Source organism: Dermacentor variabilis, chromosome 5 (assembly GCF_050947875.1).
Source record: "Dermacentor variabilis isolate Ectoservices chromosome 5, ASM5094787v1, whole genome shotgun sequence".
Lineage (NCBI taxonomy): Eukaryota > Metazoa > Arthropoda > Arachnida > Ixodida > Ixodidae > Dermacentor > Dermacentor variabilis.
The window spans coordinates 63,105,848-63,361,583 of record NC_134572.1 but is presented as its reverse complement, the minus strand read 5'-3'; the positions used below and the strand labels follow the sequence as shown (position 1 = coordinate 63,361,583).

The following is a 255,736-nucleotide window of genomic DNA, read 5'->3' as shown; positions in this document are numbered from 1 at the left end:
TGGGCATCCACCGAATTGTTTCATGCACTTTCTTCCAACTTATGTATTTGCAGAACTGATTTGCCATGTTCAATGTCCCAGTGCTTAGAGTTGTCGATTAATTCACCCTCGCTCTGCAATTGGCTAGCCTTTTGGTTAGCCCAGATGGTAGAACGATCGTTCCGAAAAGGTATTGGTCCCAGGTTCGAGTCCTGGACCAGGAAGAATTTTTCTTCAACTGCGAGGCTTTCTTTCCGAGAAGCCTGTATGGGTTTCCTTTGTAATTTTGTGCTACAATTCAGGTGGATGCCAGTTTCTCCCTTTCATAATTTTACATTCTGGAAGAGAGAGAAAGAAGTGGGGTTCTACATAGAAAAAGTAATAGGGATGGCTTGATTAGTCGTCATTGAAGACTCTCACCAGCACTTTTCGAGGCTTGCTTTCTACAAATTGCCCACATGCAAATTGTGTATTTCTATTGACTGTCTCTGAGTAGAAACAAACAATACAGAAATAGATATAAACATACAATCGAAGTGCTGAACTTGCAGCAAACCTACATTCCAAACATGATGTATATGAAGTTTACTCCTGTGCCATGCTATTAACCTGAATTTGGCCAAGTGTGGCCTAGTTTATTAGTACAGAATCCTTTAAGAAAAGCAACCTAAACAAAATTTTAAATGCTCAATTGTACGAAACCTCAACCGTTTATAGCAAAATTGAACCTTAACGGCACTATGCAAGAAAATGATCTTCAAGAAGCAGAGCTCGTCCTTTACTATTTTTACCAGAAACATGCAGACAAACCAGGCTTGTCCATGGTGTGCGAAAGTTGAAAAAGGATCACTGCCCACTGCTGTTCTTGTATTTCAGAAGTTTGCTTTCCTTATGTCTGTCAAGTACCCATGGATCAGTGGTAATCTCAAGTGCCTGCAATGCCCTTGTGTGGGCATCATAATGTGTCAACACATACACACCAAGTTTGAAATGCATGCGTGTTGGAAGTTAATTCTTTGTTTGTGTGTTTTTTCACTGACCTTGTCTTGTGCCCCAACCTGCAATCATAGGAAATCATAGGAAGGATTCTCCCTGCAACAGTATGGCTTTTGAGAGAGTAAGTACTTCACTGTAGAATGTTGTTGGCTGTGTATACATCATCATCATCAGCCTGGTTACGTCCACTGCAAGGTAAAGGCCTCTCCCATACTTTTCCAACTACCCCGGTCATGTACTAATTGTAGCCATGTTGCTTCCCTTCCCTTGGAATCCAGTTTGTAACCCTTTATGACCATCGGTTATCTTCCCTCTTCATTACGTCTCCTGCCCATGCCCCCCATTTCTTTTTCTTGATTTCAACTAAGATGTCATTAACTCGCATTTGTTCTCTTACCCAAGCTGCTCTTTTCTTATCCCTTAACGTTACACTCATCATTCTTTCCATAGCTTGTTGCGTCGTCCTCAGTTTAAGTAGAACCCTTTTCGTAAGCCTCCAGGTTTCTGCCCCGTACTGGTAAGACACAGCTGTTATACACTTTTCTCTTGAGGGATAATGTGTATAAAAGACACTGCCATCAGCGATGTCATCTGGGCGTCCAAGATAATGTCTGCATCAGGCTGAAGCATGCATTAAATGAAAGTTTTTTATTGAAGATATTGAGCAGCATACCTGAAACTTTGTTCACCAACAGGACTTCCCCAGGTTACTTGAGGTATCGCATCGACTTGTGGAGTGTCTACCACAGTTGTCCAAAACATGGGCCAGTAGTGCAGGTGTGGCATTTTGATGCTTGCGGTTGTAATTTTACATGAAGATTAGTCGAGGGGAGTGAGGTGGTGTGATCACAGTATCACGGGAACCGGGGGTAGCACTTAGATTCTTTTGTGCCAACCATTGGCTCTTATTTCGGTTAAATTTGCACTTTTTTCGCCAAGCTTCAGCAACCAAACATGAATGAATGTAAAATGTGGGTATTGTACGGAATACCGTACTGGCAAAAGCAGTTCTGCACAAATGTTGAAAGGAAATTGGTACCAGCACCTGCAGGACAGTAATTGGCTGGCATGACATGGTGTGCGTCACAGCATAGAAGGTACAGTGCTGGAGGGCACAGTAATCCTATAATATTGTTTGCACCTTGGAGCACCCTTCTCCAAAGGCCAAGCTGCTACACCACCAGCAATTCAGCAAGGTGATGGTAAGGATATGAATGGCAAGGTGCAGGGAGAGAAAAAATAAAGGCAAGCAGTGCTGGTCAATTTGGAGCTTCCATTTTGTGGATAGGAATAGACACTAGTTAGGCTGAATAAGTCATAAGACTACATGTCTCACAAGCGACTCAAATATCTGGTTCGAATGCATTAATAATGTATATCTTCCATTAAACTGATCAAATGACCACACATTTCATCCGCGGAGCAATACACGTCAACCAGTAGAATTTGCCACGTCTAGGCAAATGGCCATGCTTTGTGTACACAATGTCATTGAAAATAATGTGCTGCTGCATTTTTTAACTTTCCTGCTTGTAGTGTACTCAGAGCAGAAAAGGCAAGAAAACAAATATGAAAGATTCCTTTGTGTGTGCATGTGTCTACACAATTTCATTCTGCTATAGCTCAAATGCATTGTCAAAAGTATTGTTTTAGACAATGTCTTGCATTACCTAACTTCAGGCATTTTTGTATCATTCCAGTGCTTCACAAATATTTTCCCACTGCTCTTCTTCGGCATATGCATTATAGCTTCATGATTGTGGCCACAATGTGGCTTGATTAAGCTACCACACATCTACTGCACATCTTGCATCTTTCTGCATTCTGTAATCACCCATGTGTGCCCCTTACCACCATTTCTTACACTGTATGTTTATCTAAAGCTGTAGTAGTCATTCATACTAAACAAGAATAAAAACCGCGAGAGGCATTTGCTGTGTTCTAGACTTGCCACTGTCTGTAGGTAGATGCTGTTTAGTATATTGATTCACACTTACCAATACAGCATTTTCCAATATTTTCTGATGAAACTGATACTGTTCAGTTTGATACTTCAGTATTCTATAAAATTCAAACAAATTCAATGTTTTATTGACAAAGTTCTGAAATTTAGCTTCAATTTCTAAATTGGTTCTTGGCACTGCCATGCGCAATGCTGCACAACTTCATGTTGTACAAGTGCAAATTGAGAAAAGTGCATGATGGACAAGCTCAGTCGTCTGGTTCGGGCAGTTAAGCATTAGGGACAAGGAGCATCTCTTTTTTTCGCTACTGCAGTAATAACAACTGTGGTGGCCATGGACCCGACTTTTTTGTCATGAGAACATATCCCAAGAAAAAGCAATGCAAGTGAACGAAAGTTAGCGTGTTGCAAGCATTTAACAATGTATCCTAACAATTGCCCAGGCTTTTAACTCGTTCAATGGAGGTGAAATGCAAAGCCACTCTATACTTAGATTAAGAACAGCAGATGGTCAAAATTAAAGCCCTCTACTACAGCATGTTTCACAGCCCCAGTATTAGTTTGGGATGTTTGCTTTCCGTATTGCAGGAAATAACAAAAAGTGTATCAAGTTTTCTAAAGATTTTCAGAAACATGGCTTTGTGGCGACCGGTATATATTCATCAACGGTTACACTATTGGTACAAATTATGGTGATGACTAACCCCACGAATTAATGAACTCTTAGCTCACCACCTAATGCAATCTATACAAACTTGCAATAATAATAATAAAAAAGGGACCCGCTGTGGTGGCTGCATTTCGATGGGGGCAAAATACAAAAACGCCTCTGCTCTGGGCACATGTTAAAGAACCCCAGGTGGTCAAAATTACTCTGTAGTCCTCCACTACAGCGAGCTTTGTAATCGTGTAGTTCTGGCACAAAAACCCAAATTTAGTATCACTTTTTCTTTTTAAACCAATATTTGTCTGTGCAACTACTGTTGTACCATGGCACCTGTACATCCTGAGTAGCAGGTACAGGATAACCACATTTTCATGCAGATTTGGATCCTGCACAAAATCAAAGTGGAGTGCATTTCATGAACTACTACTGAAAATTGCAACCAAAACAATGTCACAAGCTGCACTGTATTCGAGATGTAGTGCAATAAAACCAGGCAATCTCTGTAGGCCGTTGTCTGTGGAAAATATAGAAAAACTTGCGCGACTCCTCAGAATTGTAGCTGCTCAAGTGAAGAAAAAAAAAAAAAAGGCGAGGTTAAGCTGCATTTTTGCCTACAATTCTTTTCACAGTACCAATGCCAGAAGCTTCAAAAAGGCTAGAGAGCAGTTTCTTTCGCAACCAGTTGGGCAAGGATTGGGATGCAGGTGCTTCAACCCTTTATGAACAGTGTTATCCACGAGCAATAAACCAAAAAATTTTTTTGAAGTTTTCAATTAGGGTACGGGGTTTTAGGCTGAATATCATCAGCCAACGCTAAATGACAGGCAGTAAGCGTGATTTGTTGGATTAGATGAACAACAGAGGACAGAGGAGCTGGCATGGAAACTCGCGTACTTCTGAACGCAGTCAGAAGACTATGCAAAATCTTTGGCTGCAGCAATGTCGCACAGGTAAGAAAGAAGTAATGTACACCTGTTTCACATCCAATGAGAACTGTCTGTGTAAGTTACACAAAGCTATTGATGTCACGGAGCTTCCCATGCTCAAAATACCCAGAGAAATGTAAATGACCGTTCTTTTCACTTTCTTGGACTTCAAGCGCTGCGCTAAAATTTCCTTAATGCCACTGAGCCGTCTATTCCTGTGCATGCAAACACTGCATGCAGGTCATGCCATCAGCAGCAGCAGCTGTGTTAGCAAATTCCCCACTGTCTATGTGCATCTGCCGCTGCCGATACAAAGACAAAAATGCATTCGTTGCCAGGAGCAAACATTCAAAGAACGAATGTTTTTTTAATAAATACACACATTTAAATAAACCTGAACAAAAACAAACATTTACAACAGGGTGCTAAGTTCAAGCGACAATCCTTCCAAAGTCAGCGTGGCAAAGTCTACACGAGTCCATAATTAATGCCTCGCAAATTGCACATACTTGCTTTGCCAGTAAGGCATTATGTAGTAAATATTGAAAAATTGGCAAAGTTGCTTCAAGAAATTTCTTGCGTAACCGCCTGCCGAGTGCAATACAATGTTATGTGGTTCTTCGCCTGAAACGTGAACGCACTGTTCAAACAGGCACATAAAGGACTTCATGAAAAAATGGGTGCTTCGCTTGAATAGAAAAAGATGTAGGCAAAAGTGTAAGTACACAAAAACGCACAGCAGGCAGTCACTAACAGAAATGGGAAAGTGCACACGGTTCCCCCTGCAGCCAACAATTTTTCTCTTTCAATAATGAATACGTATGATATATTGAACTATATAGAGCTAATGAATTGAAATCTGTGCACTCTTGTTCAACTAATTTTGTTACAACTCTGCCACACATGTCGAGCAAAAGGCCACATGATGTGGGAATCCCAGCACAGTGGCATGTGCAAATTCTATTAGCGAAATCCCCAATGACCACTAACGATGATTTCTTGACAAGTTCCTAGCTCTGGTTCGCTCGTACACACACACACATACCCTTATGGTGACTACAGCCTTTGCCAGGTGGCCGGATACAAGAACTAGATTAGAAGACAAGGAGTTCAAACAGCTCAGCAATCACTCCTGCACGTGCAAGTTGGAAAAACTGAGAGAGAGCGTGAATGTGGAATGATCTCTGATCCCTAGATTAAGTGAAACACGTTTCCTTGACCAGATCACTGCAAGCAGTGGTGATGCGCTTGCCAGTTCCGAGACCGGGCAGGCCACTCTTCCGTGCTAATCCACAGTGTGCAAAGTGCCCGAGTTATCACACGTGCTAAAGTTTTACACACTCGCCGACATGGCTGGACTGCCACATAGTTTCACATTCACAGTACAACAGTGGCAACGGCGCACAAATGCAAGGAAGAAAAAAAAAAAAAAGCAATAAAGCAGCAGCTCCAAGCCATATGTGCCCACTGAATCTCTCATTGGTTGTTCAGAGTCGTTCCTGGGGTCAGAGGAACCACCACACCTTCTGTTCACCGCTGAGCACTTATCAGCACTTCTGAACCAACGGTGCCAGTTCACCAGACAAGCCACAGTGCATTCAGTCATGGTCATTCAATTTCTGCGGAAGCAAGCAAACCTCTCCTCTTCCCACTGAAACACCCCTGCACTTCACGTAACAGCCATGCCACCCGAAACGAAAGCTGCCCATTCCAACCTCTGTGTAGGAGGAGCAAGTTGTTAAGGGTCAAGGGACAGAGGAGGCAGATGGGAAACGTTTATTTCTGGCGCTACACGTCTAAAACTCTAATGCCACACAATAAATAGCGGGTGTGGGGGGCCCTCCTCCCGCAGGGTATGTACACGCCTATGTACACACACACTTTATTTACACGGGGCCACTGTTGGAGGTGGATGCTTCGGCCGGCTCAGATGACGACCCTGCTGCCCCCGCTGCGGGAGCAGCCTCGCCACCTCGCAGGTGCGCCGGAATCAGCGTGGCATTCAGCTGTGGCTCCAGAGAGAGCTCTGCACACAGGGGAGAGAGGAGCATCAGCATCGTTGCAACTGTATGTTGCCATGGCCAATTTTTCTTTTTGGTGCACATACAGTATTCACCTAAATCTAAGGCAAACCTCTTTTTCAGGGAAAATGGGTTTGAAAATTGCCTCCGTGTTAAAGTAGGATACAAAACCAAAACTATGTCTGTGACTTTGGCAACAGCCCACCATGAGAGCTATCGGACAGCATCATCGTCATCGCAACATGGCGACAGAGCACGAGTGAAGGTTGCTGCCGGCTCATTTTGTGCTCGACCATTATATTGTGCGGTACTTTCAGCCAATAAATTGGAGATACTGTCACTTTCATGAGATTTCGGCTCAAGCATTTCCGGCACTGTGCCAAGCTTGCTATCTGCACACAGTGCCAGGAATGCCGTCGGACTTATTCGATAAGTCCGATGCAGAGACTTGCAAAAGTGATAGCAGTATCTCTAAAAGTGATCACTTGATACCAAGCACACCCCTGTATGCTTGGTATCTGTGGCCAATGAAGCGAAAACGGAGACGATGATGTGCGAAGGTAAATTCTGTATGTTCCTTCTGATTACAAAATTAGAGGGCATGCTGTTATCTCTTATGTATCGGAGGCATGTCACATTCAGGTGCACATTTATCTTCTTTTTTTCTAAGCCCTTGAAAATTGGGTGCATATGAGAACCGAGTAATTATAGCACATGTCTCTGCAGTGATATCAGCATTGGGCCTCAAGCGTGTAGCAACTTCCACCAGTGTTGCGATGGCTGTTAGGTAGCCATGGCAATGAAAAACATCTGGTGACAACAAAGTAGCAGAAATGTCAGCTCAGTGTAGGCCAAACAACTCCCAATGCGCACAGTTGCTCTGCAGTGTGCTAATCACATACACTGCCCATTGAATTCAGCATTGGCTCTTACGCTCACAGAAAAAAAGGTGTTGAACTGTTTAGCTACCACACACCTCCAATTGTTGGGACATAGTGCACTGCCTTGCATTGCCGAACTCATTGCTAGTACCATTGTTTTCTTTGGAAAAGTGATTTCTTGGCCTTCTAAGCATCACAGGGGTGCTGTGAACAGATCTTCCTTCAATTAGCACTAAAATAATTTGCTGTTTCTGAAAGAAACAGTGCTAGTTAGGCTTAGACAAAAACTTGTCACTGGCTGGCATGAAAAACAAAGAAGCTCAACTGCACACCGTAGTTCGCTGAAGAGAGAGGAAGGCTGTTTGTTTCATGCTCCAAGAGGCTGCTTATATGCATCAAGACAGCACAAACTCATCCTCCAGCATAGTACATCAGCATAACGCACTGTGAATTTCATGGACTACTATACCCTCTTCTGAAAGCATATGCAATATCCAATCCTTGATGTGACCTTGTAAGGGTTCTTTTCTTTAGATTCTATTCACCCCTGATCTATTCTGCCAAGTCATTGAACACAGTGACAACAGAGGTGGGGCATCAATGTGAACCAATGATGAAAGGTAAAAAGAACAAAAATGAAAAAGTATTGGTACAAAATTATGGCCTCTGATGTTCATCACAGAAGTTGAGCAACTATATAAATCATGCCCAGTATGCACCTGATAAGCACAGCCTACAATCAACCATATTGCCAAAAAACCCTGTGCTGCCCTTGTATGAAAACACACACTACTTTGTGCCACTCTATTCCCTCCAGAGGTTCGGGTCAATGTATTCTAACTATTGTGAACTGTTCTGCCAAGGCAATAAGGTGTAGACTGTTCACTTCCTGTTTTTCAAGCAACTCTGTGAAACCAAATGAAACATCACAGATGTGACATGGCACGAGATTTGTCGCTATTCACAGCCTTCTTTTTACACGCTAATACGTCAAGAAGTGCCACACAACGCAACAGATCCCTTTCATAACTGTAAAGCTAGGCAGTCTGCCAAAATAATGATGGTGTAGTTATTTTGGCAAACACTGTGCACAAGCACAGTCTGCTTTTCTGATATGAAAAATGCAGATATGGCTCCGTTGACTAAACCATGTGTAAGCCAAAGCAGGTGCAGTAAGCACTTCCAGTCTTGATTTGAGCCATGACTGCTGACATTAGTTGAGCATGCATGCAGTACGGAGCAGCAGCTTATAATTAGGAAAAAGGTCTACTGAGACTGAAGACTTTGCAACACTACGCCAGAGGTGCTTCATCGCATTGCATCCACAAACAACCAGGGCCAGACGCACCGTGGGGCGTGAAGTCAAAGAGGGGGGGCAGCTCGCGGCCATTGGGCAGCCTGGTGCCTGGTTCCCGCAGCTCATCGAAGAAGGTGTGCGCGCAGGCCTGCAGGGGGCCAATGCGTGCGCTGGGTGTGTACTCGAGGAGTCGGGCCACCAGGTCAATGGCCTCGGGGGGTGTCCGTGCCCGGAAAACCTTGTGCCACGGGTGTGCCTTGATCTGGGGGAACTTGAATTCCGTGTAGTTGCGGTTCATCTCACGGATCTGCTCCTTGGAGGGCGTGCCCAGCACCTTGATGATCTCCACCAGCTGGTCCACACCGCTGTCGCCGGGGAAGATGGGCTGGCCCAGCAGCAGCTCGGCAAGCACGCAACCCGCCGACCACACGTCAATCATGGTCGTGTAGTCCGTGGCACCAAAGATCAGCTCCGGGGCCCGGTAGTAGCGTGAGCAGATGTACGACACATTGGGCTCTCCCTTGATTAGCAGCTTGGCGCTAAACGAAAGAGAGAGAGAGAGTCCTTACTGCAGCAGTGACAACAGCATGACCATGGCCTAAGTTGAAGCACCAAATCTGAATGGTATCGCTACTCCTATTTGCCTTTTAATCACCCACATATGTTATGTTGTCCCTCAATCACGCTGATCAAATTCACAGGTCATACTTATCAGGTAGCCATAACCATGCCTGCACACAAACGCAATTTCAACCATGTTTTTTGGCCAGGCATCTAAAGACTGGAATGCCTTTCCTCATCAAGTTGCAGCTATCACTTGCTCATCACAATTTCTTCCAAGACAACTTTCTTTCTCAATTTGAAAACTACGTTAACATGATTTCATACATGCAGTAGACCCACTTCTTATGTAAATGCACTGTAAGGGGTCTTCTATAAAAAATTTAGTGATGAATGACCTGGTCATGTATCATAGCAATGAACAAAGCCACAAATTTATTTGATGCTATTCTTAACAAAATCATTAAATATGGGAAAAACAAAAATATGAAAAAAATTATAAAGCAGTTTTTCTTGGGGGGAGGGGGTGATATGCGGCCACCCTTCAGCTTCACCACACAGATGCTGCCACATTTATGCCAATGACTATGCTTTCTATGACTATGCTAGGCAATGACAATGCTAAAAATCACGATTTTTGCCTTCTGCACGAATTTATTCTTCAGCAATGCAATGGATGCAACAAGAGGTGCAAATAAAACGTTAGTGCTGCTGGGAATTGCCATTGAACGGACCTTCATTCGGCCTGATTAATGCTAGATATTAATAGCCCAGCTTGATGTCTACATAATAGCTTTGAGTTTCTGAACTGAAATGCTATGCATAATCAAAAGAAAACCGCATTCAGACATCATATGCAGCTGTCCAGCAAAAACATGCCGGCTTGTCATCTCTCACATAGAACGCAATGCACACTAACTTTTTCAATATGGTCAACACTCCTCAAATTCACACTGCTGCATACATAAAAAGAGGCACTAAAGATAAACACTACATCAATTTACGCTGATATAGTATTATTTTGAAACTTTGATTTGCATTAATATTGTTAATAGGTTGGTTACTAAAGAGAAAATGAAGGTCAAAGTTATATTTCTTTAAAATTTTATGCACTAATAACCAAGAGTCCTGGTTCATCAGTGGGACGTCACAGATTTCCACATATTTTCCCATATTTCAGCTAATGCAAATCAGTAAAAGTCCTTGAACATCTACAAGTCCAGTCATTGTCTCTTTTAAAATCTAATGTAATCCATCTTAAGCAATAAAAGATTAGCTAGGCCCAAGCAAATGGTGTCCTTATTCATGATGTCGTGGCGAGATGGTGCGAGAACTTCAAGATGACAACACCACCAGCCTTCTGTTCTAGCATTTTTTCTAGCATATAAAGCCACCTCTTATGGTAAGGGTGGCTTCTTTGGTATTCCAGAATGGCAATGGATCAATACAGCTCAACTTATTCTTTTTAGCGTCCCTTTAGAGGCAAATTGCAATGAAATTTTAGACTGCATAAGAAGCCTAATTTCAGATAGTGTAGACATAGGAAGCTTCTGTGCTAAATTTTGCATTTGAAATATGAGTGGATGCATCATGAAAAGCTTGCTATTTTCGATACCAAAACTTTTTAAAAGAAAGAGATAGAGAGAGAGAGAAGATTAAGATGATAAACTGATGCCATTATCGTTCGCTGGAAGTGACACACAACGTAGAATGCGCAGGCCCCTCAGCACGACCTCCAAGATTATGTGGCACCAGCTATGTGCTAAGATCTTGGAGGAGACATGCTAGGACATTTGTCATATGTGCTAACCACTAAGTGCACGCATTGTTTGCTTATGTGCTATTTATACCTTTACAATAAGAAAAATCAGACAATTGCCAACTCTTCAACTTTGCCAAGACTGCTTCAATAGGAAGTACTACTCACTCAAACTATTTAACCAGGGTGAAGTTTTGTCATAGTTAGCTTGAACTTCAATCACAAATTATAACCGAGTGTCCATAAATTTTTATGCCAAGATGCCAGAGACTGCAGGAACATAGTGAAGGTTCCGGGAGAATGGCTATGCATTTTTATAGTGACCCATCATAATTACACAGTAAATAAATATTTACTATACAGTCACTCATGCTGTGTTTCTTGATTAAATATATTGATTCACCCGCTCAAATTACATGCCCAGGTTAAGTATTGGGTACAAGCATTACAACAAGGAGAAAAAAGATCTCGCAATTATTACCGAAATGTCCCACTTCAAACATCCCGTGAAACATGGTAGTGCCTTCACCGAAGTGGTCGTCTGTAGTGATATATTTCATTCAGAAGTGAAATGGGTGTACATTAGGAAAGCATAATGTTAAGCTTACTCAAAGCTTAATGTTCGTTGTCTATTCCTTACAACCACTGCACAGAAATGGTGAAAATAGGCCATGTCCACAAACGTTTCTGCCGTGACTGAAGGGTTTATAGGTGCACAAATTGCAGTTACTACCTCAGTGTTTTACATCATGTCATAAAATTTGAGAAGGTTCGCCTTACAAGTCAAATAACGAACATTTACACTAAGATGCTATTCAGTTTTTCATAAGCCGGTACAAGCATGCCTAAGTGCAAATCAATGTTTTTTTTTTCTTCTTTTGGCAAAACAAATTCACGCAGTAAGAGGCTAAACTCAAATTTCTTGACTTACGAGATCATACTTCGGAACATGTTTATACGGACTGGGAGATAATTATGGCCTGCTGTCATTTTCATGGACGCGGTACAAATATGTGAGCTCGGACTGGTCATTTGCATTTGCAAATTCATTAAACGTTCCATCATCAGAACACAATCAAGAAGCGATACAGCAGTGCCACAACATGTACGAAAAAGCCACCCAACCATTCATGACGCGTTCAACACAGAAGCGCAGAAGCTAAAGAATATTTTACTTTACCACTATCACAGCCAGCAATATAAGCGTTAACTTGCTACCCATGCATCACACTATGGCCAATCTGTATGCATGGGCATAGTTGCAGAGATGTGTTCAATGTGTCATGAACATGTTACCTCGACATAGCTGTGCACAAAATTGAGAATCTCATACATTATTTTCAGACACACAAAGCGCTTGCTCTCAGCTAAAGTGAATTGTCTGATACTCTAGTATTGCGATCTTACAACCTAGATTCATTTAACACCTCCCTAACATAAGCAGCAAAAAAGTGTATGGATAGCAAAAAAGCATACCAAGCCAAGGATAAGCCATAGCTGCAACATCAGCTGTAAAGCTGTTCCACTAAGCTAACACATGTCAGGTGAGATAATGAATGCAGCAGTTTTGTATCCTGTAAGTGCTGGTGGTCGTGGTATGGAAAGTACAGGTGTGACGGACAGGTAGAGATATGTGTTGTTCTAACCTCTTTCTCAGCACAGGCAGCTCTAAATGGAGATGAAAGGAAGGCAGCCTACCTCCTTATATTTCCTCCTGGCCCCCTCTCACAACTAAACAGTGCTAACAGACATGTCTATCGAGCCAGCTCAATAGAAATCATGCTCAATCAAGCATGGCTCTGTTGAACATAAGAGAACATTTCTCTTGAACCATGGAGTGTATTCCATAGCAACTTTCGCAACGCTCTCACTCACTAAACGCCCTACCAGGAAGGACGAGGACAATAGGACCTCATACAAGATATAGAATCTCTACATACACTGATCGGGAACCATGGCCAAGTGGCCAAAATAAACGTGTTATCCTTGACCACACTTGCCACTGGAAGGTATAGTAGATGGAACACAAAGCCCATACCGTACAGAGACCCCTCATACTTTACACTACAGATTGCCTTCAATCCTTTAAAAATTTAATCAATTCAAGTAAAATCTTCGAATTCAGATGCCTGCAGGACTGAATGACTATGGTTTAATTACATTCTTGCCGTCAGCTTATAAAGAAATTGGCACTAATTTGATCTAGCCTGTTTCATCGCCACCGGCAATGAAAATTCCCCTGTGAAGCATTAACTGCCAATCCACAACACGATGCTATGCCTTCATCTTTGTGGTTAAGCAAAGGAAAGCTGTTTTTAGCATGACGAATACAAGGAGATTGTTTACTTTCAAAATGTACAGGGCCGTCCACTCTTAGTACGAACGTGGCCCTGCTCTGCAGAGTGCTAGTGCACACAATGCAGCCGTGCATCGAAGCTTGGAGGCAGGTCTTTGTGTTATCTGCTAAAGCATGGTGCTGCACTTTAGCAGGTGACACGGAGACCTGCCTCCAAACCCCTGTGCGCCTGCGCCACTTAGCTTCTCTGCGAGGCCGTGCTGTGGGTGCTGGCACTCCGCGCATAGCCACACTGCACCATGTTCGTACTGAGAGTGGCTGACCCTGTACATGGAGATGCTGCTGATGGAAAACTGCAATATTTCAACACAAAATGGGTCTTACGTTAGCAACATACCAGTTGGCGAGAATAACTGACATAAAGGGCAAATACTTCACTGAGCTCTTAAAGGTCTAAGAAGGATGTAACATAACTGTGAATATTGTACTCTGCGCGTTTTACTAAGAAAGTGTGCGGAAGGAAGGTTTGTGGGACAGGTGAAGTAGTGAAAACAAATGTGAAAATTAAGCTCCTGTAACTTGGTGCTGTTCACGTATCACTCGTGCGAGTTCTCGAGACTGACATGTCAATTTCATGGCATCCACGTCATGCAAGAAATGTTAGCTTGCAACTGGAACACGGTGTAGTCCACTTGGTCACGCGTGTCCTGGAGTGCATGTTCATTCATCTTGAGAGGGATTTGAACACGGTATTTATCGCCACCAAAATCTAAAACGTTTAGAGCCCATCACATTAACATTCATGGATTTAGATGATATTCCATACCACCTGCCTGTGCTCACAACACAAAATAATAATTATGCTGCAACACCTGGAAAAAAAAAAGGGAAAATTCTTGCACTATGCTTCTGTCTGTTATGCTCAGATGCCACAAGGCTGATGGTAAATGAAGGCTTTAGCAGGTAGAAAAGCAACTGTGGAAGGCGGCACCAAGCTTTTGTCAACCACTAAATTTGATAGTCATCCTTTTTCACAGGTTATAAATCAATGCCCAGAGGTGCCTCACAGCACATACACCCACACGTCACCACTGATGAAACCTTCAGTAAAGGATAAGTTTACTGTTATGAGGACAGCGGAAAAGTGGGAAGGGTTACACATGTCATCGCACCTACAAAATCCACACACATGTACTTCAAGCATGGTGTGATCTATCTATTCAAAATGGTGCTATCTTAGATTTCTGCACATTCTTAAAGTAGGCATGGAACAGTTTTTAACTAATCATAGTATGGCTTGACTATTAAAGGATGTTGTCTCACGAATATCATGCTGCAAAAATTTTTCAGTTCATCCATAAGGAGAGTTATTGCACCTAATGCCTGGCTTTCTCTCTTTTATTCGTTTTACGTGTGCACACTGGAAGCTACACAGTGGAGAACCCAAGAGGGCTGAGCCCCACCCAAAAATTGAGTATCATGGTGGCAAAAGGGCTCGTTGCAGCTAGGCATGCAGCATGCTATGCTAAGCTACACTATGCAGCACACTGCTGCTATCTCAGAGGCCATGTGCAGTAGACACAGGTACGTACAATTGTCGGGTGCATACCAGCAGTGCAAAGAAATAATTTTTTCTTTTTGAAATCACGGACATACATATGTTTCACTTATTTAACTCAAAATTAGCACTTTGGTATTACTGAGAATGCGCTCAAAAATCATGAAATCAGCCAACAGCATTGGTGCGTCCAGCTGCTTGAGATGACGTTGCATGACAATGCGGAAATGAGAACAAGTGATCTTTCAATATTTCTTATGGGATTGCAAATTCCCAGCTGCATGCAGTGCTGTAATGCTTTGCTCACATGCTCATAGCAGCCTCTGCGACAGGTCGTCAACACTTTCTTGCCCCTACAAGGTTCCTATGAAACTTTTCATAATCATCAGGTCTGTTTATTTAACACGTCCCTTGGCTGCCAATATGTTGCTCCCTGTATGTATGTGTTTCACTGATGCGACAAGTTTTTGCAGAGTTATCGGTGTCTCAGTTATCCGTGTCACTTTCTGCACTGCCTGTTCCTACCACAATAAAGCGGCTCACCTGCCAAAGTCGCACAACTTGAGGACTCCCGTCTCGGGGTCGAGCAGCAGGTTCTGTGGTTTGATGTCCCGATGGCAAATGCCCAGAGAGTGGATGTATGCCAGACTTCTAAACAGCTGGTACATGTAGAGCTGTGCAAGAAGACGAGTACTCATTAGCGGGCCTGCAAGCAGCACACACAGCAGCGCAATGGGCTCACCTTGATGAAGGAGATCGGGATGGTCTGCTTGGACTTGCTGTAGTGGCGCGCCACCCGGTACACAGTCTCGGGGATGTACTCGAGCACCAGGTTCAGGTACACCTCGTCTTTCTTGTCGCCGCTCGAGTAGAAGAAGTACTTGAGCTTCACTATGTTACAGTGGTCCAAGCGGCGCATGATCTGCAGCTCGCGGTTCTTGAAGCGCTTGTCCTGCAGCACCTTCTTAATGGCCACCAGCTGGCCCGAGTCGAGCAGCCGCGCCTGGTACACCACCCCAAAGGAGCCATTGCCGATCACCTTGGTATCGCAGTAAGACACCTCCTGCGGCCGGTCCGGCCCCTGGCCCGGGGTGGCCAGCACCGTGGTCACCTTGGCGCCGTCCTTGCCTGCGCCGAGGCACAGACACTGGAGTTTCGCACGAACCGGGGCTGATGCCGCCGCGCCCGCGACACCTCCACTTACCGGGCACCAGGTCGAGCTCGTTTATGATATTGGTAGCCAGATCCAGATCCGAATCTAACGTGGCGCAATGCCCGATCCCCATGGGCATGCAAGAGAGAGACAGAGAGGACGACGCGCTGTGCCACGCTGCCCCCCGCCCTGCTTTTTTTTTATTTTTTCTTTGATCGCGAGTCACCGGCCCCTCCGCGCTGCGCCATGTTACGAGGAGCGTTAGGCTTACGAGATGTACTTACTGGTTATTTTCACTCCAGCGAGAAAATTCGGCTGTTGAGGCTGCTTGTTCCCTTCAGCAAAGGAAGTCGTCCTCGGCCGTCCACTCATTATAACGTACGCTTTGGAAGATCAAAGTTCCTTGTGACTTCTACATCACGGTTCTTCGGCAGACGGCAGTTCTGTTTAGGCCTAGCATTCAGCTGTCGATACCGCACCGCCTGCCCTACACAGTCACTCGAGGCCGACCTCGTCCCGGTTCGGGCCTCCGGGTGACCATGTTCGCTGGTCTCCACTCGACTCCGTAGCACGGCGCCGGGTTTCTCTTCGCTAACCAGCGGTACTCCGGCGGTAACGTAAATCCGTACGCGCAGCGCACAGGCATTGACCTAAACGTCACCCTCGGCTCGTGTTCGGGATTCGTCGGCTGTTCTCGGAGAAGTTTCGAAACAAGTCGGATAAATTCCGTGATGACGTCACACGCACCTAGCAACCGCGCTTTCGTCCTAAAAATTCTGAATTTCGTCTGCTTGGAGCAGTAAGCGACTGTTTTATTAGAGACGCTTCCAAAATTTAAGTACAAGCGTTTTAGCCCGCGTTATGTTCATGGTACATTACCAGAGTGAGCTATGACAGAGGTTTAAGTTGAATTCTTATCTATGATGCGTATAATTTTGTCTGGTTTCGCGCATGTAAAAAATACACGCTGCCGTTGCTAAATACCTGAAAAGTTATTAACGAAACAAAATAAATAATAACTGGAAATTGCCTTAAGTAAGGCGTTTTCTTTGTCTTTATTTCTTTTTTTTTTGCTGTTGAAGGGCGACGCACGGTGTTTACAAATAAAGGCGTACTCACGTGTTGCGATGAAACCACGATAAAGCTTTTGCGTACGTTTCGTCAATCGCGCTGTGTCTACAGCATCTTGTGGCTAATAATACATTCGGCAATGATGCATCGGACTACAGTTTAGCTAAAATAAATAAGTTGGTTGTTGTCAAGAAAGCCACTTGACTGAAATTATGTATCACCCGCCTTACCATTAGTAGATCGACCTAATTGAATTTATATATGTCACCTGGATAACAACCAATTAATTTGTTTTCTCACCAAACATTGTGGTAAAGATTATTTCAGTGATACTTGCACTTCGATTTAGCAGACAACATGCATGAAGAGTTGAGCGCGTAGATCAACGAGGAAAGAATACAAATTAAAACCAGAGAGTACGCATCAAGCGCACCTCCTGTCACCCTTGCTGCCGTTAGTGCCATAACGCTATGAGTAGCTTGGCGTTAGATATAATCTGTCGCTGCACATGTACTTTCATTGCTGTATTCCCGATCGCTGCATGTTGGACACATGCATGCCGAATACGGACGACCATGGATCAAATGATAAAACAATTTCCCCGGAAAATCACTCTACCACTGCACTCTGCCATCTCGAGTTAAACTCAGACATAAAGGCAAGGCCGGAGCATATCATATATAGGCGCTAAATATAAATAAAATATATAACGCTAATATAAATATAAGTTCTAGGCAATTTTCCGCATGAACTTGTACTCAGAGATTCCGCACGTCATTCTTTGCGCGCTGGTCAATCTCGGAGGTCGTGTTCGTAAATGGCCTCCAAGAGCTGTGATCACTTCTCTTTAAGAGGCCGCATTTATAGGTATCCTTGCAGATATCCTCGACCGCGAGGGACGTTGCGGGGCTTTGCGCAGTATGTAGTTTTCCGACTTCTAATAATTATATGCTGAAGTCGTAAACATTTGTAAATGCTTCGTTAGTTGAATGCCTGCCCCACCATGCCGCGTTTCTCACTCTCGAATTTCATTGCACGTTTACATAATATGGACGGATGTAAAAAGGCGGCACTTGCAACCGATTAAATGCGGCTTTAGCTCCGCTTCATTCTTGCATGTTTAATTCGCTGTGCTGTGACAGCGTAGCCTCGTAGAATGCCATACGCTCAATAGGTGGCGTCCAAAACCTGAAGGCTATGACGTGTTTCCGGTTCCTGAATCGTTTTTGCTGCAAGCAGCGAGAAAAAAGCATAGCCTTTGGGATCTGCACCATCTGTTATCCCAGAGGGCGCCATCGCTAGGGCGTGGATTTGTGAGAGGCCAGTACACACACACACACACACACACACACACACGCTTCGACGACGGAGCAAGCATAAGCTTGTGTCGCCGCCTTTTGGCAGCTGCAGAAAGCAGCGTTTCAGGGAGGGCCGTCACGCGTTGCCCACTCTTAGAACACGCGACTGCCCTCATACGGTTAGCTCCATCAGAGTAAGCAAAGCTAGTCTGCAAAATTATGCTTTTGTGTCCTTCAGGCGATAAAGGTAACGTCAAAGTCGCCATATTTAGAGCGCGCAGATGAATTTTGGGTCTCAGAGGCGTTCAATAAAACGTGGCCTCCGAAATTGTACCGGTGCCGATATAATCTCCAAGGTTACGAGCAAGAAGCGTTGGTTCATAAGTTCTTCGGCAGGCGTCACTGGCATCGCATTAGTCGAACTATATGTTGTACACGGAGCGCACTACGGCGGCGGAATTTCTGGCTCAGTTTGCCTTGGCGAGCAATCGGCGTTTTGTTTTGATAAAGGAATATTTATCAACAAGGCTACAACGCGGTTTTTAGTTGAAATAGTAAAGGACTTAATGAATAATGTGTGAAATAGCGTGGTATATAAGCCCATGTCATTGTCTTTTTGTTAGTAATATATGTATCTTCATAGGGGTGTACGAGTGCCCTAAAGCCTTTGGACTTAGATGTTTAATTAAGCTAATTTGGCTAGTTGCGCTTAAGAGGAAGCTTTAGCTCGGCTGCTCCTATTTAAATGCATGTAGGAAAAAAAAATCGTTTTTCTCGGCAAGCGCTGCACCAAACTTGACGAGGTTCGTTGCATTTAAAGGAAAGAAACTTAAATTCTAGTGACTGTTGGTTTCGAATTTTTTATTTAGGCCGTCAATTTTTACTAAAAATTCGCAAGAATCGCAAATTTTCAGAAAACGAAGCAATCAAGTTTACAACTCCGAAACTCAGCAAAGAAAAATGATATCACAATTAGGCGAATTGCATCTAACAGTACATCTAAAGCGGACAAAATTGGTATGTTACTCGTGAATCTAAAAAAAAATTATTAATATGGAAATACAGCTTTTGCAGAATCCTTGTACACAAGATAACAAATTCACGTAAGATATAAATTGACATGTGAAATTTGCCCGCTTTGAATGATCTAATGGATGCCGTTTACAGAACCGCGATACCTATTCTTTATGTAGAGCCATTAATTTATGAACTTGGTACGTCTATTTTTTTGTTTAACTTGGGAATTCTTTAAAATTCTTATAACGAAATTCAGGCCGTAAATCGAAATTCCGCTTCCAACAGTCACTAGAATTTAATTTTTCTCTCAAATGCAACAAATTTCATTCAAATCGGTCCAGGGGTTATCTCACAAAAGCGTTTCTGCGTTTTACATGTATTTGAATAGGCCGCGTCGGAGTTGGGCCAATGATGTTCCGCACCTTGCAACAGAATTCCCATTCCTACGCACGCAAATTCCCTATTTGCGACAATTTTCCCTGCATTAATCTAAAAAGGTCCCTGCAAATCTCCCTGCATACTATATATATACATGCCTCTATGAACAGCAATACGAGAACTCAATTTCTAATGTGGCACTTTCTAATGTCGGTACCCGACATATATTCCGCGTAGATAGAGCTCAATTAACATATCAATTAAGCATCAATTAACACAGGTGGCTCGCAGTCTTTCAGTGATTCCGAGTAGGCCACGTTATCGAATATTGACGAAACGAATTGCAGCTTGTGTTTTATACAGAAACATCACACTAGCTTTTAAAAAAGAAAGGCTATTAGAACTTGAAGCCCACCGACGGCAAGTTTGCCCCTGCATTGAAAAGGTTGAAGTGTCGTTTATCAAAGTGATGGCTTACGCAAAGACATAATTCTAATATTTACTTCATCAATGTTAAAATTCCCTGCAATATCGCAAAGATTACCTTTTTCCCTTTCGTCTAAAATTGTGGCCGAAAATTCCCCGAAGAAGGGAAATTTCCCTGCACGGAACATCGCTGAGTTGGGCCCGAGCTAAAGCTTCCTCTTAAGTATCAGTAGGCAGTTCTTACTATGTGCACCACTTAATAAGTGACGGTTCCCCTGAGATGAACCAACTCTTACCAGTTCTACATTTCAGTTGTCAGTATTACTTTTCATCGCACAAAATAACTCGTTGAATTAAAATAAGTTGGAGGGTTATTTCAATTCCTTAATAGTTTACAGTATGTGTAAACAGAAACTTATTGGTAGCGCTGCTAATATCTGAGCAAAGCATCGTCGGCGAGCCATGTGCAAGAAAGTATTTCCTACCCACGAAAAAATCCTCATATTGAAGGTTTTAATAAATGCGGATTATTTTTTAGCACCGGTTTCCATGCCAGCGAGGCCTACCATATCGTGCTAGTGCTCAGTACCAAAAAAAAAAAAAAAATAAGGGAAGAAAAAAAATAAAGAAAGAAAGAATACTTTCTTTTTAGTTTTGGTGACTCAATTGCATCTATAGATGTGGGTCAAAATGACATACGCCGACGAAGAGTATCGTTGACTACAGTTATTTCTCGTGTTACGCAATGTTCAAAGAAATATTTTCGCAAATACTGCACATTAGTTGAACAACGAAAGCTGCGCCATGCGGAGCGTTGGAAGCTGCATGCAAACGTGACAGGGGATATTAGCGACCGCTGTCTCGAATTATTAAATATAGCAGATTCGAGAAGAAATTGAACGAGACATCAGAACAAGGCATCAATGGCGAGTAAACAGATAGCGTGATAATCTCCACTAAGCATTACAAAGTATATTTCACCAATAAATTTTGAATTAATAAATTTAAAGCACGTGCTGCAGCACCTTAGCATTGAGCGGCTTCCATTGCTCAAATTCATTATGTACTTAGATGCAGGTACGGAGTGCCTCAGTCGTATCGCGATTTTGGCACGTAAAGCACCCGAATTTATTTTTACTTAATGCACGCCATACTTATGTAAGTGTTAATTAGAGGGATGTGCTTGCCACATCACTTCTCATGTCCGCCATTGCAATAAATTTTGACCACAAGAACATTACGATTTCGCTTCGAATGTTATCGCTTAACAATTGCAGACTGTCTTGAGGGAAACACGCTGGCTGTCGTTATGAATCCCACGCTCCATCTGCCGACGTGAGGGGTCACGTGATCACCTTGGGGGCGGCGCCTACAGGAATCTTGTCTCTCAGGGAAGGACGCAAACGCTTTGGCACGCATTTAGTTCGACATGATTTTTACTGCCACTCAGTGTCGCATTTCGAGCGGGTCGATTTCATGCAACGCGCACGAGCAGGAAGGCGTTGTTGCGTTATTTTGCCTAACATATTCTGTGACTTTTAAAGTTCTAGCTTTCATTGGGAGAGTTCAACGCTCCCAGTTCTTAGGACAGTGCAGCGCGATTATACGGTGGGCCTGTGTTTTCTAATCTATTGGTTCGAATCTGTTTATTCATGCATACTGCAGTTTTTAGCATTAATATTTCCTCTGTAATAAACCTATTGGCTTGTTACTGCACTTCTAGTGGATTTCCATATAGAGCCATCTGGATCTTACTCTAGAGACTTATTCTCCGGTGAATTCTGCTATGGATGTTGCCGTAGTCGATTGGGGCACACGAACTTGGTCGCAGCGAATGAGTGAGTGCTATACACAGTGGAATTTTCTGGCGGCGAAGTGTCCAGGTCGATTCTTTTCGCATTGAGTGTGTATAAAGAAGACACAATAACGCTTTTTGATATGCATTTACACTATAAGGTATACAGAAAGCGCATACGTTGAGTAAGTGGTAACTTGCCAAAAGGAATAAGTTTAACTTCATGTAACGTACAGAAGAACGGACTGTATAAAGGATAACGGCTTCAAAACACGTGTAAAAGGTACAATATCAAGGACGCTTCATTTGTTAAACAAAATGCTCAGCTATTGCGCTTTGAGGCAATACTCTTATTACACCCAGTGAAAAAAAGAAAGGAAGAAAGAAGAAATAATCGTTATTGCGGTACCTTTGTGAGATTTATACCTGTAAATTAAGTCTGCGTGACAAGATTGTGCAGCTGCGCGCATGTGTAGCTTATAGATGTTTCCACAGAGTTGCGTTAAAACGTTTCCTAAAAATTATTTCTGAATGCTCTGTATATGTTTCATATTGAATTTTCGACACAGCATATCGTACCTCGTAAGAGCTTTAAGCAGAAAGTAATGCGACGAACACCTAGCAGCCTGCCTTGCCTTGCATTCGCTCAAGGAGCGTGTACCACGTACTTGAGATAAGCTAATGTAATGAAACCGCGGCAATTGTTTATTGGCGCGCACTGCTTTGCGATTTCCGCTTCAAGCCATCGATCACATGTACCAAAATGTGTTATACTGCGCCCAGACATTCTGCAGCCTGCAATATAGCTGCAGTCTAGTTAACCAGGACTCCGAGTTCTAAGAGATCATACTGCATGATGTAATAGAAGCCGACTAAGTGTCATGAGCGACGAGGGGCTACGCCCACAAATGTTTGCACTGTGTCCGTCCATGCTCCTGTCTTATCGTAAAAAAAGAAAAATCAGATATGCTCGTATTAAACGAAACTGCATATACACCGTAGACTGCTTGCATCAACGTAACTGTAGCTGCCATGTGCTCAAGCACCGTTGTCACGATGAGGAACCGCACTTGTTGGTCTCACGCAGCGCGGCGAGACCGGCACTCAGCTATGCGACGCCACGTGCAAGTTCTCTAGCTGCTAACGTGTGCTATACCTGTAACACCTCTGGCTTGAGATTACCCCTGGAGTCTCGCAGGCGAGGGAACCGCAGACAATCGCTACCGTCGCAGCAGCAGCATATGCGCGTTTTTCCTGCGTGAAAGCGCGCGCGCGGGAAGCTCCCCGAGACAGCCGTTTGAGGCTCTGAAGTCACCTGATTCGTCTCCCTGTGGCGAAATGTTGAGCTGCGGCTGCTGTGACATGACGGGCCGCCTTCGTCTTTGTCATCTTCTTGCAACTACACGACGCGGCTGTTCAGCACGTGTTGCGGCGGTGCCAGTCCACTGGTCTGCTAATGCTGTCGCCATCGTTGCTGCCTTGGCAACAATGGCACGGACCCGCTCATGAGAGCGGCATAACCAGGGTTTGCCGCAGAGTCACAAAAGGACACCGTTTCACACATCTTTCTTGCGCGATTGTCAGAAAATGAACTAAAACCGAAAAAGAAAACATGCCTATGGCTATCGGAATGTGCTTAATAAATTACGATGAAAATATCGCTGGTCTTTTGTATCATGCTATGGAGTGGACCAGGAACACACATCATAGATAGATAGATAGATAGATAGATAGATAGATAGGTAGATAGATAGATAGATAGATAGATAGATAGATAGATAGATAGATAGATAGATAGATAGATAGATAGATAGATAGATAGATAGATAGATAGATAGATAGATAGATAGATAGATGTTTTGAGAGCACAGTCGTTCCTGTGCTGGGAGGATCACGCAGCAAAGAGCGAACAGATCTCCGTGCACACCACCTCATTGCTCCCTTCTGATGCATCTTCTGCTCGCCTTCGCCATAACTGGAATCATCTCCGATAACTATTGGTTTTTCTTCATGATTCCTGGAACCGTATCTGCAGTTGGTCATATTGGGGGTACTTGCCCTTTTCCGGGATGTCCTATCCTGCGCGGCGCAACACTGGAGCGACGGGCGGCCTGAACGTTCACATGAACCCGACAGAAGCGCGTTGACTCGGTTTGTTGGGCTGGAATTGGCCTGTTGAGTTCATCTAATCGCCAGCCTGTCGGGCTGAACGAGTGCCGAGTCGGGCTGATTCAGCTCGACTGCATTGGGTATGTTGACCCAGCCCGACCCGTTTGTAGCGCGAATGTATAAACACGGACGGGTCAGTCCAGCCAGCGCTGGGACTTTCGTGGGACGTCACGATTTAAGCGTCGGCCGCGCGAGTAATATCAGGACAAGGCAAAGACGAGCACTGTGCAGTGCTAAATCATCGCAACGATAACACGATAAGACCCAATGCTTTCGGTCGCGTCGTATTAGAGTGCATCGGCACACTGTGAAACTCTGGCTATATATATATATATATATATATATATATATATTGTTACGGTTAATGTGAAACTGGCTTTATTTAAGGGACGAGATTGATGGTGAAGTCAAGATGGCGTCCCGAGGCTGCACACGCTAACGTCTTCTTCCTCTTCTGCTCGCCCGGCTCATGCCGTAGCAGTCCCCGGTTGCCAGACGAAGCCCGCTGGGCAAGTCCAAATCACTCGGAAAGCGCAGGGTGAAACCGCTTAAGACGGGCAACATGTACTTACTGGGTCCGGCTAGACCGACGACCAGCGGACGTCAAGCGTGCCACCACGTACGTCAAGTCACTCAAGCGATCTACAATGACGAATGGGCCCGTGTACTGGGGTAAAAACTTTTCGCATAAGCCACGTTTACGTTCCGGAGTCCACAACCACACAAAGTCTCCTTTAGCGTACGAGACAGACTGGTGTCGGCTGTCATAGCGCTCTTTCGATCGGTGTTGCGATGCCACAGTACGAAGGCGAGCGATACGCCGGGCTTCTTCGGCAAGACAAAGCGTCTTGGCAACAGAGTACTCGCTGTGAAAGTCAAACGGTAGTATAGTGTCAATGCAGCTTAGCGGTAAACGTGCGTAAAGGAGATAAAAAGGACTGTAATCGGTCGTCTCATGCTTTGCAGTATTATAAGCATAGGTGATGAAGGGGAGTACGTCATCCCAGTCCTTGTGATCGGAAGATACGTACATGGCCAGCATGTTAGTTAGAGTTCTGTTCGTACGTTCTACAAGCCCATTTGTCTGAGGGTGATAAGGCGTTGAATGACGGAACTGTGAACTGCAGAGACGAAGCAGTTCTTCTACGGCGTCCGCAACAAACTGACGACCGCGATCGCTAATAATGACACGGGGGGGACCATGTCGAAGAATAATGAATCGAAGCAAAAACGTTGCAACGGACACAGCTGTTGAAGATGGTACGGCCGCCGTTTCCGCGTAACGGGTCAGATGGTCGACACATACGATCACCCATCGGTTGTCGTTAGATGATCGGGGAAATGGGCCCAGAAGATCGATACCCACTTGTTCAAATGGCAGGCGAGGCGGCGGCAGAGGTTGGAGAAGACCTGGCGGAGCGGTCGTAGGGCGTTTGTAGCGTTGACATTGGTCGCAACAGGCGACGTAGTGCTTGACTGTGTCCCGCATTTTGGGCCAGTAAAAACGCTCCTGTGTCCGGTTCAAAGTTCTGATGAATCCTAGATGGCCAGAGGTCACATCGTCGTGCATGGCTCTTAGTATGTCCGTTCGCAGACTCTGCGGCACCACCAGAAGGAAGCGTGCGCCTTTAGCTGCATAATTGGTCTTGTAAAGCAGGCCGTCGCGGACACAAAATCGGCCAGTGGCTCCAGGACGCGATGCGGCTACAAATAGAGGTTCCAAACTAATATCATTTTCCTGCTCTGCTTTGAAAGTCGTCGAGTCTGGGAATGTAGAAGAAATGGGAGCAAAACAGTTATCAAAATTGTCTGCATCACACTCCGTCGTCGTCAGAGGAAGGCGGGAGAGACAGTCCGCATCTGCGTGGCGACGCCCGGACTTGTAAGAAATAACGAAGTCGTACTCCTGCAGTCGAAGAGCCCAACGTGCCAGTCGTCCACTCGGGTCACGGAGATTCACCAACCAGCATAACGCGTGGTGGTCAGTAACGATAGTGAACGGGCGTCCGTAGATATAGGGCCGAAATTTGTGGACAGCGAAAACAGCTGCCAAGCATTCTTGCTCGGTCACAGTGTAATTGCGTTCCGCCTTAGTCAAAGAGCGACTAGCATAAGCCACAACGTGTTCAGCTCCGTCATGACGTTGCACTAGTACGGCACCGATGCCGATGCCACTGGCATCAGCGTGCACTTCCGTAGGTGCGGATGCATCGAAGTGACGCAATACGGGCCCTGATGTTAGTAGAAATTTTAGCTGGCGGAACGCGTCGTCGCAAGCCGATGTCCAGTTGAAGGGGACGGCTTTTTGGAGAAGACATGTTAGGGGGTACACCACGTCAGCGAACCTTGGGATGAAGCGCCGAAAATACGAGCACAGGCCCAAGAAACTCCTCAACTCCCGCACTGACTTCGGTGCTTCGAAGGAGCTGACTGCCTCAATCTTCCGTGGATCTGGCCTCACACCGTTTTTGTCGACCAGATGCCCAAGTACTAACGTCTCCGTTTCCCCGAAACGACATTTCTTGGAATTTAGGATCAAGCCGGCTTGTTTGACACAATCCAGAACAAGACTGAGACGGCTGTTATGTTCACTCAGTGTGCTGCCAAAAATCACCACATCATCGAGGTAGCACAAACAAATTTCCCATTTAAGTCCTCGGAGGATAGTATCCATGAATCGTTCGAATGTTGCTGGCGCGTTACAAAGGCCGAACGGCATAACGTTAAATTCATAAAGACCATCTGGTGTCACGAAGGCCGTTTTCTCCTTATCGTCTGGGTGCATGGGTATCTGCCAATACCCTGATCGCAAATCCAGTGATGAAAAGTAGGCAGCGGAATGTAAACAATCGATGACATCATCAATTCTAGGAAGTGGATACACATCCTTTTTGGTGACTGCATTCAGTTTCCTGTAATCAACGCAAAACCGCCACGATCCATCCTTCTTCTTTACTAAGATTACTGGTGCTGCCCACGGACTAGAGGACTCTTGAACAACACTTTTCCGCAGCATGTCTTTCACCTGTTCAGCAATAACTGTCCTCTCTGTTACAGAAACGCGGTAAGGCTTTTGCCGAATGGGATGCGCAGATCCGGTGTCAATTCTGTGGCGAGCACGAGAACGAGGGAGTGAAGCCTGCTTGTCGCCTTGTGCGAAATCGAATACAGAAAGATGTGCCCACAAAACTTCTGCGAGAACGTGGCGCTCATGTGAGGGCAGCGCCTTGTTGATCATCCATAGGATCTGCTCTTCAGAAGTGCTTTGGTGAGGATCGCTAGTACGAGACTGCTCCTCCTCGCTTAGAACTGTAATGGAGCTGTAAGTAATCTCGTCAAATTCAGCGAGCTTCATATCACGCGGAAGAACAGCAGGGACGCAAGAACAATTGAAAGCCCACAAATTTGAGACGCCATTCACTACTCTCACGACAGAGCGTGGTACGAGTACATCTTCTTTGCGCAGCTCGACGGAAGGGGCTGGACTTGCGCGTCAAACGATGAAAGGTCGGCAGCAGCGAAGTTGACAGGGATACGTGACAGCGACCAAGGCGGTACCAGCAAATCTTGCGAAACAACACAATAGTTTTTCACTGGTAAGGATGTGTCGGCAAGGGTGGCGAGAAGCGCGCTATTCAGAGTAATTTCGCCTGTGCCACAGTTAACGGATGCACCACAATCCTGAAGAAAGTCAATCCCGAGAATCACGTCGTGAGTGCACCGCGGTAGTACGAGAAATTCTGTTATAAGATCTTCTCCTCCGAACAAAACACTTGCAACACAAATACCAAGGGGAACTAGGCACTCTCCACTGACACCACGAAACGTCACACCACCATTCCACGGGAACATAACTTTCCGACCCAGCCTCTCTTTGAATGTCACACTCATGACGGAAACGGTAGCACCAGTATCCACTAATGCTGTTGCAGGTATACTATCAATTAACACACGCACTTTGTTCTTCACCATCATAATAGGCAGAGGAGTATTTCGCAGAGACGCAGACTGTCCGGCGACCTTACCTCCATCGGTCGCGCCGGCTAGTTTTCCGACGGTGGTGGTGACGCAGCACGTCGCCGTGGTGACGGTGAACGGCGTTGGCGACTGGTTGGGGGCGTCAGGCTACGGTCTGAAGCTGGCGAGCCACTCCTTCTACTATATTGACGGAAGGTATTCCGGGGTGGCGCGCCTGTGGTGTTTGCACTATCAGGGTCTGTCAGCCAACGGTCGTCATAACTGTCACGTTAAAAAGTAGGCCAAGTTGGTGGTGGGCCATATCTTGTCTGTCGGCGTCGGCGACAAAAACGAGCAATGTGTCCCGAGGCGCCACAGCTGTAACACACAGGCGATGCGCGACCGACGTTGTAAACCTCGGGGTCAATCCTGGGACGCTGCGAATAATAAATGCGATCTTCCGAATTCCGATTCGTGGTGGTAGCTCGACGAGTTCGTTGATCGTGCGTCACGTCGTCGGGAAAGGTACGTCGGTGCTGTCGCAGCTGATCTACTCGACACTCTGCAACGCCTGGCATGGCAGACAATGCGGACACAGCAGATGCATGTTCTTGAGGTTGGTTGGGAGCCCACCCAAGCTGGTCGACATCCGCCCCTTTGGTGTGTCTTTCAAGTTCTTCGCGAACAATTTGCCTAATAGTTGCCGCAAGGTCTAGTTGAAAACTGTAGTTGTCATTGTCTTCAACGCTTGCCACCGTTGTCACATTTGCTAACCTGCCGAACTTAGGCGTGATACGGCGCAGCTTCAAGGCCTCAAATGTGCGGCAATGCTTGATGAGGTCGGCGACCGAGGCGAGACTCTCCTTTCCGATTAAATAATTGTACACATCCTCGGCTATGCCTTTAAGCAGGTGTCCAACCTTGTCCTCTTCGGACATTCGAGGATTGACCGTTCTGCAAAGCTTCAGGATTGCCTCAATGTACGTAGTACAGGTCTCACCTGGGACTTGAGCGCGCTGAAGCAATGTCTGCTCTGCCCGCTTCCTTTTCGTGGTGGAATCGCCGAAGCACTCAGTAAGGTGAGTAACGAAGCTGTCCCACGTTGTGCAGATATCTTCATGGTTCTCGAACCACACAAGCGCAGTGTCCGTGAGGAACAGAACCACATTGTCGAGCTGAGCCGTGGCGTTCCAGCCGTTGTACTTGCTCACACGCTTGTAGTGGGTGAGCCATTCCTCCACGTCCTCGCCGAATTTTCCTGAGAAAGGGCGGGGCTCCATCTGATGCATCCAGGCGCCGGTTGTTCGAACTGGAGCTGCCAGAGAAGGCTGTTGGTCACCGCTGTGGGACATCGGGATCTCAAGTGGTGTTGGGGGCAGTCGAGCGAGGCGTCGGCTCCGGCGTGGTGCTTGCTGCAGCAGCTCCGTCGTCTTGGTCGAAGTACCCAGCACCTCCACCACAAAACTGTTACGGTTAATGTGAAACTGGCTTTATTTAAGGGACGAGATTGATGGTGAAGTCAAGATGGCGTCCCGAGGCTGCACACGCTAACGTCTTCTTCCTCTTCTGCTCGCCCGGCTCATGCCGTAGCAATATATATATATATATATATATATATATATATATATATATATATATATATATATATATATATATATTTCTTGTAGCGTGCAATTCTATTTTAATCGAGCTTAACCAGAGTGATAGTTCTAAAAGGCAACTATTTGCAGTGTCCTGCAAGTTATACAAGGCAGTCCCAGTTAAAGAAGAAAGAACCCGAGTGCCGTCAGCGTAAGTAACCATGTCACCAGCAAGGCTTATGTTAAGTATATCATTAGCGTATAAAATGAACCAGATTGGTACCAATACTGAGTCTTGTGGTACACCGACTGAGATATGCCCCATTTGCGATGAATGGCCATTCACAATATTAGTTTGATGCCTGTTACGGAGGTAACTCTTAGACAGGTTTGAAGCAACACGGAGTATTCTGTAATATTCTATCTTTTTTACCAACACACCATGGTTAAGCAAATTGAATGTTTCTTTTAGGCCGTGAAATAAACCGACGGTTATTATAGTTTAGTTTCAATATTTGTGGCCGGTTTGTCTTTAATTTCTAGCAAGGGAGATTCAGTTGCCATATTATTTTTAAAAACCGGACTGCTGTTTTGAAATAGCGTTATTCTGAGCATTGTACTTGTAGAGACGATTAATGATCGCGTCAGCAACCTTAGCAAACGTGAAAAGAACAGATATTCGCCAATAAATGTTGACGTCATCTCTGTCTCCTCCATTGTGGGCTACTGTAACGCGAGCAGTTTTCATTTGCTGTGGAAAACGTCCGGTAGTAAACATTAAATTACAAATCTGTGCATGGGGTGCTCATGATATCTGATACATGTTTAATCGGTGTTGTAGCAGTATTATCAATTAATATCTCGGAACTGGTGCCGTCCAGAAAATTCGTTCCAGGTGGATACACCTTGCGAACTCAGCGGCTATAATTCGTAGATTGAAATATGGGGCGCAAAGATAATTATCGTAATTACATTAGCCATTCATTTGAACATCTTGATTTCTCGCAGAAGTAATGGTCGCCTCACCGAGCAATTTAGATCAAGGTTTAGAATTGTGCTGTCTGCCATAGGCAATCCTTAAAAAGTTTGGTGCAGCTAAAAACACACACACACACACACACACACACACACACGCATATATATATATATATATATATATATATATATATATATATACTTGTATACTATAGTTCTTCTTCACTTTTAATCTGATACGTTTTTGTTGCAAATCCTCTTGCTGGTCGTTAAGGTGCCAGGCATCGTCCCTGCGGCCATCATTCATTCATTCATTCATTCATTCATTCATTCATTCATTCATTCATTCATTCATTCATTCATTCATTCATTCATTCATTTCGTCTTCTTCTGGTTTTTCGTTCTTTCTGTCATTCAATAATCATAAATACCAGACAATTTTTTCACAATGAGATGCGAGCTGGCGCCGACGCTGACGCTTCAAACGTCGGCACGTGCATTTTATCACGAGCACAGAAGAAGGAGAAGAAGAAGAAGAAGGCGAAGGATGCTGTACTGTCCCTCTAAAGAAGGCTTTCAGAAACAGGACGGTGTCAGGAGTACGACAAACTTGCCGCAGCATTTCGTAATCCGGCACACAACCGATGAACCCGAGTCGCCGGGGGGCCACCGTCCGCAATCGCCAGTGCATTTGCCTCCGGCGCTGTTCACGCTGCCGCCCAAAGCCACGAACGCAGTGGTCGAGCGCAACAAGAAAGCAAAGGAAGTGGCCAAGAAGAAGAAGAAAAAGCGCCGTCATCGTCACCACAAGCCCACGGAAGTGGTCCGTGGTGGTGGCACCAAGGAAGGCGGCAAGGCGCCCACGGTTAGTGCGTTGCCGTTGTCATTACTGGGCTGTCCAGGGTCGGGCGGTCTTGCTGGGAATGCTTGTATAAAGGAAGGAGCAATCAGACAGCTCAACTTGGCGATGCAGATTCGTCGCTACTGGGAAACATCCACCCCCCCCCCCCCTCGTAACGAGTGCGAAGAAAAGCAGCAACAAACAGAAAAGACGCGATAAGTTCTATCCGTATTTGCTCTACTGTAGCGCTGTTATCTAGTATAGCAAGGTTGTCTTAAGGGACCCTTAAGAGTCACTTACAAGCTAAGAATGAAGCAGCAGTTCCAGCCTCAAAAGCATGTTTCACCTGCTTGTAGTTTGTGCATACTTAAAAAAAAAAAGCTATTGCTGTAGTGTTCGCACAAGCAGGGAAGGTGAAATGAAAAGGGGGGGGGGGGGGTGGCGAATGTTAGAGGTCACCACGGCCGCATTTATGCTCATTATAAAAACACACGCAAGCACAACGAACCTTGCAAAAGTTCATGAGAATGTAACTCGACATCGCTACCCAAGAACCTCCTCGGCATTCGCTGTTGCGAAACCAAGGTCGTGCGCCACCGCCGATAAGATGCAGCTGACGAAGATTAAGGTTATCTCTTTGCAACGAAGGTTTGGGAATCATTTATGGACCACTCACAAAGCGCCTTTTCTCAAAAGAAGACTCGGCCATGCCATTTCTTGGGCGTACAGTAGTAGGAGGGAAGGTTGATGGCTAATGAAACGGCGAAGAGGTAGAATTCGTAAAGGTAGCGCACGGATGCAGTGCTCGTAACTTAGCAGTCAGTGTCATCTGCGAAAATTTTTTGCGTTTATAGCAGTTAGTTTCTCAAACACAACCACTTGGGAGCTATATTCATGGGGCTGAATTCTTGACACCGTTCTTTAATAATGGCAGTTCGGGAATGCAGTTCGTGGACGAAGCAGGTCGTGAATGTTCGTTGATGAAGATGCATTTTTTCTTCGATGGTGGAGGTCGTGACGGACAACCAAGAACTCTACCTGGGAATTGAAGATGTACTACCCACGTCACTCCCTGGTAATCACGCCCATGAGCCGGTTACTACGGTGAAGCTGACCAAAAACCGACCTTCCATAGTGGAGCTCAGAGAAGAGGTGGGTCTATGTTTCAAAACGACTAGAGAAGCCATGCAGTTCAAAGAGAAGCGATAACACTAACTCATTACCTGAACCACCTGCGCCTACTTCTTCACTGCTGTGCTTCCATAGCTATTCCATAGCATGTATTATTCATTGAATATAGTACTACCATTGTGTAATTTGCACATAATATACATATATTATTGGTTTAGAAGGTCCCCCTGACAGTTTCATAGCTCTGGAACCTCCGAATGTAATTAACGTCATTAATAAATATAACATGAACTTGAACCTGAACAGACAAATGGACGTATGTGCAAGGTTTCCAAAAAACACGCGGTCACAGCGTTCCACCTTTTAACAACCTGCTATATATAGGCCTAAACGTATTCCGCATTTAAATTTATTACACTGCCTTACACAGCGCACTACAAAACGGTTGACATCGCGGGCAGAATTTCGTCCGCAACTATTAACGATACGGGTAGTGAAAATTTATTTTGAAGCAAACCTGGAAGCATGCACTGTTTTCTTCTCTGCCTACTTCGGAATATTTCGTTGAATTTCAGCTTCCAGAAGTATTGGCATGTAGGAGCTAATGAGTTGGTGCGGTTGTTTTTAAATGCCTTCTAACGGAGCGGGGGCAGTTGGCTAAACATTTGAAGGCAAACAGCAGAGCAAAACTGTTGGCGCATATACGTGTACATTAAATCTAGAAAGTGCCTTTTTAATTTATGCTGATAACAATTGCAGCCCAGGTGTTCACGTGCGAGCGTTACTTTTTCCTCGATTATCGCGACAAAGCGAGTCGCTGAATATCTCCGCCCACTAATTATTCTCACGTTCGCAGTTCAGAAAGATGGCGCACAAGCCCACAATGTCTACCGAGAGCGGAAATGCGGCGGCAGCTTCGTCCACGTTGGCTGGACCGTCACCACCTTCGTCGGCGCTGCGGTCGAAGCCCGCCATAAGCTTGGCGGACAAGGTTTCCGACAAGAGTCGCGAGACGGCCGAGAAGAGCGAATGCCGCACTTCCGGTCACGTGACGGCCACGAGCAGCACTCCTGGACACTGCGACGTCGGGAGAACCAGCGGCGAGTCGTGCACGTACCTCGTCACCGCTCTCGTCATGCTGGGCCTGGCAGCTGGACTGGTCCTGCTGCTGACCACGCTGCTGCTTGACAGGCTTGAGAAGAGGGCGGCCGTCTCCCGGTCCGTCAAGGCTAACACCAGCTCTCGGCGTGCGAGACCAGTATTTGGATTCCACAGCGGCGGTTTGACTATGCCGCTGATTCAATGACTTTGCCACTGAACTCTCCTGCAAGGAGAGACCGTGCCTCTTCCTCTGGCTGACGTCCAAGCAGCCTCGGTGATCTATTGTCGTATTCTTTTTTTAATTTATATGTCACCCCCTTTTCAACCGGCTAATTAATTCTGATCAGACTATACTTGACCCACCAGTATCCCAATCGCACGTCCTCGGCCTTCACACGACCCTGATATGCTCCGCCGAGGCTGCGCTTTCACGTGCACGATTTTCTACCGCGCGAAACGCAAATCGCCTGTTGCTTGGAAGTGTGGACATGTCTATCGCAAGTTACTCGAGTTGTCGCCGTGGCCACCTTCGCTATCACATCTTATTTTCCCTGAGCTTCGACACTGAGATCAGGAGCTTAAGTATTTTAGGCGACATTTCACGGTGGAACGCACACGCGCCTGTGACGCATAAACTGTCACGACGGCGTGTCACTGCGGTACATATGTCCCGCCTTTTCTTGACACTTCATAGGCGGCAACATTCGCTCGAATTTTGGTCACTTACATGGTCACTTAAATGCTATTGTCACCTACAACTGTCGTGAAGTCCCTTTTCTTACAGTATATATGCCAGGAAGGGATACGCTGCAGTGGATCACGACCATTTCATTAATCAGGTAATTGACAAATCCGCAGAGTACATTAAGCCTCTCTATATGGCTTTTATAGATTAGGAAAAGGCATTTTATTCATTAGAGAAACCAGCAGTCGTAGACGTACTACGTATAATCAAGGAATACAGGACGCTTACGTAAATATCTTAGAAAATATCTACAGAGATTCCATAGCTACCTTAATTCTCCACAAGAAAAGCAGGAATATAACTACAAAGAATGGGGTCAGACATAACTACAAAGAATGGGGTCAGACAAGGAGAGACAATCTCTACAATGGTATTCACTGCGTGCTTGAAAGAAGTATTCAAACTCTTAAACTGGGGAGTCTTAGGAGTGCGGATCAACGGCGAATATCTCGGCAACCTTCGGTGTGCAGATGACAGTTTCCTGTTCTGTAACACACGAAACGAGTTACAACGAATGATTGAGGACCTTAACAGAAAGAATGTAATGCTGGGGCTGATGATTAATATGCAGGAGAAAGATAATGATGAATAGCCGGGCAAGGGAACAAAAGTTCAGGATCGCCAGTCAGCCTCTAGAGTCTGTGAAGGAGTACGTTTACCTTGGTCGATTACTCGCAGGGAACCCTGATCATGATGATGATGATGATGTCCTTGATGAGTTTGGCGCTTACCCACTCGCGGGGATTGGCCAATAGTCGGGCAGACTTTGCTTAAGTGTGCAGAAAATGGAGGTAACAACCTAAATTTTGTTACATGAATTTAGCCGAGAGAAAATCGAAACGGTTCAGTAGACTGTCATGCTACGTAGAGGAAAAAAAAATTATCTATAATATATCAATGCGGCAATAGAGGAGGAATAAATAGAATAATATGGTCATCAATGAAATCGGTTTGATTCAATAATAAATTTTTCTAAGGCGAAGCACACATTCCTGTGTGAGTGCCCAAGCACAGACGCTCCGAAAGACAGTAGTACCGGAGTGTTCAATGGCAGGCCAAGCTGTCGCACTGTAATTTCTAATGTCATTTTCCTCACGGAGGAGAAACGCCGGCATTCCAGCAAGTAGTGCTCAATCGTCTCTAATGCATTGCAAAAATGGCACAATGGGGATATTGCCAGACCAGATCGGTGCATGTAAAAATTTAGAGATGGGACTCGACAACATAGTCTCGTTAATGTAACTTCCGTTTGTCTTGTTTTGCAAAACTTCCTACTCCAAGGGAATTGTAAGTGGCGTAGTTCCAAGGATGATTTAAGGTTCGATTGTGATGTTAAAAGGATGTATCTTCTGAACCTGGCGGACGTGATAAAACCCATCGTTGGAAGAAGGGGAAGCACTGGGCCGCTGATAGAAGCCTTTGCCAAGCTGTCTGCCACCTCATTCATAAATATGCCTTTGTGCCCAGGTACCAATATTAATCGTAAACTTCTCAAATGACTAGAAGCCAGTGAGTAAAAAGTTTTCAATTTGTGTGACTCGCCGGGAGCAGTAAGTGAGGTGCACAGCGACAAAGAATCTGTGATTATTACCGCCGTTGTCCTGGAAGATTGTAGCTTTCGTAAAGCTAGGACAACAGCTAGGAATTCCGCTAGGTATATTGGAGTGAAGTCGGGAAGCCGAATAGAAAAAGACCAGTCCAATGATGATGAGAAAGAGAAGGAAATTTACAGAAGAATAAAAACGGATTGGAGCGCATACGGCCGACGCTGTCAGCTCCTTACTGGATGCTTACCATTATCATTGAAAAGAAAGATGTACAGTCAGTGCATTTTACCGGTGCTGACATAGGGGGCCGAAACTTGGAGACTGACAAAGAAGCTTGAGAACAAGGTCCGCACAAAGAGCGATGGAACGAAGAATGTTAGGCGTAACGTTAAGGGAGCACTTTGCTCCATTTACAGCATGTCACATGAGACAGATTGTCCGCGCCAGCCAATACATCGCGAAGCGAAAACACGTAAAGAGCTGCGCTCAAATTTCGCGTTAGGGAGGATCGCAATCGTCGTTGAATTTTTACCCTAGTGCTCATACACACTTTGAAGCCCACAAAAGGGCGTTTCACGCAGTGGCGTAGCTAGGTCGTCTGGCACCCGGGGCCCACAGGTCTTCTGTCACCCCCCCCCCCCCCCCCAGGTGTAGCCGGCGGAAAGAGGGGTGTCTTCAGACGTATATGACACTCCCCCCCCCCCCCCACCACAGGTCCCTTGCACCCGGGGCCCACGGCCCCCCGGCCCCCCCTATTGCTACGCCACTGGTTTCACGTATTCCCTACAGCTGCTTTCCTGATATACCCGATTTTTTTTTTACTTGTCATGTCTGGAGCTCGTGGATTTATAGCTAAACTGGCACCTTCGGCGCGTGTCATTAAGGGCTCTTGAAGAAGAAGAAGAAGAAGAATAGTCCACGCCGGTTGCGGAGTACTGGTCATCCGAAGAAGGCATCAAGACCGAAGGTAGCAACGTCTGAACTTTGTCGCTGCGGTTTTTCGACCGGCGCGACGCGCACCAACACCCCCGGTTGTGAGTACGGCAACTCGGCAACGCCTGTCTTTAGCCACCGCCTCAGCTCTTCACTCTGCGGCTGAAGTGCATGGCGGAAGCACCCGGTGATCAGAATAGAGGACAAGACGCGAACCAGAAGGGTAAGAAGAAGCGTCATCACCAGCAGCGAAAAAAGCCGCTGTGTGAAGACGCCCAGCAAGGAGCCCAGCCCCAGAAAGATACCAAGGCGGGCATGGTAAGAGCGTCGTCACTGCACTCGATATTTGTTGTTGTTGTTCAACGAGGAGTCAGGGTAAAGGCCTGACATCTTCGGCCTCAAGTACGGCACGAATTTGACTGTTCATAAGGTTTGATGCCACACTGCAGAAAAAGAATATTAGGAAATGCTACCGTGAATCATGCTACCGGTATGACGTGCACAGTTCGAAAACTGGACCGAAAATTTCCACCGCCATATAAAAAAAAAAAAAAAAAACTCCCTGGCGATTTAGCCGTAAATGCGAGAGTAATGCGTGAGCATGACGTAGCGCCTCTTTGAATTCCTATATATATATATATATATGGTGGCCCACCCTATGCAGATAAAAATATGCAAATGCCACGTAGCTGGATAGCTGGACAGAACCAAGGTAATGTTGTTTGCCGTCGCTTGGAGGTACTCGGAGCATTTCTTGTATTCTACCGAATTACATAATTAGCTTTAATTAATTATTCATCTTCTCAAATAAAATCAGATGAAAAGTGTCGATGAGAAAACTGTAGAGCAACACGAAAAACTCCCGATAGAGCTTCCTATTGATCAATACGCGCTACATAAAAGCATTTTTCCGAGCGTGAAAGAAGCCCGAAAATAGGCGCAAGATTGCCGCGCGACTGGCCGTTCTAGGTACTTTCTGCCTCCGATGTACATTCTCACAAACTAGCCCAAATTTCAGCTCTTACAGAAATCTATATGCAAAAAAAAGGGTGTCGGTTTCCAGAACTTGAATCTGGGTGTTCATGTGCACCATCATAACTTACCATGTAGAATTCCATAGAAAAAAAACAAAGTGCTTGGTAAGAATGTAGCTTTAGGAGGGTGCATAAAGGTTAACAGGCTAATACCTTTTTCAATGTAGGCTGTCATTACACGATTGTGTACCGTGCTTCTTTTTAAGCCTTCATTAATCGTTGGTAATTGGGGAACATAAGAATGTAGAAGCGCGCAGTCATGAGGGTAATTCACGCATCCAATTCCTTCAATAGGGCCTGACGACGTAACTGTGTTTCGACGCAGCGAAAAATGGCAGTGGTATTCAGTAGTAACATCTCCAACGATAACGTCAGTGACGCAGTACTATGGTTCTATACATCAAGCATGTGGCGACCGCCCTTTCACTACCTTGCACAACCATCACAATTGTTAATGATGATCCTACGCTTTTTGTTCAGGTGTTTCTTGCAGACCTGTTTGAAACCTGGAGTACCTGCAGTATAGTGAAAAGAAGGCATTTTCTTGCCGGCATATGCCTTACAAAAACTGAGTGGTTAAATTTAATGCTTTTGTTCGGCTTGACTTCTGTGATGCTGGTTGGGGCCTGCAGGTCACTGAAGGAAAGGAAGGCGCCAAAGTGAGAAATGCTGAAAGTCTGCCCAAGCCGCGTCCTGCCAAGGACAGCGCGGTACCCAACGATCCGAGGACGCTGACCAAACTTCGACCTTCCTTATTGGCACTCAGAGATGCGGTGAGAGACTCGTATATATATATATATATATATATATATATATATATATATATATATATATATATATATATATATATATATATATATATATATATATATATATATATATGATATGTGTGTGTGTGCACCCTCATAAGGTAACAGCAAGTCTTATCTGCGCACGAGGACGCCTTTTTCACGTAATTTTAGCGACAGAGCTAGCCGCTTATAAACTGTTGACTTCTATAGGTTCTAATAAATCCTTCTTCCTTCCTGCACCCCTCTTATGCTATCAGTTCAGGAAGATGGCGCCCAAACCGAAAATGGACATGGGAAGCAGAAAGATATCGGTGGCTTCTTCCATGGCGTCCGGACCATCACAAGCTGCGGCAGCAGGCCCGCCCGCCGGGCGTTCTACGATCGCATCAGCCACGAGGAGCCACCAGCGCAGCCGGGAGGGGCATTCCACCGTGTGCATCGGCCCCGACAAGAGCGGCGACCATTCGCCCACTTCCGGTCGCGTGTCAGCCTCCACCAGCACCGGCGTGCGCTCTCTCCTGAAAAGCTACACGGCAGGCAACATGCCCAGCGGCCGCTCGCTGGCATTCTGCGTCGCGGCTCTCGTCGTGCTCGCGCTTGCCGTACTGGTCGTGATCCTGACCGCGATCCTAGGGCGAATGCACTCGAAGAAACAGGCGGTTTCTTCGTCCGCCACGACTGTCGCCATTCCTCATCACGTGAAAGCTGGTGTCGGCGCCGACGGTCACCATCGGAGCACGTTACCTGCTCGATGACTAACCGCGCGAGCTCCCAGTTCCTGGAATCAAGGACACACGGAGCCTGCACATGCGGCTGTCCTCGTGCTTGTTGATTTATGCGTCGCTCCTTTCTTTTCTCTCGGATGTTTGCAATTTTGCTCAAATTACTTGCAGCTTTCCGCGCGATGACATGCCTTATAGATACCTGGCGGATTGTGACTCACCCTATAATAGATATCCTTCTATCGCGCCCCGCTTTGCGCCGAATCAAATGCGAGTTCGTGCAGCAGGGCACGTGGAAGTGGCTTTCACGAGAAGGCACCGGATTGCCGTAACCTACTATATATGCCACTTTTGTAGCAGACGTTAAAGTTGAGGTGATTGTTGTTCGAATTTGCTGCTCCCTGGTCCAGGTGTGCCTTGCCGTTACGATGACCTGACTTCTCCATGCATGCATGAATAGACGAGCGCTCGCTGAACCTTTCATGAACGTCGACAACAATTGACATTCATTTCAGGTGCGGTACCGAGGGGGCGTATAGATTCCTGAATAGATATTCGACTTTCCTATCCTTGCATTACATTTGCCGTCGGCAAGTATATAATGTAAACGCTCCGCTCCCAGATTTTCGATGGTGTTGTTCTCTATCGCTCTCCTTAAGCGGGCTTTCTCCCTTTTACATACTAGTTGTTGGTGCTGAATGTGGACGCCGCCATAGTCGCAGGGTGGAGCAAGGAACAACGACCTGACTGCGCGCGAGAACGAGTGCTTGTAATACGGACCTGAAGAAAGAAAGCGTGATAGCCCTGATAGCCCTGTCGTTGCGCTGAGAGTTCGCAGTGTCGGTGCTGCGAGAGGGCACCCCCATTTCCTATGGGACCCCCTTGGCACATGTGCCGCGCCGTTGCTATTGTTTGGTAACACTGTCCATGCGTTGCTCCACGAGGCTTGAAACCGCAGGACATTATAGTGGGACTGCGTTGTCAGGTGAGTCAGCACGCCTCTAGCTCCGTGCCATTGGCTGTCAACATCCCGAGCAACGTATATACTCCGTGTTCACCAATCCATTCGCACGTTTGCAGCTGTTCCTAACAGGCGGCCAGTCACGATAGGGAACATTTTGGCAGTGGCTGCATGCCGATGACAACGAAAGGCTTTGCGAGCTTGGCAGAAGCTTAACTTGGCAGCGTTCCTGGCAGCTTGGCTTCTGCCAAGCTGCCAGGAACGCTGCTCCAGCTACTAGTAAGCTCATTGTGCGTATTCTTAGCGTCTTTCTTTCTTTCTTTCGTTCACGAAGGAGCTGTCATTATTAAGGAAAGGCGATCAAGATTGTTTTCAGGCAACGTGTTCCACTGAGTTTTTCGTAGCTCCGTCGGCTCCGTGTGCTCGAATGGAGGCGAATGATATATGCGCGATGCGGCACCGAATAAGCGCACAGAGCGCCGAGCGCATCGTACGTAGTGGCAAGCAAGCGCACAGATAGTGATCTATGTAGAAGGAATTGACGCAGTACATATGCGTGCAGTTCCATTTTCTGGCTGCTGAACGAGCATACTGTCGACTTATCATCCTCACCACGAGACAAGCCGTCGCGACTGGCCGCCGCCTGCGCCGCTTCAGACGAGGACAATTAAATCCATCGCCATCTACCTTCATCACGAAATCACGATCGCACGGGACACTACATGGAACGCCTTATCAGGCGAGTCGGCACTCCTGTCTATTTTACTCCGTGGTGAGACGTGAACGGCAGGCGAACGGGGCAGACAAGAAAACAAGAAAACTAATGCTCGCAGGCCTCTTTACGGTTTGGTGAGCGTCATGCCCTTCACACATCAGATGTGATAAAAGATGCATGTATGTCTCAACAAAAGCAGCACGCTTACACGGCTTTGTGGTGCACGTTTGGAAGAGTTGTGCGAGTGTTATGTCGGGGAAGAGATGCTGTGAGAGAAAATATAGTTCAGTATATTTCCAGAAACTGTAGTAGATCACTTCAGCATAGAGTTTCACGACCTATACATTAAGAGAAGCAACCGCTCCTTTGGATTCTCGTTGGATTCGCATGCACTTTTTCTGGATAGTGAATTCTTCCTCCAAAACCACGAACAACGAGGCGAGGAATCGTTTCGTGGCAAAGGAAACGCACGCAAGCACCACTCACACACGCACGCGCTTCTGCGTAAAATTGCCTGCACAGGCTTTTAACAGCCCATGTCCGGCTACTGGAGTTCTCGAGCGAATCTTTGATGAAGGTACCGCCTCCATTACGCCATCGTTATTGATGAGTAACGACATCTCGGTACTGAAAAAAAAAATCTAAGCAGCAACAACAACAGCAACAAAAAGAACACGAGTACACTAAGCGAGTTGCCGCCGCTGCCCGCATTTGTATTTATAACGTCCGCTCGAACCAGTGTCGGCGATGACATGCAGGACGTGGGAGATTCCGACGGCCCACGAAACCGCCAGAGTGCGCTCTCGACACGCTGTTGGCGCCGTCAGTGCCGCGAGCACGCACGGGCCCCGAGAAGCTTGCGCCGCCGTGGTTTGCAGCGGCGCGCGGTGTTTGCGGTTGCAGGGCTGCTGGCCGCGACAGGCGAGCCATTAGCTACGTGAGGCTTAATGCAGCTTCTCGACACCCCGCTTGCCGCAAACGACTTCCCACCTGCTTGGAACAAGGCGCGGCCCTGTCCTCGAGGTATCGATCCCCGATGCGCCGAACGGGGCGGCCTTTCCGATGATATTTGGGGGCCTGCTCGTTCCCGAAGCAGTGCTCTCGCGGTCTCCATGAGAGCCGGCGACGACGCAGTCTGGACGTGGCACTTTGCAGCGCACTCTGCGCCACCGACGCGCGCTCCTGCGGTGTACACGTTAGCTTTCTGCTCTTGTCGCTCTCCCGGCTGCGAAAGGAAGGTGCAGCCGGAATCTGCCCTGTACGCAGCGTCGGCGCTCGGCGGCCGTAAGCACTGGCATTGCACCATCGAGATGGGCGGTATACCAGTAAGACATAGATAAACACAAGCGTTTAAAGAGGTTAGCTTGAGCAAATGGTTCTTTGGAAACAGATTTTTTTTCTTTGTCAAAGAAGGCGAGAAGTGTGGAAAAATTAAATCGCACGATCTTTTCTTTAAAAATTGTGCTTCTTGGGCTGTGACGTCAAGCACTGCTATTAGTCGTGCTTTTATGCTGTCAACTTCTTATTTTATCGTAATAGGAATTATATGGACCACTCCAGGCCCATTTCTGACGTCACTGTCGCCGTTACGTTCCGTATAAGGTCCAAGGGCGATAACATTGTCCCCGCGCGCCGTATGCTGTATGTGCGAGTGAAAGCGTGCAAGGCTAAGCCGAGGAGGGGAGGGAGGGTGGTGCGTCCTGCTCCGGCGGCTACTGCGTATGGCCCGGCCCCGTGGGTCCTATCTTGAAAGCGATTTACCACGGAGACAGTCTAGGCAGTGTAGCTGCGACGAGGACTAACAGCTTCGTGTGCGCTGTCTTCTCACCGCTTAGTTCGCGTTGAAGCGAGAAGCAGCACGAAGGTAAATTAGCTCGCTGCTGCTGCCGCGCTTCCTCACTCCAGCGTTTTGACAGCGAGTTTCTGCGGTCATCGAGTGAGATGTGTTCATGTTTGCTCGTGCGCGCGCGACATCATTGCTTGCTAATTTAGTTAGTAAGCGAATGTTTGAAAATTTATACGGCCGATAAAACTATTATCTTTACTTCGTATAGCTGTCTACTAATTTGCTATCGCAATCGATGTTTCATCTTTCGAGCGATACTGTGCCTTCTTTAAACATTTGCATGTTTGTTTTATCATTTACGAAGCAGCACAACGCTGGAAACGTTACTGAAAAAAAAAAAAGTTGGCTTAGGACTTCTCGCCAGTACTGCGAAGACGAAATTGGCGAAAGCCTCCCTTGAGCTCATGGAATGGTATCTGGATCACGCAGCAAAACACGGACACAATAAGAAACGAAGACGAAGACAAGCGCTAATTATCAACCGTTTTTCTTGTGTCCATGTTTTGCTGTGCTATCCAGATACTGTTCCTTGATGACCGACCAAGCCCGAATCGCCACCCTTGTCCCTTGAGTTACAGCGATGGTGCGATCCCTAGCGACCCCACTCGATCGCCTCCCGTGAACGATAACAATTGCGTGATGACGCCAAGTTACAATCTGTAGCGCCTACTCTCGGTAACTTCCTCAGTACCAGCTGAACGCAGATGTTACGCCATAAAGTGGCGGTTTCGCTTGTTATCTAGCGCCTACAAATCTGCGCCGATGTAACCATCGGGTATTCTGTAACTCTGAAGAATTACTACTCGTGCACTTCTCTTTTTTTTCTTCGTGTCGAGTTCTCTTCATGCCTCGCTTAGCTCCTTCGTGAATTCTGCGCGCATTTGCTGTCTCATGCACAGCAACGCGCGCTGCGCTGGCTGCCTCGCGAGTCATGATCTCCTTGTCGTTCGCGGTTGACCGGTGCCACGAAGGCGCTGCACGTTTACGTTTCAATCTCCAGAGCTATAGACAGAAGCGCCTACAATGCCGTTTCAATCCGTGAGCTGGCGTCTCACGGATCACCGCTGTTTTAAGGAACCATTATCATCTCCAAATGGTCAGTTCATGGAGGCATATTATGCGCCAGCTTTGAGGAAGATCAATCCGCGGTCAGCAGTAAATTTGATAATTGTGCATGGCGGGGTGCTTTGTGTGGAAAAACGAGACGTTCCTGTTGCCAATCAGAGCCTTAATTCTTCACCGAAACAAGCAAGGTCTCCAGATGCTTCTTTAGAACATGCTCACTGTACTACGTGTACAGCATTTAGTATACTCAACTCTCACGTTTTCACTTTGTTTCACAACCTTTTCCCCGAGAACGCTCGATCCCTTTGTCTGAAGAACGTGCCCGTATCAATCAGCAAGCTGGAGGAAAGAACCGTTTATTACATAATATTAATTCCGTCGAGGAAGAACATGAATAGTTGGGCGTATTGTTTATTTATGTTGCTTGTACTGCGGCGTTCGTTTTAAGGGAGTCGCGTGACTGACACACAAGCTCAGCCTCCTCGGTCGATGAGGGAGGCCGGTCTTCCGAAGAGGCTTCTCAAATGTGGAGCGAGCGTTGTTACTACCCTTGAACCCTCCACTGAGTGGCTTCCAGTGCTAAACACTTATTATGCTTTTTCGAGTTTTGACCTTTTTCTTTGCTATTGTGCATAAATCTATATTCCTTGCGCGGAAGTGCCATGCAAGTAGCGAAATTCGCCCTACGTTTTGTGGTAGTATTTCCATGCACTAAGGCACAAAAAAAGAACCGGTCATCCCGGTCGGTACAGCGAGCGCCTCATATGGTGGTGGTGCGGGATTGAATCCCTGGACCAGGTGGAATTTTAATGCGATTAGCATTCTTAGGGTACTTCGAGAACTTTCTAAGGGCAGTCTTTTTATGTCTCTAACCGTTTCCCAGCATACCTGGGTCTCTGGGTATGTGATCACTGTGTACCTATGTGCCGCTCACCAACGAACCCCCTTGACGTCGACATAGGTCACTGGGGTTGCGGGACAGGGTATGCACCGCTCTTCAGCAAATTTCTTTCATGCCGACTTGGAACCCTTTGTATGTGCCACTCGGTCTGTGCTGTGAACCTCTTTGATGGCATAACTTGGCTCACTGGATTTGTGCCAGTAGGTGTGTCCCACTCTTCTCTATGAATCTCTTTGACGCCAACTTCGGTAACTACGTAATTGCCACGGGGAATGTGCCACTCTATAACGACATAAAAAAGATCCTTTTACTTTATCTGATTCTCGGCGGCATCGAACCCGCGCGCAGCGCGGACTTTACGGCGCCGCCGATAGACGCCGCAGCGAATGCAGTGGGAAGCAGCATGCAGTAGCATCAATGCAGTGCGACAGGAGCCCTTTGACCAGCCGATTATGTGATGAGAGATTTGGAGCAGCTATATGTACCATTAGAAAACCATTGAAATTTATCCCGTACTCGGCAGAATTGAATACACTTCACACGGATTCCTCAAGGACAGCAGGCCGGCGCGTTACCAAGCTGCGACACAAATGCCCTGTGTATGTGCCGCTTTAACAAGCTGCGCCATGAATGCGCGCTGGCTGTGTGTCGCTCCTCTTGCCAACTTGGGTCACGTGCGTTTGGGTGCATGGCCGGCCACAGACGGAACAACTCGCAGCGTTCGCACGTAACGACGCGTCACGCATCTAGGAGGCCATGCATGTGCTGATTTATTGGCAGCGCTACTAGATGACGCAGTGTGTCCGGCGAGAAGCGCGAGAGAGGAGCCCGGCTGTCGCATGATGCATTTCTCAGCGCGTGTACCAGTGCGCCGTGCATCTCGGAAGCCATGCGTAGGCTTCGCGGCGCCGCCGCTATGTGACGCAGACTTGTCATAGGGAAGCCTGAGAGAGGAGTGGCGCTGCAGTACATGCCTAATCATATGGCATTCCGACGGTGGCAATACGCTGTGTTTGTATATTGCTCCAATGCTAAGCGCATTACCGTGGACAGTCATCGTGAGATGGTTCCTGTCAATTTTTAAGATTTTTTACGCGCTGCTTTCAGCGATGCCAACTTCGCTTTTTCACGAATCTTCCTCTACTTCGTCGACTTTACCAGAACCTATTTGGCGAGTCGGATCCTGGAGGTTATTCGAACAGCATTCCTTCCAGCTCGAGATGTTAACATCCTTAAATATTAATGGCAATTAATGCTGGATTACTTAAAATATTTATAGAACTACTAACAATTGAAAGCCCTCCTAGCTACCTTTTAAGTGCTAATCAAAGTACGAGGCTTGAGCTGAAAAACAATGGGTCGTCTCGCAATAAGCGCTCATGCTAGGATTGTTCGTGAGAGGAAATGCCAGTCAAAGCTGACGTTGAACATTATTATCAAAGGTAACAGGGCAATAGCGAAGAGCACTTACAAACGCAATGGTTTGTCAAGCAGACTCGTATGTGACTAACTACAAGTAATCAGTTACTTATAACTACGTATTTTGGTAGTAGTATAATTTAACGATTACTTTGTTTACTTGATAACGCTCACTGTAACTTAATTACTTTTTTTCAGTAACCAATTACATCTAACCAGTTTATTGAAGAAACACACTGCAACAGGTGACAGCTTTAAACACTTAAATTTGGTATGAATTACAGTGGAACTCCCGCCATCTGCAAATGGCATTGTCCAAAACGATGAAAACACTTACGTGGCTAACCTCCTTCTTAAAATCAGTGTCCTGCAGCTACGCCTTGATCATCTGAACGTGGCACGCTTGCAGATTTGCGCTCCTATTTTGGAAGTCCGACCTCAAAGCTTTTCTTTTATAATAAATTTACATGCCAACCCTTCTGTCTCTCTTGGAAGCGCTCTTAAACATCCTTCATAAACGGTAAAAGTTCTCGCTCAATTCTTCTTTGCTTAGTGCCGTCTATGACTTCTCTGACATATAGACGTTGTCGCCGTTAAAAACACTTGTTTCTTTCTAATGCGTGACTTTATACAGACGTTCTTCCAATTGTAACACACGCGAACAGTATTTATAGAGCTGAATGATATGCAGCCTCATTTTAAGTTACATTACAGACATGGCCACGTTTTTGGGAAATGTGAACATTTGCTTAACGACTAACGAGTGAAGCGCGCTGGGAAGAGGTACACCAGATGTAGTCGGAAAAATTGAAAGGGCGCTTTTATGTCTTGGTGGATGATTCTATAGTTTTTCACTGGGCCTATATAGAGCGCCTTACCCTAAATGAAGCGTTACGCTTCACAGAGGACCGAGACGGTAACTTCGGGGCACTTAGTACAACAATCTTGTGCTCAAGGTATTCGTCTCTTACAACACTGTCTTTTCTTCCAGCACGCACATCGAGCGAGTTTCCATTGTCGCCGCTAATTCCTTCATAATAAAATGAGGGCAGAGGACCAGCGAAAATTTGAATTTAAAAAAGCAATTGTCAGTGAAGATAACTAGCGTGTGAAGGGCTGCGCGAGAGCACTGAAACAGACAAGCCAGTTTTTTCTAGTAAATGTATTTCTGCAATGTTAATAAAAGTTGGGAAGAAAGTAACAAAATGTCGATCAATTAGTGATGCGAAACCGTCAAATTATCCACTGAGCGAAAAAGCCGGCGTCTGTCTTCTGGACGAGCGAAGAGCGCCATCTAAATTCCCATTGGCTGTTACGCCATCGCACGAGCGCGCCTCGACGGAGCAGAGCGAGCGAAAGGGCACACCTGCTGTTGCATTAGCGGAGCAGAGCGAGCGAAAGGGCACACCTGCTGTTGCATTAGCGGAGCAGAGCGAGCGAAAGGGCACACCTGCTGTTGCATTAGCGGAGCAGAGCGAGCGAAAGGGCACACCTGCTGTTGCATTAGCGGAGCAGAGCGAGCGAAAGGGCGCACCTGCTGTTGCATTAGCGGAGCAGAGCGAGCGAAAGGGCACACCTGCTGTTGCATTAGCGGAGCAGAGCGAGCGAAAGGGCACACCTGCTGTTGCATTAGCGCGTCAGGTGTTGCTTGAGGGGAGAGGGCATCGCCGCCGCGCTACATCACCTTCGCTCTCACTTTCGGAAGCCTGTGTTATCCGTGTGTTCCTTGTCCGCGCAAGCTCTCAGGGCCTGTGTTCTAACTGCACCTCGGTAAGGCCAAATCAAAACGTGCCAAGCCAACGCAGGCCTGTGCACTCTGCTTTATTACGTCATGCTACTTGGACCGAAATTTCCATTGCCAAGCCCGGCGTGACGAAATCAGTGACGCCAAAATTACCGCGGCTTACTAGAGACATCTGCTTGGGAGCGTCCCCATTAGATTCTATGGAAGTAGGACAAGGCAGCATGACGTCACTGATCCAAGTGCATCGTCCTGGCAAGCGTCTCAACGTGCTCGCTTGCCCGCGAGGAGTTATGAGGAGTGCTCAGCGGCGTTCAATTGGACGTTAATGCTTTTGCATTCACAACTCATAAGAAGTGTTTAGGTGTCCTTGAATTTGTTTTTTAAGCGAACTGCGTCCAGCCGAGTTTCGTCGTCGCCAGCAATTTGACCTTCATTTGACTGCAGCTGCGCCCTAGCCTTGGCTAGGGTGGCTAGAAGCCACCCTACCCTAGCCACCCTACCTTGGCAACGCGCCGCGCCGAGCTCCGCTGCCGCAGCCGGCTTGGCGCATGCGCTATCCGCAGCTGGGTCGCAGCCTGACCACGTGACTAGCCATGCGCCTGGCAGCGCCACGCTCGCCTAGTCAGTGCGAGTTTGGCCATGGATGAGACCGAGGCCGGGCCGTCTTTGAGCGTTGCGTGGGAGCGGGAGGCTTTGAGCCGTCGTCGCCAAGCGACGTCTGACCACCCCGCGCATATCGTCCTGCGAGCTGCTTCACTGGAGAGGGTCCGGAATGCAACAGGCGTCGCACTGTCGAGGTCAATGTAGCGACCGCGTTCGCGCCCTCTCTGTTTTTCCTTCGACGCTACGCATGTTCGCGGCGTCTCCTTGCATGTCTAATACTTGCGCTTTCCCTGTGGCAAAACAGGCGTCACACCGTCGAACGATGCGTGCCTACTCAAGCCTAATCAATCATAACTGAGGTTTTTAGCGCACGGAAAGGGACGAGAAACAGAGGCAAGACACAGCGCTATTTTCGTGCGCTAAAAACCTCAGTTATGGAATACCAACACGCCCTAACCTACGCTTAATCAATCATGTCTAGCCATCGGCCTAGGCACAGTCGTCATGCCTGGCTTAACGATGATTGTATACTTAAGTATAATGCCTGGCTTGACGATGCTTGTATACTTGAGTATAATAGTTACATTTAAATCAAAGGTTAACCATGTGAAACCAAGACTTAACCAGAGGAAACCAAGCTTTCGCTTTCCATATCCAGGGTTAGCTGAGCTAAGCCGCAGCCAATTCTTTATAATTGCTGAAATATTTTTGTGGTGTAGTGATTGGTAACTGTAATCAACTATAATTTTGGTTGAATTATTTGTAACTGTAAGAGGGTACTTTATTCTTGTAACGCCTACAAGTCTGTTGTGAATTAATTTGGTGTCGGTTTCTTTTCTCTTTGAACCATATACGGAGCCGCACGGACAGCCGTCGACTATGTGAACAGGGCCGTACGTGTAACTGATTCTCTTGTATTTCACACCAACAAAATTTCCACCTTCTATATCAGCCTCCTAAATATTTCAGTAGGCTCGCGCGTGGCTTGAACACACGGGCTAAGGCGATCGTAGCAACACTCACCCGAGCTGCTAGTTCATTCATGATAGTACTCTGCCCCTCCTTGCTACACATACAAATCGGCTCGTTTTCTGTGTCGCCCACCGCAGCCTGAGAACTGCCCACAGCCTGCGCAACCATTAGGTACGGGTATGCGGCCGCCAACAGTGATGCAACCCGTGCGCCAAGATCTGGCTATCGCCCTGCATTAACCGACGGGGCACGCGAAGTCAACAAATGCCGAGAAGTGGGTTAACTGGACGTTGAAGTCGTTGCAGTGCACAGCGCGATAAAGAAGCAAGGAAAGGACACGTTCGGCCCCCTGAAGCTCATGAACTGGGAGCAACTGGGAAACGCAGATTTCCAGCTTTCAACCGAAAGGATCTAGAATTAGTTTTTTTAATGGTTCTACTATTCGGCACGAAACGATCTGGCTTCTCTGCGGCCTCTTCGATGGCAGCCGACCCGCCGAGCAGGGCTTGAGCTATTTTTACCTCTCACCTACTTGTGGCTCAAGCTGTCAGAATGAGGGGCCCTATAACGTAAAAGTATTACAATCTGTTTTTATTCCGAACTCCTCGCGTCAAAATTACGTAATCGCCGACGCAAGCATCGGGCGGTGACCCGCAGCGTTGTCTGAACAGCCCAATCAAACGCTGTCCTCGTTCATAGGAGGTCATCTTTGTTCGCTTTCAAAACAAATAACATATTGCTTACACAGAGTGGTTTTTCTTATCTTATTGGCTGCCAGGAGGCGAGGAGCACGCTCAAGTGGAGAGGGTTTCGATGGGGCCGAGCCAGCGCAGTGAAAGTAGATAACCGGAAGAAGAGGGTCACGCCGGCGTCTGCGACTGGTCCGCTTCCCCTTACTTAGATTACGGTGGCGGGTCGAAAATCACGGCAGCGTGCAAAGGAAGCTTAAGAATACCGCTAAAAAGGATCGTTAGCAAAGTAGAGTTGGCAGAGTAATGTCGTACACGTGCCGACAGGGTTCGATAACATTTTACTGTCCGGCAAAAAGCTTCATTATATGAAATAAATCCACGCTCACCGGCTAGGGCGAGTAGCGAGTGTCTGAGCAGTTGGCTGACAGCCATGTTCTATTCATTTCGGAACGGGGCAGTCTCTGGCTGTTCAGAAAACAAAATCAGTTTTGCTCGGCATATTATGCATCTTTGGCGCGTACACGTCACTTTGACGCGGTGAGTTCTTGCGGTTTTGTGACGTCGCGTGACATACAGGCGAAGTGGGCGCAGCCCGAAAACGTTTGACCAATAGCAGAGGGCTAATGGCGAAAAGGCGTCGAATCAGAAATAATTGCTTTTGTTCGTTTTGATCATGCATAATCAGTGTGTACACGTCACATCTGATGGGGAGCTATAGCGGTTTTCGTGATGTCGCGTGAGAGGCAGGTGAAGTTGGGGGACGGTCCAAAAGCTATTTGACCAATCGTGGAGGGCGGATTGCAGAATTGGAATAGAAAAGTTTGGAATAGCCTTACGTTATAGCGCGCGGGGGTCTTGCAGTAAACCGGTCGCACCTGCTCTTATGTCTTTCTTGAAAGTAACTGTGTGAAAAGGTGTTGTTCCATAACATGAAGAAATCAAAATTTGGCATCCCTTTTTTATTCGAAGTTTATCCCCCTTTCATGATTCTTCATTCACCATGCGGATCACTGTAAACTAATTCGTAATGCATTATACCTCATGTTATTCATTCATTCATTCATTCATTCATTCATTCATTCATTCATTCATTCATTCATTCATTCATTCATTTGACAATAAAATGTGAAACCCACCATGACAGCTCAGTGACCTTCTGAGTACGAGGTTCATTCCCGCGTTTAGTTGGGGGTGAAATGCAAAAATGCTTTTGTATTTAGGTATGGGCGTGCATAAAAAAAAACATAATCTAGTCAAATTTAATCCGCATTCTACCATTATGCAGTGTCCGTCGCAACCAACTGTGGGGTGTATGGACGTTGATCGCGAAACTTAATTTCTTATAGGAAATGTCACGGAGAAGCCAGTGACAAAATTCGACATCATTTCCAATCGCACCAAATAAATCACATAAGATTGTGCAGTGGCAGAAGACACGACGAGTGAGAGAAAAACAGCGAGCTGTCGGTCAGCTCGGCGTGGTTCTCGGGCCTTTTAACACGGACGGCAATTACCATCGCAGCCTGAACAAAAAAAAAAAAAAAAGGACAAGTGCATCGCATTTCCAAAGGCAAAAGGCAATCCAAAGCTTAGGCAGCACGTCGAATAGCTGCCGCCAAGGCACTCGATTCGCACGGGGGGCTTCTGCTCGGAAGCGCGAATACGACATACAGCGCCTATTAAGTCCACTTTCAGGCTGGGGCTTTCTCATTCGGTCTTCCCCGGCGTATTTGTAATGCCTCATTCGCCTCGGCCAAATGGAGGGGAAAAGAGTCGTCGTTGCTCTTGACGTCTCAGAGTCTCATCTGTCACTGTGAAGTGTTCCATGACACTCAACGCGGGGATTACGATCGCGCATTCACTTGGGCGCTGAAGGGTTATTGCGCATCATCGGGTCTTTCTATGTTTTCTTTTTTTTTTGGCGCGTGCCAATGGGTTCTCATTCTCGGCGAGCACTCGCGTTCATTTCGTAGACCAATACTTCGTTGGCCTGTCTGCCTTCACTCGTTCTTTCTCGTTGACCATCGCATTTGTTAGCGCGTCCACTGAGGATCTCCTTTCGAGTGCATGTGAGCAATAAGCAGGCGATTACTCCCGAGGCAAGCGTGTTGTTCAGCCTACAGCTGTGCCGCTGTTCGTACCCATTCACATGGTTACTAGGAGAGTTTAAGAGAGCGTTTGACTGTACTCACTTTTGACCAGAGCACCGTCCCCACCGATCATTGGCTCAGAAGGCAGTGAAGGCACTTTTGTGCTTTCCGAGAAAGTCTGGTTTGTACGAGCAGCTTTGACGCAAGTACTCTCCATGCACGTCTGTATACACACACACTCTCTCTTCTGTCTCTTCCCCTTCTCCCTTCCCCCAGGGTAGGGTGGTCAACCGGACTCTTGACTAGTTAACATCCCTGCTTTCTTTATGTCCCCCCCCCCTTCTCTCTCTCTCTTTTGACTGCACTTACGGTTCCTGTCTAAGTTATCGGCATATAAACGGGCGCAATTGATTTGATTATCTTTAATTCCCGTATATATATATATATATATATATATATATATATATATATATATATACATATATATATATATATATATATATATATATATATATATATATATATATATATATATATATATATATATATAAGATTTTTGCTCTTGTCTTTGGCCACCGCTTCGTGCAACAGGCTCTCCTTCCTGCCTCGAGTACGTGAACGCATGATCACCTCTGGCTTGCTCTATAGTTGTCCCGGATGAAGGTGCGCATTATTTTAAAGATAGAAGATGACCGAAGAAGGACGTAGCAAATTGTGTCTCCAGCGTTTACCTATCCTAATAATATGCATTTTGTAACTGTGCGTGAGTAATGAAGCAGTCGAAATGTTAGCCTTTTCTGTGAGAATTGTCATAATAGTACGGATGTAAAAAAAAAAAAAGAAAGAGCGTAGCACAGACTCACACTCACACACACACGAACGCGCTAGCACATACACAAACCAGCACCCCGCTGTCGTCTTCTTCGGCGCGCGTTTCTTCAAAGTGATACATCGGGATTATTCTGTAGTATTCGGTATATTATTTGCTATTCATAACCGGTCCTATTATAGGTAGCTTTGAAGGTGGGTAGTTTCGTTGTGAATAGTACGATTACTTTGTAACAAACGAAAAGGGAAACTATGTGCGCGCATACATCGAATTCAAGGGTAAAGTAAAATAAGGTACGAACTCGTCTTAAGAAGCACTTGGTTTCAAACGTATCGCCACTGTCTGATCGAGCAAACTGCGTATCGGTTGCGAAACTGTGCGGAGAAGAGGAATGGCGTAAAACGGGCTATTTTTCACCGAAGCATTGGCACGTTTCCTGGAACTCAGTTTCGCAGTCTTCTTTAGCACGTACAACCGACACCGTGCTCCACTCTCTGGCATAGCCTTCTTGCACGTCCGAACTGCCCAGCAAATGAGCGTAATTGTTTTTTTTTTTGTGCCGGAACTCGCGTTTCCCGGACTCTCTGTGCCGATAGTGCAAAACAGGGGCGCAATTAACTTCCTCTCCGCGCCCCACCTCCGCCGCGGAGCCTCGATACCCAGAAAAAGAAACTCTCGATTGCGTCCTGGGGGTGACCGATCTTCGTCCGGCGTCTCGAGACCCCTCGCTCGGACCCGGAGGTGGCCGTGAAGGCAGCAGTAGGGCCCGACTCGATGGTTCGGCGAATGGGTGGCCGGGTGGTTGGGTGCCGTGCCGGGCGGTGTCGCGAGTGCCGCGGGAGCTCATTTCTCTTGTCCGTGCAGCGCGGCGCACTTAGCGGTGTCGCCGCCGCCGACGACGAGGCGGCTCCATTAGCGCCGCTCTTTACGGACCCCCACGCCGGGGCAGCGCGTATACCCCTACCGAGGTGAACGGAGGGGGGACCACACCCGCGAGAAATCGCAGCAGCGCCAGCCGCTGGCCGAAGACGGGGCGAGCCACGCGGCTGCCGTCGCACGGGACCGACTCTCGTACTCCGCACTGCCGGCAGCGGCGAATTAAGTCGCCCCGGATCCGAATTCGCGACCCGTTTCGTGGGCAGCGCTTGCGTCACGCGAAGCACGGAAGACGGAGGGAGTCGCAGCTGGCGAACAATTTTGGGGAGGGTAACACCCTGTCGCACGACTGACTCCCTTTTCGAGGGTTAGCACTCGTCGAGGGAGTATACTGTTCGCAGGTCTTGGGCACACGCTCAGTGGGCGTGTAGTGACCGTCTGACTTAAACTGAACAATCTATAGGCAATCTATAAAGCACTCTATAGGGGTCTACATTTATTAACTAACGCTGGCTGTAATGGGCGCACAGCGAATGCTTTGGATGGAGGATGCATTATGCTAGCCCAGTAGAAGTTACACTCCAATGAAAATTACCCACCTTTCGATGGTGAAGGAAATGCGCTTAAGTCGCGTTCAGGTCACGTATAACGGTGACTGCACAGCGGCCATCCCGCTGAACACGAACAGATGAGACATATTCTCAGTGGGTTGATTCTAGCAAACTCAAGCTAAAAAAAAGTCAGCAACAACATCGATGAGCTTGGAAGGAAATAAGTAACATTAGCTAACTATTCCGATGCACTGAAACTAGAAGTCTCCAGCAACATCAGCGGGAGGAACAAGAATTTGTTGGTGTTAATAATGCCAGACGCTGTACTTAATGAGGGCGTGCGAGAGCTCTCGAAAATAGTCAAATATGAGTTGACAGTCAAGAACGAGTTGATGGCACTTTAGTATTTTTATAGTGTGGCGGGAGGGGGGGGGGTGAATTCGCTTTTGATCGGACGAACCCCGTTTCGCTTGCCAGTCAACGTTAGGGTAACTTATAACAGAGAAGATGCATAGCTGAGAATTGAGGAAGTGACCACGGCTCTACTTTAATCTGTGGGAGAGGCCATGTACGCAAGGAATTGTAGAAACCTTTCAATGTTCTTAGTTCTGCCTGCTTTCCTCCTTAGTTCATTCCTTGTATTAGCTTCTTCATTAGTCTACCACACGAAGCCTGCAGTACTGTGAGTGGATAACCAGCATCCCTCAAACGGGCAACCTGTTGTCCAAATGCCTGGTTCACAGAGTGAAAACACAATTTTAACAAGGCAGACCGAAACCAAGCAACCACTATACCATTCTCGACAAGCCTAGAATGGTCGAAGACGTGGATCAGAAGAGGCTTTCCGGACCGGCGTGAGAAGTACCAGCTAACGTGATCTGGCTGAAACTCTTGACTTGACTCTAATTAAAAACGGTGTTTTCACTCTCTGAACCAGGCAGTTAGTCAACAGGGCCCCCATTTGAGGGATTCTGGCTAACCGCTCCATTGCAGGCTTCGTGCGGTAGATAGTGAAGAAGATAAAACAAGAAAAGGAACCAATTAAGGAGAAAAGCAGGCAGCACGAAGAATACTTAGAGGTTTCTACAATTCTTTACGTACATGGCCTCATCCACAGATTAAAAACAAAGTAGTAGGAAAGTCGGCAAGGTGGTAGACAGTTTACGAAAGGGAAAAAAATTGTCGTACACCTGACTGTAGCCGCGAAGCTACAGGATAAACCCACACGGACTTCTCAGAAAGGAAAGCTTCGCATCTGAAGAAAATTCTTCGTGGTCCAGGATGCACCGGAGGCGCATATTGGTTGAGCCCCCACCTCATATGCGGCAGGTACTCGGATCGAATCCAGGTGCCGCCGGGAACCTACCGGTTTTTCGAATGGGCATGGGTGTGCTCTGGTCTGGCGCTTGGCTGCTTGCGGTGGTTCGTATATAAGGGGGCCCTATAGATGTTTCCAGGCGTGGTCTCTTTAGTGGTCTCTAGGCGCCCCCTGTCCAGCCACAGACGGTCTTGTTGCACACTCTTGGAGCATCCACCGCGGCTGTGGATGGCAGACAAGAGCTGCCGCCGGGTACTTACCAGTAAAATACGTACAAGCGCGCTCCCGGGCTGGTGCTCGGTCATTATGCGGTCTCAACGCTTGGAAAGGAGCGTTTATTTCCAACCTGAGGGTGTCCCCACCTAATAGGCGCTTTGGTAGGCTACATGGGAAATTGCCGCCATATAACCGGCCCACACTCCCAGTATATTAGGGTATCGTTGTGTCCGCAGCGTTCGACGGGATTCGCCATGGCGCGGGCTCTTTCCCCAGAAAAATTCCCTCCTAAATGAAGCCGAGTGTTTGAAAAATTGAAAAAAAAGAAGAACAAATATCCTCAAGTATATATAAAATGCTCCCGCCTCAATTTTCTACAGACATGAAAGTTTCAACGTTCTACCTCATCAGGAAAGTGAGATACAAATGTTTTTCTGCCCAGCGGAAGCTGCCTCTTTCTGGCATGCAGTTGTCAATAATTTGAAAAAAAAAAAGCGTAATACTCTTATGTGCTCGCGGTAGCAAATCTCCGCCATATATGCTGTCGAGACGCTGTGAACAAGACCTATATTACTGCCAATCACTACGACACTTTAGTCAGCACGGGAAATTCGTGAGTCGTCAATATGTATGGAGAAAGCGAAACTCGCCGCCAAGCAGCTGAGGACCAACCGAGCTGTATTTATACATATCGTACAAAATAAGTTGCCGCGATCTGATATCCTTAGAATTGCTGCTATAGCATCACGCGAAGGCTCAGCGCTCACCTACCGTCTTCGCAATTATCGGGTGCACACATATTGGCGCTCGCTAAAAATTGCCTCCACGCAAAAATAAAAAAAAAAAATAAAATGAAAATCCCATCATAAGAGGAAGGAAGAAACTACTTAGAAAATAAATTCTACTCCTTAGACTGCATAAACTACCTTCCAGATAGTACAGCACGTTCGTGTGGTAGTTGGTAGCCTTTAAATCGGGCGCTCCGCCTGCGGTTCACCCGCGACACATCTTCAATGGCCGTGGGAAGAAAGCGTTTAAGCCTACAAGAACTGAGATTTGGGCGAGCTTGTAAGAATACATACCCGACTTAAAGCGAAAAAAAAAACTAGGACACAAGAAGGACTGAATTTCCTTCTCGTCTCCTCGTTCCCATTGTTGCATTGTTGCAAGTAATTGTTGCAGTAGCTCTATGAAACGGGTATGCATGCGTATATTTCGCTCCTATGGCGTTATGCCGCGTGGCAAACCAAGCGCAAAATAAAAGAGTAAAGCATGAAAGTGTTTAAGATTGCAAGGAACTTTCTTGGCGAGAGAGGGAGAGTCAAAAACAAACGCATGTACACATGCGTACTCGCGCAAGCGCTGCAGAAGACAAGCACAAGCAGTTATGAAGATATGTGTGTACGTTCATTCTGCGTGTGTGCCAAACTGCATGAAAACGGGGCAGGGGTGGTGGCAAATCGAAATGGTGGATTTGTATTTAGTTCTGTAGAACGCCATAGCTTGGGTGCCATAGCGGGGTGTAGCTCCCGTGAAGGGACCTGCAAACGTCGATGGGAAGTGCGGATGACCCGACTGAATTTATAACGGTGGGTGGTTGGATCAAGTCTGTTTCCGCATTCCTTCAGGCAAAGCAGCGCAGGGTGGACGAGCATGCGAAAGAGTGGTCGAGAAAGGGAGGCTCTTTTACGTAGAAGGGGTTTTTGTACACAATAGTCCGGTAGTGCTCTACACGACGTACATTCTTCTCCAGAAGGAATGATCTGCACATCTGCGTTTCTTGAGTTGCGTTTCCTCCAGGATTCTCGATCAGCGATGCAGGTTACCTTCACCTGAGTCTGCTTTCGTTCATTTGTGCAAGGACACGAGAAGAAGGCACGCAGACAGTGCTCTAACCATACATACGCACGTTGATATGTACGTGTATGTGCGTCATTTCCTCCGTCCTTTCCCACCATGTCCGCGAATTCTGTGGATACGAAATTGTACAGTAGGATATACGAGCACTTTGACCCGCACACTGCGACACTTTCCAAGTAACCCCCTTCTACCCGCTCTCCCCCTCCAACCCCTCTTCCACCCTCAAAAAAAAAAAAGAAAAAAAAATTGAGAAAGGAAGCTGGTATGCTCAAGGCCAAAACTTGCGAGACACTGCGGCTTTAATGACTTTGCGTGGCTGTCGAAGGTTCTCAGATTGTTCCTTGCACCAGCTCTTTTACACGTACCCGTATTTCGCTGATGCCGCCATTTGTCCCAGCGCTACCTGCAAGGACGCGAGTCGCCAGAAAAAACAAAAATGAAAATACACCTTAACCGACAGGTTCCTGCAAAGGACGCAGCGCTCAAGCAGGGTCGTCACAGCGAAGTCGCGAGCGACGCCGCTTTGCGCTCCGGGCATATCAAACCAGGCTTGCCGTGCCACTAGCAGGAGCAGGCAGCGTTAGTGGACCGGCATCGGCCCACAGGAACGCGTGCTGGTGGAGCAGCAGGCTCATCCTGCTGCGTCCCAAGATGGAAAGCGGATCGATGTGGCCGCAGAGGCTGCTGCTGCTGGTCCAGGATTAGCAGCCCCGCCGCGGTCACCCTTCTTCTCGCAATCGATGGACCTCCACCGCCGCCGTTGAGCGGGTGCTTCGGGGCCGAACAGCCTGGCGCTCGCTAGCGCGCGCCTGCCCAAGACAAGGGAGGACGTCGTCTCCGCGGATGGGGGTCTCCAGCTTCCTCTGGGCGAGATGGGAGCAGGAGCCGACGACGGCGGCCGACGCCGGAAAAGAGCGTGGCGGTCGTGTCATCTCCGGCGGCTGCGCTGGCGGTTATGGAGAAGGCGATTGCCTCCGTCTATTTTTATCTTCGTTCCTTCTTTTTTTTTTTCGCACCTCGCTAGAAAATGGCTCTCATGGCCGACGAGGCACCGCGCTTCCTTCCTCGGTGCGAAATAAACGCGAGGCACGTCTCGCTGGTAGACCTGAAGGTCACAGCACAGGAAGTAGTGGTAGGAGCAGTTCAAGGAGGGTGGAGAGATAAAAGGAAATTAGAAGCAGAACGGGAGAAAAAAAAAGAAAAAAAAGGAACAAGGCACAATAAGGTAGTATGCCAACGAGGACGAAGGCAAGAAAGAAAGTGGCCGGTGAGAAATAGATGAACAAGTTTAAGGAAGTGGAAGTAGGAGCGGCATCAGCAGCGGCAGCAACAATGGCAGCGGAAGTAGTAGTATGTTGAGGGAGATAGTATTATTTGTGGCAGTAGTAGTAATAGTAGTAGTAGTAGTAGTAGTAGTAGTAGTAGTAGTAGTAGTAGTAGTAGCAGTAGTAGTAGTAGCAATATCAGTAGTAGCAGTAGTAGGCATATATTAGTCGTAGTAGTAGTAGCAGTAACGGAAGCAGTAGTAGTAGTTAGGATAGTAGTAGTATAGTAATAGAAGTAGTCGTAGAAGCGGAAGTAGAAAGAGTCGGAGAACGAGCCATGGTAGCATTAGCATTAACAACGGTCGCAGCGGAAGTATTAGTGGTGTAAGAAGGAAAGGGTGATTTTGATGCTGGGAAATGCGTACGAAGATAATAGAGAACTAATTAAAGGGTGGTACAGCACACCAACAGTCACAATCTTTACCGATATATTTTCTCTTTTGTTTTTCGTTTCGCGTCGCTAACCTTAGGAATGCGCGTACAGCTTGGCTTGTTAACATGCCACTGCAGTAGAAGCCATGGCTGGCTTCAACCGATCAAAATATCGTTCATGCGAAAGGCACGTGTCCCTACGTTGGGCTTCCCTCGCAGCAAGCTGAGCTTCGAGTGAAGTCTCGCGCGTCCGCACATTTCTCGTGATTTTCATTCCAGTGGCACATTTATGTGCCACTGGAATATAGCGCCCTCGCGTCGTACGTACGTGACGAAAAAGCCAAAGCAATGCGAAGGACGAGCCTTTATAGCCAGCTAGAGAACGACAAAAAAAAAGTAAAATAATAAGAGTAAGCATGCAGGCTTCAGTGCTTCCTCCGGTTCTGAACTCATTCCCTGCAATAGCATCAGGCTACCACTGCCGTCCTCTCAAGGACGACATCTTTTCGGCATGCTGAACGTTGTCTTCATTTCTTACAGTATTGCCCGCGGTGGCCTCCAAGATACACGCAAGGGCGCCACCACTCTCAGGTTGTGCTCCAATACTCGCTGCGGACGGCTAAATAGACAGTTGAGTGGACAGCGGCTAATTTAAGTCTCGTGCCAATTCTGACTATGTCGGCAAAAACAGATGGCTTCGCGAACACGAAATCGAAGTCAGAAGCATGCAAGGGCACTATTCTGTACATCGTCAAATTCCTCCATATCGACGAATTCTCCAATGGCGGCATTTTGAATCAATCGGAGACGTCGTAGCAGCCCTCTGGTCCAATCAGAGCTGATAAGACGGCGAATTCGACAATGAGGTGGATTTTGACAATGTCCAGGATAGCACTTCGGGCTCTACTTGGCCGTCCAAGCAAGATGGCGGCTGAGAAGGCTTGGAAAGGCTCACAGAAAGAAAGCTCACTTGGAAGGGTCACAGAAAAACGTAGTCACGCTTTCTGACGCGCTTAATTCAAGCTATACGTTGTGTTTTTCGTAGGCTCGGCCACGAGAGAAGCTAAACAGTAACGATAATATGCGCATTTTTTAGCTTTTTCTTTTCAACGTGAGATGTCGTCGCGTCGCACAGATGCCTTCCGGGCGGTTCCAGGTGCGTTCTGTCAACTGAAGCGCAAAGCTGCCTTCTCCGCTGTCACTATAACCCGTTTCCAGTGCTGGTCGGATTTGGAACACGCCCCCAGGTCTGCGAGACGCACAACAGATGATGTCCAAAACACGGTGTCCATGACGCATTTCCAGCTCTTGACATTGTTTCCGGCGAACGCTACCAGAAAAAAGCATGGGCTTCGAAATTGGTTTTCGGTACTCAGAGAAAGCGTTCACTGGAGCGGGGATTTGGACACCACAGAAATCGCCAAGCGCAACTGTTCTGCTTGGTTCGGGCTCCGAAGTGAACATTCCCGCAAAGGCATGAGTTTGATCCCAGTGGCGCCACGTGAGCAAATATTTATTATTTCTAGTCGTTTGCTGTGGTTATGAAGCTGGGGATGTCGAAGTGGGCTGACGACACCACAAATGGGGTAACAGAAAGAATGGACAGACGCAGGAAATCCTATTTCGAGTTTTCATCTGCTGTCGTAGCAATGTACAGCAATATGCATCGTTTTGGTAGATTGAAACGTTTGCTATAAAAGCAGGCACGCCACCGCACGGTCATATAACGATAAGCTAGAGCTTTTTCCAGGTGTGTTGAATGCGGAAAATGGCAATTACGGTCTACCCTGGTAGATAGCAGTGCGCAAGGGCTTGCCAAATAAGGAACGTTGTTGAGGTCCTAGTTGTGAATGACGCAGATTTGCGAAGCTTCCAGCCTCTTGTAGGGCCTTCCACTGAGGCCCATTTATGTACACGGCACTGATAGGCTGTGCGATTCAACGTTCTTCATCGTGGAATTTCGACAGGTATGTTTGCGCTCTTCGTGGTGCGAATGTGCGTGGGCCATTATTATTATTATTGTAGCGAAGAAGAGGAACACTGTAGAGGGCCATCCTTGGATACGACGTAACCTTGAATTGTCAGCTACCGAGCAGTTGGTCGGCACTTCTTGAGTTTTAGTTGTAGCCCTGAGTTTGTTAAACAGGTTAAGACAGACCAGAGCCTTTGAAGGTGCGCGGTGAAGTCTGGAGCAAAAGCAACGACGTCATCAAGATGGCACAAGCACATGTGCCCCTTCAAGCTGCTGCGCAGAACTGTGTCCATCATGCGCTCAAACGTTGCGGGCGCATCAAAAAGTGCAAAAGGCATTACGTTAAATTCGGTTAAGCCGTCGGGTATGACAAAAGCTGTCCTCGGCCGATCGGCGTCTGCCATGGGTACCTGCCAATACCTTGAGCGCAAATCTAGAGATGAAAATAATTCTGCACCTTGTAGACTGTCAATCACGGCGTCTATGCGCGGGAGAGGATAGACGCTCTCGAAAGATGCCTCGGGCCGTTTTGCCCGATGGGCACTTCGTCTGCAGGACTACGATATCCGCATGCTGTACCGCAGTGACCCGCCGTGGTTGCTCAGTGGCTATGGGCTGCTGAGCTGTTGGGCTGCTGAGCACGAGGTCGCGGGATCGAATCCCGGCCACGGCGGCCGCATTTCGATGGGGGCGAAATGCGAAAACACCCGTGTGCTTAGATTTAGGTGCACGTTAAAGAACCCCAGGTGGTCAAAATTTCCGGAGTCCTCCACTACGGCGTGCCTCATAATCAGAAAGTGGTTTTGGCACGTAAAACCCCAAATATCATCATCATGCCGCAGTGGACGCCAGCTTTCTGACGGCGACGCCCTCTCGCGCTCTCCCTTGCCTGACGACAATCCCACTTTACCGTTTCTTCGCTCGACCTTACCACTGTCGCATTTGAGCAGCGATAGGACCATTGGATTACATTTCTTATAGACTTGCTGTCTGGTTCATCAGCACCACCAACCGCTCGCATGCTGCGTCGTCAAGCTCACCATTTCGCCATCCGCGACAACCTGCTTCGCGATAACCCCGACGGGCGCCAGTGGTTATTAGAAGTATCTCGCAGTCTCCGTTTCGACATATGCGCAGCTTTCCACGCTGATCCACAGTGTGCACACACGAGAGTTTTCAAAAACGAGAGGCAGTAACGGCGCTGTACTTATCTCTTCCTTTTCTCCTTTAAAACCACTCACACACACTTATCAGCGCCTTCGACAGCGGTACTACCGGCGAGGGATGTACAGCTACGATCAGAAGTTCGTTCGCTCTTGCCCCCCGATTGTCAGCGCCGGAAATCTCTACCCCTCCTCCCGCCAGCTGGTCTGACACCTTTACCTTGCCCTACCCGGTTGTTTGGGCGCGTCGGCATCGATTTGTATAGGCCCCTTTTCCTGACATCGGCTGGAAACCGCTGGGCCATTGTGGCGGTTCGCCACCCCACGCGATACGCCGAAACTGCCGCCCTCCCGGCAGCTACAGTGGGCGATGTCGCCTCCCCCTTCCTGCTTCATCGATTCATCCCGCGTCATGGACCGGCTGAGGAACTGCTCCGGGATCGCGGACGTGTCTTCTTATCCAAAGCAGTTGAAGCCATTTTTTAAAGAGTGTCACCTTGTTCATTGTACAACTACGGCGTACGATCCTCAAACCAATGGCCTTACGGAACGCTTCAACTGTAAGCTCGGCGACATGCTTGCCATGTACGTCGCCTCCGACCACATAAATTGGGAGGTCCTTCTGCACGTCATAGCCTATGCGTACAACACCGCTACTCAGAGCACCACCGGCTTTTCACCCTTTTTCTTGCTGTGTGGTAGGCACCCGTCGCACACCATGCACACAATTATATCGTACCGGCGGGACGTATCTGAATGTGCGCCTATTTCTGCCACGGCAAGACATGCTGAACAGTGCCGCGATCTCGCACGGGCCTTTACCTCCAGTGACCAAGAGCGCCAGAAGAGCACTCGCGGGGACAGTACCTCTGCACCCATCTTCCTTCCTGGAGCGCTTGTGTGGCTTCCCGTTCCTTCCGCTGCACCGGGGCTCTCTTGAAAACTACCGCCCAAGTATGAAAGGCCTTATAATATCATGGAGTGCGCATCCTCAGTTAACTACGTGACAGAACCCATTGAACCGCGTTCAGACATGCACCGTCATGAACGAGACATTGTCAACGTCGAACGCCGCAAGCCATACTATGATCCACTCATAGTGAGGAGCTGTTAGGTCGCCAGATGGTTCCCCCTTCGTTCCCGGGGGTAATCATAGCGAAGAAGAGGAACACTATAGTGGGCCATCCTCTCCAGCACTTTCTAGTGGGTCAAGCTCTCCAGCGCTGTTCCTGGAAAAGTCGCTCGTGCTGAGAGTCCGTGCCCTGCTCGAGGGTCGGTCCCAAACGCCGGTGGCTAATAAACGCCTTTAAATTATTATTATTATTATTATTATTATTATTATTATTATTATTATTATTATTATTATTATTATTATTATTATTATTATTATTATTATTATTATTATTATTATTATTATTATTATTATTGTTAGATCTACCCCAAACACGAGTTCAAAATCCCGTTCTTCCGGAGTCTCGAGCAGGAAAAAACCTAAAAAGCGAACGAGATTAGTAATTCCTGTAGTTTAACGTTCTATAACGGCAATGTCGGGTATGAGGCACGCCACAGTGTGGGCTTCGTATTGAACAAGCCCAACTGTACAGTTAAACTATGCACCCGTTTCGAAGCGTACGAAAGTTTTTGCATTCCATTTCACTCGGGACGCGGCCACGCGAACCGGATTCATTCCTGTATCACTTCCTAATCAGCCTGACAACAACGTAACCAATCAAGCTTAGCAATAAGTAAGGCTTGCGAAGAGTCACTGCCACCAGGGGAAGGGTCGTAGTGGTAACATGTGGTGTTTGCGAACAATATGAGTATAAATTGAAAGAAAAAAATGCTTTGGCGAGGGACTGTGCAGATGCAGGCATGGGTCGTTTCCGGGCTCTCCGAGCTGGCCACCATCACTTCCTGTGCTTTTTTTGGTCCGGCAAGAGCATACCAGCGAAGGCTGACCTTCTTGCATTTTTTTTGTGACAAGTTATCTCACTCTCTCGACCCGGCCTTTCAGTCACCATAATCCCAACTTTTACGTAGACTAGAATGACGAACGATCAATACGGCGATAGCAGTGCCATACTGCAATACTGCGGCAGCAGTGCCATGTTAGGCGACCGTGTCAAAGAGTAGAACCTGATCAATAACACCGTCAGCTGGACAAGTTTGTAAGTCTGCATAATTGGAATGATATCTAGAGGAGACGCTTGCGCTATCTTTTACTTGCCTTTGATTTACGTCTCGGAAATGTTTATCAGCAAACTGAAAATTTTGAAAGGAATTAGTCAAAGGGCATGGCAAACGCAGTGGAACTTGCTTGGAAAAGTGCTGATGGAGGAACCTCTTTCGTAGCAGAGACTTGCCCGAGATTCAGTGGCCGAGTATTTAAAAATAATTCGTCCCATCATCCACGGAGACACGGCATAGCGTCTCCTGGCACTCCAGGAAGATCGATGCTGACCGAATCCGAACCGCGCGTTCGGATGATCAAAGCGACCAGTTGGACTTCCCTCTTCTCGGTGTACGCGAGCGTGAACACTTCGACGTGCTTTGAAATCTGAAGAAGAAGAAAAGAAAGCTACATCTTTTTTTATTCTTCGTCGTCGTGACAGGAGCCCGGCTGTCGTGACGTAGATATTTCACGCGACAAGGGAAGAATCTTTTTCCGAGCTCGACCGGCCGCTCGATCGCTTTAGCGTGCGGTCACGCGAAATGTGGGCCACTCGCGGTGAATGACCTTCCACGTGTATTCCCCAGTGCTGTTGTGTTGCCCGCAGAATTGGGCGGAATTTGGACAGCAGTGGGAGCACAGGAACGCTGATGTGGTAATGTAGGAACGAAAAAAAGGTAGTCATGAGTGAGGGGTAAAAGGAAAAGAGGAATTAAAGGATGAGGCAAGATTGGCAGAAATGAAAGACGGAAGGTTGTGAGGCATGGGGGGGGGGGGAAACTAAGGAAGAGCACGAAAAAAAAAGGACTGAAGGAAGGTAGGGATTAGTAACTAGAAGAGAGAAATCGAGAATAGAATGACTCAGGAGGTTGGCAGGAATGAAGGAGATATGGTTGTGAGGTATGGGGAAAGGTAGGAAGAGCAAAAGAAAAGAACGAAGAAAGGCAGGGATAAGTGATGAAAAGCGAAAATTGAGTGAGGGGAGAAGGTTTACAGGAACGAAGGAGGTGGGTTTGTGGGGAATGTAGAAATGAAGAAAGGAAGCGCAACAGAGGTAGATAGAAATTAGGAAAATCTGAAGGTAGGGGCAGGGAGGAATGAATGGACGGATGGATAAAGAAACGCAGGGAGGAATGAAGTAAGAAGAGGGAAGAATGAGGGAGGGAAGAAGGTTGGAGGTATTAAAGAATACGGTGGAAAGGAAGATACACAGGAATGAGAGGTAAAATACGAGTAGAATGAAGGGATAGAGAAAAGAAGGACGGCAAGCTTGGAGGAATGAAAGGGGTAAACGGATGAATTGACGAGGTAAGCTAGGGAAGACGGAAGAAGGACGATTGGGAGGATTAGCATATTTAACGAGAATGCATCCACTAGTTCAGTATACACTGCGGAAGAGGGAGGCTGGGTACACTAGATAAGAAAGAGGTGGTGTGCACAACAGTTACCTCTGACATGGCAAATCACTTTTTAGAGCACATGTCTTAGGTGACTGTTCCTGCGTCGAGCGTCGGCGTGCCTCGGCGTCACTCGGTGGGTCTCGGCATCCCTCGTAACCAAGTGAACGAGCACAGCGAAGGATGAAACAGCGATCGCGGAACGCAGCGAGTGATGAAAGACGGCGATAGCGAAGAAAGCGCGAGGAGGAAAGATTAGGAGGAGGTGCAGTGGAACCATGAGGCAGAAAGTGGAGGAGGAGGGTATGGTGAAAGTGTGAGAAGGAGAGCGTAGTGACACGCAAGACGGACGCTGAAGTGACGATGGCTACGAGATGGCGCCAGAATGGCGCGCGTCAGACATATGGAAACAAAGCGCCGAATGAGCGGAGGTCTGTCTTCGGCGGCTGCTCTGAATCGCGTCCACGAGTCACCCACGCGCTGCCTCTCGCGGTCTTCCGATTAGCGAGGCAGTGACACAGTTCACTCCGTTTGCAACGTGCCGCGCGAGACAGATTGCCCGCGCCAGCCAATATATCGCGAAATGACAGCACGTATAGAGCTGCGCTCAAATGTCGCATTAGGGAGTATCGAAATCGTCGGTGAATTTTTACCTCACGTTGTCACTCGAAACATACACAAAAAATCAAGTTCGAGACGGCAAGATAGGTCTAAACGTAGCAGAACGTACACATTTCATTCATGTGTGTGCGTGTGTGCCCGTGCGTGTGACGAATGAGAGAAAACGACAACATTCGCTGGGAGTGGCCTGTCGGTTCATGTAAGAACTAATGGATTTGACGTTTCATATTTCTGAAAGAGGCAGTTATAATCTAAGTACGCATAACATAGATATAATGCAGGATATTCTCTCTTGAATTCCTAAGCGAACTTCTTTAGAATGAAAAAGAATTACAGATTGGATGCATTTCACAGAAATGCACAGAATGCCCGCACGCGTCAGGCGTTTATTCGGTTAGACGAGTATTTATATTAGCTCCAGAGATGCTCATAGCACTGCCGTTGAACAACGCATCCATTGCTTATTTGCAAAGTTTGCAAAGTTATCTTCAACATTTAATTGTAGATGTTTTTTCATAAACCTTCAGTGCATGGTTTCAAGCTTTGACTTCCTTTTTTACCAACATGAGATCAACAAATCCGGGATTGGCGTTCGAATGAAACCAGATCATTGTTGTCATCATTACATGTGATTGATTCTCAACTATTATAAGGTAGACCTAACAAAATACATGTTTTTCGCAGTCACGATCATCGAGACATAAGTATGTACACGCTTTAACAGAATATTCATGCCATAATGACACATTCACGTACTCTTGCTTCCCCCTCGTGATTAGGGAATGGAATCGCCTCGATCCTTCAGTCATTTCTGCAGACTCATTATCTCAGTTCACATCCCGGTTAGAATCCATATCAAGCAATCAGTAACGCAGTCTTATTCACATAATATGCTTTGGGACTCTTGTAAGCCATGCTGATTATCGTGAAGGTGTTTACTGTTATTTTTGTTCCTGTTTGCTGTCCTTTTCATCATGTATTCTCTGTATTGCTGCGCATGTCTCCTAGATATGTGATATCTATATTTGTTTTTTTTATGTATTCTTACCTTGTTCTTTTGCGTTCCTTGTTTGGCTTGTTGACACGCAATCTGTACGTGCATGTTTGTTACCATTTATTTCCTGTTTGTATGTCCACCTGCTATGGTCCCTGATGGGACTGGCAGTATTGAAAATAAATAAATAAATAAATAAATAAATAAATAAATAAATAAATAAATAAATAAATAAATAAATAAATAAATAAATAAATAAATATGTTAATACTACTACAAAGCTGAATCCATTCCGGGGACCTGCAATTACCTCTGCCTTGGGTTAACTGACGCAGGGCAGACAATACGAATTTCCTAATCCCATGGCACTGTCTGACTCTCGACCGCTAGCGAGTCCGTTACATTTTTGTTATCAACAAATCTGTTCTAATAGGCTTAGCATTATCTTCTTATGTAATAACCTCTGCGCCCCAATCTGACCTAAATTTCGCTTACGTATTCTACCTTAATCTCGAATCCACACCGCTGTTTCTAGATCTCTTAATGCTGTGCTGTCGTTTTCCTTTCGATCACTCGTTCCACAGTCATTAGCTCCTCGTCAAGTTTATCTGTCATCTTCCACGTTTTCGCCTGATAATTTGATAACAGAATGGCCCAGTGACTACGTATTTATTCCTCTGTCATACAGGTGAGCTACCGTTTTCGACTTGAGAGTGTTTGATAAATGCGGTTCGAACCATTTACAGCGGGCAGCTCTTCATGGCGCGTTACCTGGATTTTTTAGGACGTGGTAACGTGGCTATGCGCAGGCTTCCAGCTACAGGCTGAAAAAGGAATGTCCTGCCCTGGACAGAACTGGAACCTAGGCCGTTCCGCAGACAAGTTAATTATACAGCTTGAATATAGTTGAACAGATTTTGTAGACTTCCAGATTTTCTTTATTCGAGTACTTCGCTGCTACTCGGACCAAATAAATATACACGTTCACAACTTCACTAGGCTGACTACCGACCGTAATTTGTTGTTTGATTGCCAGGCTGTTGAAAATTACTTCAGTGTTTAGTAAATCAACCTTGAAACCCACACATTTCGATTTATGCAGCTCAACTGATTTACTTGGATGAACTTTGAAATTTTGGCAACTATCGTATCGCCGGCTTCTCCACAAAGAAATAAATTGTTAAATGATGAAAGAATGATAACGTGTCGTGATAGGAAAGCGTTCCCGCGATAAAGTGCTCGAGTGCATTTGAAATCCTTTAATTGAATAGTGCTTCTAAAAGCTGGCTTCACCGTTATGAGAGGCTTTTTGAGGAGAAGCCAATCACCACGCTTGCTTTCGTTAACACCGGATTGCACTATCGAAACGTCACGTACACGCATGACGTAAGTGAACCTAGTTCCTCGAACTGCGCGCACATTCTGTCAATGATCACGTTTGCTGCGCCCGACAAGAGAGTAGCGGTGAGACGCACGAAATGCGTCTATAACACACTGCATCGCGTCTAGCTCAGCAAGGTTTTGTACACGCGCTTAATCTGTACATGTTTGCACAGAGCGATCGGGCCTTACGAATCGCCCTGGCGCTTACCGAGGCCTGTCGGAAGTGTTTGCTGAGCGCAAGGGGGAGCGCGACCATATGCTGCGGTCACCGCGACTGCCTCGCGCGAACTGTTTCTCGGCGGAAGGAAGCCATCGACACTCGGCGCTCCCTGGTGGTCTCCTCGCAAGCAGTGACCGATGCTGGTAATCTTCGCTAATCTGGCGATGAGACGGTGTGCTCAGCGCTACATGACCGATGGCTTGTTGTCAGATTCATAAGGGCAATCCTCCAGGACGTCGGGAACAACTAGAAGGCTGTAATAGACGAGCCGGATCTATTAAGATGGCGAGCAGTTATTTATTGAAGGCATCAAAAGGGAGCGTTGCCACACAGCACCTGAAGCTTAGATACGCCTAACGCGGTCCACATTTTGGCGATTTGGTAATTGATTAAAAAAATTGCGCAGTCTGAAAACTACACAGAACAGATAACAGACACGCACAGAAACAACTCGTTCCTACGTGTGTGTGCACTTCTACTGCCCCGTTTTGGCGAACTGTGCGTGTTTAGGAAGGCATGGATATCGATCCTCCATTCTGTCAAACGGCATAGCGAAGGCGTTAGATATTTCTCTTTGTTTCTCTCGTCAAGTCCGTGACACGTCGTGCCACATCACTCGGCGCTGCCCGATGGTACGCGGAACCGGACAGCTTCTCCAAATGCTTGTGTTCGTCGCGGGCTAAGTGAACGTGACGAGCGTAGATTGGCTACCGGAGATCCGAGTCACTGTAGCCTCGAGGTGAAGGCGAGGTATACGCAGTGTCAGCTTGACGCGCGGAGGAAACGGTCCGTGTTGATGGTCCTCCACGTTACGAAAGCAATTTATCACAACCGTGCGTTTTTTTTTTTGAGTCCCGTTGCGGCTTTCACGACGTGTAGTTCTCTTTACGAGCTTCCATCATATACATGTTATGACAGGAACGTATTTATTCTTATACTGCGGCCTAAAGTTCGCAACCTTCAGTTTAAAACTCGAAACGTAACGAAACCAAGGAAGAATTTCGTTGGAACGTATAAGTTAAAGCCGCGAATTCTTTATTACGGAACTGCCAGCTGCTACGGCTAAGGCCAGATGTCTTGTTGAGGTACCGGTCCTTAGGCACCTCTTTCGTGGGCGCTTTGTAATCAAGTGCTGCATTTTGTATTGACACTGAACTTCGAATGAAACTGAAATTAAACTGGCCAAATAATTTACGCCAACAAGCCTATAATAATTGCTAATTGCCCGTTAAAAATGGTTAATTGAGCTGTTCATTACATAACGGGCACGTGAATTAACAATTGCTACACATTTCGCGTAGAATTTTTATTACTTGCATTTCCAAGTAAGCGAGTACTGTTCTTGCATGAGCTGAAGGTTGTGGTGCCACTCAAGGCACGCCTCCTCAATGTGCGATATAGCCGCTCGTAGGGTGCTGCTTTTTCGGGCTCTGTTATACAGTGGCACTTGTTTATAACGTCAATGTCACCTTATTTCACAGTATTAATCTAAAAGTGCTTACGAATGTTTTCCTTTCTTCCCTTCTTTTGTGTATACAAGGGTATCGACACAAATGTAACGAGTGGGTACAGTGCGCCGACTGTTACATAGTAATACCAGTTCTCAAAATTGTGCTTTCGCCAGGGTATAGGTTCGTCTGTTAAATCAAGTAAGCACGATTGAACGCAATAGAAGTTTAAATTGTTTGATATGACTGCTGGTGTAGAGTTTCATATTTGCTCATCAGAGGGAGTATAGTAGAGCTACAGTTTTGTTTTAATCTCGAACGACGGGCGTTCTGAGCGGAAGCAGAGTGAGCGCAGCGGAAAGAGCATACAAGAACGCGCGTGTTGTCTCATTTGTCACTTGCGCTGTGCTCATCCAGCACAACCTGTCCGTAGCCCAAAAGAATTGTTACTTTTAGTAGAAGCTTTGCTACCACACAGACGTGTCTTTAGGTGCATGCATGTGCATAGATTAGAGCTACCACTGCTGGCGAACGTTGGTTCTCCCGGTAATGAGCTAATTTCCCGGACGTTGGGTGCTGGCAGCGGCGTTTGCCGGGTCACGATAATGGCGCGCACGCGGAGATATCTAGGGAACGGGGTGTAAATATCGTTCGGCAGGCAAGCCGAAGTCACAGTGCAAATAACTACGCGCATAACGACGGAAGGACAAGCGAAGTGTCTTACGCGAAATTCGGCATAAAAGAAAAAGAAGACCAGGAAATTGGAAATAAAATAAAGGGCACTGAAATCGGGAGATGGGAAACGAAAAGAGCGAATTTGTCCGGCGCCGTGCCGGAAGTACGAAGTTACGTGAACGTCTGCTTTATTTTCCTTTTTTTTTTTTCGTGAGTGATCTCTCCGTTTGCGAAAGGTTACATCCATCGATACGAACTTATCATTCGCTTGGGGAAGGGGAAATGATCCTTGCAGGGAGAAACATATTTGTTCTCCATGTTTACATTTCTGCCTCGTGACGGCGGAAATTGTTTTTTCGGAGTTCTCTGGAATCCTAGCGCCACGGTGTTTATCCGTTTTCTTCATTCCTGAAGTGGAAGTGGATATAGGACGGGGGTACGAACGGAAGCGAGGTCACTGTTGCCCTTTCCGGTGAAGAGGTTTTTTTTTTAAACAACAATTATCATGTGCTAGAATTTCCTAATCATTGTGTGAATTCTCTGAAAAAAAAAATGCACAAGGAAGAATGATTCTGAGACGAAACGAACCCAACACGGCAAACATGAATTTTCACACATGATCAAGTGTTATGGATAATAATGCCTAAAGTACAAGAATGTACACATCTAGGATCTGCAACAATTTAGAAGCACATGTGACCGGATCTGTAATTCTGCTATGATAGAGTTTTGTTATGCAAAAGGGCGACCGCGGAGGCTGGTATTCATATGCTTGAGCGGTTCACCCTGTCGCGTAACAGATTCGCCTGGAACCTTATCTTGCGACGTTATATTGCTGCAGGGACCTTAACGGACGATTACACGTGCTTCGGCTTTATGCGGGCTTCTCGGGATGTATACGCTAAGAGGGTTATATCGAAATCGCGTTTCTATTACGCGTGACAGTGGACGGCAGCCTCCGCTCTTTAGTTTCGGCTGACTTGGAAAAAAGAAAGACCCAGACATTCACGCACGAGTTAGCGTCATGCCCTTTTATCCCGGGGCTCTCTTCATTCTGCTATTGTGCGCGCCTCCTAACGACACAAAACCACGCTTTACTACCAGCGCCTCCTGATAAAACTCCGTTCCCGGCTTAAAATGGCATAAAGCTGAAGTGCATGGCAGGATTAGCTTACTTCGAAGTGACTGTGCAGCCTCACTGCGCAAGCCAGACGTGCCTTTGCTTGATTCTGTCGTTGTTGCTATTTCGGATATTCGGACGACGGGCTTGTGTGAACATCTGTGACTATTAGTGCAATTACTATTAGACCGCACGCGTCAGCGAACTCACCGCTAATTTCCTTCTTTCCTTTCCTCCTTTATCTGTCGTCTTTGTTTTCCCCTTTCCGACTCCCCCGGTGTAGGGTAGCCAACCGGACGTTATTCTGGTTAACCTCCCTGCCTTCTGCTTTTACCTTTTACCCGTGGTGGCCCTCTGACTGTGATGTTCTCCTGACCATGACCGCCGAGCTTAGACGGAGGCGGAAAATTCAGCGACGCTCTTTTACTTATATTTGGGTGCTCGTTAAGGAACCAGATTAATCGGAGCGCTCCGCTAGGGGGTCTCTCACAGCCCCATTGTTGCACTGGATGCTAAACTCCATAAGTCAATCCATAAGTTCGACGCGGGACTCGCGTTCGTACTTCATGAGGTATTTCGTGCTCAGTAGAAGTGTCTGCTTCATTTGTCCGAAGTATTTTGTGAATGTGCAGCTAGCTATCCGATGTGGAAAACTAGGCGGTCAGACGAATAATTCGAGTGTGTGGTTTCCTGCTTGCGCTGTCGTACGGGCTTCTTTATATTTACGCTTGCTTTTCCATTTCCATGTTTCTGTCGCCACACTTCTTTAAGAATAGGCAGGCGTTGTGCACCTTCTGGTGACAGTTTCCAGCCTGCTCTTTGCTTTCCCCCCTCTCTTTCTAGTGTGTATATGTTTTCCAAGCGAACAGTAATAGTGATAATCATTTTTGATTGTGGTTCAGCTTCGCGTTCCTGCTTTTATGTTCACTCGTTCAGCGTCGTTACTTTCGCATGCTGATCTGGCGTCAGTGAAGCGTTTCAGTTACAGCGAACGCAAGCGGCTTGTGCAGGGAGGTAAAATTTTAGCGAACCCTAAACGAAAGGAGCTCCCAGCATGTCGCGCTTGCGCAGAAAGGAAACTCGTTTTGTAGATCGGGTTGATAGCGTCGTTTAACTTTGGAAACGCCGTTTCTAAATCTCATTCGCAGGAACGCTAGTAACGTTGCTTACCGGACAGCCGGCTTGCTCACGCCGGGCGCTAAGAAACAGTGAGCGAGACTAAAGCGCTATAGGGAAATGATATTTTTTGTGGGGAGAATTGAATTCTGGGGGGGGGGGGGGAGTTTTACGTGCGAGAACCATGATTCGATTATGAGGCACGCCGTAGTGCGGGTCTCCGGATTAATTTTGACCACCAGGGGATCCTTAACGTACCCACACTGAACGGGACACGGGAGGTTTTGCATTTAGCCTCCATCTAAATCTGCGGCCGCCGCTGCCGGGATTTGAACCCGCGACCTTGTGCTTAGCAGCGCAGCACCATAGCAGCTAGGCAACTGCGCGGGTTGCTAGAGAAAGTCTGCACCGCGTGGTATGTCTCCGAATGCAAATATCGAGGATGATTCCTGCTAAAATATTCCGAGTCAGCTACATTTGCGTGCTGAACTTTAAGGTGGAAGCAATTAGTGTGCACACCGCCGAATCTGAGTCGCGAAAGCGGACTTGAGCTGAAACGTGAGAAGTGAACCGGGGAGACGTTGCATTGCAAACAGGGAGACTTTGCGGTCTTCGACTGAGTGGACGGTACGACAGACACTTCATCTCCAAATAGGCTCTTTGACCTACGTGTCGGTAAACATCTGTCCTGCCAAATAAGTACACTATATAGGGTGTCTCACGTAACTCGAGTCAAACATTAAGAATATGCAAACGCCACGTAGCTAGACAGAACTAAGGTAACGTTGCTTGCCGTCACGTGGAGATACCCAGGTTATTTTTCGAATTCCGCGTAATTACATAATTAGTCATAATTCATTATTCAACTTTTAAAATATTATAGTTAGATGAAAAGTTTCAATAAGAAAATTGTAGAGCAACATGAAAAACTCCTGATACAGCTTTCTGTTGCTCAATACGTGCTACATAAGAGCGTTTTTCCGAGCGTGAAAGAAGCCCGCGAATACGCGAAAGATTGCCCGCACGACTGGCCGCTCGAGGCCCTTTGCGCATAAATATTCAGCCTGTATTGGCATATTTCAGAATTCATTTGCGGTGCTTTGTTTAAGTGTAGATAATCATGTAGTATAATTGACTTACTATTACGCCCGCCTCCTCGTTTTCTGTTTACCCATTTGTTTCTCCGTCTCATTGTTTTGTCTACCACATATGTATTCATTGTACATTTTGTCTTGCGTATTAATTTTGAAATGCACCAGTACGAAGGCTCTGTAGCTGTTCCTGTGCAGTACATTAAACATTTGATTATTATTATTATTATTATTATTATTATTATTATTATTATTATTATTATTATTATTATTATTATTATTATTATTATTATTATTATTATTATTATTATTATTGTTATTGTTGTTGTTGTTGTTGTTGTTAAGAAAGCACAGCTGGGTATTATTTATTTTGACCTCAGCTAGGTGTTTGATGTCGCATGCCACAAAATACTCCTTCAAAAGTTGCTGCGCCACTCCGTCAGAGCGCTAATACGCGACCAGTACCGCTACGTTGGTGGAGTTCCTCAAGGGTATGTCCTGGGCCCTCTTATTTTCTCTCTGTTAACTAATGACGTTTCGGCAGTAATTCAAAACTCTTCAATATTGTTATATGCTGACGACGCGAAACTCTTCAAGAGAGAGAGAGAGAGAGAGAGAGAGAGATAGCAAAAAGAGGAAATGCAGGGAGGTCAACCAGACGAGCGTCCGGTTTGCTACCCTACACTGAGGGAAGGGAAAGGGAGAACAGAAAGAAGAAAGCGGGATAGCGATAAAAAATGTTATGACTTCAGAAGGACATTGCAAATATTGCGTCATGGTGCGTTGAAAACAAGCTGGTCACAAATGCATCAAAAACGAAAGCTTCACGCGGAAGACTAACAGGACTTTATTTCCCTAAACGTTAAAGACGTTCTCCTGCCAAGAGCTCAGGGAACAAGCGACCTCGGAGCGCACTTCGATAGCTCTCTGAGTTTCTCGCGCCACTCTCAACAGACGAGGCAGCGTGCACTTCGAAAGCTCGGCACGGTATGTCGGCTGGCGAGAGACTTCAAACGGCCTCGGTCATCTTTAACTTTATGTAAGAGCGTATACCCTCCAGTTCTTGAGTACGCCTGCCTCGTTTGGGGCGACACTTTTAGGCGAAATTGCGAGCTTCTCGAAAATGTGCAAAAGAAAAAGTTCACATCTATATTTAAACATCGATTCGGTCAAAAGCCTTCCATCTCCATAGAGCTAACACAGACACTCACATTACCCGTCCTCACCTGGACACGCAATAAAACGGATGTTGTTTTTCCTTACAAATTAATGCACGAAACAATCTGCTGCTCGCACTTGCTTTCTAATTTGCGCTTTTACATTCCGCAGAAAGGCGCAAGGAAACAGCGCGCCTTTCAGCCTTCACATTTTTGTGACCCTCTATCTAGAGTGTAGGCGACGCATAACGCCCATTCAGAGTGCCTGGATATCTTCATGCCTAATTTTAGTATATTTCCTGAAAGGAGTTGCGGGGGCATTTCAATAATTGAAAAAATAAACTCTCATATCTGTTGTGTGTTCCGTCAATCCTCTTTTTTCTGTTTCTCCACTTTTGCTTTGTATTCTCTTCATGTACACATTTTATACTCTGTTAAAATCTGTATTCGCGAAATTATTAATCTCTTTTTTCGTACGTGTGAGCGCGTGTGTATGTGTGTATGTGTGTGTGTGTGAGCTTGCATTGCTCTTCCTGAGCATTGTTTTGCCGAGTTCGCCAGCACCAAGACCCTCGAGGCTGTTCCTCAGCACTTTCATAAACAGCTTGGATTGATTGATTGATTGATTGATTGATTGATTGATTGATTGATTGATTGATTGATTGATTGATTGATTGATTGATTGTTGAGTGGTAGCTCGGCACATCGCCACCTCCACTAGACAGGTAGGTGAAAAGAGACGTGCGCGGGGTTTCCGAAAACTTCGATATGGTACATGCGTGTCAGCAGACGAGAGCCAAGCAGCAATAATCCTCTTTCGCTGCAGCCCTTGTGATAGGCGTAGTTGCCTTCTCTATGGCGCAGTACACTGCAGTGTAGGGAACCAGATACACAGAGAGTCCTCTCTCTCTCTCTCTCTCTCTCCTCTCTCTCTCTCTCTCTCTCTCTCTCTCTCTCTCTCTCTCTCTCTCTCTCTCTCTCTCTCTCTCTCTCTCTCTCTCTCTCTCTCTCTCTCTCTCTCTCTCTCTCTCCACTTTGCTTCTTCTAACGAGTATGGCTGTTGCTAGCAACATCTTATTTTTGTAAGCGGATCGACGCTTGTGCGTCTTCATACACCATTGTCGTTCGACTGACGCGTCATATCATGTTTCGGAGAAAAAAATCTGTTGCGCAAGAGACTTAGCGCGGTCTTGCGTAGCACTTCTTTGATAACAGGCGGCCTGTGCGTCTTGAGCCATGAAGTCAGGCAGGAGCGAGGAGATGGTAATGCATTTCAATGAGGGACATGGGCTACGCTTTGCGCTATTCTCTTTTGTATCGCATGGAACAGCAGAGGTCTGAGATGTGTTTTGCTTGCACTCGTGCAGTTACGCACATGTATCCATAGATAAAAGCAGCATGATGGACCAGGCGGGAACGTACCCGTTGAAGCAACAAAAATTGCCGATAATTCTCGAACGTCGCCACATTTTCAGCACAGCTTTTTCTCACCTTGGCTTACGCCAATGTTCTGAATTCCCACTAGCAATGCGAATAACCATGTAATTATTTGCGCTGCGTGGCCTGCAGTGAGTGTACTCCTTCTTCGTGCGTGACATCACGACTCAAAGCGCGCATGCCTTCCTTCTCTACTCATCAGATGTGCTTTCTGAATGAATGAATAAAACATTTATTGCAAAAATTATATGTTGTACTTTAGTTTTTGCTGGAGAGGGACGGACGGGTCTCTATTCCGGGACTCCGTTGGACAGGGCTGCCGCCCGAGCCCGCTACAGGAGAGTCTTCGAGAGCCGGGCTAGACAAAGCCTCCTCCCATCCCTCCCACGTCGGCTGCGTTATTTGTGCGATGCTGCTGTCAGCTTGGCAGGAGCAAACCATGTAATACAGGTCAGCCCGGCCGCCGCAGAATTTACATGTGGCGCTGAACTGCTCCAGATATGTTTTGGCCAGTACGGCTGGGTGGCCGTACGATATGGTTTGTAGCCTGCGCAGATGACTCTCTCCTGCTTTAGAGATTCCCTTAGCGGGATGAGGAAGAGGTCGTCTGCGCAGGCGACACAGTTGCAGTATCTCCGCGTATGTTGTCATCGGTGTTGGTAACTGAATGCCGTGGTCTCAGAGGCCGGTAAAGAGAGCGCGGGGAAAGAGTGCTCGCGCATGCGCGAAATACACTAGTAGACGTTCTGTGGCAGCTAAGCCATTCAGGGTCAACGCAATGACAGCGGCATCGGCGGTGTCCGGCAGGGTATTTTCAGCTGCAACATATTTGCGAAGCGGCGCCTATTTTGTTTCATCGTTTCTTTTTAAATGAGAAAAAGAAAGAAAGAAAAAGAAAGAAGGAAGCAGGAAAGAAAGAAGAAACTCTAGTGAAAGGCAGAACCCCGGCGGAGGCAATGAAACAAAATATGCTCAACGCAGCACGGGAAGCGTTGCAGCAGTTCAAGTCAAGTGGAAATCGTCTAGTAAGCGAAAGTTAGAGTTGAGAGAATGCGGTGAATTTCATTGACTTAATGCGATGCCACGTGCAGGTGAGGCCCCAAGTTCCTCCGCTTCTCCCACTCTACAAAGGGGGATCGAATAAACAGGCTGGGATGCTTCACGAACCGTTTCGGCATCCGACTTCACGGCTGATGTCTGTTGCAAATGTCCCTATAGGCCACACTTCCCGCTATCGGACTTCACATAAAAACGCGAAACGGAGCTATATCCGCTTCCTCTGATGTGCATTTTCGGTATATATTGATATAGATTCCTGAACTCCATGCCGGTTGATGTCTTTATTTTCGTATTGTTTAACGGAAATCGGAACAAGAGAAATGAATTTAGGCACACGTGATGCTGATTGCGACTCTATTTCACATGATAGCAATAGTAATAAAATATACCCTAAGGCAAGAAGAAACGGCACCGGTACGGAAAATCTCGAGCGCGCTTAGGTAAATACTAAGTAGAGTAAATGACGTGCAAATATAGCCCTACCTACAATGAAACATACAGATACGAAGAGGACAGGTCGCACCAAACATTACGTTGAGTCCCGACAAATACGTGCCTAATGAGTTCCGAATACGTACACGAGACCGCGACGAGGTCAGTCACATGCATGTAAACAATTTCACAAATGAGCAATATGCACATAAACAAGCGCGCGGGCAACAGGGAAAAACGGGCAAACGCGAGCCTCGTGACACAAGACACACCCAGATGAATATGACACACATATTAAAGACAACAAACCCACCTAAGTACATGTACCGTTGGACCTCGTTATAGTGAAGTGGACTGGGCGGGAACAAATCTTCACCATATCAAAATATTTGCTTTAGCCCTACTTTACCATGTTGTCTTTCTGTGACTACGATAAAAAAATTTCCAAGCACAGTGGGGTGATTCGAAAGAGCGAAACATTTCTCTTTGAAACGCGCATGCGTCTATAGGATGCTGTCATTGCACGTGTGGATGCAGCCAGCGTTTCTCTCATAGGAAAGCATGGTGACCACTCTGATAAGAATTCAAGGCAGCCCAGTGCACACACAAATCGTCGTTGTTAATTGTTAATGTAATAGTTACTGAAAGCGTGAGCTAAAAAATAATGAGTGCAATCATTGCTTACTGCATCAACGTCAGGAAATCATGGTATTTCATGCCATTTTGGTATTATTTCCGTTTTCTTTTATTGTACAACTGTTCACGTCGTTCTGGATATATTTAAAAAAAAGTCGCTGTTTCTCCCGAAAGGCGTAGTATGGATTGCGACAGCAAATTAGTGGACAGCTACACCAAGTAAGGATAGTAGTTTTATCGCCCTCATAAACTTGTAAACATAGGCATATTAACTAGATTAACAAGCATGGCGTCACGCGCGCACAAGCAAACATGAACACATCTCACTCGATGACCGCAGAAATTCCCTGCAAAAACGCTGCAGTGAGGAAACCCGGCAGCAGCAGCGAGCGAATTGACTTTCGTGCAGCCGCCCACATCAACGCGAACTAAGTCGCGAAAACAAAGCGCAGCGCGGACTCTGTACCCGTCACAGATGGCTCTCAAGATACAGCGGCCCGGCCGGGCGCGGGCGGCCGCCCGGGCCGCCCGAAATGGTTTGCTTGGTTTAACAAGGTATGCTATACACATTTTTCATTCCAGTATTACTGTATACATCTCCCTTTTCTTATCCTTCTTCCTCAAAACTCCTTTATCTACCTTGTACCGCTGCCTATGCAACTACTACAAGGCGTGCCACCTGGTGCAATATTATGCAACTGCAATGCAAAATGTGCAAGTATCGACGCTAGGCGGCGCGCATCTCAGATCGCGTGACTCCTCGCATGCTAGGACGCTTGTATTGGGCATGTTTCATCAGCAGCGAGTGAGAGCTGACGTGGCGCAGTGGTATAGTAGTTGACTCCCACGCAGAGTGCATGGGCTAGCTGCCTGGCGATAGCCGTTGCGGCGGCGGGCAACATCGCCAACCGAGGCGGATATTGGAGTGAGCCCATAACAGCTCCCACTGTAAAATACACGGACGCCTATGGAAGTGTAATTGGGACCTGTGTTTCTGTTCACTATGGCCGTTGGTTCGGTATACGCAATTTAACTATAACGAGGTCAAACTGTGGTTGCACTACTTCGTACGTGATGACAGGTGAGGCTACTTTTCAAGTTCCTCAGCTCACACGCACAGTCACAATTTTCAAGAGGAGGCGAAAAGAGAGAGATCAATAATTTTCAGTGCAGCAAAAGCGGTACGTAACACGCGAGAAAGGTCGCTAAAGCCGTGGAATTCGCCGTGGTTGCTCAGTGGCTATGGTGTTAGGCTGCTGAGCGCAAGGTAGCGGGATCGAATCCCGGCCACGGCGGCCGCATTTCGATGGGAGCGAAATGTGAAAGCACCCGTGTACTTAGATTTAGGTGCGCGTTAAAGAACCCCACGTGGTCGAAATTTCCGGAGTCCTCCACTACGCCTTGCCTCATAATCAGAAAGTGGTTTTGGCAAGTAAAATCCCCCCCAAATTTTTAAAGCCGTGGCTTCAGAGATTGCGAGCAACTTTAACAGGGCCAAACCCGTGTGCTGCCGGATCTCAAAGGCGGTTTTAAGGCTGTTTGTTGCCAACCTCTCCTGCACGCACATTAATTAAAGAAAGAATCAGTGCACCGAACTACGTGAACGTGCGGCGCGTACGCGTGTCGCGCAGACTGCACTGCTGACGTGGGCGCAATGCTCGCGGACAACTTTTCTCGGCTGTGAAGCGAGGGCTACGGAAACTAAGCGCGCCACTTTCACCGCTGCTGGAAGCAGTCCCGATGATTTTCTCACGTTTTCTTACTCGGGAAGTAGAAAGGAATGCTTTTTTTTGTTTATTGCAGCACTTAATTTGAAACGATACGTAACATTCAACAGTCAACTAGTGGTATTCTAATGTATGTTTAGTTTGCTCTTTCGAGTTTTCGCACACCCGATACCGTCGTATGTTTCGCACATTCATCAAACGCAATATGGCGCCCGTGTCCTCTGGTGACTGTTCGTTGCTTGCTGTCCAGCCAATCAACTCCCCTGAGAGGCTGTTGACCAACTTTAGCAACAGACTGTTGAAGCACACAAAAGAAGCTTTTCCAGCGTCTTCGCGGAAACAAAATGCGAACCCATCTGTGAATTGCAACCATCGGCATGTACAAACGAGTGAGCGAGCTGACTGCTGCGCCGGCTCTACCGACGCCAGCGTCGGTTGCGCGTCCAAGTCCTAACCGACGCCATAAGGCTGCTTCGGAGCTCCAACGCAGGCTGCAATGCTCGCTGTTCAGAACTTGGTATATATCGGATGCCAATAAACATTGATCCCCACCGAGGTAAATAGTATCTGCCTTGACTAAAAGAGGTCGTACGAGGTTGCTGAAACCGAAACCGCTGCCGAGCGCGCCCGGACTACATTTCGTAGGCATACAGTAATGTACAGAAGCTCCGCCCCCGTAGCTTTCGCTTCCATAGCCAAGAAACGTTGTCCACGAGTATAGAGTTCACTCTTCGCTAACGAGCTCGCAATTTCCAATTACGGAACTTCTGCAGCCAGCAGCAGTTCCGGTCCGGACAGATGAGAGGAAAAAGATACTCACGCATGTCAGTCGAACCAAATCAAGGGGGCACTGTTACTTCATCATACGAGCTGCACTTGCCATACAAGGCCCGATAGTCAATCTTATGTTTTTATTATTTTTCATCGTGCAAGCACTGTCTGTTTGTGTTTTATTTTTGCCGTCAAAGTACTAGAATGACGTTACTTGGAAGCGGCGGGTTAAATTATGAACATAGCTACTCATTAGCAACTAAATTACTGAGCTACGTTGTTACTAGGAAATTGCAGTAATTTACTCTTGGTGCGCGGTAAGAGCGGGTTGTGTTAGTTATAGGGTTACAATGAATAAATGAAGGAATGAACCGGATGAACGAAACGATGTCTCCAGTTCTAAATGTGCTATTTTGCATTCGACATCTTCGAAATAGCTGCGTGATGAGCGCGAAATGCTGCCAACAAGCCTCAGGTATATGGATGCGTCGCTCTCGTTATATACAGCATCGAGTTACAAATACCTGATCCGTATCTTCTTTTTTTTCTTCGTTTCGCCTTCTCTATATGCTTTTGTATTATGTGCAAGTTCAGTATGGTGCACTCGACTACAGTGGAATCCATTCATCCCTACCTCCATCGGCATATCGTTCTGACATAACCGAGCGATAAATAATCAATATGCCGTTGTTTTCGAAACTTAGGATACAAGTCCACCAATGAAGATGGATATATACAAAGGTATTCAATAGACTGCAGATGCTTCTGGCGACGCATAAAGAGGAGAATGATGAAGAAAAGCAAGATTGAAGATAATAAAGAGGAAATCTAATCATTCTATTCTTGGGTGTTGTTGTCGAAGCGTTTTCCTAGAAAGCCAATCTTGTCGAAATGTAATGCCAAAGCTGCCGCTTCAAAACGGAACGCACGCACACGCACAAACACCGCTGCTTTCTCATGTACACGCCTCTGTTGAGCTAACATCTAGAGTAACACGATAACGCTTGGTACTAAGCATATGAGAGAACTCGAGCTCTGTGATGGAGGCTTTCAACACCGGTGGCCTCGCTGTTTTTGTAGACATATGATGGGCTTATGAGGTAAAAAGCTTAGCAACAGGAACTCGGCGCGGTAGGCTAAGTCGTAATGACAGCCTGAAAGCTAACGCTATTCACAATGGCTTTCCGTGTGAGGGAACCGAAGGCGGGAAACGTTCCCTATCATCCGAGCACAAGAAATGAGTTTCCCAAATACTTTTTGCTGCTTTCAGGAGTGTGATAATACGTAGCTGGTTCTTGTTACACGTGCAAAATACCGGTTGCGTACTGGCACTCGCAATTTCATGAGCACGATAATAAAATAAATAGAGCCTCGCGTATCTTTTTAGTGCCTTGGCAACTATTATTTCTGTGCACATTAGCATTTTACAGCGGAGCTGTTTATGGCTATAGGGTTCCGCGGATTTTTCGCGTCCGTCATCAAATCTGCGTGTGCAAGAACTGAGCTCCCAAATTTGATGCGAAATCGCTTCATTCTTTGTAAAAGCTCATACGCATCATCACTTGAGCATGCATATTCAGTAGATTAGTTATCAATTGGCACCATTTTAAATATCAGGAGCCATATAACGTAAAACTACACCAATTTGTTTTTGTTCCACTCTCCTGACGTCAAATTTACGTAACCGCCGACGCAAGCATCGGGCCGTGACTCGCAGGTTTGTCTGACGCTCTCCTCGTTTATAGGTGGCCAGTTTTGTTTGCTTTCCAAGCGAATAAAATTGCTTACATTGAGCGGTTTTTCTTATCTGATTGGCTGACAAGAGGCGAGAAGCATGCCCAAGTGGAGAGGGTTTGGACTAGGCCGAGCCAGCGCAGTGAAATTAGATAACCGGATGAGGAGGGTGGTGCCGCCGCCTGCGATTGGTCCGCTTCCCTTTACTAGCTTGCAGTGGATGGTCGAAAATCGCGACGGCGTGCAACGGAAGGTTAAAAAGGCCGCTAGAACGAATCGCCAGCCAAGTAGAGTTAGCAGAGCAATGTCGTATACGCGCCGAGGGGTCTCGATAACGTTATACTGCCAACAATTTTTTTTATTTTAGGCAAATAAATTCGTGCTCCTGGTCAGCTCCGACCAGCCCGTGCCAGAGCGATCGGCGGGTAGCCATCTTCTATTCCTTTCAGAACGGGGCAGTCTCCGGCTATTCAGAAAAAAATTCAGTTTTGTTCGGCATACTAAATCATCCTTAACGCGTACGCGTCCCTTTGACGTAGCGAGTTATTGCGGCTTTGTGACGGCGTGTGCCATACAGGCGAAGGAGGCGCAGCCCGAAAACTTGACGAATAGCAGAAGGCTAATCGCAAAAAGGCGCCGAATAAAAAATAATTATTTTTTCTTTTATTCGGTCTATTCAAGCACAATCAGTGTGTACACGTCATATCAGATGGGAAGCTATTGCGGTTTTCGTGACGTCGCATAACAGACAGGCGAAGTGGGGATGGCCCGGACATTTTTTGACCAATCATCGAGGGCTGGTTGCAGAATAGGAATAGAAAAATTTAGAATAGCTTTACGCTATAGCGCCTCAGTAGAGTCTCAGGTAGATAACTTTTTTGTTTGCTTATCGTGGTATAATTCATTCATTGTCTTACGTGACGAACACGTTTCTTGTTGGGTAGGCATAGAAAGGCTTACGCATTTAATAACAGAGGTGACACGAGAATGTGTGTGCGTACCTGCTGCCACGATGACCACCGATCAGGACAATAAATGTGTTCTTTGTTCAGAATTCTGTCTCACCTCTGTTAAACAGCTTTGCTAAACAGCTACGCTACAGATTTGCTGGTCATCCACCTTCACAGTGTGGAATGGCTTATGATCTTTTTCAAAGATTTGTTTATGAGCCCAAATCCACCATTATGTAACGTGTGACGGTCAGACCTATATGTGTACGCCCACAGTACTGTTTCTGGTCTGCACAGCTCATCCATTCCGACCCACCGCTGTGGTTTAGCGGCTACGACGTTGTGCTGTTAAGCACGAGGTAGCGAGTTACATTGCTGGTCATGGCTGCTGTATTTCGATTGGAGCGAAATGCAAGACTGACTGAGTACTGTGCGTTCGGTAGCAGCTCGATCTGGATCTAGATCTAGCAGCTAGACATGTTATTATTCCACCCTTACTGTTACCAGTAGCACCTTCGTAGCCTTCTGGTGTGTGTGTGTGTGTGTGTGTGTGTGTTTTCTGTCTTGCTCACTGTGCGCGTGCGCTTTTTGTTTTTATCATTCTGTATCCGCTTCCGCAATGCAGCGCAGGAAAGTGGATGCTTGTCTCCCAGTTAACTTCCCTGTCATTTGCATCTGATTTCTCTTCGGTTCGACTAATAATAATTTGAAGCGTGAATTGACGCATAATGCTATGATCACGGTTTCTTTCTTCATATACTTGAGAAGATACCATTCTTTCATTATTTACAGCCTCGTTAAGATAGATGGCTTAGAATAGCATTCGTTAGGCGCAACACAAGTGCGGCGCTTCTACACGGAGCGAGTATGACCCTCAACTTGTGGCACAAATCATGATACAAGTGTAGTGGTGGTTTCGGAGGCTGTCTGTATGATAAGTGGTGGCTGCAGACACACAGAAAAACGTTGGAAATCCTGCAGAGCCATTCTCGTAGTACGTAATGTTTAGTGTGAGTGTGTGCAAGGTCGTGTTCGGCAATGGGGGTTATCGAAGGTTCTTTTATGTTAAATTGCAGCGGTAGCTGTCGAGCGCTATAAAGTGCTCTCGCGGTGGGGTTTACGTTCGGCTGGTTAATTTAGAGCGGTTGGGGGCCCTCTCCCCTTCGAGCTGGTAGCGGGACCGAAATTTGACAGAATTGCGATCACGTGGCTACTATATGATTGCTGTGGGAGCGCCTGAGTGTTCGGCTGGGACCGGCTTTCTCTGGCCGCAATCTCGAGAGTTGCTACAAAACGAGTTGGAGGGCGGTATGAACGAGTCGAATGTTTCATTAACAACCGCCAAGATGTCATCTTGTTTCGAGATGTCCTATAAAAAAATACTTTTGACAAGAGCATTCATCTGAAATCTGGTATTCGATTATCCCGGTGGCCTGTCCTGTTGTGAAATGGCTCAAGATTGTAAGTTGCACTTTTTTGAAATACCTCTACACTTTGCATTAAAGGAATATAGGGACGTACTGATGTCTCCAGGCGGCGCCGGCTACTTATAGTCCTGCAATTGGAGTAGGATTAAAATGGCAACAAACAAACAAACAAACAAACAAACAAACAAACAAACAAACAAACAAACAAACAAACAAACAAACAAACAAACAAACAAACAAACAAACAAACAAACAAACAAACAAACAAACAAACAAACAAAATAAAGAGAAAGCCCGAGAGGCGTGTTTTTCTTGCGCAGGTTCACAGAATTTCACCACGCTAATTGGGGCCACGCTAGTGCAATCGTATGAGGAAGTTAAAGTGCAATTACAAAACATGGGTACTTCTAAGTATCTTGGCCAGGAACTGATATCCGGAAAAGTTGACTGCTTTCAGATAATTTTTTTTGCTGTTGCTCTTATGCAAATCAGAAAGGTGCATCTGTGGCCGAAGCAGTATATTTGCGCTGATTTCAGTCGGGTCGACCTAAACAACTTCGCTCTTGCCAGATTAACTCGGAGGCAATTTCCCAAGCGTCCCTCGACTTGACCCCTGCTCATGGACTACACAGATCGGGTCGAGGAGAGCAGCACTGCGTCGTCGCCTGGATTCACTGCACTTGAGTAACAGTCCTCGGCTCCCTACTCGGCGGCACAGTGGCTCCATGGCGTCCCGCTGATGAGCTGGAGGTCGAGGGCTTGATTTTCGGCAGCGGCGGCCGGATCCCGAGGGGATCGGTACGTGAAATCGCTGGTGTACTTCGATTAAAGCACACGTTGAAGAACCCTGAGTCGTATAGTCAGTTTGAAGTTTTCCATAACCAAGTCCATCTCAGAGAGAGAGAGAGAGAGCCAGCCAGCCAGCCAGCCAGCCAGCCAGGCAGCCAGCCAGCCAGCCAGCCAGCCAGCCAGCCAGCCAGCCAGCCAGACAGCCAGCCAGCCAGCCTGCCAGACAGACAGACAGACAGACAGACAGACAGACAGACAGACAGACAGACAGACAGACAGACAGACAGACAGACAGACAGACAGACAGACAGACAGACAGACAGACAGACAGACAGACAGACAGACAGACAGACAGACAGACAGACAGACAGACAGACAGACAGACAGACAGACAGACAGACAGACAGACAGACAGACAGACAGACAGACAGACAGACAGACAGACAGACAGACAGACAGACAGACAGACAGACAGACAGACAGACAGACAGACAGACAGACAGACAGACAGACAGACAGACAGACAGACAGACAGACAGACAGACAGACAGACAGACGGACGGACGGACGGACAGACAGACAGACAGACAGACAGACAGACAGACAGACAGACAGACAGACAGACAGACAGACAGACAGACAGACAGACAGACAGACAGACAGACAGACAGACAGACAGACAGACGGACAGACGGACAGACGGACAGACGGACAGACAGACAGACAGACGGACAGGCAGACGGACAGACAGACAGACAGACAGACAGACAGACAGACAGACAGACAGACAGACAGACATTAAATTCGAAACAGAGGGATAATAGCAGGGAGAGGCGCCTGGTTTGCTACCCTAGATTGGACGGGGGGAGTGAACGTTAGAAAGAGAGGCACCCTGTGCAGTTTTCTGACATGAAACTCCACGAATCAACCACTTACTCACGGCTACGTGAACGTGTAAGGAGACATCCGGGCGCCAGCATCACCGTACATCTTTATGTTGGAACATGGAAATGGCGCCAACTGCTTCTTGTCGCGTTAGAGAAACAATAACATCAGCAACAAGTCTACCACAGCGATGACAAAGCGGTGGTAGACAGTTTCCGGCGAGTGGCTTCACTGCATAACGACAGGCACCGGCAAGAACACGAGCGTGATTCTGCGACAGTTCACTTTGTATGTAAGAGAAAAAGAGCGAAGCTAACGATAAGATCAAAGCAAATACAACGAGCTTAATACTACGCGCAGCGTTTTATGGAGCGAACCACTACAGGATAGCAGAGCAAAATGGTGTGTGATCCAGTGTTCGACTGAAAAAAAAAAGATAACGCGGTTCTTAAACTGCCATTATAGCGTAGCACCCTTTCTAACACAGTGTCGGCCCCAGTACAAGCAAAATAGACACATTAAAGGAAACCTTACGGGACGCCAACTTACTTGTCGGTTGAGGAGGTTTTAATGGAACGCGATAACGATGTCCCGCGCTTGCTTAAGCGCTTCCCTTCATCGCTGCCTTTCTTGTGCGTGCGTGCGTGTTTTCAACAGCTGCATAGCGATGCAGCGTTCACTGAAGTCGTTATTGCGCGAGCCTCTCAGCGCGTCCGCGCGTCGTCCACAGCTGGCACAGCTTGCTCACGCGTGAGGCCATAGGTCACCAAGCCAATCGTCCAGCGACACTGCGCTGCGTAGAAAGAAGGCTTAGAAGGCTCGCGCTGGGGTGATTGACGGCGCTCAGGCCTGCCGACACGCCCAGCTGGAGACAGTCGCACCGAGAAGCGAAGAAAAAGTAAGAATTTATGAGTGAAGAAAAGATGTCATGGCGTGCGCTTTCCATGCAGGCAGATGCTTAGGGACGTGATGCACGCGTGGACACGTTTGCAGGGGTCGTATGACATTTGTGTTGAACACTGCTCGTGAAATATCCAGTGCAAAACGTGCGCGAAACGCAAAAAAAAAAAAGGCATTGCCGAGAGTGCTAGCAGGAGAGGCGGACCATTCCACGCAGTGACCAACGCATTCTTTTTTAAACTTCCTCGCTTACAATTTAATTGCTGCTGTATGAAAACGGGCGTATCTCATATCTGCGGAGCATGAGCTTTGCCTTCGTGCACAGAGGCGCGCTCGCACACGCTTGTGAGAAACAGTACATCCGAGACCTGAGAGCGGTTTATTAGAAGACCTGCCGGGCGCCCTGGACAACTATAAAGCAGACGTGAATGCTTGTTCTTGCATATGAACGAACGATCTGTGAACTCACCAAAACATCATACAAAGTACGGCTAAATTGAACAATGTTCTCCCAGTGAACAACGCGTCGGTTGGTTTGTTGGCTGGCAATAATAATAATAATAATAATAATAATAATAATAATAATAATAATAATAATAATAATAATAATAATAATAATAATAATAATAATAATAATAATAATAATAATAATAATAATAATAATAATGTCTCCAGCTGCTCCATCAGAATGAATGGCTATTCCCTGCGCCTCCAGATCGACCCATTAGAAAGGGTGGCTTTCGACAAACACCAGCGTAAGCGAAGGGCCGGAACCCTCCTGTTTGTCGAAGAGCTGTGCTGGAAATGCGTGGATACATAACGGACACCTCCTAACGTATCTTGCTCACTGCGGACAAGCACGCCAAATCTTCTCGCTTAATTAAGCTTTCGCGCACCGACTCTGGGGCTCCAAGATATTACAGTGTTCTTAGGTGCGTGGTGCCGTCTACTCTTGAAGAAAAATACAGGTCTCGTAGGTGCCTCTGCCAAGGTCTTTCCGCAGGAGATCGTCGCGATGTCAGGGTTGCCCGTGTTCACCTTGGTGGCACCACAGAAAAGTCCACGTCCCCGCTTCAACCAAGCGCTCATTAGTCTCTTCCTTGCTCGCCTTTCGACTTCAATGTCAACTTTATCGCTATACTGCTGCCTTTAGTCCTGAATAATTTTTCCCTGGCCCTGCTTCTTCGTTGTTGATATACCTCTGACATCTAAACAATAGGACGCCTTTATTTCACTTTACTCTTCCTTTTGTGTTTGTCCGCGCACTTTGATGGCACTTATGATTATGCGGTATAGTCCTCCAGGCAGGGACATGGGCGTCGTGCTCGATTTCTCGGCAAGAAAGACATTCAGTTCGCGAGCAATACGAGCCGACGTCTTTTGCTGACGAGGCCAGGCCTTCGTCAAATGCAGCTGTACACGCCGCAGCCACCGCCGTGCGCTGGTGCTCGCCCGCCAGCATGCGAGCAGTTCTAGAGTCGTTCCCGGCCTTTGCTCGACCATAAACGAAAACATGCGCGCTGAAATTGCCCTCGCAGATGTTCACCGAACGACCCGAAGAGAGTGGCTGCACCGGCTCGCTCAGCCCTTTCGGTCTCGCCCCCGGACAAGACCACGGTGCACAAAGTTCTCGCGAAATGACGCCGGAACTAGGCCGATGCCTGTGACCGTCCAGAAGCCCCTCCTTCCCGGATCCAATGAAAGGGCGACAAAACATGGCTTCGAGCGCGTCATCTCCCGCCGGAAACTTCGTTCCTTCTTCATTAGTTTTATTCATGCTGACTTTCTTATGCGTAAGCTTTGCTTTAATATATGTTCAAAGTTTCTTCTACAGGCGGCAGTCTGCGTAAGGCTCGTAAGGCTCAATGCGTGTGCGGGCATTGTCTTCGTAATTGTATATTTCAACAACAACAACAACAACAACAACAACAACAACAACAACAACAACAACAACAACAACAACAACAACAACAACAACAACAACAACAACAACAACAACAACAACAACAACAACAACAACAACAACAACAACAACAACAACAACAAAATTTCCTATCTATCTATCTATCTATCTATCTATCTATCTATCTATCTATCTATCTATCTATCTATCTATCTATCTATCTGATCCCCATATTGAAATACTTGCGCATATCTGACTATTTTTCAATGGAAGGATGTCCACGTTTTCAAGACTCCGAAAAAAAAATTGGCGGTGGCTTAGCTCGGCTATGCCAGGATATATGTAGCGAAAGCTAAGGCATAGCATGGTTAGCCTTGGTTAAGCTTGATTGCAAGTCCAGGTTAGTCTGGTTGTCTAGCTATGTTAGGCGTTTAGCTGCAGTCGTTCGGCGCGCTGTTCGTCTGTTTCCTGGGCGATTCGTTTCCTCTTCACCTCGTTCCGATGTCGATTCCAGGCCTCCTCCTGCTTATCAGAATTGTCGCCGTCCATACTGCCGCCTCAACTGTGGTTGCGGCGCACGCGATCTCTCCTTTTCAATCCTCCGACACGTTATCAGGCATGCGACGCAGCTGGCGAAGCGAGCGGAGGCGAACGCAACGACGAGGAACGCGGTGTGACGTCATTTGCCTCCTCGAAGCACGGCCACGGCGAAATCGCAAGTTCGCGGCCAGTAAGGTATAAACTCCGCGCAAGCGATTTTTCGCGCGACAGCGACAAGCGACGCGATGGATATGGCTGTCGCGTTCGCTCGTCGCCCAGAAGTCAAACTCCAAGCGAGCGACCGCTTCGCGCGACTGCTCTCCAGTCAGTGTTGCCGGTATTAGGGGATCGAGTTAGCGCCGAACCTGGCGTGGCACTTGCTATAATTATATAAGTTGATTTGTTTGGCTGTACAAAGCAACGTAAAGTATTTCTGAAAGTCTTGCAGTCGGTTTGTTTTCTGCTTACATGTCAAAATTCGGTAGTTCGCTCGTTCCGCTCGTTCCGTTTGTATACTGAGAAGCGCGCACGTGCGCAAACCGGTAGTACGTCACTAGTGTACATCCCGTTCCGGCTGCCTACAATTGGCTAGTCGCTCATAGCACTTCCGGGTGACGAGCGACGAATTCTAGATTTGCAGAACCGAGTGGTCGCGCGACAAGACCGAGCGATCTGTTCAAGCGGCGGCCCGATCCGTCGCTCGAAGCCGTCGCTCGTCGCTGTAGCGCACAAAATCGCGCTGATGGAGCTTAGCGCTAAAGCTTTCGCTTTAAAAACTGAATATGTCAGCCCTGCTATATGCAAGCCTTGTTACTTCAGGTGAGTCAGACGCCATTGCCAAGGACCCCCATTCTGTGAAATCCATTACGCAGATCGCATTTTCTCAGCGCTTGCCTCATGGCATCGGATGACTAACGCAAGCTGCTTTTTGGGCCGACCCTGATCGTCAGCGCCTCCCTCTTTACGGCATCGACACTCAGTGCATGTACAGCGTCCCCCGGGGGCAATGGATAAGCACGTTGAGAGCGTCACTCATTGGTAGCGACATCGTGTAGCTCACAGCAGTAGTTTTTTCCCTAAAATGGGGCAATTCAGTTTACCGCCGTGCAACTACCTGAAGACATTGAGCACGTGATGTGTCACTGTCGCCGCTATACCACCGCATGGTTGGTAGAAAAATATTTGTTTGGTATATGGGGACAAATACGGGCTAGCGATTTTTTACGGCCGCGGGACAAAAGCGGAAATGCAGTTCGAGCCTCGAAGGCATTATTGTTATATATACTTACGCCGGTCAGGTCTTATTTTTTCATATTTTGTTAGTAACCTGTGCTCGATTTGTTTACTTATTCTTATAATTTATTTTTGTCTTCTTCACCTGCTGTATTGTTTTTCTCTTCATGTCATTTCAAGCTAGCCCCAGTACTTTCAAAGTGAATGTTCATGTATATTAACGAGAGATAACGTATAAATGTATAATGTTTTGTCATGGGATAGCATTACGCGATAAACCCGGATAGCTATAAATATGGGTCAGATCGACGCCGGCCAGTGTTTCTATAGGCTGGCACATTTCGTAACTTATTTCGTCTGGCAGTTGCGTAATGCGACACGTTGGCACGGAAGGCGTTACAGAAACGCACTTCCCAATTAAATTTATTGATGACCGAAAAAGTGTTTGTGTATAACTGACTACGCAAGTGAAAAACAAGATAGTCAGAGGCAGGCCGCAGAATGCCCACGGAAGGAGAACATTGGATGTCTTCCTCAAAAATAAGGGGGTAGTAAGGGCAAAGAAAATGAAATCTGCGAAATCATGAGGAATAGGAAGGACAATAGGCAAGCGAGCAAGACGCTGACAAGGTCCACTAGGGACGCTGGAAAAGCACTGAATGAGCTAGCCTCGGCAAAGCCTACAGCAGTCAGCAGAAATCACAGCGTGCGAAAAAAGAAAGAAAGAAAGAAAGAAAGTAAGAAAGAGGGAACAAAAAGCGGAACTTACAAAACTGCACTTACAACTTGGACAAATAGACTCTCTAAACAACAAGAAAAGAAAATCGTAAATTTTGTGCCTAGCATAGACTACGGGAACGGCGGCAGACGGAATAATTGTAAACATAGAAAAAAAAAAGCACGGTGCGATGACATCAAATTGGTCTCGCCGTCGGCAGTTTAGCCTATAACTGCCTCAATAAGAAAGCGTAAAAGGACTCTCTTTGTACGGTCTTGGACGAGGTTCGAAAAATAAGAAAATAAATAAAAAGGTAGTCGAAGGGGCGTTGCTCCATGTTGCGTGCACCTCGAGCGCGCGTCATTTTAAGCGCCATCGCTTTCATCTGGAGTAGTGTGCCGCCAAGCAAGCTTCTCCAACTTCATTTTTTTTTCTTTCGTTGAAATAAAAATAAAAGAAAGCGATTCAGTGGCCTATCATGGTGGACAGCGACTCCTATTCATGCCATAATAATGGTAATAAAAAACAAAAACTAACCCGCCGTGGTTGCTTAGTGGCAATGGTGTTGGGCTGCTAAGCACGATGTCGCGGGATTGAATCCCGGCCACGGCGGCCGCAATTCGATGGGGACGAAATGCGAAAACAGCAATGTACTTAGATTTAGGTGCGCGTTAAATAACCCCAGGTGGTCTAAATTTCCTGAGTCCCCCACTAGGGCGTGCCTCATAATGAGAAAGTGGTTTTGGCATGTAAAACTCCATAATTTAACTGAAAAAGAAAAAAAAACTGCAAAGTAAGAAATAACGGCCCAGGTCAGGAAAATCTAACGCGGAGTCAGGTAAACGAAGTCCCGATACTGTCCTAGGCACACCGGCATATAAGAAAAGACAGACAGCTAGGACAGGTTGCAGAACACACTATAGGCGGTACCAACACGTACTCTTTCAGCTTTGATTGAACTGGCTCTCTCTTTTTAAGGGGAGTGGTTGCTGAAGTACTATACTTAGCGCAAGGCGGAGAGATAGCGTTAGTGCAGGGGTGGTTTATGAGGTGTGCTTAAAGTGTGGCATCAAAAAGTGCCACAGGGGATGGCTCAGTATCTCCGTGAGTCTGTCGCTATTTAAATGCTGCAGCAGTGTTTGCGCTCGAAAGACTGTTGGCACTTCCGCAAAATTGGTCCCTAGCTTTGCATCTGCTGCTATTATTCAACCGGAAGATAAGGGAGAAAGTCGTTCTAGGGCGGGGCTCGAGCCACCGACATGACGGCCTGAACTTGCTCTGCTATAAGAAGAATTACTGTAACTAGAACTACTGTAACTAGAACTACTGTAGAAGCACCAATAGTATAGGGTATACGTTAACCTACGCCTACACCATCCGTCAAATGCTGACTGCCGTGCTTCTGACGTACAGTGCTAACGTCTCCTACGCACGTTAGTAAGCAAAGTCCGTACACTCAGTGCGGACGACATTTACTAATCGTACGTAACTAATTAAAACAGACAAAATCTTTTTTTTTTCGTACAAGACCAGCGACCAGTGATACGACAAAGATTAACGTGACTAGAACGCAGCTTCAGTCAACTACAAGCAACGGATTTTAACCAGTGAACGAGAGTGCCTCCATTACACTCGCGTAAATGTGCTAATCGCACTTAGAGTACTTCTGGAGTGTGATGAAAAAGAGCTTCGCAGCTAGCTGTCTTACATTCGTCGGTTTAATTTTATTCCGCCCACTCGGCGAATCATTGTGTCCTTATCGCCGGCACCAGTCAGTCTGCACGACGAAGGAACGATTGAGAGAATAAACTAAAATACACTTCCTATTATCTGGCCTGTGGCCACAAAGAGTGCGGACACATTCCGGCGACCAGTTAACGTGAGCCTCCACCTCCAACGTCTGCAGGAATTTCGGTTCTCGCTTAACGAACCCAGGTTGTCGAATGACGCATTCCACCACTCAATCTAACTCAGGCTCTCTCCAACCGCGGCGGATAATTTTTCTTCCCCACTGCTTGTTCTAAAGTGGCATCGCACTTTCCACTCGTTTGTTAAAAAAATGTGAGTAAGAAAGAGATACAGAGATAAATAGAGAGAGAGAGAGAGAGAGAGAGAGAGAGAGAGAGAGAGAGAGAGAGAGAGAGAGCACAAACGAAGAAAAATTGGTTGCGAGTTAGCGGCTGTCCTTTGTCCCTCGTCTTGTCGTTGTCAGAGTACGCGTCTTCTTTGTGCGTTGCCTCCCACTCGCCGCTTCAGACCGACTATACTTCCTCTCACCAAATGCGGGCAGTGGAGCGAAAGCTACGAGTCCTGTCAACCAACCAGAAAAGAGAACCCGTAGAACGGCTACTCTACCGTACACCTCTGCATGGCATCACAGAAGGAATACCATAGAATCTCCACGGAGGCATCAGTAGTGCAGAGTCGGTGAGACCTCCTCCATGCTCTGGAACATAGGGCCAGCTCGCAACTGTTAGTCTGAAACAAGCCCTGGCCTCTTCACTGCACCGCACGAAGTTGGTGAAACGGTGCATGGGCATAATTTACCTCCCCAATTACGTGCAGTTCAGCGGAACATACGAGTCGTGTCAATCGACCAGAAAAAGAGAACCAGTAGAAGGGCTCCTCCTCTGTGCGCCTCTGATCGTACTCCTAGCGGCGCCGACGGAACGAAGGCATCACGGAAAGAATAGTAGCGCACAATGGGCGGGTCCCGCCTCCCTCATCTCCAACACGCAGCCTGCTCTCGTTTTTGATTGACTGACAGAAGCACTCGCTTTTGCTTCACTGCACAGAATTGGTGAGGCGGCTTATAGTTCGGCAGTGGATCACTCTCTTGTTTGTTGTCAAAGCGCAAATTCAGCCCGGAACATTGGGGCGTCGCGTCGATTCCACCAAACGAGACGGCTGGTCTCCGTCGGTCGTTCAGGGGAGCACCGGCCATCTGGGTTGAGCTTTATTATTGCTCTTTTTCCCGTAATTTGGCGGCGCTTTTTATCAATTTAGGGCTCGTTTTAGCAGGTTAAGCGCGCCAGACGGCAGAGGTACAGTGGCATATAAACGACCACGATGCACTGATAAAAGTATAAGAACGTAGGCTAGGCGCGAATTAGATACACCGCTGGTGTCAGGACCGGCTGCACGTGACAACTTCCGGAGTGATACGCAACGGAGCACTTCGTTTTCCACCGGTAGGTTTGTACCTGCGAAGTCCGATCGATCAGCCGCCAATTTAGGTAGCTCGCTGAGATCGAGCGGAGCCATACGCCGCATTTTTACTTCGACAGCACTTAGAAGCTCGAAAATGGGATCGCTTTGTACGTTGACAGGGACAGCCGTCGTACTCATTGTGTCATCGTCATTATCGTGTCGTAGTCAGCGCATGTGCCCAACGTCAGCTTCACCCTTGCCCATAGGGCTGAATGAAAAACAAAAACTTCGCCCAGTACCGCCACTGCAGTGCTTGCACAGCAAATCTTTTTTTGAAGCATAGCCTCTAAGATCGGGTGGCGCGCGCTGTCTGACACGGCCGAAACCTCTTTGGACACGTCCCGCCACCCGATCTCTGAGGCCGCGTCTCAACATGGTTTAGAACAAAACTTACTAGAGCTGCAACAATGGCATGAATTTGCACTGAACTTCGTCCCTTTTGGTTTCAGATGGCTTCATGTCTTTGAATATTGTTCGAACTCAACAAAATATTGCGCTGTAAAGCAACAGTTAGCTGTGATTGCGCATTTACGAACTGTGCTTCAATGCGACGAGACAGGAGACATCGAACACCTTCGGTGGTCGTGTCCAAACTAACGTGATGAAAGGGACGCTCTTCTTGAGAACCTATAGAAGCAGGGACTTGCGCATGCACGCCTAGAACAACTTGTGTTCCTCCCATTGTGAAGGGAACACAAAACGGGTACGTCTGCTGACACACACACGCACGCATGCACACGTATATATATATATATATATATATATATATATATATATATATATATATTTATATTTATATATTGTTACGGTTGCGAAAGAGAACAAGGTCGTCGACGGTGAAGTGGATGAAGTGGCAAGAGCATCTCGGGATTCTCGGCAGCTGTGTATATACACTTTGTAAATACAACGTGTAAATAGTTTTATACCTGTGACATTTTGGTGGAGGTGCGGTGTACGCGTCTTCGCCACGGAGCTCCACAGCGGACGTCTCACCCAGCCTGCGACCATGCTTCCAGTGGAAGGCACCGCATCTGCAGATACAATGCCGACTACGCATACCCAGTACGTTGCCCTACCTCAGCCGCAAGACCCCGGCAAGTTCACCGGCCTCGATGGTGTTGACGTGGAAGGATGGTTGCAGATGTATGAGCGCGTCAGCAAGGTGAGCAGGTGGGATCCGGCCATAATGCTGGCCGATGTCGCGTTCTACCTCGACGGAACACCGCGAACGCCGTTTTGCACACACGAGGAAGAGCTGACCAGCTGAGACTTGTTCAAAGAAAAGCTGTCAGACGTTTTTGGTAATCCGACCGGTCGACAACTAGCCGCCAAGCAACAACCCGCCACGCGTGCCCAAACTGTTACCGAGTCGTATGTCTCCTACATTCAGGACTTCCAAGTCCTCTGGCATAAGATCGTCAGGTCCGTGCCAGATGCAGAGAAGGTTGGACACATTATCAAAGTCATCACGGACGACGCATTCAACCTCCTGGTCTTTAGAAACTTATCGACTGTCGACGCCATCATGAAGGAATGCCGCCGTTTGGAACAGGCGAAGAGTCGCCGTATATACAATCAGTTTACACGGCTCCCAAATACTGCAGCGACCTCTTCTTGTACCGACCCCACCGACCAATCTAGCTCGCCACCTCCAAGCGAAAACGTGACCCGAATTGTGCGCCGCGAACTCAAAGCAGCGTTTCCTGCCTCGCCTCAACAGACGTCTTGGAACAACACTGCTGAGTCGATATCGCTGATCCAGTCTGTGGTTCACCAGGAAATCGCTAATATGGGTCTTCCCAGTGACTGCTCCTTGAGTCGCCCTGACACCCGCCCTGCTGCTATGGCTCGGTCCTATCGCATTCCACTTCACAGTGTCCGTTATCCCTACACTACCAGGAATTCATCGGACTGGCGTACACCTGACGACAGGCCGATCTGTTTCTGCTGCGGCCGAATCGGCCACGTTTCCATCACTGCTGGAGCCGTTGGCCGTGCCCTCCTCGAAACACCTTCCGGAATTCAAGTTCGCCCCGAAGTTCCTCACCCCGTCGCTTCTACGACGCTTCCGACGCCACTACCTCGACTCGCCGCTATGCTCGCTCGCGCTCACCTCAACGTCGCCAGCCATGTCCGCCCCAGCTTCACCGCTCGCCCTCGCCGATTTACCCAGGACCATCCTAGCAGGAAAACTAGGCAATGCGGCACATCGAGGTGGTGCTGCAATGCCGGATTCGCCGCAAAATCCTCCTTTGACGCTGTTTGACCTTCTTGACGTCCAAGTTGATGGCACACCCGTCACCGCACTCATAGATACAGGAGCACACATATCGATTATGACCAGTCGCCTACGCCGCTATTTAAAGAGAATTGTTACGCCTGCCGTTACTCGGTTCGTACGAATCGCCGACGGTAGCACTGTGACCGTGGTCGGAATGCGTACTGCACGTGTGAGCATTTCCGGCTGCCATACTGTCGTCCTTTTCACTGTGCTTGACCAATGCCTCCATGACCTCATACAAGGCCTAGACTTCCTCTCTGCCCATTCAGCGCTCATCGACTGTTCAAGTACTGTGCGTCTTGACCTGCCTCTAGTGGACGCTCCTCCGACACCACACGAAATTCGCCTAAGACCGACTGATTTTGTTCACGTTCCACCACAGGTGTTGACATACATCGAAATGTCGCCTTCTACGCCAGTGCCCGATGGTGATTACATCTCCGCTCCCATAACTGCCATCGTTCTCACCCGCAACGTTACTGTCCCGCATACAATCCTGAGGGTCACAGACAATCGCACATATCTCCCTGTCGTGAATTCCGGGCTCGCTAAGCAAATTCTGCCTAAAGATATAACCCTGGCTACAATCACTGCTTTAGAAGTTAGTTGCGTTGAGACTTTTACCGTCGACGCTTCCTGTGAGCCTTTCCGGTCTGAAAAATGTACTGAAAACGACATTAGGAAAATCATTCCCCCGAATCTCACTCCTACGGAGGCTGAACAGCTCTGCAGTCTATTGCTTTCCTACAAGGATATATTCGACTTGAACAACCGACTCTTAGGCCAGACGTCACTTGTCAAACATCGTATCCATACAGGCGATAATCCACCCATCCATCGGCCACCCTACCGAGTCTCCGCTTCGAAGCGTCCCGTCATCAAAACGGAAGTAGACAAGATGCTAGCGAAAGACATCACTGAGCCATTGTCAAGTCCTTGGGCGTCCCCTGTGGTGCTGGTCAAAAAGAAGGACGGCTCATGGAGATTCTGCGTCGATTACCGCCACCTCAACCGCATCACGAAGAAGGACATCTACCCACTACCTTGTATTGAGGACGCCCTTGACTGCCTATACGGGGCACAGTATTTTTCGCCTATCGACCTGCGGTCCGGATATTGGATATCGATCGTGAAAAGAGCGCCTTTAAAACGCCTGATGGCCTTTACCACTTCAAACTTATGCCTTTTGGGCTATGCAACGCTCCGGCTACCTTTGAGCGTATGATGGACTCATTACTCCAAGGATTCAAGTGGTAGATTTGTCTGTGCTACCTAGATGATGTTATTGTGTTCTCGCCCTCCTTCAGCACACACATTGAGCGCCTTTCAGCTGTACTTGCCGTTTTTCGCAAGGCCGGTCTACAGCTCAACTCCAAGAAATGTAACTTCGGCCACCATGAGATTACTGTTCTTGGACATGTCGTCAATGCGACTGGCATCCGACCGAACTCAGAGAAAATTCGCGCCGTGAAATAGTTCCCTGTTCCACGGTCCGCAAAAGATGTCCGAAGTTTCGTGGGCCTTTGCTCTTACTTCCGCCGCTTTGTTAAAGATTTTGCCACCATAGCACGCCTTCTCACAGATATCCTGAAGAAAAGTGTGTCGTTTTCACAGGGACCTTCTCAGGCCACCGCCTTTTCTCGCCTTACCACCATGCTCACCACCCCACCGATTTTAGGACACTTCGCTACTTCAGCCCCTACAGAGGTGCGCGCCGATGCCAGTGGCCACGGAATTGGTGCCGTCTTGGCACAAGTTCAACACGGCCATGAACGTGTCATCGCGTACGCTAGCCGTCTTTTGTCACCTGCGGAGCGGAACGACTCTATTACCGAGCGCGAATGCTTGGCCGTTGTGTGGGCAGTGGCGAAATTCTGCCCCTATTTATATGGCAGGCCCTTTTCTATTGTAACGGACCACCACATCCTTTTTTGGCTTTCGTCCTAAAAAGATCCCACAGGGAGGCTTGGACGATGGGCTCTGCGGCTGCAGAAGTATTCCTATTCGGTGGTATTTAGGTCTGGTCGCCTACACAAGGACGCCGACTGCTTGTCCCGCTACCCTGTATACACGCCCACCAACACCGACATAGACGCTTCCGCAAATGTTCTTTGCGTTTTCCAGCTTTTGGACATGGCCAACGAGCAACGCCATGACGCTACTTTGAGGACCCTCATTGACCGAATGAAATCTGTTCCTACTGATCCATCATTAACGTGCTTCTTCCTCAACAACGAGATATTGTACGGACGCAGTTTTCATCCTGACGGTCCTCCCCTTCTCCTTGTCATTCCTCAACACCTCCGCTCCACCGTGCTTCAGGAGCTTCATGACGCCCCAACTGCCGGACACCTTGGGTTTGCTCGCACTTACGACCGCGTGCGCCGCCGCTTCTACTGGCCCGGCCTCGCTCTCTCCATACGGCGCTATGTATCTGCTTGCAAGCCCTGTCAACATCGCAAAAAGCCAGCAACGCTTCCTGCTGGGTACTTACAGCCGATCGACATTCCACCTGAGCCTTTCTTTCGCGTGGGTTTGGTCTCCTTGGCCCTTTTCCTGAGTCCAGCTCCGGCAACAGGTGGATCGCTGTCACTACTGATTACGCGACGCGCTATGCCATCACTCGAGCACTTCCCACGAGCTGCGCAACCGACGTCGCAGATTTCCTGCTGCGGGTTACCATTTTAGTTCGTGGCACCCCGCGACAGCTCCTTACTGACCGCGGCCGCACTTTTCTATCCCAAGTCATCGCCGATATCCTAAGCTCATGTTCTACCAAGCACAAACTGGCTACTTCCTATCATCCCCAGACCAACGGCCTTACTGAGCAACTTAATCGAACCATTACAGACATGCTCTCGAAATACGTTTCACCTGACCACAAGGACTGGGATGTGGCTCTCCCTTATGTCACGTTCGCCTATAATTGATCACGCCACGATACTGCTGGGTATTCCCCCTTTTACTTATCTCTTCGGTCGTGACCCTGTCTTACCATTGGACACTTCACTTCCCTCGAAAGAGGATTCGAGGACCGAGTATGCCCGCAACGCCAACGCCCACGCTGACCATGCGCGCCAGCTTGCCCGTACTCGTCTGTTGGCATCGCAGGAATCTTAACGGCACGCTTACAATCGCCGCCATCGTGACACATATTTTTCACCAGGCTCTCTCGTGCTACATTGGTCCCGTTGCCGCCGAGTGGGGCTCTTCGAGAAACTTCTTCCGTGCTACAAAGGCCCTTATGTGTTCTACGTCAAGTGACCAATGTCACTTACGAGATAATCCCCTTGACCTCCGACATGCCACCCGGTTTCACATCACCTGACGTCGTACACGTCTCTCGGCTTAAACCTTACTATGCCCGTACCGACGGCCCCGTCTGAAGCACCGGGCCGGTGCTTTTTCTGCCGGGGGTCGTGTTACGGTTCATATATATCAACGTACATTAGTGTTTGATTTTGCGAACTTCTGGCTTTTCTCCTAATTTTGCGTTGTTAGTTCATTATACAACTTCCATGCGCCATCGAGTAGCTGTTCCTATTTCCATGTCACTAATTATTTTTTTTTGTTTCATTTCAATAATGTAGAAAGAAACGTCGACCGACAACTCCACCTCGCTTTCCTGGTGTAATGAACCAGTCAACAATTTTGACGTTTCAACAACGCTTGACGTTTCATTACCGCTGCACGACCATTCCCATCATTACTCACTGTAAACCATACGCCTTAAACGCAAAACACATGCCTTCGCCAGTAATTACAACCACAAGCGCCAAAGTTCTTGGTGAACGGAATTGCAAATGAACCTTAAATTTTGTTGCAGTCGATGATTATACTCTCGAATTGAAAGGTGCAGACAGACAGACAGACAACGAACTTTATTTAATCCTGAGGAGCTACCAGGACCTCCTAACGGGAGGCCATTGTAGCCGCTGGCCGCGCCCACGTAAAGGACAGAACGCCGTGACGCTCCGCTCTTTCCTGGGCCCTCTGGATAGCCTGGGCTTGCTTTCGGAGTACCGTGCTTCTGATGGCCTCCTCCCATTCGGCTTCGCTGGAGAGGAAGTCGTTAGGCAACGCGGGACATCGCCAGAGCATGTGAGCCAATGAGCAAAAGGTTTCAGTGCAGTCGGGACAACTAGGGTCCACATCCGAGTACATCCTACTGAGGAATCCCCGCGACGGGAAAGATCCCGTCTGCAGCATTCTGAGGATACTTTTTCGTACGACTACATCGTTTGTGACTTTTGTCACCGGGTTAGTGAAGAGATCGCGAGAAAATTTCGCGACATTTATGTGTCTTTCGTGCTAGACAAAGAACTTTTGGGGTCAGTTGTTCAGTTTCCCACAAATATTTAGAACGCTAAACGTACGGCAAAAATTTTTTCACGACCTTGAGCGCGCCGTTTATAAGGCGATGAGGCACTGAGTAAGTTTCACGCAGAGCCCACAAGTCCGTTTGCATCCGTATGCTTATTGGAATGAATTTTATCGCTGTTATCCGATTCCGTCAATTTTGGAGGACAGGTGTACGTTTCGGCAGTGAAGGAGTTCGTGTGGTCACGACGGTCACGCAGGCAGACCACTGAGGGTGGGTGGACACGCAACGTCAAACGACCTACCACCAGTCCACCACATGGGTCTCCGAAGAGCAGCTTGTGAATGACGGAGAGCGGGACTGAGCCTGGCTATAGCTGAGTTACCATTTAGTTCACTAATAAAATTACTGCAAGGAACTCTAGATTTGATATCGTCGAGCTGCCATGGGAGTGACAGATAGTGCACGACTTTGTCCTGCCTTCGTGCTTACGGTTTCTGACGTTCTCGCAGTGTTAGTCACTACACTTTAATGTTAAAGGAATCATACTTCTTTAAGCGCGTGAAGGTAATACATTTCCGCGGACATGCATAATTACTGCGAATCCTTGCATTTACAACTCAACATTTTGTTGTAAGCGGTTCATGTGCAAAGCCAGAAAGACGTTTTGAGCCAGAAGAACGAAGCCGAGGCAAATCAAGTGCGCTAATAGTCATTCCTATAGTTGCTCAAACGCCACACTTGAAGTTCCAGCAGGCGATGATGGTATCAGAATATGCCGTTAAGAAACTAAGTTCGTTGTTTAGAACGTTTCGGTGGGTTTATATCCCTAACTGCCTTTTTACTCCGAGTTACATTATTTACACTAGAAAGTTCGCTCATTGCAAGTTATCCCTTATATTGAGATATCTGTTGTAGGGACATTCCAGGTTACCACGACATGAACAGACGGTGTTGTATCGTTTGTGACTCGGCATCGCCTTGACCAACACCTATGCTTTCCTTATAAGAAAGGAGACACTAAATAATCGAAGAATTAGAGGCCATTAGATTGCTTTCAGTATTGCCTAAAATATTCACCAAGGTAATTTCCAATAAAATCATGGCAACACTTGAATGTGGTCAAACAAGAGAACAGGCTGGCTCCAGAGAGGAGTTTTACAAGGGTTGATTGTTGGGCTAGTTGGTTTTCCATAACTGCGTTTCTCTTTGTCCATCTTTCTTGTCTCTGTTGTTTTTATTGCGCCAAGTTGCTAGTTCGGAGAGGGGTATCCTACAATGGATCACATCCACGTAATCAATCAGATAATTGAGAAATCTGCGGAGTACAAAGAGCCTCTCTATATCGCATTCATAGATTACGAAAATGCATTTGATTCAGTAGAGAAACGATCAGTCATGCAGGCATTGTGTAATCAGGAGATACAGGAAACTTGCGTGAATATCTTGGTGAATACCTACGAAGACTTCACAGATAATTTAGTTCTGCTTAAGAAAAGTGGATAAATACATATAAGAGAGGGGGTCAGGCCAAGAAGACACAATTTCTCCAACGATATTCACTGCATTCTTAGAATATGTATTCAAGCTGTTAAGCTGGGAAATATTAGGAACGAGGATCAACAGCGAATGTATCAACAACCTTCGGTTTGCAGATTATATTGTCAGGTTCAGCAATGCTGGGGACAAATTGGAACGACTTATTGAGGACCTTAAACGATCGAGAAAGCGTAAGAGTAGGGTTAAAGATGAATATGCAGAGGACAAAGCTAATGTTCAATAGCCTGCTAAGAGAACAAGGATTATACGTGCAAGAGTACGTTTATCTAGATCAATTGAAAAGAGGGGACCCCGCTTATCAGAAGGAAATTTACAGAAGAATAAAAATGGGTATGAGCGCATACGGTGCGAATTAAAGAATCATAACCGGGATCTTACCGCTGTCCTGGAAAGGTGTAAAATCACTGCATTCTTCCGAATAAGGACAGGATCTGCTAGTACACCGGCCTGGTTATTTATGTCGGGGCGAATCAATTCTGCGAACTGTATGGCATGCAACGAGACAGGAGACATTGAGCACTTTTTGTGGTCCTGCCAGAAATTCCAAGATGAAAGGGACGCTTTCCGGAAGAATCTGCAAAAAAAAAAAAAAATGACCTTCCGCATGCGTGCCTGCACCACCTTATATTTCCCGAAGGATCAGTTATAGCCCGCAAAGAAACTTCACGTCTCCTTATCGAACTCTTAAAAGAGACTGGTTTGATGGACATATGATGAAACCCTTCAGCGGTGTAAGAGACGATCGGGCGCACCAATTGCCTGCCTTGATAGCCAGGCTAAACCCGCCTGTTGCTACAATTCACCACCACCACCACATGCGGTACTAGTGTATGGGGCGGAAAGCTGGAGGTTGGGTTAAGAGACAGGAAGAGTGTGGTGTGGATCAGAGGACAAACTGGGTGGTCGACATTCTAGTTGATATTAAAGAAAGAAAATTCAGCTGGGCAGTCTATGTGATACGTAGGGCAAATAACCAGTGGGCGATTAGAGCTACAGAATGGGTACCAACGAAAGGCAAACGCAGTCAAAAGGACGGCGGAAAATTAGCTGGGGTGATGAAATTAGAAAATCTACAGGCGGCAAGTTGAAATCTCCTAGTGGAAGACATGGGTAATGGGAGATCGCCATGAGAGGACTTTGTCCTGCAGTGGACATAAAAAGACCGATGATGATGATGATGCCTTATTTATTGGAATCGCCAACAGTCCCACGTGCGACACGTGCGGCTGTGATGAGATGCTCCCACATTTTATCTGTGCCTGCCCGCGCTATTGTGCCAAGCGGCAAGTGATGTGTAGGATGCGGGACGAATTGGACAATTGTCTAATCTCAGAACAAAATGTTCTAGGCCAGTGCTTCCAAAGAAACTCCCCGCACAAGGCTTTATTCGTGCTACCCAGGTTCCTGCGGTCTACGGGCCTTCATGATAGTCGTTAAGAGCGCCGCCAACTACTGCTCTTTAGTGTACGCGGTTGAATAGATTGTGGTCGTCTCTCTTTGTCTCTCTCTCACTTTCCACTCTCTTTGTCTTTTTATCTTCTTACCCCTTTCTCCTGTGCAGGGTAGTCAACCGGAACTACCTCTGGATGACCTCCCTGTCTTTTCACGCATCCAATCTCGGGACAATGGTCCATAGCGACTGGCCTATGTGAACGCCTTTGACTTGCTCAGTCCCTCCGCGTGCGTGCGCGAGCTTACCGCGTCTTTCCTCCCCTCTGTCCCTCTCTCTATCTCATCTTTATATTCCTTCTTTCCCGTCCCCCAGAGTAGGGTAGCCAACCAGACGCATTTCTGGTTAACATCCCTACCTTCTCTCTTTCATTCCTCCTCCTCCTTTCTCTCTATTTCCAGGAGAATTATCGCTGTAGCCGTCGTCGACACCGTGATGTTCCCTATAGACCTCAGACTCTGCCCAGGCGGCGCTGCGGAAAAACCCGTCACCAGCGCCCCCATCGCAGCCTTGGCGCTAACTGAGTAGTGCAAGGAGAGCTGTCCGAAAGCGAAGGTGCATAGGCCACAAAGGACCCGTCTCTTTCGTTTCTGTTGAGGCACGGTTTCCTAAAAATCAAGGACCTGGGAAGCTTCTTCCGCCAATCCACGCTTCGGAAAGGAAGCTCAGCAGGGCCAAGTACGTGTACAATGTAAAATAAAGTCTCAAGTGTTATTTCGGCGTGTTGCAACTCGCAAGTACAGAGAGCATCAGGTTTGTTTATAGGCATATCAGCATAAAATCTAAGCATTTCAAATTGGCTCATATTGAATATGTCCTGAACACAAGACTTAAGTATCGCCTATGTTTTTATGTATTTTATCGTAATGTTTTGTCTCGCAATTATTTACAGAGAGTAAATCCTTCCATAGCCTTTTCCAGTGCAGCAAACAGAAAACGTTTTCCAAGGCAGCAAACAGCGTGCGATCATAACGAAAGTAAGCTTCCCACAGTGCCTACGCGCTGCATCTTTCTTTCTCGCAGGAGCTACAGCATCGCTCAGTACCTTAATTTGAACTTTTCGCAGACGCTTCGAGCAACAAGCGCGCACAAATAAATGTAAATAAACGCGACATTCTTTTTCTTTACACACGCGCATTACTTTGCAATTACTCATCCAGTGCTCCTACAGCAACGTTATTGCTCACATTTGAAAAGCGCAGTCGAGCGGGCTCAGCACATTGCGAAGCGTGTTTTGTATCGGCGCAGGACATACAAAATACAGAAAGTAGAAATGAGCTCGCGATACAACGATGCTCTAGAACAGAATTTTGAATTCATAAAGGAACCAAAATGTTTGGTTAAGCTGAGCTGCCAGATCTCTCCGTTCCACTTGTTGAGTCAAGCTGAGGCGGACGTCTGTTAAAAGATGGAGGTATCGATGGCCCATAAGCAGGATGGTTCGCAACGTCATTTTTCTCTGTTACCAACGAAGTGGCGGCTGCAGATTCTTGAGTTTTCGCTTGATTACCACGGTCCTTCGTCAGAGCTACGCAACACAATTACAGAAGGACAAAATTGTCGCACTTTCTCATGCGAGCCGCTGTGTTGTGGGGAATGCAAGTAACCCGATTACCCAACAGGTTGAACGGCCCGTATCCAGCGATCTCGCCTTTCCCCTTCATACGATCGCGATGGAAATCAGTAAAACTAAACGTTGTTATTCCGTCCTTCACGTTCATGGCAATTTACAACACAACAGTAGCGTCGATTGCGGCGTTTCTTCGTAGCGCGCGGAGCTATCGCGATTGCCGTCGTTTCCCCCATCAGTCAGAAGAGCGAGCCAGTAAGCGCTTTATGGCAGTTCGGCGGCGTGTCCGACTAGCGTAGAAATTCATAGCTCTCTGTCTGTGTGTTAAATGCGCAAAACACTCGCCATATGGACCAAAATCTAGTTAAATCGTTGTTTCGCAGTCGCTAGCTGCATAGGCAACTTAGCAAGGGAGTCGGGCGTCGCACTACTCAATTACTGCATCCTCGCAAAGGCAGGTGGCGCTACGCGTCTTGAAAAACTCCAGAGTCTGACGTCCATGAAGTCCAAGTGTGATAACATGTATCGCGCGTGGCTGTGAGGAAAGGTGTGCGAGGGTGAACCGAGAAAGATGGTGACTTAGTGTTGAAGGTCACATGATCAAGCGCACCCAAGGCAGGGGGGGGGGGGCGTGGAGGTGAGCGTGCGTCTCCCCTTGATGCGCGTAGCTTGGCCGTGGCTGCGCACGGTGGTCCGCGCGGCTAAGCGCATAAGTGACCCGTGTTCCCTATCTTGCAGGTAATCTCTGGCGTAATAGTAATGCTCTGTCTTCCCTCACGCCTAGTGCTCAAGGTCAAGTAATCTCAAGACTTGTTCAAGCGAGAGGCAGCAAGAAGCGTTCGCTCCCCTCTGTTGGTGTTCTTCATGACGCCAGCGTTGTGACAGGGAGAGTTCGCGGTTGTCTAGTTATCTGTTCATGTTTCAACTCACGCACGTGACACCACGCTTGTTAATTTATTTAGTATGTAAGCCAACGTTTACTGCAATTTACACGGCAGATGAAATCACGCCTCTTACTTTGTGCAGTTGTCCATAATACATTGCTACCGCTATCAATGCTTCGGCTTTCAGGCGAAACTGCGACTTCTCTCTTTTTTTTTTCTTCCTGTCCAATATTGCAGAGCCGTCATCTTACTCGGTCTCCGCAGACACCAGCGCCATGGTTGCCTACGGTAATTTCTTGCAGGAAACTCAACGCCACTTTAGCGAGCCTTCGGTTCGTCTTCGTGCTTGCTCCGTTCAATGGTGGGGGCGGTGCGCTGCGCTCAACGGCCCCGGGGCGGCGCTAGGTGCCGCGCCGTAGTCGCTGCCCGGCATTCGCGTGCGAAGGCTCTTCTCCGCCCGCTGCTGCTGCTGCTTTCTGGCCGGTGTGCCGCGCGCGCTCGGCGCCTGCGCCCGGGGCCACTGCGACGGCGGCGGCGGCGGAGGGAGGAGGGCGGCAGCGGCATGCCTGCAGAGCGGCGGACCGCAGCGCGGCCGGACGGCACCACCGGTGAGTCGCGCGCGCAACTGTTGCCCGCACTCCCTCCCCACGTGCGGGCGGGCGGGTGTGCTGCTAGGCCGGCGCGCTGTCCCGCGACGTCGCGACCACCGCACACCGCGCGTATCTGCTTGTCCCGAGAGTTGAGGACGAAGAAGAAGAAGCGGGTTCGCGACGACAGCGGCGCTTCTTAGAAACGCGCGAAGAAAGAAGGCGCGCGTGTGCATAGTATGCACCACTTAGCGACCAGTGTCTTGAAGCGGCGAGCCTTACTTCCTTATGTTTTTTTTCTCCCCCACCCGCCAACTTCTCCTACCGCGCGGGTAAATTTGGCGATCCGCTGCGGACAAAGAAGCCGGCTTGTTTGGTGGACGACTATACGTTGTACTGCCTTCCCGTTACCCTCCGCACTCCCCCTTTTTATTTCCAGGCAACGGCGGTCGTGGCACACTTGTGGCTGTCTATCGGGCGAGATGAACCGAGTGACACTGCTTCGCGTGACGTGCCGAACACCGCTCTGGCTTTCTCCGCTTTTTACTTTTTTTCCTCCCCCTTCTTTTCCCTTCGCAGTGCGCGCGTACGCTCACTTGCCCTGAGCGCTTGTCGATTCGTGTAGGGTCACGCATAAAATCGAGGCTGCTGGTAAATATCTACACGACCAGTCGCGTGAATTCTGTTTTTTTTTTCCCCTTCTCTTCGCTTTCGTTTGCTCCTCAACGCGCCGTTTATGTCACGTGATCTGCGTTGCGTTTGGCACGTTTTGCCACACATCGACGGCGAGCGTCGTACAATGGATATTTCAAGTTCGTTCTGCCCGTGCGGCGAGCGATGCTAAGCGAGCCCCCGGGAAAAGGTTGTTTGTCAACTGCAGTCGCGACTGTGACGCGCGAGCAAATAACAGTGCGGAGAAGATGTATGGCGTTTGTTGAAGTCGCTGACGGGGGCATTCGATCTTTGTCTACGTCAACTGTCGCGAAACCTTCAGTTTAGAGGCGTTCGCAACCCCGCTTGAATGACTGAGCGCACTTACACAAGCACGAAGTTAAACCGTCGTCAAGCGACTTTGTTCTCAATCGAGCCCCGTCGCATTTCCTTCTGTGGACCAACGCTTGGTAACTTTCCCAGAACGCACCGCGCGACGCGAAGATGCGACTGAATGCGTTGGAACCGGAATACGTATCCGATGACTTAGTCGCGAAGGAAGGACTTGCGATTCCGTCCCCATTGGCGCCCGTGAGGACCGGCGTGCCTGTAACCTGCCAAACGCGGAAGAGAGACCAATCGGCAATCCATTGATGTCAGATGGCCGACTGCACGAACCGCGTACACTCACGAGGTGCGTCTACGACGGTGCCAAATGCAATGCCGCACGCTGAACTGAAGTTGCCCACGGGGTCTGCCCGTCGTGGCACGGCTTTTGGTGAAGGCAGTGGCCCGCAGTCACGGCATGTGGCGTGACAGGACTAAGCAGAAACTATACAAGCAGTACATTAACTTCAAGTTCAGCGGTACCTCCTGACCTCTGGAGCAAGAAGGAGGAATCAGCGCTGTGTTTGCCTTGCACAGTTGGTCTATTATATATATTTTTTTCTCTTTAGCGAACTGGTTATTAGGGGCGTGCGAATAGGGATTCTTTAGACCGAATCGAGTAGCGCCGGAAGCGAATAGAATGTCGGATACTTTTCGAATATTTTTCGAATAATGGAATGCGTTATCACAATTGATATTAAACGGTGTTCACATCCCAGTATTCCTAAAGCTAGCAAGTTTCTATCATTCCATAGCACTTTAAGAAGCGTTGTTAAGTAAAAGCACAAATGGAGCGTAAGGAGCAAAAAACTAGTTTCTTCGCATGTACAGGGCTCTTCAGAGAGCGCGAAGGATCGTTGTGCTGCCTGTAATGTGTGGCTACCTAAGTGACGCAGCCTGTTCCACAACGCAATTTCTTATGTTTTATGTATGTACCATGCCCGCGGGGCTGAAAATTTACCGCACTTTTGCTTCTAATTTATGTTCATTTGGGTGCAGTTGACGTTTTGAAATATTCGATAGAAGTATTCGAAAAATATTCGCATTCATGAATAGTAACTATTCGATTTGTTATTCGAAAGTTTCGAATATTCGCATACCCTTACTGTTCGCGGTTGCTAATAGTTATTGCCTTATTTAAACAAAGCCTGAAGGGTACGTCACGTATACACGCAAGGTCTGGAGCGCACGATATGTCGCTAACGGTATAATATATCCTTCCGGCTACAGAAATGCGCCTAAACGACATCTAACTCAAACATGAAAAGTTAGATAATTTTAGCACAGCGTCATCGGATTACGTTGCGCTTAAATTTTGCGCCGGATTCTAAGTTCTCACGCACGTCACACTACACCAACCGGTCCTACCCGGATAGGGGTGCTAACGCTAAGGCCCGTAACGTTATACTACAGCCTTCTAAATGATGGCGTCAAGAAGCCTTAGCATTGCGTTTCAGGCGGTACCGCTCACACGAAGCCAGGCCTGCCCCACCCAGGTGCTACATTTCACTGCTTGACTGATGGCCCTGAAAGTGTAAACCCACTGATTGCCCTGGCTTAGCTATTTATTAACGCGTTATTTTAAGTCGCGGCATCCGCTTATGATTAACTGTATGATGCTCACGAACAAAGATTCTCGTTTCCACCGACGCAGCCGGCCTTTGAGACAGACTTTTATACCTCAAAGTCAGCAGACGAAAAGATTTCAAGCACTTTTCACTCTTCGGTTGACATTGCTGTGAACAAGAACTCTGTAGCTGTGTCTTTTCTAAGATTAGTGATGTTTTCTTATTTATTTATTTATTTATTTATTTATTTATTTATTTATTTATTTTACATACTTTCAAGGCCCGTAGGCGCTAGAGAAAGGACTGGTACATACACAGAAAAAGAATGCAGAACAATGAATAAATATTTGTTCGATGGCATGGGGAACAACAGTCTTGAACCTCTAGCGTCTGTGACCGTGGCGACCGATGCGGAATGTTAATTCCAGTCATTGCACGTACGAGGAAAAAATGAGTAATGGTACGCATTCTTTTTTTTTTTTTCGCAGACTGTCGTTCCATTCTGTCGGACTGTACTTTTTAGTTAAACACACCCATGACCAATATGAAAGAGAACATATAATTTAATTTCAAGTAAAGATTTCTCGCGACGTGTGGATTCAGACCAGACGTGTGAACGGGGTTCAAATAGCTTTCCTGTTCAACACCGTCTGGGAAACCCGCAGGTTCTTAGTAGTTCTCGTGCTACACCTGAGCAAGTTTACCGCGATAGCAATGGCGAGTCCTATCATTCAATGATTATTCATCAACATCCACATGAACTAACTCCCCTTCCCGCGGTCATACGTGAGTTATTAGTACCTTGTGATCTAATGATGTTATCTATCTCTCCTCATGACCCTACGGTTTGTTAATTCTGCCTGACCCTGTAATACCCAACACATGACATACACTTCACTGAGTTTGTATCCTCAGAATGCTTATACTGCTAATCAGGGGAATGTAAACGCAAAACGCATAGTTGCAGTTTTATACCTTGGAGTGAAGTTTCAGCCGCGGATAGTTCAACGAACCAATGACTAATTAAAAAATTGCTATACTAAGTTCTAACTCAAATAACATTTCGTACTCTCCAAGGCCCGAATCAAAGGTGAAGAATTTGTTCCAATTTTCAATGCTCTAGAGCTGTGTTCGAGCATTACAGTGTTAACTTACGAGGCGCCATCTATATGAGTTTCTACCGCAGAAGTTATTACTCAGCACCGTCAACCAGTAGCGCCACAGCATGACGATCGCATTTCGGTGCTCATAGCGCGTGAACAAAATTCCCCACATATTTTGTCCTTCTTGTCGTCTCTGTCACGTTGCACCTCTTGCGAGGACGCCGATGATGTCAGGAACGATGTCGCGCCTTCGATTACATTGTCTCCGGGGTCGGATCACCGAGAAGTTTGCGCGTTCATAACCAGAAAGGGCCGGTGACAGCCCTGTCGAGTAATGTTGCATTAAAGCTCTTTCAAGAATAGACGCTCGTTTCTGTAGTGAAACGTAGCATTAGTGAAAAAAGAAAACAAAAAAACAAGCGATATTGTGATAAAAACTAAGAAAATATCGTTCAATAAAATGAAGAGTCACTTTTTTTTTCACAGGAACTCTGGAGATATGAGGTAGCGAACAGATGTAGCCAATTCTCTGGAATGGTTTGTGAAGCGAACTCAACGAAATATTTTGTTTTCAAGTACAGAGAGAAACGATAACTTCTGCTCGCTAGTGTCTTGTTTTACTCCAGCTATTTTCTTCGGTATCATCCGTACCCACTTTCATCAGATTCAGGTTACTGAAGAGATTCCATGGCTTTCGCAGGGCTACCTAGCTAACGTAGCTAGCTGACGTCACAGGCGTCGCGGCAGAGATACAACATTACTGCTGCGTGGAAATATGAGCAACAACGCGTGATAACAGCGGAGTCTCCTGAAACGTGGCGAGGACGACCCTATAGGGCAGAAAGAAAAAAAGAAAAAGGTGTTTCTCAGCGGTAACTACCTCGCATGAAAGAGCTAAAATGCAATATCCAGCTGCGTGGCCACACATTTGCTCTCAAGAGCACATCAGGCAGCGTCATTTCCTTACCGCTCCTCTGCATTAACATGGGCATGCGTACCACTGTAGCGAGACGGTGTCACCGGAGCTGAGTCCCGCGATGCTTGGCGCTCCAGAGTGGTTTCACCGGTGAGACTCTCGTGCGACTCTCATCGGGGCTTCCTTCCACCCGTTGAGGTCGAATCTCTTGTCACAGAGCTGTGACGAATTGCGGCCTCGGGCCGGGAAAATGGAGCACAACACAGATGCGGCGGGGCATCTGGCGGCAAGAAAGAGTCTCCAGAGGAGAAGAGACAGGCCGTTTGGAAGGAGAGCGGGCACCACCCAGCTTCGCGTTCTTCCCGTCGGCATTACGAAGCAAGCGCGCCTTCCAGAGGCCCGCAAAAAGCATGGAGGCCAGATGAACTCGGGCCAGCCAGCGGATAACCACCTAAAAACCAAACCCCAAGAACGGAACACATTGATTAACAATAGCTCGCAATGAACAGAAAATTTCGTCCAAAGAATCGCTTTAAAAGTGAGTGCCGCTGCAGTTTGAATTAAGCCCATTCAACGTCCGTACATGCTGTAGGAGAGTAACGAATTTGCTGGATGCTCCGAGAAAAGGTGGTTAAAACCGATTGTCATCAGTAATTGCAACAGCGCTTTCTTTTAAGCGACGATGGTAAGCGATTTTGGGTTCTTTTTCGTACTTCCGAACAAGAGTTACGGTAGCACACGCTCCAGTTCAGATCACATGACCGTTCCGACGTGCGAAATCAATCAATCAATCAATCAATCAATCAATCAATCAATCAATCAATCAATCAATCAATCAATCAATCAATCAATCAATCAATCAATCAATCGCCAAACAAATTTATTCCCGCCGTAAGTAATAGAGCGTTATAGCGAAATGACCTAGAAATGGAAATACTTATCTGAAGTTATATTTTGTATTTTGAAGTATACTGGAACGCCAACATGACCCCGAAAGGATCGTTACGAGCGACTAGAGTATCTTAGAAGCGACTCAGTGAAACGAAGACAAAACTCGCTTCAATACGTGGAACTCGATGTACTGGCAAACGGCCAGCAAGAATGCTTCTCTCCGCAGAACACATTCCTTTCATGCTTGATTATTACTGTTTAACGTCACAAACCAATACAGGGCAATGAGATACGCCGTAGTGGAGGGCTGCCCGTTGTTTCTGAATGCCTGATGCTTTTTAACCTCCTAATGTACCAAAGACAGCTCATGGACATAATGGTTTTTCAAGTTGGTTTTTGTTGCCGACTGGTATGTTATGAACGCTGAGAACCAAGTTTCGTTTAAACACCACGATCAGACGCTGAGAGCGATATTCAACGTACGTGGAGGAAGTAACCATCTCCTCAGGTTTGTTACGATAAAAACGACTTTTCTTTGCTACGGAAGTGGAAAAAGCAAAGCTGCCGTTATGCAGCTCTTATCTTGCCATGCCACGCCCGCCGCTTATGTACAACAGTGTACTTTTGTGGTAAATAAATTTGAATTCAAATTCAAAACCAAGAGGCGAAGTTGCAACGTCGTGTATGAGGTTGACGCGTTGATGTTGAATTTTAGATTTCGATGCCATATCATGGTATTCGAAAGCCCCTCACAGTCGCATTTTTTCGTACGTGAAAACACGATGGTCTAGATCAAGTCACACTCAGTTTCTGCCACTGCTGACGGTAGCACAATGCGACTAAGCCGTTTTCATCAGCTGACCTCATATCCTGAATATATATTTAACGCAATCGCTTCCAAATTTGAAAACGATTGGAGGTAATGTGAAATAAAATGTGCTAGGGGTCTCGGGAGGCCTCATTCCGCACATGGGTCGACTAACAGGCTTTCCTTTTTTTAAAATTCTGCCTCTGTTAGGAATGCCTGCTTCGGTTCGCTCGGCGTACGGGACCCGGCAAATGCGATGCTAATCGCGTTATTCCCTTGATCTCTATTTTCGTCGGCGTCATAGGCGAGATCGACTTTCGAGGTAAAATTACGTGACACATCTCTCCATCAGTTACGCATACTGATGCGTAACTCATACGCATACGCATACGCATACGGGAATCATACGCATACGTTTACGCATCCGTGAAGCAATGATCAGTAGCGAACCACAGCTTTTGTCTACACGTTCTTCCACGTTCACTGCGCTGATACACAATCGGGAACGCGGCTACCGCTGTCGAGAATCGAACCCGCAACCCCTTGTCCGACAGCAGAACGCTAGAACCTACGCAGCCACCGCGCTGGCTGCTGCTTCTAAATACTGTACACAAATGAACCGGTAAGATCCACGCAAGTGTGCGCACGACAGGCGTCTCGCTTGCCTCGGTAGCGTTTATTTCGCAACACTCCACGACGACGGTGCCTCCTCGACCAAATCGAAGCAGGTTAGGAAGGACGCCCCGCCGTGAACACAATTGCAGGAACAAGCAGAGAGAGAGATTTGTTCAGGGAGCGTGCAGACAGTCCAGTGGTGGAGCCACTGGAGCCACTACCGCGGCGGCCTCGGCGGCCTCGGATGGCTCTCGGACTGGTCGGTAATTCCCTCTCGGGCAGGGCAGCGTCTTGCCCACGCCGAGTTGAGGCGAGCATCGCGGTACCAGGATTCTTGAGGAGACAACGACAGCGAGACGCGCTCCCGCTCCAAGGCGGCGGCCACTGCTGCGCGCGAAAGCCTCGTTGCATTTTCCCTGGCGGAAGAAATCGAAGTCCTGTCAGTCTCGACGCGAGAAATTGATCCCGGAGATTATGCTGTCCGACAGGGTAACACTGTTGTTTCTTCGCGACGAAACATCCCGCGTGTACACGTATACATCCGCGCGACCCAGTTAACGCTTGGTCAAACTGGCGCGCACTTATTTACCTCTTTTTATTTTTTTGTAATTAGGTTTGGAGGTTTTACCTACTGCATCCGGAGTGGTGCTTGTCACGTAACTCCGACGTGACAACGAGTTTCGAGCGACTTTCTTATTTATATTCCATCGCCCCGTGTGGTTTCTTCGCTGGCTCGCAGAAGGGAATGGAAGAGCAGCTGCGTGAGGCCGAACTTTGCGGCCGATGACACCGTGATGACTACGTGAAGTCGTCACCGACACCATGACATTTAATGCTTGCGCAAACAGAACGACTGCGTTGCGCTTGTTCTCTCGCAGTAACGTGCAACCAAAAGTTTTGAAAAGACCGATGCTCGACATGGCTTTGGTGGATGAGAGCGGCCGCGGAATGGAAGCTCGCTTTGCTTTGTAAGACAAACGCGAGTGCCTGAGTCAAGTGCTCAACTGGAGTGAAGAGAAATAATGTGAATAGAGAACAAATAATCACCGTCTCTTATAGCGATGTGTGAACTGGAACGAGGGCGTTTAAAAGCAGTGACTCAGGTATTACACACTATAGTGGCACTGCCCGCCAAAGATGAAATGCTATTAAAGCAACCGGCAATCAGGGACATCGTTTACATAACATCTACGTTGCCGACAGTGTCACTGGCGTCGTTCAGGTTACGTTAAGAATCGTTATGGTTACCGCAAATGATTGGTCTTTTGAAGTGCTGGTTGGCTGATGTATGGGGCGGTGCTAATCGGATATTGATGAAAGAGGCCTTCGTCCTGCAGTAAACATTAATCAACCAATGATGATGACGTATATTTATGGCTCAGAGTTCTCGTTTTTTTGTTTTGTTTTTTTTTTCCTAAGTTTGGGGAGTGTACCTTTTTTTCTTTCACTGCTGAAGCGTTTTTTCTCGTGGTCTCCCTAAGGCTTCAGTTTCACGGTAAGTACAACGTTGCCCGACATCGCTGAACGCAGGAACACCCATATATCGAGTCGGTATATACGTATAGCCAGCTGTGTGCTGGCTGGCGGCTATTTTTTCAATGGAATTACGTAACGAAACAAGAAACGCTACCTAAATACCCTCACTGCAACAGATGTACGCTTTCAAGCGCATCGCTTCTTTAATGAGCCAAATTCATTTCTTTTGATCTTCCTGGCAGTTTAACGTGAACAGGCTACTTTGGTACCTACGCTCGTTTTCTTACTCGACCCTGCGCGTTTGCTGCCGAACGCCAACGAATTTTTTTTACGCGGACGTGCTCTAGCGCAAAAGTGATGTGGTGGCTTAAGGTTTAGAGGCGGTGGCCGGGAGTAGCGCCGTGCCCGCGTTTCTGCACCGCCAAATATGTTCTCGTCCTTTGGTCCATGTTCTCGAACTGTATACATATATACTCTGCTTCCATGGGTAATAGACATTTCAACCACGTTTGCTTGTAAACTCATTTGTGACTATATTCATTAATCCAGTGGCACTCAGCGGTCGCAGCTTCTGCGATAACCTATATAGTTTGGTTCTGAAATCAAATTATGTATTTCATTAGATTCCGGGGTTTCACGTGCCAAACCCACGATCTGATTATGAAGCATGTCGTAGCGATGGTCTCCGGATTAGTTTCGACCACCCGGGGTGGTTCTCTAATGCGCGGTACGCAGGCTCTCTGCGTTTCGATCGAAGTGGGGCCGTCGCGGCTAGTTCTGATCCCGCGACTTCGTGCGCTTAGCAGCGCAACGCCAATGCCACTAGGCAACCACGGCAGGTCTGAAAGCAAACAGCTCTAACATTTTTCTATTTCTTTTCGTGTCAGCAAATTAACTTTCTTTTTGGGTGAACAAGTTTTTTCTAAATAAACTTTCACTCGCCGAATTTGACAGATACTCTTTCGCGAGGAAGCTTACCGTTCTTTTTTCGGCGACTATCTGGCGTAGTAGTTTCGCTGTCACCGAAACATTACGACTGCTGATCCAGCTCTTCAACACTGCATAGTTTCATTCACTGTACAGACTAATTAGGTTTTCGAGAAAAAGTCTAGCATAGGAATAACGCCGTAAGACGATGTGACTTTCCAGGAATTACGAGGGAGCGCATGGGATATTCGAGCACCAGTAGAGCGGGACTTTAGCATTATGCGTAGGTACCGCGCTCCAACGAATAACACAGAAAAAGAAGTAGGATATAAGTCCACGTTATCATTCGCCAACTCGCCCAGTTCATTCACCACAGTGGCCGGAGCGAGAAGAATGCAAGGACTCAGACTAAGGCTCTACCCCCTCAGCCTGCCTCCCCCCCTTGGCACACACACACCGATTCTCGTTTTCGTCACAGCGGGAGGCAAAACGGACGCGCAAATATGACAAAAAAAGTAAAGATTGCTTTGGACGGCTGGGGCCGACGCGTGACTGACTTTACCAGGCTCCTTTTATATTGGAGCTCGCAGCTACGAGCCAATGTAGCTTAGGTAATTTAGCTTTGACTGATCATTTTCGGGTAACGCCCCCTTCCTCCCCTCCACTCCGAAAGAAAGAAAGAAAGGAAATCCAGCGTACTTTTAAACAAAAAATTCCTGTCAGCTTAAACCAAGAACGTTGAACCCTATATATGGTTAATAAAGCTTACTATAGTAGCAGATGTGGCGCTGGTGCGTCACTGTCTGTTTCAAAGAGTGGTGGGAATAACAAACCGAGGATAGGTTAGCATGCGGGTTAACGCGCAATGTTGCTATAACTGCGTGTGAATTCGCCTTATGGAAGCGGAACGCTTATTGTTAGATAAAAAAGCGTAATATTATTCTCGCCGCGCGAAGTTTATACGAGTAGAAGAATTGCTCGGGATGAAAATAGTTCAGAAGCGTTAAGAAAAAAGATTTTCAGCTTCAAGTCATTGTTCGTCTGCCGGATATGTTTACAGGGTTATATATATGGTCACCGCCGAAGGCAGTGCCTTCAGACTGAAGGGGGAGACAGCGACGTACGATGAGTTATAACACGAGAACGCTATTACAATTATGCGCAGCTTTGGGGCAACGGTGCGAAGTTACCGATCTTTAAGGCGTGAGAAAGCTCAACAGAAACAAAAGAAACCATGCGGATGTTAAGCGTCGTGTTTAAAGCAGAACGGTAGGCTACTTGAAATAGTGCCATCAAGGAGTTGTCTATAGAGAGCAACCATATGAATATCCCAAGCAGTGATGCATCGTAAACCATAAACAAAGTGTATAATCGAGAAAGGAATCTACCGTCCGAAGCCACAATGAAATTGGAGCGAGAAGTAGACGCTATCGATGGTGGCTGTGGACTTCGAAGTGGCTTTCGCATCATTTTTTTTTACATTTACGTTGACTTACCGCAACACAACGTAACTGGCACATTTCGTACAGTGCACTTATTTTTTAACGTCAAGGTTCCACGACTTAATCCGGGGGTGGAATAGCGAATTTCATATTAAAAATCGCATGCTGCTCTTTCGAGGATGACCGACGACAGGATGCCGAAATTAACGGGCTACATCTGTAAAGGCTAGAATGCCTGCCTGTGCAATGAGGACATCGCGCTCCATGTGGTCGTTTGTTTTTTTGCAGTGACAGCGAGCACTTTCTCTTTCGCGCTGGTCATTTAGACTATGTTTCTACGAATACTATACAAATCATTTTATTCTACCGGCTCTATAACATGAAGCAGAAGCTTGGAGGTTAACAGAGGAGCTTGAGAAGAAGTACCGCGCAACGCTAGATTGAGCGAAAAACCTTAGGACGTAACGTTAAGGAGACAGGAAGAGAACGGTGTGCATTAGAGAGCGAACGCTGGTAGCCGAAATTCTGGTTGACATTAGAAGAATGAAATATAGCAGGACAAGCCGTGTAATGCTTAGGGAAGATAACCGCTGGTCTATTAGAGTTGGGGAATGGGTGCCAAGATAAGAGAAGCGCGGTCGAGGGCGGCAGAGAATCAGGTAGCGGGATGAAACTTGGAAGTTTGCAGGCATAAGATGGGGTCAGGTAGTGCCAGACACGGGTAATTGGAGATCGCCGGGAGATGCTTTCATCCTGCAGTCGACATAAAAATAGGCTGATGACAATGACGTATATCACAGATAGATAGATAGATAGATAGATAGATAGATAGATAGATAGATAGATAGATAGATAGATAGATAAATGAATAGATAGATAGATAGATAGATAGATAGATAGATAGATAGATAGATAGATAGATAGATAGATAGATGGCTAGATAGATAGATAGATAGATAGATAGATAGATAGATAGATAGATAGATAGATAGATAGATAGATAGATAGATAGATAGATAGATAGGATCCATAGAAAGGCAAGGTGTTTAACCAGAGGTAGTTCCGGTTGGCTACCATGCACGAAGCGAAAGGGTAGGAAGACAAAAAGGTAAAGAGAGAGGAAAGCGAGGGACGGGTAAGGGGATAAACAGTGAAAAATTTTTTTATAAAAATTATTAGATGGAAGTTCCTCCGGCGCTGCCACCGGAGGAGGATGAGGAGGACGTTGTTTGCTGCAGGCGGATCTAGCCTCGCTGGAATTTGTTCATCTACCGCGGCATAATAATTAGTGAATGGATTTGCCTAATATTCGTGCGTGTGTCTTCAATCGTTCTTGTGACGTCATTAAGAACGCTTTATCTTACCAAAATTTTCAAGCACTCGTTTAGTTTAGTGCGCACAAATGTGGTCATTGCGAATTGCTGCATTTATAACGCCATATTCTGTTGAATATGATCAATATGCAAAGTCACGAAGCTGTGAGAAGACAGAAGAACGAAGTTTGGGCACTGACTGACTGAAAAACTTTATTGGTCGAAGTATTTACAGGGAGTGAGTGGAGCAGTCCTTAAAGGGCCGTTCCTTATAATGACTAGGTGGGCTCCTCATTACAGGAGCCCATTGGCTGTAGCCGCGGCTCGGGCACGGCCTACCATGCAGGGCCTTCTGGCTCGCCAGGTCGGAGCAGCCGAGCAGGGCTGCCTCCCAGTCCTCCCGGGTAGGGTTGGGTATAGGGGGAAGGTGCGAGTTTGATTGGCATGCCCACACCATGTGGAAAATGTCCGAAGATTTTTCCTCACAGTGCGGGCACTTCCCTGTGCACGCAGGGTCGAAATGTTTTCGGACTGCCGGGCACAACAGTGTGTTAGTATAGAGGCGAAAGAGTAAACGCTCCTCCGCCTTCGTGAGGCCTTTACAGGGCTTAGGAGAGATTGCATGGCCGTATTGGTAGTGTTGGGTGATTTCCTTAAAGGTAAATGCCGGATTGGGGTCGGAGTCCGCAGCGAGGGGAGGCGAGTGCAATGCCCGGAGAGTGAGCGCGCGGGCAGCGGCGTCAGCCGCTTCGTTGCCCTCGAGACCCTCGTGCGCGGGAGTCCATACTATCGTGCGGGACGCGGGGACCCCGATATAATTGCTGCCTTGAAGTAAGCGGTACGCCAAATAGGGAATAAAGCCCCTTTCGATGTTTCTGCAGGCCCCTCACGAGTCGCTAATAATGACCCGTGAGTACTGATCTGCGGCGGCGAGCGCGATGGCCACCTCTTCCGCATGTGTTATGTCTTGTGCTTTGAACGTAAGGCCGTTCACCGCGGTGTTTTGGTGGACGACTGCGGCCGTATACCAACCCCCATGGTGCAGGCCGGAGGCATCCACGAACCGTGCTTGTTCCCATAATGACGTGCCAATGCTTCCGCCCGCGCGAGGCGCCAGCCACTATGGTTGTCTCGTGTCATGTCGGTCGGAAGAGGGCGCACGTGCAGGACGCATCTCCAGATTTCCAGGATGCGCACGCGCTCTTCCGCCAGTGTTGGATGATGGATGTGTAGTCGGGCAAGAAGGCGGCGACCCGACGGCGTCTTTGAGTGTCTTGTGTAATGGTTCGTCAAGTGTGCTTCTCGCAGTTCCGCGAAGGTGTTGACCATTCCCAGGCCGAGCAGGCGCTGGTTGGATGTGTTGACCGGGAGGTCGAGAGAACGCTTGTAAATTTTGCGGAGAATCACCTCGAGGGCGTTCTCGTCAAACCTGCGAAGGTGAAGATAAGGAGTCCAGTACAACACTCAAAATGTTACGAATGCGTGCGCCAGCCGCAAGGCGTCTTTGCACCGTAACCCCCCCGCGTTTATTGGGAACCCGGCGAACCATGCGGCCCATCTGGTCCCCCACCTTGAGCTATTTGGCCAGTGTTGTGTCGACTCGGCGGTGTTTATGAATAAAGAGACCCAGTACTCTGATCTCATCGTGTTCTGTGATGGGTCCATTTGGGAGGGACAGTTCGATTTCGGTAGTGCACTTCGGCGAGGGGCGAATGTGCACAAATTGCGACTTGGCCGGGGAGCATTGAAGGCCGCAGCGGCGGGCGTAGGCATCCACGATCTCCGCCGCTTGCTGCAGGTTGGCTTCAATGTCTCCTACCGATCCGGGTTTAGCCCAGATGGTGATGTCGTCGGCATACAGCGCGTGCTGTATGCCTTCTACATTCCCCAGCTGAGCCGGGTGTTTCAGCATTGCCAAATTGAATAGTAGGGGTGAGAGGACCGCGCCCTGCGAGGTACCTCTGGTGCCTGATCGGTAGGGGCCATGTTCTTCATCTTGTATCCGGATGTACGATTGCCGGTCGGGGAGAAATTGCTTAACGTATTGAAACGTGTTGTGTCCACAGTTGGTTTGGGAGAGGTGCGTCAGAATTATGTCGTGTGTGACATTGTCGAAAGCCCCCGTCAAATCGAGGGTGAGTACTGCCTTGTCATTGAGGGGGTATTCGACGGGATTTAGAATTTCGCGGTCTAGTTGAAGCAGAACATCTTGCGCGGACCGGTGCGGGCGGAACCCGAACATGGTGTCTGCGAAGGCGTTTTGGTTTTCCAGAAACTCGGACAGCCTATCTCGCACCATAGTCTCCATCAGCTTTCCCGCACAAGACGTGAGGGAGATGGGGCGGAGGTTGTCCGTGGTTATGGCTTTGCCGGCTTTCGGAATGAAAGTGACCAGGGCGGTCTTCCATTCGATTAGGAGAGGTGCCTCACCGAGCCAGATTGAGTTTATATATGCGAGGAGCGCCTCGTAGGCCGGATCGGGAAGGTTGGCAAGTAATTTCACTGTTATTTTGTCTCTTCCCGGCGCCGTTCCTTGCTTCATTTTAGTGAGGGCCGCCTTCAGGTCATGCAGCCGGAACGGTTGGCCGAGCTCCGCGTTCTCGGAACCTGCATACGAGTACGCTGGCCCTCGGGGGCCCTGTTGTATACAGAGGTATTGATCGCGTAGCTTGCATGCTAATTTTGAGATGTCTCCGTCGAAGCTATGGATAGCCCATTGGAGTGTGTCTCGGCTCTGGTTTGAGTCGGATCGATCAAGGCGCGAAAGAGACGCCAGGTGCTAGCGGCCGTGTTGCATCGGTCCACCCAATTCGAGTCGGCGAGCTGGGCCGCGTACTCTGCCGCTCGTTGGGTGAGCTCGGCGATGCGACTTTCGAGCTTCCGATTGTGTTGGTGCTGGCTGAACTGCTGTACTTCAATCCCCCGCAGACACTAGTGCCAGAGTTCCCTCTATAGTTAGCATTGAAGGAAAGTCTATAATACCGATAACCGAAAACTGCATGATCGTCATGTTTTGTATTAAAAAAAGACAGTGACGCTGCGGAATTTCCGGGATAGTACTGCAGCGGCAGTGACGCCGCCGTAATCAGTTCAAAGGTGTCCTTACCTTCCATAGGTGATCTAGAGTTCTCACTTTCTTGCTTAGGTCTCTTTCATTCGTGCACGGTGCAGAAATGGAAGTGAAGTTCGTTGGCCGTTTGTCAAGTGTCTGTGACAGTCATTGCTCTGAAGCTGCAGACAACCCGCTGCGGTAGTCCAGTGGCTATGGCGTTGCGTTCATGAGCTCGAGGTCGGGGGTTCGATCCCGACCGCTGCGGCCGCATTTCGGTGGGCGCTAAATGCAAAAACGCTCGTGAACTTCAATTTAGGTGTACATTAAGGAAACCCCTGAGGGTCAAAATTATTTCGCAGTCTCCCATTACGGCGTGCGTCATAATCGGAACGTGGCTTTATCATGTAAAACTCCCGAAGTTAATCAAACTAATTACGACAAAGTGGGATTGACAGTTGGTATTTCTGCTCAGAATCGCGCTTTCAGGGAAAAATGAATTTATCTGCTTATGAAAACGCCCTTATTGCCTATGAGCGCACTTCTTAAGGCGTGAGAACATTTTAACTGGAACTTTTCCAGCAGTAGAACTTTCCTGTGAAATTGAACGGAGATGAATGAGACCCTGAATATCAGATTGGTCGGTGAATTTGTCGAAGAAAGAAATAACACTCACCAATAAATTGGTAAAAAATAATTTCATTTGTTACATCCAATACATGTAATGCTGTTCGGTAATCCATCAATATGGACAGTATTGAAATTAGCAAAAAGAGAACAGTCAACAAAATCCGGGATGGCTTACCGCGGGCACCTGAGGCTGCCGTTGGGGATACGAGCATGGGCCCCTTTTGTTGGCAGGAAGAATCCAATAATGGGGCAGTAGCCCCATGTATTCGACTATAGTAGAATGTTTAAAGAAATTGAATATCGACTTCTTGAAGAGAATACTTCGATTCGAAACGGAAGCATTTGGTTCATACTGAAAATTTTGGATTTTCCCTAATCAAATACAGGGTGTATCTCTTCTCCGCCAAGAAAACGTGGTTTCCAAAAAAAGTCGCAGTTTCGCCCGAAAGGCGAATCATCGATTGTGAGATCAAATTTATAGACAGCTATACGAAGTAAGGATTGCAGCTTTACCGGCCGTATCAACTTGTAAACGTTCGCTTACTAACTGAATGCACAAGCATGGTGTCGGGCGGGCACGAGCGAACACGAACACATCTCACTCGATGACCATTAAAGCTCGCTGTCAAAACGCCGGAGTGAGGAAGCGCGGCAGCAGCAGCGAGCGAATTGACCTTCGTGCTGCCTCTCGCTTCAACGCGAACTAAGCGGCTAAAACACAGCACACACAAAGCTGTCAGCACTCGGCGCACACTCTGTCCCATCGCAGATTGCTTTCAATTTAGGGTGTGCGCGGGCGCGCGCGGCCTCGCCATGCTACAGTCGCCGGAGTATAACCGCACTTCAATATTATGCGGAACATCACGGCGACGGCGACGGCAGAAATACGCCTGTAGCGCACATATAATTGCTATCGCAATAAAACAACCCCGCTAAGGCTCCCAGTTTTTTTACAACGAAAGCTCTATATGACTAACTTTCCGTAGTTTTTTCGTCGTTCGGCAACAGAAACGGGCTTAGCGATTTCTAACAAACCCATACGGGTTCAGTGCGGCGGCGCAGATGTCAAAATGTGGAACAGATTAGAACGCTCGCCGTGAACAATAGCGTGACTTCAAGGTTATCGCAGTATATAAGCAGGAGAGGTATCGACGCTAAAAACAGCTGCGTTATCGTTGGGGAGGACAGGTGTAGTTCGTACACCCGAGGAACGACATGCGTACGAGGTGCGCCAGAGGGAACAGCAACGAGAATACAAACGGTGCCGGCGCGAAAGGAGCACCGTCGAAGAACGTTCCCGCGATGCTAAATAAAAACGACAATCGCGAGCCCGGGCACCTCCGAACGAGCAACGATGCCAGGCGCGCAACGCAAAAAACGACAACCCTTTCACTCTGTGAAAGTGGAATGGCAGCGAAAGCACTTAGCTTTTAGTTTGAAAGCTTTGTCAGTCGTCAGCTTTCGTTGCCATTTCATCTTCACAGAGTGGAATGGTTGCCATTTTCTCTGCTCATCATTTGACTCGGTATTCTACAACTGCTCCATGCATTACTTTTCTGGTGACGTGCTATGCCGCATTCAAGCAAGACAAAGGTGTACAGGAAGGTGTAAACTTGAAATCATCAACAGCGATTATAGTAACTTTGATCACGATGTTGTACCGTATTTGTGGAAATAATTCAAAATTTTTTTCTTCAATATTAGCTTGTACATGTGTTTCCGTAATCCGTGGTGTTATCGTGCTCCCGTGGATCTTGCGTGCATGTTCGCGAATGCTGTGTTTTCTTACCAACAAGGGACATCATTTGTACTTCACCATAAACATGAATTTTGCGAGCTGCCCAGGAATATTTGTTGTGTGTGTATATGTGAGCTTTGGAACTGTTGTCACTGTAGTCTGTATTTCTTGCTTGAATCCTTTTCTTCAGAAAATAGGTATGTATTAAGAGGAATGGCCAGCGTCTAGTAACAAGCACTAGCATTCTCTTGAACACAAATTACACTGAGAAAAAAAAAGGATGTTGAACAATAGATGTCTCAATAGCCAACCGTGATTAGGAATTTGGGATTGCTTGTATTGCATCACGAATGCATTCAGTGTAGCGCAACTGTTACTAGTCGTGGTTGGGCCCTGGTACTACATTACGTCATTATCTAAGCACCGATTAGCCGAACAGCATGTCCTTCTGTAGCACACGGACACAGAGGAAGAGCCGGACGCTCGCAGAACGTTTCAGTCAAGGTTGTTGGAAGTTAACTCTCTGTCTCTCTCCTGTTTTTCTTCTGCATCTATGTACTATTTGCGCTGCACTTAACGCCTTAAGCAGCTGTCGTTTCGGCAAGGCGTAAGTATTCGTCAGGGCGGAACGTTGTCGACACGTTGGCTCCATATACTTTAGTTTTCCGACCATTGTAAGTCTACCCGCGTTCAGTCATGAAACCTAGCGAGAAAAAGAATGAGGTGCAGGAAAGATGACCTTTGATCATCATTATTATCATTTAATTTGAGAATATGCATACATATAGACAGTAAAGAAGAGAAGAGGCAGGTTGGCAACTGCCACGGGAAGGAGCTCGACGCCTTGCCTGCTCTTCGGAAAGGAGCGCGTAGAAACATGGAAATTGAATATACATGAAGAAGGGAAGAAAAAAGAGGAGAACGAATAAGATTACGCAGCACAAAGGTTTAATTAAAATAACAACGAAGAACAGAGCAAGAAAAGGTAAGTGCAAAAGAAAAAGGCAGGAGGGGGGTCAGCGCATGTCGCCTCAAATATTTAAGGAAAAAAATAACTAAAAGAGCTAAAAAATGTTCACTGATTTCGTAATCGCTTCAGAACCGCCATAAGTGCCAAAAACAGTGAAAAAAGAAAAGGACTCTACAATCAGCGAGCCAAGTCTGTTTATTCTAGGTAAGAAAGGAGTAGACAATGAGTCCGGTCGTGTCGAGGCGCGCTGCTACTGGGATGTAAGAAGTAAAATTTTTTTACACCCGTACAGGTAACGGTGTTAGCCATGGCACAAATGAATGCACCCTTAAGGATGTCAACATCTTATTGTGCGCAAAGCAAAATTTTGAAAAACTTAAAGGTGATTTGGTTAGTTCTATGGCTAAAGCCCTTACACTTGAGGTTGTAAAAAATTCTTGGTGTAGGCCCACATCGAAAGTGGCACATGGTAGACCAAGAAGGCGGTAGCGTTCACTCATGCCCGGTCATGAGCTTGCAACTCCAGACTGACCCCACCAAGCAGGAGCATCGTACGCGATAAAGGAAAGAGTTACTTATTAAGCTATTTTATGGAGAGGCCTAAAGATTACGTTTTAGACAATGTAGGCATCCGGGTAAGGAGTTTAAGTGCCGAAAGAGAATGAAAGATTTTAAACCATACAGCACGAGGAATTAATTGCTACGCGAAAAGCGCCCTTTTTGGTGCTCTCTACCTGTGCGCATGCGGAGCGGTGAAGACGGGAGTTCCTCTCGTGCCTTTTAAAGCATGATCGATACTTTTTCATGCTGTGCACGTGCTCGGCCATGTTGACGGGGCCTTGAAGATTGGGCACAATATGTTCAGTTGTTAACTTTGCGATTCGGTGGCCACTTTTTAAAGAAGAAATACGCGCTTATCGTTAAGGACGAGCGTACAGGACGACTGGATAGTCATTTGTCGGACTCATTAGTCGGACCTCTGCATCGTCTTACTCTGCGTCGTCAGAAATAACGAGTCAAATAATGATGACTTTGCGTGGAGACACCAAATAGCAGCAGGCGCGACGATGTGGAGCTTATGACTAAAGCTCTTACTACCGGGCTTGAATTCTGGCCCATGCTGCGCAACGAGAGAAGTACGCATTTGTCCCTGTGCTCTCGGTTGGCGTAGAGTTTCAGTAGACGACTTGCGGAGACTACGACGGGTGGCGGTGTAGGCTACAGTACATGATTGAGGATAGGAACACGCGACCGAAGCTTGCGTTCCTTTATGTTTAGCCAGAACTGTGACACGTAGGCAAAGAAAGAGTCGGATGGCTTCGAAATCATACTTTTTTTTATACCTTGAGCTTGGAAAAAGTGGGGAATAGAGGACTAAAGGAGATAAGTGAGGACGCAGAACGTAAATGAAACCGCTTTCATATATGGGTTTCAGTGAAGACTAGCGTTGTGAAAGGAGCGAAGTTCGAATTACCCCGTAGCTACGCAGTCTCGCCAAAGGCCCGACGTGGGTTACCCAGACAGTTGTTTGCCCCGACGGGCTAGAAAAGCAACAGCCGATGTCGTTCTCGCCCGTACTCGGGCGAAACTGTGCCCTCGAAGTAGCTACAGTCCACCGGAACCGGAGATCGTGGCAATATGTGTTTGGGAACGCCACGTCGCTGAGCGCCGCTTACATTCTCTGGTCGACGAAACGCGATAAAGGAGAGGTCACGCGACCGGTCGCATTGTGCGCAGATTCTTCTTCTTCTTTTTTTTTTTTTTCGGACCGTCGGTGGGGACGAGTGGCGTGATTCGGGGTCGCTGTTTGGCCAAGCTATATCGTGACCAGAGAATGTCTATCAAATCGGTTACGTCCCCACACATGCGGCAGACTTTGCGGAGAGAGGAGCGCAGGCAGTCGGGCGGTGAGTGTGGGAAGGGTATACAATCGCCAATCCATATTCGACGACTCGCTTGCAACACACGGCGCGGTTACCGCTTCGTGCTGTAATTCCGGCGGCTCTTGATTGCGGCGGGACTTTGTGCGGGGGACCACGTAGACGGCGGCGGTGTAAATACCACGGCTCACTGATTGAAACTTCTATAATTGTAAAGCGGTTTCGCGGCGTTCACAATGAAAGGCGGCGCGTTCATTTGCCACCGCTGAAGAGCGCTGCGTGGAAAAATACCTCGGGGCGCGGAAAGGGGTCGAATATTGTACTTACGGCGTACGCTTGTCTCCGAAGCAAAAAAAAAAAACTGATTGAACCGCATGCAAACATTATTCAAAACTGTGCGGCGCGTGGATGCGAGTGTGTCGCGTTCATTTTATTTAAACTCCACTGTGCGCAGCTTATGTGCCTTACGTGCTTCATGTACCACTTCGTGCTTAATTTATCCAAACGTACTCCTGTCGTTTTTTTTTTTTTTTCATCTGCGAGTGCCAACGTTGGCTTCTGATGTGTTTGCGGTCCACGCTGTGTAGAAAATCACACTTTCGATTGCCGCAGGTATCTTATATGCTCCTACCGCGCCTAAAATGTGATACATTTAATGAATTTAAATTTTAATTAGCGAGAAGTTTGAGGCGCACGGTACAGATATGAGCAGCAGGCTCGGAGAATGCGGCTAAAAGAATAGTTTGCTTGACTGGGCCGTGACACGGGCTTAGACAAGATCACAACGCGCGGAATACAGCGGGCCCCATGGTGAGGTATAGCCTAAAAAAAAAAGAAATATATGCATGTAAGTGTAAATGCAGCTCTGCATACAAATGATTTCATATATTACATCGATGACAAGTATAGATGAAAAAACGAATAACTACCATGAACAATTATATGACAGAATTATGTCTAGGGTACATTAAAGAAACCAAATAAATGCATCCTTAATATTCTTCTAAAGACGGAAGCAGATAAGTCAGAGGTTAATTCGCGAAATATTAGAGTTTTTGTTTAATAAAGAATATTTTTTTAAAGCGTAATGTCTCAGTGCGCTAGTTGGTAAGTATGCGCGAGATTACAATTTTATTTTGTCTAAGATTATAGGTAGAGTCTATTTGAGAGAGTAAATGCTATCAAAGTTTTGGCGGTCCGTAAGTCTGTTGAAAAGCTTCAACCTCAATCTTTTACTAAAAATTAACTTCTACGGGAAGTATGTTGAGTTTGACGAAGTATAGTGTAGTGTGTTTAAGGAATGACAAATTAGTAATGGACCAACCATACAGCTATTTTTGGAGCCTTAACAAATGCAAGGTTAACTTGAGAAGTAGTTCTTCACGCAAGAAAACAATACTGCTGAGCGAGAATGAATCAGTGTATATTAAAGGTGCTTCTTATGGATGTTGGAGCATAATTACGGATTATTTTCGTTATCCCAGCCTCTTTCTGAAAATATTTGCGAATAACTTCAATATGAACGCAGCTGTAAGTTTTCATGAAGCCAAAGTCTTAAATAATTATTGGCGTTGCCTTCTACAAGACCTACTTCTCAAATATTAACTTCAGGGTTCCTGGTACCAACTTATATTTCGCTATAAAAATATGATATCTTGTTTTGTCAATTTCTTGTTGAAGTTAGTTCGCGTGTAGCCAACGGTCCAAATGTTCCAGCCATTTGCTCACACACGTGAAAAGTTCAATATTATAACAAAAAAAAAAAAAGAGAACAAAACCAACAACGACAGACGTATCATCCGCATATAATACCATCGAAGTGGTGTTTGGAATAGTAACTATGTCATTTACACATATATAGGAGGTATAACGATAGGTCCAAGATTGATTGGAACCCCAAATGCCTGAGTTTCATAGGGTGAAGTAAATTCTTTGGAGTACGAGCTGGCTTCTGCTTTTCAAGGGACACTAAATAGAAAAGATTGGTTGTACTATATTAGTAAATTACGCGTCTACAGTATAAAAGAAGGAAACGAAAGAAAAAGCCACTCTTTCCGCAGAAGAGGATTTGCAAGCTAGAAAAGGCGCAATAGCAAAAGATGCTTGGCGACGCGGCCTTGAATTACCCGCACATGTTCGCCGTAACATGTCTTGTACATTTAACATGGATTTTAGGAAGACTGACTGATGGGCTAGTTGGACTTGTCTGTTTTTTATTTGCATCTGTGCGGCACTGTGCGCTGCGTTACGATTATTGGCTGTGAATTTCTTGCAGCGTCTGCTTAGCCATACTCAATTTTCTATCGGAGAACGTGGACATCACTGTTTTCTAAAGGAGCCAATGACTTAGCGAGTTTCGAGAATATTGCGAAGCGAAAACTGCTTAAAATATGAAAACCGATATACATTTAAATCTTTGACGTAACGTGACGTTCGACATTGGGATGCCAGTGGGAAAAGGAGAAAACAAAGAAGAAAGTTTCACCTTCATTTTTTTTCTGCTAGTAATAAACCTCGTAACGCTAAATGTATGAAAATAGAGTTTTGATGGAATGATTTCTCAGTATAAGATTTACTGTTTTATTTTTAGAACCTGAGATGGTGAGATAACTTATTGTTTGGTGTTATTCCCGTAGAAGTTTGCTTTATTTTTTCCGCCTTGTTTTGATGAGTAAAGGCATCGAAGTGGAACAATTAGCTAGGCACTTGGCGTAAAATCGGCGCCATGCCTTGAGCCATTCCACCTTCGCAAAATAGGCACGTACAAGCACTGCACACATTATAAGCACGAGGCACAACGACGCAAGAAATAAAAAAAAAATAAAGAAGAGCTGTGTAAATGAAATATGCACGCACTAATACGCATGTGCGAACACCATATACAAACAATATACGTGCTGGTATAGGCGAAACTATGCACATGGAACGCAGATGTGCACAAATCTTAACTTGCCAACGTGCGCGACAATGACGATAGTAAATGGTCGAAAGCATAGGGACCTGAGGTCAAATAACTACCGGGCATAAGCACAGGCAAAGCTTTAAGAGTGTACAGCGCCAAGAAACAAGACGTTTCGCGCAATATTTGTGAGCGAACATTTCGGAGCTTTCATTGAAAGAAAGAAAGAAAGAAAGAAAGAAAGAAAGAAAGAAAGAAAGAAAGAAAGAAAGAAAGAAAGAAAGAAAGAAAAAAACTGTTGACTCACCTTTAGATACCATCGTGTGCTTCAAAAATGATGAATTCGCCAAAAAAAAAAAAGTGCATCTCTTAAATTGTGACACTGCGCCCCGCCGCGCTCTCTCAGCGACTGTGTCATCTTGCCGTTGTGGACGATGTCGCGGGTTCGAATACTGGCAAAGATGGTCTCATTTCTATTGGCGTAGAATGCAAAAAATTGGCTCGCCGTCCCGGCCCTCTAAATGTGGATGGCAAACGAAGCTGTTAGACCACTCAAATGCCGTCGATGGGGATGTGGAATGATTTATTGTTCTGCTTAGTCTTGGCACAACACCGTTGTTGAGCATTACGATTTTGCACTGTTCAACGCTCATCGCATTCACGCTGCCCTTCGGGGAGTTTTAGCTTTGCGTGGTCTAACCATAGCGGTCTTGCAATGAACTGAACGAGTTGCTAGGCAGGTCTCCCTTTTATACATACTGTTTGGTGATGTCACTCACTGATTCATATGCTGCTGTTGCTCCTTTCCCTCCGGAGCATCTTATGCAGTCGCAATCTTTACCGGGAAACACACGCGCCTTATCATCCATCATGCGGTTTTGACGCTTGCTTTGTGCTTTTCTTTATTGAAATTAATACTGAGCTGCGTGTTGTATGCCTGATTACAAAAGAGATGTGCACTTTTTTTCGGTTCATTTTATTATATTATTATTATTAATTTTTTTTTTTTTGCTGACGGACACGGAAGATCCCGACCAACTAGAGGCTAACAGCTTCACTGTAAAAGTTTGGTGCTCGTGAAAGAGAACCATGGGGTCGAAATTAATCTGGAGCCCCCACACTACGGCTTCACTCAAATGCCGCGCGCTGCCCCGCAGTTTGATTTGGTTCAGTCTCGAAACAGGCGCACTGCACGGGAAGTTTACCGCAGCAAAAGTTTTCCTCTGAAACGTGGGACTAATAATTCTGAAAAGCCGACTTCGATTTCATCTCTGCTTTCGATTCACTGAAGCTCAACGGTGCGTCGTTTTTTCTGTCTGACCATCACTCTCCTGCAGTGAGCCTCGTGCTTTCCGAGAGCTATGTCCACATTTTCAGTTCCCCCTCTCGCGGTCACTCAAACGGGTGCACTTCGTAGTCATAGCTAGCGCCCCTGTGCGTCCTCCCACGTGCACTCAGAGCTCGCTCCCTCTCCCTCTTTTCCTCTTCCCCCTTTCCTTTACACCCAGTGTGGGGTAGCAAACAGAAGGCTCGTCTGGTTGACCCTCCCTGCCTTTCCTCTCATTGCGCGCTCTCCTCTCTCTCTCTCTCTCTCTCTCTCTCTCTCTCTCTCTCTCTCCTTTCTTTTACACCCATCGTGGGGTAGCAAACAGAAGGCTCGTCTGGTTGACCCTCCCTTACTTCCCTCTCCTTGCGCTCTCTCTCTCTCTCTCTTTCTCCTTTCTTTTACACCAATCGTGGTGTAGCAAACAGAAGGCTCGTCTGGTTCACCCTCCCTGCCTTTCCTATCCTTACTCTCTATCTCTCTCTCTCTCCTTTCTTTTACACCCAGCGTGGGGTAGCAAACAGAAGGCTCGTCTGGTTCACCCTCCCTTCCTTTCCTCTCCTTGCGCTCTCTCTCTCTCTCTCCTTTCTTTTACACCCATCGTGGGGTAGCAAACAGAAGGCTCGTCTGGTTGACCCTCCCTTACTTTCCTCTCCTTGCGCGCTCTCTCTCTCTCTCTCTTTCTCCTTTCTTTTACACCAATCGTGGGGTAGCAAACAGAAGGCTCGTCTGGTTCACCCTCCCTGCCTTTCCTATCCTTACTCTCTATCTCTCTCTCTCCTTTCTTTTACACCCAGCGTGGGGTAGCAAACAGAAGGCTCGTCTGGTTCACCCTCCCTTCCTTTCCTCTCCTTGCGCTCTCTCTCTCTCTCTCTCTCTCCTTTCTTTTACACCCATCGTGGGGTAGCAAACAGAAGGCTCGTCTGGTTGACCCTCCCTTACTTTCCTCTCCTTGCGCTCTCTCTCTCTCTCTCTTTCTCCTTTCTTTTACACCAATCGTGGGGTAGCAAACTGAAGGCTCGTCTGGTTCACCCTCCCTGCCTTTCCTATCCTTACTCTCTATCTCTCTCTCTCTCCTTTCTTTTACACCCAGCGTGGGGTAGCAAACAGAAGGCTCGTCTGGTTCACCCTCCCTGCCTTTCCTCTCCTTGCTTTCCGTCTCATTGCTCTCTCTCTGTCTGCATCTCTCCGTTTGTGCGTTTCCAACAACGATCAATCGATAAACTTTGGTTGTCGCACCTCACCGCAGTACCGTAGGCAGCCGCAAGAAATGGGATGTTTACCGAGCGTGTCAATAACGGCACGTCGGTATATATGCTTCTGATGACTTCCCGCGAGTCCCGAGCACACGACGCGTCACGGAACGACAGTTCTAACGCGCGGACAAGCGTCCTTATTCGGCTCGTCACTTTCCGGCGGTGAATGTTGAAGCAGGTCACGGATAGCGGCTCTTCGTTGGCTTCGTGTTTCTTTCTCTTTTGGTTTCTTTCTCGCTTTATTGTTTTAGTTTTTTTTTTTAGACAGGCGAAGCGAACGTGCCGGTCGGTTTCGTGTTTTCATCTTTCCGTCGTTTCGTTCGCGAACATCGACCGGTAATTTTATGCGCGACGGCCCGTGAAATTTTCGCCGCAAATGGGGAAGCGTAACTTCGGCGTCACGATGCTCCAGCTTGACGACGACGATGACAGCAGCAGCGCGGAAACGCGCCCCGAAAACGGCAATGTTCCCCCAACCTGAGTGCCCGGAAGATGAAAAAAAAAATTACGGAACAGAAACGGCGGCTTTATATTCCCGACGCGACGCGAAACGAGCCTACTAATGGAGGCCGTCAATGTCACTGCTACCTGTAAAACATAAATGTGCGCGCGGTATGCAATTACAAGGAGAGAGTCATGGGCTTGGGAAGAAGCCCGATGTTGCGCAAGAGAGGCTTAGAAACGTGTTTCATCGTCTGTTATGAAGCTGCGGAATTTGCAGTGAGGCATACTAAAGCTCAGTGAAGGGCGAGGCAAGTTGAACGAAGCAAGAATAAGAAAATGAAAACGAAAAAAAAAGAAACGTCATCCACTCGAGTGTAGCACGAAGCTGCAAAGGAAGCCCAAGCGGTTTCTCAGAAAGAGCGCTTCCCAGTTCAATAAAATTTCGTCTGATCCGGGAACCGAACCCGGGACTAATGCATTTCCAGGGAAATAAATGTTCCCAGGCAAATAAATTTACATTTCCAGGAAATAAATGACTCTTATAACCGACACACTTGCCAACTTCTACGATTTTGTGAGAACATTGCCGTGGCCGAATTCATGTAGCTTTTCGTTCGTTAGAGCTCTTTGCCACTGGCTGGCTGTCTTCGCTAATAATATGATCGGCATCGGTATTGGCTGAAATTTGCTCTAAGAAGCAATTATAGTGTAAGAGATTTTGTGTTAATACGAACCCCGAGGTTCAAAGCTTGCTTACGGTTAATAATTTATGATTTTATGATGTACGTCTTGTTTAAGGCAGAACTGATTTCGAAATAATATAAATGCCGTGACTGACCAATTTTTTTCGGAGCAATGCACTTCGCTTATTCGTCGACTACTTGGACCTATACGCGGAGCAACGACACCAATTTACGGAAATGGACCTGCACTGACAAGATGATCTTACGCTGGAATTGTTCGTAAGAGAAAATTCCAGCCAATCTTCATGCTGAACATACTTTTAGTGAAGACGACTGGCCAATGGCAAGGAGCACTTGCGAACGAGAATTTTTTGGGAATCAGGCCTCTAATGTATAACGGCAGCCGACATTCCGGCCACCGTCAGGTAAGTACTTCATAAATAACACTTTATAAACATTTCTATTTGTAGTGCAAAATATTCTTGCTGCAACTATATAGAGGAGAGTACATGTTCACAGCATACCCCTCCCCCCCGTCACCTCCCCCCCCCAAAAGAAAAAAAGTTAAAAAATCTTTGATAAACAACAAACTTCTTGCTGCAATCAATTCTTTAGTATCTTTAATGAGATTTTAGTATTTCTCGGCTCAGAGTGTAGCATTTTTCCGATTGTAAGGTTGGCAGGCTTGCAACCAGTTGGAGCTCGTAACCCGTGTCGAGGCTTTTACGGCGCTCTGCAGCATGGCGTCATTCTGAATGCTAAATTCAGCTAAAATGTCACCTGATTGTGGCTGAGAGGTAGTAATGAAAGCGCATCAACGAGCTACAAGTGCCTCCTTGGCCATACAGAAACACTTGAGCTACGATCAGTGTGTCACCTGTAACAAAAGGCGAACATAATTTAAAAAAAATTAAGAAAGGACTACTTAGTGGTTGCAGGGGGAGATCACTGTTTGCGAAAACTGACGCTGCATAGTGATGTCCGAAGTGTTGCACTGGCGTAATACAACGAGCACTGAGCTTTAACGGAACTGTGGGTTTGGACCTGTCATCCATGTTAGCACATAGGCGACTGCTGCAGCCATGGTTAAAGACTTCGAGGGTGTCCTGAGTTCGTGCAGCGGCGTGTAGAGAGAAGTTAGACGTTGATCGAACTGTCCGTCGAGGCAGCCTTAACGTGTTTATGATTACATTCATTGTAGCTTTGAACATAAAAATGAAAGATTGTATGTTTTTTCTAACATCATTCGTATTTTTATTTTCTTGCTGTACAACGGAGAGGAATGGCACAGCCGAGGTAGTTTGTGCCTTATTCTCTCACAGAACCGATTTATAACAGAAAGAAACAGCATTAAATCATTTCGAGGAACGGCTGCCTAGCGCGTCTGGTTTTTCATATAACGACAATTTCGTCCGCGTAACAAGCTTCGTATAGTGTTGCCTTGCCAAGCACCGCGTGCGTTTTGCTGACGAAATGAAAGAAAAATATTGTTTCGCTGCAGCGGGCCCGCACTGTGGAGAGACGTATCTCCCCCGGAGAACGCTCGGCCGGGCGTGGGAGGGCTTGTTTCGTTTCGAGCAAGTGTCGTCTCGAGATAATCGATCACACTCCTCCAGTCGATATTTCTCAATCGTTACGACAATCGCCGATGCGATGCTCGAGATTGCTGCACGAGAAAAATAAACAATAAAACGGAAAACGCCTTTATCAGATACAAAATGGCCGAGACTGTCCCTTGACCAGCTTGAAAACACCTCCCACTGCCCTCCCCGCTCCCCCCCTTTTTTTTTCTTTATTTCTTTTTTTTCCAGCACGCGTTCTCGGATGATTGAAAAGCTCATGGGCTTGCAGTTGCGTTGTTTGTTATTTTTCCAGTTTAAACACCAAATATATACTTAAACATTGCAGCATGCCATATATATATATATATATATATATATATATATATATATATATATATATATATATATATATATATATATATATATATATAAACGAGAAGAAAGGGGGTTAACCGAGGGGCCCGATATTTATTAGTCATATCATGAAAAGCCAACAAACACTGACACCAAGGACAACATAGGGGAAATTACTTGTGCTTATTAAAGGAAATAAAGAAACGATAAATTAATGGAAATTAAAGTTTCCATTAATTTTAATTAATTTATCGTTTCTTTATTTCCTTTAATAAGCACAAGTAATTTGCCCTATGTTGTCCTTGGTGCCAGTGTTTGTTGGCTTCTCATGATATGACTATATATATATATATATATATATATATATATATATATATATATATATATATATATATATATATATATATATATATATATATATATATATATATATATATAGATAGATAGATAGATAGATAGATAGATATATATATCCTAACGAGCCAGCAAAGGACACCACGGACAGCATTTGGATAATCACTTGTATTTATTAATTGAACTAAAGAAAGGGCAAGTTCATGGAAATGAAAGTGGGAGAAAATTGCTAAGAGCATCGCACGCGTAATGCGAAGACGTGGGTTCGTATCCTACCTGCGACCAGTTGTTTTTTCATCAACTTTCATTTCCAATAATTTATCATTTCTGTAATTCCTATAATAATGAAAAATGGTTTTCCCTGTGCTGTATTTGGTGTTTTTGGTGTTGAATTCTCATGATATGACTAATAAATATCCGGCCCCTTGGTTTCCTTTCTTCTCGCTCATTTATACATATACGTTAGAGTACGTGAAAGAGAGAAATAGATTTGTCGAAATAATAAATGAGGGTATCAGAGTTAAGTTTGCGATAAACTTCATGTTATTAATAAAGCGAAGGGAAAAATAAAAAGGGAACGGAGAAAAGGCAACTTACCGCCGGTGCCAGCCGAACTCACAGCCTTCGCATCACGTGTCCGATGCTCTGCTACTAATTCAGATATGGCGGCGGCTCTTTCTCAGTGCACTTTTGTTGGTATTTGTGTACACATACTAAACCCGATCCTGGTGTACTGTATAGCCTCCGTGGAAGCTTTCGCACCGGCAACAAGTTGTCTTTCCTTCCACATTAATTTCTCTTTACTTTTCTTAGGCATATGACTTCATGTTATAGCTGCGCAGCGCGAAACAGACAAACAAGAAAAACGCGCGCACGAGGTAAAGAAAGGACAGGAAGAGCGCTGAGCTGTCCTTTATTTGTCTCATGTCCGCGTTTTTCTCGCTGTGCAGCTGTAACGTAAAAAAATACAAAGAGAGGGAGAAAGGCAAAGGAAAGACAGGGAGGCTAACCAGAGATTATTTCCGGTTGGCTACTCTGTACCGGGAGAGGGGTAAAGGGATGCGATAGGTGAGAGAGAGAAAGGGAATAAACAAAAAAAAAACACCCCACACGCATACATAAAATACAGAACTATTTCTGTGGGCACTGTTACGCAGTCTGCGAAGGCGTTCCTAGTGTTACACGGTGTCACCGTCCTATCCTACTCGTATATATGTCACACAGTGTACGGTCACAATTTGTTACAAAGTCCGGAGTCTTTTAAATAACGCAGCAGCGCCTTCATAGCGGCTCGCACTGATGTTCGCGTAGGCCTGTTTCCAAGGATGCTGTTTTCCGTTAATGGGCGCTTGTCCAGTTGGTCTAGGGTGGCTGAGAGGGCTGCTCCTTGCGGGTTGAAATGAGGGCACTCACTAAGAAGGTGCACGATTGCTTCGTTGCACCCGCGGAAGTCACAATTTGGGCTGTTGGCCATTCCGATAAGAAAGGAGTACGCATTTGAACATGCTACTCCAAGCCATTAAATGGCTTAGAAGGGTGCAGTTACGTCGTGGAAGGTCGGGGCGGAATACGGAGCTGTAAATTAGGGTCCAGGGTATGAAGGCGTGCACTTGTGAACTCGGATGAATTCCATTGAGCTCACCTAAGCTTCCAAGGCTCTGAGGAGTATGAAGCTTATCGCGAATTTAGGCCTAATTTATAATTGTCGTAAACTTCAATTTAAATAATCACCCAGCTTACCCTATCGTTTACTTGGCTGCATTGCCTGGCGACTACACGTGGTTGTTGCCAAAAAAAAGTTGTGGCGCTCGGTTTTCCTGATGTTGTCGGTCACATACATGTGCGTACGTAAACCCTTGCAATTGTTTAATAGGATCGCGCGAGCACCGACTGCAGGGATTTTCAGCGGCCTTCTAGCGGCGAGGGCGCGCATGGGCGCGTGAGGGATGCATGGGCGTGCAAGATGATTTACAATTCGAATGTATTCTGCTGCGCAGTTTGCTTCAAGAGTGCCCCTCGCCACTAGAAGGCCGTCGGCTATGTATTTACATATGACAGCGCGCGGCAAACATTCACCTCCACCGGCTGATACATGACCCTAATAGTCATGACCCTAATATGCTCGAAAGGCACGCTAATAGTGATCTTTCTCAGATGTGCCAGTGGTTTTTTACAAAATTAATTAATAACACACACCTCAAAGACTAAATACAATGTGTTCTCTAGTCCATATAAAAATTCATTTAGCACAAATGAGTTACGAATAGGCGCAAACCCCCTCGAACGACTCGATCAACAGGTATATCTTGGTATAACTCTAGATGCAGCTCACAATTTTAATCCTCATATAATTCGAGTAAGCAGCAAATTGAGACGGGCCTGCTTTGTCCTAATAAAAGCTAGAAAGTTCTTCTCGCTTCGCACAATAAAAACTTTTGTATTATTGCCTTTTTCAAAACAATATGACTTACTGTGGGGAGTCCTGGGGACTTACGCATAACACGTACTTAAATCAAATAGTAATTTTACAAAAAAGTGCACTTCGAATAATAACACATAGTAAACACACAGATAGATCCGCTCCGCTCTTTCGTCACTTAGACATTACATCTTTCTTTGCTATGCGGGATTTCAAACTAGCTTGTGTGGTTATACATATACTAAACCATAACATCCCACTATCATCATCTGTTTTTGTATATCCATCTCGTCCAACTAGAAATTTATTCAGTTGTCGTTTTAACCTTCCAGCTGTTAATAATGTGTACGGTAAGAAGAACTATCGCCTGTGCCGCTGCTAAAATTTGGAACCAACTGCCTGCTAACTTAAAAGAAGGTCAACTCTCAATCGCCGATATAAAAAAAATTTTCCGGAGCCAGCAATATTTGACTCCACTATAAGTCTGTGGTTTTCTTTGATGCATTCTTCCTTTTATTTTGTCCTCCGAACTATTGTATAATTTCTTGAGCATTTCGCCTTCCTTTGTGTATAACTGTCGCATAACTGCTGTTACATGAATCCTGTGTAAAATACTGAGTTGTCTCGCTACAATTATTTGTTCGCACTTCCTGCATGGGCCCAAGTCTAGCCGAGAAGGCTAAGGGCCCAGATGATTCACATGTACTTCTGATTAGTCGTTTGAATAAACTGATTTTGAATTTGAGATACACGGAATGGCCTTTGCTGCTCTCTAGGCCCACGGCCATGCCAGTGGGCCCTAGTGGTCCTCTGCGCCATGAAGCCAACAAGGGTAGGGCCAATGAAACCGGTGGCACTACGGGCAAGCAAGGAGATGGACACAATGAGAAGCAGAGCGTACAGGAAATGCTGAAGCACCTGATGCAGTCAATGCGCGTGATTCTCGGTGGTCTCCAGAATCCGGCCGCTAAATGTGCCCTGCAGGTGCTGGCCGTGCTGGAGTCGCTTATCGCAGCTTTTTACATTTCATAAAGCTTTTGTTTGGCGCTTGTGCTGCTGACGCAGGGGAAGCCCACTCACCAGCTTCGTCCTAGCGCCTTTAAGTTCACTTGAATTGGCGACCACTGAGTAGATACGGAACCAGATAGTGGCTTCATGAATGAGCTTTCTGAATGTTTATTATCAGAATGCTGAACTTGCTTTCGCCGTGGCGCATCCCTCTTTCTGTGTAATCATCATCCCTCATCACACCTTTATGTACCCGTTCCCCCTCCCCCTGTGCAGAGTAGCAGGCGAGCGCGTTAGCTCAGACCGACCTCTCTGCCTTCATTCAAATAAATTAACTCTCCCTCTCTATCTATGGTTCGTGCACTACAGATGGGGACAAGCGACAAGCACAGAGTACGAGAACTTTCAGAAGTGGATTCAAATACGGGACGAGCAGTTACTTGCGCTCAAAGGAGTTGCCATCACCGCCTTTGTTCTTATAGAGCGTGGTAGGTAACAAACGCCGTCGAGCTCTGAGAATCGTATTGAAGTGTTCAGGGCGTTGATTAATTCAATTCAACTCACAGCGAGAGCGTCACCGGGAGGTCCCGGCTGCGGTTTCACGAATAAATTCGATTTTTCGTAGCGGCATGGAGCCTTTGTAATGCGAGAGACACGAAACCGTATCCGGTCGCGATGAAAGAGGAAAGAACTTTGCATTAAAAGTCCGTTCACGTTTGGCAGCGGTGCACATTAAAAGAACCCGCGTGCTGCCCTTTCCCTGCGGGTTTCAGCAGCGAGAATATGAAATCAGCGGGGCGATAACGCAGTGTGAAAAGAATCAGTGCGACGCGGGGGTATAGCTTGAACCACTGCGAAAGAAGTCCGCGTCACACACGTGCAGTGAACTCGTCAGGCAATGAATATTCGCTCACGCAGGCAGAGAAAAATTCGGAGCGTTGGGCTCAAGCGGGTGCAGTTACGTTATATCCCCGTAGTCATAGAATGACGCAACGTACCCGCCCGGCGATTCAAGAAACGCCATCGCTGAGCACGTAGAGAGTGCCAGACGTGATACTAAGTGGGCTGATGTCGAAACTTTGGCGACGGAACGAAAGCTGTTTTCTGGGCTATATATCCTTAAAACTGAGATTACTCGATATACGTTTCCAGTGCCTGAGAAACGACGGGCATCGCCATCTGACCGAAGCCAAACCACGTTGACCGGTACGCAAGCCTTCATAAGATGGCTCCTTTCCTGCCAATGCTCACTGTGAACAAGGCGTTTCCAGTTTTGGTCTGTCACAACTAAGCAGAGTGACAACTTCCGAAGTATATAGAGTTTCGCATTCAAGCGAATAGCGCTGGAAACAAAAGAAATCCAAGAACATAATAAAAACACTGTATGGTCCCACTAAAATGATGAAAGCGGGCAGATTAACCGGAGCTCACTAAACGTAGGTGATTCATTTGGACACAAACTTCTGGGCGCCGTGAAAAACTTCAACTCACAGCTGGCGACACGCTTAGCCCAGTCGATGGTCTCGAGGCAGGAATGACGCGGCTGACAACTGCTCCTTTATTTATCCGGCATCGTCGCGGGTTACTGAACAACCCGTCGTCGTTGCAACAATTCTAGAATGTGCAGTCCGCCACTCTCTTGGCGAGAGCGCTCGAGCACCGCCTTGCAAAGGAAGTGAAGAGTAATACCGAAGCAACTACTACATTCACATATACCGTGCTGAAAACTGCGTGACTTTGGTGTCTAGGAGCCTATCGTCGCTCAGAAGCTCAGCTTTTCAAATCGAGCAGCAACGCAAGAATATGGCCTTTCTCAGCCTCTCAGCGCACTGCTCGAGCATCCTATATGCAAAATTGAGACTGACCAGACTGCATCCGTTGTTGTAGCAATATCGAGGGAAATGTTCCATCTAATTTTAGCTACGAACTCGTGGCGATGATAACACGATGTTTCGTGTGCGTCTTGCGTAGAAGCAGCAATGTGATAACAGTAATGCTATAGCGACCGCATAACTTTTCCTTCCTTTTTATTTCTTATGATGCGGAAAAAGCATCAAAATCGAGTTTAACGTCCCTTAGTAACACCGGGGGCTAAGTAACACCCCCGAAGTTTATTAACATGCGCCTAAAAATCTAAGTACACAAACAACTTTTTTTTTTACATTACGCTTCCATAGAAATGTGGCCGCCACGGTCGTTAGTCGAACCCCCGACTTCTTGCTCGGGAACGGAAACACCACATTCACTGTGCTACCACGGCTGGCGAAAATACATAACAGGCAGAACAAATACATGCGTTCAATGTGCTTCTATGACGAATAATTCCGCACGATTGTATTGAAAAGGGAGGAAATAATTACAAACATCATTCTATGCTATAACTGTTTCATAAAATATTTAAGACTGCGCACTGCGTCACGCATGTGGGTATAGTGCAGACATCATGACCTGTATTCGCAAAAAGCTAGCGCGCTAGAATCGCTCTTAAGAAAATATTCCAGCCAATCCTGATGCCGGACATATTATCAGCGATAGCGACCGACCAATGGCAAGGAACACTTACGAAGGAAATGCTTCCTGAATTGGGCCCCAGTTCATAGTTATTACTAAGGAAATTTTTTTGCTTTACAACAGAGAGAAATATAGTAGTGGAGAATTTTTAATTTTCGATCTCTTCACAGCACACCAAACTAATTGGCGTCAATATGCTCAAATGGGATAGAAAAACAATGAAACTGCCTGAAATATACAAGTTTCAAGTTTTCAAGTTTTGTTCATCAACGATGTCGGTTTTGCAAAGAATTGTATACAGAATTAGCACTACACAGGGAGTCCCAAAGTTAGAAACTGTCAGGGGGACTCCAATGGCACGAATCAGTGGCGATCGCTGGAATTGCTTTTAAGGGGGAACTGGGGGAATGGAGGTGGGAGGGGAGGCTGGGCAGGCCTCCCCTCCCACCTCCATTCCTCATGAAATGATAACCTGATCGAACTGACACTCAATCTACCGCTGTGTGATAGTGTCATTGCCAGACCTATCGCATTGGCTTGGGGACACAGCCTCCGTAAAAATTTTGCACCCTTCGGAACCTACAGGGAACGAAGAGAGAGAGAGAGAGAGAGAGAGAGAGAGAGAGAGAGAGAGAGATAAACAAGAGGTGAAAGGCAGATCACACTAACACAGAAATTTCCTTCTCATCTTTCGATCCCCTTTCCCATTTTGCCAGTGCATGGTAGTCTACCGGGGTCAGCCTGGTTAGCCTTCCTGCTTTCCCTGTATGACTTCTCTCTCTCTCTTTCTCAAGGGGGGGGGATAATGCCCAATTTTCTTTTAAGATACGTAATCTTATACTAGCTTCTGTGGAAAGCCGCGCACTGGGGTAACGGAGCATTGAAATAATCAATGAGCTCAGAATACATGGTCTATGTGTATATGCCTAACTTTAACGAGAAAGCGATTGCAGGAAGAGACTGTGCATTTTAAACAAATGCCCTCATTATATCATTGCACCATCTACTAATCACTACAAGCTTGTGAACGTGTCCTTCACTCTTGCTACGTCTGTGCTTTTGCTTTTGTCTGCATTTCATTATTTTTTTCTATGCTTTTTGATTTGCCGCGTGCGCATGGGTGCCATGGTTCCTCTACAGATGCTGATGACCGATGACCGCAAAATACCTGAAGAATAGCAGCTGGACGATCTTATTTGTACTTGGCTCGATTTCGTCGGTTTCGCGCTAGGTTACGCTCAACATACTCTGCGTACGACTGTCATGATCATAACGCACCACCATCATGATAATATTAATTATTACAGTCCTCGTTAACAATACTTGCTTAAAAAGAGGAAGCGAAACTGCCTCTTGCACGTTTGCAACGAGATATTCTGATGCTAAATATTGGTGGCTGTACGATTCGGGTGAGTGTCTTGCTCCTTTCAGCTGCTGGACGGTGTAGTCAGGCGCCCATTGTTAATTACGCTTCACTTCTAGCTGAATATATATATATATATATATATATATATATATATATATATAAAATGATAACCTGATCGAACTGACACTCAATCTACCGCTGTGTGATAGCGTCATTGCCAGACCTATCGCATTGGCTTGGTGACACAGCCTCCGTAAAAATTTTGAACCCTTCGGAACCTACAGGGAACGAAGAGAGAGAGAGATAGAGAGAAAGAAAGACAGAGAGAGATATAAACAAGAGGTGAAAGGCAGATAGGTTAGCCAGATTAAGTGTCCGGTTTGCTACCCTGCACAGGGGGATGGGGCAAGGGCAGAAAATACTGTCAGGGTTGCTACTATACACTTAGCGCAAGAAATAGAAGATAGGATAGGGCACGAAGGAGGCCCGTTGAAGAAGCTATCACGTCTTGACGCAACGAGCTAATTCTTTTCTTCCGCCAAACGAAAACACCCAGGAAGCAGTCGTGGAACCGCCAAATTAGCAACACCGACTGCCTCAGTGATCGCGTTAATTCCGTCGTGCGTGCAATCCCTTCGTTGCTCGCCGCACCGTTGGAAGCCGGTGGATTAGCCCTGCCCGGACGCGTTCTCGCGTAAGCCGCCGGGAGCGGCCGAGCGCATGTAAGCTGCCGTGAATGAGCGGGGGAAAAAAAGAAAAGAAAGAGAACGCACAGAACAGAGGCAGCTGCGTTTGCCTGTTTTGATGAAAATGACGTCACAGTTGACGGTTGGCTGCATCATGTTCGCAGGCTCTACCGTCCTTCCCTCTGAAGCAGGACCCAACAATGAGCGAGGTGTGCGTTGAGAGAATTCTATCTATCTATCTATCTATCTATCATCTATCTATCTATCTATCTATCTATCTATCTATCTATCTATCTATCTATCTATCTATCTATCTATCTATCTATCTATCTATCTATCTATCTATCTATCTATCTATCTATCTATCTATCTATCTATCTATCTATCTATCTATCTATCTATCTATCTATCTATCTATCTAATCTGTGGGCAGGCGCTTGCCTGTCTCGTTATCGAAGCAGATAGCTATTAGGTCACCCTTGTGCTACTTTGTTCAAATATAATGCCGACCAATCGATCTTTCGTCTCTGTGGTTGATAAGTAGCAATAGGTGCTGCTCTCTAGCAAGCACGTATCAGTAACGACTATAGGCTGTCCATCCGCACTTCTTTGCGGGGATCCGAAAAATGATTCTTGCTGCGTCAGCCCTACGGCAATCTGCGAGGCGGTGGTATAGTTCCGTGAAAGAAAAAGTCATGGGAAAAATTCGCTAGGAGATGCGCCAGATGTAAGTGCACGTGCGAGTCTGAAAGTACCTCTTTGACTCGACAGTTTATTTACATTTTGTAGGTGTCGTGCCGGCCACGTCAAACATTGAGATCAATGAGGGTCCGCCATGATATGCATTCTAAAAATTTAACCACATATTTCCACAAGTTTTGCCCTATACTCAGCCACTTATCAAGCTTTCTTACGTGTGTAGAAAATATCATCATGGAAATCATACCTTTGGAAGTGACAAATGTATTTCGTTACAACGAAACAGCAGTAAAAGATATGGCGCCCGGCAGCATATTTATGCCTATCTTTAACACCGACTGTAATATAAGTATAGCCCGAAGCATATGTGTAGTGCTATAGCAAACGAGTCTGCCATCTTCCTTATTTAATGCCGTGCCACAAATATTTATTTTGTGAAGATGCATCTCTAGTGAAGTGAGGACGGTGTGCATTCTTTTATGAATGGCACTTTGCAAAACATCGAGAATTCAAGACACACGGAATTGCATCCACTTAATCTTGCTTCTTTGCTTCTGTATACGGCAAGTTACTGGTTATGCGACATACATAGTTACGCATACACTGCGGTGCCCTTCTTTATTTTCCTCTTATTGAGATGATAATAAATAAAAGCGCCTTTAACGCCATATATGCTGACGACTACTATTCCATTTCACTTAATAAGTAGTGTAAGATGAGAGAACGAAAGAGAAATGGCGTAAATTCTAGCACTAGTTAATACTTAAATGAAACAGAAGATATAGGGAAGAAATGCTGTAAATCTTCAGCGAAAAGTTGCAGTTGAACAATATCGATGGGTGTCAGGGGTACTACACAAGCATGTTTCACGCAGATGCACGAATGAGACACTCACAATTACGGATGATGCTGTGCAGTCAATATTAATGATTTGAGCCAGTGTCTTTAAACAGTTGAAGTGCGCTGACTGCCTCACGATACATTACTTTTCATGGCCATGGACCAAACTTTTCGGCAAGTGGAGGAGGTCCACTATGTGAGTCAAGTAAACGGTGTTCTAGTTCTAAGCGCTTTGAATCTGTAGTGTACTTGGAGAAGTCGGCCGAGGAGCAGGCGGTATACGCTCTGGTCGTGTTGGCCTCACGGACATACTGGATACGACACACTCGTATATATAGTAAGTGAAATCACTTCCAAGGTGTAGACAATGTAAGCGGGCGTCGACGCGTTGTGGAAGATGAGGATCAAGTTCGCACTCAGCTCATGGGTCAACTGCACGTGAGAATGATTTCTTTTGTGCTCTCTGTGCCGAAATTATAAGCCATCGCAGCGGAGGGCGACGAGAGCACTGTTGCAGTTTTTAAGGGCAACAGAATTGGCAGCACTATAAACATCTGTTCAGGCTTTAAGCCTGAACATGTGTTTATAGTGTGACCGACTGTTATTGTATGTCTATGCTCATTTCTTTCTTTATCTCTACTTTGCTGTCACTTTACCTCACCCTCGCCTCTCTCATCAGCGTAGGGTAGCAAACCGGATCTTCCTATCTGGTTAACCTCCCTGCCTTCCCCGTGGACTGGGACATGGATCGCTGCCACGAACCGCTTTAGTCAAAACACATACGATATCATTTCATTTGATTTCGCTACCTGAGGGCAACAGACTTGAGTGCCCGACTATAGACATCCTACACCTAAGTTCTCTCTGTCTCTCTTTCACTCCCCATTCCCCTCCCCACATGCAGGGTAGCAAACTGGACTCAGTCTGGTTAACATCCCTGCCTTTCCGTCTTCCCTTCTCTCTCTCTCTCTACGCAGTGACCCCCCGGAATCCACTGGAACGCCACATATTGTTTTTTAACCACGCAGCCGGAGTAAGTGCTTTCAGGAGAGCGTCACACCCGCGTCTGTTTGTCCCGGAGTGGTATTTTTCGATTCAAGTAAGAGGCCGCCAAACAATCTGCTATGATGACCGACTTTCATTGCGTCACTCATATTCTGATGAAGTCGATGGTCAGCAAACTGACTACAAGCCACGATGCTACCGACGACGACAGGTGTTCCAGCCGGCGCGCGTATTCGTTGCGCCCTTTTCGGTTGACACGATGTCCTCAGCAACGTATAGCACTGGGTCAGAGGGACTTGCTACATTCTCCCTCACCACATTTCTCGTTGAATGCCAATATATTCTGTATAAATGTGGCCTCCGCAGCGCTATTTCTCCCTCATAACCTCAATTAGAATGTCCAAACACGCTTGCTCTATTATCCATGCTTCAACCTTTGTGCCTCTTAACGTTGCGCCGATCATTTCACTCCAACGCTCGCGGCCCAGTCCGCAGCTTCTACTCAAGCTTCTCTGTTAGTCTCCTAGTTTCGGCTACTTTGGGCGGCGCAACGTGCTCGACGAATTCGTCAACTATAGCGCAAATTAGACACGCGTAACTGTGACGGGAAGCCGCCCTGAGAGGCGGCGCGTTGCCAGAGGCATGCACTTGAAACCTGCATTCACGAATCCTGTTAACGGTTCTGAGACGGCAAGAGGTATGCGCATCTCGAATTCTTCCCCTTCGCGATTTAAGTCGAATAAGTGTGCACGCGAACCGCATCTGATTTAGGCGTGGGTTTGTTGGAATCCCTCCTATTTAGGAGGGAAACGTAAGCCCTTGCTTTTTTTTTTCCGGCCCGCACGCATGGCTACGCAGAGAAGTCGCTTTGAACTAGACTTTTCTATGAAGCACAAGAACTCTGTTGACGGGTTACCGCGCCACCGACTGAAACAGAAAATAAAAAAAAATATATTTTTTTGCTTCAAAATAATAAGCAGGGGTGCAGAGGCGAGGGAGGCGCAGTTTGAAGTTATACTTTCAAAACTGAAAGCCGCTTAGCTGCCGTTCTCACAAATTCTGTTCATTTGATGTAGGTCATGACATGTCCAATATTTCTCAGCTGAAGTTGCTCCAAAGCATAACACGGTGTGTTAATTTGTTTATATTTCTCGAGGAAATGTTTCACATTGGTTGTGCGTTTACTGTTGTATAAGACTCACAGTGTATAAGACTCACAGTGTATAACATAAGATGATATATTTGCTTGAGCGCGGTTAAGTCGATGTTGACTTAAGGGTATTCATAACGGTGTTTCTTAGGATGGGTGCTTAAATTAGTTTTCATGTTGAAAATTTATAGTATCGATAGTTTTTCAATAAGTTCCAGTCTTAGGAACATTATTATATCTCTTCGTTGCAAACACGAGTTGAAACCTTCCTAATTGGCATCTTTCATATGTCTTAGTGTCCAGTAATTCACTTACAACCAAAATCATAGTCGATCACTGATTCTGCACAGGGCATGCGAGGATGCATATGCGGCTCTAAAATTGCGTGGAATTTGGCGGCACATGATGAGCCATAAAAAAAAAAAAGAATTGCAGTTTTAAGCAGCGAAGGCGATAAACTTACATCACCCTGCAATCCAGGCGTTCAGAATGTCCCCCTTTACGTTCTTCGACTACATTCCGTGTGCCGGCAGGGTTTAGTGGAGCTGAGACGGGCTCGCGAAACGGCTGCAGAATATATCACCTCGTACACTTCACGATTACTCAGTAACTTTCTCTCTCGACAAGCTTTAGAATGTAAAGTGCTCAGTTCGCGAACGCTGTACTGTGCGGCACGAAACTCTGAAGCACAGATTCTGAGGACTCTGGGATGACGAAGTTAACTTGTGCAACTTGAAGTGATAGTTCACGTCGGTGGACCTGCTGACTTTATCTATCATTAGCCGTTTCTCACAGAATGCCTTGCAAATAACTAGCGTTGGCTAAAGGACGCATGTCTCACGCGATTATTAAGCAAAACTCAGTCTGGTGGCATTGCTTACGACGCGCAAGGTGCACGTAAACGTATGCACAGCTCACTAACACTCACTAACAGCAGTCGTACGCGATATAGTACTTTATACACGTCCGCACGCACTTATATGAATTGAACTTGTTACTACAGACGCTGATGATACCGACAACTACTTTCCAACGACTTTCCCCCTGCGCACAGCATTTGGCTATAGCAACGGACCTCAGGCCGACCTCTCATATAAAACTTTTTATCTCACTTTCTTTCTCTCTCTCTCTGTTCCACTCACTGACTCGCAGGCAGCTTTCTTTTTTGCGCGTATGTGTTCAAGTTCTCCCCTTCTGCCTTTCTCTTCATGTCTATCTGGTATTCCGCTTCCCCCATGTACAGTGGGGGGAAGCGGATATTGCTTATTGGTTTAGCCCTTTTCTTTTCATGTAATTTACATCTGAAGCTTGAATTTAGCCCATCATTTCATCCCGTTACACGGCAATGTCAACGTACTGTGTTCCTCAGATGTTTACAAGACACTCTAGGAGTAACGAGATTAATTATCAGGCCCTAGCACGGTTCTCCAGTAGGCCTCGTGCTCAAGAGGCTCAGGGTAGCTAAGCGTATCATCCCTCCCAACTTCTGGAGCTTTGGAGCGAAGAAAGCGCTGAACGGGCCCCAATATGCGGTCGGAAGACAGGTCCTATTCCGAGCGCCGTGTCTTCCAAGATTTTGGCGAAGTGTGTACTCGTGTTTCCTTAGCAAGCATCCTTGCACTATCTGTTACGCTCCATTGAAAGGGGAGGAGATTCTTATGCATGGAAGCGAAACAGGCATTTTCTTCTCTTTGACCCCGGAAAACAATCTGCAGCTGAAACGCCATAGTTCTTCCATGGTTCTTACCGGAAGAAGCTGCCGTACACTACAAGGCACTACATGACGGCGCAGCAGCCATTGGTGGGCCCAGGTCGAACAGTGTGTTTGGGTCGCACTGTGGGAGTCGGCACGTTCGGGGGCGTACGCTGTACAAAATTAATGAGTGCAGCTCGATTGTCGCCTTTAGAGACTTGTTTAAGAAAAAACAATGAGAAAAAAAAAGAACTAACTGGGATCGCTGCTAAAAACGCTGCCGCGCTTTAAAGGCACACTGAAATGCTTGAACAGCTCTTTTAGACAGTTCTCTGGCGTCTGAATAATGTATGTGTATTGAACTGAACAAAACGCGAGAGCTTCTTGGAAAACAAGAATATCGTCGTTTTGCGGACGAAAACGGGGGAAATGCTGCTGTTAATAATTTGCTGGAGTTTCTTCATCTTCAAAAGAGCACGAAGGCGTAGCAGCGTTACATTTTGTCACGCGACGTTGCCTATGTTGACTAGGTAAGCCATCTGACGAATGCAGTTAGGGTGCGGTGATCGAAATTTATTTGTATCATCAAAACTCGCATTTCTGAATTGTGGGCCGTTCAACAAGTGCAGCATTTTCTGATCACTTGTAGAAGTTCTAACTGTGGAGGGTGAGGGCATGGTTTCTTAATTTAGTAAACATTAGCAGAATTTAATGACGAATGCCAGTGAAACTGTGGCTTTTAGATCTTAAAACCACGTCATGGCAAATCGCTTTGGTTATTTAGTAAAGCAATGAAGGGGGCTAGTTGGTGAACGTTCATGGTTATACTGCGCTCAGTTTTACAAACACGATACTAAGGAAGGACAGGACGTGGACGGACGAAGCGCAAACTACCAACTGTTTGATACTGTTAAAGAACGCGCTTATATACAAGGAGATATGGTGCGGGGGGGGGGGGGGGTTGGGGGCTACATATAAAAAGATATGACAAGGTGACGACATGTGATTATAGTTTGGGTCAGGCATACATCCTTCACATGCACCCGTTCGCCCTGGCGAACTCGACCTCAGCTTTGATAAGCGCGATGGACGGAGTGCTTACGCACGTCTCTTTTTCTTTAGCTATCGCAAGCGCCTCCCATATTTCTCGCTCCGTTTTTGTTTTTGATGTTCCGATGACTGTGGTGCTTTCTATTAGCGGGGAGCATTTGCACTGTTTGCAATGTGCGGCCAAGTTGCTAGGTGCTGTCAGAAGCTGGCACGTGTATTTGTGCTCCCGTAACCTATCGTTTAGACAACGTCCAGTTTGCCCAATGTATACTTTCCCGCAGTCTAGTGGGATTTGGTAAACAACTGAAGTAGCGCATTCCACGTACTTTTTTGCGTGCTTAGTCTGACAGACCGTACCACTAGGGTTGGCCTCTTTGGATCCTGCGTTCACCTTCTTGCACATGCCTTTTAGTTTTTGCGGGGCGGAGAACAGAACTTGAACGTCATGGCGTTGGGCTGTCTTTTTTATCCGATGTGACAAGCCATGGATGTAAGGCAACACCACGCGTTTTTCCAATTTTTTCTGTGTTTTCTGCCTTTTCCTGTTGGCTCTGATTTCGGGCAACAAGTTTTCACAGATTTGCACCACCATGCTGTTCGGGTACCCACTGTTTCTCAAGCGGCTTACTTGCAGATCGATGCTCTCCCTCACAGCATGGTGGCATGATTTTTCAATTGCTTGACTGATGCAAGCCTTGGCGATGCCTCTTTTAATGATTTTAGAATGGCAAGAGTCGTACCTCAGGATTTCTTTTTCTCCTCTAGTTTTGTAGCACCAGCACATGTGGGAACCTCTGATCCTAATGTTTATATCAAGGTACTGCAATCGACCTTCGGTAGGAGTCTCGTACGTGAACTCTAAACCTTCATGTGCTTTTTTGAACATGCTGATGACAGTTTCTACGCTACATGGATCGGTTTGGTTTTCTTTCATGCACACCAAATAATCGTCAACATATCTGAAACAGGTAGTTATGCGCTTCGTCCGTCCACGTCCTGTCCTTCCTTAGTATCGTGTTTGTAAAACTGAGCGCAGTATAACCATGAGCGCTTTGGTTATCATGAATACAGGGCATGTGACAAAAGACAGAATAAGGAAAGCATGACGATAGCATAAAGCAAAGATTCGTTGAGTACGTTCGCGACAGAGGCTCAGTTTCGCAAATGGATGAAACGCAGATTTTGGATGCGCAAAGTTGATCCAAATATAGTCGCTGGACGCAGCGAGAGAGCCGCCGGTGGAGGCCGGCCGAATATGGAGCCGGTGATTGGTCGTCGCAGTGGTGTGACGTCATAGTGTGCGGCAGAAAGAGGCTGACGATCGCGGGGTATGGCGGGGCAGAGTGTCGGGCAGCCTGGTAGTGAAATAGAAACTGTGAACAAAATAGCAAATAGCTGTTTGCTGTGGATGTCCGTCTCCTTAGGAAGAAAAAAGGAAAATTATGGTTACCGCATCAGTATCAACTCTTCATGGCTGCGTATATCTGTTATCCGAAGCGTGGCAGGAAACTTTCTTTCTTTCTTTCTTTCTTTCTTTCTTTCTTTCTTTCTTTCTTTCTTTCTTTCTTTCTTTCTTTCTTTCTTTCTTTCTTTCTTTCTTTCTTTCTTTCTTTCTTCTTACAAAGAAACAGGAAACGACGCAAAAGCGGATGCCAGAAATGCTTTATTAATCGTTACTGCTAACTGTCATTGTAAAACAAAGTGAAAGGACGATTGCATGCGCAGTAATTATTTGTTGTCACTGCTGACGTCTTTCTTACTGTCGGCGAGAATGGCGTAGTCTTCCCTGACCGTAACAACCACCAAGGTTATTGGACAAGCAGCACATCGGAAATGCCCGCAACGCCATTGAACAAAAGCCTATCAAGGATTGCGCGATGATCTGCTGCGCTACTTCAAAGAATACTCGCTTGGCGCCCCTGCACAACTAACAGCACCGATCGTCTTGGTCAAGGTTGCGAATGATACGCTATAACCACACTGACACTTCACTACCAGCGTGCTAGATCGGGAAAAGAAAGAAGGCGCGAAAGGCAGAGTGGAAACTCGTATTTGATGCACTAGAGAAAATAAAAAAAATATATATATATATAAAGAAAGAAAGACCGGATATGCACTGTAGCAACACATACTTGAAGCCCTGGAGAAAAAAAAAAGGAATGAAATAAATAAAACGCGTTATATACGTTTCACGATTCCGAACATAATGCGAGGCGTGTTTTGAGGCGGGAAATATTGGAGAAAAAAAATCGCATCATTTTTGTGCAAATATAGTGTATGTTCAGAAGATACTCAGATGATGTCATATTCGAGTTTGTTGTATACGTAAAAAAACTTGTGCAAAGTAAGAGAGAAACGACGGCTGCAGCGCCAGAGACTTCCCGCCTGCCAGAGGTACACAGGCACATTCCGTGCACGCGCGCAGACAGCCGACGAAGAGCATAATAAGGCGAAGTTGCTGGAAACCGGAGGTCGTTATTAAATGTGGAAACGATGGATGCCAGTTCCCAACTGCGTTCCCTCAGACGTCGCCTCCTGCGAATGGAGCGGTGGCGGCACAATAAGCGTAATTTACGATCTCGTGCACGTTGTCCAGCAGTTTATTAACGAGCCGTCTTATTATTTGTTGCACTACCAAAGCATGTCGTGCAGGCAGAGCGGTCATTCCCCGTCGCCGTTTCAATCTCCTCCTTATTAACCTCGCATGGAAGATATCCAACGAATTGGCTCCGCCTTTCTCTCTTCTCCGTCAGCACGTTGTCACCAGTGCTGTGAGTGGATAAGCGCGTGCTGGCACAGTTTCCCAAGCAGCCAAACTTCCTCAGCGGATCTGGATGCTTCACTCGCGTTTAGACTTCTTCCTTTTTCTTTTTATTCGAAAGCTTGCCCTGGAGGCATAAGAGGTTTGGTGTGCGCAAGTTATTAGTTGGTTACGTCCGACGAAATCTGACAAGGATCTATGGTGCGGTCCACAGATCCACAGGTGGCAGTCAGGTGGGACGCTTGGACGTAGCCCCACTTTTGACAGGTAGTGGCGCATTGGTGAGGGCAGTCCGGAACAATTCCACTAAGGGTAACTGTAGATCTGCGGGGACAGCTGTGTGAGGGAATAGCGGATGGGCCGCGTCGAAGGCAAGACTGCGGTCCAGGGCCCACAGGCAGGTTGCAGCTGACGTCACTGAAGCACACACATCTTAATGCAATCTTCTCGCGGCGGGAGAGACCGAGGAGGCTTTGATCCACATGGAGTTATGAACGCTCGTGGGGAACGTGGAAGGACTTCCTTTCATAGAGGCGAAGCTTGTATTGCCTCACTCGTGTCGGCGTCGGTGTTGCCGTGCGAAAAAACAACTCAAGCCGCGCGAAAATATAAATTTCTTGTCCGGCTTCGAATCGGAACCACCGACCTCCGAGTTGCGAGACCACAACGCTGACCGATTCAGCTACTGTCTGTGTGTTTTAACGCGATAGCGTTAAGGAGCTCGTGTCGCAGAAAATCCGGTGTCGTCGGCGTCGGTGTCGGTGTCGGCGTCCGCGGCGTTGGCCGTGAGCGATAAATCACGGCAGGCACTTCATAAATAAAAAGCAACTTCCAAGATGGGCTGGGTGGGAATCGAACCAGGCGCACATTTCGTTGTCGCGCCGAACGCTGCGTTGCTCGACGCTCACCGCGTCCGATGCGGGGCGCGTAGTCGCTGCGCCGTAGCCCATTGTCTTACACCCCTTGGCGGGTCGACGGAAACGCTGTCGCGTTCCACTCTTGAAGGCGAAGCTTAAGCGTCCTCCAATTTTTTTTTATTGATTGATTCAGCTGCTGTCGGTTCATCATACGAGCTCTTTAAAGTGGTGTTTTATATGCATGAAGTAGACGCAGCGCAAGGCGCGAGCCAATCACAGGCGTCCCCTCCCTACGGAGGAGGAGAAGGGGGTGATAGCGTATTCGCTCGCCTCGCACCCGCCGTTTCCCGCAAGTTCGGGTCTGGCAGTCAGATGGGGAGGCCGCGTTTGGTTCGTTCTGCCGAAGAGCAGGCTGCGTTGAAGGAACGGCTGTGGGAGCGGGCCGCGCGTCGTGCGTTCGGCCGAAGAACAGGCGGCGTTCCATGCTCACCGCCGAGAACTCGCTCGAGAATGGGCTCGTCGTCGACGTGCCGACCTCGCCGTGAGGGAGTGCGAAGCCGAGGCGCTACGACAACGAAGAGCCTCGCATCTCGAGTTTCGCTTGCACCCCTCTTCAGAGTAAAGGATGGGAGGCCATGTTATTTTCTTGAGCCATGTGTGCGCGAGGTGTTGCGGGAATAGTGAGCGTAGGTATATCACTGGAGTTTGGTGACTGGCTAAGTCTGCCTGGATTTGTCCTGGTGAAGATTAACGGGTATCCAAGCATCCAAACAATTCGCACGGTGCACGAACTTCTTCAGCCAAAGGCGAACTGTTCAATACTTAGTGATCGAAGGGTAAAATCAGGTTCCTTGGAGTCACATTACAGAATCAAGTGACTCGATTTCAATCATACAAAGATATAAATTAAGGAAAAGGAGGGAGGTTAACGAGAAAACAGTTCAATTTGCTACGCTGCAGTAGGAATAAAGGAAGGAGTTTTTAAAGAAATGAGAGGAGAGCAATAAAGATATTTATGGAAATGAGTAGAGGCACTGGGCAGTCGGCTGCTGTCAGAAGAAAATATATTAAGAGAGCAATCACAGCTGAACTATGTCCTGAAGGCAGCTAGAGCTCTAGCCTGCTTGTTGGGGTCTACGGGGCTGCGAGATACATGGTGCGATGGTAATGCGTGCCGCCTGTGAAGTTTGTTCGCTTATTTCCCCTTAAATGTAATCATTCTACGGTTGAATTCCTATTATCTGATCTGCTTGATGCAGCTCCGCTTTATGGATGGGTGAATTGTAGTTTTGGCTCGTTTAACTCACTCCCCGAGAAATCCACTCAAGGCGGCATATGCGTCTGCGCGGGTAAGGCGATGGGACGACCTCAGATATATCAGTGCCGCTTCATATTTTAACCGCACATGTCGACAAGCTCGGGGAGTTGGTATTGGTTGCGTAGTATGTAGGTGTCCTAAAAAAGAAAGAAAAAGGACCCGAATTGACAAATATTTTAGTTCCCAAGAATTATGTGCGATGTCATGTTCGAACACTGCCCTGTACTTACGAACCAGTCTGCCATACGACATATCTTTAAGTACGACGCAAATCACAAGGCCGATCTTGCGCTTCAGCAGTTTCTAAGAAGACGCTTCGGCAGATCAATAGCTTGGATACATCATTACTGAAGGCAAGTGGAATGTTTGCTCAGCTTGACCTCGAAAAAGTGCTTTGTCGATTTCAGTCAAAACAGGCGTTGAAGGAATAACATGTACGCCCATGCGGGTACTGGACCTTCACATTCTTTTCTAGAGCACCCGATGACAGTGCTGCAGCGTAGAGCGATCATTACTACATCTTCTGCGAGGTTGAAGACACCGCGATGAATACGCGCTCGGCTCCAGCACTCATGTGCCTGGCGCCGGTCGGGATTACTGCCTCCCAAATCGAGCAACAATGCAAAAACATGGCTTTCCTCGCTTCGCATTGCCGCACTCGATAGTTGCCGACAGAGGTACACGTGGATGTCTACACGTGTAAACAAGAACATGTACGTACAGATCCAATGTATTGCCCGCGACCAAACTGTCGCTGTAGGAACGCTGTTCAACACTTCGCCGCGAACCCTTTTAGGCGCGCTGAAAGATTCCGCTGCACGCGCGACTTTTCTCACAATGTGCTTTCGTCACCGAAACGTGCCAGCTGCGGCGACAATGATCGAGGAATCGAGCCCGACACGGGGCGGGGGACGTCGCCGTCCTCGCAGCGGACACGCGGCCCGAGCCGTTAGTCGTTTAGCCGCCATTTCGTCAGAGTCGCACGCCATCGTACGACGTCGTCGTCATGGGCGCCAACGACATCCTCTGATAATGTCGCAGGCGTGTACATTACCTCCCGATGGCTGGAGCCGGCGGAGTCTTCTGCGGGCTCAGCTACACGCGCCGTCTAATGAGCCTCCCCTCAGTTTCGGGAAGCCCTGCTAATGAATCGTATGGGGAAGACGGGTATACCGTCCCAAAGCTATTGCGTTATCAACGGAGCCTGCGCCTTTGCAGGGCCCAGACGCTGTTTTTTTGTTTCTTGACTAAATTGGGCACTCTAGGAGCGCGCATGCTTGGGCTGGTGACAGATAAATAGATAAAGCACGTTAGATTACCGTGACTACGAAGGAAAGCAGTAACTCGTTCCTTTTAATGAAACTTTCATATATAGCGCAGTGCACTGTAGCTTCACTGTTTAGGTGACAGTGAAGCTTATTTAGGAGCGAAGGAAGAAGAGAAGCTTGGGTTTCAGCGGCTTCTCGGTTTCTCCACTTTTCTAAGACCGCAAATTAAGCAGAGGTTCAGTGCTTGTCCAGTAGTATATATTAGGGAAAGAGTCAAGGCGGATGGGAAGATCCACTGAACTTTCCCGAATTACTGATGTTACGCACTTGTAGATTCGGTAGCTGTACTCCGTAATTGCCCATTAAGCCAGCCTTAATTTATTGTACACTATTCGTGTAGAGACAGAAAGTAGAAAGTACAGGGACAAAACCTAGCCGGCTATCGAACCTGCGACATCGTGGTCGGCAGCAGAATGCCACAGCGCTTAGCTGTGAACTACCACACGGAAAGTTTACGAACAAATGCGCCATGTCTTCATTGCGCATGATGTGTGCACAGTCGAAAACTTGCGTTACATTTTAATGCAGAGTGATACTTTTGTTTTCATTGCGATATTTGCTGTACGGACACTCGAGGCTTCGTACGCGCCGGCGCTGGGCTGCCCCGTACGCGACGTCACATGCGTGGTTCCCGCGCCGTGTGTTGGAGGTCACGTGACCCGCTGGCGAGTGTCAGGGTGGGCATGCGACGGCTGACCCAGAAGGCTGGTGGCTTGATGCGCGCTGTCTTGCCGCGCGTCCGGTACGACGCCCAGAGGTCACGTGGTCTAATGACTTTCGGAGGTGTAGAAGCTGCTGAATTGGTGAGGGGAGCGTCAACACGGAACGTTCGCTTTGGAACAAGCACGCGCTTTCCCTGCCGCAGGCGCTCCTCACCACACCAGCGTTACGATGGCGAGGGCTCGCGCGGTGAACCCTATTCATCTGTGTCCTTGGGGGCCCGACCCCACGCGCGTTTAGCTAGTAGGCGAATATTTACTGTGATGTGTGCTGCACATAAAACGATAAACTTCACAATGGACGCGCAATTACCTCACTGGAGGCATAGACCACGCCACAGCCACGGGCTCACGCACGGTGAACTATAAACACTTTATGGAAACTTGTGCACGAGGCCGGCTTGACCGGCAGTTTATGAACGTGCAGTTTCTATCATACCTGTTGATTTTACAATCCCCACCATTGACCCTCACCACTGCTTAGGCCACTGAACCATCCTGTTCATTAAAGTGCATTCTCTCTAATCTTGTTGAATAGTTTAATACTTTACCATTGCTGTCAGTGCTTCTCCTTACGGACAAAACTGCCCCTTCGTTTTTGTTTTTAGCGATTGTGAAACGTTCTAAAATATCTCTTTCTACCTTTCTCTTGTTCACTTCTTTGTTCTAAGCTATGAGTTTGCGATAGCGTGCCCCTTAGTAACCAAGCTTGCCATTTTCGTCACAGTTTGGAAGCGACAGCCACAGCGCTAACATCACGGGTGGTCAAAAGCAGCGCATAAAACAAGAGAACATGTGGTAATAAATATGCTCACCGTCATCATTAAACGCAAGGGCTCCCGTCGTAGCGTTAACATATATCTCAAACGCTACAAGATAAAACAGTGACAAATAAAGAGACACGTACTACGCGAAAGTATCATTCCCTGTCCAGAGCGCGCGTGCCAAGACCAGCATATCCTCTTAATACGGCGTGCGGAGAGTTATACGCTGTGAAAACCCGGCTCAATGATAAATCGCGTGAAGTCAAGGGCGTGTCGACGTAGTAATGGCTTCCACATTAGTGCAGCTTGGAGGCACCCCACTTGTTCCATTGTTCGGCTAGGAGGGAACCGCGAGTCGCCGCTCTAGTGTGGACGGCTTCTTCGCCGAACTAGGCCATGATATACTACTAGAGAGAGACGTCGAAGATGCCAGGGAGATATGGTCGCGAAGGAGAGAGAGCGGACGCTGTCGGTAATGGCTTTCCGCCGCTGAACACGTTGTTCGCCGCTTGTTCGCTCGGAAACACGACGGCGGTGTTGGGAACATCCGGCTTTTTTTCACGATGAGACCAACTGTGGACTTACGTGAAACCTGTAGCTTGGCGCTGTTGCGCGTCAGTGAGAAGATTTTCGTCCTAGCCAAGGCGGGGCCGTCGTTTGCAGTTGGAAAAGGCGGGACTTGCCGTGAGCTCGGCACTGAAGCTTTTTGCCGAAATGTAATTTGTTGTGTGCTATGTAAGGACGTGCTTTTTAGAGCGAGGCTGTCAGCCTCAAGTTGGCCGGGATTTTTTGTGGCGTGCTCACCCCCATTCCCCCCCTTAAAAGAAGAACGACTGCTGGAAAAGGGATTTGTGTTTGAGTTTCGGCGTAACAGAATTATGTTTTGTCGCATATTCGAATTACAGTCCAGCGCTATATCATGTCGGCAGGTTGCGTGTAAGTCGTACTTTACGAATTATCTGATACATCTTAGTTTGAGAAATTTAATTATTTCATTAACGCACTTGCGCTAGGCGGAGGGCCTACAAGAATGAGGATGCATGCCGTGCTAACGGTACCGCCGCCTAGCGGCCGCGGCCACTCAGACAGACCTGAAACGACAGGTGTACAAGGGCTTTGACTTTCAGTTTCCCCGTAGCGGATTGATGTTTTCTCGTATATTAGAATAAACGTGCGAAGCTATCACATCTGCAGCGTGTGTGAAAGTCGCACTTTACGCATTTTCTGACGCAATTAACTTTTAAACGCTGATTTAGCTCTACGAGGCACAGCCGCTTGGCGGACGGCCTAGAATAACGAGGATGTGTGCTGCACTTCGGCACAAGTGCCTACGCGCCTGACGTACGTCGCTTGTGGCGGTGGGTGCTTGTGTAACGTCGTCTAGTGTCCGCACCCACCGAAAGTGTATGTACAGCTTCGCATCCACTGTCACAGGGCGGATCGAACGAAGGCGGATTTTTTTTCTTTAATGCGAAAGCGGCCAATGGTTCACTGAGCGAAAAAGCCTGCGTCCGGCGAATGTAGCAGCGAAACGGCACATAAATTCCTATTGTCTGCGACCCCACGACACGAGCTTGCCTCGCCGGAGCAAAGCGAGCGAAAGGGAACACCTGCTACGGCAGTAGCGCGCCAGGGGCTGCGTGAGGGGAGAGGACGTCGCCGCGACGTCAAATCACCCTCGCTCTCGGGAGCCTGCGCAAGCTCTCGCGGGCGTTCCACGATTGCGCCTCGGTAAGGTCAAATCAAAACGCGCCAAGCGTCTCAATGCGGTCGCTTGCTCGCGTGGAGTTCATAACTCGAAGGACCGCGCAGTGGTGTTCAATTCGACACTAATGCTTTCACACTCACAACTCATGAGAAGTACTTAGGAGTGCTCGGATTTTTGTGCGTTCGAATATGAGGAAACACACCTCGTGCTCTACAGTTCACGTACTATGGGCTACTTTTTGTATTTCTCGATGGAATTCATTTACAAAAGGGCGGTTAACCTTGCAGCGAAATTGGTGGCAACCGGAGAGTCGCAAGTTGACAGGGAGTGCCGGCTGGTGATCCGCTCCATTCCTTGTCACTGCATTTCGCTTCTTCCTAGCGGGGCGATGTTCTTTTAAAGCAAACAGCTTTGTTTGGCTACTTCGTCCGTTTTTTTTTTCGTAGACGCCAGTCGTCCTACTTCCCCAACAGATGCAAATGCCACGCGCTCTCGTGCAACGGACGTGCAGACACGTTCGTCGCCGAACGCCAACTATTATAGCTCCTTGACACGCACGTGCTGTCGAGCGAGGGCTTCGGGAACGTCTGAAGGTTCAGATGCCGTGGCGCATGGCCGATGGATAAAAAAAGTCACGTGATCCAGTAGCCGTACTGGGTAGGGGAGGAGAGCCTGGGAAAGACAGTCCCTTCCTTCTCCCGCCACCCTTTCTCCTTGTAGCGGCTGCAGGGGAGGGCTGCAGTGGTTAGAGGCGTTGTATTGCTGAATTTCACAGAGTTCCCTACAAAAGTTACTAGAAGGAACTCTGGCGCTGGTGTCTACGGGAGCTTCAAGCAGGGCGGGTTTAGCCGTCATGAAAATAGTGGCTAGGGAATGGACTTGGCTAAAGTGTGTCATTTTGGCCTTAATTGAACGGTTTTTGTGACATTGCAGAATGATCGTTTTTGAACGAAATATTGTATTATTAGTGCTACGACTCGCAATGGCCCAAAAACGTATTGCGTTCGGGCTTTTGAAAATAAGGCGAAAGCTTCGAAATTAAGAAAAATAGAGTAGAATAGGCGGTATCCAAGTTCACGCTTCCATGGTTGGGTCTCTGTGGTTAACAGAAACCAATATTAGAGGCTATTATTTTGCTGGCTGCTTGCGCCGCAAGCTAATTGCAGTGCGGGAAGCACGACATTCACATCACGTTTTCTGCACTAAATGTAAATAACGCCACAAGAACGTATCACGCCACTAGCAGGAAGCTAAGACAAATTCATGTAGCTGAACGATCGCATCGTCGGAGTCCCCCTCTGGTAAGTTTAGCAGGAAATACTATGCTAAAAGGGAGTTCGTTTGATATCGTTAGCGCACATACACTTCTCGGTTTTAATTCGGCGTTGTATTCCGTTTTCTTTGATGTCGATGCCTTCGCTAGCAACAACTGGGTTGGTAGCGCGAAGTCGCTCCTGACCTTCGAGGGCACCTTGACCATTTTACTTTGCTTTATTCAAACTGCCTGGTACATAGTCTTTGTTTTCGTTTTTTATTTTGCCTCGGCTTCGTATGACTTCCTCTGCATCGCGTTTCTGGCAGTTTCTTCCGTTTAGAAACAAATAGCATATCTCCGTCTTCGAAACAGTTCGTTTCGAGTTTATTGGTCGCGCTTTTCACTCTTTTATTCTTGTGTTACGCCAATGTCATTTTTTTTCTTTTTCGTCAGAAGACGAACGAGCAGCGTTACCGAAACGAAAAAAAGAAATCCTGCGCCCTGGCGCAATCGGGCGGCGCAACTGCGGCAAGTTTACGATGATAAATGAAGGGTGCCGGCCGTTCGCGCAGTTTAAATTGTCTTTTGTTTATCGACGGGAAACTCGACGCAGTGGCCGTAGTGCCGCAACCATTTGGTGTGAAAGCGCTGACCCTTTCAGCGGCCTCCCGATTCAGCCATGTACGAATGGTTCGGCGCATTAGGTTCACTAATATATATATATATAATATTTGGGGTTTTACGTGCCAAAACCACTTTCTGATTATGAGGCACGCCGTAGTGGGGGACTCCGGAAATTTTGACCACCTGGGGTTCTTTAACGTGCACCTAAATCTAAGCACACGGGTGTTTTCGCATTTCGCCCCCATCGAAATGCGGCCGCCGTGGCCGGGATTCGATCCCGCGACCTCGTGCTCAGAAGCCCAACACCATAGCCACTGAGCAACCACGGCGGGTCATATATATAAACGAGAAAAAGGTTTAACCGAGGGGCTTGACGTTTATTAGTAATATCATAAGAAGCCACCAAACACTGAAACCAAGGACAACATAGGGGAAATTACTTGTGCCTAATATGAAATAAAGAAACGATAAACTAATGGAAAGTAAAGTGGATGAAAGAACAACTTTCCGCAGGTGGGAGCCGAACCCACAACCTTCGCATTTCGCGTGCGATGCTCTACGAATTGAGCTACCGCGGCGCCGTTTTCCCATACGCTTTCTTGGGTATTTATGTGTCCTAGTAGAACCCTGGGAGTGTTAGCCAGCGCCACCACTCACAGACCTTGGCGGCGGACGTGGAACGTCCTTTTTGGCGCAAGCGTCACGAGAACGTGATCTTTTTGAGTGAAGGCAACTGGTCAATAAACCCACACATGCTACCTGAAGACATTAGTGTTGCCGGATTCGAGACCCTCGTTATCTAATAACCGAGAAGAAAATGGGTTATCCGAGGGGCTTGATTTTTATTATTTATGTCATAAGAAGCCACAAACACTGACACTAAGGACAACATAGGGGAAATTACTTGTGTTTAATAAATGAAATAAAGAAACGATAAATTAATGGAAAGTAAAGTGGATGAAAGAACAACTTGCCGCAGGTGGGAACCGAACCCACAACCTTCGCATTTCGCGAAGGTTTGTGGATTAAGCACAAGTAATTTCTCCTGGTGTCAGTGTTTGTTGGCTTCTTATCCTCTCTCTCTCTCTCTCTCTCTCTCTCTCTCTCTCTATATATATATATATATATATATATATATATATATATACACGCGCACACACACACACACACCAAGACGTCGACTCCTATTTCGCCTCTGAATGCCTCCGTTGTGACAGTGCACGTTCTGCAATGCCAGGTCAACCTGCGCAGCTTGAAATAATCATCTCCGGCCATCACCCCAGGAGGATTGAACGATTGCGATTGCTTTCTCCAAATGGGGCTACTTCGCGAGAACTTTACATTCTCCGTTTATTGTCCAGGGCTGCGCAAGATGTTTTTTGTCCCACGCTGTTTGCGAGGGTGCGTTTATCCTCTCCTAAAATTTACGATAAAAAGCGGGCAAACTCGGTTATACGGCTCTGCGAAGTCAGGAAACGCACCGACACGTTCGATTGGTCCACACACTCGCTTATATTTGTCGAGGACCAGAGGTCGTTGCCACGAAGGCTGGGCTTCGCTAAGCCCGTAATACGTAGAAACTAATGCGCTTGCGCTTTCCGAACTCATTTAAAGGGTCGACATTCCCGTCCTTGCGACTGCGTGTTTTCGTCAGAATCCAGCCTGTGGCCACCGTATGGAGTTTCGCATTCTCTGATCGTAATTACCAGGCCGCTTTTATATGTACCTGTGCTCAGCATTCTCTGCGCTCGTCGTCTACCATTACAAATACACGCTTTCTTTTTTATAGGCAATAAAATCGGCGACGCAATCCTATTCCTTTGCGCTAGCATTTCACAGCAACACGTAAACACAGTGCGGTTGCGTTCGTACCTTCAAAATGTTCGCGCCTATCGCGAGGCCCTTTTCTTCTTTAATGTAGGGCACCTGTAGGTAGGTTGTAGGTAGCCTGTAGGTAACCTGCGACAGCCTGAAGGTAGCTTGAAAGTAGCCTGAAGGCAATCTAAAGGTAATCCGGTAGTAATACCAAAGCAATCTGAACCGATTTTTGCGGTAATGTGAAGGTAACTTCTAGTTGACATGGAGGTTACAGAAAGTGGAGAAGCGCAATACGCCATTCGCCACGGCATGCCTCGGCGTGCCAGGGAGTCGTACGTAAACGAAGAACTAAGTGCAAGCCGACGTGCCATAGTGATACTATGATGTATAGATGATAGACATTGCTCAGGTGTCTCCAGATTTTCATCGGAGCTCTCCCTTTTCACGAGAATTCCCTTTGACTGCCTAGCCTTTTCCTGAAGCAAATTGTCGTGAACGCCAATCATGTTGTGATGCTTTACATGTAGTGTCACATGACGCATTACGAACTCCTGTTCGAGCGACTCGATGAATCGGGTATGATTCATCGCATCGCACTCATCAGGCCACCAAGCAGGTGGCCCATATATACGAGGTACCTTTGTACTTCGTATATATAGGACGGAGTAAAAGTACGAAAACACCGTTTCATACCTAAAGTGCAACATTCTTGAAGCTGGAGTGAATTTGTGTGCTTGCAGTTCACTAAGACGCGGGAGTTCAGAACCCTGGTGAACTGCGAGTAAGAAGTACACAGACTAGTTCGAACTAGGCCCTCGGGCTTATTTTTTTTTTTGTATAACCTATATATTTTTACCAAACTTATGGGTAATTGAACCACGTACTAATAGAACATTGCAGCATAGTCGGAACCAATAGGGACTCTAAGACTGCCATAAAGCGCTCTTTCTACTTTTAGGAGTGCAGATTTCCATTACAGTCCGCACCTCACATTATTGTTTTGTCTTGTTCGACGCAGTACTCTCGTTTGATGTTGCGCGTTTTGCATCTGTGCAATCGGCTGCAGGCTTCTTAGCGCATATATGTTCCGCACGATGGTGTACGAGCCAATGTGGCAGCTCCCCTGACACAAGATGCCACCTTTACATTTTACACCCATCCACAATTCTAAATTCGAAAAGGTCGGCCGGGAGGACGTCGCAGCTTCAGTGAGGCACGATGCCCTCTCTGTAAAAATAAATGTTGCAACAAGCACTAGCTCGCGGCGTCGTCTGCTCCCATTTGAGGGAGAGAGGAGCACAGTCGCGGATTGACACGTCGCAGACTGACGCATTCTAAAAGTTGCCTTCTATGATTGGATCGCGTGCTTCGTAGCTCTCTCAGTACTTTGAGCAGACTGTTAGACGGAGCATACTAAAAAAAAAAAAAAAGGAAACGCTGTTGCGATAGCAATTAAAGCGACGCTCGACGCGCATTCGCGCCGTCATTCTGTCATGGTATCGGCGCGCATGGGTGGGACCAGGTGTGGCGGTTTAGAAGACCTCCAGAGACGCGAAACAACACGTGATATTGTGATATCACGTGTTGATGATATGATGATGATATGAAACAACACGTGAGTGATATTGTTAACAAATATTCGGAAGAGCGCGGAAGCAATATATTTTGTAACTTGTTTGGGAAGTAACTAGCGTATGTAATGCGGTCTTGACTGGTTGCGCGGACGATCTTGGTTTGTTCTCGCAACTTGCCCGGATGTTCTCGTTTGGGTGCCCGTAGAACGGCTCTGTTTTTTGGCTCAAGGTCATTTGAAGGTCGCCGAGAACGGTAGCTAAAAGCCATTTCATGCTTAAAAAAAGAAAACGGCAGTGTGAAAGCTCCTGAAAATAACCCTTTGCGCAAAGCTGGACCAGGTATAACGCTTGGTGTCATCAGCTACGTGGAGCCGAGAAAGTAAGTGGGTCATGTTGGCTTAGTCGAAAATCAGTCGTCTTGATCGTGCAAACGCTAGCACATCGGACCGAGTGAGCGTCGAGGCGAGTTCAGTCAGCCCTCCTGCAAGGGGACTCCGAACCCGCTTGGCAAGGTGCATGTAAACGTTGCCGATCCATGTTGGGCCAGCTCGACTTCTGACTCGACCCGCTCTTGTTGAGGAGGAGGCAGAGGAGAAGGGGTGTTGCTTCGGATCGGATCGGAAAACATTTATTGGGCTCTAGAAAAGAGATCTTCGCGGCTTCAGACGGCCTCTTCCATCTTCTGATGGATTCTTCTGTCTGCAATCACAGGGTTGGTGCCCTAGTCCAAGGCTCCACTGAGTATGGCCAACCCGCGAGCTCGCTCTACTAGGCGCTTTTGGCCGTTCAAGCTTACGCTGGAAAGCATACTCTCCCACTGTTCCGCACTCGGGTTTTTAATTTTATAGATAGTTGGGGACTCAATATTTTGACAGGCCCATGATATGTGGTACAGATCTGGTTTCTATCCGCACCACGGGTACTTAGCCTCATATTGTGTAGGGAAAATTTTATTCAGAAGGTTTAGATTCGGGAAAGTACCCGTCTGCAGTTGTCGCCATGCAACAGCATCCTCTCTGCTTAGATCCTTATCCGGGGGTGGGTACTTCAGTCTGACCCCTTTTTAATAATTTAGGATATCTGAGTAGCCCATGAGTACTGACTCGGGTTCCTCAAGGCTGGATGTGCCGGACGCCCGGTTGGTATGCCCTCGAGCTATCCTATCCGCCTCTTGGTTCCCTGTTATGCCAGTGTGCCCTGGTACCCAGATTATGGTATGCTGAACTTTGTTTCCCGGGTCGCATGAGCAGAGTATGTGGCTTGCTCTGCGCCCAATTCTGCCGTTTGTATAATTACGGCATGCTGCTTGAGAGTCTGTTATTATTTTTAGGGACCTGCCAGATCGATAGCCCTCCAGTGCTGCCAGAGCCACAGCTGCCTCTTCGGCCTCGACTACCGTGCAGTCCTGTAGTGATGCGCTGGTGATCTCCTTGAGGTGCTTGGTGCAGGCGGACCTAGCCTTGCAAAAGTTGCCGGCAATTGCTCCGTCTGAACGCCACCTATAAAACGCTGTACGATATACAGCACGTTACAGCCCATCCGGTCACGACGCCCGGTATCACAAGGAGTGTGACGAGGAACGCATCAGGTTGCTGACTCCCGTCTACCGACAAGGCTCATCATTCCAACTCCAGCCCCGTATCATGGAACAGCTTTACGAGCAGCCGAAGCAACTCTCTCCTAAAATATTCAAAGTCCTTGCGGGAACAAAATGTAACTTGCACTTGAGTGTGGGACCATCTTGCGCTTCAGTCCATCTATTTGCGTTTTCCGTTCTGCGTCAGAGTCACGTAACTCGTCGAGTTACGTGACTTTATCTGTAGTTTATCTGTAGTTTACAGTTTATCTGTAGGTGTCGTTGATTATACGTGACCGGTTCAGACCCGGCCAGAATTCTTCGAACAAGATTGGTAGAGATTGGTGTAATGTATTGGGCGTCTCTTCGTCGGCATACTTCGCACGAGAACGAGCCGAACAATCCCTTGAAAGGTATCATCATCGCAAATACGCAAACTTGCTCTTTTATTTATTTTTTCACTTGTATTTCAGAAATCTAAAAAGATAAGCGGACAACAAAACAAAGAAGCCGTCAAGCAGCCGGAAAGCTTATGCCAACAAACAGAAGGACAACCCCAGCTCGATAGTTAAACACACCACGGGACAAATTATTCAGAATCAGCCTTAAAATCACTGTAAATAAAGCTACGAGTACGCACAATGCTGTCTGCTTCTTGTTCATACGCGGCACACAAACCTTAAGATGCACGGACGCGCGCGCAAAGACTGTTTGTTGCCGGACTTGTGCTTTGAAATGAGTTTACGGCCGAAAAGCGATGCGCTCGAAAAGCCGACGTTTCAGGAAGGGATTTCATCGACCGCAGGGGCTTTGAAGTTTCGAACACTTATTATGCAGGAGCAAAAGGAAGCTAAGCAGGCAGAACATCGGGCTGCGAAAGAAGAGAAAAGCAGGAAAATGAAAACGTAGTTTCGGAACTCTATACGAAGGAACTGTCTGTGTCGCCTCTTCAACGCGACAGGATTAGCATTTTCTGGGCAGAATGAAAAAAAAGAAAAGAAATAGACACACACCCGCTTTCACGGTACTTTGTTATACTACGGTTTGATCAGGCCGGCATAATTAAATTTTGGCAACTCTGTTAAGTTACCCCCGATATTATAAGCGCTTTAGCGCATGGGACATATTTGAGCATGCAAAGTTCCTGGAAAAAATGATCACAGTGCAGCACTTCGTAGGGAAACTCGAAACAACTTGCAGTATTCATTCCCAAATGAGAACAATAAGTGGATCGAAATGAAATAAATGAAGATTGGGGGAGCACGTGGAAAACGTTATCACGTGGCAACATCCGGTATCGCGCTAAATGTAGTCGTGAGTAGGAACTAGGCACAAACAATTAAAACAGTGATGTAGCAAAAAAGAGCGTATGAATAAACTTACGACGAATACAAAGCAGCTTAAGTGGCTGTATAGTGTTTTAGTCATTTCTTTAATAACATGGAGGAAAACTGACAATTGAATCAGACTTGTCGTGAGAATGGAAGATATGCTCTAGTTAGTACGCGAATTACGTATTAAAATGGTTGAGATTCTCAGGTGGAAATAAGGAGAGAATGTTTCTACTGGGTTGAAATTTGTCAACCAAATACTACAACTGTTTCAATACAGTGGTTTCTGTAACTAATATTAAAATCAAGAAAAAAGGCTACCTTTCAATATCAAATCTCGTGTCGAAAAATTATCTTTTCCTAAATGTAGAAAACAAACATAGAACCGAAATACGACAATAAAGGAAATCCACCGACGGTTACGATACTGCCTAATGCGAAATTAGAACGCAGCCCTATGTGTGTGTTTTCATTTTGCGGTAAATTGGCTGGCATGGATAGTCTATCTCGTACGGCACGTTGCAAACGGAGTGAAGTGGGTTGCGACTGCATTGCTAATCTGGAGATCGCGAGAGGCAGCACGTAGGTGACGTGTGGGTGACGCGTGGGTGACGCGTGGGCGCGGTTCACAGCAGCCGCCACCGGCAGACCTAGGCGACGCACGCTACTCTGGCACCATCTTGCAGCCATCGTCGCCGCATTAAGCTTTTTTTTTTTCACCCTTTCACCATACGCTCCTCCTACGCTTTCCGCCTCATGGTGCCGCGGTAACACCCTCCTCCAATTTCCTCCTCGCGTCTTTCATACACCGCTGCGCTCCGCGCTCGCTTTCATCTTTCGTTGTGCTCGTTCGCTCGGTTACGCCGACGCCGACGCTCGCCCCAGGAACGGGCGCCTAAAAGTTGCGCTCTAAAAAAAACATCCTAGATATTTCCTTCAACGCTGGAAAAGCGGAAGCACGCAACATGAATAAGACAGACAGAATCTCAAGAAAAATAATCCTGTCTTCTTCATGTTGTCTGCTTCTGTTTTTCAGTGCTGTAAACATATCAAGGCATTAGAATCAACTAGGCCGGTTGTCTGCCTTATTTACTTCGATGTACATGACGTTATTGGACTCCCGCTCAACCGTGTAAGTTGTGAATAAACGACTATTCACACATGGCTGTTATTTTATATCATTGTCGCACCGGGCTCTTCAAGCGCCTAGTGGGTCCGTACGCATGTCACTCTAACCCCATACATTCGTTACAGCAAAAAGCTAGTACAACTCGAAAATCCAATTCTCGAGTCAAGTATACACCGGTTCAAAGCAGGAGTTTTTGATTCATAGTCGAAGTCTTGAATAGCAGCAACACACCTAATAATTGTGGAACGATGTCATTGCGTAATCACACACAAGTGCGCGCGTTCTTCATAGCGCTGAAGTAATTAATTTAGCAATTAATTTTTGCGAGCATTAGGTTTCGGTGTCTCTCCTGCTATGAAGGGCTGAGAATTAAAATTAATGTACAGGTTTGTACAGTTGACTGGGAGTGCTTTCTTTTCGTCTTGCTGATGCGGTGTTCTATGTGTGAGGGTCACCTTCAGTAGCCCTAGAATACTGCAAAATGTGATTTAGTGTGTTACAGTATTTCTTCGATGTGAAACTGGATGCTGATTTATTTATTTAGGGCTTTTACGCCCCGAAGCAACACTAGGGTTATGAGGAACGCCGCTGTGGAGGGTTACGGATTACCTTCGACCAACTGGGGGCACTCGAACGTTACACACCTACATCTAAGTGCACCAGCATTTTTGCATTTCGCCTCCGTCAAAACGCGGGCGACGCGATAGGCAATCGAAACCACGAGCTTGTGCTCAGCAGGAAAACGCCATAGCTACTGCGCCATAGTGACGGGTCAAAACTGGACGCCTTATTTTTTTCAGCGTCTCCTTTATCCGGTCAATCCTTCCAGCCGCGTGCCACTACAGGCAACGAAATTCAATAAATTCCCGAAATACCTCTGCGCGCCATAATTTTTGATAAATAGCAAGAACTGCTTACGCTGGATGAACGTTTACTCTGATGTAAAAGATGATGGCTGGTGTAATGAGGGAAAGCCCCGATTCTGGTTTCGACGCAAGACACACGTGAATGTAACACTTTATTGCGTCATCAAAGCATGCCACATGCTTTATGTCGCTACACGCAGCACAGATCAGCAAGTTAAGGCAATGTCTGCTAAAATGTGCGCACCAAAGCAGTGTAAAGTGACAGGTCTGTATGTATATTTTTTTTTCGACTACGCTCGCGGCGTTGGTGACATCGTCGTTCGGTGCTTTTGTAGGAAGACCCCACTAATTGCTATCACCATGTTCTAAGACCGCTCATAAATTATGTTTACAAAAAACTTGCAGATTAAAGGCACCGTAGGTGGTGTACCAAACATGACACTCTTTTAAGTAGTCGCTTCCGTCCACTGACTAGCAATATTCTTTTTTTTCATGTAGATATTTATAACAGTGAATTTAATATTACGAGTGAGGATTATTGAAGTGATGTGAGAGTGTCAAGGGCAGCACCGCCTCGTCATGGCAAGGGCTGTGGCGCATGCCAATGTGCACGAGACAAGAATAAACCTTCGAGTGATGTTAAGGCGCTAAAGTTTAGGGTAAAGAAGGCTGCAAACGGCGAAAAGATGAAGGCGAGGAATGAGGCGAAACGGAAACGACTCCGAAGCTGATCGTTAGCGGGCAGTTGCCATTGGTTAGCGTTACAGCGTGCTAGCTACCGCTGTAAGTTTCGAACTCTGTACGCAACGGCAGCTTGTTTGGGTGGACTTAATTCTGAAGCAAGCGAACTCGGAAGCCACAAAAATATCGTAGGAGACGTTTACTTTCAGAGTAAGCTAGCCTTGGTGGACAAAGAAAGTCACCGCGAGTTTTCCCTGCGGTGAGCTTTCAACCGCGAAAGTCCTGTCGGTAGCGCACGCTTCTAGTCGATTTGGAAGCTGTCAGCACCGCCTTCCCAACTTTGACGTCACGTCCATGAGATTGGATCGGGGAAAACAAGCGTTACGAAACACGAACACTCGAGCGCACCGTAAACTATGATGCGATTCGCGTTCGTCAGCTCCTATACCACCCAGGCAACAATGTAGAGGAAATGCGTGAAGTCGGAACGCTTCATTTCTCTTTTTTTTTCGTTGTAAATTCAACAAAGCATTCATTTCTCTTCGGAAGCAGTTTAAGGGATTCCTGTTGGTATACAAGAAAGCAGTTGGGTTCTTTGATCAAGCAGGCCATTTCGCCGCTTGATAGCGTAGTGCGTCCAATCTATAAGAAGATACTGTACATTGAGAGGGTTTGGCCGCGTGATGAAGGGGGACGGAAACTGTAACGTCGAAGAAGGCTGCGAAGAGTAAACGTTGCGGAAAGAAGCGACGGGGCCGGCCTTAAAGAGTAAAGAAACCAATTAATCAAAAGTAAAACAATGACTCCATACAAAAATAAGTAGAAGCTGATAGTGAGAACAAGAAGGAAAGTAGGGAAGAAATAGAGTACGTATATTGCACTACTCTCTGTGCGAGGGCGGACGTTATTGGTCTTCAGCGACGCGGTAGTTTGCTCCGCCCTCCCCAATTTCACGGTTGCTTCAAAGAGGCTGAACTGCAGGAGTTCTATCGGTTATTTCTACCTTTTCTGTTTTTTTTTTGGTAGTGAACTGGACGTATTTTTTTTTTCGCATCTTTTCATTCTTTCTTACACTGTTCATTCTTCCTTTCCCTTCTTTTTTTATCCTGTTAACACTTTCCGAGTTTTCTTCGTTTGCAATCATTGTCCAGCTTTCACCAAATAATACGTCTTCGCTACACTTAAGGAAAACAACAATAAAGGAAGCTCAGTACACTGGCGATGTCTCGGTGACGGGAATTGTTTTCGTGAAGGCCTTAACGAAGATAAACGCTTTGTTCGAAACATTAGCACTGTCGTGAGGGTTTTATATTCCTTACTCTCCTTGAGTTTCTTTTAATTAATGCCTTCATTTTTCAAGCACACTTCGGCTTACCTTGACTCAGTCCTCAAAAAAATTAAAAGTAACGCGTGCGACATTTCTGAGGCGTTTGTTGGCGCACGACGGAAGCGTCGGTGTTGTGTTACGTAGGGAACGCACAAGGAGAGGGGGGGGGGGGGTTAAACTGAAAACAACAACAACAAGGGGATAGCGTCGGACGTCGCATTGCACGTGTGCATGTTCCTCGTATGTATGGCACCGTTTGTGCTTTATTCGCGTATTCACAACTGGCCGTAGTACAGCCAGTTGAATATTCTGAATATTAAATTTGTTGACAGCGTGTTCAATTGGGCTGGTTGGTACACCTTGTAAAGCAGCATTTAATAACTCTGCTCTCACCAACACTAACAATACGAGGTTTTCCTCCAACAATAATATTTTGCTTCCTCGAATAAACACTAATTATGGAATGTTTACTTCCCTTTCTACGGCCATTAAATACTGGAACAATCTACCATCCCATATTAAAGCCTGCCGCACAACATTAACATTCAGGAGAGAGACGAAGAAATATTTACTAACGACACTACTGGCTACTGATTCATTACTATAAGTATATATTGTGTACAAATCTATTTCCCAGTTTTCAATGGTTCTGTACTTACCTATTGTATCGACAGCCTTTATTTATTGGTTATTCTATATGTTCCTTTGTCTTCTTTTTTCTCCTTTCTTAGGTATTTCAAAGTTTTTGTCGCATAGTCTATATAACATTTGTACTTTGCGTATTGAAAGCATATATTTATTTCTAATTATCTGTTATATTAACCCCGTGTTCTTATACATGTGTCATTCCTATGTTCCATAACGTGTCAAATACTACATATTTATTTATTCATACGCTGTATCGTTTTCATTTGCTTGTTTTGAACTTCAATTATTGTAAGCAACCTTTTGTAATTGTTTATTTTTTTCATTAACTTCGCGTTTTCTGATGTCTGTCGCTGCTATGTTGCCAAAATGTATTACTTCATGAAATGTTAAATTACTAATAGGAGGTCCCCCTGACAGTTCTTGTAACTCCGGGACCTCCTTCTGTACTAATGATGAATCACGAAATAAAAAAAAAATGTTGTAAAGCAAGACACGGAAAGGAACCACAGGAAAGAGTGCACTGTTCTTGTAGTTCTGCGTTATAATACTGTTTATTAGGTATCTTTTTACTAGATTTCTTGATTACTATAGACTGTTAATAGAATTGTTGGTTCGTAAATTTGTCGGTTCCACCGAGCGTTGTCGATTCCACTATTGTCTCGTAAACTTGTCCTTAAAACGGGATGTTATCGTGTCATGTCCTGTTTCCTCCCCATGTCCTACAAAGACTAGTAGGTGCAAGAAAGCTGAAATAGTTGGCTAAAAGTGCAGTCGAATTCCTTTATAACGAAGTACCGCAATCATTTGTTATGCAGATCACTTGGTTGTAAAGGTCGCGCAACCCACAGCTCACTATAGAACCTGGCCAGAATTATTCCTTATTATACAGGTCGTTTTGTTATGGAGGCTTTCGCTGTAGAGGAGTTCGGCCGTATATCCTGGAACGTGATTAAATAGCGACAAAATTTGACTCGCACAAAGCAAGATAGACATATGACAAACGTCAAACTACTCTTTACTATGCAACAATGCCCATCATGACAAGCACCCGCTGTGCGACGAGAACAAAATAGCATCATCAGTGCGCACCACTATCGTTAAATGCGTTCAAACGCGAGTATCAACTTGTTTAGATATATCTTTTTATGCTTTTCAACATGGATTTCTATGTATGTTACACGAATCATTGTATATTGTAGTTTGGCCTTTCTTCGTGTGCATCTGTCAATGTCACGTTTTAGCGTTTTAGTCTGGGGTGGTAAATTATCCTCTACGATACTGCCAGACATACAGCAGGCTAAATCAGGATCAGTCGTTGTTAACGTTGTTCACGTCTTCACGTAAATCATATCAGAACCACGTCTCACACGAATTACGCCTACATAGCAGAAATCATGCGAAAGTTCACACAAACCCATTAAATGATGGGCACGTCTATTAGCAAGCACGCAAGGCTTTCAGGCGCGAAAGATGGGCACAGATAATGGTGTCCATGCTGTGACCCAATTGCGTTTAGTGGCTCTTGTCGCGAAAGAGCTACGCGACCGATATGTGTCTGTGAGAGGCCATTGCCTTGATAGATCAAAGGCAATTACAATGAGATAAAATATGTGAGTGCACTCTCGATATCAGCACTATGGCAACCATCTGCTTAGCAGGGGACATGTATAGGCATTTAAGTACGCCGCCAGTGGTTGCGTCCTCCAGTTTTTCCTCTCTCTATTTTATGCTTTTATCGCTCACCTCCAAAGTGTCTCCCTAACGGAAAGGGCATTGTAAAGTAGCAAGCGGTTCTTCGTTTTATTCATTTCCTCTCGGGGTATAATAGAGGGGTGGGAAGAGTCAGAGAGAAGTTGGGAACGGGAGTCTTTATGTGACAACACGCGTCTAACGCTGTATGAGGAGTCGTCAGATGCTCCCCGCGATATTTACGTCCCGATGTTTCCAATGCCCGTTATTCTTGTCAGCGCCGCTATCACGACGAGTCGAGCAGCGCCGTCGGTTCCATTGAATGCTTTCATTTCCTTTTCTTTCTTTCGCCATTTTTCACTCTATCCCGCCGACCATTTCTTTTGCAAACTGGATGACCTGGCGATGCCCGCGGGAATAATCGATGGCCCCGCGGTGGCTGCAGATAAACCGGCAGTATAACCCTGCTCTCGATGCTTTCTTATCGCTGCATGCACTAGTGGCAGAGGTTGCGCGGCACAATAGGATTCGGTCCACCAGATGCTGCCGCACATGGCGTTATATATAGAAGAGCTTTGGCCCTGCGTCGATCAGAGCCCGCTCTGAGTGCAGCGCTGTGAGGGTCTGGGCCGTGGCTGAAGGCGGCATCTGCTAGTTGCTCTTTTCTGCACTTTCGGCCTCCGAATACCGATATTGCAGTGAGGTGCGTCCCAGCTGGCAGTGGAAAACCCCGCTTCTAAAGTGAAGCGATAGTCGTCGTCGGGGCGAGGTCACTGCGAAGTTGGTTCTCAGCTTAGGTTCTCGTGAGTGCATGGCACGCGTACGAGTGTCGGGACAATCATGAATTGAGCTTCGAGAGAGAGAGAGAGAGAGAGAGAGAGAGAGAGAGAGAAGTCATAAGGGAATTAGGCAGGGAGGTTAATCAGGCTGAGCCCGGCAGGCTACCTTGCACTGAGGAAGGGGGAAGGGGATTGAAAGAGGAGTAGCAAGGAAGACGTTCACAGCTTGCACTGTTGCACACGAAAGCGTTCATCACTGAGTCAGTCACAGGCGGTCATACAGGCTGGTGCATTTCAAGAAACGCACCAGGTTCTCTGTAGCCTTGCAGATAGCAGACGCACGAGGCCATGGGCCCAATATTTTATCCTCTGTGAAAGGACGGTCGTCTAACTCATGGGCAGCTTTGTTGGCACTTGCATTGCCAGTAATGTTGCAGTGCCCAGGTAGCCATTGAAGTGCGCTGTCGTGGCCTCCGTCCACAGCTTGATGGTAGCGTAATCGTTTCTCTGCTACCAGTTGTCCATGTGAGCTGCTGCGCCGAGCTGATAGGAGTGACTGCAGGGCTGCCTTTGAATCACAGAATATAGCTCAGTGATTTGGTGATTGTACCTGCACATACAGCACTTCGCTACGGAGGGTGGAAAGTTCGGATCCTGTCGATGTTGTGACGTGGCTGATTTTTAACTTCTTGCAGATTGACATCGATGGAATGACTACCGAACCAGTTGAGATGGTTAGAGTCCAAGAGCCATCTGTGTAACTGTGAACTCGATTGGACTATGAATCCTCTGGTAGATGTAGAGAAACACTTTGAGACTCGCCAAGGCACTGCATTCTATATGGAACTACAAAATGAAAAGAGCGCAACCTGGCGATGGCCCCGGCATTCGCCAATCGGTAACCACGCTCGCCTTCGCACATTTCCTTTTCCGTTTAAATTAAACACAGCGGCAGGATTCATAGTGCTACCATCGTGCTAGTTATGCTTGACATTGTGAAGCGGTTGGGCGTTGACCAGTTGCTAAGCCAGTGAGAGAATAACGAAGTTGCCGACCAACCTTGTAGCAGCTTTGCGCTTGAGAACATTTGGTTTGTAAGGCCAGATATTAGTGACCGTTCATTACTCCCCTGCTTGGCGACGTGGCTCAGTCGTTGAGGTGTTCTGCTTGTGAGCACAAGATTTCTGATACGGTTCGTGTCCGCGATGACCACATTCCTATGGCTGCGGAAGGCGAAGAGATAAATATTGTTCACTTAGATTTATGTGATCATTCAAGCAACAACCAAGGTAGTCGTTCCGCATACCTCTCGTCGCTGCCTTTGTAGCTTGGAAGTTAAATAGAAATAACTGTTCGTCACATTGCCTGTACCTTGCCTGTGATCAGTTCGAACGTCGTCATTGGCCAGCCCGGGCGAGCGCCGGCGAATGGCGCACCGAATCTTCCTGCCGTCATCTGTTCGTGTGCGAACCTCCGGGTGTTAATTAACAAAAGGGAGAATCAAGTGCACTTTCATCTCATTTCAAGTATATCGCTTACTTTCTTGCGGACTCCCTTCGCGGGAATACGGCCCTCACGCTCAATAATTGATGTGTTGTGAGTCGGCCGTCCAGCATTCTCGGAGACGTCGAGTGAGAGATCACACAGAGCCTCTCCGATCCAAAACTAATTCCTGTGCGCCTTTTGCCTGCCCGCTGGTGTATGTACGCGCAGGAAGAGAAAAAAAAAGAAAAAAGAATGGACAGGACGCGAAAAAAGAAAGAGGAAGAAAGGGGGAGAAATACGTATACATACGATGCGACGCCGCCGGAGCCGTCTCCGTCGGACTAATTTATTTACCGAAAAGACGATCCTTCCTCGCGTCTCCCCAGGCGGCTTGGTCGCGGCGAAGAGCCCGAGGCGACCGGGGAAAGTGAATAATGAGCAAGCCGCCGAGAGAAAGAGACCGGGACGAAGTGTCGCGCGCACACGCGCACATGCACACACACACACACAAGCACGCTCAAACCCATGCGCGGAGCAACCGCTGAGGCGACTACTGCAGCGGTGCGGAATAGTAGCGGTGGACACGAGGCGCCAGGCGACGCCCGATAGAACGCTGACAGGCGTCCACGCGGCGCAATGGGCTGCTGCTTGTCCTCCCGGTGCCCCGGTGAGGAGAGTAAGCTGTCATTTGAGACCCTCCGCAGGAAGGAGAGGAAGACGCTGTGACAGAAGCCGCGACAGAGCGAACCGGCTTTATACCTGCCCGCTGGCTGCAACTTCATCTCTCTCTCTCTCTCTTTCTCTGTCCCGTCCCGAAAGTCAATGTTGACCTTGTTGTTTGATCGCTTCCTCCGCGCACTCCCGAACGACCCGTCGTGAGGGGTAGACACCTTAGCGCGCTGTAGGGCCTCTTTCTTAGAAGACCTGCTCCGGGATTCTCGCGTGTCGGCCTTCAAGAGAAAAATAAAGGAGGACGCTGACAAGAGTGCGCGCGCGCTTTTGGTGTTGGGTGCCCGCGTGTTTAGTGAATGCGTTGTGTGTCGCTATCTGAGATGAAGTGACGCGCTCCGACAGCTAAGAAGTCTTCCTAGGAAAGCTGTATTATACGACTGGCCTGGAAACACTGCGGTGCTAAATGAGGCATCGATGGCGCTTGTTTAGCATCTGTGGGCCATTGAACGTATGTATTACGGAACTAAAGGAATTCGAACGGAAAGCTCCAGGAGTCTTCAGCCGTAAATCTTTGAAGTGACTCCCTGTTAGGTTCTCAAAGTCGCTTAGACCGTTCTTTCTTTGCAGTGAAGCCAGTTTTTTCCTTGGGTTATTGTCCTCGTTTATTTATTTATCTTTTCAGTGTGATTTCTTTCTTCTTTCTTTTTTTCGAACGTTTCAGCTTTCGTCAGCAACTCGCTTCGCTCAGAATCGGTTAGGTGACTGGCGGTAAGGTTGATTTTAATGAGTGCCTTAGTATCAGCTGAGGAACAAAGGGAGACATAGTGTTGAAAGTTTGGGGGTGCTCCGTTGTCGGAGAATTCTAAGAACTACTGATTCACAAGAACCTGACGACTACTTTGAATGATATAGGCCACTTAAATGCTGAGAGTTGAGCGTCAAGTCGCTAGTGGAAGCCGCTGATCAAAACCAATTATTGGCCCTACGCTGTAAATTTATTCCCTCGGCACTAAATTTTCATCAACAACATTTCATCAACAACAATTTGCTGGTAAAGGACTTAGGATCTTGCAATAGCATGCAGTCCTGGCCAGTGATGAGAGTCAGACCAGCTATTTCCACACGCTTCATTAATCCATGCGTCACATATATGGGATTGTTTCAGAATTCACTAGCGCAAATATGCGAACCCCACTAGCTGTGAAGCTGGGAATTGGGTTAAATTTACAAAAGCTATTTGCTTGCTTTCGCTAGTCATGTGTTCGCTATAAGAATTGGCTGGCACGTTTTATACAAACCACTCCAGCGTAAGAAGCGTTTTGGGGATTGCGATTGACGTTCGGGCGAGACGAGTGACAGTGAAAGCCGAGGCACACATGCTGTTGCTGTATCTGTCAGATTGTAAAGATGACGAATCCTGTGACGCTGTAAATTCATTAGCATATTTAGCCACATCTGACTGGCACTAATCTTTTGGGATAATGAAAGTTTCCAAATAGCTGATCCGGGCGATCTAGATTCACAGTCTTTTGTATTGTCAGTGAAGAACGATATAGAAGACCACCCATTTACGAATCTGTAGACGCGCTCAATCGGTGGTGCTTGTGGGGATAATTTCTGCCCGTTTCTCGGGATTGCCGATGCCAGGGTTTTGCAGGCGCTTGGGCAACGTGTGATTATTTCGCCGATTTAAAAGAAAATGACCCTTGAGTGAACCTATGACTGCTAGGATGAGAGTTTGAGTTTTTCGAGAGCTCCACCCGTAAGCACGAGCCAGGAACTGCGCAGCATTAGGAGATTTGCGCGGCTGAAGTTCGTGGAGGACGCATGTCTATTTCCATTGCAATTAATTTGTGGTCTGCATGCAAATGCACGGTACTGGGAGGATCCATACTTTAATGGTCTGCGTGCGAAATGGTCACATGCAGTATACGATGACACTGATACTGCGTTGCCAACCACACTCGTACAAAATCGCTCACTCATTCTCACTCACTCCCGCGCTCTTACTCATTCACTTGCTCCATATGCTAGCTTACTCGCTCGCCCACTCAGTTACTCGCTCGTTCTACTAACTCACTTGTTCTGTTACACCCTCATCCGCTCGTTCAGTTAGCTAGCTAGCTCGCTCACTCGCTCGCTCACTCACTCACTCACTCACTCACTCACTCACTCACTCACTCACTCACTCACTCACTCACTCACTCACTCACTCACTCACTCACTCACTCACTCACTCACTCACTCACTCACTCACTCACTCACTCACTCACTCACTCACTCACTCACTCACTCACTCACTCACTCACTCACTCACTCACTCACTCACTCACTCACTCACTCACTCACTCACTCACTCACTCACTCACTCACTTGCTAGTTCTGCTAGCTTACTCGCCCGCTGGCTCTACAAGTTAACGCGCTCGCTCATTGAGGGTCTCAAGCGCTTCCTCCCAACCGCTTCCTCGTCAACTCATTCATTCGTCTGCTGAGTCATTCCGGGTCAAAGATTCGAGCCGGCTAATTTACTTGCGGAAAAGGCAAGCTACTCGCGTTCGTGGGGCGGTTCCATGGAAGGCAGCGTGAAGCGCTCCCGGTAAACGATTACGAGCGAGCGGAGGGAGAACCTCGGCAAATCAAATGAGGTGCCGAAGCTGCGAAGTGCACCCGGTGCTCGCGAGGATTGGGAGATGCGGCCAGGCGTCCGTTGCATACGTAATGGAGCCCCGAGGCTCGTCTGAAAGTGTTCATTTCGCCCCCCCCCCCTCACCAGCTCTCTTCCTTTACAAATGTCAGATTGTAATTTCAGCTTTCGCAACATGTTGCTTAATGCTCCAGATTTCGGGCTCGATACGCGGTGTTTTGACTCCAACGGCAGCTAGATACCTTCGTTGCGATCTCTTTGGCAGATGGCTATGGAGGCTGTTTTGAGCGAGACGGCATCAACATCATCGCCAAGGTTACCACAGCCTTCAGCTCTGTCATCGCCGTCATCGTTTTGGTCATGTTTAAGCACATTGCAGGTGGGCGGCCACTCCCAGAGATCTCCAATCACGCGTGCCCTAGGTCAGCCTAAACCACCACACGCCTACAGATTCCATTATGTCTAATCGGCCCTTCCATTTGTCTGCCGCTTGTGACGGCGTCTTCTTTATGTTGGCACCTATTCTGTTATTATAAGACGCCACCTATAATATGTTTTAAGCACCATGCGTGATAAGTAGTGGCCAGACAAGAGAAGCCTCAACTTTGTGCCAACGTTTCAACAAGAGACTTAATTGTCGTCGTCAAGTCAAACCTCGATCTTCCTTTTTTTTTTCTGGATTTCTACGAACTACAGGATATTCACATGAAATGATTAAACATTTAAAATATTATTGAGATTAATTTTCAATGACGCTTGTAGGAAAACTCAGCATAAGAACATAGGGGAGAGAGGTTCTAAGTTGTTACTTGTGGTTGGAACGCTGAGTCACCGTATAGCTTGACGAACTATCGTGAACGAAGGCTCAGCTGACTCGCGTTGCAGTTTGGGCACCGTTCGGTTTCTCAGAAGTTACAGTCGTCTTAAACACTAAGAGGGAAAGAAAAGAAAAACGTCTAATATGATTGAACAGATCACCATCATCATCATCAGCCTATCTTTATGTCCACTGCAGGACGAAGGCCTCTCCCTGCGATCTCCAGTTACCCCTGTCTTGCGCCAGCCGATTACAACTAGCGCCTGAAAATGTCTTAATTTCATTACCCCACTTGATTTTCTGATGGCCTTCACTGCATTTTCCTTCCCTTGGCCCCCATTCTTTAATTCTAATGGTCCACCGATTATCTAACTTATGAATTACATAGACTGCCCAGGTCATTTTCTTGTTCTCTCGATGTCAACTAGAATATCGGCTATCCCCGTTTGTTCTCTGATCAACATTACCCTCTGCCGGTCTCTCAACGTTATGTCTAAAATTTTTTCGTTCCATCGTTCTTTGTGTGGCCATTAACTTGTTCTCGAGCTTCTTTTTTAACCTCCATGATTCGGCCCTCATATATTAGCACCCGTAAAATGCAATGATTGCACACTTTTCCTTTCAACGACAGCGGTAAGCTCTCAGTCAGGATTTGCTAATGCCTGCAACATGCACTTCAAACCATTTTTATTCTTCAGTAACTTTCCTTCTCCTAATCATGGCCCCCTATGAGTAATCATCATCATCATCATCATCATCATCATCATCATCATCAACAACAACAACAACAACAGAGTCGTCATCATCATCATCCTGGTTACGCCCACTGCAGGACAAAGGCCTCTCCCATACTTCTCCAACTACCCCGGTTATGTTCTAATTGTGGCCATGTTGTCCCTGCAAACTTCTTAACCTCATCCGCCCACCTAACTTTCTGCCGCCCCCTGCTACGCTTCCCTTCCCTTGGAATCCAGTCCGTAATCCTTAATGACCATCGGTTATCTTCCCTCCTCATTACATGTCCTGCCCATGCCCATTTCTTTTTCTTGATTACAACTAAGATCTCATTAACTCGCGTTTGTTCCCTCACCCAATCTGCTCTTTTCTTATCCCTTAACGTTACACCTATCATTCTTCTTTCCATAGCTCGTTGCGTCGTCCTCAATTTAAGTAGAACCCGTTTCGCAAGCCTCCAGGTTTCTGCCCCGTAGGTGAGTACTGGTAAGACACAGCTATTATATACTTTTCTCTTGAGGGATAATGGCAACCTGCTGTTCATGATCTGAGAATGCCTGCCAAACGCACCCCAGCCCATTCTTATTCTTCTGATTATTTCAGTCTCATGATCCGGATCCGCAGTCACTACCTGTCCTAAGTAGATGTATTCCCTTACCACTTCCAGTGCCTCACTACCTATCGTAAACTGCTGTTCTCTTCCGAGACTGTTAAACATTACTTTAGTTTTCTGCAGATTAATTTTTAGACCCACCCTTCGGCTTTGCCCCTCCAGGTCAGTGAGCATGCATTGCAGTTGGTCCTCTGAGTTACTAAGCAAGGCAATATCATCAGCGAATCGCAAGTTACTAAGGTATTCTCCATTAACTCTTATCCCCAATTCTTCCCAATCCAGGTCTCTCAATACCTCCTGTAAACACGCTGTGAATAGCATAGGAAAGATCGTATCTCCGTGCCCGACGCCTTTCTTTATTGAATTTTGTTGCTTTCTTTATGGAGGACTACGGTGGCTGTGGAGCCGCTATAGATATCTTTCAGTATTTTTACATACGGCTCGTCTACACCCTGATTCCGCAATGCCTCCATGACTGCTGAGGTTTCGACTGAATGAAACGCTTTCTCTTATATCAACGAAAGCTATATGTAAGGGTTGGTTATATTCCGCTTTTCTCTATAACCTGATTGATAGTGCGAATATGGTCTATTGTTCAGTAGCCTTTACGGAATCCTGCCTGATCCTTTGGTTGACAGAAGTCTAAGGTGTTCCTGATTCTATTTGCAATTACCTTAGTAAATACTTTGTAGGCAACGGACAGTAAGCTGATCGGTCTATAATTTTTCAAGTCTTTGGCGTCCCCTTTCTTATGGATTAGGATTATGTTAGCGTTTTTCCAAGATTTCGGTACGCTCGAAGTCATGAGGCATTGCGTATACAGGGTGGCCAGTTTCTCTAGAACAATCTGCCCACCATCCTTCAACAAATCTGCTGTTACCCGATCCTCCCCAGCTGCCTTCCCCCTTTGCATAGCTCCCAAGGCTTTCTTTACTTCTTCCGGCGTTACCTGTGGGATTTCGAATTCCTCTAGGCTATTCTCTCTTCCATTATGATTGTGGGTGCCACTGGTACTGTATAAATCTCTATAGAACTCCTCAGCCTCAGATAAATGTGCTCCTAGACCATTTACTTACACGGGGCCCTGTGATTAATACACATGCAGTGGCAGCCGAGACAAGGGGGGGCACAAGTATAAAAGACAGTGCCACACCTCGCTTATCTGTCTGAACCAGCTCCACTGGATGTGTCGAAGAGAGGCAGCTCGAACTGATACTCATACACACGGATTAACAGTGAGCCGGAAGACTACCCAGTGCGAACGACCGAACATACCTATGTGCACGAACTCCCATGCTCGCAGAGCGACTTGCAACAGCTCCGCAAGGAACCACAAAGCAAGCCAGCGCGTCGTATTGACGCATATTATATGCATATGTAAACAGTTCTCAGTTATTTATTTTAATTCTCTCTTTCATCCTTTGCTCTTTTCTTTAGCTCCTAACCTGGAGTTGCTGCACGCAGTGCCTGCGGCCGCGAAGAGAACATCAATCATTTATTGTGCCATCGGCGTCTATTTCAATGACAATGACAAACATTCTACAACGCGTTGCGACAACTGGATGGTTGGCCGCTGTCCGTGCAGACGGCAGTCGAACACCGTCCCCATAGCTCGTCGGACCACGAAGCAGTGATGGTACTTTTTTACTTCTTGAGGGAAATTGGCATGTGTGAACGCCGTTGACTGCGTGGCGCCATTTGCGCGCGTGCGACAATTCACCGCGTCTTTCGTTCTCTTATCTCTTGCTTCTCACTCTTTCTCTCCATCTCTCTCACATTCTCATTATCATATCCTTCCCCAAGCGCAGGGTAGCCAACCAGACGTTTTTTCTGTTTAGCACACCTGCCTTTGGCCTTTCTTTTCTCTCTCTGTGACCGCCCTTAAAGTGTCAGTAAAATTAGCGATACAGTTACAGTGCGGTCAGCAGTAATCTCCTTCCTTTCGTTTTCTTCATATGTCATAAATGAAGCAACCACTTGCTAGTAGACACGCTCAATCGGTGAAACTCATTGGCACCACTGAAAGAGAAAGGGAGAGAGAAGAAAGGAAAAAGGCAGGAAGGTTAACCAGGACGGAAAATGCGGTTTGTTACCCTACATGTAGGAACCGGGGAGATGGAGGCAGAAAGATAATCTAGAGAGCACAAGCACACTATCACAGCCACTCACGATCACCGCACACTATCGCAGTACATGTTCATGTGCAGAACAATGAACACCAATTAAGACTAAATCCGTTCGGACAGGTCTGTTGTCCCTAGGAATCACAGCAGTGTCTTCGTCACCCTCTGCTGCGATGGCTTATGACGTCAGCATTCCAAAAGCGTCTGTTCTGATCAGTGTGAGATAGCGCAGACGCGAGCAATTGTCTCAGCGCATTGTGGCACGGACAGTCATACAGAACATGTTCAAGGGTATCCTAGCTGTCACCATCGTCACACCTAGCTTGCCGGCCTTTGCAATGTGGAACAGCAAAAATATTCGTAAACGTCCTTACAAGCCATAACCGACAATGCGCCGTTACAAACAATCAAAGCGGCATAGGAGAATGGCCCAACACCCGGAAAAAAAAAGATATAATTCTTCGCGGCTTTCTGGACCGAGAGAACCACCCACCTAGGACGAAGAAAGAGCACTTTCTCCCTCTTTCACATAATAGACGTTTGTTCCTCCTCCTTCCTCGTCACAGATGTACGCCAATCTGACAAATGATACGTTGAAGACAGCGAAGTTGTATGAGCGAGTTCTCGCACCTCTCGGAAGTAATACTTGCTGGCTCACTGCACTGCTCGAGCACGAGGGTTATTGCTACCACAGCGGCACTCGAACGCAGCGGTACAAACTTCTGGGAGACTTGAAACCTGGAGCCGGTAAAGCGCGACGTGAGAAAAAAGAATTGCGAATGATTGGTTAAAAACAAACAAACAAACCAACAAGCAAACAAACAAACACGAAAAAACTTTCATATAAGTTGTCTACTCGAATGAGACGCACGCAAGGTAACATTTATTTTAACATCATTGATCACTACATGTCAAAGCCGATTCGGGGCTCCGACGCACGTTGTGTTTGCGTTTACATGTTGACAGCGACCATGCCGTCGCACGCTGGCTTTCACCGCCACACGAAAACTGTCGCGGAAGCCCCCCGTAACGGCTTCGCCTGTAAAAGACAGAACAATGCAAGCTATCGTTCTGTAGGTGTCAATGTTGGAGCGCGGACCTGCCACAACTGCGAGTGTAGGCGCACGGTCACTGACACAACCTTGAAACGTGATGCGGCAACGCGGCGCGGAGGATAGTGCGATCGCCGTAGGCGGAAGAAGCAAGCGAAGCAAGTCAGCTGGGGGACAAAAATAAAAATTAAGGAAATATGTGGCAATGGTTAGGTGTGAAATGAAAAATAGGGCAAGAAAACAGCAGAAGCAGTGAGTCAGGCAATCCGTAGTTCGCGGGAGACTTGAACTTAACAATAGAAGCGTGTGTCTAAATGGGCGACTTTCCTTGCAGCTAACGGATTATTTGGCTTACAGCAAATGCTGTGAGATTTGAAGCCGGTTATATCCAACGGTGCGCCGTCGCTGTTAGGTTTAACCTTATGTGGCTCTTTTGTCTGCCTGTACTTGAAATACACGGTTCTGGCGACCTCTTGCGTCAGCTGTGCAGGCTGTAATAAATGCACACGGACCGTTTCAGAAAAAGGCGGGCGGCCCCAACGTGCGTGTGGAAATCACTGGTAAACTCAAGGACCACGTTCGGGAAGACGCTGGCGTACTGCTCGGCTTAACTGCACGGAGAACTGTGGAAGACTCAGCCCCACTTGTTTGAAGGGTGCCACCTAAATAAAGCAGAATATGCTAAATCGGCGGCTGCTCTCGAACGCGACAGTAAACTTTTTACAATGTTTTATTATTGTTTTTAGTGACACTGGGACAAAGATAGACTCTCAATGGATTTGAGGCACCATGCCCAGATTATACTTGGTTCTAGCAGGAGCAGTGTGGAGCGAACCCTTCCGAGCTTCCTCACTGCACTGGGTAAGAAACCGGCCAAGTGAAAGTTCTTCCAGCACCGCCTTTTGTGTACGGCTGGCGCTGTTATCTAACGGAACGAAGCGCAATTCCCTCGGCGCCAGCGGACAACTACACGGCGGCTACGTTATCGCTGTACAGAGCTCTAGCAACAGGCGGCGCTTGAGCGCGTTTCTTGCTTCACATTTTTTTCCCCCGTCCCTTCTTCGAAGACCGTGTTTTGATCCAGCCGATGTCGGATCCGATAAAGGAATACCAAGCGCGAAGAAGCGTGTTTACCTTCCGTCGCCGCTGGGCTGCCGTGGCGTCAGCAAATCGACGGTACTTGCCGTTTGAGTTCCCTTTAATCTGGAGTGGCGAGGAGGCTAGAACGACTTCGGTGACGTAATAAAGCGCAGTGTTTTCGACTAAAGCGTCCCTCAGCGAAGGCAACCGGAGAAAAAGAGCGACAAATAAGTGAGAGAAAAGTGGGAGAGAGAGAGAGAGAGAGAAAAAGAAAAGGAGAGAAAGCTACTGAGTCTTCAGCATCGCTTAAGGCGACTAACTTGTGATATCAGAACGGAGCGACTTCACAATAACGTACACCTCAGAGCCGCCCCTTCTCTCACTCTCCCATTCCCTACCTCTCGCGCGAAAGAAAACCTCTCGCATCGTCCCGTAAGCGTCCCACGTGAATTAAAGGAGGGACCGCTTGATTGTGAGGAATGGTGATCGCTCTTGAAGAACTCGATATAATAGCTTTCCGAACATCGTGAAGAAGGCGTCGTCGACTGTGCGGTTATCGCGGCTGCAGCCTATGCCTCCGGCACGCTATTACATAGCACGCTCTTATCGGAAGCCGTCGCAACGCTGCTTCTCAGCGTCATCAAAGCAAGAGTCGTGAACGGCAGAAAATGCTTAATAGAGGTCAGGAGAAAAAAATACACAATGTTTGCCGTTCCATCTTTCTGAAACATCTGAACATCCATTATACTAACGCTCTAGAAGGACAAAATGCGGTTCCTCAAATCCTGGGGCACATTAGAAGGCGCTCGATATGTGTCAGGCGAGATTTTGCTCGATGATGGATGGCAGTGGTTGGGGGTGAGTGGGGTGAGAATGCAGGGCGTTTTGCTGCATTATGCGCGTCATTGCAGTACCGTAGGGAGCAAGCTGTCGCGTTAGAAGGGAGCAGAAAGATTCAAAATTAGGCGAGTTTGTACACTTCCGTCACGAAGAAAGCAATGCGAAGACGAAACACGGAACAACATGATGTGCACTAAGTGAGTTGTTCTTCGCTTCTTGTTTCGTTTTGTTTTTGTTTCGCTGTTTTCTTCGGGACGCTGGAACGCTGGTTTACCGAAGGGACCAGTAACATCGGAAGTCAAGTTCAAATCTCTTGAGCTATACGCTTAGTCGCATACGTTAGGGTAAGGACGTCGGTCAAGACACCTAATAACTCCTATTTGCTGTGCATTCCCGCATCCATGTCTCTGCTAGAACTTATTTTTGAAATAAGCCTTTTTCGTGACACTGAGTAGTTTGCTCGATAGACTCGTAGAAAACATTCACTTGTGAACTCGATACAACGTCATTACTGTGTGAGGAAACCTCCTTTCTTTTTTTTTTTTTGGGGGGGGGGGGGCTCCAGTTGCCCAGAGACATGTCACCGACTTTGACATTTAGGAGATAGTGACCCTTGGTGCAGGCGAACGCCAAAAAAAGTAGTCGGGCACAGTGCTACGCCATTTGAAGCACGCGTGTCCGTTTCTCAAAATTTCGAGCGGGTGCATAAATATCTGTCTCTGCTTGCTCGCCTTACGGGGCCAGCTTACATCTCGCGCAATGGCTGCGAACAGTGCGGGAAAGCACCCATGCAGGCGGTGCAATACGAATCGCTGATTGCCATTTGCACGAGCGGCGAGAAGGGGGCCACGCGGGTGCCGTTGCTCGCTCGGCTGCCCAAACGACTGCGTGCGTTTGTTGAAAACTGAGCGCGTCCACGGGCGTGGTATGCGTGCTGGGGAGCGGCAGAGATGCGCTGTTAGTACGGCTGTGCAGGTGGCATGTTCCAAACTTCTCGTGCTGCGCGTCTTGTCTTTCGCACGCACCTCGTGATTGCCTTTTCCCTCAGAGCACCCAATTCGGAATGTGGGGCTGCAACTTCGATGTTGCTTATTTGCCTCATCCATCGCTTATCTTCATCTCCCTCTTCCGAGCGGCGCCGGTAGGAGAGCTTCGAAAGTCATGGGAGGTTTATTAGCACACAATATATGTCTTAAGGGAAGAGAATAAACAGAGTGGAAATGTGAAAATAACGATTTTTATGGCACCAGCTGCCTCCTAGTTTCAAGAGGTTTGCTCATAAAACCCATCCATCCATCCATCCATCCATCCATCCATCCATCCATCCATCCATCCATCCATCCATCCATCCATCCATCCATCCATCCATCCATCCATCCACGCGTCCGTCCGTCCGTCCGTCCATCCATGGTTGGATGGATTGGATTAGATTGGATGGATGGATTGGATTGGATGGGTTAGATGAGTGGACGGACGGACGGATGGGTGGAGTGACGTACCGAAAGCAAATTGCTTTAGTTTGGAGCTGTACTTTAAAGGAGGAACAGGCTATGCCAAAGCCATTGTTGATTAAATACTTGCTTTCTTAACGAATACTTCCGACTATTTAACTTGCCTCTAAAGCTAAAAGAAAAAAAAAAAACAAGAACAAAATAAAAAAAGCACCTGCGACTGCGTTCCCGCCCGTGATTTTCAAAAGAATTACTCCGGTTCTTCCTGCAGTTTATTAGATTATGGACAGTAAGCGGGAAGCTTCGGCAGTTGCGCTCGTGTCAGCTGGTTCGTGTTCAAACATGAGCGCAAAACTCGCGCGGAGAAAAGTTTAAATCCGAAAAAGCGCAAAACTACTTTCCCTATTATCCTCGCTGAGCCATTTTGTCTGGTACAATAATTCGTTCGTACTTGGCGCAGTTCTTTTTTCTTCAATTTTAGAATTTCATCAGCGTCTCCCGTTCTGTAATCTTAATTCGTGCTCGGTGCTGTCGATGTTCGAAAAAATTAAAGAAAAAAGAAAGGAAACCCTACCCTTTTGTTTTACTGAAGAAGAAGATGTTTTGTTGATAAAAAGAATTTTTACCGTGTTGTTACGCGCTGTAGGTTTAGTGTACTTGGTGGCACTGATGGGAAACAAAAAGCTAGTTCAATCAAGCAACGCTAAAACGCCTCGGCAAACACCCATTTTTCAGGTCTCTTCTGTGTCGGAGAGCGAGGTCACGTCAAGAGATTAAATTTTTCGTTAGGCGTAGTAGACTGACGTTTTTATTCTATAAGGTATTTAACCACCCGTCATTGCAAACGACATTTGTCACCCGATAACCTTGTTTAACGAGTGATTTTAGGCTGCTGGCTTTGATATCCGTAAAAGATAAGACGACCACAAGCTATACTTACGCCGCTCAGGTCATCGCTCTACTTTGCGAAAATAACAACGAAAGAACGGGCTCGATCACTTACAAGACATGATGGAGACACTATTCTGGATGGAGAAGGATGGGGTATGGCAAATGCAAAGCAGGCGTCTTTTAAATACAGAATGCTGCATCTGAACGGTGCTTCTTCTAACTGAATGTGAACTGACAGTGACTCTGCTTCCGTGTTATTTCTATTTCACTTCCTTTTAATCAAGCTTTCATTACTTGCTGCGATATGTGCGTGTGTTGTGACGCACAAAGCGCTTATTTCAACTTGCTGTGGCGACTTTCCGTGCCATATGCGTTTCTTGCGACATATATAATGTGCTTACTTGAATCTTTTTCTGAAGAGTGCGCGCGTAAGAGCTATCGGAGTTTTATTTGCATTTTGATGTTATGATTCCGTGTATTTTAGTTTGTTTCTTTGAGCCAGCTTAACTTTGATATGTACTGTTTGCGTTATCACAACATATAATAATAATACTAACAAATCCGCAGATACCACAAGAAAAAGTTGGAATCGAGGATAATCCCAGCTCTCTTTCATGTTCACTGAAACTCCCGATCTCCATGCAGTTCTCCTTCATCGCTTTTATGTGCACGTTTGGTCCCATTTTGTTCACCCAACTTGTCTCTCCACACTCGGCTACTTCTGTTGCCGACCTCGGTGCTTCCCGGTATCCGACTTCTTCAATTTTGTGTTGATGATTTCTTCGCTTCTTGCCGCTCGTTCTGCTTAACCATCCGGGCACCTACCCAGGGGCACGTCGTCCACATCCCGATTCTGGGGGGATTGGGCAAAGAGAGAGACAGAAGAAAGGGGAAAGGCAGGGAGGTTAACCAGATGGGAAGATCAGGTTTGCTACCCTACCCTGGGGAGAGAGGGGAGGGGAGCTAAAATGCTCACGGAATGTTCACTTCCCAGGCGCCACGTATGCCCAGTTACACATACTCAGGGTTTCAAGTTCTGTTTTATACTCGGCAATACGGCAGCCCACCAGCGAATTGGAGGGGAAAGGCAAAGAAAGCTTCGCGCTCAAAAAAAAAAAGCACAGTTCTCCCCCTGTACTCGCGTTTAAACTGGAAGAATTGGCTTAAATATCCGTCGTTTTCTGGCGGTGGATGGTGGGGAAGCCACTCCTCGCGGCTTCTGCGACGAGTTGTTTCTCGGAGAACGCTCTTCTTCTGCGTCTTCCGAGAAGGGATGCTGTACAGCGTCTCATGACGAAATTACGGCTCAGGAATGATCACCGTAACATGAAAAAAAGAAGAGAAAAGAACAAGAGGAGAAGAAGTAGAGGAAGGTTGTAGATTTCCACGAAGTTATACTTGCGTCGCTACCAGGCGGCAAACAATTTTTCGTTAACCAAGTGAGCAAGAAAAAAGCGTGAAATAAATTTAGATATTGCTTAACATCACTTTGCTCTGCAAAGAGAGAGAGAGAGAGAGAAAGAAGAAAAAAAGAGAGAAAGCAACAAAGGCCGCAACTACACGGGGTAGCGAGGACGGTTAAAGTTACCAAAATATTGTCACCCAGTGGTGACGGTGAAGAAATCATCAAAACTGGGAATGTCGAAACTGGCGTTTTATTGGGCGAACTTGTGCCCTCAAAAACAGGCTGCACTCAAAGAACGGCGTCAGCGGCGAACACAGTCGGCGATCTTCGAAAATCTGATCTGATCGCAAATCTGATCGAAGGTTCCAGAGTAATCGGTGGTGCCAGTGTGTCTTCCAGAAAGTTCTCTATATGGTTCTACAGAACTCGGGTCGCACGTGCAATGAGGTTATGCACGCTTCCGTGACAACAGAACCGTCGATAACATTCGAAAAACTTCCGATACATCCGGGCGCGTCCCGCGCTGAGCGATAACATTCGTTAGACGGTTAAAAGCGGTCACCCGAAAGAGATAAACAAGTACACGTGTCAATATGTTCCCGTGGAGAGCCTTGCCAGATTAAGGCTATTCATAATCAATGAATCCATGGTGCCAAACGATAAGAAAGTTTAATGAAAGGAAAGGCGGTTAGTATAGTCGAAGGAGCGTGCCTCTGGCCATGGTACTCCACAACGGTGTAAAGGAAGAAGGGTCGACAGAGGAAAGTGTAAGAAGATGAGGAATGATTATGAAATAATACAATGAGATAAGCACCTGGCTCTCCAATGGCGTACAAGCGCAGTATTTTTGCAAAGAGAACAATAAAACACACCTTGTTCATATACACGCTGTTACCTAAACACCATGGCCATAATGGGCGTCGGAAGGGTAGGAGGGTTGCGACACTCTCCGATGTTATCCCTCGGGGGATATACTGCTCAGCAGAACTTTCGCATATGTCATTATATGTATATGCCAAAATAGATTACATGCGTATAAATGTCAGCTATTATATGTCAGACATGTGATTGATTAACGCGCAAGAAAAATTGAATATTTCAAAATGAGCCACGCTGTCGCCTCAAAATACCTCCCTAAATAAATCCTAAATAATTCCTGGGCCGTGATAAAGAGATACATACAGTGCGCATACGCATACACTATACAAACTGTGCACACACACTGCCCATCTACACGGTGTTCAGCAGAAAATCGTGGAACCTTTGTATTCTGTACTGGTCTTTCTAATATGTCCCTGCTCTTCGAAGCGGCTGTGCTAGCATAATTTGTTGTGGGCGAATGTAATCATAGGTCGACGTTTCGAGCGAGTGCTTGTATGTGCACATGGATGAATTATTTTAAACCGTATCCGGATGCCCGCATCACGATTGTCTATCTACCATAAGCCTTCCTACCATGAATAATAACAAATGACAGTCGGTCAGCCTTCTTAACGTTGTTCTTCGGCGTTATAAATTTAAAATTAAATAAATTCTGTGGTTTTACGTGCCAAAACCACGATATGCTTATGATGCACGCCGTAGTGAGGGGTTCTGGATTAATTTTGATCACCTGGGGACCTTTAGCACGCCCCCAATGCACGGGGCACGGGCGTTTTCGCACTTCTCCCCCATCGAAATGCGGCCGCTGCGACCGGGATTCGAGCCCCCGACCTCGTGTTTAGCAGCACAACACCGCAGCAGTTAAGCCACCACGGTGCGTCTTTAAAATTAATTACGGTTGTTTCATCAAATTCTTATCGCTTGATTCGATAAACTTGTCAGTACTCTACATATATTTCTGTTACTATAGCGTTAGCATTATGAGTATTAAAGTGGAAAGAAGTGTTCGTGAATTGTGGGAAGCTGTGTGTGCGTGTGTGTGTTTTAAAGAATCACTAAAGTGAAAAGTACTTTAAAGTAATTCTTAAGGTTGATAGTGTCGTTCTTATTTCAGTACATGCATAGTAAGAAGTGCGATATTGGAGCGAACGACGTCTCACCATGGAAGACGACGAGGCTGCTCGGGGTGTGAATCCGTTGGTATAAACAGCTGCGTTTTAACGCAGCCGAAGTTTCCGACCGCGTTACGGCTGTCACAGAGAATCTCGAAGCTGGCACTGCACGATGACTTTGTGGCGATATCTCCCGTATATGATAAGCAGACCGACTTTGAGGTTACTGCGTGATTCCCCAAGAAATATGGTGATGTTATTCGAACGTTATCAAAAGCAAACGCTTCCTACTATAAGCAACAAGCAAACAGACAACCAAGCGAACTAGCGAACAAGCAAGCAAGTAAAAATAAAAAGTTAAACGGAAGTGTTCGCATCCTCATCGAATGCAATGTGCTTGGGCCTTCCTGTGCTAAACTTATCGACGTCATAAACGAAATTTAAAGGGTCGCAGTGGTGAGTTCCGGAATTTAACACATTAGCAAATAACTTCGTGCATGCAGCTTCGAATACAAGGACATTAGTAACTTTTCTAGAAGAAATAAACGCGTCGTGTACAATGCTGGAATACATTAGGGAACCGTGTACACAATGACCTGTCAAAACTAGCCGTCTATCTTCCACGATGGTCAGTGCTGAAGAAATTGACAAATGGGCTATTAATTACCAGTTTCGCGTAAAGACAAGGTAAGGGATTGATTGACTGATTTATTCATTGATTGCTTGCTTGCTTGCTTGATTGATTGATTGATTGATTGATTGATTGATTGTTTGATTGAGTAATTAGATGAACACTGATGCTATCAGAGAGGCCGTAGTGGAGGGTGCGGATTATTCTTAAATACGAAGGTAATTGATTGATTTATTCATTCATTCATTGATCGATTGATTCGTTGAACAGTGATGCTATCAGAGAGGCCGTAGTGGAGGGTGCATATTATATTTTACAAGGCTTCTTGAACGCCTAGCGGCACTGTTCTTTACTAAAATCCATACTTCACTTTTTTTTTATTTACTGGTATTTATTGCAGTACCCTCAGGGCATTATAGAGGGAGTGGGTACATTGTGTTCGTACAATCGCAATAACGTAAATCACTACATTTTTAGATATGAAAATAAAATAGGAACTAATAAGTAACAGAGTACGTTATTCCAACAGAGGTCAATACCAGAGGCCTTGAATGACAATTCCGTAAGCAACATTATTGTACATGTAAAAGACAAGAACTATTAAGCTTGCTAAGATTAACAACCAATTAGCCCTCTCAGCCAGCCGTTTGGTGTCGCCGTTCGTAATCATGCTCTAATTTCTTTCTGGGCCGCGCGTTGTGTAACGATGGCTTTCATTCCTTCTTTTTTTTTCCCCACGAGGTCGCTCAGTCATTGCGGTAGCCTGCTTTGGCCATTTAGAATGATGGATGACAAGAAACGAATCAGAACTGAAAAAAAGAAACCTTGCAAATGGCCCTGGAGCGATTCGGAGCTCGACCTCATCTGTTTGAGATGCGTACATTCGTGAATCAAGGTTCCATTGTTCTTTGTGGCCTGAAATGTTGCCCACCTTTCTAATTCGCCTTACAACAGATCTCTTTGCTATGTAACTGAACATTGGCCCCTTTACACAGCTGGACAAGTGCCCCTTTAAACGCACTTCTGCCATCCGCTAATCACGGTGACCTCTTACCTGGGGATCTGCATAATTTATTTCCTTCTCTGTCTCTCTTGATTACAATAAGTTATATGAGGCCGTATTCTCGAAGCATTCTGTTTGTACAAACAGTCTGTCACAGACCGGCCCGCCATTGTAATTTGGCATGCTAACACATATAGCTGGCACCTGTTTTTTTTTGTTTTTTTTTTACCACGAACTGCTTTACCAGTAATAGACGCTGATATTTTTGTTAGTCCCGACTGCGTTTCATTGCCTTTGGTATTCGTTCCTTTGTTGTCATTCTGATTTATAGGCGGCTATCCTGCGCATCATCCAACATTCATGTGAAAATATCTTTCTTCATTTACACTTAAGATAGAATGTTATTATCAAGCCATTTCAGTTTCCTTTCTACACTGTTGCATCTTTATCTTACGACTGTTAATGTCGCTCGCTACCAATTTTTCAATCGCTGCGTACTGCTATTTCTTATCGGCCTCGTCTTGGCTCCGCAAACGACTAGTGATAGAATAAATACCTTATCGTCTTATATTTCTCATTTCAAATATACCTGTAGCTGTTACACACAAAGCCAGTGTATACGTGATATGCAGTCCAGTCAGTCCTCTCTTTCTTGCTACCACTGTTCCTGGGTTTTAGGTGGGCCGACAGGTTTCAGACGGTGTAGACGACGTGCAGATATTACTAAAAGCGGCCTGTATCAATGCCTTTATGTCTGCTGTTTGCATATCTCTCAAGTTGCTGACGAATCCATCAGTTCCATTCGAAAGGCGGCGTTTCGACAGAGCTATCGCCGGCAAACCTGGCAAGATCGACATGCCTAGTGGCATCGCCATTTTATTGTGATACCGATTATATAGACTCTTCAAGCGCATTTCCGCCGTCGGCGTCGACGTGGGCGTCGCCGTCGCCGTGAGGTTTCGTATAAAGTCCAAGGGCGATAAAACCGTCGCCGCGCGCCCTGCACTGTATGTGCGAGTGAAGGCGTACGAGGGGAGCCGACGATTGCTGCTCAATCGCGCCCGGCGAAAGGGAGGAATGCGGGGGAAGCGCGCCGTCTTCCGTCGTGCGCGAGGCACCCAGCGTTGCGAGGCAACGTGAGGAGGGAGGGATAGAAGGGGGCGGGCGGCGTTCTACTCCGGCCTCAACTGCGCATGTGGTTGCTGCGCGCGGTCCCGCGGCCGTATCTGTGTTCGGGGCAGAGTCTAGGTGCGTCGGCGGCTCGTAGCTTTGTGCGTGCTGTGTGTTCTCGGCGCTCACTTTGGGACGAAGCGATACGCAGCACGAATGTCACTTCGCTCGCTGCTGCCGCGTTTCCTCACGTCAGCGTTCTGACAGCGAGTTTCCGCGGTCATCGAGTCAGATGTGATCACGTTTGCTTGTGCGCGCGTGACACCACGATCTTTAATTTAGTTAGTGTGCCTATGTTTACGAGTGTATATTTAGTTAGCTTCGCAAAAACATAAGGCTGGAGTGGAAGCCGCAGCTAGCTTCTGCCGTGTGATCATACGAAAGCGCGTATACATGTGCCACCTGCGCCAGCGCGTCATGCCGCCACCTGCACGGCCGCCTCGAGCGCAATTTCCAGCTCCCACAGCGAGCCTAAAGCACAGCCTGAAGGTCTACGCTCCCGTGCCTCACAATCTTGTGAAACGCGGACAATGTCCTCTTTCCTCCTCCTTCTCTTTTACCTCATCCTCCTCTTTGTTCGCTTGCTAATGTTTCCTAACCCGAAGACATTTCCGAATTTTTAGAACAGCAGCTCTATCCCTTTAACTTTATTGCGCCAGCTAACACAACAGCAACTTCGGCCGCCCTTGCGCACCACGTACTGCAGCTACGCAAAGGAACCTGCGCAGTTTTCCATACCCACGCGCGGGGGGTTGATTGTGCTATTGCGAGGCGTTGCTGCGAGATTTGCGCTGCGGGTACCTTGCAGCCCAGCGCGTTTTGGCACACAGTGCCCAGATGGCGCCACCGTCTCTAGGGTCACGAAATGCGCTGCGCAGAGCCTTCCGGCGTGCTTCCTATCATTATTTTTTTTTTTTTCCTCGGGTGGAGAGGTCGGCAATCAATCTTCCCTTTCGCAATACTGCCGCCGCCAATCACCTCCGCAGCTGCCGATAGCTTCTGCGGTGCGCTGCAGGGACGGCGGAATAGGTAGCGGAGGCGAGACCGTGGATATTAGGTTGTGAGATCTTCAGGCCATCGACAGCAGGGAGATGTACGAAGGACTTGTAGATAATTCTCTAAGATGGGTCGCTGTGCGGAGCTTCCATGGTGTAGCCTAAAACGCTCGGCGTAATATCACTTGGCGAGTAATACTGCTGTAACGCTAACCAAAAGTTGAAAAAAATGTATATAGGCTCACGGAGAACGACTTCACAAGTTTTAGACATTTCCCCTATAAATTATGCCGAGAAGAAAGTGCCTGGAAGAAACTGGAATTGGTAGCGAAAGTTACTTAAAACAGCTAAATTATATATCTGGACGGACTGTCCATAAGTACAAAATTAGAGAATACCAAGCCAGGGCGAACCTGTATGCATCTTTTTTTGTGTAAAATCTATCGCACAGTGGAATCGACTAACGTCTGAGCAAGTGTGCAGTGTGAATGAAGATGTATATTTTTTTTCAAGATTGTCTCTCCCCTGCTGTAGCGCCTTCGGGCAAAGCGGGGAAATACATGAATAAAGAAAGAAAATAAAAAATAAGAACTCTTTAGAGGGTTCCAAAAGAACTATCGCGTCTGACTTTCGCATGAAGCTGCAGAAGAGTACGCATTTGGGCTGGTTGGTTCATGATTACCAGCAGTAAACAGCGCTAAACAGCGCTAAACTTGGTTGTTAGTCATCGCTGTTGTCTGTGTCCCCCTCTTTGTCCTGTTGTTTTAGCGGTGTTTACTGCTCGTAATCGCAGAAGCTGCTGACCGTCCGGCTAAATACACGCATGCGAAGTGCGTGTTTTTAGGAAAATTTAACAGTGGAAAATTGGCGTTATAGCTGCATTAGTATATATTGCTGTACTGTTGTACTGAAGTCGCGTGTCATGTACTTTACGCTTATTTGTATCATGGGATCACAATGGCTTTTTCCGTAATACTCAAGGCGTGTGAGTGCGCCTGCGAAGATTTAGTTAAATTAACTGAGATAAAATCTTGAGATGAGGAAATTTGCACCCATGCGAAGAAGTACGCTCAACCGGGAAATGAGCGACTGGAGGTATCCCGATTCAGGCCTCCCTGTTGCAGAATCTTATCATGTGATGACAGTGATGTATGTTCTTTGAGTGACATCAGTAAGATTATGGGGTTTTACATGCCAAAACCACGATCTCATTATGAGGCACGCCGTAATGGGGGACTCTAGAATTACAGACCACCTGGGGTTCCTTAACGTGCACCTAAATTTAAGTACACTAGCATTTTCACATTTCGCCCCCATCCAAACGCGGCCGCCGTGGCGGGGATTCAATCCCACGGCAATATTGGAAAAAACTATTACAAGCCGCGTGCTATTACAGACGTGAGACTGCAGTTTAAGCGGTTTGCTAACCGCAAAACGCATGCATGCAGACAAATGAGGTGGGCATGGTTACGGTTTTTAGTAAAACAGTAGCACTCATGAACCTTCTCGCCCTTATGGCGGCGTTAGCGTATACATTGTGAAAGTGCCTGAAAAATAAAAGTCAGAATGAAAACCGCTGTCGCCCATGTATACTCAGGTTCTTGCACGAAAGACTGAGCTATGAACTGGCAGTAAATTTCCTTTGCATTTGTCTTCGTTATGTATACGAAGAGGCTCTCTAGTGATTCACTTCTAAATGTGCCAGATGCTCCTTGTGTCGACGACCTTGAAAAATTATGCCATACTAACACCTAGGCCCCTGCTGTTTTTGCATGTATGCTACGTGGCTATGCGGGCATCAGCAGCAAAAAAGAAAAGTTTGGACTATAATGTTGGTAACTAGGCAAAACGTAGCATTTGTTTGTCCCCATCGTTTTCCAAACATTTTTGATTAATAGCTTCAGTTCACATGTTACGATTGTGAAATTGAAGCAGAGCATTAGGGAAGCCAAGTCTGCTCCGCAGAAATTCTGACGTAGCGCCACTTTTGAGATATGCGAATTTAGAATTTGCAACTAATTACATAGGATTTCCAGTTACCCATTTGCGCAAGACCGTGCATTTAACAGTTCCGGGCGATCCTAAATGGTTGCTGAGGCAATTATAATCAGGTTATGGGGACGCTTTTCTCGAAAGTTTATGCTATAGTCTTATACAAATCCTGTTAAGACATGACTTCGCTGCTTCCCGCCTTCCAGTCGTCAGTTAAGACATGTGCTCTAAAGTGAGGAATCAAAGATTTAATTAGAAGGGGAGAGACAGGAGGAACAGGACACTTATCGCGTCTTAACTTTTTTTTGCTTCGTTTATTTGGCATCTAGATACAAGCTGAACTGTTCTAAATTTGCATGGGACATTCCGCTACACTAAATCTGAAGCTCAACCTTCTGGGGCGTTCGAGAAGCTTTGAAAAAAAAATGAAATGCAAACCACAAATTTTGTGTCACTCCTCATTTTCCTCTGACAGGTGTGTGACGTCACGTTGTAGAAATGGGGTACATTATGTATTTCCCTAAGATGTGCTCACTCAACCTTGTATGAAGCCAGGCCGAATACAAACAGAAACCTCTGTCTTTTGTTTTCAGCAGCTACTTATGGTTCTGACAATTTTGAAACAATATCTACTTCACAGTGTTTATTTATTTATTCATTTATTCTGACTACATACTGCTGCTTTCCACTGAGAGTATAGCAGGCGGGCATACTGTAATACAGAAAAAAGGTGGTTTCAAAGAGAGGTAACATACAGTCAAATCAAATCCACTGAACAAAACGCAAAAAAAAAACTCCATGGTTTTTAATGGACAAACGTTGCAGCACACAAACATTGATTACATAAATGAAAACAATGAACGATTATGCGAATACAGCCGTGGTTGCTTAGTGGCTATGGTGTTGGGCTGCTAAGCACAAGGTCGCGGGATCGAATCGCGGCCACGGCGGCCGCATTTCGATGGGGGCAAAATGCGAAAACACCCATGTACTTAGATTTAGGTGCACGTTAAAGAACCCCGGGTGGTCCGAATTACCGATCTGATCATGAGGCACTACGGCGTGCCTCATGATCAGATGGTGGTTTTGGCACGTTAATTCTCATAATTTTTTTTTTACGCAAATACATTTTGACACTGTGCACTTGCACTTACACAAGGCAAGTGGGCATAAAATCATATTGAAAGGCAGAGCCTTAGTCACAATGAGGGGAAACATACAATCAAATCATGTCCAATTAGTGAAACGCAAAAAAGGAAAAGATGCTTGCAATGTTTGATTATGGTCAAACGTTTCAACCGACAAACATTGGGCACAATATAAATATACGTTCGAGCGGGCGGGAAAGATGAATGCCCCATGTTTAATTTTAAGAACGGAGGGACGAAAAACACTTTAATGAGCAAAGACATGCGAGGTTGCCAGCCCAGGCTCAGTCCACCCGGGCATTATGTGCGGTGAGGCATAGCCTTTCCACCGCTGCCCGGGCCCACTGGATGGCCCATAGTTGGTCGTGTAGTTCGGAGCTGGTCAGAGCACTTAGCCATCGCTCTTCGAGGAGGTCCGGTTCTATGTTGTCCTCTACATATATCGATCTGATCTTTGCGCACTTCCATAATATGTGTGCCATGTCTGCTTATTCGTGCTTGAAGAGCTTGCAGCTCGCGTCTGGGTATTGTGTTGAATTTACTCTGTTTAAATGTACTAGGTTTCGGAACGTTCTGGTTTGCAACTTTCCCCAATCTGTTTCTTGAGATCTGTCGAGTGGTTTGTGGGGTTGTGGGTATGCTTCGCTTTGTTTCGTATAGTGTGTCAGTATGTAGTGGTACGTCCCCAATCTGTCCCTATTTTATCGCTACTTCGTCGTTGTCGCCTCCTCCGTGTTCTCCATCGCCTCCGACGCAGTCCTTCCCCCTTTCCCGGCGGTTGCGGGGTGTTGTGCCGTCACTGTCCGATCCACGGTGAGTTAGTTCTCGCGCGGCTCGGTGGGCCTTCTCGTTGGGGTTGGGAGGACCATTCGAGGTTACATCTCCCATATGTGCCGGGATCCATTTGAGGTATTTAGGTGTGATTTTGCCATTCTTGAAGTCTTCTGCTCTGCGGTTCAGGAGTTAGGCTGCCTCGCTGGAGACCCAGCACTTCGTGAAGTTCCTAATAGCCGTCTTGGAGTCGCGGATTATTGTTTTGTCTTGTTGCCGACCGTTGATTACAGCCACCATGTTCTTAAAGAAGAATGATTTTTTTTTGCATAATCACAGAAGCACAACCGCAAGAAAATTAACTTATTTTTATAACTTCATCGGGGCTCCGCGGAACGCGATTGGTTGCAGATTCTGCTGTTTGTTGTCAGGGGGCGTGAAGATGGATGAGGGCAAATGATCTTTTGGTGTGGTCCTCTCATTCCTATCTGGCAAAAGTAATCTCAGAAGGAACATGTCAGGACAGAAACGTGGAAACGTACCGGTACCTCAGTGACGCCCAAAGGTTTGAGGTTCCTTTCCACGTCTTTCATTGCTCGGATTCCTGGGCAGTTCGTATGTCCGGCAGCACACATGGTTACCCGTCGTAATTGTGTCCAAAACTGGATTTCGCGGAAAGGTACAGACATGCAAAATGAATATACCTATATATAGAGTAAATGTGCGAATAATATAATGACGTGCTAATAAATAAGAAGATACTAATCCTCTTTTCATCGAGCTGCACCATTCCTCCCAAGGACGTATACGACAGAGCAAGATCGCTTTGAACATGGAACAATCATTGTTTAGGAACAAGAGTCCCTTTGACAGAATAATTTCCAAATATACGTGTTTTGAAAATTGTTTTTTCATCTGCACATATGCCTTTATTATTTGGCTTCCGACTAGTTAAATGGAAAAGTTACTTGCTTTTTGCCGCCGAAATGTAATTTTCGCTCATTCGCAGTTCTCCACCATGAAGCAGCCGTAGACTACGACAGGTGCTTTATGTACGATGATGCTATTTCTGACGAGTTTCCTGAACTGCGTTGTTTAAATGGTGTTTAGAAATATTTGAACAGTCCCCCTGCTCCAACCGCACCAACTTTTCCGCCTCTCCTCCATGTTTTATGCGACTAGCGAAATTATTGCTGAAAGTTTTCACGCTGCTAATGTCCGCCTAGCTATGTAGCCTGCCTGCAATCAGAGGGCCTCGATATGACAGTTTTGCAAAAGCGTTCCGCGCCCAAAAAAGAAAAAGAAAGGAAAAACTATGGTACCTTTAGTATTCGGTATCGTTCATACAATATCAAGATGGGCGCATATGTAAATTACAGTTACCTGAGCGGGAAGAGGACACTTTCGTGGTTAGGACGCAAGAAGGTACGGTAACGACATACAAAGAAAACGAGTGAGGCTGATTGCTTTTGCACTTTTAACTATGGAGTAAAGAAAGAATTCCCTGCAAACCGCGACAGAAACGGCTGCTTGGATGCATTTCGCGTAGAACTAGTTCCTTCAGACGGCTGTGACACAAATACTGGCTATGCGGCAGGCGTCATCTCTGAGTAAAATGAGCGAAATTATTCCGTCCGCTTAGTATATATGAATATATACTATATATATATATATATATATAATATATATAAGCGCAGGTATGCACTGGCATATGGAAAGCGTAAATGAATGGAACCAGTGGGCACTGCTCGGAATTCTCAAGATTTTTACATGTGCGAAGATTGCAGGAGCAGTTTCCACGCCATCCCATCACGTTCTTTCCTATATATATATATAATATGTGCATGCCTTTTTTTGTGTGTGAGAGTGTGTTACGAATAGGCTATAGCAGGGAACACGTGCTATTGCTAAGCCCAGTTGTATGCGAAGCTTCAGTGATACGTAAATTTAAATTAATAAGAAAGCTACGTTCATCAGACGGAAATGCCTTCTTATCATTCCTGCGCTTAATTAAGCGGATTCTTTTGTCTGCCTTGCCCGGGTAAAGAGAGAAAGCGGAAATAAGGGGAAATAATCAGCACGTTTTGTGTTGTTCATGAGCTAGCTTGAGTCGGTGTGATGCTCTTGTGCGGGCCACGCTTTTCGTGGAAGCTCAGAGCTCGAAGACGCATGCTCGTCTCTGCTTCCCACGTCACTCTCGCCCTCACAAGCCTGTGTTATCCGCTCGTTTCCTTCTCCGTACAAGCTCTTGTCCGTGGTCTGACGTCGCCATAAGGAAATTAATATATAAATAAAAAAATAAATTCTGAAAGGGAAAACGTTGGCGGTAGCGAATTTCGAACCTACGACACCATGCTCAGATGCCGAGTGTTTTACCCACTGAGTTAAACCAGCCTCTTTCTTTTTTTAAATTCTGCGCCTCCCTCATTTTTTATATATAGCACGTACCATGCATGGAAGCGTTCTTCTTTTACAGCTTTTCTAACACACACATTGAGAGAATCGCGCATCTATATATAAGTACCCGTCTTTGCTGCAGGTGCTTCTGCCACACCTGCCATCTCTTGCTAAAGTCATCTTCGCCGCCCAGCAGCGAACTTTTATACGCAAGAGCATCACAAAAGGGCGTCCACGCAGGTTTCACATTTTCTAGAGCTAGGACGTAATCAGTTCGGAATATCTAAATTGCATGCAAACCTAGTAATATCAGGGTTTCAACACTGCTGTCATTTTTGTCATCTTCCAGTGTCAGAAATTTTACGTCATCCCAATTTGGGCATATCGGCACATCAAATACAATTCGTATGTTGTACCAACGTGTACTGCGTTTGTACAAAACAAAAATGCGTGCTACAACAATTCTGGTTATGGGCAGAGCAGGCAGTCCGTTGACCACGGCACGAAAGAAAAAACCCTTGTTACGTAGCCATGTTATTACAGATTAAACTTCGACATGTAACCTAACAAAAAAATCTTTAATCGCTGTTTATACAGGATATTTTGGTAGACACTTGAAAAAGACAGACTCCAACTGGCTTCCAGCTCGAGACAGATATAGTGGTGGTTGGAATAGCATATCTGTACTGTTCCAGTAGAGGTCATTCCGTTTTACACTTTTTAGGTACTGTTGAGAAAACGCTGCTCGAAGAAGCGAGCTGCCTGCTCCACCTCCCTGTAGAATATTAGGGTGCGGGCTCGTGGGACTCCTTGGGCACCATCGATCCATTCACCTAAGTGTACCCCCTCCATTGTTTGAACGAAAGAAGTATACTATGATAGGTTTGGTTTTTGAAATAGAGGTACCTGTGAACTTTGAGTCATACCTCTACGTTTACCAGCCCTAAGCCTCCTTTTGCCTTACTTAAGAATAAATTACTGCACCTCATGCGCTCAAAGCATGACTCCCAAATATATCTTGCGCGAAATCTATGTACTCGATTCACCTGAGCCGGCAAAAGGGGGCATCACGTACTATGAGTACCATATAGCTGGAAAGAACACAGTGTTACACACAAATGCCCTGTTCATAAGTGGGACTGTTCTCCCGTGCCACTGTTGCACTTTTGCCGCGAGAGTACCACTTCGAATTGTAGTTTGTCCATTCTGTAGGTTGGCAGTATCAAAACACACACCGAGGTAGCTGATGATTTCGGACGTCCACTTCACCTATAGGGAGGTGGTTGGTTTTAAGTCCCATGCACCTAGCCATGCACCAGCGCACTTTTCCCGATTCACTTCAGCACCAGACACTTTACAGAAGTCCATGACACGTTGCACACCTTGGCGGACTTTTCTCTAGATGCACACACAAGCGTTAGGTCGTCGGCGTAGGCGAGGGCTTTCAGAGAAGTATCTGCGGAACTGAAGCCTGTTATGTCGCCGTCGTTCAAAATTGTTCGGCACAGGGGTTCCAAGTACAGAGCAAAAAGAACTGGCGACATGGGGCATCTTTGCCTAACGGACCTGTTGAGCTCTATTGTCGGAGTTGTTTGCCCGTTGATCACCAGTCGCGTCGCCACTTGTCTGTTGCAGACAGTTATATATTTTAGGAGCCGGTCCCCAATGTTGCAGGCCTTAAGTAAGTTGAAGAGAAGGCCATGTGTTACTCTGCCGAAAGCCTTGCTCAGATCCACTGGAAAGACCGCTGCCCGGGATCCATCAACGTAGGTGGCTTCGCACGGTATCCGCATGACATGCAAGCTATCGCTAATGCGACGTCCTTTGATGCCATAAGATTGATGGTTCCCTATAACAGTTCCGAAGGCAAAGTCTAGCCGTCTGGATATAATTTTAGCAAGCCTGTGTACTCTGCCTTATGGCGTCCTGCTACTTGGACCGGAATTTCCGTCGTTAAGCCCGGCGTGACGAAAGCAGTGACATCAAAATCACCGCTATTTACTCGGGAGCGTCCGCAATTAGATTCTGTGGCAATCAGGAAAGGTAGCATGGCGTCACAGATCGAAGTGCACCAGCCCATTGATATAGAGGACGCCTTGATCTAGGAGGCGTTGGCCAAATGCCTCAACTGGAAGGGGTTCATAACTCGAAAGATTGCTCAGCGGCGTCCCATTGGACATTAATGCTTTCGTGTTCACTACTCATAAGAAATGCTTAAGGTGTGTTCGGACTTTATCGTGATGTATTTTTGTGTGCGCTTTTAAAAGGGATCTTCCTGCTGCAAGCATCTTCGGTGAAATTAGTTGCTCCTTGTACTGTGCTTTGTTCTGTTCTACATTTAAATGTTGAAACTGTAACATGTAAAGCGCGGCCCCGCGGGCCCTATCTTGAAAGCGATCTGTGATGGGGACTGAGTGCTGAAGGGCTGATAGGCTCTTGCGCCCTTTGTTCTCGCTCACTTTTGTGCTTTCTCAGAACGTCTGGTTTGCACGAGCGGCTTTGACTCAAGTACTGTCCACACACGCCTCTTATACCCTCTCTCCCTTCTCCCTCTCTTCCTCTTCTCCCTTCACCCAGCGTAGAGCGGCCAACCAGACTCCTGACTGGCTAACATCCCTGCCTTCCTTATATCCTTCTCTCTCTCTCTCTCTCTCTCTCTCTCTTGTTCTCGCTGCTTTTGTATTTCGCGGGCTTTCTTTCAGGGCAAGCGCAAGAAGTTCCAATTATAGTACTTAGTTGCAAACACTTCACTCGGCTGTTTTTGGATGCGATCTATAACTTTCATATTGGCAGCTTCTTGCTCAAGTCTATATTAAGAAAGTTAGGCAATTAGTTTATACTAATTAATTGACTTTTCAAAACGAAAAATATACCGCAGACTAAGCCGTGCGACTTTCAACGCCGCTCGGTTTGTTTCAGCCATCTAGCATATTCCGTCGTTTTCAAAACATCGGCTACTTTTAGCTGGGACACCCTGTATAGTATATCCTATACGGAAAGACCGAACCCACATATATGGGTTCGGTCCCTACTGGCGACAAGCTACCTTTTCGTTCACGTTCTTTCCCTTTTTCTCCGTTGCTTTCTACATTTCAATTTCAAGCCCAGCTAATTATCCCTCTACTTTCTCTGGCTTCATTACCGGCTGGCTTTATGTAGTCGTAATTAACAAAAATGGAGCCCCTCTGTTTCCCTTCCACACACACACACACACACACACACACACACACACACACACACACACACACACACACACACACACACACACACACACACGCACGCACACACACACACACACACACACACACACACACACACACACACACACACACACACACACACACACACACACACACACACACACACACACACACACACACACACACGTTTGACAGTAAAAAGAGTTTTCACGTACGTTGCTGATATTCTTTTGTGCTATACCAACAGAGCCAATATGCTTATTTCGCCGCCACAGATATATATTGTCACGTAGGTGACTGTGAGCTACCTGGCACGCAGGCACCCTGAAAGGGACACTGCGTCGGCGGTAGACTTAAAGAGAGTTTAATGGGCGAACTTGTGCCCGAAATCAAGCGAATAACGCGGTGACGGCGAAAGCAGCAAGCGCGTCTGGGGCGTTCGTCGGACTGAGCCAGCCCAGGCGGTGGTCCCGTATTTATACGCTTCGCGTGCATGATCGAAACGCGTCAAGCGACGCCGCTTGCGTCGCAGCGACGCGAGCTGCGTCGCTCGCGTCGCTAGAAGCTGAAATAAACGCACGTGGCAATATATATCTACGTGTCATTATATATGTTTTATGACCTTTTATGCGTGCAATGGCCGAAAAGAAGGCAACTTCAGGGGGGAATTGGGGGGTCGGGGGTGTACTACCGCCGCATTTCGGTGCGCCTCTATTTGCATTTCTTAGCAAACAAAAAGCGCACCAATCGTCGTAGTTGTCTAAAGTTACCCGCTAGATGCACCAGCACGTATACCGTATATATAAGACCAAGTAGTTATTTCGTCATGGGAAAATTACACTTCTTAAACACAGAATGCTTAAAGACAGAGTGGGCGCACTGGCTCGGGCATGGTAGGGATAGAGTCCCGTGACACCATTTTACTTGTTTATTTTTGCTATTTATTTGTTTCGCTTTGGCCGTTGAAGCAACTCCTAGCAAACTGTGCTTCTTAGGTATTGCTTGTACTCGCCCTGAGCAATATAGTGCAATGATCTTTAACACTTCCTATTTTTGAAGGACAATATTCGGTGCAGCAATAACCGGTGGAAGAGTAAACGGTTGTCCTTCAGCGTCCCTCATGTTTGCGCAGTTTTACGTGCAGTAAGTGGCGATTGACTGGTGGAGAAACGAAGACGCTGTAGCTCCGGACGAATCTGTTCTCTGCACCATAAGAACATTAGGCGACGCGATCAGAACGGAACAGAGCTGTTCGCGTCACGATTACTTTGGTGCATTTCAAACAACCCTTCGGTACATGTTTGAATTTGCTCATCAACATCGCTCCTTCTTTTTGTTTTATCTCTCTTGTTTTAGTTATTCAATTTTTGGACTTTCCCATGCTTGCCGGATATAGCCACGATCCCCATATTTACGAGCGCAGGAGCGTACCTGTCTTGAAGGGCGCCCTCGCTAGACATAGGAGAGAAGTGTACCGGAGGCGCACGCTGAGAGAGACATAACGCGGACGTCCTCCACCTCCATCGCCCCTTCTTCTCGACGCGCACATTTGGTCGTTCCCTAAAGCAAACGCATTTCTTGTCTCCCCCGCCCCCCTCCCCCGCCCCCCTGCCAAAGTAGCGCGCTTAGAGTGGGGCTAACCCAGAGAAGAAGCGGGTGAGCTCGACAGCGGAACGACGGCGCCGAACGCGGTATCACCACCGTGCGAGCGGTGTGCACTGTACGAGAATCCAAAGGGCCGCAGGCGAGGCCCTCCGAAGAAGGTATACGGAGCCGCCCCCCTTCTTTTTCCTCCCACATTCTTTTGCTCTGGGTGTTCTGGGGGTGTCCGGATGATCCGAGGCCCGGCTCGGTGTTCGCTCGGCGGCGACGTTGGCTGCTGCTCGAGTGACGAAGGGTGGGAAATCAATCTCGGCGCGCGGCCGCTCAACCGGAAACACGTTGGGGTATGGGACGGGAGGGGGGAGGCGGTCGGCCGGCTCTGCACTTTTGCTGGCGGCTGCACAAAAGCCCCCGCCGGCAGGAAATTCTTCGTCGCCGCCGCCGCCGCCGCAGCGGCCGCGGGATCGATCCCCGCCTCAAGGTGCGCTCCGTGCGTGTACGCTGCTATAGCTACAGCGTATATAGCTCGAGATCCGTGCCGTCGCTCCACTGCCCCCTTACCGTCTCTCGCTCTTTCTCTGGTTTCCTTCTCGACGGGTGCGGACCTTCCCATCAGTAGAGTCCACCTGTACATCGTTTCACCCAAATGGGGCTGCTGTGGCGCGGAAGAAGAAGCTGCCTCCCCCCCCCCCCCCCCCCCAGCACGGCGTCCGCGAAAGATGGGGGTCGAATTCCCAAGGTCGTGTCGCTGGGCTATACAGTCGGGCTTTCCTTAACAAAGTCTCCATGGTCAGCCTAATTAGGTACATTGAAGCGCGCGTGCGTCTTCGTGAGATTTTTAATTAAACGGACTGCGCCAATCGAAACTGGCCCTATACTCTAGCAAACTTCCTATAATTTCATCGCTCTCGGCGGTGTCTAATTCAGAGCCGCCCTCAAATGTGTTTTCCTTGCGCTGGTACGGATTCTCTCACTCTCACTGTCCGCAGGTTATCTCTTCCAAGCATTACGTTACCTGTCCAACACCAATTAATACCTGTTAATCTCGACGGAGGCATCGCCTGCTACCGTTTTGGCCCCAAACTCTGGACCTATCGTTCAACATGTCTACGTTATCACACCCATTTACATTTCCATCGCTCTCTGAGCGGTCCTCATAGTTTCCTGTAAAATTTCTTTGTAAACTTTGAATGCGAGGATCGATAACTTTAGCAATGACGGAATTCGCTTTCCCGGTGAATACTTACTTTCATGTTTAGGACTCGAGAATGTATGCCAAAAGCTATCTAACCCAATCTTATTACCCCGTATACATTTCATTTTCAAGAACAGGCTCCCCAGTGATTACTTGGCCCAAATAGACGTACTCCTTCGCAGCTGTCAGATGTCGACTACCAATCGGTTGTCTTTGTTTCTGGGCGAGGCTCTGCAAAGTTACTTCGATTTTGTCGCGCGTTAATCTTGAAACCTACGGCTAGACACTTTAGAGAGCGCAAAAGGCCGATCACGACAAAGCGGCCACGCCGAATCGGTTTTCTCTCTGAAAGTATCGTTAGCGCCGAGCGACTATTGCTAAGCTTGCGAAGCTCACGGTTGCACCTTTCCCATGCAAGCTGTAAGAGAACTTGCGTAACCTTATGGAAGACAAATGGCAGCAGGACACACGAACGCGCTCCGATTAGCGCTTCCAAACAAAGTGGTATGATTAAGTCAAAGTGCAGAAGTGCATGCATATACTTGCGCACGAAAAGAATGTCACGCATGGCAAATACACGCTAGAAAGACTGATTCCGCCCACTGCGGTGGCTTTGCACGCGTTGAGCCGTAGCATACATAAAATACGTCGGGAACGGGCTCCTCATTGGGTCGCGAATCGCCGAATTGACAGGCCTTACGAGAACGCGTTTTTGGCATACGGACATTGGAGCAGTACAGGTCGCGGTAGCCCAGTGGGTACAGCGTTGTGTGGCTGAGCTTAGATTGCGGGTTCGAAGTCTGGCCGCGGCGGTCGCACTTCGATGAGGGCAAAACGGGAAAAAAAGGAAGAGAAAAAAAGGAAGAGAAAAAAAGGAAGGAAGAAAGAAAACCAAGTGTACTTAGATTTCGGTCCATCTTAATTAAACCCGTGGTGGTTAAAATTAATCCGGAGCTTCTCACTATGCGGCATGCCTCGCAATCCGATCGTAGTTTTAGCACATAAAGCACCAGGGTGTGCTATGTATTATATGCCCCCGCCAAGCCTAGAAAAGAAAGCCTGTGAACAGAACGTCTAGTGGGCGTGCCTCCCCCGCTACCCCCCCCCTCCAATTTTTTTCTCCTCAATTGTTCATTGCATGAAGAGAAAGAAAGTGCCGTGGAAATCTTACGCAAATGCAAATGCAGTATTTAGTTTCGAGTCCTGGTGGTCGACGCTCCAGTCAATATTGTAACGCGTCTAATCAGATTGAGCTAATCAGGCGGCTAATCAGATCCTCTAATCAGATTGTTGTCTAATGAGATTGCGCGCGAGACGCGAACGGTGTTGCATACGTTCACAAATGTACGCGAGCATAGGGATTAGTCCGGAAAGTACGGTGATACATGTACATAAATAGAAGACGGACTTGACCCCAGAATCCAGATTCGACGAACGAAGACTGTTACCACCGCTATGGCCGTTTGAGCATTGCTACTTAGTTTCCGTGTCCAGTAACAAGTTAAAGTCCTAACTCACACTTTTGGAAGTGTTTGATTGTTCCCCGTCGCTATACAACGTGACGATTTCGCGCTGAAGCCTTGGAATAAGTGCGGCTCTACGAACAGGTTCGATGGAAACGGAGAATGCCCAGACGGTGAGCAACTATATAACAGCTGGATCGAAGTGCCCCATGTGAAGTGGCATTAGGGGACCACAAGTGAGGAACCATAATTAATTGCGATGGCGGCGACCAGCGACCAACCTAATCGAACGCAATTTTCCTGCCTCCGAAGTGGTAACTAAGCAGCCTCTTTTAAGAGTTCTTTTTTTTTTTGTTCTATGGAAATAATTGTTATGACTCGAACTGGTGGTGTAACTGGTGGGAGGAGGTGGTGCTTATATCGATATAAATACGGTATACATGTATCCTTCGCTATCGTTTAGAAGCTACTGATGGCGAAGAGGACGGATCGCCAAAGATTTTCTTTCCAGATGGGGGGAAGAAGAAGAAGCCGAGGCGAGCGGATGCGTGTCACATGCACTCCGCAGTTTTTGGACTTTTTGACCCGTCAAACCCTTTTGGACCACCAAACTTTTGGCTGGGATCGACGCCGGTACTGAAGAGGACCACGAGGACCCCAAATTCAAACCGGTGGGTCCAATATTTTGGATTTTATCGGACTTTGAATTTCCCCCGTGGTCGGCCGGACGGTAGGCCTAACGAGACCTAGCACGAGAGCGGGGCTCCGCGGGCTCCCCGGCCACGGCCCGAGGTAGAGACGACCCGGAGCGAAGTCCCGAATACCCAACCCCAACTTTGAGCAATCATCGACGAGAGGACCGACAGGTTTCATGGCGGAAACCCAAGAAACCATGGAGGAAGATTTTCACGACGCCACCGAGCCCGTCCTCGTGCAAGATCGAAGCGGGCCCGCGGCAGGCGCCCAAGCCCCGAAAGGCAGCACCCCAACGACAGGAAGACCACAGGCAGAAAGCAATAACGACGTGGACCCGGAATGGGAGATCGCCATGTCCAGGAGACAGAAGAGGCGCCAGCGAGACGGCAAAGGATCGAGCAGCCAAGTTTTGGCGGGAACGGCGGTAGGGAACAGAAATTCCCTAGGCGACGAAAAGATCACAGCCGGCGCGCCAGCTGCGCCGAAGCGAGGTGGAGGAGAGGGGCTGCCGCGGAGGAGACTGCCTCCGCTCCCGAAGGACGATTTAAAGATAGTGCTCAGGCCGAGGGGACTCGCAGTCAAGAGCTTGCAGACACACCAGGTTGCGCGAGCGGTGGTCGCGGCCACCGGATCCGGATGCAAGGCGGAAGACTTGATCATCAGGCTGCGCAATGGCTCCAACATCATAATAGTAAGCACCGGCAACGAAGAGGCGGCCCAACGTATACGGCGCATCACGCAGCTAACGTTCGGGAACAGCAGCTACGCCATCAACGCACACGTAGCGGCGCCGGAGGGCACGTTGCGGGGGGTCATCCACGGGGTGGACGCGGGGACCTCGCCGGAAGAGCTCAAGGCGAACCTTAGAGTCCGAACGCAAGGAGTCAAGATCTTAGCAGCCAGGATGCTGGGACGGTCGAGCACGGCTGTCATCACATTTGATGGCCCCATAATCCCGAAGCAAGTACTCTACTACGGTGGAGAGATGTGGTGCTATCCGCACCGCCCGACGAGACAAGTATGCTACAAATGCTGCCAGCAGGGGCATCGGTCGGACGTCTGCCCGAATCCGGAGGCCAAGGCCTGCAAGCAATGTGGCTGCCAAAATCCAGCGGAACAACACCAGTGCACGCCCAAATGCCTGATGTGCGGGGGCGACCACGTTGCAGGCACGCGGGACTGCAAGCAACGACTCAAGACGGCAGGCGAGCTGCGAGGAGGTCCCCAGGGACATCAGCAGCAGAGGCGCAGCCGCAGCCGAAGCAGAGGCGGCGCAAGAAGACCGAGGTGGTTCCGAGACGAGGGCCAGGACCAGGGTCAACAAAACTTCAATGCCTACCGGAGCGGGTCACGGAGCTGGAGCCGCGACCGGGGCCGGAGCCAGAGCCGAGGGTCCAACCGGGACGGATCCTATCCACCCTTGGGCGGCACGGGCCAGCAGCAGCAGCAAAAACAGCAAAAGAAGAGCGGCGGCGGCGTTAAGGTGAGCTGGGGGACCGGCCCTCCCAAAACACTTTTTGCTCCGCACTCGGGACCACACACTAACAACACGCAGACAGCGGCCGAAAGACAACTAAGTGAAGAAAACAAAAGTCTCAAACGCGAACTCGAGCTAAGCCGAGAAGAAACGCGACAACTCAGAAAGAGGATAGACGACCTAATTAAAGAAATGCAAGCGCACAGACGAGCGGGGTACTCGCCGATCAGAACGCCAACGCCACCACCGCAGGCCGTGGCACCAGTGCAGCAAAACACAGAGGAGAAAAGCTTTAATGATGAAATCAGGAATTTCATGACTAGCGTTCAAAACCAAATGCAACAGATGCAAAATCAGATGCAACAAACGCAACAAAAGATAGCTCTGCAGGACCAGAGCTTCCGTAACTATGTCAAAAATTAAAACACGCAGAAAACCACTAATGACGCCAGGGATAGGCTATACAATGACAGGAGATTCGGATCAGAAACCCAAGGTACAAGCAACAACAGTAACAACGCAACATGGCAGGACAAAACCAACTAGAAGTATGGCACTGGAACTGCAGAGGGTACAAGCGCAAGCAAGGGCTCCTGCAACAGTTCATATCTACGCGAGCAAATCCACCAGATATAATCATGCTACAGGAAACCGATAATACCCCCGCACTCAGGGGCTATACGTGCCAGGAGAGTGGCCGCACCGCGACTCTCATAAGTAACAAAGTAGTAACCATAGCGCATAAAGAAATCGAGGACACCCAGATAGAACACGTGATCACGGAGGTGATTCCCAAAAGGAAAAAAAAGGCTAGAAGTACGTACATAGTAAACTTGTACAGCCCACCTAAACAGACAAAAGGAAACTTTATTAAACTTTTCGCGGAGGCCAAAAAATTGGCGGGACAAAACACCCTAATCATAGCGGGAGACTTTAACGCTAAAAGCCCGCGCTGGGGCTATAAAAAGGAAGACAAGAAGGGACGAGGCATCTGCACGGCGGCAGAAAACACCGGGTGCGAGCTGCTAACCGATGAAAACCAGCCGACTAGACAGGGAAACAGCGTCAGTCCAGACACGTGTCCCGACCTAACCTTTATCAGGGGCGCCAAGCAGACAGAGTGGGAAAACCTGCTCGAGAACCTTGGCAGCGACCACCACATAATAAGAGTCAGCACGGTGGCAGACAATGTCAAGAGGAAAATTGGTACGGCTCGGCTGACGGATTGGGACGCCTTTAGAGCACACTGTCGACAGCTAAAGGGTAACATTACCTCGGTTGAAGAGTGGAGCCAGCAACTCAAGCAAATTCAAAAAATGTACACGCAAGAAGTGCATAGAACCGAACAAACACCGGAGGTAGACAAGCGGCTCCTCAGGCTCTGGGAGGCTAGACGCGGGCTCACCAAGAGATGGAAAAGACAAAAGCTAAATAAGAAGCTAAAGAAGAAGATAGCGGACATCACTAGGCAGACGGAGGAGTACGCGACGCAGCTGGCCAGACAGGGGTGGCAACAGTTTAGCAACTCGCTGAACGGGACCCTAAGTACGGCCAAAACGTGGCGCATCCTCAAGGCCCTAATGGACCCTAGCAAGAACAAGTCCGAAAGCGGCAAATCGATCCAAAGACTGGTCCACCAGTACGAAGGTTCCGAAGAGCAGCTCCTGAAAGAAGTCCGAGAAAAATGCTACGGGAAAGACCAAATCGAAGGTTACAAAGGAGATTATCTCGGTGAGGAAAACCCGAAAATGGACCGACCCATCACGAGAGAGGAGGTCACCGAGGCCGTGAGAGCGGCCACCAAGAATACAGCGGCGGGAGCGGACAAGATTCGAAACTCGCTCATAAGAAACCTAAGCGACGAGGCAGTCGATCAGCTGACGTCGTACCTCAACACGCTCTGGCAAGAGGGGAAGGTACCGGCGGAATGGAAACACGCCATCGTGGTCATGATACCCAAGCCGGGCAAGAAACTACAGATCGAGAATCTCAGGCCGATCTCCCTTACGTCGTGCCTGGGAAAACTGTATGAGAGAATAGTCACCAAAAGGATCCAGCAGCACCTGGAGAACGGGAGGTGGTACCCTGACAGCATGTATGGCTTCAGGGCCAACCTATCGACGCAGGACGTCCTCCTGCAACTCAAGGAGGAGGTACTCGACACAATGCCCAAGGCAGGTGAAAACGTTGTGATGGCGCTCGACATCAAAGGCGCCTTCGACAACGTCAGCCACGCGGCCATAATGGAGGGCCTCAACAACACTAACTGCGGAAGGAAAGTACACGACTACGTCAAGGACTTCCTAACCGACAGAACGGCAACGGTAGGGCTGGGGGAGTTGAGAAGCGACACCTTCTCCACACCATGTAGAGGCACACCCCAAGGCTCCGTGATATCGCCCGTGCTATTTAATGTGGCGATGATCGGCCTGGCAAAACGACTCGGCGAGATTCATGGCATCCAACACGCGATGTACGCGGACGACGTCACGGTTTGGGTCACGCAAGGTTCACTGGGAGAAAAACAAGAGAAGCTACAAGAGGCTGCGCGCTGTGTCGAAAAGTACACCAGAGAGAGGGGACTGGTATGCTCCACAGAAAAATCCGAATTACTGAGAGTAGGTAGACACCCCACCCAAGCAACGCTGGAAGTAACGCTTGATGGTCAAAACATCCCGGAAAAGAATATGATCAAAATCCTGGGCATGTGGCTACAGGGCAGCAGAAAATGCAGCCACACCATCAGCCTGCTGAGCAAAGTGACGGAGCAGGTGGGCCGGATGATCAACAGGGTCTCCCAAAAAAGATACGGCATGAAAGAGGAAGACACACTCAAACTCGTCGGCAGCCTGGTCGTCAGCCGAGTCATCTACTCGCTACCGTACCACGCGATGACCAAAGGAGAGAGGGAACAGGCGGACACGATAATCAGGAAAGCATACAAGACGGCTCTCCATCTGCCAAAAAACACTTCAAACGAAAAACTGCTCCAACTGGGCATCAGCAACACTTTCAGCGAACTGGCGGAAGCCCTGCTTGAAGCGCAAAAAGCCAGACTCAAAAGCACCCCTGCAGGGAGAGCGCTCCTGACTAGGCTGGGACGGGACACGAGTGGACACGTAGATAGATACGCAGACGTGCCCGACTGCTTAAGAAGAACAATAAGCGTTAGGCCAGTACCTAAGAACATGGACCCCAACCTCCACGAGGGCAGAAGGCAGGCGCGAGCCGAATACGTGGAAAAGACACTCGCGCTACTAGAGAACACGGTGTACACGGATGCTGCCACGTACTCGCGAGAAGGGAAGCGCACGGCCACGGCGGTGGTGGTGGACGGAGACGGGAATCTGATCACATGTGCGACGGTAAAGGCAGCCGACACAGCGGAGGCCGAAGAAATTGCCGTGGCGCTGGCGGCAGTAGAAGGATATAGGACAGGCAGGCCTCTAAACATCTTAACAGACTCAAAGGAAGCGTGCAGAAATTACACGAGGGGCAGGATTAGCAAAGCCGCCCTCAGAATTCTTGGCGGAGGCAACTTCGCCGAGAGGAACGTTACGCACAAGGTAATTTGGATTCCGGCCCACGCAGGCATACAGGGTAACGAAAGGGCAGACAGCCTAGCTCGAGAGACCACGTGCCGAGAAGAGCAGTCGCGCGCCCCGGAGTGTCACCCACACGCTTGTGAGGGAGGATACACAGAAATCTTAAACTTATACAGAGGGACGAGAGCGAAATATCCCCCACCCCACAAAGCTCTAACGCAGGAGGAAGCAACGAGTTGGCGCAGATTGCAGACAAACTCCTTCCCAAATTTATACATCCTGAACAAAATGTACCCAACACAATACAGAGACACCTGCCCATGGTGCGGGGCCACACCCACACTATACCATGTCACATGGGAATGTAAACACAATAAATCATTCCACCAACACAATAACCCGAGTGCGGAGCAATGGGAGAGTCGGCTTACCAGCTGCGAGCTCACGGCCCAAAGGGCCTTAGTGCAGCACGCTAGTCAGGTAGCTAGGCTCAGTGGAGCCCTGGAATAGGGGCCCACCCTTGCTGGAAGAGGCTCCAAGTCGCCGGCGCCCAAGACGACCGAGACCTCGAGACGCTAAATCCTTGAAGGAACCAAAATAAAGTTTCTCTCTCTCTCTCTCTCTCTCTCTTTCCAGATGCGTGAACACGCCCCTTGATCATTCTAGCGATAACGTAGGCGTGACGTGCGTAAAGGCATACGCGAGGCTGAGAGGAGAGAGTTGTACTGCACGTTCGTTGGCAGAATGGGTATTTCAGATTGCAAAAAGAAGACAGCATAAAAAAAAGAAAAGAAAAAGAAAGCAAGTAAGCAAACGAAAATGGCAATGGCAAGTAAGTAGACGGGCGGCATCGCTCCCCTCCTGCATACTTCCTGTGTTTTTTTTCTCTTACCTATGCTCATTTTTTTTTCTTCATTATTCATTAATTTTTTTTCTGAGCTCCAAATTTTCATCACGCACCCAGGCAACTATTGCGGTAATTTATGTTGGCTTTAGCTCGCTTAATCGAACAAATGGCTTGCAAGTTATTCTTTTTATTTCAGCCTAAATTCTTTGTTTTTCTTTTTTGTCTGGAACTTGGTAGGTAGAGGACGCTGCGAAAGTAATATGAGCCCCGACAAATACCAGAGAAAAAGCGGGCAAGTATGCTCGAGTGAAAAGAGAGAAAAAAATAAAGTGGAAGTCAATGGAATGGAAGCGATGTTCGAGTTATTGCACATTATACGTGCGATGGCGTATCGCAATTTCGTCGTCTATGGTGTCCCCCCGTAATTGATTTCGTCTGCTCTTCCATCTCAGCGAATTTCGGAGGCTTAAGCCACGCGTGGTGGATGATAACTTGAGATGCCAGCTTGCAATATCGGGTCTAAATTTGGCCGTTCGTATTGTGGCACAACGATTACTAAGGACAAATGCTTTTTTTTCGGAATAATTTTTTAAAGAACTTTTAATGTTATCGACGCACTGGTCGCTTAAACAAATACGAAGAAGAAAAAAGTATCGAGGAATTGCGTTCAGTAGCTACTTCAACGAGTACCCGCGTGGTGGCTGAGCGGATATGGCGTTGCGCTGCAAAGCACGAGGTAGCGGGATCGAATCCCGGCCGCTGAGGCCGCATTTCAGTGGGCGCTAAACACTATAACTCCCGTGTTGGGGGGCACGCTAAATATCCACTGGTGGTCGAAATTGATCAGGAGCTCCACTGCGGTGTGCCTTATAATCAACTCGGCACTTTGGCACGAAAAACCTCAAATTCATTTATACTTCAGTGAGTAACAGCTGAAGTAGCTCAGCGATGCAAGATTTAGAGGCAGTTGGAGCTAAGTAAAGCAGAATTCAGCACGACTCTGCGCTGCCATGTCAGTTTCTGCTGCCTTTTAACCATTTCACACCAAGGAACAGTAGAACACGTTCACCCAAAATTGTGACCACGGCGCACTTTATTATTTGTCGTTGGTTAACTTTAGTCTTGGTGACCTGGTATCCCATTAATTATTTCCTCTTCACTTACATTACATTACATTACATTACGTTACATTGACCCAGAAATGAGACCGAAAATTCCACGACCACTTCCTCGACACTTAGAGACATTGTACCATCGTCTTCGACTGAATGTGGCATACACGAACAATTATCTGTACAGCATAGGACTTACCACTAACCCATACTGTGATAACTGTCGCAACTTAGAGACAATTGAGCACATATTACTAGAATGCCCCGCGTACCGCGACGAGAGACAATTTTTTGAGCACCAAATGGACATGATTTGCCACGAACCGTTAACGTTACCGAGCATCTTAGGTCCAATGCCCGGCCCTTCAAACCAGCGACGGGTTTTGGATTTATTGTTCAATTACCTGACAGAAATTGGTCAAATAGGAAAGCTTTAAAAATTGCATCCTTCCTATACAAAAGCTTAAGTTTACCCGCCATGTCACCTGTAAATATTAGTATCAGGTCCACTCGGACATTTCATATTTACTTTTATCCTTTTTTTCTCGAACTCTTTTCTGGAATCTTTTAATCCCATTCCCCATCCCTATACAGAGTAGCATGCCAGCAGTTATATACGCGCCGGCAAAATTCTCTGTTTTTCCAATAAAGAGCCCTCTCTCTCTCTCTCTCTCTCTCTCTCTCTCTCTCTCTCTCTCTCTCTCTCTCTCTCTCTCTCTCTCTCTCTCTCTCTCTCTCTCTCTTCACTTCCCTTTTCCCCATCTGCAACTTCTGTTTCTATTCCCCCCTTTTCTAAAGAGTAGGCATGCGTTGTGCCCCTCTCAGTGGCAGTTACGACTCATGTAGTTCCCTCCCCATTTTCCTCTGGCGTGTTTTCCTGTCAAATATTACTAATAATATTACGGGGTGCTATTCTCTAACGTACGGGAAGGGTTAAAGGCAGGATCTGCCGAGCTTTGGAAGCACTTTGGGGCTAGAACGTCTGTGTGATAACGTGCGAAATATTAGCTGAGGTAAATTTGTTTCGCTTGCGTTTCCAATAGTTCAGCAAGCTGCTCTACAAATTAGATTGACCTTACTAATTGATGTGCATTCGTGCTCCGAAATCTACTAAAAACTCACTGAAAAAAAAAAAAGAATGAGACCAGAATTGCATTTATAATCTGTATAGCTACGCACGTTTCGTAAGTCAAGTGTTTGGGGCGTTATGTTGGCTGCTTCCTGAGGTTGTACTTTGTAAGGATTGATTTTGTCATTCTAATTCATTTATTATCCGCTGTCGCCTCGAGTGGCCGATCCTGCTGTTAACGGGGGCTGCGCTTCGTCCAAGCCAATGACGGTGGGCACAAGGAATGTAATTTGAAAAGAATCATTACAAAGATAAAGCCGTAGTTTTCTTGTGTAGGTTAACCCACACGCCTCCCTGCCTTTTCATTACTACTTTTCTCTCTCTCTTTTTCTTTACAAACTAGAGCGTCATGTTTTCTCTCTCTCTCGAAATGTCCATTCAAGCATGCTCAATTCAGGTACTTGCGGATTTCTAGCTCAGTAATTGCTGGCTGTGAGCGATTCGGTTTTTTTAAGGTCAGCTATAGTCGGTGTCGTAACCTTTTTTGTTACTTGTACACTAATCTTGTACGGGATCACTAATATCTGTGCAGTTCACGCATAGAACATTGAGCGCTTCTTTCTAGTCGTTTCACATGTAAACTTTTAAATGAAAAGTAAGGCAACTTAATACGACCAAGAAAACTAGGTTGTGCGTGTAGAATTTTTTTCCTTTTTTTTTTAATGCTACCCCTTCATTTCCTTAGTGTTGCAAGAAGCAGCCGGCGCCATTCTCTGATGTTCGGCAACTCTTCATCCGCTCACGTCAACAAAAGATGATGCATAACTTGGAACATATCTTATCGTGAATACTATGCGAATAAATTGGCGTGCTTCAAACTTTAGGAATCGAAGTAGATTGAATGGCAGGCAATTTGCATAGTGCAGAGAAAGCTTCGGCGATAGAAGTATGAAGGATGAAGAAAAGAAAAATGCGGACGAGATTGATGATTAGATCTGAACAGATAGATAGATAGATAGATAGATAGATAGATAGATGGATAGATCGCTCTTAAATGAAAACTGGAGAGGTTTGCCCGGCGTCACGCCTATAGCATGCTACCCCAAGTGAAAACGCCGATAATGGAAACGATACGCGCATTCACGTCACAAACACTAATTAAGGTATCTTGTTTAGACCATTGTCGCTTGGAAAAAGAAAAAGCCTCTCGGTTGCTCGAGGACACACAGCCGGCGCTACTCCGTGGACTAAGTACCGGTACGTGCGTGCCTGCGTGCGTGCGTGTTAATTTTTCATAAAAAAAACACGTATGCATAAGTATGCGCATATCATTTGAATAAAGACACGGAGAGAGCATAGCGTGGCTTTAGAACGCTCTTAGCTCTCTAAATACGTTTGTCAAAATCCATAATAAACCGAAACAAGGGGAATACTCCGATTCAATGCGCTGCAGAGTAATGCAAAGAGTTTCAAGATATTTGAACACGCACATGCAGGACGATGACTGTCGTCAGTGCATTCTTTCGCAAGTCAAGCGTGCGACGTTGGAATTTTTGAGTCCCTGTAAATTCGAATGTGCTGAATGGCTTCATTAGCGAGAACGACAGTCGTTGTGTCGCGTCTGATAAGGCGTACAACCGACGTGGTCGATGTCGACGTTCAAACGACGTCCTACGTTCGCTAACTTTTAATCACGCTTGAAATAGTTTGGGCTCGGCGCAGGAAATCAATGCAGTTAGCTTCATTTCTTACGCATGAAAGATAAAACCTAGCAAGGACGTTGGTTCGAAACAATGTCACTTTTCAAGCTTCAAGAAAGCTAAGATCACTAGATGCCTATAATAAAACATAAAAAGAAAGAACTCGGAGCGACGCTGCGTTATTCAATACGGGATACTGCTGTAATTCAGCTGTCAAAGGCTTTCTCATTCGTCATGGACACGGAAAGGAATCCCGTTTCCTGCCTTTACCACGCGAATAGTACGACCCTCGACGCACTATTTCTTGTCCGTATTTCAAAACCACTTTCAGAGAACGCGGTTTCTCCGACGATCCGCAACCATTCATCAAGGAACCCGCGAATGGACCGTAAATGATAGGTTGTATCGCGCTTGACATATAACAATTTTTGCTCTGGTTATCGATCACGATAGACTCGTACTTTTGTATCGTAAAGAAGTTGCCTCTGCGACCGCAACAATTTCGCAGAAAAAAAGAAAAAAAAAGACAAGAGAGAAGGCTAGCACTTGGAATCATTTCTCCTTTCCCTTTTGCTCAAAAGTATGTCAGGAAATGTTGCCGCCCGTATACATATGAACGATATGCCATGCAGTTTGTTGCTCAGATTTCTTTTTCCTTTTCATGCTGAGCAGTAGATGATGCAGTAGTAAAGGTGCCAAGCTCGACTAGCAGTTAGAGTGCGTTTGGTGTGTGTTGCACAGCAATTTCAAGCTGTGTGTGAAGGTTACAGCAGATTTATTCAGGGTAAGGTGACTCGCGTCGCAAACAGCAAAGGAAGTATTGCATAAACGGGCGCAACCAAGTCTGCTGCAACAATTGTAGCTTCGTTCCGCGCATGGTCACGTATGGGACCAAGAGAATGATCTCGTTCTGACGCTATCACGTGTGCAGGTAACCGTTTTCTTGCCCGTACAACTCCGGGGCACTTTCGAAGGTGTATACAGTGCTCAAGGAATGAAACGCGACAAGGTGCATTTTGTAGAACTCTGCATATGTGCAAAGTACTCAAGAGTACGTACCATGTCATGTCGCTAGGAATCTGGTCACCAAAAGTGACGCAGACTCCGATCTAACTGTACGCGCCAAATTTACGTCAGTGTGTCACGAACTGCAGCCGGTGGAAATGAAAGTATGCGCATTGGTTAGGCCTAAATTGACGCGTTTCATTCCGTGAGCACTGTACATTGGCGTCAATCGCACTGCAGACGTAGCCAATGCACAGATGCAGTCATCTGAGGGACAACTACTACGCCTAAAAGCCTATTCGCGCGAGGAAAAGACACCCCTTCTGGCTGCGCAGGAAATGCTGTTACATGATGACGATGTCCTGGCTTCGTGGAGCAGCGCGGCGACGTGGAAGTGCCACTGCAGTCGGCGGACTCTTCGCTGAACAGATATGTAAGCTCTTCCACGGCTAGCGAGGGATCAGCTGCACGAACATTCTCTGGTGTATGTTCTTTACGGCTACGTTCGAAGGATGGGGAAATGACTTGGAGACGAGCTCCACCAGAAATGATGTGATGGTAATATCTCACACACATATAGATGAGGCATTCCTCGTGTGACCTTATAGCTTCACAGCATGTAGCGGTGGAAGTAAGCATGTCAAGCAGACAATTTTCAAAGATCGTTCCTCCACCTTCGTGTCATGTTGCAGTTCGGCGCAAATTAACATACGCTGGAGCTGGCAGGGTTCGGAAAAAAGAAATTTGCTCCAGGACGTTTGTATGGTCGCATATATATATATATATATATATATATATATATATATATATATATATATATATATATATATATATATATAGTGTGTTGTACACCGAACAACCTGCAAAAAAGAGCCATTATTTTGAATATTGTTTCGGTGTACAGGAAGGAATCTGTTATACTCATGGCATTAGGGCATTGGCAAACACGAGATACACTTTCTTTAGAACACACTTTGGCGCTGCCCTACTGAGTAGCACATCTCTTCAGTTCGGTAATGAGATTAATGCGGAATGCTGTTTCGATTCATAAGTGAGAAACGAGGAAAACAGGTTCGAGGGTAGTGATTCAGAGAGTCGTAATTTATTTGAGCGTGTCGCTTGAACAATCTCAGATAGCCACTGCCACTTCCTACACTATTTTTGTTGAATGAGGGGGATGATCGATGAACTTACTACGTTTTCCTCGAATCAGGACTATGTGACCGCCAAAGTTTTCAATACGAAATAATTTGGAAAAGTTTCGTGCATTCTTTTTTTGTTGTGTGTAAAGAAGTTGCTAGTCCGCAGGGTTAGAACATGTATTCTTGAAGAACGCATCGTCAGAAGAAAGCCTGAGCGTCGGAAAACTTTGTGCATAAAAGCGGCCACGTTATGTCGCCCGCTGTCGTCGTTGTTGCTGTTTGTTCTTTAGCAACGCCTAACTGCGCCTCGTAAAGTCGTCGAGGCCACGGTCTTGACAGGGCTGTCGCCTTACGGAGTGACGGCGTCAAGGGAAGGAGCGTCACCGTCGGCAAGGGCACGGTGATGTCTTCGGCAGCCCTGGGGTTCCAGGTGCACGTGATAGCCGGCAGCTGGCGGTGTCGTTTCTTTGTGTCGCCTGAAACGGGGCCCAGCCGCTTCGCGCACTTTTGCGTGGCATTACTTCACATTAGGGAGACGGTGAGACGGCCAGAAGGAAGGAAAAGTGTCGTTATGGTTAAGAAATCTCGACTTAATTACACAGCAATAACTATAGAAACGACCGAGAGGGGGGGGGGGGGGGGTGCGAAGCACTTAACAACATGAGAACCTTAGATGAGTGACTTCTGCAGTTTCCCAATCAAAATAAAATAATTCAGAAAAAAGAAAGCCCCCCCTCCCCCCTCCCCTTCCTTCCGCTCCGCCCCACCAAGGTTGTCAAGAGATAGCGAATGAACTAAGCCGATAAGCTGTCGTGCAGTCAATATTGTCGTTACTGCCGTCGCTGGAAGTAGCCCGTGTAGGTAAGTTTGCGTATAAATTAAGTTTTTTACACGATCGGCGTGCGGAAAGCATGGGTACAAAACAGAGTTGGAAAAGTTAAAGAGGACAGAAAGATAGAGAGAGACGAAGAAAAAGAGAAAGCAGGAAAGTTGACAAACACAGAAAATCCGGTTTTCTTCTAACGTTGGGGGATGGGCAGCTAGAAAAAGAAAAGAGAAAAAGAAACAGAAAGGCAAAGTATACACGCACGATCACTGCACACTACAACCATGCTAAAAAAAAAAAGAAAGAAAACACCTTAAATTGTTTATGCTTCTGAGATTGGAGCCCATATGCCTGGGCCTAAGCAAAAAGCCATTTTTGCCGACAGAGCTTCGCGAACATGCCTTTATAAGTGTGTATGCCATGTATAGAAACAATAATATATTTTGGTGATGACGTTCCCCTTGATGATCCCTTCATTCCCTTCCCGAAATATATGTGTCATATGCAATGGCTTTAATGCGAGACAAATTGTATCCTGTGAACAGTTGTGTATAGGTATTTCAGTCAAGAACATCTTCGAGAGAATATATAGGCTCGATTATGGAGGGAGGGTGTGTGACCGTACACAGCTAATCCTTTCTGTTTAGGTGTGTTTAACGATATCGAAATGACAATCGAACGGCCAAATGGAAATAAACTAAATTTAAGAACTAATGCTAAAATTATTGTAGATTGTTGAATTATTCTTTGAAGTGTTTATCTGCTCCTATTGGGCGTAGAAAGTGCGATCGTTAGTGTAGAAAATGGCAGACATAACTTCCTCTTTCGAATTTCGCACCTGAACGGCAACACTGGTGTGTGAGTGGGACGTCACAAGTCAGGCGACAAGTGAAGTCACTTCCTTCGAATCTCTTTTGGACCGCTGGTGTCGCGGCGCACGGCCACGTGATCAGGCGGCACTTTTCGTATTTCGCGCGCGATACGAGTAAAGCGCAAAAACAAACAAACAAACAATTAGGCAGAACTAAACGCACTGAACACATCTCAATGGGATATTCTGGGACGCACAAAGAAATTTTCTTATCAGAAGTCACGCCTAACTAAACAATCAAAGGCTTTTCTGGTGATTTCTTTCCCTATGACCGAGGGAGCGGAGAGCGCATGCTAAAATATGGGGAGATCACGCAGCATTATAGATTGGCTCGTAGACTGGTATCCCCGCCAGACCCAAAATTAAACAACAGACAAGCAGTCGCGTGGAGACGACTACAAACTTATACGTATCCGCGCCCGGTTACGGCGAACCACATGTTCCCCGAGGCCAGGAGCGATAGATGTAATCCTTGTGGGGCGATAGGGACCCTCGACCACATAATATGGGAATGTCCGTACTCTCCCGGGGGAACGCACAAGATAGGTAGTAGAGACAGCTGGGAGACCCTGCTGCGCAGCTCCGACTCTGAGCTCCAGCTCCGGCTCGTCCAACTGGCTGAAGAGGCTGCTGGGACCCAAGACCTCCCAGCCTGCACCTGAGGCGGCGGCACTCGCCCACTGACCTGCGTGTCGGGGGGTGGGTAGGTCACCTTATCCGTTGGACAGTAAAGTTTATTCTATCTATCTAATTACCCAAGTAATCAGTACAAAAATTATCCGGGCACAGGAAAGAATTTGTGATTAAACAGCGTTGATCCCATAACCGTATGTTGTAGCAGTTTTGCTAACAGCTTGGCATACGTTAGCTGGGACGCACTGTATAAGGAACGTTCGTCATATACGCAGCCCCGAGTAAAGTATTTGCCCAGCAAAAGGAACATCTGCTGCGATGGGAGAGCTGGACAAAAATAATTTTCAAGCAGTATATATGCCTGTTTCCTATCGATGTAAAAAAGAGTACGTAGTCCTGTTCACGAAGACGAAGGAAAGGCCGTTACACATAGCGTTTCATTTTTCACCTCCTTTCAGTTCAGTAATGCAGCAACGGGAATCTTTGGTGGACGAAAATGACGGCGGCAAGTAAAGTTGAAGTTTTGTTCAATACACAGCTAACAGCTACACAGCTAACTTTAGCCAAGCTATTCAACATCAACAACAATAGCAACGCACAAAAGAAAATTAGTAAAGAAAACGCGCTGCAAGATACACTTATAATCCCTATGGTGTTCTGTCGGCAGACCTCTGTTGACCGAACAAAATATGTCTTAACATCGTGTTTTGAACCTTTTTTTTAATTCTTTAGTTTGTTTCGCTGAACAGCTTGGCTAAAGTTAGCTGGGACACCCTATGTACTTAGTCACTTTAGGAACATGGCTCTACATATCGCATGCCTCGCCTATGAAGCAGTAGCTCGCGGGCGTTCATAAAACAATAACGAACACAACATGGGTATAACCGAAAAAAACTCGATTTACTACCCAAAGAGCGAATTTTCTCGGTGCAGAACGTTGTGTATACTCGGCGCCAGGCTATTATAAGAGCGCTCTACAAGATAAGGCAGGCGCAAGCGGAAGGCCCCAGCTGTGAACGTTGCCCGACCTACTGTAACATCACGGCCTTGACATACGAGCAGAAGCTAAAACGTACGAACAAACAAACAACCAAACAAAAAGGAATCACTCGTGACGGGGAGCGTACAAGCGGCGTTTTCCAAAAGCAATGATGCCCCTGTTTGAACGAAAATTGGTGGACAAGCAAGTCGCAAATCAACGCGCGATAACCACGGGGACTCGAACGTTGCGCAGGAAAGCGCTGAGAGTTAGATAGAGTGTGAGGAGAGTGAGAGAGGAGCGTGAAAGATTATACAGGCGCAGATGCTGCAGGAACAGTCTGGCAACACTGACTCAGCGTTCAGGAAAAACGGGATGGGGAAAATGGGGAAAAAAGAACGTGCACCCTTTTATCGAACAAGTGCTCCCTGCACGGCGGGAAACCTCTACGGCCCAAGCATTTACCGGCAGCCGGCACTTTTTATACCTGTCAGTGTTATCTTAGGAAATGAATTAGAGTTCCCCGAAGCGTCAGCAACGGGCGAGAAAGGCCGAGGTGCTATCGCCGCCGCACCGTTTTACTCCACCGCGAAGGGAAGGCGTCGCACATTTTGCTGTCTTCAACGATTTTTTATTTGTTTCGTAGCATTATTTGTTGTTTGAGAGGCCGTACGAAACTTTCGCACGGTACGTGATTTTCGGCCCGACCTCTTAGCAGTTTGCGTTTAACGCCTGAGCGTACGTGCTAGCCTGCTGAGCGCAGAAGTGAACAACATAACTCTGGGAGTTTAAAAGAGCGTTTAAAGTATAGGGAAGCCGCGAGTCTCCTACGCGTCTTTTTCTTTTTTTTTCTTCACCGTTAATTGATAGGCAGAAGATTTAGCAGCTAAGCACTTGGTGCATTTCTAAGGAGGTTGCATTGCAGATACGGCTTAGAAAGTAGAAACGGAATAGCGCAAGAAAGCCCCAGAAACGTGATTGTTCGCATTGCATAGGGCCATCACAGCTATATAAGTGGAGGCCTTTTACGCCTGGCATGGAAAATGAACGCAAGTGATCATGCGCGGAACGCAAATTCAAAACTTCCACAAATTCTAAATGCTAAGGAAAGAGAGAGCAGTTCTTTGCATTCTCATTCTATATATATTGGAAAGGTTAGAGATATGGACAAGATTGAAATGCTTGTATTAAGCAGACATATACCTAATTTCTCTAGCGTAGCATATGGATGTTAAGAAAACGGGCTTGTTCTGCAAATGATAAGGATAATTCACAAATGATAATACAGTTGACAAGATATAGAGAAATGTCTGCCCGATTTTTTTTTTTACATTTCGCATTCCTCCGAGCCTAACGTTGCTGTGAGAAAGCGGGGCTTCTACTCCGGACTATGTGAAATGCCGCCATATTGTCAGGTTATGTGATCATCGCGTTTTTTAAGCCGATAAGAGAGGGCATCGCCTTGTTGGGAGACGATCAGAGCTGTCAAGATGGTGAATTTGACAGCTGTGAGTGCCTCACAAGTTGACAGCGTCTAGAACAGGACCTGTGGGCCCATATCTTGCGTCGGTCGATCACTTTCCGGAATATAACTTTCAGTGGATTCTGATTGGCTATCAGGGCACTTGAGCATGAGGTAGAGTCACATTTGCTCCAATGAGGCGTCGCGCTGCACGACGCGCGTGATGAAATACGAAAGCATCCCCGCAAATGATCAGTTCAGAACGGCCTCTTACTCGGTATGCCCGAGTCACTGCAGCTCTTGAAGGGACACTCTCGTTATATAAATCCTCGCACCCGTCGAAGCTTTCTCCGCTTTCAATTTTAACACGGTAGGTACATGTAAAAACACGTAATTAAGTGTGAGCAGACGTTACAGCACCAACGAAGCATTTTTGAAATCTGCCTAAATTTATACTAACAAGACCGGCACAGCCTTGAGCTGTAGCGTTGGACTGCTTTGAGTGCGTGTGTGCTTTCGCGTGCGCGCTAGCTTGTTTTCCTTCGTTCTGTTTATTCTTTTTTTTTCATTTTCAGCTGATGTCACACACATGTGGAGTACTAACCAAGCCTAAAGCCAGGCTAACTAGTCCGGTTATCGTTAAGTATGGTCTATTTCCGCTGAAGTGGCACCATGCACCGCGAAATCAGAAAATCACTATAATTGACTGTCAGCTTATGGCTCCTAGGCGTCCTTCATTTCTGTTTTCAAAAACAAGGCTCACGTTTAGGCAGCCTAGGCTTATATGCATGAATAATGCAACAAAGAGCTTTGAGTGTTCGCATTTTTTTTGTCCGTTGATTTGCTTTTAAAGAGGTAAAGGAAACCAGCCCTAGTGCTTTCTGATTCTGCAGGCGTTCTTTAAATTTTATTTTGCCTCTTTCTTTCCTATTCTTTTTCTGCGGCCATTTATACATCGAGTTCAGCAGAAAATGGCGCGAAAAGAACGATGCAGACAAATTTCTCGCACCACTTCGAACTTTGTTTTCTTCCTCCATTGTCTAAGTTGGAAACGAAGTGGCGTCATCTGACGTCACTGTGCATTTCTCGAATTGCAGCAAAGCTAACTGCACTCCGCTGGAACGTTCGTGCTAATGCTACAGACAAATGATGACATAGATTAAACTAAAAGAGTGCGAAAAGAAAAAGAAAACAGAGAGAAAGGACATGGACAAGACAAGGATCAGCACAGACGCTCTCTAACAGATATATTTCAGAAAGAAGTAAAAAAAAACACGGTCTATTGTCTGCACATGCGCTGTGAGGAAACACCGCCATGTTTCAGCCCATCTATTTTCACCCTTTCTCAATGACAGATGCGTGGCTAACGCCATAGTCACTCCTTTGCCTGATGAAAAAAAGAAAAAGAAAAAAAGAAGCCACCAGGAGGTCACACATCGCAGTGCTCCTTAAGTCTATGTTTCTTCTTATGCCACTCTTACCTACTATGTTTATTTCGTCAAGTAAAGTGACGCACTAGCAACTCGCGCTACCGCTTTCTTTTGTAGAATAAGTGAAGCTATCGGGATTACGCTTCTAAAAGTTTACTTCCTTAATGTTTAGCCCCAAGATCTGATGTAGTGTTAAGGAAATTGCAATCGAAGGCATCACCCTACATAACATAAAGTAGAACTGAAGGCAGGATTTCTTCTTGGAGACCGGGTAGTTGTACATATCTAATGTACAATGTACATATCTACGCAGTCTTCGATTTCGGAGTCAATGTTCGTTGTACTCGGAGGAACAACATAGAGAGGGCGCCACACTCCTACGAATAATAAGCAGATAGTTCGGTACGAACGATGCTAATACGTAGCATCATTGAGTTTGTTTGTTGGAAAGCTACAAATTTCGGCAGAGGCCTTATTGTGTCATTTCCTTTTTTTCCTTTACCATGTTTTTCGCCCTTCGCGATTGATTCGCGTGAAGCCATCGCATGGGTCTGTCACTCGACGGTACGATGATAAAGAATGAATAGTATCGGAGGGGTATAGAAACGTCACTAAGTGCGGCCGCCGGTTTCGGTTTCTTTCACATTCAAATGCAATGTGATGGCACTTTTTACTTGACTCATCGACTACTATTACCAGTTGTAAATGGAACGTAAGACGCAATTAGGGTCTTGTTTCTTATTTTCGCAGAGACAGCACCAGTCAACTCGTATACCTGTTCGCGAAATTCGTTTTTCGCTAACGAAAACGTTGTTGTTCTGTAAACATGATACCTTGTACTTCAAGCGCGAATCTATGAATTTAACTTGGCGTAATATTTTTGTCGGTAATCCTTTTTTTCATTTAATGAGGTTTAAGGCTACAATGTGAACATAACGAAAAACACGTATGATATTATCTCTGTAATGTCACTGCAACTAAGTAAACCGAGTGCGATCTTGGTTAACCTCCTGCGTTTCCCTCTCTTTGTCGGTATCTGAGTATTTATCCTATATTTTCCCTTGCATACATCATCACTGCGCTATAGTGTGTCCCTGAATTTCGTCTTAGTGCCTGTAACTTTAATTGAAGCTCTTCGTGTTATTATGTCATTTATTAACAGACTGCATGTCAGCAACGCTGCGCTGTTATGAACATAGTAGCTAAACCGGACAAGATGTCACAGGCGCCACCTCAAGTGACCGGTACCTCATATATGTTTATGTGATTATTATTATTATTATTATTATTATTGATATCATGTCTACTATTGCTAGTAGCAGTAGTAGTAGTAGTGATAACAGTAGAATATTATTACAGAAAAAGAAACGTCCGTGCTTGGCGACAGTGCGCAATGAGTCACACTATATTGAAAGGAGCAGATCGGGCTGAGTCCCCCCCCGCACAGGCAGGCCTTTGCTCATTTTACCTGGAACCGAAAGGCACTGGTGCTAATCAGGCGAAGACCTCCGCCACTTGGCCTCTGTGCGTAAGCGCCCCGAAATGAAGCAGGATATCTTCCATATTAGCGTCACTCTGGAAGACGTCCCATTTCCTACGCAGGCTGCCAGTGCTGCCGTTACTGGTTTCGTTGGTCTTTCGGTGCGCGATCCACTTTCTGCTCTGTTGGATAGACGACGGAAAGATAAGATACTCGCTATATTGAAGGAAGTGTATGCTTGGCTTGGTACTTGAAGGTACTTGCATATGTGTGTGTATGCGCTCACTCGTGCTCGCTTCTGTGTATGCGTGCGTTAATGTCTGAGATGTGCTCGTACATTCGTGTGGCTATCGGCTGTAGTTGTGTATATTGCGATCATTTGCCGCGTCTGCTCGTACCTATCTGATATTGGAAGCAATCTCCTTGCTGTCATGTCACCTGCGGATGCGCGTTTCCTACGGGAAGTTCGAAAGTACTCGGGACAGCTCATCCTTGATAAAATCGCGTGCCATGGGCTTCCTACACCATCGCTAGAGGAGGGTCTCTGGCCGCGTAATAGGTCGCCGTGTTTTTGGTCGCACGCATTACGCACTCCATAGAGAAATGTCATCAATCATCGAGAAGTGATACGTGGTCATATCGAGAACCGATACGCTGGAACGCTCATCTAGACGACTACTCCGCCACAAGGGCTCAGGCTACAGACACTATTGAGAGCAGCAAAACATAAGACATCTATAAGCGGATTGCGATGGAAGGTGTTACACAAACATGGATAAATGTAACGAAGGCTCGGCTGAGGGATTACGAGAAACTTCCGTAAACACTTCTTTAGCAGAAAGTTTCCATAAATATTTACTATGTTTGTGGGACTATGGCCTGCGAGTCATGGAATTTGATAAATTTGTGATGGCTGCCACAGCATGGATTACGACCTGACTGGAATCATACGAGGTGTCCGGCTGCTGCGTTCACCCAACTATATCAGTAGCACGCGGCGTAATTTGTTCTAGCAGGTCATATTCTTGAAAATGGTGACAATGCACTATAGAGAAGTATTGATATAATTGCTGATTAAAAGGGAAACGCGCCCATCGAGCGAATTCACGAGAGGGAACAGAATGTCGCACTGTGAATGCGGTGTACGGTAACTTATTGTCGATCACCGCTAATGTGCACTGGATGGAAATGGAAATGCGAGCCTTTGTTTAAGACATGTTTCCCGAAGTTGCCGGCCCCTTCGCAATACAATTACTGCATTATGTCCACAAACTCATTCGGCCCTACTTCCTATCCTCACCGCACCACCTTGCCACCTAACCGTGCACCGCCTTACCATCTTGGACGGCGTCTTCCTTCTTTTTTTGGCACGCACCCACTACTTTCTCCAAGCATTAGATAATTTGCGAAACTCCATTTCTTGATTTCAATCTCCACTAAAGATGTCAGCTGGCCCAGTTTACTTTCTAATCAATACCGCCGTCTTACCGTGTTTAAGGCTTATACTTCAGAGCGCTAGGGTGAACGTGGCCTTTGCTACCAATTTCAGTACGGTCTCTAGAATGGACTACGCATCCAGCGTGCCGTAAAACTTTCAACATACTTTCCATGTCCTGAAGGGGCAATACTGATTTCACATGGGGCAGTGTATAACGCCGAGCCTTATTTCAATGGCTGTATTCTGAGCCCGTAAAAGTAAGGTGACCTTACTCTTTTAATGAATAATAATCTAACCGAGACATGGTAAATTGTGCGTGGCTACGCGTTTGTGCGTGTTGAATGTTTGTGCCTTCGCGTTGATTGTTATCTCATCTTTTATCAAACGTCGCATCAGCATCCGACAGGGCGGCTCGGTCGTCAGCTCCAGCCTAACCTCCGGCTTCTCTCTCGAGAGCCGCTGCCCCTTTTCCGTCTCTCTCATATGTGTTCGCATTCTTGCCTCAAACCGCGAGTTCGGGAAACCGCACGCTCTGAACCTCGGCGCCGTCGTCGCTGCAGGGCCCTGACCATGGAGGCGTGCGGCGGCGCCGCCAACGGCTCGTGCGTCGCCGGCGGAAGCGACAACCAGAGCGACGTCGACGGCGGAGGGGGGCCCGGGGCGCCGTTCAGCCCGTGGCTGACAGTTCTCATCGGGTTGCTGATCGGCCTCTGCATCGTGCTCACCGTGGCCGGCAACCTGCTGGTGCTGGCCGCGTTCGTCGTCGAGCGCACCATCCGGCAACCGAGCAACTACTTCATTGCCTCGCTGGCGCTCTCCGACCTGCTCATCGGTCTCGTCTCGATGCCCTTCTACGCCGTGTACGTGCTGGTGGGCCGCTGGGAGCTGGGCGCCGTGCCGTGCGACCTGTGGCTCGCCACGGACCACACCGTGTGCCTGGTGTCCATCTACACGGTGCTGCTGATCACCATCGACCGCTACTGCTCGGTCAAGATAGCGGCGCGCTACCGCAGCTGGCGCACGCGCGGCCGCGTCGCCTCCATGCTGGCGGCCACCTGGGTGCTGCCGTTCGTCGTCTTCTTCGTCAGCATCATGGGCTGGGAGCACTTCACCGGCGTGCGCGATCTCGAGCCGGGCGAGTGCGCGGTCCAGTTCCTCAAGGACCCCGTGTTCAACACGTCGCTCATCTTCGGCTACTTCTACGCCACGCTGGTCGTGCTCTTCGTGCTCTACGGCGGCATCTACCGCACGGCGCGCGACATGCAGCGGCGCTCGGCGGCCAAGCAGCGCCGCATGCAGCTGCTGGTGGCCATCGGGCGGAGGCCCCCGCCCCAGACCACGGCCGACCGGTCGAGCAGCCCGGAGTCGGACGACGACGAGGCCACGTCGCAGCACCAGAGGGAGGCGCCGCAGCGCCGAGACAGCAGCCGGTCCCGCGGCGGAGGCCGGCGTCGCGTCGCGGGCGGCGGTGGCGGCGGCGAAGGCCAGGACGACAAGAACTCCGGCCCCAAGGGAACGGTTGCGACGGCGGTCAAGCTCATGGTCGTCGAGACCTCGGCCGGAAGCGGAAGCGGCTCCACCACGACGACGACGACCACGACGACGACGACGACGGCGCGGTCCTTGCTGCCGGGCGCGCTGTCCCGCGAGTCGTCGACCCGTAGCCGGCTCGTGTCGTCCTTCAGCAAGCGCAAGAAGGAGCACAAGTCCGAGAACAACCGGGCGCGCAAGGCGTTGCGCACCATATCGTTCATCCTGGGCGCGTTCGTTCTCTGCTGGACACCGTACCACATCTGCGCGCTCGTCGAAGGGTTCTGCGCCGACTCGGCTGGCTGCGTCAACCACCACCTCTTCTATTTCACCTACTTCCTCTGCTATGCAAACAGCCCCATCAACCCGTTCTGCTACGCGCTGGCCAACCAACAATTCAAGAAGACCTTCTACAGGCTGCTGCGCGGCGACCTGCACAAGACCTAGAGAGTATAATTGATGGGGAGGGGGATGTAGTCAGAGAGCCAGAGCCCAGTCAGTTCGCGTATACATGTGTCATTCCGGTGTGTCTTTGTCGTCGTCGTCGTCGTCGTCGATAACGTGCCTGAGTGCAAAAGCAGGCCGACCGCCTTGTTTCCACGCCACTCACTCAGTCCGGTCCAGCGCTGTGTGTTCTTTTTTTTTATTGTTTTCTCTTCAGACGCCACATTTGCCTCGGTCCTCAAGTTGTGTGCTAGACTCGCCATCGAAGGAAACAAAAGCAAGCGCCCTCAAGTGTGTCAACTGCGTGTGAGCGCCGTCTGCCCGACAAGGCGCAAAAATAAACACAAGCTTGCCGATCTTTTTATATACTGTGTTGACGCGTTGCGGTGAACCGACTGCGCGGCGACGTTACTTAGTGACATATCCCGAGACCGCCTCCACACAACAAAAGAACTTAGGATTACTGTTTTCATAGTTGCCGTTAGTTTAACGTCGAATAAGAATGAACGAAAACCCGGCTAGCATATAGTTCGTCGGTCTTGGTGTTAGTGGTAGATTAAAACGATGTGATATGCTGAAGTGTAGCGTACGGGCACTTGTGTGAGATGCGGTGAAATCCGAAGGAAACAAATACAGGTTGAGTTTGAATTATTCGTCAGAATGACTGCAATTTCTTGAATGTGGAGGCATCGGTATGGCGCCTCCTGTCATCGGCGACCAGGCCAATTCTACTTACCGACTGGCAGTAGTTGTAAACGTCTGGCGCCATCAGGTGCTGCTTGTGAAAACTAGCACGTTTGTAGAGCCAAAAAAGCTAAGTTTGAACACTTACCAGGTGACAGAGGCATGACCCCCCCACTGCTCACAAGATTGCTCTCCGAAGCGGTGTTTTAAGCGACTGGTGTCGTCACATTACAGGCTACTCCAGCTAGTGATTGTTTGGAGTGCCCTGTGGATCGCGGGGCTCAACGAAATTACTGATCTCGTGATAAACGGCACCTGCACTATCGACCGTTTCGGGACGAGATAAGATGCCGTAAAGTGTGGCCTAACCATCAATGTTATCGCTTTTTCTTCTAGGGCAGCGCGCCTTCATTGATTAGTAGCATAAAACTCCCAATCAAGATGTATTTCGATCACACTTACAGTTAGCACCTCATTTTTCTTAAGTAACGAAGCTCCAGTGAAACTCTGGAAACGTGACCCGGTTTATGAAGATTACAAACTTCAAACCGCATGGGCTATTTGTTTCTGGTAGAAGAGGACTGGAAAGGCAGCAGTACACAATGGCCGGAACTGCCGAAAACATTAATATGCACAGAGGGTTAACGATAATGAAATCTGACCTGACATAATATATTTGGCAAATTCTTCGTGACGTTATTAAGGTTTCATGAAAATAGCAATGTTTCTTGCAACTGTTTCGTAAATTTCAGCTTTATTCAATTCCGCCTCGAACTTCTAAAATATGGGTGCTATGTGCTGTAGAGCTCGAACGAACTGAATGAATCATGTTCTACGCCAGACAAATTAGCCTTTCGGGCGCCAAAAATAGGAGTCGAATGACGATGGCTGTGCCGGTAATATAAAGGTTACAATTTGTGCCAGAGCATTTGACATTATAGGAAAGCTTCCTTAACTTACATGTACATTTCGTACACTAGACAGAAAAACTCAGTCAGCAGTGCTTCGAGGCGGTATTACTATGCGGAGTACCGAAGTCTTTGTTTGTGTCAACAAGCGATATCTCTGTCGCTACCAATATTATAAAAAGAAGTTACCCGTATTCTGAGATTTTTGTTTTTGTCTGGTTGGTTATTTTTGTGGCTGATGTTAATAAGGGGTTGCTAATGCTTTTGTTAGCTTTTGTTGTAGCGTTCCATGTTGCTTGAAATCAGTGAATGATATCGGCTGTACGTGCGACATGCACTAAGAGAGAAAAAGAGGGTTGGTGGTGGCGATAGCCATGAAAAAATTGTTTTTTTTTTTAACCGGGGAATTCGTCATCGTAGCGCCAAGTTGGACGAACACAAAGTACATAAGGCTGGGCGGCATCGAATAACTCGTGCTATCCCATCTTGTGTCCTTCTGTATTCATCTAATTTTGCGCTACGATTCCCTCCCCAAGCACGAACCAACTACTTGGCCACGCGTCCTTTTGTGTTTCGTTGGCTCGCGTTTGTGCGTCTGCAATCCAAAAATGTGACGTCAAGTCTGCAGGCCGAACCGATAGCGGTGTGCTTCCCTCAGACGCACGTTGCCAGCATGAGTGGATGAAGCTTAACTCTTTCACGACTATTGTTGTCGGTAAAACATGCCTCTGAGAATCGAATACAGCAGGAGCAGAGTAGAAGTTGAGGGCAGCGTTCTGAACTCCTTTGCCACAAAGGGAACGTACCTCGGAAGACCGAATTGCGCAGGCGCAAGGGGTCGTTGACAGCCATAAACTAAAGCTGCTGCAGTATTTTATCGTTAGAGGAGCGCGTGACCCTCTGTGCCGCTGCTCTGGTTGAATGCATGCCTGCGCTGCACAGCTGTGGTGTGAAAGCGAGATGAGTTTCTGCACCGTGACGAATGGTTAGTGCTAGAACCGTCGAAGTGGACGGCCGTTTGGACCATTCTCAACAATCCATAAATTTTGAGTAGCAAAGATCGATCCAAACATACGACTCCTGATTGCGGCCTCTTTGTTCTTACATTCTTCAGCTTTAGTGCTAAATACATGCTCAAAAAAAAAAAAAAAAAAACAGATGACCAATAGCGCGTATACTGTGATCACGTGATATTTTTTTCTGAGGACGTGAGATTGATGCCTCGTGTTCCCTTTATGCGAATGCAACTTTTATTTGCAATCGAAGTGTTTGCAAGGGCAAAAGGGAGCGTCTATTTGTCGAAAAATTGAGGAAGTCTCCCTTGTCTTACGTAAACTTAAATATGCTTTAAAAGTCTGCAGGCACCAATGCTACCGTTAAGAATAAAAATTATACAGCCCAACTTGTGTAACCGCTTGCCGAATATTATACATAAATTAAATTAACAATCTGCCAACCTACGGAGCACTTGGACATGAATGAGTGACATATAAACTGCTCTAATATTTTGGTCCGAAGCCTGTGAAACTTCGTTTCAAGCGATTAAGCAAAATACTGTTACCGTTTTCGGGCATTAAAATTATGTTAAATACATCTTAAAGATTAAGTAAAGACATCTTTGTTAGTTACCCATCCGCTTAATTAAATACAGGTGAAACTCTCACCAGGATGTGGAAGTGTGACGATTTGTTTAAGTTTAATGCAGGGCGTTAAAGAAAAGCGTGATTTTTGCACTTTGTAAGGAGGATATCTTTCGTACAAGCAGAACAAAGAATACAGCTTGCGTTCGCAAAAGGCAATTACGCTAGAAGTATTTGTAACAGTAGATCCCAGCCAATCCTGATGCGAGATATATATAAGCGAAGGCGGCCAGTCAGTGGCAAGGAGCATTAACGAACGAAAAGCACTGAGGAGTTCGGGCCCTCAAGTTTTCAAAGTGAAACATCTTTAATTAGCAGTGGCTATTCTTAATATGCGTCGTCGGCGTAATTGCAACCGGCGGTCGACATAAGACTTTTACATGGGCACAAGTCCAGTCGTTTCGCTATATAACGCCTGAACTTAATGTACTTGAAGAACGTACTTATGTATTCTTTCTTGTACGTAGGGCATTAGTATTTAAGTGTACAGATCCTACATGATATGCAAATCTTCCATAGTGTGCATATTATGGCACTGCTTGACGGCATATTGCGATATATGCGTTCCGAAAATTAAAGGTTCAATGCTAGAGCTATCAAAAGTCACTCGGCGTGGCCAAATGCTAAGTACCTAAATATTATCTTGTTACATTACCTAAGAACTTGATCAAATATGCGAAGCAGTATTGATCATTGCGGTTCTCGCAATATTTGCACAACTGTTCAAGAGGTATTAAGGCCAACTGCATAAATCCTTTGAACGAGAGCTTTGTATAATGCTAGCAACAGCAGTAAGGGAAGTCTCCAAGCGCTTACCCATTAGAGTTAGAAAACAGACCATCTCTTCTCATTAAAAGCATCGTCATGATGCAACACAGGAGGACAATAAGGTACTTAAAGGATATAAAGGATTCAATGATGCTGCGTGCTTCCTGATCCCACGCATCTGCAGCCAACGTTCTTATTCAAACGGGAGGCAACGTTCTTAGTTCGACTTAGCCAAAGGCGCTCAGTACTGAGCACAGAGATACGAGACGCTGGCAATATATCGCAAGTCTTTGTCCCTTACGCAATATTAGACAAAGCAAAAGGCAACATATTAGGGTAATTTCGGACGCTGATGCCGTATATTTTATCCTCCTCTTGCTCAGCTTGCCGAGTGCGTTCTCGTTCAGGAGCATGCTTGAGAAATCTACTCGAGGTTACTTACGAGTAAGCTTTCTTTCGAAGCTTGTGCTGTGTTAGGGAGTCATTCGCTTGGAACATTTCCCTAACTTTAATGCAGTGACGCCGTCCTTAGAGGTTCACCTCTCAAGCCCAGAACGTTGAGTTTTTGTTGGCGCGATACTACAAACCTACGGCGTTTCTGAAATGCGCATTTATTTTTCTACACTTTTTTTTTTATTTCAGCAGCGCAGGTACATCTTTAGCTACGTATTCACTGATCACTCTGTGGGTCCGTAGAAAAATCTCGGATATAAAAGCTTTGTCTTGTCTATGCGGGCTAAGTTGCCTGCGACTATCAGGATGACTATATGGTGTTTACAGGAGTTCTTGTGGTACGCCATAAGTTAAAACACTCTGGGTAATGAAAAAAAAAAAAAAACTCTCGTTCTAAACATTCTGGACTGTCGGGTGCGCCACCACGGCAACCGCACGACACAGCCGAGCGAAGTATACGCGTATAGCGAAATCGCGAAGTATTCCGCATAATTTCGACAATACGTGTAAAGTAAATTGCGTTGACTGCCAATTTCGCTCTGACTGCTCCGTTCTTTGTCAGAGTAACAAAGTTGCTCAGCATTGCGCTCTGTTCGTGCTTGGGGGTACGACGAGGGCCGATGGCTTTCCATGTGCACCGCATCACTTCCAGCGACCGCCTTAACCTAGATCGTAACGGTGAGCGCGACTGCACAGGTCTCCCTATTTTCATCCTTAACAAGCATTATCTTTTTTTACTTTCTTGTAATGCAGTAGCACTGATCAGTGCGACATGGAGAAATGCGGCGCTGTGTAGGTTCGCCAGTGTGACTCGCAGAGTTATACGTGAATGTCTTGCACAATTAATAACTAGTAGTCGTTTAGAGAGTAACTGAATTCTGTGAAAAGTGAGTCATTTATAGTTATCTTTAGAGCGGACATCGTTTTAACTTGTAGATACTCCATGCGTGCAATGCTAGCTATTTTCTTGGGCAACGAAGCTTTTGATCGGACCTCTTTATAGATTACCAATTTCTAGAGGTTGGCAACAGTGCAGCAGCAAAATCCACAGTAGTGGTGGGCGATAGTGCACGTAGAGCGATTAAAGAAAGTCACCGTTATTCAACATAGCTACAGCCTAAGCGCCATCGAAATAAATTGCTAGAAGGGGCGTCTTTAATTTACGAGCGAGTTGCGAGACATCGCGTTCTGCGCATTAAAATATACAGGATTTACACTGTGGAGAAAGATAGCTAATGTACTTCATGTACTTCGGGAATACAGCCACTGGAATTTTCGGCACGTCAGCTGAGATGTAGGCCTACGTATTACGGTACCAGTGCAGAGCGTCCAGCGTGATCTAACTTGGAAATAAAGGCCAGGTTACTGGGCGCATTGCTTTGACAATTTATTCAATTAAGACGTGCCTATAAATTCTTCACTACTGCATGCATGTCGTCTGTATACCAAGGTAGGAGACAAGAGGAAGTCATGCTCGTGTCGGTGGATACTTGTCACATAGAATGTGTCGTCAAGTACTTGGACGCTTCGAAACAGGGCCCGAGAAAGCAACCTCAAACAGGCTGCGACATAAGCGGGTGAGCTTGAAGATGCACGGCTGTATAGCAGAAGCATAATGCCTCGCTATGATAAGAGCCACTAAAAAAGAAAGCAGATCAACAGGCGGCGGTTTTCAAGGAGCCAGAATCACGTAGTCAATTGAAAGTCAACTAACCAATTCGACAGGACGTTGTTCCTATACTCAGTTACACACTCATAGTTACAGTTACAATTACATAGGGTTGTTAGACGTATGCCTAAAGAACCTGAGTTCCGAAAGCAGAACTGCTACAAGACTTACTGGTGCTAGAAAAACAGCACAAAGCTTTCTCGCTCCTCCATTCGGACGTTAGCTCACAAGCGGAGAAGCGTGTGAACATCACACCTGTTTAAAATGCACCAGCTGAGTACGGCTAAATGCCGAACAACTCTCAAGAATAAATATTATGGTTTGTCTAAATTAAACGAAAAGGTTACATACTTAGCGTGCCTTTGGCCGGCAATAGGAAGTGAAAGTTGGGAGAGGAAGCAGACACGTGACAAAACACGTCACTTCGCAGATGACGTAGCACCTCTATTGGTCTCGAAGTTGTCAGATCTGATGGTTGTTGCTGCTACTTGTTTTCAGTATGCCGCTGTCCTTGCGTGAGCACGGTGTCTCTCGTAGTTCTGCGGACTCAGCGTCACTCTAATTAACCTTCTTGAGGGCCAAGTGCTGCGCATTTAATGAGATGATAAAAAAATATTTATAAGCAGTAGGAGTAGAAAAACAGTTTTGAAACTTCCTCAGAAGGAGCAATACATAAGCGACGACGACGACCAGGTACAGTTGGATGCTGAAATAAGGAAAGCCGCGGGGAAAGGCGTATTAGCTTTCAAATGCTATAGTTTAGCAGGACTAAAGCATTTCTCATCTCTTCAAAACGAACAGCAGTTGGTTTCGCATCGCGCATCAGCGTAAGCACACGCAATAGTGATGCGGTAGCTTCGTCCACGCGTAGATGTTGTTGGAAACTGAAGCGAAGACTGGAATTTGCGTGGGAGAAATTCTACTTCCACATCAACTCAACGCGCGAATTTCGTAGGTCGTTGCCATTACTATTTTCTGCAGCCCAGATCGACAGTGTCATCGTGGATTAAAGCTGTAGCAGTCCAGCACGGAAACCAGCGTGTGCAGTGGTGCTGTCGAGTTACAACGTAGCCGTTCTGGATCAGAGGCGTCGCCACCGTGTGCCCTACTCGCCACTGATCGGCTTCGGTATTACGGCGCATGCTTTTCTTGGCACTAGGACGACGTCTCAACACGTGACTATGAACACGTGACTACGCTGCCATTGTTCACCACTGGACAGGACGGCAGCGAAGGTGCCGACATGCTGTGAGCGCCATATACTGGCACGGACTTGCGGGTCAGTGAACATTGAATTTTGCCTATGTTAAGTTTCCACCTTTTCAAGTCTCTGTATAGCACTTAACCTCCAAGTCGTCAATAGTGACTAGGTTGAGCGGCACAATTTTGCTATGTTAGCATGCAACCGCAGTTCACCGTCTTTGTTCACTTCGTGGGCACGGAAACGGCATCGGCTGGAGTGCATTCCAGAAAGTTAGTTTTGCGTATGCGGCATCGTCGCAGCTTGTCATATCAGTCGCATTCTGGTGCAGAGGGTATGATGATGATGATAATGCTTTATGCAGATACCTGAGTTTTTAGTCTAATGAGCTGAAAAAACAGGGAACACAGAAGGCGCAAGTGGGGTAGTGACAGATAAGTACACGTACTTACCGATAACTCATACTGAGTTCAGATGTGTTCACAAAAATGTCCTAGTTTCAGTGCCTGTTTCTCGCTCCTAGTGCGTGGTTCCCAGAGTTAATATAGAGTAGGGAACTGCGAGTGTTGCGCGCGTTTTGAGAGAGGTAGCTAGGACCAGCCATGCAATCGTCGAAATTTACTCTTTCACACGTGTTTTAAATTTCGTAGTGTGTTGACAGGGTTACAGCATTTACACTTCTTCCCTGGTGTGTGCTGTGCGACCTGGCTACACTAGCTATAAGGATTTCCTTTGAAACTTGGACAAATATCCGTTTTAACCAAACGTAAAAGTCGTCAAGTTGCTTGGACAGCGAGGACGTTGTTAAATAATGTGCTAATTTGTTTGAAATGTCTAGCTTAAAACCAAACATTTCAAAAAATGGCGGACTTCTGGGGCTAAAGTAAATAAAAGAAGATCAATCGAAGGTACAATCTGGGTGCTGTGAGAATAATCGAAATGCACTTCAATGGAACCGTTGAAGGGACAAGTTAATGCATGTTCTCCTCATTTGTATGCACCATAGTAAGTTTCAGAGTTGTTGATTTTTTTTACATTGCTCCTGCTGCATTAAACAGGGAATGGGACTTTGATTCAAGGCACTTAAAGCAGCGAAGAAAAACGTATTAATCAAAGGCACTTGCGTTTTTTTTTAAAAGCATCAGATGGCGTTCAGTGTCAGCATGCAAAATAGCAATGAAAGTTAGTGAACAAACGAAAAAAAAAGTACATCCCTCTCTTTCTTACGCATCGCTTACTGGGGGCATCGCATTACCCTGGAATGATTGTCCTTTTGATCACGTCCCGCCAACATTACTCCACGGGCAATTTAGCAGTTTCACTTTATGCGACTTGCCTCTGATTCTAGAGATAATCGAGCTACAAACGCAGTTGGGGCCGAAGTCACAATTTATGCACTTGCATTACCTAGCTGAATAAGAAAAAGAAAAGAGAGAACTGGCAACGCAGCTAACTTCATAAAGTATGATTACGATCATGAAATTTACGCATGCCCTTTGCTGCTTCCACTACGTCTTACAGAAGTTCCTGTTCATTATGACAAGTGCAAAAGATTTTGCGCAATCCTGAACGCAAATCAATTTCTTCCCGACTTTAGTCGGTGTGCCGTAGACGCTTCATGGAAGCGTAGTTGTTAAGGGAAAACCTTGCGCCTACTATATAATACCTCTCCACTTGTGAAGAGCCCGAAGTCATGACTACGTGCAACCTGAATATTTTCCAATTGTAGCGCAATCCGAGGCGAGCTGTGTAGCCCAATAATATGGCTGCAAGGCCTCTGCCTGATCGTCGTGTTGTTATGTGTTTGACAGCGTCTCTTCAAGCGCAGAACGCGACTTCGTCAGTAGCTGCCACCGGACTCGGAGTGTTGTGTCCAAGTATGGCTCAGTGCTGCCGGTCAGGTGAGAAACTACGCTTGGATTTTTCCTCTGTTTTTTTTTTTTTTTGGGCAGCTCACATAGCGCACGCATGCTTCCATATATGTCACGTAACATCACTGGCAGCGTAAGTTATGTGGTTACTTATTGTAAGGGCATTATTGCACGTGTCCTTTTTAGCAGAGGTATGCCTTTCGTCAGAAAAAGCATTTATTGCGTGTTATGGTTGATGTAAGTGTCACAAGATGTCGTATCAAGCGCAGCCGTCCGCAAATTTATTGTACACTAAGTCTCAGTTCCTTTTCCTTTTTCGTTATCTCGGCGTCTGTAGAGATCGTGTAATGTTTTCTTTGTTTGATATTATTGTTTTACTTCGAACTCACTGTGTACTTCGTTTACAAAATTGTACCACGTCTCTTTTTGTTTACGTTTTGTTTGTTATAACTCATTTTTATTATGTATTCGCCATGGGTCGATTGCTGTGTCATATTTTGTCTTTCCGCAGTGCCGCCTATGTTTTGAGTAATGTGCGGATGACAGTGTCTACATGCAGAAGATTTCTGCCGATAGCCTTGTCATTCCAGACAAACGTATGTCTAAAACATTTTAAGAAACAACAACTTGGTTTGGGTGAGGTGGTTAATCTTGATTAAAGTTGAAGCAGCGCGAAGAAGACGAAGACAAAAATCGAAAAGACACACAACAGGACGAGTGCTGTACTGCCAATGGGAAAATTTATTGAAAGATCACACAGATTTTATAACATGTTACCGTTGGTGTTTTTTGACATGTCATAAAAGCTACGTGCCGCCTTTATAACATGTTATTTTTGGTGTTTTTTGACATGTTATAAGAGAGAGAGAGTAAAACTTTATTCAATGTAAATAAAATAAGGCACGATGGTTGGAGCCCCTATTCCAGGGCCCCACTGGCACGAGCGGCTCGCTGGGCTTGGTCCAGAAGAGCCAACTGGCTCTCCCGACCCTCGTCCGCAAGCCATGCCTCCCACTGCCTATTCCTCATTAGTGGATGTTGGTGTAATATGGGACTGTCTATGTGGGGAGGCCTCCTGGGGCACTCCCATGTGATGTGTTTTAGTGTGGGTGTGTCTGTGCACCACGGGCACTCGTCAGAGAACCTCGTGGGGTGTATTCTGTGTAGGTGGTGCAGGTTGGGGTATGTATTCGTCTGAATACGACGTCAGTCCCTCTCCTGTTCGCTGTTTAAATCGGAGTGAGGATGTCCAAAACGTCTCCGCTCCTGCCTTTGCTGTAGGAGGATGTCACGAGAATTCGGTGGAAGGACGTCGCTAGGCCATGCCGTTGCTCGGACGTTCAAACCTCGAGCAATACGGTCTGCCCTAGCGTTTCGTGCCAGTCGCTCGTGTGCCAGACACCAGACGATAGTGTGGTGCCCCTCTAGTTGAGTGCCTAAAATTTTGATTATTGATTTGGGTGCCGTTCCTTGTAAAAACAGGCAGCAAGCCGCTTGTGAGTCGGATAATATGACAGCCGAATTGGTTTGGCGCTCGGCGTCCTGAATGGCCAAGGCAATGGCTGCAGCCTCTGCCACGTATGCCGAGGCGGTTTTGAAGGATGCCGTTGTTACGTTGTTGTTGCATGTAGAGACTATGGTGAAAGTGTCTGAGCTGGCTCGACTGGCATCCGTATAATACACCCCCGGTCCCACGCCGAAACGTCACGTCATGTTATAAAAGCTATGTGATCCTTCAACAAATTTTCCAGTTGGCAGTAGAGCGCTCGCATTGTTGTGTGTGTTTTTGATTTGCGTCTTCGTCTTCGCGCTGATTCAAGTTTTACTTATTTTAAGAAAATATGTCTTCCGTTATTTTGGTATACTTACGCTCTAGTACCCCTCCGCTATGCTATGAGAGAGAGAGAGAGAGAGAGGGAGTGATAAGCGAAAGGCCTAACCTAATCAGACTGAGCCCGACTGGCTACCCTGCACTGGGTAAAGGGGAGGGAAAGATGAGGAGAAGGTGAGAAGGAAAGTTCACAGTATGCACGCACACTATGCACTAGCGTAAGATTTTGAAGTAGCGTACGATTGCCGCCTTGACGTCTTAGCGGTACGGATAACATGAGAGCCCGTTGTCTCGTACCTCCTCTTCCACCATGGCCGATGTAGAGAGTTACAATACGGTCAAGTGTGTTTCCGCATCACTAAAGCTGCTTGGAAAGAGAGATTGGAAAGAGAGAGAGAAAGAGAGGATAGGAAAGGCAGGAAAGATAACTAGACTTTATCCGGTTTGCTACCTTGCTCGTAGAAAGGGAGATGAAAGAAGAAAGGAGCTCATGCTTACTTGACAAGGCGCTGTAGTGTCTACAGCCAGGCAGACAAGTCTGTCGCATTCAGGTACTGCAGAAAAGTTCGTGTGGGTTTCTGGGCTGATGATTTGTGAGGCCACGTTCCCAGGACCTTCGCTTCGGTAGCAGGCCAGTCTACTCAGGGCGTACTGGAGAGTTTGGCGCTGTTTGTCGAAACAGGACCGGTGGCAGAAGAGTCTCTCCCCATTTGCATTCAGCTCAAATGCGGGAGTTAGCGATTCCAATGTGAAAGCTTTATGCATTATAGTGAAGGCTACTCCAACACATAGTTGACATTGCAGCATTGTGCTACATCATGACAGATTTGGTAGTAACTTCAAGATGGATGTACGCTTTACATGCGACGGTTGGAATTCCGAGGAGAATTGCAAATATTTTACCTGATCTTACGCGAAAGATTGCTAAGCTCTCTCGCGACGTCCACTCCTGATTATGATATCTATGATAATGAGCTAAAGCTCTGGGAAGAAACTCTAAGCTTCGAACTTCAAGTTTCTAGACATGTGCGCACGTGATTTGTACTGTTCTTTTAGTTCATTTATCACGCAGCTGTCTCGCTTGCGCTACAAGTGTACATTATTACAGCACGTCTCGTTACTATATTTGTAATATTAAAGCGGCGCCTGCGCACGTAGATTTTGGCAGAACTCCTCTGTTCAGTGCTTTGTTTCATCTTCCCGCACTTCGAGTTGCCAGTTTCTTATACTAACCCGTAACGAATGCAACTACAACGCACAAACAGACCGGAATACTGCCACTTTTTAGACAACTAGATCACTAAACTTGCAGAGTGATCGATCTCAGCTTCCAACTTCTTCCCGGTCAGATTATTCCTGGAGCTGTTCCGCAACTTCACTTTGTGCGATGCGGTCCCCGTTTAAAGGGAACACCCCAATGTGCGGTCCTCACTTCGCTGGAAGTTCCAGCTGAAGTTATGTTTCGTAAGGTTAAAGTGATGACACCATGTTCCAATGCTTTTATCACCTATATCCATAACCGTAAGTTTAACAACGAATCACCATTTCTTTGGGAAAAGAAGGACTATTGCTTTACTGCGAACGTTGGTTCAAGGTTTCGGAGATTATACATACAGCTTCATTGAGATCTAGGCATATCTGTACTACCACTCGAATAAGACTTACTTCAGCATTGAAACATGGTGAGCACATTTTAGCTGCATGGACAAAATCACATGGTGAATTTAAGAGAGAGAAAGAAAAACAAAACTGACGGGTGACCTTGTAAAGAAATATTTGCCTGCGTACAAGTTTCTCTCTTTTTTTATTCATTTCTTTTTTCAAATGAAGCTAAATGTTTCTCGCGATTTGCTTCCATTTTTGTGTTAATAAACTTTTCTAGCACGACAACTTTGTTTTTAAAACTGAGGTAGAAGTTGGTCTTTCGCCGGATCACCGTCTTACGAGTGGGCCGAAGAGCCGATTACTCAAGTAAAGGAACTCAGTCGCTACCACTCCTATTGAAAAGCTTTCTTCGGATCACGTATAGTAGTCTTGTCTTGTTTCTGGCGCGAGTAGGAAGCAGCTTCTTCTTTTTTTTTTTTTGCTGTAGAACATCGATAAATGTAGTAGCCGAGATGCTTTCTACCTCAATCTCTCCGCAGCAGAGAACGTATAAGAGAACAGAGCAGTTCGTAGTTTTTTTCTCCGTACATGCGTGAACCTGAGTCGCCGTGTTTAAGTCTAGGGCTGAACAGTTCCCTGCAGTGAGGGTCAGGAGGCCAGGGAGAATGGGGAGAGGGAGAGAGAGAGAGTCGGATTGAGAAGGAGTCTCCGTTTTTCCGCTCGGATGAGTGTCTCGCCTGAACGAGTGTTTGGATAGAGATCGTTGTCACCGACAAAGAGGAGGTGGGGTGGGGGGGGGGGGGTAGGGAAAGGCTTCTTTCATCGCCAAACAGAGTTTGCGCAGCATCCTGACGCGCTCCGATGACTGCAAGCGCTGACACCATTCAGGACTGGATTCCTTTCCGAGTTCGATGCTGTCCTAGCACAATTGGGGCGCTCGGTAGCTATTGGTAAGCTAAAAAGAGCACCGCGATTTTTTTCTACTTGTCTGTCTACCTATCAGCGATCGGGTATTCTTAACGGCAAGTTGAAGACAGATTGACGATTCTTTTTTCATTTTTTACGTACGGGAGAGCGGACGTTGTGTTCTGCATATGCAAGCGGAGGCTATTCAAATATATTCATTTATCGATTTATTAACTCAAACTCCCCCGGCTGCTCTCAGTTGAGAGTGTTACCTATAGATTGAGGGATTTAAGAAGAATTGTCAATGCAGAATGTTACAGTAAAACACAAAATAACTTATTTGGTTCATACGCTAGGAAATAAAACGTTACACGGGGTTCAGAAAGGTATTTGTTCCGAAGTTTCAACGCCAATCTAAGCCAGAAAACAATAGAAAGAGAGCGAGAGATGGAAGAAAAGGCAGGGAGGTTAGCCAGGCGCACGTCTGATTTGCTACCCTACACTGAGAGAAGGCAATGAAGGGACAAGAAGAGAGTAAGAAGGAAAGAGTGAGGGAGGTCACCAGTTAGGCGCACACTTGACAGAGTACATTAAGTCTACAAACGGTTGCAGTGACCTTTCGACTTCAAGTACTGTAACAACACCTGCGTTGCTTTCTTCGCCAGCGACGCAAGCGGCCATGATCCAAGAATCTTGGCTTGCGACCAAACGGTCTTGAGACGATAAATTTGCATATAAGATGCCACATACAAGTATACGTGTGCTGACAAACGCTAAATTAATAAAAAGAACCCTCACGGAGCCGTATTGCTGTAGAAGGGCAAAATGAGCAATGGTTCAAAGTGTACACAATACCAGTCCGACACAATAGCGACTGCTTTTCTCTTAAAACCCTTTCGCAGCGTCTGGCCACTCTCGCGGTCCCTGAGCGACGTGAACTGGAGCAAGAATGTTGCTTTTCATGAAGAACGCAACAATCAGCTGTCCAACGCTGCCATCTGGACAACGGCAGCACTTGTCTGTGACTGAGACAACGCAGTTCGAACCGCAGACGGCATGACTATGACAAGGATAGCGCCTGACAAGGATAGCGCCGGCCATCCTTGGCCGCCATCGAACCAACAACCGTCGTGGGACTCGGCAGCCCATGGGCTTGAACGCAATACATTTTATAGGCAAGTGAATAGACGAATAAATTCGGTCGCCGTTTGAATCACTTGTCTGCCCTCATGCGCACCTGCCGCAGTGATTCATTAAAACGAGTTGCGAAGCCACGCTGATATCCTTTATTGCAATAAATTGTAGTTGGTGACGGCAACGTTTCACTACGCATGATCCGACTATTGCCACTGCTTGCAATTTCTCAGCGAAATGCTGGCAGCTATTTCGATCAAGTGTGCTAGCCGTAGGACATTATTACTTGTTTGATTAACACACGATGACTAGAAGATTTTGGCGCCTCAAAGTGCCAAAGATTACTACTTTACAGATAAAATTATACAGACAAAAAAAAAAGAAGGAAAGAAAAGAAAGACAAGGTAACCCTCAACAATGCGGCGAGATTCAGACTCTTGCAAATGCCGGAGACACCTCCGATATTAGAACCGTATACATTCAGCGGATTTCGTTGTTAGCTGCTTTTTTTTAGTCATGCAACGTATTTGCAAAACTTTTACTCCCTATCCGTACTGTTAGTTGCAGAATAAAAAGTCCCAAATAAAATCGAAATGACTACTTTTTTCGTCCCTTCTCCAGAGTTTTATGAAATGCCTTCCACACCCCCACGTAACGTTGTTTCATTGTGCGGCTAAAAGCATTTTCAATTAATGGCATAGACCCTACACTTTACTCGTTGCTTTGTCAACTAACTATAAACAGATTGTCTAGCGTTGGTATCTACCGACGCTAATACAAGCGATAATGGACATTTTTGGCATAGTGAAATTTTATTGAAAAGAAAACTAGTCTCATTGATAGCTCGCGAACGTATACCTATAGAGAATGATAATGAACTGCAGGTAGCATAGAAATATCGCGAAAAAGAAGGATCAGAAATGAAATTATAGGTGAATTGACGGAAAGTGCGAGCGCATGACCACATCGCTCAGGAAATTCAGTCCTTTCCTTTGCTATATTGTTCATTACGAAAATCTGGATCGAGGTATGACAAGAATTTCATTGCAATTCCCCCCGTTTTAAACGAGTGGCGCCGTGCTCAGGTTATCACAATGATCAGCCGATTGTCGGCGCGGGGGGAGGTAAGAGTGGAACGAAGGAAACGAATCGGCCGCATTGTCTCTGCCCTGCACTTCGCGCACGGAACGCAGGCAAGGAACGGCACTTCTTTCTTTCTTTCTTTCTTTCTTTCTTATTTTTGATCTTGTATCATCGCATTCGTTTCTGCTGATTGCGCAGCTGCAGTGCCTATTCTTTTCTTTCTTTCGTTTTTTGGTTACCTATTTTCTTCTTGGCAGCTAGGCGCTGCCCGCGCGTTCTAAACAGTGCAACCGCATGTCCAACGTTCTCAGATCGAACGTCGCACACATCGTCATCATCCCTGCCACCAACCACTCGGAAGCTGGCCCTCACGACGGCGCTAGCTTAGCGATAGGTTCAGTTACTTTCAACCCGCAGCGCACTCGCCCTGCTCTCCTCGCGTTCCCGGCATTCGCAAAGGGGCAAAAGCGACATTGTCAGCGAAGCTGACCGAGAGGTCACAGCGGGGCGCACCTCGCGAATCCGCGTAGAGAAACAGCTGCCTCGCCGCGAAGCCGAGTCCCTCCAGGGCCCCGGCGCGCAGTTCCACGCCGTGGAGGGGATGTGCTCGTCCAAGGCCGCTGCCACGCGGGCAGCTGCTGCGTCGGCCGCCGCCTCTTCCAGTGGGCCATTGTCCGTGCGACGGTGCAGCGTGCGGTCTCGCCTTCTGCCTTGGGCTGAAGTTCGTCGTTGTCGAAACGGCTCAACGATGGACGGCAGCCCAGCGCAGAAGCGGCCGATCTCCTGCGATGGCCGACGAGGGATCCCGCGACGGCGGTAGAGGGCGAAAGGTAACCCGCTTGGCACGCTTGCATGGTCCTTACCGCGTTCGGCTGGGGCCGCTTTGCACGCTTCCGCGTCACTTTTTCTATAATTTACACAGCTACACGCGACCGTAGGTTGCACTCGGGGTTTCGAGGCACGTCGTATCGTAGATGCCTGCGTATTGAATTCGACGACTAGAGAACAGAAAAACAGCACGCTGCGCTAGAGTTCTAAAAGCCGTTGCCAGTGGTCGACACGAGGACAGGTAACCCAAGCGGTGTGCTACGGAAGGATTCTTTTTCGAGGCCACCGGTCCTACGGAACACGCTTTTCTGAGAATCGAAGTCAGCTTGATGTAACGGCGTTCTCTAGAGTAAAGCCGTGGGTGCTTAGACCCTCTACAATTGAAATAAATTGCATGTGCACGTATTTTAAAGCTACGTGGAAGAGCAAGCTCGCCAGGCTGTTATTTTGCATCTTTATGTGCATGCGTGGAGTGACGCTTTGTTTAACACGGGGCTAGCAAGCACGTCTGCCGCTATCCGCGGTCGCAGTTTACGGACACTTCGAATCCGTACTCTTCGTGAAGCTCTGTTTGGTATTGCATTTCCAGGCCTGATGCAGATGGAGTCTTTGTCAGTTCTAGCGGGTAGTAATGATGCCTATTTCTACATTTGGCGTGTGCAGGAGTTCTTTCTTGCTTTCCTTCCTTCCTTCTCTTTCTTTCTTTCTTTCTTTCTTTCTTTCTTTCTTCACTGTTAATTCACTGTTTGCCGCAATGCATAGCTCTCTGCTGCAAAACTCGTGGTCCTTTACAGTGAGGAATGTAACCGGCCCACTCTCTTGTCGAGTTGTCGCCCACCGGTGTCTGTCGTTGGAATCCCAAGATCATGCGCCAGAAAATTATAAAGGAAGAAAAATTCTAATTGCGCCGCGAAAATTTTAGCGTACGACCAACAGATGAAAGTCCAGTATTCTACCTCTCAGCAACTCTGCGAATGACACAGCAGTTGATAATATTGATCCCGGAGAACACGATCGTGCCAGCAGCTGCCATGAATGGCTAAGACTTGCTCAACACCTGTGCACCAGATTGAGCTGGCGTCCGCGCCTTCTTCGTGCACTAGCACGTCGCCTTCCTGTTTCCGGAGGTGGTCCTAAGTTACCTTTTCTTATGCGTGTGAGGACAATGATTGGGCGCGTCTCCTTCGTCTTCATCAGTGTTTCTGTTCTAGCGCTCGATCTTATCTGAAATTTAGTGGATAGAGCTGACCTCGTGTTGTTTTATTCAAGCATTGCATGGGGCGTATTGATGGGGCAGGCGAGATATAGATTTAAGAAAAGCCCGACAAATCCAACAGTGAGAAGCTAAAAGGTTGCTTTAGTAGATACCAGTGGCTAAGTCCGTATAGGTAAGGGGACGAAGAAAAGCCGAGTTTTCCCACTTGCCGTCCGGGAGGTGCAACTTGCACAAGCAAATACGACTCACACTTGTTTTGCTTCTCGAAATCTGATTACTAGCTCGCACCTTGGAATGTTCAAATCTCCAATAAAACCGCATGAAGAAGCGTAAGTCTTCCTGCAAATTACATTTTGCCAGCAATAGCGTCACTGAGTCGAGTTATGGGCGAAACTGAATTTTATTTTTCTGCACGCGTTAGAAAGGAGCTGAAGGTTGTAGGCACACATTAATGACGCCTTGTCAGCTGGTTGTAGCTTGGTCAGCTGGTTGGTTAGCTGGTTGTATCACTTAATGGACACGTATTACCACAGACTAAACACCTGGTTGCTTGCTGTAGGTGTCCTCGACATTCACACTTGAGTATGTTTTCCTCTCTGGTAGGGTACTGAACAGAGCTGGTGAGACGAGTTGACCAGCGCAGAGAATGCGTTCTCATGATACTGCGCGCAGCGTCAAGGACAAAGGCTTGAAAAAAAATGCGCGCGATTGAGAAAAGACGCCCCTCGACGCGATGTGTAACACTACTCCTCCGTGAACACTTGCGGCAAATTCACGATGCAATCTTGTTCTCATCTAAGATTTGTCACATCACATCACTTTATTTTCCTTAAAGACCGCTTTTGGAGTGTTACACAAGGGGTGGAGTTTACAAAATGCAGGTGTCTGCAGCGGCCGAAATTGTTGATGGGCAGGTTATGGCAACGACATAATGGGGAAGGCCGTTCCAGTCAGTTGCTGCTCGTGAAAAAAAAAAAGAGCTCATAAAAGTGGTAGTACGAGCTCGTAGAC

The 255,736-nt window shown here is 47.0% G+C and overlaps 4 protein-coding genes across 6 annotated transcripts; 3 read left to right on the top strand and 1 right to left on the bottom strand.

The window, feature by feature from the left end:
• Nucleotides 1-6,291: 6,291 nt before the first annotated feature.
• Nucleotides 6,292-16,741, bottom strand: LOC142582669 (glycogen synthase kinase-3 beta-like). Of its 2 annotated transcripts, XM_075692597.1 has the most exons (6): nucleotides 16,342-16,741; nucleotides 16,109-16,162; nucleotides 15,647-16,032; nucleotides 15,448-15,578; nucleotides 8,782-9,269; nucleotides 6,292-6,557 (listed from the first exon to the last, which is right to left on the bottom strand). In XM_075692597.1, the coding sequence occupies exons 1-6, from the start codon at nucleotides 16,427-16,429 to the stop codon at nucleotides 6,418-6,420; spliced, it is 1,287 nt and encodes a 428-aa protein (XP_075548712.1). In that variant the 5' UTR covers nucleotides 16,430-16,741; the 3' UTR covers nucleotides 6,292-6,417. The 2 variants fall into 2 exon arrangements, with proteins under 2 accessions (XP_075548712.1, XP_075548713.1); XM_075692598.1 differs by lacking the exon at nucleotides 16,109-16,162 and having other exon boundaries at nucleotides 16,342-16,740.
• Nucleotides 16,742-31,270: 14,529 nt separating this feature from the next.
• Nucleotides 31,271-34,020, top strand: LOC142583553 (uncharacterized). Its single transcript, XM_075694040.1, has 3 exons — nucleotides 31,271-31,588; nucleotides 32,576-32,716; nucleotides 33,552-34,020. Exons 1-3 carry the CDS (start codon nucleotides 31,271-31,273, stop codon nucleotides 33,999-34,001), a joined length of 909 nt encoding a protein of 302 aa, XP_075550155.1. The 3' UTR covers nucleotides 34,002-34,020.
• Nucleotides 34,021-36,985: 2,965 nt separating this feature from the next.
• On the top strand, nucleotides 36,986-40,438 carry LOC142581873 (uncharacterized). The gene is made up of 3 exons (XM_075691318.1): nucleotides 36,986-37,339; nucleotides 38,688-38,828; nucleotides 39,104-40,438. The coding sequence occupies exons 1-3, from the start codon at nucleotides 37,193-37,195 to the stop codon at nucleotides 39,599-39,601; spliced, it is 786 nt and encodes a 261-aa protein (XP_075547433.1). The 5' UTR covers nucleotides 36,986-37,192; the 3' UTR covers nucleotides 39,602-40,438.
• Nucleotides 40,439-109,305: 68,867 nt separating this feature from the next.
• Nucleotides 109,306-237,286, top strand: mAChR-B (muscarinic acetylcholine receptor). Of its 2 annotated transcripts, XM_075692594.1 has the most exons (3): nucleotides 109,306-109,475; nucleotides 225,029-225,126; nucleotides 235,515-237,286. In XM_075692594.1, coding segments are annotated over exons 2-3 (1,419 nt in total). In that variant the 5' UTR covers nucleotides 109,306-109,475; nucleotides 225,029-225,124; the 3' UTR covers nucleotides 236,932-237,286. The 2 variants fall into 2 exon arrangements, with proteins under 2 accessions (XP_075548709.1, XP_075548710.1); XM_075692595.1 differs by lacking the exon at nucleotides 225,029-225,126 and having other exon boundaries at nucleotides 109,307-109,475.
• The last annotated feature ends 18,450 nt before the right edge of the window (nucleotides 237,287-255,736 follow it).

Coding starts and splice junctions, on each gene's coding strand:
- LOC142582669 (XM_075692597.1), bottom strand. CDS start 16,429: ATGAGTGGACGGCCGAGGACGACTTCCTTTGCTGAAGGGAACAAGCAG. Junction 16,033..16,108: donor CGAGCTCGACCTGGTGCCCG/GTAAGTGGAGGT, acceptor GCCTCGGCGCAG/GCAAGGACGGCGCCAAGGTG. Junction 9,270..15,447: donor AAGTTGTGCGACTTTGGCAG/GTGAGCCGCTTT, acceptor TCTTTCGTTTAG/CGCCAAGCTGCTAATCAAGG.
- LOC142583553 (XM_075694040.1), top strand. CDS start 31,271: ATGCTGTACTGTCCCTCTAAAGAAGGCTTTCAGAAACAGGACGGTGTC. Junction 31,589..32,575: donor AAGGCGGCAAGGCGCCCACG/GTTAGTGCGTTG, acceptor TCGATGGTGGAG/GTCGTGACGGACAACCAAGA. Junction 32,717..33,551: donor TAGTGGAGCTCAGAGAAGAG/GTGGGTCTATGT, acceptor TCACGTTCGCAG/TTCAGAAAGATGGCGCACAA.
- LOC142581873 (XM_075691318.1), top strand. CDS start 37,193: ATGGCGGAAGCACCCGGTGATCAGAATAGAGGACAAGACGCGAACCAG. Junction 37,340..38,687: donor AAGATACCAAGGCGGGCATG/GTAAGAGCGTCG, acceptor TGGGGCCTGCAG/GTCACTGAAGGAAAGGAAGG. Junction 38,829..39,103: donor TATTGGCACTCAGAGATGCG/GTGAGAGACTCG, acceptor TTATGCTATCAG/TTCAGGAAGATGGCGCCCAA.